Source organism: Diabrotica virgifera, chromosome 6 (genome assembly GCF_917563875.1).
Source record: "Diabrotica virgifera virgifera chromosome 6, PGI_DIABVI_V3a".
Lineage (NCBI taxonomy): Eukaryota > Metazoa > Arthropoda > Insecta > Coleoptera > Chrysomelidae > Diabrotica > Diabrotica virgifera.
In genome coordinates, this window is record NC_065448.1 from 229,387,066 (window position 1) to 229,675,423 (window position 288,358).

Sequence of the window (288,358 nt, forward strand, 5' to 3'; positions counted from 1 at the left end):
ACAACTAACCCGTGAAACAGAATATAGGATTTTTATATCATCGACCACATCCACGGCGCCTTTTATTACATCATAAAAGGATATTATTTTAGGTTTTAGGGGGGAAAATAAAATTAATTTTTATACACAGCTGGTGACGCCGGTGGTCGCTTGATGAGAGAATCTCTCACATGAAGCGCACTGACTCAACAATTTGGTGGTACTAAGTAAACTGAGTCACTATCTGAGCGAACGAGTCTATTAGATTGTCGAGGGAGGATAGTTAGGAGACTAGAAGGAACTACAGAGCGTATAATTTCCCAGAAAAAAAGTTGTGCGCAATTTTCTGAAACCGTGAGAGAAAATCTCATATAGCGACCACTGGCGGGTTAAGTTGCTTCCAATCGAAAGATTTTCCCAAGCTACTTTTTAATATTTTCGATAAGTAACTCGGTAGTCACGAAATCAAAATTCTCACCGCAAACTCAGCTGTTATTAATCCAGGTCTATTTGCAATAACCATTCAGCGACCGTATTTTTGTTTATTCGATTTCCTAAGCAAATATGTAACGTTGGCATTATAATCGATATAATATGGGCTGTTTATTTGCACCAAATCGCGACAAAATTCAATTACATGTGTATCACTGATGCGGAATTCGAAAACGCCCTTTACAAATCGATAAATTCGAAAATAGGAGCGTTCTCCACTTAAGTTTGCTTCCAACTTGAAGCCGATTTCAATGACAATGGAAAAACTTTCAAGAGTTGGTGTATACAGGGACATTGGTTTTGGTTATTGTGTCAACACAACATAGAAATTTTATGAAAGTGAATAACTTCTTATCGTTTGGTGTGGAATTTTGGGAGTAAAATCATATTGGGCGTAACTCGAAAATCGTGACGCGAGAGGTTATCTTGCGGTTACCCCTCGCGTTCTTGGTATTATATTGTTATAACTTTCTGCAAAATTTATCAAAATCATTCTGTCCTCTAGAAGGTTATGTAAGATTTTTGTTTATAATGTGAAGTTGGTTAAAATATAAACTATTATATGAAACTGTTTACACACTAAATCCTGTTGCTTTAGTTTGTAGATTTTATTTTGATTCAATTATTGGATATTTTAATTGAATTGCATTTAAACAATATAGTCCTGTCGCCAGGGGGGGTACAACGGCCTCCTTAATTCAGATAGACTTACCCAAGTTTTTTTTTATATATTTTGATCCGTAGAATACGAATTTTTTGGGTAACAGTTGATCCGGATGTCGATAAGATTGTTATAGACAAAGAACTTGAGGAATTACATAACAGTGATTTCTCGCAAAACAAAACATATTTTTGTATTTTTTGGGTCATTTTAAGCAAAAAATATTCCTACAAGTTTTTTCGTAGAATGCATAGTTTTCGAGATAACCGCGATTGAACTTTCAAAAAATCGAAAAATTGCAATTTTTGAACCCGAATAACTTTTGATTAAAAAATAAAGTGGCCATTCTGCTTACCGCATTTGAAAGTTTAAGTCAAATTATATCGGTTTTGATTATTTGCATTGATAAAAATTAATTTTTTTACTGCTGAACAAAGCTATAAACACATAGTGTTTCCCGTGACCAATACATGCATTTTAACGCATGCTACGTAGAAATTGCCTCGCTTGCACTTTTAGTTACTCTACCTACTCGTTAGACTTTAAATGAGAAATCATTGAAAACATCACTCACGCACTAGGTGTTTATAGCTTTGTTTACCAATAAAATAATAAATTTTTAGCAATGAAAATAATCAAAACCGATATAATTTGACTTAACCTTTCAAATGCGGTAAGCAGAATTGCTGCTTTATTTTTTAATCAAAAGTTATTCGGGTTCAAAAATTGCAATTTTTCGATTTTTTGAAAGTTCAACCGCGGTTATCTCGAAAACTATGCATCCTACGAAAAAACTTGTCAGAACATTTTTTGCCTAGAATGACCCAAAAAATACAAAAAGATGTTCTGTTTTGCGAGAAATCACTGTTATGTAATTCCTCAAGTTCTTTGTCTATAACAAACTTATCGACATCCGGATCAACTGTTACCCAAAAAATTCGTATTCTACGGGTCAAAATAAATAAAAAAAACTTGGGTAAGTTCATCTGAATTAAGGAGGCCGTTGTACCCCCTCTGGCGACAGGACTAATAATATATCTGTATTATTTCATCTTCTCAGATTATAATTTGAAAACAATATTTTGACATTATATTTAACCTTCAATATTACGACAGACATCAATTATAACTTTCATTCTCGTTAAATGTAATATAGGGGAGTGCATATAGATTTTCACTTCGGAAAAAATCAAACAAGATAGAACTTTTTGTAATTTCATTAAGAAATGTTTAATAAACAACATATCAAAAAGTTCTACTCGAGAAGTGGGTGCTTCAATTTTTATTAAACAAATGAACTACGAAATTAGAAGTTTTTTTTAAATAACTCCGAAAATATAAATTTCAGAAAAAACTGACTTGACCATTGAAAATTCAGAAAATTTTACAAAAAAAACTTATATAAAGAATTTTCTAAAATTAAATCTGTACCTTCTATAATTTTTTATTTATAACGCTAAAGTCACCCTTCTCACAAACATTGGCGCACTGTAAACTAGCGTACGGCGAAGGCACGGTTGAGTTATTTTAATGTAATTCTTTAACTAATGCATCAAATGAAATTTTACAAATTGAACATGAAAGAAGAGTAATTAAGCTATGTTATGGTTGTAATAAAAAGAAATAAAATGTATGGTCATAAGTACGGTGTGGGCGGAAAATTAGCCTTACATGAATTTTGTTTAAAAATGATTTAAAAATGTGTAACTAATACAATTTTTCTTATAAACTCTCAATTTTGCAAACCTTACCTTTCAAGCATCTTACTAAATGATGTTTCATTCAAAAAAAATCTCAAAAATTTAATTTAAATGATATGACGTCTCAAAAAATGTAATTTTTGAAATATTCGTAGTTTTATAGAATTACCCTACTTTAAGACGGTATTACTCAAGTTTGAACAGATCTATATATTTATAAGTGCTTTTTTAAAGCTTAGGATGTAATCTTTAAAATGCATTGAACTATTTTACTTTAGAAATGACATAAACTATTTCTTTTTGAGAAAATTAAGAAAGATAACAAAAATGTAATACAAAAACCGAAAATTACCAGCTAAAAAAATCTTTATACAAAGTGATCAAAACTTTTTTCTGTATAACTTACCTAAAATACATTTAATAATAAGCTTTAACAATAATAAATGTTCAGCAAAAGTATTTTTTGTAGCTCTTATACAGTATGTCTGCGTAACTTGGAACCTATTGATAACTTTTTTATTATCAGTTTACGAAAAAAAGTTATTCTTTATAAAATACTCTGCAACATATATACTCTAAGATAAAATCATCAAATATCAATTTTAATTAATTTTATACCAGGTATGTCAAAAAATATGAATTTCACTAAAGAGTAAAGTACCTACCTTTACATTTTACAATATCGAAAATTGTTATTAAGAAAAGTTATTTGGAATTAAAAAATTGTTTTATTGTTCAATTACATCCTTCTATTTTGACATAATATTCGACAGTCAAATCGGTAGACAATAACAGTCGTTTTGAATCATTATCATGGAAACCAAGATCGTCCTCATGCTAACTAATTATATTGATAACTAATCAAATATAAATTTTAATTAATTTTATACGAGGTATGTCAAAAAATATGAATTTCACTAAAGAGTAAAGTACTTACCTTTACATTTTACAATATCGAAAATTGTTATTAAGAAAAGTAATTTGGAATTAAAAAATTGTTTTAGTGTTCAATTACATCCTTCTATTTTGACATAATTTTCGACAGTCAAATCGGTAGACAATAACAGTCGTTTTGAATCATTATCATGGAAACCAAGATCGTCGTCATGCTAACTAATTATATTGAAAATTTGGTTTTGACAACCATGTCAAAGAATTAATTTGTGTATGTGTTTTCATATTAATTAAATTAATTGATTAAGATTTGGTCATTTTTTAAAGACTTGGCAGACATTCGTGACCCAAGATATTTGTTAAAAGTTTTCGCTTAGGATTTCACCATGTTCCCAGAGGTCATTTTCCAACATCGGCGTTAAGCCTTCTTAATTTCAACATATTAGAATGTAGATAAAATTATAATTACAACCATTGTTTGGTTCTGGGGCTAGTTAGCAAGTATATGAGTTCACTGATGATGGAATGATAGGTCCGAAAACATTCGCTCTGAACACATTTTATACAATCCGTTATGAATTTTAGGATTTTATTATATTATACCTATTACATAGAAGTTGTGGACATCTTAGATATTAGCGCACCCTAATATGTCTGTGTAGATATTAGCATTGGATCCGACCGTCACATGTAACACCGTTGTCGTATCCTCTATTTTTTCATACTATCACGTTACAATTTTTTGTGATATTATATTTGTGTGAAATGTATCATTTTTGTGTATTTTAGGTATGTTCTAATATGTTATGTATATATAGGTTTTTACTTGATTATTTTAAATAATTGTGACGTTAACTTGCTAGAAACCTTGTAATATTGTGTAATGTGTTAAAAGTAAGTAGTTTTGAAACACCAACTAAGTAAAGTTTATTTTGTTGTTGTTTTCACCTCATTTGTACCTAGTATAATGAAGGAGAAGTAAACGTTATTATTCTATTATTCTTGTAGGTACATTTAACATTGATTGAAATTATGAAAGAAATATATAGAAAACAGTATGGCAACACTGTGACGCACAAACATAAAAATTCAGCCACATTTAGCTGTGCGTTACATAGGGTGCTTTAATAACCAAGATGTCTGAAGTTGCTTTACTTCGATGTTAGGGTTTATTCTGTATAAATATTATAGGACGCACGCAACGCGTATATAATATACACACACACACACACCTAAACTTACAGTAGGAAAAATGAAAGAATACCCATGAAAGAACATATAAAACACGCTGTATTTTCCTGTCACCGTGTCATACAAAAAATTGGCCAGCGCAAGTCCATGTAATAATTATTATTAGATGGACTTGCGCTGGGCAATTTTCTTTGTGACACGGTGACAGGAAAATACAGCGTGTTTTATATGTTCGTTCATGGGTATTCTTTCATTTTTCCGACTGTATATGGAATCATATGATATTTCTTACTATTCCGTGCGAATTTAAAAAACGAGCACACGAAGTCAAACAATATTTATTTTAAAGCAATTTAATAACAAATATATAACAATTAAATAAAACAATAAAGTATTTAACAAATAAATTTAAAGTAGTTGTTTTAAAGTCAATAGCGTAAAAAATTTCAATGTAAAACGAATATTGTTTAAATTGTTTTTATTTTTTTTGTATTTTGTGGTAGTCAATGTTATCACCTCTAGTCCTTATGCAAGCTTCAGTTTGCGTGGGCACGGTCCTAATCAATTTATCAACATTTTGTTGTGGTAGGTTGCTCCATCCTTTAAAAGCAGATTGTACTAGCCGTGTGGTGTTTTGTGGATTATCCCGGCGAGCTCTAATTTTTCATTTAAGCATATCCCACAAATACTCTATGGGATTAAGCTCGGGTGAGCAAGCAGGCCACTCCAAACAAGGGATACCTTCTGCTTTAATGATGTCTGTAGTCACTCTAATGGTAGGTCCAGGTCCATTACTATGCAATAAAATTAAATTTTCTCTTGTGGTACCTCTCCAGAGCCTGACTACAGGTTATCAACATAACTGTGAGCAGTTAAAGTTGTTTGGATGAAAATTAAAGGAGTTTTTAACAGATCACAATGGCTCTCCAGAACATTACAGTTCCGCTTGTATATTTGTGAACAGATCTGACAGTTTTCGTTCTTCTTCTTATCGTTTCAACTGAAACAGTTACACTTGTAGCTTTCAAAAGCTGCCTTTGGAGCTGCAGTTGAGAAATGGTTGGGTGTCTTCCAGCTGATTGGAAAATTAAACAATAGTGGAGAGCCGTTATTACTTTTGGCGACTTTCCCTTGCTTTATTTTTGAGCTTTCCTAATTCCTGTTACCAAGCATATGTTTTGGACAGAACGCCCTGTACTACGCCTAGCTCTGCAGCTATGTCCACCTCAGAATATTACTTTCTCCACAAGACCAATAATCTCTCCTCGTTGTAAGTTGTATAACCCCACATGAGGGATATTTTCGTTTTTGGACGCAAAAGTTAGTTTATTTATTTTCGTTCAACTTGCAACCCAAGCAAATAATCTATACTATATATCGTACCGGGCTGTACTATCTGATTGTCTTATATATTTGTTTATTTTCAATAAAAATCTTTAATCTTCGCAACAATAACCAGTTTTTTCAAGAGATATAAATATTACTTTGAAATACATGGTGATTCCATATAAGTTTGGGTGTGTGTAGGTATATCACTTCTTTTTCGATGGGGAAAAAGCATTGAACTCGTGACAGTCATCACTACGGTGAGATTAATTTAGATAATATGGGTAAAACTGCGTAGAGGTTCGACCGAAGTGGAGGAGGAGTATAATGGTTGGAGGAGGGATAGAGTACGTATTCGAAGGCGCTTGCGAAGTAAGTGCCTGAGGTAAACTTTAAATCATACTTTCATAAGCATACTTTCAATTTCAGAAGTTTTCACTTCTGTCAGCACTCCCTCGTGTGCCAGTTTCTTTTTTTAATTGATTCAATTATTTTTTGCTATTAAATTGCTTAGCTAATAAAGGGTAAAACTATTATTTTTATAAAAATGTGCATGTATCGTGAAAAAATTTTTGGTCAAATATTGCTGAATATTTCGTAGTCAGAATGCATCGGCATACAATTGAGTCGATTGATTTATGGTTAGGCTACAATTCCACCATGCCAACATTAATATTAACAACAATGTCAAGCATTTCTCGCCACCGACCCTAAACGACTCAAGTGCATGTTGAAGTCAAACCAAACGTTTCTATTGAGTACGAAATATCCCCTGAACAGCTCTGGCGATGCTTAAACTAAACTCTCATTTGTGGTTTCTCGAATCCTAACATGTATTGCATAATGTGCTGGCGTGTAATGGCTCTGAACGGACGCTTACTCTGGAAATAGATTATCACATACGACATAACAGAGATGATTATAACCCCGCTGAAGGAGAATATTTGGACTGAATGCCATATGTACGGATTTAATGTAAATATCGTGCATGCAATAATCGAAACGGAGTGGATTTTGAATGCTTCATGATTATTTTTCCGTTCATGGCGAGAGTTAGGCCTGAAATTTTTAATATGTCAAGCGATTAGTTATTTTTTTGGAAAAAATATGGAGCAAATTTCAATTAGGTATATTGGTGAGAAAAGCTTGCGGCTTCTGCAAATAAAATTGGTTAACGGTCATTAGAGTTAAGAGGCTTTCTATATTATCTATAGCAAAATACGGTTCAGCAGTTAGTTTCTTTGCATATTTTGCACTCTGTGGACAATATGATGAAAAATTATGTAATAAATGCATTACAATTTCAGAAACAGGCGTCTTTTAAAAACGTATTTTTCTTCTTAATATGCCTATACATTACGATCATCATGGTAATCTTTATGAATTTTCTTCTGCTTCCTGGACCTCACTTTTCAAATATTTGTCCTAGCAGAATTTATTGTGTTGTAGGTTATCACATACGACATATCGTCCTATTAGAGGTTAAACTTACTAACTACACTTTTCAGAAAGGGGAGAAAAATCGATTTAAAAGTACAAATTGTTTTTTAAATTCACCTGACTTGAATATTGGAATTTTTTTAATGCAACTTTAAAGATTAAATAAAAACAGATATTTTAAACCATATTTCGTCACAGGAACTATGGTACAATTAATATTAGATAAATTTTTGTACTTAATGAGTTTTTCCATGAACACAATTATTGGATATTGATATCCTATTAGAGGTAAAACACTAACTACACTTTGTACTTGATGAGTTTGTCCTTGAACACAATTATTGGATATTGAGAAGTTAATGAATTTGTCTCGATAAAATTTCGCTGACTTAGAACAAACTATCAAAAATAACAGTATTTTATTTAAAAAATGAAAAATAAGTTTCGGCAATTATATTTCGGTATATTCTCTCGGCAATTATATCAGCCACAAAAGTCGCCTGCTTAATTACAAAATAGATTATGTTACCTTTTATGTAAGCTATTACGGTTACAAAGAAATTTAATCTCATATTTCTTTAATCAATTGCCGAACAGATAACACACACATATAGAATGTACAGTTTGTACAGTTTTAACAATACAATGTAACACAAAAGTCGCCTGCTTAATCGCAAAATAGATTATATGTTATCTAATGTATTGTTTTAAATATCACTAAGTACCGATTCGGCATTCCAAATTGTAAGGAAAAATTCACTAAGTGCAATAATAAGTTTTAATGAGTTTTACCCTGAAACCGAAATTCAAAATATTGCACTCCTTATTGGATGGAAAAATTCACTAAGTGCAATAATACGTTTTAATGAGTTTTGCCCTGAAAACGAAATTCACAATAATGCACTTAGTGAATTGTACCATAAATTATCTCAGCAATTAGAAGGGTTAGAGCCCCAGGTGACTTCTCCAGAGCTGGGCAGCACCGTATTGAGTTCAAATTGATGAAAATGTCAAAATCTGAAAGAAGTGCACTTAGTGAGTTTTACTTCTAATAGGACAATATATGTGAATACAGTTTTGGCGATGAATCAGTAGGTACCTGTCCGCGAGAAGCTCCTCAGAAGATAAATATAAATACTTAAATCAAGAAATCCAAATGTCAGGAACAACCAAACCACTGATCAGCACAGTACCACGCTTATCGTGGGTCGCATATGAAGCAACAAATTATTTTAAAATTAAGATACCAGACCAATGTGTGCTTACAGTCATTACTTATGGCATCTAAACACTTTCTTACTCAGTCCACAGCAACAGTAACCAAACTCAGGGTGGCCCAAACAAATACGGCAAGGGTCGTTACTTGGACTGTCTTTCAGAGACAGGGTTATAAATGGACGTAAGAAAAAGAACATGCGTCATATGTGTTAAAGAGCACATAATGTCTGAAGCAATTAAAATATGCCTGATTTAAGGAAAAACAAAATAGAAACCACATTTAATACCCACAAGAATACTCAACGTTATTATCAGCAGAAAAAATAATTTCCTTGCAAAAGCGAGGAGTATACAAGAGCCTTCGTGAGGATTACGACAAATCGTATATCGGAAAAATCAATTCAATACATGCTGGATGAGACGGTTGGTTAAAATCTAAACTGTTCTATGAAACTGTTTACACACTAAATCCTGTTACTTTAGTTTCTAGATTTGATTTTGAATCAATTTATGGGATATTTTAATTCAATTGCATTTATGGTCGAAGCAAAAAAGCACTGAACCTCCGAAAAAAAAAGGACAAGACGGATCTTAATAATTCTTTTTGCATTCGATTCGTAAATGCGCCAGAAAACTTTGTGACCCCAAGCCATAATATAATATTGAAAAACTGTATACAAAAAATGCATTCTTAAAGTGCATCTCAAACAGACAATAAAAAAAAATCAGAACTCGTCAATTATCGGCGGAAATGAGTTCAATTTTGTTACTCGGAGGTTTTTGGAGTCGCTGAAAACGAATGTGTTGTCAAAAGTGATCTTCAGAGTACCTGGTGCCCATGGTACGTGGAGCTTTCGGCAATTTCATTAAAAATTAGTCAACGATCTTTACTAGGGGTTTTTGTGGCCGCTAACGACGAATCGGAAGTAATTTCCGGATTACCCGGTGCACAGGGTACCTACTGTTTACCTCAGCTTGTGGAGTTTTCGGCAAAAAAAATTATTAAAAAATTAGTCAAAAATAATTACTCGGGTGTTTTTTGGGTCGCTAACCATGAATATGACATCGGAAGCAATCTCCGGAATACCTGGTTCCCAGGCTACCTACTTCTTATGAAGTTTTCGGCAAATTCATTAGAAAATTAGCCAAAAATCATTAGTCGGGGTTTTTTGGGTCGCTGACGGCGAATATGACATCGGAAGTGCTCTACAAGCACTTGGTTTCCAGAGTACCTACTCTTTACCTCGTTTTCTAGAGGTTTTTGGAAAATTAATTAAAATATTATTTAAAATTCATTACTTATGGGTTTTTGGGTCCTCTGACGACAAATATGACATCGGAAGTGATCTCCAGTGTACTTTGTTGCCCAGGGTACCTACTGCTGATCTCGTAACTAATGATGTTTGACTAATTTTTTAATGAATTTGCGAAAACTCCAGAAAATGAGGTAAACAGTAGATACCCTGGGTACCAGGTACTCCGTACATCACTTCCGATGTCATATTCGTCTTTAGCGACCCAAAAACCCCCCTAGTAATGATTTTTGGCTAATTTTTTATTGAATTTGCCGAAAACTCCATAAGAAGTAGGTACCGTGGGCACCAGGTATTCCGGAGATCGCTTCCGATGTCATATTCTTCTTTAGCGACCCCAAAAATACCTCAGTAATTATTTTTCACAAATTTTGTAATACATTTTTTGCCGAAAACTCCACAAGAGAACTAAACAGTAGGTACCCTGGGCACCAAGTACTCCTAAAATCACTTCCGATGTCATATTCGTCTTTAGCGGCCCCAAAATCCCCGGAGTAATGATTTTTCACAAATTTTTAACGAGTCCTAATAACGAGGTAAACAGTATGTACCCTTGGCAACAGGTACCCTGGAGATCACTTTTGATATCATATTTGTTTTCAGCGACCCCAAAAACCCACAAGTAACAAAATTGAGCTCATTTCCGCCAATAATTGACGAGTTCTGAATTTTTTTATTGTCTGTTTGTTGTTTTGTATGCAGTTTTTCAATATTATATCATGGCTCCGGTTCACAAAGTTTCCTGGCGCATTCACGAATTGAATACAAAAAGAATTATTAAGATCCGTATTGTCCTTTTTTTTCGGAGGTAAGGCCGATTTTAGTACTTTATTGCTTCGTCTATTAAACAATAATATATCTGTATTATTTCATCTTCCCAGATTATAATTCGAAAACAATATTTTGACATTATGTTTAACCTTCAATGTTACGATAGACATCAGTTACAACTTTCAATCTCGTCAAATGTAATAATGACATCATAATTATAAACTCGTCACTAAGACCGTCCGCACATGGGTCGATCGAAGACACGTTTCGAAGTTCGCGCGTCCTGCTCGTCTTGTACGAACCCTGCGTCACAAGCGATTGCCCTCCGCACACTAGTCGATTCTGTTTTTATAAATTAACGCATTTTTTATATAGTAACCAAAACGACTATTTCGGTCTGTGAAGAGTGCGGTATTATTACATTTTTATACAGTTGCATTATACAGTTGAGGATATTTTTCTACTTCCTCAACGAATTTTATAATAAACATCCAAAAACAGAAGTTAAATATTTTCAGAATTTTACATTACAAACAATATATTTCCATAAAACTAATAGTACGACAATCAACGAACATAACATTCACCGATCTTTAAAAAGACTAAAATTTAATTGAGGGCAAAAATCAACAAAAACGAAGCAAACAAATAAAATATGTAATGACTAAACGTGCGTCTTACTCGAACTTTCTCGTTCGCTTCAGATCGCACGGAACGAGAGTCGTACAAGACGAGGAGATTTGCAATCCTAAACGCTCCGTGTACGGAGCTCAATGCCACAACGAAGGAACTTAAGTGACGGGGAGAGATCTACGCGATTGGAATCGAGTCGATTACTTCGAGCGTCGCTCCATGTGCGGACGGCCTAATTCTAGCCTACAAGATCCTACAAGATCCTTCGTGTGGACTGCGACAAATAGTATATCGGAAAAATCAATTGAAGAATACATGCTGGATGAAACGGACATCGAAATTTCATGGAAAGAAAAGGCGTTATCCCTAGCACAACATGTCATAAATACAGGATATAAAATAAACTTAAATACAACAACGATGCTAGCTAACATTCAAAATAGGAGCAAAGGTGTAATAAAAAAAGTAATAGAAACTGAAAAACATCCAAACAATTTAATTACAAGACGTGATGCCAAATCATCATCATCAACCCGTACGGCGTCCGCTGCAGGACATAGATCTCCTTCAGCTCTTTCCATCTATCTCTGTTTTGTACGGCTTGCACCCTGTTACCGATAACATGCTTCAGATCGTCGGCCCATCTGGTTGGTGGGCGTCCTCTGCTCCGTAGTGCTTCTTCTCGTGGCCTCCAATTGACAATATATTTTGTAGTCCAAGAACCAAAGCTTTTAACCTCGCAATTTTTACAGATTAGATCAATTTGCTTGATTATTTCATACATGGGATATTCTGACCAATAGAAAGATACAGAAATAAAACTTAACGTTATAATCTTTGATTATTTCATTCATAGAAGATTCTGGCCAATAGAAAGCTACAGAAATAAAAATTAAACTGATAATTTTTGATAATATCCCGTCGTCAAGTATATTACGTCAGATGCCCTTCGTTGCTACAAACAATACATTCAGTGACATTAATGACAATTAATGTTTTAAAAATTATAAAAGTAATGACTTTCAACCGTCAAATATTTATAACATCTGTGTGTTTAATTGTACTAATTTGTACTTAGGTACATAAATAAATTGCAATAAAATTTTTGTTTTGGACAGTTTTATTCATGAAATAATCGCAACAAATTGCACTCGATCTCTAAAATTATTATCGAATTTTTGCCCTCGTGACACTTTGACATAATTTCATAATTTAAATTAAAGCTGTCAAAGTGTCACTCGGGAAAAATTCGATAATTTTAGAGCTCTTGTGCAATTACTACTGATAATATACCGTCGTTAAGTATATACCGTCAGATGCTCTTCGTTGCTACGAAAACAGCTGTGTGTTTATCTGTAGTAATTTGTACTTACATAAATAAATTAAAATAAAATTTTGGTTTTGAACAGTGTTATTCATGAAATAATCGCAGCAAATTGCACTCGATTATTAAAATTATTATCGAATTGTTTCCCTCGTGCCACTTTGACATAATTTCCCCTTCGGGTCGTGAAATTAAAACTGTCAAAGTGTCACTCGGGAAAAATTCGATAAATTTAGAGCTCTTGTGCAATTACTACTGAAAATTTAAGAAAAAGTAGTGATAGTCCATGGATCAAAATCTATACGATGCCGACAGGCGCTTTTACCATGGGGGTGGTTGCCACCCATCTCGGGGGTGGAAATTTTTTATTAAATTTTGACCGCAAAAGTTAATAAAAACATCCAATAAAAGCAAAAAATTTTCTATACATTTTTTTTATAAAATTAATAGTTTTTGGTTGATTCGCTTTCGAAAGTGTTAGTTTTATATTTAAAAATCAATGTTTATCGATGGTATATTCATTTACGATTCACTCAATTTTTGCCATAGAACAAATTTTATCAAACCAATTTCTTGGAAATTAAATTACTTACAATTTCATATTTAAACATTTTTTCGTATCTCTGATGCTAATCTCTCTATTCTGATAAAAATGGCATTTTTTACCAAATTGCAAACATTCGTTATTCGCTTTACTTCAGTTTTTTTAAAACTAATCATTCTAAGCCAGCCAAACTTCTAGAATCTATTAATAATACATAAATAAAGAAGAATAACTAAGGCCAATGACTAAAAACACCGCCAACTTACATTACTATGCTTCCAGTTGGATATCTTCTTTTTTTTTCAAAAAAATATATTCATTGTTTAACCGTAACTTTTTTATTTTTTATCGTAAAAAGTTCGTTAAAAAAGAATTTTGTAAGTTTTTACAAGATCTATAAGGCTATTAATATCAATTTTTTTAAATTTTCAGTCACAAAAAGAGGTGGCATTGAAAGGGTTAGTAAAGGTGGTTTTTCCATGATATTACAAGTTTCAATTGTCAATAACTCACTCAATTTTTGTCGCAAGAAATAATTTATAAATCAACTTCTTGAAAATTAAATAAGCTACAATTTCAGGTTTAAATATTTCTTCGTATCTCTGATGCTAATCTTCCTATTCTGAAGAAAAGGGCATTTTTTACCAAACTACAAACACTCATTATTCGCTTTTAACTCAATTTTTTTTAACTTATCATTCTAAGCCGATCAAACTTTTAGAACCTAAACAATACATAAATGAAGAAAACCAAATCAGGTCAATGACAAATTTTAATTAGGGTGGTGATTAGGGGGTTGTTTACGATCACCTTTTTGCCGAAAAAAATAGGGACTGACATTATTTTCATTATAAGTTACTTAATTTTTTTAGCTAAAGATTTTTTTTATTTCTGGAGATACATATTTTTAAATACTAAGTTTTTTTTTTATTTCTGGAGATACATATTTTTAAATACTTTAAATTAGTTTCAACAAGTTATCCTCGAAAAATGCATAGTTTTTCCGTCCTTTGCCTTTGAAACTACAATATTTAGCATTTGACGAAGAAGGGCCAACATAATAAAGTATAGCTCGAGTACTATTGATCAAAATAAAAAAAAAGATTGTGTTTATTTTTTCAAAAGGTGCATTTTTGTTAAGTAAAGTTGTTTTCATAAATCGAAAATTTTTGAGTTATTAGCAGAAAACTGATTAAAAACATTGATTTTTTCGATATAAAACTAACACTTTCGATAGCGAATAAATCGAAAACTATTAATTTTATCATATAAATGTATAGAATATTTTTTGCTTATAATGGACGTTTTTATCAACTTTTGCGGTCAAAATATAATAAAAATTTCCACCCCCGAGATGGAATGACAACCACCCCCATGGTAAAAACCTTTCAGCATCATATAGATATTGATCCTTGGACTATTCACTACTTATTCTTAAATTTTCAAGCAAATCGAGCCATTCTGTAAAAATTGCGAGGTGAAAAGCTTCGGTTCCTGGACTATTTTTCTAAAAACCAAAATTTTTTAACGCGGAGTCACACCCGGTAATCTACAGGAATTTTTACTTTGTTAAGACGTATTCTAAAAATATTAAAAAATTCAGAATTAAAACCTTGTATTTGAAAATTTAATCTGCCTTATTAAAGGAAGTAAAGTAAAACTTTTGAATCTGTGCACGCTGTCGCATACCGCTATTATAGCAGCGTATTATTTTCCGGCACAAATTTATCAATTACTCCTATATAATCACCGCCCTTAATCTAGCCCTGTCTACTTTCGTCACCCTTGTTGGTAGCGTAGGGTTGATGTATGAGCTGCATAAGATTAATCACAGCAAGATAAAGTACAGACTCAGACAAACTCGTTAATGTTTCCCATACAACGTCTGCACGAAGTATACACAACTACTATACAACATCGTCACCGAGTTGTAATAAAATTAGGCAGTTCATGGTTAGGGATGTGGCGTCGTGCTACGATTAATCAGTGGCATCACAGCCGAGAGGGAGATTTGCGCGCGAAGGTGAGTTTTACTGGAACTGTAATGAGTGTGGTGCTGAAAGAAATAAAGCGTTAGTAAAGTACGATTAATTGGCATTGGAATTAATATTGATGGCGAAAGATTGGCGCACCTTAAATTCGCAGATGACGTCGGTCAGATCACAAATCACATCAAGCATATGCTTTGTAACGATGGGCCTATCAGCAGATCACCTGCAAGGTACCGTGCGCGCATCAATTTTAACTCACTTCCACTAGACTCCCTCCACTCTACCGATAGAAGCCAAGTGCGGGGCCACCGAAATGGTATTTAAGAAGAGAATCGAAGAAGAATACTCATACTCAGTATTGCCAATGACACAACGGTAGCGGCTAAACACACAAACTTAGATGTAGCAGTGACCAACCTTCAAACAGCATTAGAAGACATCGAGAAATGGAGTATAAAGTGGAAGATAGCCATCAACTCCGAAAAGACGCAAGGGGTGCTATATAAGAAAGGAAGACAACAGGCAAAAAAACAACTGACGGTGCAGAACAACCTCATCGAGTTGAAACATGAAGCCAAACCCTACGAGTTATCATGGACAAAGGAATAACCTTCCAAAAACATGTAGGAGCCACAGTCCAGAAGGCCAACATGGCAAGAACAACATTAAGAGGACTCACAGGCAGAGAAAGTAAATTAAGATTAAAAACGAGGATAAGGTTAATAAACAACATCATATTAAGGGTACTAACATACGCATCCCTCGCGTGGGGACAAGTATGCAAGACACACAAAAAGAAGATACAAGCGGTCCACAACAACAGTCTAACAGAAGCAGCCAAAGTCCCGAAGTACGTCGCAGAAAGATTCCTGTTCAGAGAGCTACAACAGGTCAGAGTTACAGAAATGATGACAGACAAGGCTTGGGTTAAATTCGCGGAGCTGGAGCACCACCCAAGCCACATACTACGAGAGATGCTAGGGTATGACGCTTTCCACCGATGGAAGCACAAACGTCCTAAACAGCAAATAGAGGAATAAAGTAAAGAAAATACACTGGAATAAATAAAGAGAGACACAAAGAATAAAATTAAAGTGAAAGTAATTTGATAAATGAGTAAAAATAAAAATAGTAGATAGTTCGTAGCTCGAAACACCAAGTGCCGAAGAAACACGTAACCCAAGCGTAGCTCAAATACCACGATCATACTAAAGTCAGCCTACAAAAAAATATATAAAAAAGGCGCAAGCCACCAAAAAAATATAAAAAACAAAAAAAAACAAAAAATACTTGAACACCAAGCCATTGAACCGAGCCCAGTGGGGCTTGGTACAATGACTTGGGGCCCAAGCAAGCAATTTTTAGTTCGCGGATAAGTAATTAGAAGATAAAGGCATAGAGCGTTTGTGAAAAGCATTTAGCTACGATAGTTGTGCCCCTATCGCGCATCAGCGTGCTATATGGGGGGAAAGAGATGGCCTGGAGCATTGGAGCGAGGTGGGGTGATCCCTATTTTTACTCGGGTTAAAACACCTCGCCCCAATGAATTGTTACACCCGAATGTACTTTTTAGATAGGGTGGACATCTCTCACAGTTCGAGTTAAATCAAATTGCTTGCTTGCTTCCTTGAATACTCAGTCTTGCGGCGTTAAGCTCTAGCTCCCTGGCTAGCCAGTGTACTGAACAAATAGGCCGATCTGGGTAAAGGAATTCATGTAACCGTGTAGTGAATGGTTAGTGCCATATCCGATCCGTAATCAGTATCTGTGTAGTTATTTATTATTTTCATTAACGTCTGTTTCTCTCAGCTCTATATTTATTCCTTCGCTCCAACCTTTTCTCGGTTTACCTCGTTTTCTCTTTCTTCTGGTTGCCATTTTATTTTACTCTGTGCATAAATATCTTTAATATATATTTTTTTGAACCTGTGTTTTACTGAGTCTGTTGTCCTGAAATAACTACTCGTCACAGCTTGAAATGATGACACAAGCTGCATCAGCAGTAGCTCTCCAAATAAACTTAAGCAAAACTCAAAGAATGACAAATTTAGTATTTGCACAAAACAAAACAGAATAGACGACGCCGACATAACAAAAACATATGTGTATAATTATCGTCGACACGAGATATAAATTATTGGAAAGCACATAACCAAATGCACGAGATTCGGCGCAGAATAGGTTTGGTAAGCTACGGGAAATACGGCAAATTGAAAAATATACCGATATGTCTAAAGAGAAAAGTGTAGAAACAGTGCGTAATATCGGTGACACGGGGGTAGAGTGACAATGCGAAAATTTAAGAATGGCACAAAAGCCATCGAAAAGGTCATGCCTGAAATCACAACGACAAACATAATACCAAATATTATCATCAGCCAAACAATAAAAATCAAATACATAGTATTTATTAAATATTTATAACATGTAGCCAAAAAGAAATGAAGATGGACAGGTCATATGGCAAGAACACCGAACGACAGATGGACTAGCAGATTATTAGTCCGCCACCGCGGGCGGACAAACGAAGCAGATGTCCACCACCAATGTGTTGGAGTCACGATGTAAAGAGAATTGCCGGGAACTAGATGATGCTACCTCAAGACAGGGAGACATAGAGAAACTTAGAGTAGGCGTATGCCCAGCAGTAGACGGTAACGGCTAGATCATGATAATGATGATAATGAAAGTACAAAATAACTACTTCAATTAAAAATGTTGGTAAATTCAAAGCAGTGAATATATATAATTTAGTTATAGGTTCTAAATATAATTTCGATTCTAAGTACATCTATGTCGTTTTCAGCCTTCATCTTTCCTTTTTTATTTCTTCTTTTTTCTCCTACGCATGTTCTTAGTATTTTTTTGACATTATTTGGATATGCCCCAATCATTTTAGCTTTTTGTGATTTTATAATAGCTACGATAGTCGGTTCTCCATATATCAATATTCTGTTATTATACAGAGTGGACCAAATAAAAGTATCCACCTCGATATTTGGCAGTATTTATTAGATTTTAAGAAAATGACGAAACAGGTCGATTTTCAATCTAAGGGGGACACATATTTACGGTACATACACCTGTCATTTGTCAACCCCCTCCCTTCCACATCCCCCACCACTTATTTTTAAATAGGGAATAGGGGTCTTGTGCTAGCTCATTTTAAAAGCTATTCAATTCTCTATTTAGTAATATTAACATTGGCATAATTAATTGTACAGGGTGTCCAAGAAAAATTATTTTAAATTAAATTAATTGACACAAAAAGAAGAATGTATGTAATTTATTTAACTCAAAGTACCTTCTACTGCTGACAGAAAACATAAACAAATGTTTATTTGATAAATAAATATTGTTTGTTGCTTAAATTCAATATTCAACCTACCAAGAGGCAGATGGGTGGCAGCTTGAACATTGAAATTAAGCAAAAAGCCATGTTTATTTATCAAAAAACATCATTTTCTGTTTTGTGATAGCAGTAGAATGTATTTTGAATTAAATAAATTACACACATTCTTCTTTTTGTGTCAATTAATTTAATTTAAAATTTTTTTCTTGGACACCCTGTATAAAAAATTGTTAATGTTTATATTACTGAATAGAGAATTGAAAAACCTTTCAAATGAGCTAGCACACAACCTCTATTCCCTATCTAAAAATAAGGGGTGGGGGATGTGGAAGGGAGGGGGTTGTACTTTTTATATTTCTGTCTCTTCTACTCTGTCAAAATCTTCTGTAAAGTGAATGAATAGGGACACTGTTTAATTCCCATATTCGTAGTTTTTTGCTAATATTTCACGCAGCAGGAAAATTTTATCTAGGTACTATGCTGCGTCCTCCTCTGAACTGACACTCTCCTATATCGTTATGTATTATTTTATCATAATATGTAATCTGTTAATAATACTCCAAGTATTTTATAAGCAATATTGGGTAGCGCTTTTCCACTGTAATTAAAGCAAAAACTTATGTCGTCTTTTTTGTGAATTGATCACAGTGTGGTTTTGGTCCATTCTTTAGGAATTTTTCTTTCTACATTTCTTTTAACAACTTTTCCAAATACTTACTGATTCAATGGATTTGCTGGATTGAAATGTATGCTGCAACAGTGTTGTAAATTGTGCCTGCCTCGCACACGTGCCAATATGATTCATTGGTGTATTTTTATTTTTTCCTGGATCCTAGCTCTCCTCGCACCTCCAATTTTAGCATCCCCTGATCACATACGGCCTGTCGAGGACTTGAGGCCAAATGTGTGATTGTATAGTCATTGTTCTTGGGAAATAATGTAGTAGTTTCCCCTTGCTTTATACATTTGATTACCGCCTATACTGCCGTGCTAAGCCCAAAGGCGGGAACTGATTTTTTATCGAAAATGAGATTTTTGTATTTTTAGGTAAAATAGGGTATTTAGTATATATTTATAAAGTTTTTGGGGTTGTAGAAGCATTATATTTTAAATAAAATTACAATTTTGTTAGCGGCATCTACATTTTTCAGTTAAAATACTAATCCATTTGGCGGCAAATGTTAAATACTATAGCGTTTTGACGGTATCTGCTACAGTTGCCGTCCATATACCTTAGCATATTGCACTTACCGCTAATCTACTTTCAAGAATGTCTACATTTAGAAACCGCCAAATCGCCTTAGTATTACAAAGTAAATTCGGCCTAACTTTACAATAAATTATTGTGTTAGTTAAAAGAGTTGTGTGTGTGTGTGTTCACAAAGAGGGGATGGCATTAGATAGTTAGTAAAAGAAATAATTAGCGAGGATGGTAAGAAATTTTCGAGTTTATTATATCTATTGAAATGTATTTTCATTTTTGTTTATAATATTTCAAGAATTAACCAAATTATGTTGTCCTAAACAATATGAATCTGCCCCAAGTGGATGATTTTTTATATCTTGAATTAGGCAGTAAGAGATTTTCGTATTTAAAAAATATGTCTTTTTTTTTAATTAGGTTTTAAAAACTTAATAATATATCCACACGCTGTCCACAAACATTTGTAGAAAAAGAGACTTAAAATAGGTATTATGTTTTTTTAGAAAATCAAGTAGAGTCGAGTAAGAGTTGTGAACCACGAGGTGATACCACTGAAGACAATATTGTAGAAAGAGAAAAATTTATTGTAAAGCAATTACAAGAGGTGAAAAAAAACTATGTTCAGCCTATACAGGTGCAAGGTTTGTTTCATACTTTGTTTTAAGGTTTGTTTCAGTTTTCTGTATGTTTAAACCCTTTGTTGGTCGTACATGGGATTAGAATTAGCAGTCCCATTGATTGCATTTTTTTTGTTTAAATACAAGCTAATATCATTGTTTACCTAGATAATGTCTATTAGTCCAGTTTTACAATGCTATTATAGATACGGGATTGTAGATTTGGGATATCTTTATTTATTCTTTTGAGAATTCTTTACGTAAGTTTTATACAAAAATGCTGGTTTTATTCCTTTATAAATTTTCTAAGAATGCGTCAGGTACCTGGATAATAATCCAAAAATTTGTTTGCATATTTTAAAAATCTTATATATCCCATAATTAGGTATTTTTCGGTCTAAAAGACAATGGTCATCATATTTTAATCATAACATATAACTATTTTGTACAATACAACTAATAAAATGTTAAAATTTGCCCTAATTACTGTAAATTATGGTATTTTTCCAAATATAATATTGTGAAATACCCAATAATATAACAATACATAATAATATTAGGGCAGGTGTCGGCGATCATAAAAATCTTGAAGCTCTATAATAACTCAGCCTGTCGTAAAATAGCAAACCTTTGTCGCTAAGAAACAAAATAAAAATAGCTGAGAAAATCAAAAGTATGGTTTACAATCACATTCACAGTTGACGATTTCTTTAAAACGCTTCAGCAGATGTTTAAACATCTATAACAATCTGAACGAATTCTGTTTAATATAAGTACAGTTCTGCCCAAATTATTAGACACACTATAAAATATTTTATAAACAATGTTAATTATGAGGTAATACCATTGTATTGTAATACTAAATAGGTTTTGTATATGTACCAGACACAAATTATGTTGTTTGGTGGTCTATTAAATTGTCTATATTGAATCACAAATAGAACATTAATATTAATGAACCAAAATGTATTTATTGACTCTTGAAAGAAACAGATATAACTACAACTAAATATTGTCAATTTGTTGTTGTCATATTGTAGCTCAACAAAATAATTACATTTAATAGTACTTTAATTCTTTCAATTTGATAAACTGTAATACACAGAAAAGCTTTTTATTTCATATCAATCACAACTGTAAACCACATACCGCTAATAGGCTTAGTTTTATAGTAAGTTTTGATAAAACGTTTTAGCGGTATCTACCTTTTTATATAAAACTTTGTTTTAAAATATAATTAATGGTTCCCTTAATAAACTGGGGCATATATCCATGCATAAAAACTATTAGCTAGTCCATAAATCCCTTACGGGCCAAAATTTTAGCACTCAATTTTAAAATCGATTTTGCCACCATTTTGTGAAATGTTAGTTGCCGCCTTTGGGCCTAGCACGGCAGTATAAATATGTGACATCAAGCCTGCGAGCATTACTTTCACAACTTTGTTATTAAGACTTTATTCCTACGTATCCAACATATCTGTAAGCTTTTTTTCTATCGACCAATTGGATGAGACGTGTCAGGGTTGAAGACTCACCGTTTATCCGTCTTTCATGAATCACAAAAAACCCCCTTTTTACAAAAGAAATTCAGTACTTCCCCTCCAAGCAAGCTGAACACAGAATATTTATATTATACTCATTTGTTTTTATAATTATTTTCGGATACTCTCCTTGTATTGTGATCTCATTCTATCGATTCCATATATTTGGTATTTTCTTAATTTATGGATATTCCTTTCTTTCTAGCTTTCATCTAATCTATTTGCTATTTCTTAATTCTTGCTTACTTCTGCATGGCAGTACTTAGTCACCGACGAATGCTGGTCATTGGTGTTTTTGTTGATTTATAAGTCCTTACCTGTTGATTTTGGCTTCTCTTACGATAACTTCATAAAAGTATACCTACTGAACAACAGTGATAACAGTGGACTATAGCACCCACTGATTTCAAAAATATCTTTTTTTTTATTTATATTGACCCTTTTCAATGTTTTTCAGAATGGTAATTTTTTTCATTTACAAGAAAAACTATTGGTCTTTAAACTAAAACTAAGGAAAAGGTTTGATACTAACCATATGCAGGAGGAAATTTAAACGTGCTTGCTACCCAGCCCATTTTCACAAGACCAAAATATTTTTCACCAACCTTTATAATATCTGCAGTAAAATGATTTGGATCGTATATTTTTTAACTGTAGTTAATACACTCAAAGATCAGATAACTTTAGGGAATCTCGTTAAGAGTAAAGGTCGCGTCATATTATAATGCACGTCGCGTTTTCGGCACGTAGCGTTTGCAGACCGTCAATCGGACTGCCAATTCACATTACCATACATAGAACGTTTACGTTGGTTTCAGTTTGGTGTGGTGCAGATGTGTTTATTGTCACAACACATGTTTACATGACAAATTGCCTCAAAAACTACTTTTTAAATTAGACCGGGCAGTATCGTCGCCCCGGCTAGCGAAATTATTCCGATTCGATATTTTTAAACAAACTTACTCAAAAAGAAGTCCTTATAACATATCCACAGGGTGCCGGGCGGTACCGTGGTCGAAAAATTGTTCAAACATTTTTTTTAAACAAATTCACAAAAATATTTTTTTCATTTCGGGCAATATTTTTTTAGATAAACTGGGTCATTCTGGGCAAAAAGGTCTCTTGTCATTTTTCTCTAAAATTGATTGTTGTCGAGTTACACGCGATTAAAAATTTGAAAAATGCGAAAAAGCCATTTTCAAGGCTTAATAACTCGATTAAAAGTATTATTATGAATTTCAATAAGTGACCAAATCAAGTTTCAAACCCCTTCTTCAAGGTCCCAAAGAGATTTTTTTACTATTATTTTACTACAAAGCTGTTATTTTTAGTTATTAACAATTAGCGCTATAGTCCAACTGTGTCGTCGCCCCCGTTAGCGAAACTATTTCGATAAGATGTTTTTGCACAAACTTACTCAAAAAGAGTCCTTATAACAAACACATCCACAGGGTGCCGGGCGGTGCCGTTGTCAAAAAATTGTTTTAACAATTCTTATTAAACAAATTCACAAAAATAATTTTTTCATTACGAACGATTTTTTTTAGATAATTTGGGTTATTCTTAGCAAAAAACATATCTTGCAAAAATGCGGAAATGGCCATATAACTCGACAACAATCAATTTTAGAGAAAAATCACAAGAGACCTTTTTTGCCCAGAATAACTCAAATTATTATTAATTTGGGTTTAATTAAATTATTAATAAAAAATTATTTTTGTGAATTTGTTTAACAAAAATTGTTTAAACAATTTTTAGACCACGGCACCGCCCGGAACCCTGTTGATGTGTTATAAGGACCTCTTTTTGAGTAAGTTTGTGCAAAAAAATCTAATTTCGCTAACGGGGGCGACGATACAGTTGGACTATAGCGGTAATTGTTAATAGTTAAAAATAACAGCTTTGTAATAAAATAATGACAAAAATCTCTTCAGGACCTTGAAGAAGTTGTTTGAAACTTGATTTGGTCACTTATTGAAATTCATAATAATAATTTTTAATCGAGTTATTAAGCCTTGATTTTTCGCAATTTTAGAGAAAAATGACAAGAAGCCTTTTTACTCAGAATTACCCAAATTATCTAAAAAAATATTGCTCGAATGAAAAAATATTTTTGTGAATTTGTTTAAAAAAGATTGTTTAAACAATTTTTCGACCACGGCACCGCCTGGCACCCTGTGGATATGTTATAAGAACCTCTCTTTGAGTAAATTTGTGCAAAAAATCGAATCGGAATAATTTCGCTAGCGAGGGCGACGATACTGACCGGTCTAAATACTCAGTATCAAATTCAAAGAAATACCTACATAAACAACAAGGGGAAAACGACCCGTATCTGTCAACATCCGAAAAATATTGTTTTCGAATGAACCGAACGCAGACGTAACGTGTCTTATACGCTACGTTACGTGTCTTATACGCACAATATGAATGGTTCAATTTAAAAACCATTAAATTATATTTTTCGCAAACGAAACGCTACGTGACGAAAACGCGACGTGCATTATAATATGAGGCGACCTTAAACGTTTTCATATTTCTTCGTTGTAGTTGTATCCTTTAAAAATGTACGAGGTTACACCACTGTAAATGCCATTAATCAGGCATTGTTATACAACAGATTCATTATTCGCTTTATTATGATTTATCAAAAGGTTTTATTAGAAGGGAATCCGTGTCAGTCTGTTCACTGTTTGGTACATAGTTTTCGGATTTTGCAGGAATATGTCACGTGAATTATTTCGGGTTAATGAGATAGCTGTGTAAGGACATTGTTGCCTTTATACAGGATGCGTCGTGTGAAAAATATACAAAATATTCTATTAAAAAAACTTTTAAAAACTTACATATAATTAAAAAACTTCGGTTTGTATAATGGTATTAAATGTATTAAAGATTTTAAAAAAGTCATCCAAGTGGATAATAGAAAAACATCGGAAAGTTTTCGATCTAATCAGATCATCTTCAGTAACATTCTGTGTAGTAAATTAAACTAGCCCACTAATTGATATAGTCATGTAGATTATGTAATAAATGTACAGATACGACATATTATGAGAAAAGAGATGAAGTTGTTCCACTCTTGAATATTCTACAGCGAGTACTTTAGGCTTTATTTGGTAGATTTTAAATAAAATTAAACTGCCAAAAGCACCCCATTAGTATGCATTACTCAATATCAGTAAAGGACACGGATGAATGGCTAATGCAAAGATAAATATTTACTCGGATATGAAATTGAATTTCAAAACAAAATTTAAAATATCTCGCTTTTTTCTGATCACGTAGTGAAAATAATTTCCTTTTCGCTGTTTGTCATCGATAAGAAAAAGATTAAAAGAAAAACGGTTTTTCTTCTTATTTTTGTTTCTTATTTACGGGCGTAAATATGTACATGGTGTAAACGTTCAATAGGAATTTTAAATTAATGCTGGAATAAAAAATTCAAATTTTATAACGAATCTTCTCATTTTTTATTAAATCAATCAACAGATATAAGCCAAAAGGCAATATTCGTAAAAAATGGGGATAAAATGATTTTTTATCGCACCTTTGAGAGCACTTTTCGAGGTAATTATTGAAGTAATAGAAGATTGTGAGTGTAAATATCTTTGTTTTATTCGTCCTCATTTAACATTAACAAAATAGCAATAAAACATATTTATGATCGTCTGTAAAAACCTTTTAGTAAAAATATAACCACAAAAAATAGAGGTGTATGCCTAAAATTGTTTCGTCATAACCATAATAGGAACTTTTAGTCCAAGTAATGAAGCTTACAAGAGAACAAAACCTCGCAATTTTTACAGAATGGATCGATTTGCTTGAAAATTTGAGAATAAGTAGTGAATAGTCCAAGGATCAAAATCTATATGATGTTGAAAGGCGCTTTTACCATGGGGGTGGTTCCCACCCCATTTTGGGGTGGAAATTTTTTATTATATTTAGACCGCAAATGTTGGTAAAAACATTTATTCTAAGCAAAAAACGTTCTATACATGTTTTTGATAAAATCAATACTTTTCCATTCATTCTCTATCGAAGGTGTTAGTTTTATATCGAAAAAATCAATGTTTTTAATCAGTTTTCTGCTAATAACTCAAAAAGTTTTCATTTTATCAAAACAACTTTGCTTAATAAAAATGTACCTTTTGAAAAAATAAACAAATCTGGTTTTTTTAATTTTTTTAAAAACCAATAGTAATCGAGATATACTTTTTTATATGTTAGCTCTTCTTCGTCAAATGCAGGGATGGGCGGTGTCGATAATGTCATGTCGACAATTCGATTGTCGACATGTCGACAATCATGTCGATGTCGAGTGATTTAAAGTTGTTGCCAATGTCGACAATGTCGAGTATGTCGACAATTAGCAAACGATCAGAATGACGTTCCGTGCGCACTAATTTGAAATTTTAGGTTAATCTGGCTGCGCTGACTTATTGAAAAAGTATGCATTAATGTTTCAACAAGTTGCAAAGAGACCAAATAATCTCAAACTTTTGAAACTTTTAACCTCACTATTAACTTGCGATTGTCAAATTCATAGGATATTCCATAATTGTTTGATTGCAGGTTTTTCAAGTGTAAATGAATTTTAAATAGATTCATATAGAGACAATTTATTATGTGCAAACCTCATGATAGAGTAATGCAATGTAATGAATCTAAAATATTACCATATAGATGCAAAACCAGAAAAAACCAGCAAAACAAATTTTCATAGATTTTTAATTTTCTATTGTTACTCGTAAACTCGTAACATTTACAGAAAGGTTTAAAAAAATTAAAAAGAAACGTAAACCTAAACGTCAGTAAACGAGGTAAGATTCAAAACCACAATCAAACATATCTCAGTACATTGAAACCTTACCTTGTTTCCTAACATTTCGTTTACTTTTTTTTAAATTTTACTAACTCTTTATTATAATAATTATAGTATAATAATTACTGAAACAGTGTTGAATCTCTTCGTGCTTTGGCAGAGACTGCATAATAAAAACATTACAACATTTTGCGGTTTTGCTAATTTTTAACCAAAGAAAACATTTAACCAATAATACATCAAATAGTTGTACTTTCCCCGTCCATATCTACAATTTCTTCCTCGTCCAGGTCATAACTATTTTTATCAAGATACTCTCCCTTTAATGAAACATAAATATGTACCAATTTCTTGGAATTAGTGAACGTTAATCTATTTCTTATCAGACTGTGAATGTGTCCCCAATTTGAAAAGAGTCTCTCGATTTGAGCTGAGGAGGCTGGCATTTTTAGAAGTCTGAGAGCCATTTTAGCAAGAATTGGGCATTCCAGTTTGACCACTCGCCAAAATACTAGAGGCTTTTCAACTCCTTTTTCCCAAAGTGTTGAGAATATTCCTGAAATTGTAAACCTAATATATTAAAAATCAAAAGAGCGATAATTTTGTCTGAAAGACTTACCCGATTTAGTGTTAAATTTGTCCCATTCTTCTATGCCCTGATTGCACAGCTTTCTGAGTAAGAACTGAGTTATTATACCAGTGTGCTCTGACGTAAGCTTGGAATTTTCATATTTCGGATGCAGATAGTACGCAGTTAATGCGTACACGTTTAACGCCATTTGTTGTCTGTGTTTCAATTTTTCTTTAAGGTTATCTGGCAGATTCAAATTGAGCCACAGATGAACGGCATCTGCTACAGATGTGTCAGATTTCTGACAAACATTGATCAGATTACAAATGGGTTCATAAATTTCTATGTTCTGTTGAATCTCATCCACAAATTCATCGTTGAAGATTAATTCCTTGACTTTCGGCTTAATCTTTTTTTTCGTTACAGCGGCTACTTGTTTCATATATACCAGATTTTCTAGGAGACTTTCGAAAGAATCTCGGTAAGAGCACCATCTTGTTTCGGCCGGCAATTTGATTCTGCGCCCTCCCTTATCAACTATCATTTTTTCTAAATCTGGTTGCTTAAATTCTTTGAGGACAATGACCACATTGTCGACTAACTTTTTATCCAGCACGTCTTTGGCTAAAAGGTTGCCGGTGTGGCTACTGCACGTAGAGTGCCACATGTTGTGCTTGAGGAGGGATCCCATTTTAATCATTGCACTAGCATTATCCGAAACTATACCGTACGCATCTACATCGTATTTTTCTTTTGCAATTTTTTGAGATTCTGTTATTATTTCGGCAAGTTTTTCTCCAGTCTCAGACTCCGTGGTTAAATCCCAAGCATCAAGAAAGGCATTTTTTCCGTCTGCACTATGCAACATTGTCACAACCGTTTTAGAATTAGTAGATGAGTTTTTCCAACCGTCACACAAAATGACTGACTCGGTTTCCACTTTTTTACGTGAAATCTCAATACAGTCTTCATAGCACTTATTTAAAAGCGATGTACAAAGTTTTTTCCGGCCAGGAATTTTGTCTAAATAAGCAGGACGGATCGTTTTTATAAAATTTTTAAAGAGAGGTGATTCTACCACAGTAAATGGTAAGTTACAGCCGAATATAAATTTGGCTAGTGCAGTGCTTATCTTCTCCTCTTCAGACTCTTGTAATATGTCCATATAGTCGGTGATTTTCTTTGATTTTTTGGCTGGTCTAGCTTGAGATGTAGCGAATAAATTTCTTTTATTCGTGCTTGTGTAGCTTGTGCTGGAGGAAGTTGGAGTACTTAAGTTAGTCAAATTACTACTCTCAGTATCAGTAGTTGATAACATCATATTTTCAACAATACTATGAGTGCCTTGAATTGCTACACCATTGTTTTCTTCCAATTCCAATAAGGCGGCATCGGTATCTAATGAATTTTCTATAATTCCATCTAGCATGTTTTCAGGTGAAGTTCCAGTCACAATAGCTAGCGAACCATCTTCCATAACTTCGTAACTACCGTTCGTTGTATTCTAAAATTCAAAATAAAAAGAAACTCTAAGGTGACTAAATATGAAGGGCGGATTTACGGACACCCTGTATACAGAAGTTGGCATAGATACAGCGTTTTGTACTTAATTCAATAGGCCAATCCGTTTTTTGCCGTAAAATACTAAACTTGGTGTTTTTTAAATGGGACACCCTGTATATAGAGATGCAACAACGTGAAAACCTCAGAATACAAATTCTGGGGTGAAAACTGATGCAATTTATGTCCCCTTCCGAATTCGAATTAAATAGTAATCAAGAAATCTACAATAATATATAGTGCGTTATTTTCACTTCTTGCCGTTAGATGGCTATACGGTTTTTGACGCCATGTTTTCTCCAATATACTACTACCGAAATGGTGATCCATGCGTTGTTGAGTTATGCGGCTCCGAACACATTTTACGATTCATTTTTATATTATAGATAAATGTAATTTCAAAAAGTTCCCCCCAAAATTTTTTCTAGATCCGCCCCTGCTAAATATGTAGTAGAACATACGTCCTATATACTCACTTGTGGATTAACTGTAGGTGTAAAACCTGTGTCTGAGCCAGTATTTTCGTATATCGAAACATGCGACATTTCATTATTGGATTGATTACCATTGCCACGATCTAACTTGCAGACGTTTCTTAAAATGAAAGTACGGGACGGGGTTAGTTATCAGCCGATACAAATATCAATTTCAGAGAATAAATCTCTATAGCTATCCAGCTAAAATTAATTAAAATATTTCTTCTTACCTGTGACTTTGCAATCTTGCTGCAGCTGTATTTTTTATCACATTTCCACATACACAACATTTAGCCGCGTGCTTTCCTTCTATCTTTAATACTTTGAATGATAATATATCATAGTTTTTATTCAGTTTTCTGCCACTCATTTTGATTCTGATCAGATCAGATCACATTCAAAGTTTTCAACTGAATAATTTCATAACATAACCTCACTTTTTTCCATTATGGACACGTTGCTGACATTGTCGACATTGTCGACATGGTTGACACGTTCTCGACATTGTCGACACGTCTGTGTCGACAATTAAAGTCGACGTGTCGATGCCCATCTCTGGTCAAATGCTAAATATTGTAGATTCAAAGTCAAACGACGGGAAAACTATACATTTTTCGAGGATATCGCACCTTGAAAACCATATGGCAATATCTGCAATTTTTTCATGAAATGACCTTTGAATGCAGTCTAATAGGAAAAAAAATCTATTTTTTAATGCTATATAGCAGCGTCTCCAAAATATTTTAAGTTCGGCACCAGAAAGATACATCTCTATGGCTTTTGTCAAAAATCGATTCTTCTTTTTATACCATCAGGCATTATCTGCAGTAGTTGATGCTCTACGGTTCTAAAATTGGAACAAAACCCCAGATCTATATGGCAATATGTGCAAAATGTGACCCACGCTCGTAAAATGAAAGCAAGATCTACTAAGGAAACATCCTTTGAATGCAACAAAACATAGAGTGCTGCATAGAGATTTGATTGCAACACTGGAAATAAGCGACAAGACTATAACAAATTGATATACAATGTCGTACTGCAGATGGGTTTATCCCAAAAGAAAAGCGAATTACATATAACCGACAGACATTATATATGCGACAGATTATAATATGCAAGACTTTGATTAAGTGTTAACACTAAAAATTTGTAATAAATAAGTACAATCAATAAAAAACTGTTATTTTATATGAATTTTTACTGTATCATGTGCGAAAATTGATATATTTTTTAAAACCATATGGCCGTATGTGCTAAAATACCTATTTCCTGGGGGAAATTTTACGTACTTTTTAATTCATACAAAAATATGTAAAATTAAAGACAATTGTGCCAAATACCAGGTTTGCAGCTTAATTTTTGGAATTACAGTAAATAAAATTAACTTTACAAAAACTTAAAATGCTCATAACTCAATATTATGATTTTTGCAGTTACTGCCCTATGGTTTTCAAGGTGCGATATCTCGTTGAAACTAATTTAAAGTATTTAAAAGTATCTATCTCCAGAAATAAAAAAAAGTCTCTAGCTCAAAAATTAATTAACTTATAATGAAAAGAATGTTAGTCCCTATTTTTCAACAAAAATTTTATCGGAAACAACCCTCTTATCACCAGCCTAATTAACATTAGTCATTGACCCTATTTGGCCTTCTTTATTTATGTATTATTAACAGGTTCCAGAAGTTTGATCGGCTTAAAATTATTAGTTTTTAATAAAATGGAGTTAAAAGCGAATAATTAATTTTTGTAGTTTGGTAAAAAATGCCTTTTCTTCGGAATAGGAAGGTTAGCATCAGAGATATGAAAAAATGTTTAAATATGAAATTGTAGATTATTTAATTCCCAGGAACATGGTTTGAAAAAATTTTTCATACGGCAAAAATTGAGTGAGCTATTGACAATTAAAACTTGTAATAACAAGAAAAAACCACCTTTACCAACCCTTTCAAAGTCACCTCTTTTTGAGGCTGAGGATTTTAAAAAGGTTTCATATTAATAGCCTTATAGCTCTCATAAAAACCTATAAAATACTTTCTCACCAAACTTTCTAGGATAAAAAATTAAAAAGTTACGGTTAACAAATCAATATATTTTTTTGAAAAAAAAAGAGAATTCCAATTGGAAGCATAATAATGTAAGTTAGCGGTGATTTTAGTCATTGGCCTTATTCATACTTTTTTGTTTATCTATTATTAATAGATTCTAGAAGTTTGACTGGCTTAGAATGATTAGTTCTTAAAAAACTGGAGTTAAAAATGGATAACGAATTTTTGTAATTTGGTAAAAAATGCTATTTTCTTCAGAATAGAAAGAGTAGCATCAGAGATACGAAAAAATTATGCAATATGAAATTGTAGATTATTTAATTTCCAAGAACTTGGTATGACACATTTTTTTCTGCGGCACAAATTGAGTGAATTGTAAATGAGTACCTATACCGAAAAACATTGATTTCTTAGATATAAAACTAACACCTTCGATAGCGAATACATTAAAAACTATTAGTTTTATCAAAAAAATGTATAGAACATTTTTTGCTTAGAATGAATGTTTTATCCACTTTTGCGGTCAAAATATAATAAAAAATTTCCACCCCCGAGATGGGTGGCAACCACCCCCATGGTAAAAGCGCCTTTCGGCATCATATAGATTTTGATCCTTGGACTATCCATTACTCATTCTCAAATTTTCAAGCAAATTTACCCATTCTGTAAAAATTGCGAGGTGAAAAGCTTCAGTTCCTGGACTAGGGATGGCGGTTTTTGACAAAACACCGGTTTTCGGTTATACCGGTTTTTTTGCTTACGATTTAACCTGGCGGTTATAACCGGCCAAAAAAAACGGTTTTTGGAAAAACCGGTTTTCGGTTTTTTTAATCCAATAGGTTACAATGTTACATTTACAATACACTTTAGTTTGCGATACTCCATTCGACTCGATATCAATATGATCAAAATTAGTACTATCGAAAGAACATGTATTACTTTTTACTTTTAACACGTTTGTATATTTGTAGAATAGGTACATTTTAACTCATTTAATACTTCCTGTATGAGTGTATAGTTTTGAAAACGTAGCGAAATTCTTGGAGATTGGTATTCGTAATCAGTAATTCGATATTCATATTCAGAGCATTATTTTTGGTAATCAGAAAAAGTCATTCACCCACTTTCAATGTCAAGAGTTAAGTGTAAAAAATAGATGATGTTTGCGTCTAATTCAACCAGATCACTTCTTATGTAAGTATTATGATTACAAATACCTTTTCAAGGAAATATTATAATAAAACTTAATAATTGTTTCTGGCTGGTGTGAGATTGCAATTTCTGTTTGCTTCTGTATTTTATAAAATAAAATAAAATTTGAATTATGGTTTTGTTTGGAATAATTACTTGAGAATAATAATTATGATTGGGATCCAAAATAATACCTAGCCTAATCCTAATCACCGTAAAAACCTAATAACCGGTTTTTACTTTAAAAAGAAAAAACCGGTTATAACCGGGACAAAAAAACTACCGGTAAAACCGGTTATTGCGAAGTAAAAAAACCGGTTTTAGGTTTAAACCGGTAGGTTTTTCCCATCCTTATCCTGGACTATTTAACCTACATTACTTATAGGTCTGGATCCCGCGTATGAAAAAAAAGTTGATTAATAGCAAGCTGAAAATTTGTTAATAGCTTAAGGGTGTCTAGTCGGACAAACTTTGATATATGGGAACACTGGAACAGGGGAAGTTTTAATTGTGGAACAGGTTAAAAATTTGGAACGGCCAGACCACGAAAACGGCATATGTATTTTGTCCGACAGAACAGACTTAAACTCTCCGAACAGAGATTAAACTCTTATGCAAAAATCAGACTGCTATTTATCACCAAATGGGCGTTTTAACGAGTGGAACATGTAGAATATATCAAATGACAGGAATTATGACAGGTGATAAATAGCAGTCTGATTTTTACATGAGAGTTTAATCTCTGTTCGAAGAGTTTAAGTCTGTTCTGTCGGACAAAATAAATGTGCCGTTTTCGTGGTCTGACCGTTCCAAATTTTTAACCTGTTCCACAATTAAAACTGCCCTTGTTCCAGTGTTCTGAAAACTTATAACCAACATATAAAAGGAACTTTAACCTACATTATTTACGCATAAGTTAGCTAATTTCCTTCTCGTTATTTGTCATCGATAAGAAGAATATTAAAAGAAAAACAGTTTTTCTTCTTATTTTTGTTTCTTATTTGCGGGCATAAATATATATCAAAGTTTATCCGACTAGACACCCTTAAGCTATTAACAAATTTTCAGCTTGCTATTAATCAACTTTTTTTTCATACGCGGGATCCAGACCTATTACTCATAATATTTACGGACATGAATATGTAAATTATTGACGGAATAAAAAATTCAGATTTTATAACGAATCTTCTCGTTTTTTATTAAATCAATCAACAGATATAGGCCAAAAGGCAATATTCGTAAAAATTGGGGATGAAATGTTTTTATTCCGCATTTTTGAGAGCAATTTTTGAGGTAATTATTTCATGCTAGCCATTGTGAGTTTAAATATTTTTATTTTATTCATTCTCATTTAACCTTCCGCAACTAACATAGGTTTTCTGAACATTAAAGCTAACATCGGGTCTCAGAGACCAACATAAAAAAAGATTTCCATTGACACACTTTCAAGCGTAATAAAACCTCTAATATTAACAAAGTACCAAAGATAATAAAACAATCACATAACATCTGATTTGTCAAAAACAACTTCAATATTTCCATTGCTGTTTTCTTGTACCTAGGTTCACTTTTTACTCCTGGCAATTGGGTTACTAAATTATTAGCACTTGTTTGCACGGTCTCTCGTTAATCTAAATATTTTTTTCATCGAGTAGATCATGGGTCCAACATGGGTCTCTGAGACACGATTTGCCGATAATTGCATAATTAGTTGACACTGAAGACTCAAACTTCAACTCTAAAAACAGGCACCTAAATCAGGCAGCTACTGATGGCGGCGAAGATTCATAACGAACGATTTGGATATAATCGTAAAAACTCTAACTGGTCGGTCAATGTTAGTCACGGAAGGTTAACGTTATCACAATAGCAATAAAACAATTTTTATGATCGTCTTTTAAAACCTTTTAGTAAAAATAGAACCATAAAAAATAGAGGTGTATGGTTCGAGTTGTTTCTTCATAGCCATAAAAGGAACTTTAACCTACATTATTTACGCATCAGTTAGCTAATTTCCTTCTCGTTATTTGTCATCGATAAGAAGAATATTAAAAGAAAAACAGTCTTTCTTCTTATTTTTGTTTCTTATTTGCGGGCATAAATATGTGCATGGTGTAAACGTTTAAAAGCTCAATTGGAATTTTAAATTAATGCCGGAATAAAAAATTGACATTTTATAACGAATCTTCTCATTTTTTTTTTTTTTTGAATCGATCAACAGATATAAGCCAAAAGGCAACATTCGTAAAAAAGGTAATGCAATTTTTTTATACCTCACTTTTGATAGCACTTTTAGAGGACTTAATTATCTTTTACATAGCAATTCTAATAATTTTAGAGCGGGTATATTATACATGTTATTTTTTTGGGGGGCCGGATAGCTCAGGCGCTAGGATGTCTGACTTCCACGCAGGTAGGCGGAGTTCGAATCCCATCTACTTTGAGAACATCTAGACATTTTTAAAATGTCTTTAGGGCCCTGGTCGACTTAGCCTGAATAAAAATGAGTACCTTGGGTAAAACCAGGGATAATAATAGGCGGTTGAAGCGTAGCACTGGTCCTGTTACTTTCCTTGTACACCGTAGCCCTAGCGATAGCAGACTACCCTGCTATAATCCCAAAGCCGCGTTAGCGGTATAAAACACTTGCATCTACAGACCCAGCGCGTCTCGTAAATTGCACGGCTTCGCGCAATCGTACTTAAGACACGCCAGGTGTTTAAAAATTTGATATTATGTGGTCTGAATTTTTAAAACTATTAAGTGTGGTTTTTGACCGTTGTGAGAAATTATTTATTTAGTTGTGTGTTTATAATTTAAACTCTTGTTTTATTTTTAAAGTATTCTTTTTGTTGTAAGTAGAAAATGAAACGTTGTCGTTTTCGAAATCTACTAACTTGACGGCACATGTAAAAAGAAAACATCCAAGTGATATCATATTTTATACAGGGTGTTTGGTAAATAATGGGCCATAACTTAACCGTAGATTTCTAAGCTCAAATAGGTGGATTTAAGCTAACTTACACCGAGAGAACAATTTTTTTTCTCCTAAAACACTGATTTCTTTGAGCTATCTTTCTTAAAAGTTACCATATCATATTAACTTAAACATACCGTTTTACATATAAAGAAACTAGTTTTTTAAACACAACTCAATAATTTCTTACAGATAATTTCTTCAATACTAAGAAATGCATTAATGGTTACATTTTAATTTTCTCATCCTAAAGTTTTTTTTCTTAAATTGAAAACTACACATATTTTGCAGTATAAGAAATATATGTCAAGTTAATCCATATTTATGTTTGTGAACAAGAAATTTTCTTGCAATCAAATAAATATTTTAGACCACAAGAAATAATTCTTCAGAAATACCCTCTGTAGTAACTGTGGTTATTAAATAAAAACTTTATCATTAATGCCGAAATGCTACTTGCAAAGAGATTTTCTTTCACAAAAGAATTGCGCAGTAACCATTATTCACTATATTTGTGATTTATTCTCAGTGTTTGGCAAGATAAGATGGCGTGCATGGCATTAGTTCATTTTCATAATTGGATTTTGGATTTGTTATTTGTTGGTTTTCTTTAAAATCTAAGGGATAGTTTGAAGGTACGTACATAGGTATATAAAAGTAAATTGATTACCTAATTTAAGATGTAATAATCATATTGTTGCATATCCGAATACGTAGTTCTAAAAGAAACATAATAGTATCTTTATATGCATTTTAGATATCTATAGTGATGGACAACTCTGAAAGAAAGGATCTTATTCTAACTGAAAAATAAGCCACAATTTAACTTAAAAAAATGGCTTTCATTGACGTTTCGACTTCCACCTCGGAGAGAATAATACAATATCTATAATATAAAGCTTCAGAACAATATTGAAAGGAGCTATTAACCAACTAGGGGCTTCCATAAATGGTAGAACTGTATACAGGTAAGTTCCTTTATAAAAATGTGTATACTTATGTATAAACTATAATGTTTCTTGAATGTATCGTCTTCTATATACAATCGTACAATTCAAGGTTATATCAAACATGGCGTGTGCTATATTTGTCATAAAGAAATATTAGTTACTCTAAAAGAAACATCTTGACGGTTAAGAACTTTTATTGCCGAAAATCGTAAATTAGTTAATATGTATTAAATGACTTAAGATGTAACCTAATAATTCTTTCCCGTAATAAAATTTCTTAATGATTAGGTTTGCTGTATCTTTTGAATTATATAAATAAATAAAATTACAATATATGTCTGCTTCAATGTTTTACATTAGTTGTATTTTTCTTATTGTTTTAGATAAACAATGTCTATTGTGTTACTTAATATTATACAGATAAATAATGGATATTTCATATAAAAAAAGAAAAAAATTAACAAAGATGGTAGGATAAATAAAGCCATGTTTGAACTAAATATGATTAATTATTATTTGTTGAAATGCCAAGAAATGTTTTTGGATTGTAGACTGTTTTACTGATACCTACCGTTCTTATACCAAAAAATTAATAGTTTTTATGTGGGCCCGTGTATTTGTTCTTTTTTTGTATTTCCTTTTGTCAAGATAAGTATGTTAGGTACTTATATCCTTATAAAAAATTTTTTATTAAAATAAGTTTACTCTTTCTACATAACGGTTTTGTTTTAGGTAATTGCTGATATACAAAGTGCTATTAACAAAAAGAAGGAAAAATTAAGGAATTGGATTTGCCTGAAATATATTTCTTAACATTAAATATATTAATTAGTAGCGGTAAGATAACAATTTTCCTTAATAAGAAATATTATTTCTCAGAAAGAAGAGTTTTGTAATGCCAAGAAAATATATTCTTATGATAAGTATAATTTCTTTCTGACAAATGGGTTTGCAGTTTGCAAGAAAGTGATAGTTCAATCATGTTTAAGATATATTTCTTTGGGTTAATTAAAATTTATTTGAAATATTTTAGAAAATTATATCTTACATACAAAGATATATTTCTTAGGCAATATGCCAATTCGCTCTTTCTTAAATATGTATTAATAAAGTTTCTTTATGTCAAGATTTTTTTTCTCTGGGTGTACCTTAGCATAAAAGTTGATAATAACCGAAATACAGGGTGTCAAAATTAACTTTTATTTTATTTATTCTTGAATATTTCCCGAAATGCATGGGATAACAACATGAAATTTGGTAAGCGGGGGTTTTTTGGGGTGAGAAATCTAAATTCGTCACCAAAACTGATGTATTACCCAGAGGGCGCCACATATACGTCTTTCAGCGCTCATTTAATACGTTCAACTTTTATCCCCTACTCTATATACTTTTTGAATAAAAACTTTTGTTCTCTCAATATTTTTAATTAAAAAAGGTATACTACATTCATCTCACTAATAAACTCAACTACTGTTTTCGAGATAAACGCATTTTAAATCTGCGATACAACATAATTTTTGCATAATACCATTGTAGCTAGACCCGAAAAATAAACATGAAACCATAAGTTATTTTTCGGGTGTAACTACAATGCAAAAAATTATTTTTCCGCAAATCGCCAGGAAATTTTGACATTCCTGTCAAAATTTCTTGAAGAAAAAGTCAGGACTTCCTTACTGTAAGGAAATGTCATTTTTCTACAACCACTATTCAAAGTGCACTTTTCTGCACGGTTTTATGTTAGCAAACTTGATATTTTTTCACAGTATAAGATATTTGACATTAGTGTGCAGAAAAGTCACGTTTCTGTGCCGCAAAGTGACGTTTCTGTGCCGCAAAGTTCTTTTCTGCACAGTTGACTACCTCATTCTGAGTAACGTTATATTCTGTTTACATCCGTGGACTACCGCATTCTGAGTAACGTTATATTCTGTTTACATCCGTGGTTAAACTTTAGACAAATATATAACCTATAAGACAATTATTATATTTAACTATAGCATAGAAACTAAATTATGGATGTTACAACTGTTTTATTTTACAATTTTATTCTTATTAAACATTTTATAATTATCAAATAACCAATAAGGATTTAGCAACCTGTGCAAGAGACGTCGAATGAAGTAGGTTTTGTGTAAATCCGTGACTGCATAAATATAATGTCAATAATGTGTAATAATTGTTTAAATTTAAACAAATTAAGGAAGTGCATTATTTTTTTAACTGATTTCTGTGCAATTTATTTAGGTATAAGGAATTTAAATTGATTAGTAGGTATTAATTAAATACAGTTTAAAATTTATCACATAGGTACCTATATTATATTATATTATATTATAATTAATCGTCGTTTGGAAATTGTGATTTTTATTTTTAGGAAAAACTGTGCTTGTAGAAAAAGTATAGTGTGAAACACGTGCAGAAAGGAAATTTCTCACTCGTTTGAATTGCGGCACTCGCTTGCGCTCGTACCGCAACTTTTCAAACTCGTGAGAAATTAGTACCTTTCTGCACTTGTTGCACAATATACTATTCCTTACTGTAAGGAAATGATATTTCCGTACAGTTGTTAGTGTTCTATTTATAAGCGTCAAGTTTGACAATTCAACCTCAATACGTTTCCATAGTAACCCAAGTAATTTTATTAGGAATTTCAAAGCACCATTTATTTGGGAATAAAATTATCGCGTTTTTTTTAAATCAATCAATATCTGTCGAATTTTAAACGATTTGCGGAAAAATAGTATGTTTACCTCGTAGGAAAAGCCACATTCCTGGACTCTGTGTTGCTAAGTCTCGGCTTGCGCCTCGACTTAGCAATCTTCACAGTCGTCCAGGAATGTTAAGCTTTTCCTACCCGGTAAACAATGTACTATTTTTTCTCAGATTTATAATGCGTTTATCTCGATAACGGTTGAGTTTAGCGAGATGAATGTAGTATACCTTTTTTACAGATGGCGTAGCTACTTTTGCTATAACTACTCAACGCTTAGTTACTCTACCTACCTATATACAATTTGTATTATTTTATCAAAAAAACAAGTATTTACTCTGAAAATTGTATATTTTGCTTATTTGCTTTGCATTTTCATATGAAAATACTACGGTATTTATCTTGTACTTTTTTTGAACTAGGTGCAATACTTAGGTAATATTATTATTAATAAAAAAATTATATTAAAATACAATGTTAAAAACTTTAATAATATTAGCAATATTAAAAACTTTAATAGTATATTATAAGAATCAATAGAAACGATTATATTTAAATTTGGTAAATTATAACTCCGCACGACCACGCAACTCGAAACACAAGTACGCAAATACGGTTGCGTGAAGCGTGGCTCGAAGCCGTGCAATTTACGAGACTCGCTGGGTCTGTAGATTCTTGTGTATAAAACGAGAGACTATTACTATTATATACATGTACATCTCAGTTAAAGTACAGTTAGTATATAGGTCTGGATCCCGCGTATGAAAAAAAAGTTGATTAATAGCAAGCTGAAAATTTGTTAATAGCTTAAGGGTGTCTAGTCGGATAAACTTTGTTATATGGGAACACTGGAACAGGTTAAAAATTTGAAACGGTCAGACCACGAAAACGGCACATTTATTTTGTCCGACAGAATAGACTTAAACTCTCCGGACAGAGATTAAACTCTCATGCAAAAATCAGATTGCTATTTATCACCTGTCATAATTCCTGTCATTTGACATGTTCTACATGTTCCACTCATTAAAACGCCCATTTGGTGATAAATAGCAGTCTGATTTTTGCATGAGAGTTTAATCTCTGTTCGGAGAGTTTAAGTCTGTTCTGTCGGACAAAATACATGTGCCGTTTTCGTGGTCTGACCGTTCCAAATTTTTAACCTGTTCCACAATTAAAACTTCCCCTGTTCCAGTGTTCGCATATATCAAAGTTTGTCTGACTAGACACCCTTAAGCTATTAACAAATTTTCAGCTTGCTATTAATCAACTTTTTTTTCATACGCGGGATCCAGACCTAATACCGTATGGTGTAAATGTAAGGAATAAATTAGTTTATTTCGTAACCCGGCGACTTTAAGGAGAAATCCTGAAATAGGTCGATTTTAATTTTTAAATTATGATTTCTTGACATATTTATATAATATTATAATATATCATACTAGTGACGTCCTCATATATGATTTTTTAACATGAGAATATGGGTGTCGTGGTAGTTCATTGTAGAGCTTATTAAATTCTATATTCAGAAATATAAATATTAACATAATTATTTAGACAGGTTGTCAAAAAAAAATATTTTTGATTAAATTAATTGACAAAAAGATGATTGTATGTAATTTTGTTAATTCAAAATACGTTTTACTGCTGTCAGAAAATAGAAAAAAGAGTTTATTTGACAAATAAACATTGCTTTTGGCTTAGATTCAATATTCAAGTTGCCCCATCTATCTGCCTCTTTAACCATTGTTCATTCATGTTTAAACATTACAAAACAGACGAGATAACGTTTTAATCGTGAATTGTAGATGTACTCGATGTAGTAGCATCTATCCTGATGGCCATGAAAAATTTCGACCATTGTTTTTGCCTCGTTTTCTCTATGTTTTTGGCTATGTATTTTTGATCAAACCACTGTTTTGAATCACAGTTTTACCTTGGACCTATTATTCTCTCTGTAACCTCTATAACGCGGATTTGGATATTGTTCCAGTCAGTTTTGAAGTTCGTTACTTTGTTTCTTAGTTTTTTTTAAGATAATTAGTGAAGTTCCATTTATTTCCTTGCTAAATTGATCTGAAATAGTGTAGTGTGAAGTTTTTTTCTTCTATTTTTCCCTCTTTGTTCATTATTTGATTTCCTGAAGTGTTGAGATTTCTAACTCATATTTTGTCATCTGCTGCGCTAATTCCTGAATTTTTTAACATTATTAGTTCCTATTTTTACTTTATTTTAAAATATACATATTATTAGCCTTCACAAAATTTAGTGCTTAAGCTTCATCATCATCATTGGCTCGACAGCCCTTTCTGGGTCTTGGCCTGTTCCAGGATTCTTCTCCACTCTGATCTGTTTCGTGCTTTTTTTCTCCAGTTTTTTATTTTTAAGGTTTTTATATCATTTTCTATTTGTTCTAAATATCTCAGCTTTGGTCTTCCTCTTGTTCTTTTTCCTACTGGCATCTATTTGAATATTTTGTTTGGTATTTCGCCTTCTTCCATTCTTTCTACATGTCCCATCCAACGCAGCCGTCCTATTTTAATGAATGTTATGATATCCGGATCCTCGTATATTTCGTATAGTTCAAAGTTGTACCTTCTTCGCCAAATTCCATTTTCTTTTGTGCCCTTATATATGTGTCCCAAGATTTTTCTTTCAAAGGTGGCAAGCAATGTCTCCTCTCTTTTAGTGAGTGTCCAGGTTTCTGAGCCATATGTGAGTACCGGTCTTATTAAGGTTTTTTATATTTGGCATTTTGTTTTCCTTGCGACGTTATCTGATCTTAGTTGCCGAATTAAGCCATGGTAACTTTTATTGGCACTAAATATTCGCCTCTTCACTTCCTCTGCTACGTTATTATCAGATGTGACTAGGGATCCCAAGTATGTAAAGTTTTTTACCCCCTCAATGTTGTAGTGATTAAGCTTGCAATGCGTTTTAAATGGATTCATTTTTTTTACTAAAATTTTAACCGCTAAATAAATAAAAAAAATAGATGGTAAAATCCCAGTAGCTGGCTGCCATAATTAAAAAATCATACAGAAGTAAAACACTTAGTTTGTATAATGGTATAAAAAGTTTATTAAAAAAATTATTAAAAAAAGTTTATTAAATTTTTTTAATTAACTTTTTATACCATTATGCAAACGAAGTTTTTCACCTCTATATAATTAAATTAAAAAAACTAAAATATAAAGTAAAAAATATAGGGTACTATGAAAAAGGAACTGGAAAAAGCACCAAGTTAAAAGCAAACATCAGCAACGAGGACCAACACAAACCGGTGAAAGCTCTAAAGAACCACCCCGAAGCCAGTGAAGAATTGAAAATTCGGAATCTATATTTAGTTTTAATATAAAAACATACCTCGCACTAATTTTTTTTAGGAAAACTAAACAAAACAACCGCAAAAGGTTGAAACCATCCCAAACCCACTCAATTTTATGAAATTTGGGAACTAGGCTTGAAACTAGAGCTCCATTCCATTTTAATATTTAATTTTAAATTATGAGCGGAGATATTATTAACTCACAATAATTAATAAATGATTCTGATACAATTATCTCTGTCTGCTTAATAATCATTTTCAACTATTCCAATTTAGTCCATTGAAATGTTACATTTAGTGTGCATTTCTTAGAGGAGTCAATTTTATTTTTTTAATGTGGGTTCAGTAGAAGCTTAAGTTCAAGTTTTTGTGGTTGAGGCCCTTGTCCCCCGGCCGCCATCTTGGAAAAAGCGGTGCAAATGGCTTTCGCGCTGTATCTCGTAAACTAGCTACCCTACAAATTAAATTTTACATAAAATGAAGCAAATTAAATTTTCTACAATTTTATATCTATTACTTTTTATCGTAAAGTGACCAACAAAAAAGTTATAAACAAAAATAAGAGAAAATTTTGTAAGAAATTTCCTTTTGGAAGTTATAACTTATACTACATTAATGCAAACGGATTACTTATAGGTTTTTGGGGTTGCTGAACACGAATACGTGATCAGCACAGACACAGGAGCACCTGATGCCTAAGACAGGTTATCTTCTGTAGTTAAAAACCTAAGAGTAATCCATTTGATTCCTCCATTTGATTCCTCCGAAATTCCAGAAGATAACCTGTCTGTGCTCCTGGTGCACCGGGTGCTCCTGTGTCTGTGCTGATCACGTATTCGTGTTCAGCCACCCCAAAAACCTATAAATAATCCGTTTGCATTAATGTAGTACCAAAGACCCTCGAAACTCCAGGAGCGCCTTTCATTGACCTTGAAAACCAGGTGCTCCGGGAGTCAGATCTGGTGGCATATTCGTGTTTAGCGACCTCAAAAAACCCTCCAGTAATTCATTTGCATCAATTATATGCCGAAAACCATAGAAACTCTAGAAGATGACGTCCCTTAAAATGGCCCTGGTCACCACGTCCTCCGGAGGTCAATTCTGATGGCATATTCGTGTTTAGCGATCCCAAAAACCCATGAGTAATCTGTTTATATCAATTTTATGCCGACAACCCACGAAACTCTAGAAGATGACATCCGTTGAAAGTTAAGGTCAAAGTAAAGGTCGCCATTGGATAGCCAGGAAAAAATCCTAGACTACTAGTACTTTTCCTTGATCCAAACTTCTACATGTTGCCAGATAACCAGTAACTCAGTGAATTGGAATACCCAGTAAATCTTATAATTTTCCGAGTTTGTGCCTCATATCTTGAAATCCCTTCATACGATTGAGTTGTGGCCATGAGAACTTTTTATCAGGATGCTTCAAAGGGTATTTTCCCAAAGTATGAACGAAATCCACTAGGACCTAATTTCCAAAAGGTTTGTGCGGGGTACATTTATAATTTTCCCATTTTTTAAATTTCCTTTAACAACTTGAATTATTGTCTTTTAAATTTTTGAATTTTTTTTAAATTTTTTAATATTGCGTCAAATTTATACGTTTTTATATTAAGTATTTGCATTGAAAAAAAAATGAAAAAAAAACAATTTCTTCTTTTTATTTTTAAATTTCCTGATTCCCGGGAAATCCAAATTACCGATTCTCTATTCCCGGGAAATCAAAAGCCACCATAAAAATGGAGCTCTAGTTGAAATCACCCTGAAACTCCGAAAACTTCATTTTACAACAAACTCGATCAGCTTGTTCTGTCGATACTGAACCACCATATTCCATGTCCTTTTTTACTTCTTTCAGTTAATTTACAAGGAACGAATTGTTTTTAATGACAAAATAAAAATAAAACAAGACTGTCAATTATTCTTCTTTTATTATTTGAGGTTTGATTATTCGAGTTTGCAGTGTTGCGGCGCAAATACTTCACGTATAGCATTCCGAAGAACATTCAAAAGTATATACAGTGCGCTGGAATAAGTGTTACCCCCCCCCCCTTATTAACTTATTTATTTTTAACACATAAGCAAAACGCTCGTACAGGTCGATTTTTAAAATAATCTTAGTATATTTTAGCATCAATTCTTCGAACTTTACGCGATCCCTCTTGAGGTGACAGGCACAACTTTGATTTTTTTAAATGGGAAAGTACATCATGTGACACCATTTAAAAGCTTTTGAAATAGTGATTACAAAAATATATAATACTTCAATCCTTTTTAAAAGCGTAGGCGCAAAATTTCGGTCGAATTATTTTTCAATGTATTCATTTTTATTCGAATCCTGAGAAAACTGATATGTATTTTTGAAAAATTTAAACGCAGAATGAAATACTACAGTATTATCGAGGACTAAAGTCCCTGAAAACTACTATAATGATTATTTTAATAAGTCACAGGCGTGAAAAAAGAGAAAATATAGTCTGCTCTTTAATTTCAAAAAAATAATTCAAAAGAAAACTTTTCTTTATTCTGAGGATCTTTTAACCCTCTGTAGTAATGTAATCGTTCATTCTGCGTTTAAGTTTTTCAAAAATACTTATAGCCCAGTAAATGAACGGGAAATACGGCGATACCGTGTAATTTTCAGGGGCAACTCCGAATTGCATGAAAATTTGGATTTAGGTTCTACATACCCTCCACTTTAAAGTTGAAATTGTGCCGTTGGTTGCTTTTACTTGGGGGGTGACAGTCACCCCTTGTCGGTAGTAAAAAAACGTGCCTTCAAGGTAACACCGGAAATGGATAAATTGACTGATTTTAAGCAACTTTTGTCCTATAGAGTTTTTTATATAAGTCAACACTTTTCGAGTTGTTTGCGGTTGAAAATGTCTATTTTTCGACAAAAAAACTACGTTTTCAGACAGTTTTTCGCAAATAACTCAAAAAATAAATAATTGATCGAAAAAAATATCCATAGCAAAACTGTAGCTTATAAAAAATCGAAAAAAATGGTGTATCAGTTAAGTCAATCAATAAAGTAAAAACAAAGTTCTAGCTTATGAAAAATACGTTCTTGTTCGTCTAATTCCAAATCGAATATTTTAAGGTGAAATCACTGAAAAATTAAGCACTTTTCGAGAAAAACCCGTGTAAACTTTTTTAAAGTGTTTATAAAAATCTTTATTTTAATATAAGTTTCTAGCTTTAAATTATATAATTTATATAAGTTTCTAGCATTAAAAATAAGCGAGTTATGCTCAAAATAAAGTTGGCCCTCTTTATTTTTTTGGTAAAAAAATCATGAAAATCTCCCCGTGTTAAGCCTCCCAAATGAAACTAATCGCTACCGCTTTACAAAAAATTTACTTACTTGTCTATTTTTTATATCATGTGCCAGTCTCACCGGTTTAAAGTGCTTATTCACCGGTTAAAATGCTTATTTTTGAAAGGGTTATAGTTGAAAAAGCTTGAACGGGTCACTAATCACGAGTGTGTGCAAATTTTGAACAACCATATCTTAACCAATTACATCTTACGGAAAAACAAAATGGAACTAGCATATTTGTAATAGCAAAACCTACATCTTTTTACTCTTCAAGATTTTTCTTATCACTAATACTTTTTAAGTTATTTTGAAAAAAGAAATTTTTCAAACATTTTTATAAATTATTTTTTATTATCAAACCAATTTTTTTCAAAAATAAGCACTTCAAGCCAATCAAACTTAGAGATCATATAAACAATACACATACAGTTAAAATAAATGATAAAGCGGTAACGATTAATTTTATTAGGGTGCTAAGTAGAGGGAGGTTTTCAAGATTTTTTTTACCAAAAAAGGGGCCAACTTTTTTTTCAGCGTAACTCGTTTATTTTTGATCATGGAACCTTTTAAAAAAAACAAATATAAAGTTTTTTTTAGATACTTTAAAAATTTTAATTAGCTTTTCCCGAAAAGTTGATCTCGAGTTGAGTTATTCGATTTGGAATTAGACGAATAAGAACGTATTTTTCATGAGCTACAACTTTGCTTTTACTCATTTTATAGACTTTACAGATAAACCATTTTTTTCGTTTTTTTTATAAGCTACACTTTTACTAAGAATATTTTTTTCGATAAAATATTTACTTTTTAAATTATTTGTGAAAAACGGTCTGAAAACGTAGTTTTTTTCTCGAAAAATCAACATTTTCAATCGCGAATAACTCGAAAAGTATTAACTTAGGTAAAAAACTTTATAGAACGACAGTTGCTCATAATCTGTCGATTTATCCATTTCCGGGCTTATTTTAAACACGTGTTTTTCACTCCCCGAGAAAGAGTGACTGTCACCTCCAAGTAAAAGCAACCAACGGCACAAATTTAACTTTGAAATACTAGGTAAGTAGAACCTAAATCCAAATTTTCATGCAATTCGGAGTTGCCTCTGAAAATTACACTCAAAAACGGTCATTAATTAGGCTGTTATTAGATTTCTCAGAATTCGAAAAAAATAAATGCGTCTAAAAATAATTCGAAGGAAAGTTTGCGCCTACGCTCTTAAAGAGGATTAAAGTTTTATACATTTTTGTAATCAGCATTTAAAAAGCTTTTAAACTCGTATACGAAAAAATTCAATTCGAAAGTTTGATTCCAATGTAATCTTAAAATAAAGAAAACAGCTATAAACTTCAAGCATCGTTTAAAGTTCTGATTAAACGTATATATTCGTAATCCACCAATTATTTCCCGATCAAAAAGTACCTTTGTGCGGCCAACAACGACCCAATAAACAGATTGGGTCTTCTCCCAAACACATGTTTAATGCAAAATTCAAATTCGTAATAGTGGCCAAATTGAACAAAAGTACTCCATTCACAACAGTAACGGTTAGAACGAGTAAAACGGTTCATTTCCATAATTAAATCGGAGCTCTAACTTTTTACAAGCGCCTTTTCGAACGTTCCGCATTAAACAACGGAACTTTATAATTGTTGTTAGGACGGAGCAAGTTATTTAAGGCTTGTCGATTGGTGTCAAAGCTAAATTAAAGCTGAATGATTCGGTTCGATTATTCAAAACAAGTCGCTTTTACGCTTTCGACAGGGCTAGTCAATATGCTGCAGGGAAAAATCCCTAGAGAAAGTGAAATAAAGAAAAATGGCTGTATACAGGAAGATGATTTAGAAAGTTCCCATCGTTAGTATCTTTTTTACGATACATATTAATAAATCGAAAAAACAGGTCAATTTTTTTAAGAAACAAACTTACAATAATTTCTTTTTTTTTTTACTAGTGTAGGAAATAGAGGTTGAACCTGGCAAAATGGCCACAAGTCCTGTTTAATTTTTTTTTCTGGTATATCAAGGGATGCTTATTATGAGACTAACATCTTCTTTCGCCCCGGAACCCCCCTTTTAAGCTCTTTAAAGGGGGTAATTTATGGTTTTGCGAAATGTATCCCTTCCTGTGCGTTTTACAAAAAATTTACTTAATAGTACAATGAAGAGCACTATATTTCCTACTATTTATTTTCCGACAGCATATGTCTATCACACACCGCTTAGCGGAGGTGGCGCCCCAAATTTGACAAATTTTTAAAGATGTTTTTAAAAAAATTATTTTTCCCTTACCTGCGGAAAATTAAGCATAAAACCTGCGGCAATTAATCACAAACAAGTGGCTGATTTTTTGGTATAGGCTTCATTTGAGTGCAATTGCAAATTTTTTAATTACAGGGTGTTACATTTTTAAAAACCCCTTTTTATACCATCTGAACCGCCTATGATAGAGTAAAAAACTTTTAGCGATTATCCATGTACTGGTGATATTTACAAATTTCTATAATGCACCTCCATTTTTTTCCGGAACCACCCCCCCAAAAAAAGGAGAAATAATAAAGAAAGTTATTTTATTGGAATCCTCCACACACCATGCCCTTTATTAAATTGCTTCGTATATTATTTTGTGCACGTTCTTATTACCCTTGCATCGACGCCAAAAGCGATTTCTTGATGCAACCCATGTAGCCAAAAAATAAATAAATATAGGGGGGATGAAAAATATTTTTTTAAAAACATCTTTTTTAAAAATTTGTCAACTTTTAGGCGTCACCCCCGCTAAACGGTTGGTGATAGGCATATGCTGTTAGGAAATAAATAGTAGGAAATTTTACTATTATGTAAATTTTTTTGTCAAACGTACACTGCCGTGCTAGGCCCAAAGGCGGTAACTAACATTTGAAAAAATGGTGGCAAAGTCGATTTCAAAATTGAATGCTACAATTTTGGCCCGATATGGATTTATGGACTAGCTAATAGATTTAATGCATGGATATATGCCCCAGTTTATTAAGGGAACCATTAATTATATTTTAAAACAAAGTTTTATATAAAAAGAGGTAGATACCGCTAAAACGTTTTATCAAAACTTACTATAATACTAAGCCTATTAGCGGTATGTGGTTTACAGTTGTGATTGATATGAAATAAAAAGCTTTTCTGTGTATTAAAGTTTATTAAATTGAAAAAATTAAAGTACTATTAAATGATATTATTTTGTTGAGCCACGATATGACAACAACAAATTGACAATATTTAGTTGTCGTTATATCTGTTTTCTTTCAAGAGTCAATAAATACATATTGGTTCATTAATAATAATGTTCCATTTGTGATTCAATATAGACAATTAAATAGCCAACCGAACAACATACTTTGTGTCTGGTACATACCGAAAAACCTATGTAGTATTACAATGGTATTACCATATAATTAACATTTGCGGTTCTCCTGTCTCTTCTTGATCCGAAGATATTATACCCCCAAAAAATATGCCGTTTTGTACCTACCAAGTCCTATAGCTGGCCGATGGGTGGTCAAAAGTCACAAACTACTCCGGTTTTAAATCGGCCCTGATCCCTTCGTCAAGCACAAAAAAAATTCAGATCGGTTTAACTTTTCCACACACATACATAGGTACATAAAACGTTTTCCTTTTTTTAAATTGAAACTGAGTCATATTTCTGAGCTCGGTAACTTTTGAATGGTATAACCGATTTTCAAAATTAGACATGCGTTGGAAAGGTAATAATCAGTACTATAAGAGACCGCAAAGGTCGGATTTAAATTTTCAAAGTTTTTGGGAGTTTTGGGGACGAGAACGAAAAACAGACCCTAAATAGGACGGGCCGTAAAATCCACACCCTTGGACCAAAATAGATCGTTGACTTATGAATGGGTGAGTATTTTCCTGAATTTTAAGATGGAGGTTGTCCCAATTTTAAATTCAGTCAGATTTAGAAAATTGAAAAGTTCGTGTATATATTTTATAGTGTCGCGTGTAGGGGGGTGTGGGTGTGCGCCACTGACGAGAACTGTCATTCTCTGGTAATGTTAATATCCTGGAGATGTTTTTTGTTCTTAGTAGTTTCTCTAGGGTTCGGAAAATCTTCCTTCTTCTCGAAATTCGCTTTTTGAAGCAATAATCTTTACTTTCGTTGTTTGTGGTAGTCTTCAGTTGTGTTTCTTCATATGTGGTCTGCCCCGCTTCCATGTACTGTTTTTTACTCATTAATAAACAGTCCATACTGCTTATCCTTCCTTTCAAATAGTTTGAAAATCCTTAGCAGTTACCTTACAGTTCTTGCCATAAAAATAACACATTGTCCACAAAACCTAGGACCTGGCTTCTGTTGCTATGGACCATTACCTTTGTTTCGTATTTTACTCTATCTCAATATTGCCTCCAAGAATTGTTGAAGAGTACTGTGGACAACGGATCCCCCTGCTTTAATTCAGGTTTAACTTCAAAATATTTTTATTAGGCTTCCTTCTATGTTTACCAGACTGATCATTTTTTCCGGAACTCCAAGTACTCCATAGGGCTTGGTACAAATGAATTCTTATCTCAGAATCGTAGGCTTGTTTGAAATCTATAGAGATGAGATTTAGCTTTAACTGATACTCATGCGTACTGCTCTGAATCATTTTCAACACGAATATTTGATCTTTGATGGATCTGTTCGTTTGGAGTCCTTCCTAGTAGTCACCAATCTGCTCATTTAAGTCTGTGTCTAAGGGCTCTGGCGAGTATCTTATAATAATATATTGTATGTAGTAGTTCCTTCTAGTATGCTCCTTCTAGTATGTTCCTTCTTACGAATGGAACATACTATTGCATCTCTCCATAGTTCCAGCATTTCTTTCGCTCCCAGGCTTTCGTCAGCAGGCTACATATCCCCGTTATAAGTGCTTCTCCCCCTTGCTGGATTAATTCTGCAGTAATAGTGCACTTTTATTGTTTTTCGTGCTATATAAATTATTTTTATTATCTCTTTTCTTACATTCTTATTAATTAGTGTGTTGTTATTATATTATTTAAAAAAATCAGAACGTCTGTCAGGTGGTTTAATAATATTTTGTTCAAACAGTACTCTAATATTAGAATAAAACGTGGGAGAAAACGTTTATCTTCCAGCCTTATATACTTTAATACTAAAAGCGGTCTAATAAAACTGTTTTCAGGAAATCCCTGGATACTTATGGTATATACAAATATTAAACGATAAAATTCAAAACAAATATAGATAAAACCACATAACCCACACGGATTTTCTACACTTGAAGTAAATCTAACATGACACGAGCTTTACAAACGTGTCTATAGAGGTTTCCTCAAACTCTCCGTTCGTGTTTGCTTGGATTTGCCGTTCCGGATTCACTAGAATGTTGGCGCTCAACAATTCAGTTGTGAAATTGTTCGGTATGTTACTCCACAGTCGAGTTTATCTTTGCAAATTTCATTTGAGTTTATGCACAGATTCACTCGCAAAAGTCGAGAGCTCTACCGGACCGATTCCGTAATTTTAATCGACAAGAAAGCAAAAATAAGTTCAGTACAATCGAGATAATGAAGTAACTTTGCACCTACGTAAAAGCTGTTTCTTAGGTTTTGTTTGTTTTGTTGCAACTTTAACAGGAAGGCGGGTTAAATATAATTTGTAAACTCGTGGAAATTACTTTATCAACTTTGTTGGAATTCCAGTTAAATTGCGTTCTATGTGTCTACTGTAATTTTGAGATCTCTCGTTTACTTGTTTTTATGATTTCTTGTCTAATTGACAATAAAACTTAAATTAACACGGATTCATTATCTTTGCCTGATCCCTGTGCGGGGTCGGCTTCCCTAATAGCATTTTCCACACAATTCTATCTTGGGTCATATAAATATTACTTATTCCGAACTATTATTATTAATTATTACTTATTAAGAATAATTATTCCTTATTCCTCAAAAATTTTGCTGTTGTAAGGTTCCCTACACATTTTACCTGCTTTCCAAACATGTTTCAACTTACAAAGACTAACCGCCAGGGCCTGCCTACACGTGATAACTCAAACACTTGTAATTGATGGATCCGACCGTTACTTGATGGAAGTTCATTTTATCTCACAATAAAGCACTGAAAACTTTTGTTTTCTTTGCTTCCACAAAATTTATTATTTACAACTATGTGACTACAGCTGTTTCGGCAGAATGCCTTTCTCAAGTGATATAATTTACAATGTGTTTGCCTTTTAAAGTCTCTAACTGAAGAGGTTGAGGAGTGGGGAGCTGTTTGTCTCGAGTTGGTCATTCAGAATTATATCTGTATTTTTCAGTTTAATTATTTCCATAGATTCTAAAAAAAGATAACTTAAGGCCTTTATTTTGGATATGCAGAATTTGAATATATTTGAATATATTTGAATATATTGGTGGAGATACGTGGATGATATACTAGTATGCTTTACAGGAACTAACAGACAACTTGACCAGTTTCTATTATACATTAATTCACTTCATAGTAATATTGAGTTTATAATAGAAACAGAACAGAATAATTCCATAAACTTTCTAGATGCAACGATTACCAGACTACACAACAAACATGAGTTCTCCGTATATCATTAACCTACCTATACTGACACAACTACACATAATTCATCATCCCATCCTACACAACACAAATTAGCAGCCTACCATAGCATGATACATAGACTGACAGAAATTCCCATGACAAAAAATAACTTCGAGATAAAACTAAACATCATTAAAAAAATAGCAGTAAACAACGGCTATAACGAACAAACAGTTAACAAAATTTTAAATCAAAAACTCCATAAAAAAGCCCTGAAATTAGTGTATCCACTACCACAGAAAGAACCCAGTACCTTCTGCTCTTTCACATATACTGGCAAGATAATAACAAAAATAGCCAGATACATAAAAAAGAAAGGAATAATACCAGCTTTCAGAACTCACAACAACTTAAGCAAATATATTAAGAACAATAAAAGCCGAAACAGAAAGCAACTACAGAGTGGTGTGTACAAACTAACTTGTGGTGACTGTCCGAAAACGTACATCGGTCAAACTGGCAGAACTTTTGACAAACGGATAGCAGAACACAAAATGGCTTTCAACAATAGAAAAACAGACACTTCTACATACGCACTTCACCTTCTAGATCATAATCATTATTTCAATGAAGAGTTTCAAACTCTGCATATCCAAAATAAAGGCCTTAAGCTATCTTTTTTAGAATCTATTGAAATTAATAAACTGAAAAATACAGATATAATTCTGAATGGTCAACTCGAGACAAACAGCTCCCCACTTCTCAACCTCTTTCAGTTAGAGATTTAAAAACATAAACATACACATAGTTGTAAATAATAAATTTTGTGGAAGCATAGAAAACAAAAGTTTTCAGTGTTTTATTGTGAGATCAAACACTTGTACATTAGCACGATTCATGAATAAGTTGTCGGTATACTACAAAGTTGTAAATATGCATTGCAAGTTTTATTGCAATAATCCCAATACAATAGGGTCGATACTGGTGTTTATAGAACCATCATCATTCAGCCTGTACTTTTATATAGGTAGGTGATTCTTAAAAATGGAAATTAAATTCTAAATATTTATAGACTGTAGGTAGTGGTAAGGATAACTAGACACTATATTATAGACACTAATTTCTTTTAAAGAAAATCTCGTCGTTTGATAAAAGATATCAGCCCTACCGTTATCCAAGGTTTTTTTGATATTTTTTTTATTTAAGAGTTTTATCTCCCTAGAAGTTTGTATGAAATTATTTAACTTATTTATAAATGTATCATATTATGCAATTTGAGAATCTATTTTGTTCATATAAATTTTATTCCAATGTTCATTTTTTAAAAGCTGTGTTAGTTTTCCGGTATTAATGTTTTTATTATGACTGTAATTTTAGATGTAGAAAGTTTTTGAGTTTCATTATTTATAAAAACGGCTGGCGTAAAGTGATCAATCATGTGAGTATGAAGAACGATAGGATTAATATTAATTTATTGTTTTAATAGTCTATTGTTTTTTTTTTCTTTGAAGTTTCTAACATCTAAAGTAAGTAAATTTCGATCAAAATAATGTTAGTATATTTTTTTTTTGGTTGGTAAAAGAGTCGTGAAAATCACCTTCTAATTAGCATCCGAAATGATATTAATCGTTACTGCTTCACAAATTACTTTACTTATTGTTTATAAGATATGTAAGATTCGTTGGTTCAAAGTGCTCATTTTTGAAAAGGCTGTAGTCAAATGGGCTTAAACGAGTCACTAATCACAAGTGTATGCAAAATTTGAACAAACATATCTTATAACCAATTTTTGTCGTCAGGAAAACAAAAAGTCCAAAATATCCAGAATAGCAAAACCTATATTTTGTTTATACTAGGTAGTTGAGATTTTTGAAGTTAAGATATTTTGAAAAAACAATTTTTTTTTCAAAAGTATTAATTTTTTGTTAATTTAGAGCCAAATTGTTTTCAAAATTAAGCATTTTGAAGCGGTAAAACTTACAGATCATATAAGCCAGGGGTCACCTGACATGTTAGCTATGTGTATGCCAAATTTCATCTCAATCGGAGCAGTTCTTTAAAATTTACAGCAAAAACCGTGAGTAAAAGGACTATAAATTAGTTTGAGTTTTATGAAATATTTTATGATATGATGATTTATATTGAATGTTTTGGGCGGGGGCCCGCAGCCCAACTGGAACCAGGGCCCGCTGATTTATCAGTTCGCCACTGTCCCCTTTACCAACATGTCCTGCCTAATCGTCTCCTCCCAGGTCTTCTTTAGTCTTCCTTTCCTACTCTTTCCAGGAATCTGTACTTCAAAAATTTTTCGTATTGAGTGATTAGCGCCTCGAGGTTGAACATGACCAAACCATCTTAACCTATGCTCTCTCATATTGGTACCAATTGATGCAACACCTAGACTTCCCCAAATATGTTTTAATTTTATCTTTTTTGGCACTCCATTCATCCATCTAAGCGTTCTCATTTCCGCCACGTGCATTCGGTGTTCCTCTTTCTTTTTCACTGCCCAATATTCAGTTCCGTACATCATAGCCGGTCTTATGGCTGTTTTATAGAATTTTCCCTTCAGCTTCACTGGAATTTTTCGGTCACACAACACACCACTTTCACTTCATCCATCCAGTCCTAATTCTACTACATGGCGTCTCCATCTATTTCTGCATTACTCGGTAATGCCGATCCTATGTACTTAAAACTATTGCTTTTCACAATCGTTTCACCATCCAAGGATACCATTTTATTTGTAGTAACTCCATGTTTAAATGTACATTCCAAATACTGTGCTTTTATCCTACTAAGTTTTAAACATTTTTCCTCCAGAGCTTTTTTCAACTGTTCCAGTTTTTGTTCAGTCTCTTTCACTATTTCCTAAACTCTACATGATTAGCATACATTAAGCACCATGGAATGTTACCGTGTAGTTTCGCTGTTATTTGGTCCAAATCTAATGAGAATAAATAATGATTAATACTGAGCCTTGGTACAAACTTACTTTCACATAAAATTTATCAGCTCTCCCACACCTGTCCTAACATTAGTCGTCACTCCCTCATGCATATTTCTCACAATCTTTACATCTGTAGCCTCGTTTCAAAGATGGCCAACTCCATTTAGCAAAATTTTCAGTATAGGCAAAAAACTGTTTAAACTACTTCCACACAATTGGTACTGTTGATTTTTTATTTTTTGTTGATTAATAATTATTTCCAGAGCATCTTGGAATAATAATATTTATGCTTTTTACTGTAGTTAAAGGGATATTTAACGTTGAAATATGGAGTTGGCCATGTTTGTAACCAACATGTGGAGATAGTCGTTTTTGTCACCAAAATATTGCTGATGGTGTTTTTAGCTTCTGACTTCCAATCTTGGTTGGTCCAGTCTTTTCCTAAAAGTTTGACTGTCCCATGCTTACTAAACTCTGAATGATACTCTTCAAGCTGCACAATTATATCTCTTTTCTTTACACTTCGTTCTATGCCACCAAAAATTCTATCACTAGGCATATATGAGTGACCCGTAACAGGAAACACAAGCTCCACTGTTGTGATTGAAGTTTTAGTCCTGTGCAGCCAAGCAATGCACATCGTTAATACAATACTATTCTTGTTTTGGCCTGGACACCCATCAGCTACCAGCCTTAAGGTGTCTTTTCCTTCAAATTAACCAGATTTAGATCTGCACTCAAGTTCTTCAAGTACAGCAGAGTCTACTTCATTCGAAGACTTTTTCATTTCGTGTTTGGCCCAAGAGTAAATTGATACATTTTCTTTGCGTAATGCTTCGGTTCCAGTAGAACATCCAGAAACTATCGTCAGATTATAGCAGTATAACTGTCTTGAATAGTACACACTCTGATCTGAGAGTTTTGGCAGAGGCATATTTTTTGCATATTGTACGACTTTATAGCAAAATTAGGTTCATCTTTTTTCAAAAGGTTAAAAGACCCTTTAGCACGAGTAGTGTGAACAGTGTACTCTGCTTTAAGCGTTTGCAATATTGCCTCATTTTTCAAAATCTTCTGTTTGGCTCTTTTCCAATTTGAAGGATTTGGTAGTTTCTTTCTTCCTTTCAACAAAGAAGATTCTTTAACATTAGTTCCTTCCATGTTATTTCTGCAGGTTTATTACACTAATATCTTTTTAGTATATTTGTAAAACTTTAAAATACTATACAATAAAACAACACCAGTCACAACACACCAGAATAGCTCAGTTCACTGCTATCTTCTGTTTCACCTAAGGTGGTGAAGTCACGTGACAGAATGAAGCCGTCTGATTGATGCTTTGTGGAGATGGCTGTTTTTGTCACCAACATATTTCAGAGCCGGCCGATTTTGTAACCAAGGGTACTGTTCAAATGCAGTTTTAAAATTGTTCTGGCCATTTTTGACACTAAAACTCTTTAGATTTGGATTCCTCGTGTTATTTTACACAAGAAACAGTCAACCTTTGAATTTTCAAAAAAATGGAGTTGGCCCTCTTTGAAACTAGGCTACAGACATATTCACCAGGGACTCCTTTCTTATTGAGTGGCCACCACAGAATCTCTCGAGGAACTCTATCATATTATCTTTTCTCAAGATCAATGCTTTCAGAGGTGGTACAGTAGTTGTATGGAGTGAAATAATAGTCAGTGGCAGAATAATGGACCTCGTTTTTTTTTCAAACCGCTTTCTTACATCTCAGCAGTACCTCAACGCAATTCTACAATCTATGGTTCATACGTTTGCTGATTGGCATTGAAGACATTGATGTGTTGCCTTGACCAGCAAAATCCTCCGACCTGAATCCCACCTAGCATGTATGAGACATGCTTGAACTAAGAACTACTCCACATATGAGTAACATATACAAGCAGTTTCGTTTCCGAGAACATCTGATAGAAGAATTATTGGTAAACGTGCCTCAACAGGGTATTGACATCATTTTGACTATAAAAGACATATGAGGCAACTAGGACACAAGGGTGTAAGTGACAATTGGGTTAAATACAAAAAGGAACTCCCAAACATATAGAAAATAATGGTGTACTAGGGATGTAAATGAGCAGTCTATCGGGTGCTGAGATCTAGTGACAAATCACTTAACTACTTGGCCAACGGTACCTAGATTTTTAAATTTGTCTAGAACTTTGAATAAAGTTGTCTCAAATCTGTTTTTGGCACTTACACCCCTTGTTTCCTAGGGGGCCTCATAATTAGAGCCGTAATAAAGCAGGGTGGATGCCATACTTTGTATTATTAATTTTTAGACCAGGGCGGATCTGTCTTGAGGTGGATGTTAGAGATGAGGCATTCGGATTTTTGCAGATAAAGTTAGGTGACAACTTCAATAATTATAATTGACTTATGCTCCTTCTCAAATAGGCCCGGAATATTAATAAAAAAATTAAAATATTTAAAAATTTCGAAAAACATCGAATTTTTTCTACTTTCTTTGCTTATAACTTTAAAACGATTCATTTTGGAACAAAGTAGTGTAGACATAAAATAAATATAATTAAATTTTGTATGACACACGACTGGTTAAAAACGTCTTAAATTATTACCTTTTCTGCAAAAGAGCAATAAATACAAAATAAGGGGCAAAATAAGCCTGATTTTTTTCAACGTTTTTCAACCACTTTGGTTGCAGTTAGAACCTTCGTAATTCGCTAAAAAAAATAAAATACTTTAATTAAACAGTCCACGAAATTTCAGTAAAATCGACCTAATAGACTTTGCATAATAATTTTGCAATCTAATTTTTTGTTTTAAAAGTTCAAATTTTTTAAAAACTTTCTGAACAAAAAGTAAACCATTTAAAAGTTTGCTAATTTTTTTGCATACAAACAAGCGCTCTGCCTATCTAATACACCTCACAGAATTAAAATCGGATTATTTAAGTAGCCTCAGCAATGTTTTAAAGTTATAAACAATTTTTTGGCTTATAAACAAATTAGGGCTGTCGCCAGGGAGGGGTACAACGGCCTCCTTTATTTAGATGGTCTTACCCAAGTTTTTATATGTATTTTGACCCGTAGATCACAAATTTTTTGGGTAACAGTTGATCAGGATGTCGATAAGATTGTTATAAACAAAGAACTTGAGGAATGACATAACAGCAATTTTTCGCAAAATATAACATTTTTCTGTATTTCTTGGATTATTTCATTCATAGGAGATTCTGACCAATAGAAAGCTACAGAAATCTGAATTAAATCGATAATTTTTGATAATCTCCCGTCGTTAAGTATATTACGTCAGATGCCCTTCGTTGCTACGAAAAAATACATTCAGTGACATTAATGACAATTAATGTTTTAAAAATTATAAAAGTGATGACTTTATAAAGTGATGAAATTATAAAAGTGATCAATCGTCAAATATTTATAGAAACTGTGTGTTTGATGGTACTTACATAAATAAATTACAATAAAATTTTGGTTTCGAACAGTTTTATTCATGAAATAATCGCAACAAATTGTACTCGACCTCTGAAATTAATATAGAATTTTTGCTCTCGTGACACTTTGACATAATTTCACTCGCCTTCGGCTCGTGAAATTAAAACTGTCAAAGTGTCACTCGGGAAAAATTCAATAATTTCGGAGCTCTTGTGCAATTACTACTGTTAATTCTAAGCAAAAAATGTTTTTACAAGTATTTTCGTAGGATGCATAGTTTTCGAGATAAACGCTGTTGAACTTTCAAAAAAACGATAAATTGTAATTTTTGACCCAGAATAACTTTTAATTAAAAAATAAAATAGCAATTCTGCTTACCAGCATTTGAAAGCTCAAGTCAAATTTTACCCGTTTTAATTATTTGCATTGCTAAAAATTAATAGTTTATTGTTAAAAAAGCTTTTTATTTATAAGCCAAAAAATTGTTTATAATTTTAAAACATTGCTGAGGTCGCTTAAATAATCCGAAATTAATTCCGTAAAGTGTATTAGATAGGTAGAGCGCCTCTTTATATGTAAAAAACTAGCCAACTTCTAAATGGTTTACTTTTGTTCAGAAAGTTTTTAAAAAATTTGAACATTCTTAAAAAAATTTAGATTGCAAATTTATTATACAGAATCTATTGGGTCGATTTTAATGAAATTTGGTAGAGGGTTTAAGTATGCTATCATAATTTTCTAAGCAAATTACTAAGTTTTTAAGTGCCACCAAAGTGGTTGAAAAACATTGAAAAACAACAGGCTTATTTTGCCCCCTTATCTTGTATTTATTGCTAGTTTTCAGAAAGGGTAATACTTTATGGCATTTTTAACCAGTCGTATATCATACAGAATTTAATTATCTTTATTTTATTTTTATACAACTTTGTTCCAAAACGAATTGTTTTAAAGTTATAAACAAAGAAATTAGAAAAAAATCGATGTTTTTCGAAATTTTTCAATACAGTAGAGCGTCGATTATCCGAACGTCGATAAACCGAACGACCGCTTATCCGAACTCTCAACTTATCACCTAACCATTAGTAATATTCACCAAGCGTTAGTGATTAATGCTTAAAAAATGTTTATTCTTTTGCAAAGATTGCACTTTTCTGTTTAATAATTATTGTCCTATTTGTCATTAAAGATACACATATCAGAAGTATGTAGGTATGTAAATATGTGGCTTTCATTCACCTGTGGATAAAAAATATGTACGGCTCTATCAATACAGTTCGATTATCCGAAAAAACCGATTTTCCGAACACCCCTGTTCCCCAATTAGTTCGGATAATCGACGCTCTACTGTATTTTAATTTTTTTATTAATGTTGCGGGCATTTGAGAAGGAGCATAAGTCAATTATTATTATTGAAGTTGTCACCTAACTTTATCTGTAAAAATCCAAATGCCACCTCTCACATCCAAAAATAGACGTTTTTTCACAGATCAGTCCTGGTCTATTTGTTTCTTTTTTATTTCGACCATATTTCGTAATGAATGACCATTTTTTTTAATTGTACTGCTCGATATGTTTGAGATTTCTGAAAGGCATTTTCGTTGTTTTTGACATATCAAATAATTTTATTGTATGTTAAATACTACTAACCACTATAAATCGATTATTATTTATTCAAAACAATTAAAGAAGAAATTTCGACTCTTTTTCAAAATATCCGTAGACTTTTCCAATGTGTGTATTTATTTATATAGATTATATTAATATTTAATATTGAGAAATGTCTTTATTTGACTTATTTTCATATCGAATATTTTATCTAACCCCAACACCGAAATTTTTCATCGTTGCCAAAGTTTTTATTCCAGTTTTTGTTCGAAAGAAAAATGGTACAAACTTTTCCGCAACTTTTTGTCCTTTAAATTCGATGATTTCAAGGCTTATCTCCCTATTTACAGTTTTTTGCCGTTACAGAAGACAGCGGCAGGTCAATATAATTATTTAGGGGATAAAATGGAATTATTAAATAAGGACAAGAATCTTTATCTCATCTGCAGCAGCGCGAAAATCTAAAAAGATGTTTTCTAAACCAGAATATGAGGTTCTTTCCCAGGATATTCCTCGTCTTCCTGGACCTTGCTCTCCAATTAAGTATTTTTTATTACAGGATGGCGTGTAGAAGGGCACATCTCGATTTATTTCTCATAACTTATTTAAAGTATTCTAACTTTCGAGACTTGATGGCGGTCAGTATTTCTCGGTTTTTTTTATTCTAGGTCCACGGGAACTTTTAGTAATCTTTCATTCTCTTTGCCTTATCCCTATGCGGGGTCGGCTTCTCTAAATGTATTTCTCCATACAATTCTACAAATCTTGGGTCATATCAATATTAATCACCTTTACCAACATGCCCTGCCTAATCGTCTCCCCCCACGTCTTCTTTGGTCTTCCTCTCCTACTCCTTCCAGGAATCTGCACTTCAGCTATTCTTCGTATTGAGTGATTAACGTCTCGACGTTGAACATGACCAAACCATCACAACCTATGCTCTCTCATTTTGGCATCAATTGGTGCCACACCTAGACTTCCCCTAATATACTTATTTCTAATTTTATCTTTCTTTGTCACTCCACTCATCCATCTAAGCATTCTCATTTCCGCCACCAGCATTCGTTGTTCCTATTTCTTATTCATTGCCCAACATTCAGTTCCGTACATTATAGCCGGTCTTATAGCTGTTTTATAGAATTTTCCCTTCAGCTTCCTTGTAATTTTTCTGTCACAGAACACACCACTCGCTTATTTACACTTCATCCATCCAGCCCTAATTCTACTGCATGCATCTCCATATATTTCTCCATTACACTGTAATACCGATCCCAGGTACTTAAAACTATTGCTTTTTACAATCAGTTCACCATCCAAAAATACCATTTTATTTGTAGTAACTCCATTTTTAAATGAACATTCCAAATACTCTGTTTTTGTCCTACTAAGTTTTAAAACTTTTTCCTCCTGAGCTTGCCTCCACTGTTCCAGTTTTTGTTCTAAATCTCTTTCACTATTTCCTACTAACACGACATCATCAGCATACATTAAGCACCATGGAATGTTACCCTGCAGTTTCGCTGTTATCTGGTCCAAAACTAATGAGAATAAATACGGATTAAGCACAGAGCCCTGGTACAATCCTACGTTCACATGAAATTTATCAGTCACACCTGTCCCAACACTAGTCGTTATTCCCTCATACATATCCCTCACAATCTTTACATATTCACCGGGGACTCCTTTCTTATTGAGTGCCCATCACAGAATCTCTCGAGAAACTCTATCATATGCTTTCTCAAGATCAATGAATACTATATGTGCGTTTGTTTCTTTACTCCTGTATTTTTCCATCAACTGCCTTATAATGAAAATTGCATCTGTTGTTGATCTGCCCTGCATAAAGCCAAATTGATTCTCGGATATTTCGGTCTCTTCATGTATCCGTCTATCAATTACTCTTTCCCATATTTTCATGGTGTGGCTAAGCAGTTTTATAGCCCTGTAGTTTGTACATTGTTGTATATCTCCCTAGTTTTTGTAAACAGGTACCAGTATACTGCTTCTCCATTCGTCTGGCATTTGTCCAACTTCCATAATTCTATTAAATAGACCTGCTAGCCACCTTGTTCCTGTCTCTCCCACTGTCCCACTTGTCATAAATGACAAAAAAGATGTGAATTTTTCAAATAAAATTTATTTGAGTATTTTGTTATCGACCCTATCTCTCTCTTGTCGCTTCCCCATTACTGAGGATCGTGATTTCTTCCAATATTCCTAACAATGTTTCTCCAGTGGTCTCTATCTTCAGCTACTCTAAGAGCTTCGCAGAATGAGTTTTCAGCTGAATGCTTTATTTGTTCAGACCATCTAGTTGGTGATCGTCCTCTTGATATTCTCCCCGGAACGTTTCCAGAAACAATTAATCTCTCCAAACTGTCGTCACCTCTGCGAACCACGTGACCAAAGAATTGCAGAATTCATTGCAGACATATTGTGGACAGCCTTTTTTTAATATTGAGTTGGTTTACAATGAAAACGTTTGTCCTATGAGCTGTCCAATGTATGCGCAGCATTCTTCTCCAACACCACATCTCAAAGGCATCAATTTTTTGGCGCTCGCATGCGCGAAGAGTCCAAGTCTCTGCTCCGTATAGAAATATTAAGAATACAAGGGCATTTACCAGTGTCATCTTGATATTTTGAGAGATAGATCTGTCTTTCCAAACTTTAGTTAGGCGACTCGTCGCATTTTTTGCCATACCAATACGTCTCCGAACTTCTGCTTCACAGTTACCATCGTTAGTTATACTAGACCCGAGATAGATAAATGTGTTTAATATCTGGTATTCCTGTAACATGTTAGTCAGTTGAATAGTGTCGAATCTGTCGACCACCATTATTTTTGACTAAGCTTTATTGATTTTCAGACCAAATTTATTGCTTTCGTACTCAACTCTTCGCAGAAGATTTCTTGCTCATTTGCTGCTATAGGTGTAGTGTCATCAGCAAATCTTAAATTGGAGATTTTCCTACCAGCTGCTGTTACTCCACCGACCCTATACTAAATACCATAAAAACATCAAAAATACCTTTCAAAACAAATTGCCTGCCAATAGGCCACTGATAAAGAAATTTATAAAATAGAAGCATATACAATGATTAAGGTTTTTACATGTTGAATTATTGTTTTTGTGGAAAATGTAAAGTTCAATAATTAAAAATTCAACAAACAGCACAGCAGTAAACATTTGAAACCCTAATCTTTTTCTAAACTAAATCTCCCACGTAGCTGATAAACCATCCCGCCACTGGATGCAGTTAAATGGGAATTAAGGAGAAGTGTGTACAGGAAACCCCTCGGGAGTTTTGTATAAGCTGTGTAATATTCAGGCAAACTTTTATCTATTCCAACACGTGGAGCGATTTCAAAAATGCCTCGTTGAAGAAAAAGTTAGTCCATAAAATTTGTTTGTTTTAGATTTTTTAAGTAACAACATACGGCGAAGATGTGTCTGGGGAAATAATGAAAAGGCGTATACGAAGAGTTTGTGCTATATTTGTAAGGGATTTTAATAGGATAAAAAGGATTTGATAGAATAAAAGTAAAAGTATTATCAAAAATATTGTGTTAAGAACACAATATGATTTTAACAAATACCTGGTTTGAACTATACGAGAGAAAGCTTTATAAACGGAAGGGAGCAATGCTCTTTGGTGATGGGACATTAATTCACTCCCAGTGATTTAGTCACTTTTTCTTCAGTTGCCATCTCCGCTACGGAGCCACGGAGGTTGGCAATCATCAGATATTTTAATTTTTCAGGCAGTAGCTCTTAATAGTTGTTCTGAGCTGCATACAAACCATTCTCGCAGGTTCTTCAGCCATGAAATTCGTCTTCTTCCGATACTTCTTCTGCCATCTATCTTTCCTTGCATTATGAGTCGCAGGATGCCATACTTCTCGCCCCGCATCACATGTCCGAGATACTGTAGTTTTCTTTCTTTAATTGTAAATTCAACTTCCTTCTCTTGACCTATTCTTCTTAGTACTTCGTTGTTCATAACTCTATCTACCCAGGAAACCCTCAATTCTTCTAGAGGTCCACATTTCAAAGGCGTTAAGTCGTCTCATTGTCTCGGTGATGGTTTAGTCACAGTGATTTATAAATCACTGATAACTGTCGAATAAACATTAAATAAAATAAATAAAAATAAAATCTCAATCATGGCCAAGGTGGATTTTGAAAAGACGCACTGTTGTTTAAAACCTGCAAACAAATACTAGGGGAGTGCAATTAGAACGAAAAGATACAATGTTTCGGAAAAAATCAAACAAGGTTATATTTTTCTAAAACTTTTTTTGTTAGTTTATAAATATGTTAAAGTAAAAAGTTCTACTCAAAAATTTCGCCGCTAATTGTTTATTAATTGTTTAAACAATAACAATTTTTTTGTATAAATAATGTTAAGATTATGGGTGAATTCAACATTGTATTTTGATAAAAAATGTTTTTATTTTAGTTTTGATTATGCTGAAGCCGAATCTGACATTACAATTTGCAAATTCAAAATGGCGGATTCAAAATGGCGGATTTTTTCCTAAAACTCCTTCAAAAGCAGTTGTAAAATTCGAATTTTTTTTATAAAACGTGTTTGTTTACATATATGTGGATATTTTTGAGAGGTTGCTGAAGCTGAATCAAATTTTGATAATTTAAATTATAAAATGGCAGATCCAAAATGGCGGATAACTTAAAAAATAGTTGTAAAATCATAATTTCTTTACAAAATGTATTTATTTCTACATATATTTATTTTTGAGAGCTTTGATAAACCTAACTTAAATGTTAACATTAACTATAAAATGGCGGATCCAAAATGCGGATTTTCTAAAAAGAACATAAAAAAGAACATTTTTCTAAAATATTTATTGTCTTTATTTTTAACAGGTTGTTGAATCTGAATTAAAGATTAAATATTTAAATTTCAAAATGGCGGATCCAAAGTGGCGGATATTTAAATGAAAAACAAGTAGAATCCAATCAAACAAATATGGAATTTCATTCTTAAAAAAAGATAAACAAATAATTTTCACAATATTATTAAAAATTAAAATGTATTAGAAAGAAAGAACAAATTATTCAAAATCTATTTCTTCAATATTCAAAAAATTGTTGCAATGGGATCATAAATAAAAAAGTTATTCTTAGTAAAAAGGTCTGAATATTCTAAAACTTTAAATGCAATCATAAAATATCAATTTTTATCAATTTTGTATAAGATATGTCAATAAATAAAAATTTCAGTTAGGAGTAACATACCTATATTTTTCATAATACTGAAAATTGTTATTATGGAAAGTTGTTCAGAACTACAAAACATGTGTCAATATGCAATTACACTCTTCTAATCGAAATATTGTGAACTATAAAGGTACATATTTATTGCGCGAAATATAATTTGTTTACATACTACCTCGTATAATATTGATAAAATGTAATATTTTATATTTGCATATTAAGTGTTAGACCATGCACAGCTATTTATGATGAATAACTTTCTTCATAAAATTAATAATAAAGCAGTTATCATAAATAATAAGTGAAAATTTAATGATGTTGGGTATAATTAATTTGAAAGAATATTTAAAAAAAAAACAAATTTTCGATTAGAAGGATATAACTACATTTTGGAACATAGTTTTTAATTCCAAACAACTTTTCTTTATAAAAATTTTCGATATTGTGAAATATAAAGGTACTTTACTCTTGAGTGAAATTCATATTTTTTGACATACCTCGTACAAAATTAACAAAATTTTATATTTGATGGTTGCGTCTTATGTTATATACGATGAAGAGTGTTTTAAAAAGAATAACTTTTTTTCGTAAAACTGATATTACAAAAGTTATCAATAGGTTCCAAGTTACGCAGACATACTGTATAAGAGCTAAAAAAATTTTTTTTTGTTGAACATTTATTATTGTTGAAGCCTATTATTAAATATATTTTAGGTAAGTTTTACAGAAAAAAGTTTTAATCACTCTGTATATACATTTTTTCAGCTGGTAATTTTCGGTTTTTGTATTACATTTTTGTTATCTTTCTTAGTTTTCTCAAAAATAAATTGCTTATTTCATTTTAAAACTAAAATAATTCAGTGTTTTTTAAATACTACATCCTAAGCTTTAAAAAAGATATCAAAAAAATTTTATTAGATTTATTCAAACTTCAGTAATACCGTCTTAAATTGGTGGGAATTCTGTAAAACTACGAAGTTTTCAAAAATTACATTTTTTGAGACAGCGTATTATTTGAATTAAATTTTTGACATTTTTTTTGAATGAAACATCGTTTATTAAGATGATTGAGAGGTAAGTTGTGCAAATTTGAGAGTTTTATAAGTAAAATTGTATTAGTTACACATTTTTAAATCATTTTTAAACAAAATTCATGTAAAGCTCACTTTCCGCCCACACCGTACTTATGTCCATAAACTTTATTTCTTTTTATTACAACCATAAGATAGCTTATTTCATTTTCTTTCATGTCCAATTTGTAAAATTTCTTTTGATTCATTAGTTAAAGAATTACATTAAAAAAACTCAATTGTGCACTTCTTCCAACGCTAGTTTACAGTGCGCCAATGTGTGTGAGAAGGGTGACTTTAGCGTTATAAATAAAAAATTACAGAAGCTAGAGATTTAATTTTAGAAAAATCTTTATATAAGGTTTTTTTTTTGTAAAATTTTCTGAATTTTTCAATGGTCAAGTCAGTTTTTTTCTAAAAATTATATTTTCGGAGTTATTTAAAAAAACATCCAACTTCGCTGTTCATTTGTTTAATAAAAAATGAAGCACCCACTTCTCGAGTTGAACTTTTTGATATGTTGTTTATTAAACATTTCTTAATGAAATTACAAAAAGTTTTATCTTGTTTGATTTTTTCCGAAGTGAAAATCTAAATGCGATTGTACCTGCGAAAAAATGAATATAGTCAATTTATGTGACAATTCGATACGTTATTTAGTACATATCTCTATACATATTATTATCAAAGAGGAAGGACGGTCCGGTTGGATAGAGATAAGACAGACCAATCAACACTCGATCTGGTAAGGAACGGCCCGGAGTATAATCAATACTTAATCGCTGCGACAGGATGGTTTGGCTCAATACATTAAGAGCCCGGTCCAGTCAATAATTTTATATTGTTATAGTTTATATTGTTGAAAGTGGTAGGTGGTGGGAGCCAGAGGCTCTATGGTTATGGGTTTGTTAAACTCGCATTTTCTTATGTTACCGGCCAAATCCGATTTCAAGACAAGCTAGTTTGGCCTAGGCCGAACAAGTTTCTCCTGAACGCGATAGGATAAACTAGTTTGGCTTAAATTTAAATATTGTACGATATTAGATTTTTCCACTGAAGAAAAAGAATGCCATTTTGTCATTAAAAGGTGAATACTAAATGGCTTGTAAACAAAGAATGAATTAAAAGATTAAAATGAAACTTTTTACACGTTCAAATAAAGACTGCATCAAAACAAAACAAAAACAAAAGTTTACTAGCAGCGCCTTCTGCTATCGAACCGCACAGCTTATGGTAATACAACCAGTTATTACTTACAGGTAGAGAAAAATCGGTGTTGAGTAGGCAGCTTATGGAAAACTGACAGAAACTTTTAAAAGTGAGTTGCCCACATGCCCGAAGAGAAAATTATTTTATCAATTCGTGTTACCAGTGTTGACATACATGGTAGAAACAATTACCTTAACAAAAGCCTGCGAATAACTCTGCGAGGCAAAATTAAAAACGAAGATATCAGGAGAAGAACCAAGGCAACTGACGTCATCGTAAGGATAGCCAGACTAAAGTGGAGATGGGCAGAACATTTAGCTAGAAGAATGACAGATAGGTGATGGACAAAGACCCTAACAACACAAAATATTCCAGGAATTTACTATCAAAGTTCTATTAATATTTGAATGTCCTGGACATTCAAGGAACATTCGGTGAACATCTGATTAAATTATTGGTGGAATGTTACCACAAGACATTCTATGAACATACTACAAATGTTCTATATTTTAAGAGAGGCAATTTTCTATTCAATTTGCTTTCATTTTCAAATTTTCCGCGCGTGTATCTATGTAGGGTCGCGTGGTCATCACATTTCCTGATAACCTAAAAATTTCTGATTAAAGATTGAATGGAAAATGGAAATTAGTGGCTTTTTTACTGTTCTGTCTGTTCAGTTTTGCTCTGGCTGGATCTCTTTTGTTTAAACAACTATTTAAGTATTATAAAATCCGTTTTAATTTTATTTATTCTTTATGAAACGAATTATTTATGCATATTATTACCTGTAAATAGTACCTATATCTTTTAATTTTTAATAATTGTAAAGAATAGAAAAATTACCAATAATTTAGTTTTTTTTAGAATCAGCTGAAAGTGGTCTACAAAAAAAAACAGGAAGGAAACGTATAGCTTTGTGGCTAGGAAAGGTAAAAGAAAGATATAAAAAGCGTATTGGCTAGTGTTGGAAGAAACTCCACATTGTGGATGCATAATAAGTTATTACTTTATAAACAAATATTACGGCCCGTATGGACTTATGGATGCCCACCATGGAGGTGTACTAGAAAAAATAATATAGAAATTATACAAAGATTCCAGAACAAAATACTGAGAAATATTGTAGATTCTCCTTGGTATGCGACATAAAGACCTAGAAATGGAACTTGAATATAATCATCAAGAAGATGGGAGGAAGTCATGAGCAACAACTTCATAAGTACGAGAATATTGAGGAAATCCAGCTCCTCGATACTACTGGGCAAACTAGAAGATTGAAGGGAACAAAGCCTTTTGAACTAGTTTGAGTGATAGGTGATAGTGAAAAGCAGAGCATAGTACTTGTATACCTGTGTATGTTAAAATAGTGCACGATTTTGTTATATTAGATAAGAGACGCTATGGGGTAAGCTCTTTATTTTAAGGAACAGTAGTCATTTAGGTTAAATCAAAATTGCTCATTGGTCAGTTATGACCAGATTGTAATTGTAATGTACAATTCAATACACATCATCGTAATGATGATTATGGAAAAAAATATATGACAAGATTTTGTGCAATAATAATGTTTATATTTATCAAGGATGTATTACTTGGTATAGCCACATATACTTTTGGTATATCGTCGGTGATGTGACAATACCTCTTATCTGCTTTTTCATGAATTTTGTAGGAGACGAAAAACCATTTTTAGGGTCATCTCCTGTTTTTACATGTAAATTTTGACATGGTTTGTAGTAAATAGATAGTTGAATTTACTACAAAACATGTCAAAAAATATTATTTGAAAACAGGATGTGACTGTAAAAAGAGTTTTTAGTCTCTCTTACAAAACTCATGAAAAACAAATCGGGGGTATTATGTCACATCAGTGACTATATCCAGGGACTGTCTAAAAAATTTACTATGAATGTCCAAAGAACATTCGTAGATATTCATGGAATGTTCCAACAAGACATTCAAAGAATATTTAAAATGCTGACACAGGACTCTCCTGGGACAATAAGGGAACGTTCTTGTGCTTTTGAGGACATTCCAGGAATGTTTTCAATGTCCTGTGTGTACATTCTAGGCACATACATGGAATATTTGGTGTTATTAGGGGATGTTATTAGAATAAAAAGGGAAGACAAGATGAGCGTCGGACGGTCGACCACCTACACGATGGACTGACGATTTGAGAAGGAATAACAAAAACTAGATGAGAGAGACGCAGGATAAAAGGGGTTGGAAACACAAGGAAGAGGCCTATGTTCGGCAGTGAGCTGTTGATTTTGGATGATGATGAGTAATTACAATAGGAATAATAAACTTTGTTGTTAAAAATGTGCTATCGATAACCTACGAAGTAAAAATGAAAATATTTTGTTCATTATAATACGCTGTTGTCTACAATTGAGCATTTTCTTCGTGTATTTTCACAATATACTAAAATTAATTAAACTATAAGGAATAACTAAATAACTCGGAGCTCCTTTATTAAACCACCGTCCATTTTATAGAAACAAATGATTTTAAAGGTGTGACAAAGTCCCAGCCTCACTTTGTCGTAACGTTAAATTTGAATTTTAGCGACAGTGAGACCAGCAAATAACGCTCGAGCGATCCATCAAGAGGCCGCAGAGTCCGAGTGCGATGTAACTACCCCGGGGGAGCAAATGAACTACCGGGCGATACCTCAACATGGCTGTTGGTGAGGCTGTTTGGATAATGAACCGGGGGAACGGCAATAAGTATAATGGATTCAAAAGGTTGTTGCCTTATTAGCGTTAATTATATACATAGGTGATAGATACGAGGAATATAACCAAATTCGATGAGAATTTGTTTAAAGTCATCAATAAATCTAAAAACCAAACCAAAGCTTTTGCACATGTTGAATATATTTGCTATATATGTAATATACAGGGTGTCCCGGAAAATAGTGCGTTCCTTCAAAGGTACGGGCTAAGTGCACCATTTAGATCAAAAAAGTCTTATTATTTTTTTTTTGTAAAGTCAACCGTTTTCAAAAAAATAATTTATTAATTTTAATGCAATTGATTAATGTCCACAGAAATACAAATATAGCTGGCAACGCTGCGTTCCTTCTTCTGTGTAAAAATAATTTTACTGTAACTCAACTATCATGAATCATCGACCATTAGGCATAATGTTATGTATTGATAAAATACTGATAACAGTGATAGAAAAACAGCATAATATTTATGTTTATTAAATATCTAATAAATGAGGTTTGTATAGTGTTTTAACTTACAGGAAACATTTTTATTGCAATCGTATACTGAAAACGTAACAAGCTACGTCTTCAAGAAGTATCTACCTATCGGTAGAACATGTTACAAAAAATTTGAGCATTCAATCTTCTGGGAAATTCGAGTGATTCAATCAGATGATTACTAATAATCCCAGCCCATACATTGATACTTTTGGCATTATAAAAGTAAAACACACACACACACACACTCACACACACACACACACACACACACACACACACACACACACACTCACACACACACACACACACACACACACACACACACACACACACACACACACACACACACACACACACACACACACACACACACACACACACACACACACACACACACACACACACACACACACACACACACACACCAATTCTCGTAAAACAAGCTTTACCTGCACACAACTCTACACATTTTGTTTTGAAACCATCTACAAATCACTACTCTTCAAGGAAAATCGTCTGGGTGTAAGTAAATCTTACACTGATCAGGATACTATAAATAACGTTAAATATAGTACCATGGCACTAATTATACACTATAGGTACGTAATTAACATGATACTTGCGATCAAAATCATGACAATACCACAACAACACGATGTATTCTCGGGTTACAGGTAATTATGATATGACTGTTTGTGTTTACAATTTTAAATATCATCGCTATGTCAAAATAAATAAAACTGTCGGGGTGCCAAATGTAAATTTTAGTAAAAGACAATATTTTATTTTTTTGAGGTAAGAGATGACTTTAGAAAAAAATGTATAAGAAAGTTTTCTTTTAAATGGTTCATTCTACCCACACCTTTAAAGAACGTACTATTTTCCGGGATACCCTGTATTATCTTGACAAAACCTGAAAAGATTGATTGAAACAACGACGAACGCTGCACATAATTAGATATACAAAAATATCTAATGTAATAACCTTATCGAAGAATGAGCTTTTAGGGTTGATGGCTTGTAGGAGGGAATATCTGGACTCATTTCGCATAATGTGTCCAAATTATTCCAACTTTCGAGATTTGGCGATGGTTAGTACCTCTCAATTCTTCCACATTCTTCTAATGATCTCCCCATTTGTGACCCGGTTAGTCCACGGGATTTTAAGAATTCTGCGATATAGCCACATTTCAAATGCTTCCAATTTTCGGCACATATCTTCGTTCAAGGTGTATGATTCAACACCATAAAAAAGGAGAAAGAAGACGTAGCATCGCAGTATTCTTACTCTTGTAACAAGAGAAAGTTGTGCCTCTTGAAAAAAAAAACCCATGCGGTTGAAAGTGGATCTCTAGCTTTTCCGATGCGCGCTTTTATCTCTCGGTTGCTGGTCCATTCTTCATTTATTGGTGCCGAGGTAGTTGTTGTGCATCACTCTTTCTACAGGGGGGTGGTTGATGTAAAGTTGATCTTCTGTTATCTTTTTCTTGCTAATTGTCATAAGTTTTGTCTTCTTTACGTTTATATTGAGTCCATATTGTTGACTGTAATGTCAGCCAAAAAGTAATAATCGTCAGCAAAAATAGCCAAACAGAGAGCAAAGAAAGCAAAAGATTTTAATCAAATGTATCCGAGATGAAAATAATCAAATACTAGTTTACGAAATGAATGTCAAAAAGAGATGGAGAAAGTACTATGACAGCTTATTAAATGAAGAATTTGACAGACAGCCTGTAGAATTAACGGAGACAGTAACATCAATGGTCACCAAAATAAAAAACGAGGAAGTGGCTCAAGCGCTTCAAAAAATAAAGACAGGAAAAGTGGTAGAATCAGATGATATTCTTGGAGAAGTATGGAGAGTATTGGGAGAAACAGGAACAAGGTGGCTAGCAGGTTTATTTAATAGAATTATGGAAGTTGGACAAATGCTAGACGAATGGAGAAGCAGTATAATACTAGTACCTGTCTACAAAAAGAAAGAGTAATTGATAGACGGATACGTGAAGAGACCGAAATATCCGAGAATCAATTTGGCTTTATGCAGGACAGATCAACAACAGATGCAATTTTCATTATAAGGCAGATAGAAAAATACAGGAGTAAAGAACAAACGCTCATATGGTATTCATTGATCTTGACAAAGCACATGATAGAGTTCCTCGAGAGATTCTGTGGTGGGCACTCAATAAGAAAGGAGTCCCTGGTGAATATATAAAAATCGTGAGGGATATGTATGAGGGAGTAACGACTAGTGTTAGGACAGGTGTGGGAGAGTCTGATAAATTTCATGTAAAATTAGGATTGCATCAAGTCTCGGTGCTTAGTCCGTATTTATTTTCATTAGTTTTGGACCAGATAACAGAAAAACTACAGAGTAACATTCCATGGTGCTTAATGTATGCTGATGATGTCGTGTAAGTAGGAAATACTGAAAGAGACTTAGAAGAAAAACTGGAACAGTGGAGACAAGCTCTGGAGGAAAAAGGTTTAAAACTTAGTAGGACAAAGACAGAGTATTTGCAGTGTTCATTTAAAGATGAAGTTACTACAAATAAAATGGTATTTTTGGATGGTAAACTGATTGTAAAAAGCAATAGTTTTAAGTACCTTGGATCGGTATTACAGAGTAATGGAGAAATAGATGGAGATGCATGCAATAGAATTAGGGCTGGATGGATGAAGTGGAAGGAAGCGAGTGGTGTGCTGTGTGACAAGAAAATTCCAATGAAGTTGAAGAAAAAATTCTATAAAACATCCATCAGACCGGCTATGATGTACGGAACTGAATGTTGGGCAGTGAAAAAGAAAGAGGAACAACGAATGCATGTAGCGGAAATGAGAATGTAGCAATGGATGAGTGAAATGACAAAAAAAGATAAAACTAAAAATGAGTATATTAGGGGAAGTCTAGGTGTGGCACCAATTGATGCCAAAATGAGAGAGCATAGGTTGAAATGGTTGAAATCACCCAATAGGAAGAATTTCTGAAGTGCACATTTCTGGAAGGAGTAGGAGAGGAAGACCAAAGAAGACGTTGGGGGAGACGATTAGGCAGGACATGTTGGTGAAGGGGATTAATATTGATATGGCCCAGGATAGAATTGTATGGAGAAATGCAATTAGGGAAGCCGACCCTGCATAGGGATAAAGCAAAGAGAGAATGATGATTGTTGACTGTAGCGTGATTTTGTCCATGAGAACTTGTAGGTCTTCTAGGTTATCCGCAAATACTATGGTGTCATCTGCATACCTGATGTTATTTAGCCGGTACCCGTTTTACCGAAAAAGGTAATAGGTAAGGGTAATTAAAGTAAGTAACCGGCGTATATTCCGTTTCACATTTACTTTATAGTTAACATAAACTGTAATTTGTAAAGCGAATATTTCTTATTGCTACACAAGTTAATAATTCCGGATGTGCAATATATCACTGGAATTCTGAATACAAAGAATCATGCCGATTGCCTAATGAAGCTTCAATATATACTGCCGAATTATCAGCTTTATTACTTGCGTTTAAATATATAGCCTCTGTTGGTATGGACAATTATATCATTTTCACCGACTGTAGAAGTATTGTGGACAAACTCACTTCTATCCAATCGACAAAAAATCAAAACCACATTGAGATAGAAATTAAGGGTCTATATTATGATATTACTTCCTCGGGCAGTTCAATTATTATTTGTTGGGTGAAAGGACATTCTGGAATAATAGGAAATGAAGAAGTCGACAAATTAGCTAAATCTGCAGCTTTAACCAAACGAAACATAAGCAACATACTTCTACCAGTAACCGATATAGATAATATCAGTAAAAACCATTGCAAACAAAATTGGCAATGTGTATATAACCAAAGTACAACGGGAATAAATTTTAAAAATTGCCAGCCACTAATTCCCAATGAGAGATGGTTTAAACAAGAATCAAATAAAAACAATAAACAGAATGAGGTCAAATCACGCACTAACCCCAGCATACAAACACAGCATAGGTATCAGTGATAACCCATATTGCGCCTGTGGTGGAATGGGAGATCTACAGCACCTCATATTGGAGTGTGGACTGTACAGACAAAATATTAAAGTAATGTATGAAAAGTTAATTGATCTAAATTGTCCTTTACTTGTCAATTTAAACGAAATTCTTTTTCCAAAAAATAAGCAGACGTTACAATGTCTTTACGAATATGTAAGGTCTTGTAAATTTAAATTTTAAGTAGGCTTAAATAATAAAATTTTAAAATTGTAAAAATATCACACAAAATTGAAAATGTATCCATTAATATATTATAACACTCTGTAAATTTAGATAATAAGTAGGCTTAGATATTAACTTAAAATTGTTATTGTAATACCATACAAAAAAACACAAATAGTCTGGCTTATTGGCTCTGTCAAAGCCATTAATTAAACAAAAAAGTTAATAATGATAATGAATAAACATAAAATGATAATGAATAAAATTGACTAATTTCGAATTTCTTAATAATTTATACCAAAGATTAATAGGGCCACTTTTTTTTCGCATTCTGATAAAGTTCCGTTTCTACTATAATAGTGTCATATTTTGCAAACAGCATCCTAGGACGTTCTTTATGTTCGTCCTATTGTTGTCGATATTAATTTTATATCAACACTGATTAATTAAAAGATAGGCGCTAAAAATGTTAACAACGCTTGCTTTGTTAGCAGCTAAAATAATAATAAATCCCTGTATACATTAATATATCAAGACATCTCCGGAACATTGTTCAAAGTATCTGTTGTATCGCCTGTCGGGTGTCAACAACGTTTTGAGGGATAGACAGGTAAATTGATGGTAAACGATGTCTTCTGCAAGCGGAGTGGACTGCTGAACGATCATTCAATTTACTTAACAAATTTCCACTGAAAATTGCCGAGAGTAGACAAGATGTCCATACTCTGTGTTTGATTCTGTGAATATATAATAGCAGATCTAACTATTTGCAGTATCGGACCTGACTCGAAAAAAGGAAATAAATGTATTGTTGTATAATTTTTGTGGGAAAAAATTAGAAAATAAATTTATATCAGAGACAACGAGATCATAGATTTTCATCGCCCTGTATATGACGAAAAATTGTAAATATTATAATTTAGTTAGTAAACAGTGTTTTCGCAGAAAGTAAAATCGTTAAGTGATTTGTTAATGTTTCTCTGAACGGACATACAATTATGCGATAAAATTAGAAAGTACATCTTCGGAATGAACAATGACGTTCTATTAATGTTTCCTAGAAGAATAGGCAGTAAATAAATTTATTGAATTTAGAATATAAGGCTTTTTGTTTAGCATTTTGAAACAACGAAAGTAATTTGGTATCTCCTAGAATTTAACAAAATCGAAAAGTTGTATACAAATTAAATTGGTTCTTAAGAAATGAAAATATGGATGTAGTGGGTAGCGAGAATGTTTGTGATTGTCGGAGAATGATGGATGGAAGGGATGAGAGTGTTGAGTCTGAGTTTGAGGAGAGAAAAACGGTCACTGTGTAATGAATTTTTGGAGAGTACAGTCCATTTTTTAAAAAGTGAGAAGTCGGTGTAAAGTGGTGAAATTAGCTTGTGCGAGCAGATCGTGGTGAAACGAAATCGTTGACCGAGTTGAGAAGTTAATTTTCCTTGTGTCCGAGGAGATTCCTGTTTTCTGTCTAGAACGAGTAGCCGGTGGATATCAATTTGCACAAAATATCGAGCAGAGAAAAAACTGAATAGAGATTTCGAGCGAGTCCCGTTGTTTGTTTGTTGGTGAAGCAGTTTGGACGAGAAGGACCTTTCGCTACATCCTAGGAGAACGTGTGGGAGAATCGAGGACTACGCAATCCAGGAAGAAGAGGTAAAGAAGAAACAAAAGGTTAGTCAGAATTTTTGTGAAACGGAGAGAATTTGTTTTATATCCACACCATATTTGTTTATTTTTGATTTAGCAGTTCTATAGCATAATTTAGTCATTCCAAAATTTAAAGAAGAATTAAGTAATCAATTCCAAAGGAGAAAAGTAAATTTTAGTATTTTTTTTGTGAGAATAGTCTAACGAGTTATTTAAATAAAATTTTTGTTAAAACAAAGGAGATATCAGAATTAAAGCTTAATTTATTAGATGAGGAATAGTTGTAACAGAATTAAATTTTAGTATAATTTTTAAATCTTATATTTATGGTATATTGGATAAATAAAAAATATTTATAACATTTATATGACATCGAGTGTGTTTAATTTCCTTGTTTTATCCCTGGAAGAAGTAAGCAACTAGAGATACTAGAAGCCACAAACCGAAGGTAAGGTATTAAAATTAAAATAGCCCTGAGAATAAAATTTATTAGAAAATTTAATTTAATTTTAGTTTAAGTAATAATTAAAATAATTAAGTAATTGATCAAAATAAGAATTTGCTGATCAATCTGATTACAGAGAAATACAGAGCATAACAATGTGTATAAACATTTTCAATTTAGTTGCAATCCGAAAACGCAGCAGTACCATATTCTGGTTCAATCGGAGAGTGCAGGAAGAGTCTATACCGGTTTCGGGGCTTTTCTGCCCCATCATCAGTAGTCCCATATCCTCTTCTCTCCGACCAAATCAGCTTGACAAGTGCCGTCTCGGATTGCAACGAACGAAATGTCACGAACATCGTAGCGACATCTGCTAAAAACAAACTTAGTTCTCAATCTGTTAGTACAGAAACCGACAATGATTATAGTTCTCTATACTACCAGTTTGACAACAGATGGAAATCTCTTTGGTTGTCAAATCTGTCTCATCTGTTGTCAATCTGGTAGTATGGAGAGCGATATTTATTGTCGGTTTCTGTACTACTAGATTGAGAACTTAGTTTGAAGGAAATAAATGTTTTATACAAAAAAGACACCTGTTCTGGGTTTTCTTATTTTATAACAAATGTATCTATTCGAATATGATACATCCTTGAAAATTCCTCAAATATTCCTGTGTAATATCCTGCAAGTTTTAACTTTACAGTGGTGAATGTCTCTGATATTTTTTATAAAGCTTTGCAGGCTTTTAGTTCTCTCCGTCTCCTCATTTCTCAGCCCTTCTCAGGGCATGGATATTCTAAACATATTTATTTTGCTGTCTGTATTGACTGCGATCCTCTGCCAGATGTATAACGGTGCGAAAATCATTTGTAATTTCGATCCAGTTTACATTGGTAACATTTCGTTTCACCCTATATTCTCGGTCCGTTAAAACCATTCTTGCAAAGATATTGTCGGGTTCTCACAGATCTATGGTATTAGGTAATTCGTTCTCGATTCTCATGGACATTCATATCACTTTTTCATCTGAGGGACCTTGATATGTTTATTTTATCTTATACCATCAAAAGAATTGGAGTCATAAATTCTTATCTGATTTGTTTCTGGTGACTGAAATATGATGTTTTGGAGTTGGTTTGTTTACATAGTGCATACCGTTGTAGAGATAAGTGGTTCTGAGTGTTGCCAACGGTTCCATGTGTTTTCTATGAATTGGCGTTATCCGTGAGAAGAAGGTCGTAGGAAACACTAAAATCGGTTTTGTTTATTTTCTTGGTGATTGGATGAGCTGTTTCTGGTATACGCCAGAGGGTTTAACCCAGAGCGTAATTTGCAATTTCCTATTGGTTAGGATTTTGAATAAGTGTGCTTTAAGCAGCTACGTTTGAGCTTAGCTCAGCCTGGCTTAAAACGTGTACTGCGGCATTTTCGCTACTGTTAGGCGGATGTCGATATGTATTCTTATACCACTATTGGTATAAATTTTTCTTACATGCAGGCAGGAGTTAAAAGTTCTTTTGTGTTAGCAGTTTCTGACATCATAGTTAAAGCATGGAGTTGCTTATATAGTTTTTTTGATCCCGTTTAATGTACAAAAGGATTAATGAGTCCTTCAATATTTTTTTTGAGTAGTGCCGATTTGTTTTAAGAAGTAAATGCTAAATTTTTCTATAAACTATGGAAACAACCATTCATTGATGTACTTTTGTATCTTTTCCTTTGTAAAGTGTAACTGTGCCTTGGATTTTAAAAACCAACGACGAGAAAATACAGGACTCTGATGTACAAGGTATTATTTTTTTATGTAAACTTTTCATTTTCTTTTTGGTAAACATGATCTCTTTTTGTAAATCCGTAAGAGATCATAGTTCTTTTTAATTTCATTTTGTTTCAATAAAAACAACTCTTGTGTTAGCTTTTGCTGGCAGCAGATCTATCTCAGTACGTGAACCTTTCTCTGGGATTAGTGATCGCTGAACAAATGCCTTTTCTCTGTGCGCAATAGTACTTACTTACTTACTTAAGCCGTCCTCTTGTACCTTACGGTGTCGAGGTAAGTGGAGAAATCAGACGTCTCCATGCCTTTCTACTTCTCTCCACCCAATATTTCTTTTTAGGCAAGCCTTTCCAATATTTGCGTTCCACGTTCTTGCTGGCCTGTCTCTTCGTCGATTGTTGTCGGATGCCGCTTTCCGTACCCTCTTTACAGTTCTACCTTCAGTCATTCTCGCCATATTTATGTCCGAACAATTATAACGTTTTCGTTTATTCTGAAATCATATTATTAATTTTATACAGTAATGAGCGCGCTAATAACCGGCAAAATAGCGCAAAAGATGGAAAACATAATACATTGCGAAACAAAAAGAGATGAAACTAGTGGAGGTGGAAATGATCGTTATAAACCTACAATTTAAGATTACATTACATAGTTTCCCACCTTAAGTCGTCTGTGACAGGAGTATTTTTTAAAATTCTACTGTCACAGTGACAGTTGTCATACTCCTCTGATACGTCTAAAGTTGGGAAATTATGTAATAGTCTGGGCTGATTATCGGAGAATAGGCCAATTTTGGGAAAAGTTATTTACCAGCAATTTTATTGCTGGAATCGAATCTTATGATTGTATATATTAATAATAAAGGTATGCAAAGTCCGCAGATAGTGTGCTACTTTTTTTATAAACAAAATGGCGCCCGAAAATCGTGTTTTTTTCAATTTTTGCTCTATAACTTTAAATATTTTAACTTTACACCAAAAACACTCAAATAAAAATTCAGCGCAATTAAATTCTGTATAGAGACATGTTTTTTCCGATTTACTTCGACGAAAACTTTCCCCGGAAAAAGCGGGTTTTTCCAACAAAATCTTTAATTTTCAACTAAACTTTTAGATAAGTAATTGTTAATCAATAATTAAATAACTTGGTAACGTAAAAGCCCTTTTTATATAAATTATATTTCCAGAAGCCGATGGAAATTGAATGCACAGTTTAGCAACAATTGAATTGTTAATTAAAAATTTACAGTCGCTATAATAACGACCATAATTACGATGCATAAGAATAACTATGATTTTTTCATAAAAAGACACTATACCTATCTATTACAGAATTGAAATTGGATAATTTAGGCGGCCTCAGGAATATTTTAAAATTATAAAGAATTTTTTGGCTTATAAACAAATAGAATATCTCAGGAAATATTAAACTAAATTAAATTGTAAAACTGGTATTCAAAAAACAGCGGCAGGATATTTCTTCTAAAAGGAAAACGTTTAATTATGATGAGTAGTTCCTAAAATACAACCGGTCAAATTTGACCGGAATTTACGGCAAAGATATAAACAATAGGATCATAATTTTCAAACCAGCACCTTTTTATTTTTGTCCTCTTTTTCCACACCAATTTTCATATCCTTAAAATACTCATAACATATATTATTATAATAAAAACTATCGATAATACGTGTGAAAATTGCCAAAAACAGCAAAATTCCAATCAAAAATTAGGTTAGAGAAAATGTAACCCTCAAAGTTCAAAATCGGTATACGTTAAAAAAATGAATTTTCTCGGCTTCCCATGGAGCAATTTCCTTTTTTTCTTTTTTTGTTCCCAAGTAACTCGAGTAGAGCCATCGAACTAACGCATTATTAAATGTCAAACGTGCTTTTGTTTTGTTATAATAAATTAATTTATTTATCATAACACAAAATTTTAATTTGTTTAAATAAAAATTGTTTAAATAATTATACAGGTTTCAAATGAGAATATTTATGTTTTTTACTTTAAAAGGTACAGTTGTAGTAAGTTTATCTAAAAAAAAAGCCTACAACTGGAAAAAATATGTAGTTTTCTGTTCTTATAAATAAATTAATCTATTATAACAAAACAAAAGCAAGTTTGACATTTAATAATACGTTAGTTCGATGGCTCTACTCGAGTTATTAGGGAACAAAAAAAGAATGAAGGAAATTGCTCCATGGGAAGCCGATAAAATGCATTTTTGTAACGTATACCGATTTTGAACTTTGAGGGTTACATTTTCTCCAACCTAATTTTTGATTGGAAGTTTGCTATTTTTGGCAATGTTCACACGTATTATCGATAGTTTTTATTATAATAATATATGTTATGAGTATTTTAAGGATATGAAAATTGGTGTGGAAAAAGAGGACAAAAATAAAAAGGTGATGGTTTGAAAATTATGATCCTATTGTTTATATTTTTGCCGTAAATTCCGGTCAATTTTGACCGGCTGTATCTCAGGAACTACTTATCATAAATAAACGTTTTTTCCTTTAAAAGAAGCGTCCTGCCGCTGCCTTTCGAATAGAGTTTTCACAATTTAATTGAGTTTAATATTTTCCGAGATATTCTATTTGTTTATAAGCCAAAAAATTGCTTATAATTTTAAAATATTCCTGAGGCCACTTTAATAGTTCAATTTCAATTCTGTAAAGTACATTAGATAGGTATAATGTATTTTTATGAAAAAATCATAGTTATTCTTATACATCATAATTATTGTCGTTATTATGGTGACCGTAAATTTTTAATTAACAATTCAATTGTTGCTAAACTCTTCATTCAATTTCCATCGGCTTCTGGAATTATAATCTATATGAAAAGGGCTTTTATATTACCGAGATATTTAATTATTGATTAACAATTACTTATCTAAAATTTCAGTTGAAAATTAAATATTTTGTTGGAAAAACCCGCATTTTCCGGGAAAGTTTTCGTCGAAGTGAATCGGGAAAAACCCGTCTCTATGCAGAATTTAATTTCGATGAATTTTTATTTAAGTGTTTTTGGTGTAAAGTTAAAATCTTTGGAGTTATAGAGCAAAAATTTAAAAAAACACGATTTTCAGGCGCCATTTTGTTTATAAAAAAAGTAGCACACTATCTGCGGACTTTGCATACCTATATATTAATACATACAATAATAAGATTCGATTCCAGCAATAAAATTGCTGGTAAATAACTTTTCCTTGTATTTTGCTAATTAGCCCAGAGTATAATGTAATCAAAGGCGTGCGGTCCATGGAAGCGGGGGAAGCACTGCTTTCCTATTTATTATACTTCGATAAGAAAATATATTATTAATTAATATTTAATAATCAAAATTTTTCCATAATCCAAGTAATCTACATATTACCTAGGCAAAAGCATTGAAAAATATTAAAAATTAATCGCGTACGAACGAACTCAATATGCACACAATTCAACTTCATATTCGGTCCACTCCTGACAGAAGCGCATCTTAAAATCGCAGCTTGTCATGCAGTTGTTCCGTTTAAAAATTGGTCAGGGTCAAGCGAACAAGAATCTACAGGTCGAGCAAGTCTTGTAAATTTCACGATTGCGAGCCACGTTTCACGCAACCGTGTTTGCGTACTTGTGTTTCGAGTTGCGTGGTCGTGCGGAGTTATATTTACCAATTCGCGCAATCGTACTTGAGACGTTGTCAGGTGAGGTGTTTGAAAATTTGTGTAACTTGATTGCTTGATTCTGTGGTGTGAAGGTGGTTAAACTTTTGTTTTATTTTTTTTTTGTTTGTTTTTGTTGTTGCGAATATATCGCAGAAAGTTTTTAGATGAAGTAATTGTATGATGAAGATAACAGATAACACAGAAAATACAAGAGGGCAGCATACTTTGCAAAACAATTGTTACAATTTGAAATCAACAATTTGTTAAGTTGTCTTGCAGGTAAAAAAAGTGACTTTTTAAAAAAATTATATCTTGGAAACTAAAAATTATTTTTATTTATAATTGAAACATGTAAAAGTATAGTACTCTCAAAAAAATTTCAGCCAAAAATATTCATTTTTGTAGAGTTGACTGCAATTTTTCGACAACAGCCCTTTTTTGCAGTGAGCAGCATAACAAGTCCAGTCTCATCTGAAATCAAAGTTTCTTGTAGTTTATACCTCTGGCTAGTGAATGAACAAAGGATTTTTTATTAGATGAGGTCATTTTTGTTTTATAAAAAAAACTACTTTAAAAATGAGAAAAATTGGGGTCAAAAATGTGTTTAAACTTATGTAAAATCTTCAAATTTCATTTTTTTAAATTCCTTCATTCATATTCTAGCCAGAGGTATAAACTACAAGAAACTTTTTGATTTCAGATGAGACTGGACTTAGTTATGCTGCCAACGCAAAAAAACTTAAACTCTACAAAAATGAATATTTTTGGCTGAAACTTTTTTTGAGACTACCTTAAGTACTATACTTTTACATGTTCCAATTATAAATAAAAATAAATTTTAGTTTTCGAGATATAATTTTTTAAAAAAGTCACTTTTTTTACCCATAAGACCTATGTAACCCCTTAAAAAAATGTTTGGAAGAATATGTTTGATGGCCAAGATGCATACATATATTTAGAAGGAAAGTTCCTGATTTCTGTAGTATAATACATAATACCGAAGAAGAAGTAGCCCTAAGCGCCGGACTCCACTTGCGATTTGTAGTTGTGAAGATTGAACACATTCTTTCAAATAGAAGTCAATCCATGATTATTTAGTCACAAATGGATTGACTTGTATTTGAAACAATGTGTTCAATCTTCCTGATTACAAATCGCAAGTGGAGTGCGGCGGTAATAACACCAAAATATTCCATATAGGTCCATAGAAGGTACACAGACATTGAAAAATTCCTGGAATATCCCGGAAAACATGTTCCCTGAACATCCCAGGAAAATCCTGTGTCAGCATTTTAAACATTACCTGAATGTCTTATTGGAACATTCCATGAATGTCCACGAATGTTCTCTGGACATTCAAAATATATTTTGTAGACATTCCCTGGATATACCAGAAATACAGTGATGAGCGCTCTAATAACCAGCAAAATAGCACAAAAGATGTATTAAGTAGTGAGATAAAAAGACATGAAACTAGTTGAGCTGGGAAATTTAGCGATATTAACTTATACATTTAGATTGTATTGATTGTGTACCACCTTCAGACGAGTTTGGAAACTACCACTGTCACAGTGACAGTTTTAGTTGACATACTCCTCCGATATGTGTAAAGGTGGGATCAATATAACGTAAATTTAAAGGTTAATTTCGCTAAATTTCCCAGCTCAACTAGTTTCATTTCTTTTTATCTCACAACTAAATATGTTGCCCATATTTTGCCGGTTATTAGGGCACTTATCACTGTACATCCTTGCTGATGTGACAATACCTCCTATCTGTTTTTTCATGAGTTTTGTATGAGAGATGGAAAAACATGTTTTAAGGTCACCTCCTGTGTTCATATGCAAGTTTTGACTTGTTTTGTAGTTCATAGATAGTTTAATTTACTACAAAACAAGTCAAAAAATATATGAAAACAGGAGGTGACCCTAAGACAAGTTTTTAGTCTCTCTTACAAAACTCATGAAAAAACAGATAGGATGTATTATTACATCACTGACGATATGTGGCCATACCAAATAATACATCCTTGATAAATATAAACATTTTTATTGAACAAAATCTTTTCATACATTTTTTTAATGCAATTTACTGATATTCCTAAATATTTCAAAAAAATGTGTCACATTTGCTTTGTAAACCTTTCTTTTGCCTTTCGTAGCCACATATTCCGTTTCCTTCCTGGTTTTTTGTAGACCACTTCTCTCAGCTGATTCTAAAAAAAATGAAATAAATGGTAATTTTTCTATCCTTTACAATTAACAATCAGAAGAAATATTATTTACAGATAATGATATGCATAATAATAATAGGTTTGTTCTAGCATCAGTTTGAAACCATCAGCGAATAGTGGACCAGCACGAGTAGAGGGGATCGCACTGGTGACTGTATTATGTTCTTTTACTGACCAACTGTTTGCTGATGGTTTTTGACTAGTTTGACTGTTTGCTAGAACAAACCTAATAATAATAAATATTTTGTATTTTGACAATGACATCTGATGTGGAAGTCAAAACATTAATAAAATTATTTTTTCAAGTTAACTTTCACATGCGCGTCTTAAAATTGTACTTTTAATACTTATATCATAAATAACTATTAAAACTATCTTAAGAGGAAACAGTATCGATCAACAGGTAGCGAAAATGTGTTCCAAGATTGCGGCTGTAATTTTGAATATTTTTCAAGATATTTGGCACACATATTCGTAATATAATAAAGAATGGCGGTACAGAGCCCAATTTGAAAAATATATTATTATGTGGAAATTACTCTGTAATTAAATATAATATAAAAAAACGAGCTTGTACCGCCATTAAGAAGAACAAAAAAATACACTTTCTTCAAATACAACTTTTTTATCCGATTTTGTGTTATTTTGGAACTACTAAAATTTTTTATTTCATTAGTAGTTCCAAAATTACACAAAATCTAGGCATCGGATAAAAAAGTTTATTTGAAGAAAGTGTATTTTTTTGTTCTTCTTAATGGCGGTACAGGCTCGTTTTTTAAATATTGTATAATTACAGAGTAATTTCCACATATTAATATATTTTTCAAATTGGGCTCTGTACCGCCATTCTTTATTATTTTACGAATACGTGTGCCAAATGCCTCGAAAAAATATTCAAAATTACAGTGACAATTTTGGAACACGTTTTGGCTACCTGTTTATCGCTACTGTATTACCTTAAAACATTGTAATTTGCTAAACCAGTATATTTCACTCTACTACTACTCTACTAGCTACCTCATTTTCCACTGTTTCTAAAGACTTGTTTACATGGGTAGAGTTTTGAGGAGAGTAGAGTAGCGGTAGTACTCTACCAAAAATGGCTTGATACCATTCACATGAGGAGAGTACAAGTATAGTACTGATGCTAGTATAGTGAAACCGATTTTTGTATTTTTAAACACTCTTGATTATAAGTGCACCTTAAATTCTTAATTTTTTGCTTAAGCTCGTTTACTCCAAAGCCCCCTTTGCCATTCTTTCGACGATTTCATCCTCCGCAGCTTGCTGCAAACTTTTATTTCTGTAGTATACACTACCTAAATTCCATAAACACTGGTATTCGCCGTATTATAGCTCTACAAGTTTTAAAGTTTCATCTTCGGTGAACTTCATTTTCACTATTTACACAAAACACAATTCCAGCCAGAATGACAGCGCCCCCATGTACTCTCCTACCTACTCTATTCTGCCATAATTGAGTGTGTTCCATGGGTAGAGTGTGCAGCCGAGTAGACATTTTGGCAGTAGTGGTGGTCATAGAGTAGTTACTTTGCCATAGGTTGCTAGTCACTCTACTTTAACTCCAACTATAAACTCTACCAGCTATTCTACTGTGCTGAGCATTTTTACAGGTAGAGTTACTCTACTCTATCAAGTACTTGCATCATTACTCTACCTGTGTAAACAAGTCTTAAATCTACTGAATGAAAATCTACTTAATCTTAATCTACTCTTAATGAAAAATGTCTAAAATCATTTACCCACCTAGTATTATTGTAGAATTTAAGACAGTCCAGTGCCTTATAAATAATTTCAATATGAATATTTTTTCCTTTAATTCTCCTTTGATACCACTCCATTTTAGATTTTGGGGAACTTATTTCATTGTGTTTATAGCCCATATTTATTAAAGGAACCCAATCTGGAGATTGTTATTATCGATTAAGTCGGCTGGTTTTCCTATAAGATTAAAATGTTAACATCTTCAAAAATCATTACTGTTGTAATTGTAACTTACCAGATATAAAATGATTACAGCAGACAGGACAGGAAAATTTTCATTTCGCTAGTAAAACCTGTACATTGTATTGCATTTAACCATTGTTGTCTCTCAGATACCTTATTTAGTTCAGTTTAAAAGTGAACTTTATCTTGACTTTATCACAATTACTTTTCATTTCACACTTCAAAACAACACCAATGAAGCATATTATCTTTCTAAATTAATACTTCCATAGAAAATGTTAAATTAATCTTTGTACAACACAAAATTACAAAGAAATACAACTAAAATTATCTAAAACTCATTAAGAACAGATAGAATAAGATTTATCTTTTACACCCAGTAGCCATATTGACATTGACTTAATTTTGACAGCATGTTGGAACGGATTTAAATTTGGTAAATATAACTCCGCACGACCACGCAACTCGAAACACAAGTACGCAAACACGGTTGCGTGAAGCGTGGCTCGCAATCGTGAAATTTACGAGACTTGCTCGACCTGTAGATTCTTGTGTCAAGCGATCGTCCTATCGCCTTCCGAAAGTGAGATGCTCCGACTGTTACTGCTGCTAAGGGGTGCTTAGGTATTTATTACATACGTTCGCTTATATTTCGATTTAAATTTTTTGTAGAGGTTTTTCCTTTTCCTAATCTTTTATTTGACATTTTACAGAAGTCAAATGGTATTGCATTTTGTATAAGACAAATTTATGACTTTATTAATAAGATAATTAAAAAAACGAGAGCAGTTTAAAAATATTTGGGATAAAACTGAAAATATGGGGTTTGAACATGAAAGAAAAACAATGAAGATTGATAATGTCGGAGACAGAGAGACAAAGAAAACAGAGGAAATTTGTAGAATTATATAATATAATCTTAATATTTCTAATTATAATTCATCAAAATTTCCCACAGAGGAATTTATTTCACTACGAATAAATAATGAAAATTTTTTGATATCCCAGCTTTGCATTCTCAGTTAAGTGTCGTTTATGAAACAACTGACATTAGTGATAAATAAATACCCAGAAATGTGGGATTTCTTTAAAACTACTTATTTAAACGCGTCACTGTGTGAAGTGGTCAAGTTGTGTGAATTAGTACTAACTATCCCAGCCACAAGTGCATCAGTTGAACGAAGTTTTTCAGCATTAAGATGCATTAAAAGTTTCAAATTAAGAGTTTAAAAGAAATTCAACAAGCGAAGGCAGACTTTGAAAGTTAGACTATTATTAGAAAGACTATTATATCCATTGAAAAAGACTGCATTCAACAATTATCAGAAATTGATAGGAGAATAGACCTCGAGTATAAATAAGTGTCATATTATTGAAAGTTGTGTGTTGTGGAAAATGCCTCGGAATATATTTTTTTTAAATAGAAAAACCAAGGAAGCCAAGCCCGGCGCGAGGACTCAAGGCCCGAGCTAGCAATACAGATCAATACTAGATCACTAGTCACCAGAAATAGCGGGAATAGAGTGCCTCACGCATTGATCGGGGTAAGATTTTAGTGTGTGAGTCCTTGTACCCAGGACGTCTCACATAAACACTTTGCTGATAGAGAGCCCCTGCGCATCAGAGTGTTATCAGGTGGGAAGTGGCTCGACCCTTAAGAAAATATTTTTATTTCCTTATTGAATCGCTTCCCCCTTCGAAAAAGTCACCGCACGCCACTGTGTAAGGTTAATTTACCCGTTTATAATGATTATTTCTATCTCCACTAGTTTCGTCTCTTTTTGTTACGCCATGTATTATGTTTTCCATCTTTGGCGCTATTTTGCCGGTTATTAGCGCGCTCATCACTGTATATTTATGTAGACCCCTTAATTGTACACTGATTATGGACCCTTTAGTTTGAAAACGTTCTGTGATAGAGCCCGAAAGGGATTTTTTACATTAAATCGACTTTTATATAGGATTTTACCCAATTTTTTGTAATTATTAATGGTACACAGCCGACTACAGGAAGTTCTTTTTCCTTGTGGATATATCTTTATATCCTAAATCATTCCCGTTTTTCATTAAATCAGCGACAGTCCATCTCTGATCTACTGTACATCGAAAATACAAGGTAGGTAAGTTTAACCTAATTACTAGAGACTCTATGGGAACAATTCCGTCGCCATTAATCAGTGTGTCTAGCCCCTGTTGTTGTTACTGCGTTATTCTGTTGTCGGTTCGTTGGTGGTGTTGGTATGCTGTAAATAACCGTCGTCGATTCAGGCACAGAGCACACTTCGTTCCAAGGACGGATTCAGGCAAGGTTTTATGTTAAAAATCTTCGTATCGGGTCAGGGTTGCAATAGGTATTATTTTTCATACAAAAGAAAATAAGTAACGAAAGAACACAATATACATGAATTTTAAAAATTATCTGAAAATAATTACGAAAAGATCAAAATTGACTAACCCTTAAGTACTAACACCCCGTATCTCAGACGGCATCGCTTGTCGAAAGTGGGATATTTCCCTTCTTAGAAAATTTTGGAGGTCATCCGTTTATGACTTTTCAAGTTGGGTTGATCTTTAGTAGTATTGAATTCGGAAATTTGCGGCAGGTTGTTATTCGAAAGATATTTAGGCTCAAAGTTTGATTTCCGTCTAATAGACGGGGTGTTAGTGTTTGTGCCCAATTCGTCATTACACATAATGTGCCGCAGTTCGTCAAAAAACATCAAATAAGGGAATTAAGACCCTGCGGAAACTCTTTTGAAATGGTTTGATGAGGCAGAAGACGACATAAACGACGTGGAATAAATTTGTGATGAAAACGTTGCCACTGACTACCATTGCTACACTGTACTATAGTCGGTTCGCTAAACTCAGACGCAACTGGCTAGATATTTTAGTCGATATTTTTTTTTTTGTTTTTTGCCAATTTTGCAAAAATTGGCAAAATTACTAACTATTTAGTGACTATTAACCATTTAGTAATTATTTTTTGCCAATTTTGCTAAAATTGGCAAAATTACCGACTAAAATATCTAGAAAGTTGCGTCTGAGTTTAGCGAAGAGACTATAACTATAATACATGTCAGTTTTTTTGTTTTAACATTTTTTAAAAAACTTTTTATTTTCATGTTCCTTACTCTTTGTTTAACTCGATTATAAAATTTTATTAAGATTCTTTAGTTTGTTTAATTTTTATCACACTATTTTCAGTAAAAAGTAAAGTAAAAAGGTACACAAACAATCCTTCCATTCTTGTTATAATGTTTTTATTTTAATAAATACAGAAAAACTAGATTAACTACTGTATTTTTTAGATAAACAATACTTTCAGTAAGTCATCGAGATATTTTTTGCATTAAAATATTTAACGATACTTCAGAGAAATATTTTGTATTTTGACAACGAAACCAGATTTGGGCTTCGAAACGTTAGTAAATTATTTTTTCAATTTAATTGTGGCTTATTTCCCATCTAAATAGTTAATCATAAAAACGCCACAAGGAAATAGCTTCAGAACAACATTAAAATATTTAACAAAAACAAAAATTACCACTAAAATGTTAAACCCGTTTGTCAGAGGGTTAGTTAGTGTTTAGGTCATTGATTTAAGGTGTAAGTACTTAAGGGTTAATTTTTATGCCAATAAAAACTTTTTGAAAACTCACCAAATTTCATTTGCATACCTCAACCGGTTTTAAAGCAACAAATAAATCGTCAGTTTGTAAGAAAACTTTCAACACCCCCTATCTCGCCAACGAAGCATTTGCAGACATATCGTTGATAAAGCAAACTGCAATTATTTTTTCGTGCAGAATTACCCCTTAAAGTTTGCCAATTATTCTTTAAAGACACGCTGTATTGATGAAAAACATGGCTAGTTGTTAAAGTACCTAACTTTTTTATTATCCAACATTAGCGAATGACTCAAAAAACAAAATGTTGAGAAAACATGAGGCTATAGTTGAATTTTAATTTCAGTACTTTATAAATGCTAGAATATTCCACAGGGTGATGCGAACTTTGAGAAAAAAACACAGTTTGATTGATACACCCGGTATACAATAAAAATTTAACTTTTTAGCAACAGTACTATTACAGCGATATTGCTAAAAAATAAGGCTATAATATATTAAAAAAATCACTTAAATCGGACAACAGCTTTAGGAAATTTGATACATCAAAAATGACCCATTTTTAAGGTGTCCGGTTAATTTTGCACCCCAGTGTATTAATAAAATTTGATATTTGATGGTTTGAATGTTAGGTTTTAGACCATGCCGAGCTTTTTTCGTAAAATTGACAAGAAAAAAGTTTTTCATATGGTTCCAGCTTTCAGGGACATACTGCATATTGTATTTTAATGGCGATAGTATATAGCCCTGTCGCCCCTGTCACGTCAAGTAAAGAAATATTGGTAATGGTTCTGTAATTGCTGTATACGGTTGGTGATCCTTTTTTATGGATAGGAAAAAGTGTGATGTGCACCACTCATCAGACCATTCATCTGTGATTCCGTTGATTGAGGTGATTCATATCATGTTGTAATTATCTAGTATTACATCTACGCCAAATTCGCATATTACTTTTTGAGTCACCGTTGGTATGCCATTGGTTTCTGTTTTTTTTTTGTGTTTCCTAGTTGATTGAGAGCCTTCTCATCCAACACAATAGTTACATAAATTACAATACCTACACTGAAATTACAAAATACTTTATTATCATTCTTTCTTTATGTGGAATGGTGGAGTTTTTTAGCATCTCTCTTCTTATGGGAAACCACAAAAGTTTAATCGTTTTTTTATTTAATAAACTGTATCATTTCCCCCAAAAACCGCCCCTTGCGTTTCTGTATAAGAAAATACCTGACAATAACAAGAGCCAGAAAATGGTGTCTTTTGGAATTTTCCTCGTTAAAAATTAATAAAGAAAACTTTTTGTGCGAGTCTCTTTCCTCCAACTTTCCGTTGATTTTCCACTCCATTAGGTTTGTTTCGGTGCCCGCAACTCGGAGCTGTGTACAACATTGTTAAGGAGTTCCGAAATACTACCCCCTTCAAAAATTAACTGATGTCTGTCTTTTGAATTTCAAAAGCAAAGGGTGCAAAGGGCGAGTGCTATTGTAGCGAAGACGCCCTAAGATGCCCTTTTTTATGACACAAGAGTTTTTAAAGTTCATTTCACTCAAACTTGTGGTTCAGATGAAATAATTTGAAAGTGATTCTGTATGCACAAAAAAATCATTAGATAATAAAGGCGTACGATAATTGAAAAATCGTACTGAGAAATCACTAGAGTATAATAATTCCAGCATTTCTATGTCTGATTGACTTGAAGAAAGAATTTGACAGAGTAAGACTCAAAGAAACAGTCTAAGAATGGTAAAGCTACAAGTCCGGACGAAATACCCGTCGAACTTATTAAGGTGATGAGTGAAGTAAGCACGAAGGAGTTAACTGAACTGTCAACGTGTGAAGATTTCCGAACTATCAGCCTTATGAGTCATGCACTTAAGATTTTTCTTAAAATCATACCTGCCAGAATTTACAAGAAATGCGAGGAAAATGTCGGTGAAATACAATTTGGATTCCGCGATTCCGTGGGTACACGTGAATCACTTTTCACCTTACAAGTTCTACTTCAGAGATGCCGCGATGTTAGTTGTAATGTTTATGCTTGTTTTATTGACTACGCCAAGGCATTTGACCGTTGCCAGCACCAGAAGATGGTTACCGCCCTACAAAGAGTAGGATTAGATGAGAAGGACATTTGGATAATCATTAATTTATACTGGAACCAGCGTGCTCAAGTCAAGGTCGAAGACCAGTTGACCGATTAAGTGAAGATCATGCGAGGAGTAAGGCAGGGCTGTGTGCTCTCGCCGACTATTTTCAATTAATACTCTGAAGAAATTTTTACTGAAGCCCTCACAAACCTAGAGATGGGAATCCGAGTGAACGGTGAATACATCAATAATATCCGCTACGCCTATGACACTGTATTACTAGCAACCAGCCTAAACGATCTACAGGCCTTACTAGACCGTGTGAGAACTATGAGCGTAACATACGGACTGAACCTTAATATTAAGAAAACTAAATTCATGGTTGTCAGCCGTGTAAATTTAGACCCGGGGCACTAATGTTAGATAGCGAAGAGATCCAGAGAGTGCACAGATTCACTTACCTCGGAACTACCCTCAACTCACAATGGGACCACGCTCAAGAGATTAGATCCAGAATTGAAATGGCGCGGTCTACATTTATCAAGCTGAGATCCTTGCTGTGCTGCAGTGATCTCAGTTTGGGAACCAAGATGCGGATAGTGAGGTTCTACGTTCCAGTGCTACTGTATGGAGTTGAAGCCTGGACACTGACGCAAGCCACTGAAAAGCGGATTGAAGCCTTCGAGATGTGGATCTACAGGAGGATACTAAAAATATCTTATGTGGACCATGTCACCAACATTGACGTCCTACAGCGCATGACAAAAGGAAGAGAAGTGCTTAATTTATTAAAACAACGTAAGCTTGAGTACCTTGGCCATGTAACGAGGAACGAAGAAAAATATCGAGTTCTTCAACTGGTCATGTAGGGCAAAGTATTTGGCAGGAGAGGACCGGGACGCCGTCGTATCTCGTGCTTGAAAAACCCCCGACAATGGTTTGGGATAACCTCCGCGAGCTGTTGCGCAGAGCAGTCAACAAAACAATGATAGCCTTGATGATCGCCAACATCTGGACCGGATAAGGCACTGAAGAAGAAGAAGAAGACTCAAAGATATAATCCATCTTCTTTATAATAGATCCCCCTAGATATCCTAAAAACTATTAAAAATATCTACCAAAACAAGAAAATGGAAGCCAGAATAGATGGAAAACTTACAGAACCTATAGATATAGGCAGCGGAATAAGACAGGAAGACTCATTAAGACTCAATTTAATCACGGACGAAATTATCAAAAATGTCAACAAAGGAAGTGGAGATAGAATTTGAACCAAAGAAGTAAAAATACTCTGTTACACAGACGACGCAATATTGATATACCCCAAGATGAAGATAGTCTGCAAAGATTAGTCGACAAATTTAACATAAAAGCAAACGAATTCAATATGACAATTTCATCTCAAAAAACCAAAACAATGGTAATCAGTAAAGAACCAATCAGATGTAAAATAGAAATTGATGGTATCAGCATTGCACAAGCAATGGAAGTAAAATACCTTGGAATTACATTGTCAAGTTACGGAGACCTAGACATACTAGACAAAGAAGTAAGAAAGCAGGTGCAAAAAGCAAATAGACTGGCAGGATGCCTTAATAACACTATATGGCGAATCCAACATATTGACACTGAGATGAAGTAAAGAATTTATAAAGCCAGTGTAAGAGCAATATTGACATGCATTAGAAACAAGAACCGATACAGCCACAACACCAAGATTACTGGAAACGGCAGAGATGAGAGTACTGAGAAAAATTAGAGGAAATACGCTGAGAGATCGAAAGAGGAGTAAAGACATTAAAAGATAATGTATCGTACAGTGTATAAACAAATGGACACTACATAAGAAAAAGAATAAAATAACCACAAAACCAGAATGAGGGATACACGTTTTGTCAAAATAGCAAGAGATAAATCACCAATCGGTAGAAGAAGTATCGGCCGACCACGCAAAAGATGAAGTGACAACCTTCCATAGATGTATCAATCCGCCAATGAACAAGCAGAATTACTTATAAAGAGGAAGAAGAAGAAGACAATCGAAATTCAGTCAAAGGTGCCTTTAAATCTTAGATTTCATGTAGTAGATATACATGGGCAATAAATGTCTTCTTTCTTTTGGTTCTACTTCTTCCTGTGTATAAGCATTTTGCTTCTTCATTGGTGGTTTGCTGCGTCTATGAAAGATTGTCACTCCATCCCTTGCGGTGTGGTCTGATATTTCTTCTACCATTTCATCATTTGTCCTTGCTATTTTAATGGCTTTTGTGTCCGCCGTTCTAGTGATGTGACTGTTGCATTTCTTTTCTATTTAGTAAATTTCATGTATACCCTATGTTTTCTGTAATTCTTCTGAATATTCTCCCTTCTGCTGTTTCTAGCACTCTCCGTGTTTTGGCTGTCAGCCCTTTTTTCTGATGCTGGCCTTATAAATAATTATTATCTGTTTCACCTTACAATATAAAAAGAGCAGAGGGATACTGGATATACCAGCTCAAGACAAAGTCCAGAGAAGCAGCTTAATTTAGGCCGTTGTTCGACACTAGGCTGGGAGATGATGAATAGAAAAATACAAAGAACAATAATTAAGGAATTTGCTGTAAGAAGGATGCAGCTCCATATTTGGTAATTGTTGGAAAATTGAAAAAAACTGTTTTTTAATGAAAGTTTTTATTTTAACCCGAAAGACTTAATATCAATCGATGACAAACAGATTTAGTCGATACTTGAGACTAATTTGAAGTAGATAATTTTTGAAAAAATAAGAAAAAAAATTGAAAAAAGTTGGACCTGCATCTTTCTTGCACCAAACACGTGAAATAATGCTTCTTTATAGCTCGGTTACCGATAATTGAGAAATTTAAAGAGATAGACGAATTGGTGTACAAGTGGTATACCAGAGGGTGGTGTAAAATTTTCCATCCTCTAAGGGTATACCGAACAAAATATCCATGTGCTTAGATCAAATGACATTTGTTTTAATAGTGCCTCTTTAATATTTTGCCTTGTTACAGGATAGTATTCAGAAAAACGCAAAAATAAGTACTGTAGAATATAATTTCATTAGGGACAATTATAAATAATATATTATATTTAAATAAGTATAACTGTTAGGTCTATTTAATCAAAATAATGTTTTTATCTTTAATCACAATAATGTTTTTATTTACGCTGCTGCTAAAAGTTGCCGATGTAAGCTCCTTTTTATACCTATTATTATATCAATAAAAGTTTATGAGTTTATGACTCCTCTTACTCGATTGTCGGGTTCTTGTCACAGCCCTGCGCTGTGCTGACAAAGGTTTTTAAATTTCCACGAAATTCTGAACGGCCAAAAAGACTGATGTGGCTTTCGGTATTGTTATGTGTATTTATAATTTTTAATGCTGTTCTGAAGCTATTTCCTTGTGGCATTTTTATGATTAATTATTTATATGGGAAATAAGCCACAATTAAAATGAAAAAAATAATTTTATTAACGTTTCGACGCCCAAATCGGCGTATTTTGACAACGGCACCCGATTTGGGCGTCGAAACGTTAATAAAATTATTTTTTTCATTTTAATTGTGGCTTATTTCCCATATAAATAATTAATTATAATTTTTAGTTTAAACTCTGTAAAGAGAGCACGCATTTATTAGTGACGATTTCGCTATCAGAAAAAAATTAAGTAAATAAAAATGTGGCGTCCATGGGAGAATAGTGCATTAGAAATTGTTGAGAATAATGAAATAGAAATTGTTGAAGAAAATGAGGAAATTCTACCACCAAATAATCCTGAAAATGCTGCTGGACCAAGTACAGGAAGTATTAAAAAGCCAGAAAGAAAACATTTATTCAAAGAAATTGTGTTAAATGTGTTTAATGGATTATGTGAAGAACTGGAACGGCACGAGAGTGTTTTAAAAACTGCGGCTTTAACAAAAGTTTCATGTGCTACTTTATATCGAATTATAAAGGAGGGCATTACAAATAGACAAAAAAGGAGCGACTTTGGACTACATCGATCTATTGAGCAACATCTTTTAGGTCCCATTTCAGAAACCATTTATAATATGTTTGCAGGTAATATTATACCCACACTTAACCAAATTTTAGCTAAATTAAAATCTAAAAATATTATTAATTGCTGTAAATCAACTTTAAGAAAATTTTTACTATCAAATGGTTTTAAGTATAAAACAATCAATAAACGACATACTATAATGGAAAGTGCCCGTTTAATAAAATGGCGTAATGAATATTTGGAAAAGATAACCGAGTACAGAAATAGCGGAAGAAAAATTTATTACTTAGATGAAACGTGGTTTGACACTAACGAAACAATAATTGGCAAAGGTTGGAGTAATGACAATGTAAAGTGCAAAGTTAATGTACCACCTTCCAGGGGCAAACGAATATGCATTTTGCATTGTGGAGGGGAAGATGGTTGGGTAACCGATAGCTTACTATTAAGTGCAAAAGACATTAAAGACAGTTGTTTGGACTATCATCAAGATATTACGGGTGAACTTTTGGAATCGTGGTTTAAAAATAACTTATTACCAAATTTAGCAGACAACAGTGTTATTGTTTTAGATAATGCATCATATCATTCTAGACAACTTAAAAAAATTCCGAATAAATACTCTAGAAAGGATGAATTGCAAGATTTTTTATTATCACAAGATTTATATTTTGAAGATTGGTACACTAAAGACCAATTAGTAGAGGTACTTAATACAAAATTATTTGTAAAGGAATATATTATTGATAATGCAGCAAGTAAAAATGGACATACAACTTTAAGACTACCACCATATTACTGCGTTTTAAATCCAATAGAGTTGTTATGGTCTTAACTGAAATATAATGTGAGACAAAAACATGTAAGTCCAAAATGTTATAACACTGTCGTGAAACTAATAGATTCTGAATTTAAAAATATCTCTGAGGATAACTGGAAGAAAGCAATAGAGCACGTAAAAAATATCGAAAAAGAATATCTTAAAAACATTCCTGTTATAAATAAAATTATTATCAACGTGGAGAACAGTGATTCAGAGGAAGAAAGTGACGAAGTGTAATACCAAGACAACTTTCTCTCAATACTGAGCTTACCCGGAATATTTTCTTACATAATCAGGTGTAGGGATTATCAACATATGTTCAACACCAAACTACTGCTTCAATTTTTTAAGAAAAACGTGGCCTTATTATGAACACTTCACTTATTGTTGCAATAAGTGCAAATCTTTGAAAATCAGTTCGTAAGAGAAAATAATAATGTAAGTAAGTGTTGAATAGATAAACTTTTAATTTTTACTTCAAGGTTTTATAAACTATTTAAATAAGTATATATTTTTTTATCTTTCACTACCTACCGTTCGCTCAATTATTATTTAGTTTTTGTATAAAAACCAATTATTGTTTGAACATCTTATAGAAAATGCATTGCAGAAATATGATAAAAGTAATTTAAACTTACACAAAATCATCAAGACATAAAATTAAGCTTTGTTTATAACAATACAAATTTATAGAACCAATTTCTTATAAAATATACCATATTATGTTTCATATAGGTCGGTACTATCCTGTTATTCGTCGGTCATAGTGCTGCTTATCGCATTTTTCTCAAATAAATATAACCGGATAATACCACCATTTTTGAAAAAAAAAAAAAAAAAAATCCCAACAAAAACTCTGTTATTCGGTTACAACAATCAAACGACTGGTTTGCCTACTACACAAATAAGAAAAAATCAGTAAAAAAATAGATTGATGTCAAAAAATAGCATTCAGAAAAAAAAAATAAAACATTAAACACACGGGCAAACACATTTTTCATTCACCTATCTTAAAGCCACGCAGTAATGATAGCGACAAACAAATCAAAACAAATCAGCTGCCCTGCCGGCCCAGCGCCAACAAAAGATGACCTTGCATTTCACGAAAATCACCGAACATTCACAATCGTTTGGTGCAAAAAGGATGCAGGTTCGGAGCTGCACCATTCTTGCACCAAATGACCGAGGAGGCAGATCCATAAAGACGTATAATTCCCTTATTTATAATCGGATCTGCATCGTTCTTATATCAGTCAATCCGCCATTTTTTTTTAATTATGGCAAGTTTCCACCCAAAACGGTCTAGGTCTAAATATGGAGCTGCATCCTTCTTACAGCAAACTCCTCAATTATATTGTTGTATGTCGATACAACATAATTTTGTTAACGATAAAACGAAGAAAACTCGAGTATTTGGGTTACCTGATGAGAGGTCATAAATACGCATTACTTCAAAATATAATGCAAGGAAAAAGAAGGAAAACGGAATCCAGCCAGGCCGTAGAAGAATGTCGTGGATGCGGAATTTGAGAGAGTGGTTTGGCTGCACCACTAATGAACTTTTTAGGTCAGCTGTAAACAAAGTCAGGGTAGCCTTGATGATTTCCAATCTCCGATAGGAGTGGCACAAGAAGAAGAAGAATGTCGATACACATACGCTAGTTTCTGATTAGTTTATAGTGAACGATTATTTTCGACAAGAATAATTACAAACCTGATTACTAAAAACTAGAAAACTGGATCTTTAATCTCGGTTACAGAAAGTGCTGTGTATGAACTATATTTTCAAACGTCATGGAAACATGGACGTTGAAGATATCCTCCATTAATAAGTTGGAGACCTTCGAAATACGGACCTTGCGAGGAATATTCCGCCTACCATGGACATAGGGGGAGCAACGAGGAAGTCGTAAAGAGAAGAAATACTGAGAGAGAATTGCTCAACTTGATCAAGGCCCGAAAAATTGGATACCTGGGCCATGTACTGAGAGGGGGAAAATACGCAATCACTCAACTAATCATGCAAGAAAACATTGAGGGCAAGAGGGTACTAGGTCGCAAACATGTGTCTTGGCTGCGAAATATAAAGAACTGAACAGGAGTAAGTAACACTGGCGGTTTTTGCATGCCGCAAAAGACGGACTTCTGACCTTTAGATAATTCGCCAATGCACTATTTATAAATATGTGCACAGCACCATAATAATAAGAATGCTGGACAATAATTTTCAAAAATAAACTACTTCTAATGAAAGCAGTATTGATTTATATATATTTGCGATTAAAGCTCTGCTGCAAAATTAACACCCAAAAAATCAATTCAACAAAAAATATTTATTTATCCAAAAGAAAATTTTGATTTTCATTTTTTGGTAATTCCAAATCTGCTACATGTTGTGCCATCTATCGGTGCGTTATAAAACTTGACGAAGAGAAATCAATAGAAGACTACTTGCTGTGAAGCGTTCTCTACAAGTTAATTCATGAATAGAACCACATTTATATACGTTTTGTAAAAACTCGGATAGAGGGAACATGTGGAAGAAAATAGGATTTATTGATAGTATTTAAACCAATTTTCTTATCTACTTATATAAATATTAACAAAATATTCTAGTCGATATAATTAATAAAAAATCCTCCTTTTCTTAATTTAGAGGAAATTATGTACATGTATATAATATAATATTATTAAAATCTAGCCAATCCAACACTTCAATAAACCGAAAAGCCTAATAATTCGGCACCCTCAGCCAGCGCCTCTTTTGTCCCATCTTACACCACTTATATATCAAGAATTTTATCGAGAAAAAAGTAGAACTGAGTCTTATTCTTGAACAATCCTTGACCAACTCTTTACAAATAATCAGAACTACCTAACTAAAGAAAGGAAAAAGCAAATAACATTATTATAGTAGGGAAGGCATTGCATTCCTCCCCATAGAATGTATTTATTGACATTCACAAAGCTTTCGATAGTATTGAAACTTGGTCTTTTTGTCAGCTCGATACTCGAATAGACTCACGGTACACTACCCTCAAAAAACATTTATGGACAGGCCACATTCCACATCAAAATCAACAAAATGAAAAAACAGAAAAAGTGCGCCTTCTTAAAGGTATTAGACAAGGTGATACTATTTCACCAAAGCTTTTGACCTTAGTATTGGAAAATGTATTCAAACAGCTCGACTGGGAGGAAAAAGGTGTAGATACACATTGATGGTGTACGTTTGAGTCATTTGAGGTTTGCGGACGACATAGTATTATTTAGTACAGATATCAAGGAACTGGAGCAAATGCTGAAGGAATTAAACCAGCAGTCTAATAAAATAGGCATCAAAATAAACTTTTAGAAAACAAAAGTAATGAGTAATTTACAAAATAATCTTGTTATTGACAACGTCAGTCTTGAAAATGTAGACCACTATTTATATCTTATTTTTATATCTTGCACATACCATTAAAATCGGCAAAGAAAACCAAATATAGTAGTTTTACTACAAAAGCGATATTACGTAGGTCAAAATTTTTGACGTAAGAGAACTGTCAAAACATTAGAATGTGACTTTTCATTATTGCCATGTTTATAATAAACAATTTTGATTAACAGATTTGACAGTCCTCTTACGTCAAAAATTTTGACCTACGTAATATCGCTTTTGTAGTAAAAATACTATATCTGAAATAAAAAGATGCATACAATTATTGTCTTGGGTAGTTTTCGGCATTTATCTTAAAGAATACAGATATACCAATGTCTCTAAAACGTAGAGTTTATGTCAAATGTATCTGGTCTGTAACTACATATGGACTGAAGATCATGACCTTTACAAAGAAAACCTTAAAGCAGCTCAGTACAACCCAAAGAGCGATGGAGAGGGCTAGGCTAGGGATTAGTTTAAGAGACAGGATTCGAAATATCAACATTCGTGAAAGAACAAGGATTACTGATGTCGCAGAAAGTATAGCAAGACTCAAGTGGCAATGGGTTGGACATTTTGTCCGAGATAGTCCCGAAAAAATGGACACAAAAATTAACAAACTGGAGACAAAAAATTAACAAATCTGCAATAAAAAATGGGGGCTCCTATTTAAGATTTTAAAGTAACCCCCTCCCCACCTCCGTGGGTAGTTAAAAAATATTGAACACGTGTATTTAAGTGTTTTGAAAACTGTATAAAATGTTAAAGTTTACCCTCCACCCCTCTCCGTGGGAGACGATGTTTGGTATTATTCGTTCGAAAATATTGAACACGTATTTTTTTCAGTTTATCGATCTGACGTTCATTTAGAGAAATACTTATTCGCTTTTTTTTGTAAAACTTTGTGACTCGCCCACATCCTTAGGCCCAGCTCAAGTCGTCAGAATTTTGAAATATACATTGTTCTGCATGTACTTAACTTACCATGTTAATCTGACGATAACGGGTTTTTCTAACGATAGATTTTTTTTTCGGACCTCCCTTAACGAACCCCCCTGTATCAAGAGTCCATATATGGTAGTTGTACATTTACAGGGTACAAGGTTTCTCCCCATGTGATTTTATGACGCGCTCGAGAAACTGCAGAAATCCCCGCTTGGACTCTTCTACCATTATATTTGTTGTTTAATTAAATATTAGTTGACAGAAATAACTCCAAAATCTAACGTAGTCAAAACAGCTACTTCTTAAAAGTTAGTTTTTTTTTCTGTTTTTATCTTGTTTTTATCAGGCTCACACGTAATATTTATTTTATTTACATAAAAAATCATTATCGCATTTCCAATTAAAGAAACATATTATTTATTATTTTAATTAGTCCACATACAATAATTATTATTGTATGGTATTGTAAATTATTTGTTGATAGCGACCTGCTTTTTATATTTTTAGCTTTTAGTTTATAACTGTTATTCTTGTTCTCATGATCATTTTTCAGTGCGTCATTAATTATGACGTCATATACTGTATTGGGTGTGTCGATACTTATTTCATGTAATTATTGACGAATCTGACAGATGCCAGAATCGTACTTCGCCATAGGTGAAAAGCTTGTTAGTCCAGAAAGCCACTGCGCATCCGCTAGGGAAAATATTCTAATTCGGATTTTTTGCACAATCTTACTTAAAAAGGACTCCTTTTAACAAATTTGCATGTTGCCAGGACCAAAAGGTGGTCAAAAATTTTTTAAACGTTTTTTTTGTTTTTTCCTAAAATTATTTTTATTTGCATGGAAAAAAGTTATTTTAGGTTTTTTTGGGTCATTCCAAACAGAAAAGGTCTTTGGTGACTTTTCTTTAAAATTGATAGTTTTTGACATATAAGCGATTAAAAATTGAAAAATTGCGAAATCGGCCATTTTTAACCCTCAAAAACTATGTGAAAAACTGAAAATTTGAATGTTGCCAAGGTAGGTAGATATTCTTTAAACATCGATTGATGAAATCCCGAAGAGTTTTTTGCAATACAATATTCAGAACTCCTTTGTTTTTTAATTGCTAATCAAGCGTGCGCGACACTATTTTCCACCGACAGTATGGTGCAAATGAAAGGAATAAATTCGTTATTTCGTAAACCGGCGACTTTAAGGAAAAATTCCGAAACAGGTCTATTTTTATTTATAAGTTATGATATTTTGGCATATATGGTATACTAGTGACGTCATCCATCTGGACGTGATGGCGTAATCGATGATTTTTTTAAATGAGAATAGGGGTCGTGTGCTAGCTCATTTGAAAGGTTCTTCAATTCTCTATTCAGTAATATAATCATTTACATAATTATTTATACAGGGTGTCCAAAAAAAATTTATTAAATTAAATTATTTGACAAAAAAAGAAGTAGAAGGACACCCTGTATAAATAATCATGTAAATAATTACATTACTAAATAGAGAATTGAAGAACCTTTCAAATGAGCTACCACACGACCCCTATTCTCATTTAAAAAAATCATCGATTACGTCATCACGCCCAGACGGATGACGTCACTAGTGTACCATATATGCCGCAATATAACTTGAAAATAAAAATCGACCTGTTTCATAGTTTTTCCTTAAAGTTGCCGGTTTACGAAATAACGAATTTATTCCTTTCATTTGAACCATACTGTCGGTGGAAAATAGTGTCGCGCACGCTTGATTAGCAATTAAAAAACAAAGGAGTTTTGAATATACTGTATGACGTCATATACTGTATTGGGTGTGTCGATACTTATTTCATGTAATTATTGACGAATCTGACAGATGCCAGAATCGTACTTCGCCATAGGTGAAAAGCTTGTTAGTCCAGAAAGCCACTGCGCATCCGCTAGGGAAAATATTCTAATTCGGATTTTTTGCACAATCTTACTTAAAAAGGACTCCTTTTAACAAATTTGCATGTTGCCAGGACCAAAAGGTGGTCAAAAATTTTTTAAACGTTTTTTTTGTTTTTTCCTAAAATTATTTTTATTTGCATGGAAAAAAGTTATTTTAGGTTTTTTTGGGTCATTCCAAACAGAAAAGGTCTTTGGTGACTTTTCTTTAAAATTGATAGTTTTTGACATATAAGCGATTAAAAATTGAAAAATTGCGAAATCGGCCATTTTTAACCCTCAAAAACTATGTGAAAAACTGAAAATTTGAATGTTGCCAAGGTAGGTAGATATTCTTTAAACATCGATTGATGAAATCCCGAAGAGTTTTTTGCAATACAATATTCAGAACTCCTTTGTTTTTTAATTGCTAATCAAGCGTGCGCGACACTATTTTCCACCGACAGTATGGTGCAAATGAAAGGAATAAATTCGTTATTTCGTAAACCGGCGACTTTAAGGAAAAATTCCGAAACAGGTCTATTTTTATTTATAAGTTATGATATTTTGGCATATATGGTATACTAGTGACGTCATCCATCTGGACGTGATGGCGTAATCGATGATTTTTTTAAATGAGAATAGGGGTCGTGTGCTAGCTCATTTGAAAGGTTCTTCAATTCTCTATTCAGTAATATAATCATTTACATAATTATTTATACAGGGTGTCCAAAAAAAATTTATTAAATTAAATTATTTGACAAAAAAAGAAGTAGAAGGACACCCTGTATAAATAATCATGTAAATAATTACATTACTAAATAGAGAATTGAAGAACCTTTCAAATGAGCTACCACACGACCCCTATTCTCATTTAAAAAAATCATCGATTACGTCATCACGCCCAGACGGATGACGTCACTAGTGTACCATATATGCCGCAATATAACTTGAAAATAAAAATCGACCTGTTTCATAGTTTTTCCTTAAAGTTGCCGGTTTACGAAATAACGAATTTATTCCTTTCATTTGAACCATACTGTCGGTGGAAAATAGTGTCGCGCACGCTTGATTAGCAATTAAAAAACAAAGGAGTTTTGAATATTGTATTGCAAAAAACTCTTCGGGATTTCATCAACCGATGTTTAAATAATAACATCCTACCTTGGCAACATTCAAACTTTTAGTTTTTCACATAGTTTTTGAGGGTTAAAAATGGCCGATTTCGCAATTTTTCAATTTTTAATCGCTTATATGTCAAAAACTATCAATTTTAGAAAAAAGTCACTAAAGACCTTTTCTGTTTGGAATGATCCAAAAAACCTAAAAAAACTTTTTTCCATGCAAAAAAAATAATTTTAGGAAAAAAACAAAAAAAAAAACGTTTAAAAAATTTTTTACCACCTTTTGGTCCTGGCAACATGCAAATTTGTTAAAAGGAGTCCTTTTAAGTAAGATTGTGCAAAAAATCCGAATTAGAATATTTTTCCTAGCGGATGCGCAGTGGCTTTCTGGACTATGTGGAATTAAACTAATTAGTAATTTAGTAGATTTTATTTTTACACAATATGTTAACATGTAGGTATTTTTATAAAGGGGAATAAAATTAAAAAGTAAACAATATTGTTAATTAAATTTATAAATATGAAAACATTCAAAAATGACACAAAACTCTCCATAAACTGTATTTTTATCTTCTTCTCTAGGTGCTGTCTCCGCTTCAAAAGTTGGTAATCATCAGAGCGATCTTTATTTCTGAAACCGCGGCTCTAAATAATTCATTGTTATTACATCCAAACCAGTTCCTAACGTTCTTCAACCATGAGTTACGTCTCCTTACTATGGATATTTTTGTTGCATAATAACCTGGAGTATAAACTAACTTCTAACGAATTAAATTCTAAACCAAAATACAAAACTAACTTTTAACGAACTAAATTCAAAACCAAAACACAAAATAATGCACAAAAACGTTGTGAAACACAAGGGAAGTCGAATTCGAAATTTCAAAATGACAGGTACACAAAATACTGACCTGAATAATAACCGTCACTTGACTCTTTGACACTTCTAAAAATAGGCCAAAATGGACGAAGTTTTCGTCAAATGTTCGTAATACGTGTATTTGATTGGCTAGAAAAAACGCGCATTCTAAATATCAACGAATCAAACGTAGGTTAGGAATAGACATCTTATGTATATAACCATTGTAATGCTGCATTATTTTTGTATTTAATCACGGAGCTACCGCTTTTTCCGTCTCATCAAACTTAATGCATTAGAGAGAAATCGAAAAACTGTGACGCACTGAAAAATGATCATGAGAACAAGAATACTAGTTCCAAAGTAGTATTTTCATTTACAGGTTAGTATCTTCTGGTGGCAATATATTTTAAAACCGTTTTATCAGGGCTCGTACCTATTAGTTATCTTATTGGTTGGTTGTTGATGTTATTATACTTTGTTTATAGCCGAGGAAATACAGCATTAGTATCTTTTTTAAAGTAAGACGGATAGTTATGAAACCTTTTGCATTCGATTCGAGAGAGCTTCAGGAAAATTCTTGAAAACTTGGCATAAAAAAAATTAAAAATTGTAGGCTGAAAATACATTTTTTAAACTGCATGTCAAAGTGTTTAAACATAAAAATTAATTACTCATGGAATATATTCATGGAAATGAAGTTCAATTTTCATAGTTGGGGGTTTTTGAGGTCACTGAATACGAATATTGCTTCGACGATGCTGTACAATGTAACTGGTGCCCGATATCTACGTTATCTCCTGCAGTTTTATGAAAATTCGTTATGAAAATAGTTGAAATTTATTATCTCCAGGTTTTTGAAGTGGCTGAATACGAATATTGCATTAAAGAGGTATCTACGTCGTCTCCTGAAGGTATATGGAAATTAGTTATAAAATTCAACAGTGAGTAAAAGTATGTAACAGTAAGTTCTTTTTCTTTCATTATACAAATATATTTATTAAATTTGTTTATACAGTATGTAAATCGTTCAGCTGGACATAGTGAACATACATTGTATATACAGTGCGTCCATAAAGTAACGCATAAATTCATTATTTCGTAAACCGGCGACTTTAAAGAAAAATCCCGAAACAGGTCGATTTTTATTTTTAATTTAAGATTTTTTGGCATATATATCATACTAGGGACGTCATCCATCTGGGCGTGATGACGTAATCGATGATTTTTTTAAATGAGAATAGGGGTCATGTGATAGCTCATTTGAAAGGGTATTCAATTCTCTATTCCCTAATATAAACATTAATATAATTATTTATACAAAGTGTCCAAAAAAACATTTTTTTAATTAAAATAATTGAGACAAAAAGAAGAATGTATGTAATTTATTTAAGTCCAAATACGTGTTAATGTTGTTAGAAAACAGGAAAAAAATGTTTATTTGACAAATAAATATTGTTTTTCGCTTAAATTCAATGTTAAAGCTGCCACCCACCTGCCTCTTGCCTCTTGCCAGTTTAAAGATTTCGTTTAAGCGAAAATCAATGTTTATTTGTCAAATATTTTTTTTCTGTTTTCTGACAGTAGTAAAACGTATTTTGAATTAAATAAATTACATACATTCTTCTTTTTGTCTAAATTATTTTAATTAAAAAATGTTTTGTTAAACACCCTGTATCAATAATTATGTTAATGTTTACATTATTGAATATAGACTTGAATACCCTTTCAAATGAGCTATAACATGACCCCTATTCTCATTTAAAAAAATCATCGATTACGTCATCACGCTCATATGGATAACGTCACTAGTATGACATATATGTCAAAAAATCGGATATTAAAAATAAAAATCGACCTATTTCGGGATTTTCCCTTAAAGTCATCTGTTTACGAAATAATGAATTTATGCGTTACTTTATGGACGCACTGTATTTAGATACATAAATACATACATTGTATTATGTATATTGAGATACTTGTGGCAACTGAGCTTTCGATGACAATATGTTTATTAGCATTAAGGGGCAATAACCTCAAAATTCACAACACATTTCAACTGACACAAATAAACGTCAAAATATGACAATGTAGTAGCTGAATATTTTTGGCCTAAAGAAATGAGAAAACTGTTTAGTTTTAAAATTAGTTTTTAAATAAAAACTATATTAAAAATGAAAGTAAAACTATGAACTCATTAATCGTAAACTTTTTTCTTGATTTATTTATGGACATCCTTGTTTCAAAAGTTACTCATTCTATTCGTTCTAACAGCTCTATTGCACCAAAAACTCGTACTCGAACACAAGTAGGGACCAAACATAGTAGGGATCGTAAAATCACAAAGACTGAGATGGTTGGGACATATCCAAAGGATGCCAAACACGAGACTTCCCAAAAAAATACTAACGGGAGGAATAGGAGGAAAGAAGAAGAAAGGTAGACCGAAAACCAGATGGAAGAAAGATGTTGAAAAAGACATAGAAGAACTGAAAATCACAAATTGGAAAAATAAAGCAGCAAATAGGAGAGATTGGAAAGGAATAGTAAACCAAGCCATGGGCCTTCTAGGCCTGGAGAGCTAAACTATATAAATAAAAGGTCTTATTTCCCATTTTGCCATAAAACATAAAAAACGCCTATTTTTAAGTTTCTGACTACTGAAGATATTATTCTTTCAAGAGTAAATTTTACTATACAATTTAATGTCTACTTAATTTAGATATAAATTAAGTTTTAGATAATTGTATACAAAAAATTAGATATTATAAACCTATACCGTTTGGTCCAACCGTGGTTGCATAAAACGGGATGTGTAGGACTTAATTAAATATTTTTTTTACTATTTTCCAGTTATTAAAAATAGCTGAAGATATGTGTTTTGTGTGCTGCAATAAATGTTATACCTATAAAAAATAATATTATGATATTTTGTTTAACATATTTTCCGTAGTAAAAGTAAACAAGAATGGTATCCCGTTTTGTCCAACTCTCCCCTACTATTGCATAACATTGATTAGAAGCCATTATCCTTTTTCAGAGCAAAGCTACAAGTTTTTTGCCCTCCCTGAGAAATTACTTATTTGTGACTTAAGCTTGTTTGCATTTAACCTCCTCATAGGCATTCTCCGTTGGTAGAATTTTTTTAAGGTTTTTTTTATTTAAAAAGATGTCAGAATATTGAGTATATGATTAAAACTCTCAGTAACCTTGAACAGCCCGGAATAACAAAGTTACACAAATTTTATTACAAATTTTCATAAAATTTTCGGATACGACGTAAACACAGGGCACCACGTAACCAGTACAGCATCCTCGATGCAGTATTCGTGTACAGCGACCTCAAAAACCCCAAAATAATAAATGTCAACTATTGTATGTATATAAGCTGTACACTCCCGTGGAAGTTATAGCTATTTTTCACTTTAATGATCCGTTAAGACATGGGGGATCAGTCCACTTTTCTTCTAATCTGTCTCCTCAAAGCTTCTGGTGTGTCTTCGTTTCCTTCACTACTTTTCTCCACTCATTTCGGTTCTCAATCTTTTTTTTTTCAGTTTCGAATTCCCATAACTCTTAAGTCGTTTTCGACTTGCTGCTTCCATCTTGCTTTTGGTCTGCCACGTGCTCTTTTCTCAGGGGGTAGCCAGCTGGTAATAACTTTAATGGGATCATCTTCACTTTTTCTACTTATATGACCATACCACCTTATTCTTCGTGCTTTTGCTTCTTTCACTATGTTTTCACCTTCCATCCATTGTTCTATTTCGTGGTTCATCCAGGGTCTTCTTTCGTTTTCATTTATTACTTTTGGTCTAAGAATGTTGCGCATTATTTTTCTTTCAAATACTTTCAGCTGTTCTTCTTCTTTTAACGTTAGGGTGTTGGTTTCTATGGCATACATTACCACGGGCCTTATGGTAGTCTTATATATTTGCATCTTTGTATTTCTGCATAATTTTTTATCTTTTATTATTTTTGTATTTTTGTGGAAAGCTCTATTTCCTATTTGTAGTTTCTGTTTCAGGTCTACTATCTCTACTAATCATCGTTCCCAAGTATTTGAATGTATCTACTTCCTCAAATCTGTAATTATCTATTATCATTTGTGTTAGTCTTGTTTTCTTGAATCTGCTTGCGTTCATGTACCTTGTTTTTTCCATATTTATATCTAGTCCTCTTTTTTTTGCCCCTTTTTCTATTTCAGAGAATGCCTTAATTAATGATCATTTGTCCCGGGCTATTATAACGATATCATCTGCATAACCTACTATTTGTACTGCATTTTTATTAATTATTCCGTTATTTGTTGCTTCTTTTATTGCACAATCTAGAGCTGTAATGAATAACTCAGTTGACAGGGCATCCCTTGTCTGACTCCGTTTTGGAACCTGATCTTCTCTGTTGTCTTTTGACCTAAATCTATTACTGCTTGTGCCTCTTTTATTGTCATTTTTATTAACTGTATTAATTTGCCTGGTATTTTTATGAGTGTTAGATCTTCTATTAGTTCTCCTCTTTTTAGTTTATCGAAGGCCTGTTTAAAATCCACAAAAAGCATATGCAGTTCCACGTTGTGTTCATATGCTTTTTCCATGATTTGTCTTATTATGTGAATAGCGTCTATCGTCGATTTTTCTTTTTTAAATCCATATTGTCCATTCTGAATCCATCAACTATTGTCATAACGAATTTTCATAAAACTCTAGAAGATGACGTAGATAGCGACCTCAAATACATTGGGATAAAAAGTTTCAACGATTTTCATTATGAATTTTCATAAAACTCTTAGGTCTGGATCCCGCGTATGAAAAAAAAGTTGATTAATAGAAAGCTCAAAATTTGCTAATAGCTTAAGGGTGTCCAGTTGGATAAGCTTTAATATACTGGAACACTTGAACAGGGGCAGTTTTAATTGTGGAACCGGTTAAAACTTTGGAAGGGTCAGACCACGAAAACGGCACATTTATTTTGTCCGACAGAACAGACATAAACTCACCGAACAGAGAATAAACTCTAATGCAAAAATCAGACTGCTATTTATCACCTGTCATAATTCCTGTCATTTGACATATTCTACATGTTCCACTCATTAAAACGCCCATTTGGTGATAAATAGCAGTCTGATTTTTGCATGAGAGTTTAATCTCTGTTCGGAGAATTTAAGTCTGTTCTGTCGGACAAAATACATGTGCCGTTTTAGTGGTCTGACCGTTCCAAATTTTTAACCCGTTCCACAATTAAAACTTCCCCTGTTCCAGTGTTCCCATATATCAAAGTTTGCCTGACCAGACACCCTTAAGCTATTAACAAATTTTCAGCTTGCTATTAATCAACTTTTTTTTCATACGCGGGATCCAGACCTATCTCCAATACGACGTATATATCGGACACCAGATACCTCTTACACCTTAGCCGACACGATCTTCGTGTTCAGCGACCTCAAAATCCTTCAAGTATGAAAATTGAACTCATTTCCATGATTATTTTCCGAGTTGTGAATATTTATTTTTGAACACTGTGAGATGCACTTTGAAAAATGCATTTTCCGCCTACAACAATGCAATTTTCGTTTGTCTCTCATGTTAAATAATCAAGAATTTTTCTGCAGCTCCCACGAAAAGAATGCAAAAGGTTTCATAACGATCCCTCTTACTTTTAAAAAGTTAGAGGTTTAGGCGGTTTTAGTGCTTTACTTCCTGGCTTATTACAGGACAACATGACAGATGCAATTTTAAAATTTATCCTCTAGTCTAGAGTGATTTGTGTATAAACCTTTTTTACACCCCAGTTCTACGCCATTGACTATCACCCGCATAAATTCACGCGACTGGTTTAGTGACCGCAAAATCATCTTTAATCCAATCCGCCAATAAAAAAATTGTTTTCATACAAGTGTTTGATTCGAATCCGCTGACAGCAATAGCCCTTGCAGATATCTCGACCACTTGACTTAGTGATCTTCATGTTGTGATACTCTTTATATTGAATTTAAAATGAAAGACAAAGAGGAGGAAGATCCGGTGGATCTTATTTTTAAAGATGCTTCTATGTGTAGTAAATATGTAATTTTTATGTTTTTGTCCTTGGGATTTTTAGCGGCTTATAGTGGTTGTGTTTTTACGTATGTGTTTCTAGCGAGGGATGTCAAATACAGGTAAGTTCTCTTTTTAAATTATTATTAGACAAGGGCCTTTGAAGCCGGTAAAAAATTTAAAAAAACTGAAGCAAGTTGAAACTCATTGTAAAATCAAGAAAATATATCAAAATTAAAAGGAAAAAAAATATTTTAGGGGCAATCTGAGATCGGGAAATTCAACGGAAAGTCAATCGAAACAGGTGGAATGGCCAAATTATAAGTACCAAAAAAATTAGCTATATAGTGTCTACACTTTTTTACAAATAACCAAGTTTTGGTTTTCTAGTTTTTCCATTTTTTTATTCACAAAATTTGGTGAGAACCTAGCTTCCTATGTCTCAAAGACACTGTATTATTTATTATTTAAAATATTTATTTTCCCCTAATTTTAATTTAGTATCGAAAAAGCACCCCAATTTTCAATCGAAATTTTTCATATATTTATCTGCTTTTATAAAAAGTTGGTTCGCTTTTAGTTCGTCGAAAGCTCTACTTTCTGACTGTAAAAAAATACACTCAAATTGCGAATTTTCTCAGAAAAGGCTATATAACGAAAATACTTGAATTCGAAATTGTTTTAATATTATGTCAAAATTTGATCTTTATTCTTAATATCTACAATTTAATTGCTAGAAAAACGCAAAAATTGAAAACAAAAAAGATATAATCAAAGGAGGGATTACAAATATAAATGAAGACATTAATTAATTTCCAATCTTATTGCTTTCTTTGAAGTGGGTTATTCGGTACCTAATATTTTACGAGAAAAAACCGATGTGTGCAAAATGAAGTAAATGATGATACAAGAAGTACCTAATATATTACAGCATAGGTATATTCAAAAACAAAACAAACCAAATGATTTCGATAAAAACATTTCAGCTCGTTTCAATGGTAGTAAGCACATTCCCTAATAACACAAAACATTCCAGGAATGTTCCTAGAAGGTACACACAGGACATTGAAAACATTCCTGGAATGTCCCTAAAAGCACACGAACGTCCCTGGAAAGTCCCAGGAAAGTGCTGTGTCGGCATTTTAAACATTCCTTGAATGTCTTGTTGGAACATTCCATGAATGTCTATGAATGTTCTTTGAACATTCACAGTATATTTTTTAGACTGAATGTCTTGTTGAAACATTCCATGAATGTCTTGAAATATTCCATGAATGTCTACGAATGTTCTTAGGACATTCAAAGTATAATTTTTAGACATTCTCTGAAATATATCGTCAGTGATGTGACAATACCTCCTATATGTTTTTTCATGAGTTTTGCAGGAGAAGAAAAACATTTTTAAGGTCACCTCCTGTTTTCATACGTAAGTTTTGACTTTTTTTGTAGTAAATAGATAGTTGAATTTACTACAAAACAAGTCAAAAAATATATGAAAACAGGAGGTGGCCCAATTCATCTCCCACAAAATTCATGAAAAAGCAGATAGGAGGTATTGTCACTGCACCGACAATATACGAGAAGTATATGTGGCCGTACCAAATAATACATCCTTGATAAATATAAACATTTTTATTGCACAAAATTTTGTCATATATTTTTTTCCATAATCATTACTACGATGACGATTCATTGTATTGAATTGTACATTACAATTGGGCCATGTTAAACAAAAAGCAACCAACCCTCAATTTGTAAATTAAGAGAAAATTAACTTTTTATGTTTTTCTAAATATTTAATTTTCCGTCGTATTTTTTTAAACCATAACTTCACTAATCAATAGTTTAATTTTAGAGCAATTTTATCATAGTACTATCAAAATTATCCTAATAAGTTTTTACAAAAAAAATAGCCATATTGAGGGTTGGTTTCTTTTTGCTGTTGGAAATATATCTAATAAAATGCAATCTGCAAAATCCAACCAACCCACAAAATCCATGAATAAAACCGAATAATTTCAGTCAACTCTGTAATACCATACAGTAGAATTTCTACTATTAAACATAATATCAATACAAATAAAAAATATGCGATAATCAGTCAAAACAACAAACCATAATATTTAAAAAGTAAGATAAACATAGCCTTAATCCTAAAACTTACCATTTTCTGCAATTTCGCGAGCCGCTTTAATTATTTTAACAGTTCTTGATTTAAACATATTTTTCGCATTAAAGATTCAAAGATTTCTTCATAATATAATAGATATAACACAACAAATATTTTAATATTTAAGCACGAAGTAATATTGGTCAGTACCTACACGTAAAAACAAAAAGATGCAACATTCCAGGAACCGTAATCGGCATAACAATATCAACCCACTTGGCTGGTACTTTTCGACAGTGCAATGTAATAATATGTTCAGTCACACAAACAATCCAAGTGGGTTGGTTGTCTTATGCGAAATCTTAAGTGAACTATTATTAAACAGAAATAATTTGGAGTAGTATTTTTCATAGTTTAATATTTAGAATGGCTTGGTTGCTTTTTACACAATGTAGAATACACATTTTTAAATCGATATGTGACATTACCTTGTTTTCCTCAAAAATGTGGGTTGGTTGCTTTTTGCATAACAAGGCCCAATTACATAATCTGGTCATAACTCTGACCAATGAGAAATTTTAATTTAACCTAAATTACTACTGTTCCTTAAAATGAAGATGAAGAGCTTACCCCATAGCGTCTCTTATCTAATCTAACAGGCACACAAGCACTATGCCTGCTTTTCTAACCGCACTATTCTAACATACACAAGCACACAAGCATTATGCTTATGCTCTGCTTTTCACTATCACATATCACTCAAACTAGTTCAAAAGGCTTTGTCCTCTTCAATCTTCTAGTTTGCCCAGTAGTATCGAGGAGCTGGATTTCCTCAATATTCTTGTAGGTACTTACGAAGTTGTTGATTGTGACTTCCAACTTTAAAACAAATCCAGCTGTAAAATATTTATGTGCCTGAAGGCTTTTGTATACTTTCATCTGCTGCTTAGAGTAGTAACTGTGAGACTCCACTAGATATAATCAAATATTTATAATGGGTAAACATCTATAATAGTAATTTGGTGGAATGCACTTTATGGTAAAATCCAATTCTGACTGAATTGTACATGGACCTAAATCCCCAATTATTTTCAGCTTCAATAAATATCTAAAACAATAAAAGACATAATGTTATTGCTTGTAAGATTCATCAATATTGATAAATATCAGAGAAAAATGAACAGTAAATAAAAATTGTTTCCCCTACCTTTGTCCAAACATCTGGAGTTTCCAATAATAATTTCCGTAAATAATCACTTTGCAGTGTGATAAAGTTTATAAAGTTCACAAAATATAGCAAACGAAATCCAAATGAATCCAAATAGACAAAATACGACGATAAACAATGAAACGAAATGATATTACAACATAACCTATGTAACCTGTAACTGTGTAACTGTTTGTTGTATGCCAACGATGCCAACCAGAAGTCACGTGGTTTGGATTGCCTAAATACATAATATACACGCGCGGCAAATTTGAAAATGAATTCAAATTGAATAAATAGTAAATGGCCTTAAAATATAGGACATTGGTAGCATGTTCATAGAATGTTTTATGGTAACATTCCACGAATAACTTAATCAGATGTTCACCGAATGTTCCTTGAATGTCCAGGATATTCAAACATTAACAGAACTTTGATAGTACATTCCTGGAATGTTTTGTGTTATTAGGGTTATCATACTGTACTAACTAGGCCACTTTGTACACTTTTCAACTTGATTCTAAAATCATCAGTTTTTCCAGATGTATGGAAAACAGCTAAAGTTTGTCCTATATACAAGTCCGAAAATCGTAATAACATCGCTAATTATAGACCAATATCCATTTTAAATAATTTTGCTAAAATCTTTGAGTCTGTTGTGTACTCCCGCATATATCTGTCAGCTAAAAATATAATATCTGTTCATCAACATGGATTTATGAACGCACGATCAACTGTCACCAACCTAACCGTGTTCAGTCAGTATATATGTGAAAATTTAGACGATAGAGGACAAGTTGACGTGGTATACACGGATTTCTCGAAGGCTTTCGATAAAATTAACCATTCAATACTACTTCAGAAACTTAAAATTCTGGGTATCAATAATACATATTATAATTTATTACAATCCTACTTAACACAACGTAAACAGTGTGTTTGTTATAATGGTTTTTGTTCGGACACTTATCTTGCTACAAGTGGGGTTCCCCAAGGGTCTAATCTAGGACCATTGTTATTTATAATCTTTATAAATGATCTATGTAACGTACTTGAGGATAACAAATTAATGTTTGCAGACGATCTGAAGTTATATATGTCCATTTCCTGTTTAAATGACTGTATTAGGTTGCAGGGGCAAGTTAACTTGTTGCAGGAGTGGTGTCTGAATAATCACCTTTATTTAAATATTTCTAAATGTAAAATTTTAACATGTAGTCGTAAAAATAATCCAGTCGTGTATCGTTATACGATTGACGATACAGTACTGGAGAGAAGCAACACTGTTAAAGATTTAGGAATTTATTTTGATTCACAGCTTACTTTTAACGAACAAATCAATGTAATTGTCAATGCTGCATATCGTACGTATGGATTTGTTACTCGTAATTGTAAAAATTGAGGTTTGTACTAACCTCACTATATTATAGTTTAATAAGACCGAAATTAGAATATGGATCAATTATTTGGAACCCAATATACATTCAATATGCATCCACTATTGAGAAAGTTCAAAAGAAATTTTTAAAACATTTAAGCTTTAAACTGACAGGAGTTTATCCTCCTAGAGGTTGTAATTACTTGAACTTACTCAATCAGTTTGACTTTGTCTCGTTAGAAAAGCGTAGAAATCAAGCTTCTGTCATATTTCTTCATAAATTGTTAAACAATAAGGTAGATTGTGCTAAGTTACTTTCACAAATTAATATATGGGTTCCTAGATTAACATCCAGACAACAAAATAATATATTTTTATGTAACAGAGCACAAACTAATATTTTGTACAAATCACCATTAAATCTAATGTGCCGTAATGCTAATAAATTAGTAGGTGTTTGTGATATATTCACGTGCAGCGAATGTGAACTTAAAAATAAATCACGGGCACATATTTTGAATGTGTGAAAGTAAGTTATAAATTTATGTATTTTATTTTTTCTGTTTCTTTCTTTATTTTAGTATTCTTTTATTTTCTTTACTTTAGTATCTTTATTCGTATGTGCTGTTATAAAAATCATTGTAAAATTTGCTCTGTAAATGGGAAACTGTTGGGCAATAAAGGCTATTATTATTATTATTATTATTATTATTATACTGATTATATACCTACTTTTTATAAGAAAAGAATTTGAAGAAAAAGGGGTCGCTCAGAATGGGAAAATACTAAGAATTGTATTAATTTCGTTTTATTAAATCAACCTTTTCACTGAATACACCTTCAATAGTCATGTTATTATGAAAAAACCCCTTAAATCCCACTTTTGATATTTAAAAAATAAAGTTTCTGGTACCTATGTGGTTTGCAATCTCTGTTTCATGAATTTCCAATTTTTCTGTTTATCAGTGTACTTAGCTTGAAATATTTTGTTTTTCAGGCAAATAAATTCTAAATTTTAATAGAGAAATCAAAATAAATTTCAGACTAATAGATAAAGAATCAGAAAGTAGAGATTTCAGCAAATGAAAAGGGCACTTACCTTTTATAAAATCAGTTATTTTGACATGAGGATTTGCAGGTGAATGTTCTTGAGCCATGAACATTACTTTTCTAAACGCTTTTCTTTACTTCATAATTTGCATCAAATTTTTAGACGTTAATTTCAATGACTTTTCTTTAATGCAAATGAATGAAAATTTGCAGACATACGCATTTGCGGGAACAATACACGAATAGTCAATAAAAAAATTTATGATTAATTATTTATATGGGAAATAAGCCACAATTAAAATGAAAAAAATAATTTTATTAACGTTTCGACGCCCAAATCGGGTGCCGTTGTCAAAATACAAAATATTACTAAAATAAACAAAAGAGTTGTTGGTAAGCAAAAAGATTCTTCTAGTAATTTATTTAATCTCACTCATTTATATTGGCAATTCAGACATATATATTGCCAATATTTATGAGTTGCGTTCCTGGGACGACTTACTGAAAGATAGTTCATTCGATTACATGAAATCAACCCCAACTCAAAAATATCCGTCATAAAAAATTATAGCATGTAATCTGTCTTTAAAAAGACAACCAAATGCAACGACAGTAAAATTCTCGCGTTAGAGACTTCATAGTAAATCACAAGGGAAAACCAGGAAAAACCCTGCGATACTATCCCGACATCGTAAGTATTTAGTCTTACATTAATTTACTCTCAAAAAATAATACCAAATTCTGACTTGTAACATGTTTAAATTATAAATAATATTAATAATACTATATATATAAGTAATACTAAAATATAAAATATGCACTAGCTCGATATTATTGACTTACTAATCTTGGTATTTTCTTTCCATTGACTTCCACTTTCAGTATGGGTAACCACATCCTACTGCATTCTACCGAGAAATTTGTGACACAATTGGTTTCATTTAGCATAATTAGAGCCGCTTCTTTGATTTGTCTCTTTTTACTATCTGATTCTTTCAGGACTATACTTGAATCTCTCCACTGAACTCTATGTTCATTATCCTATAGTCCTGTCGCCAGGGGGGGTACAACGGCCTCCTTAATTCAGATGGACTTACCCAAGTTTTTTTTATATATTTTGACCCGCAGAATACGAATTTTTTGGGTAACAGTTGATCCGGATGTCGATAAGATTGTTATAGACAAAGAACTTGAGGAATTACATAACAGCGATTTCTCGCAAAACAAAACATCTTTTTGTATTTTTTGGGTCATTTTAAGCAAAAAATATTCCTACAAGTTTTTTCGTAGAATGCATAGTTTTCGAGATAACCGCGGTTAAACTTTCAAAAAATCGAAAAATTGTAAATTTTAAACCCGAATAACTTTTGATTAAAAAATAAAGTAGCAATTCTGCTTACCGCATTTGAAAGTTTAAGTCAAATTATATCGGTTTTGATTATTTGCATTGCTAAAAATTTATTATTTTATTGTTAAACAAAGCTGTAAACTGTAGTAAACACCTAGTATGTGAGTGATGTTTTCTATGATTTCTCATTTAAAATCGAACGAGTAGGTAGAGTAGCTACAAGTGCAAGCGAGGCAATTTCTACGTAGCATGCGGTAAAACGCATGTATTAGGCACGGGAAACCTATGTGTTTATAGATTAGTTTAACAATAAAAAAATTAATTTTTAGCAATGCAAATAATCAAAACCGATATAATTTGACTTAAACTTTCAAATGCGGTAAGCAGAATTGCTACTTTATTTTTTAATCAAAAGTTATTCGGGTTCAAAAATTGCAATTTTTCGATTTTTTGAAAGTTCAACCGCGATTATCTCGAAAACTATGCATTCTACGAAAAAACTTGTAGGAATATTTTTTGCTTAAAATGACCCAAAAAATACAAAAATATGTTTTGTTTTGCGAGAAATCACTGTTATGTAATTCCTCAAGTTCTTTGTCTATAACAATCTTATCGACATCCGGATCAACTGTTACCCAAAAAATTCGTATTCTACGGGTCAAAATATATAAAAAAAACTTGGGTAAGTCCATCTGAATTAAGGAGGCCGTTGTACCCCCCCTGGCGACAGGACTACTATGCGTGTTGACATATTTGAGATCTCTCAAATTCTCTATTTTTAATATAAGATTGATGTTCACTTATTCTAACGTCTAATGGTCTTGATGTCTCACCTAAATAAAATTGTTCGCATTCACAAGGTATTTTATAAATGCAATTCTTTGTTCTTTCTTGATCATTGTTAGCATTAGTTTCAGATAGAATAGATCTCAATGTGTTTGTTGTTTTGAATGTTGTTGAAATGTTAAATTTATTTCCTATTGTTTTAAGTTTCTCGGATAGTCCTTTTATATATGGTATTGATATTTTCCTCGTATTATTTCTGGTGAATGTTGTAGGATCCCGTTCTAAGTTGTTCTGTTCCATTCGATCCAATCTTGACAATTCCTTATTTATAAACGATAAAGGATAATCATTTTTTAATAAAACAGATGTTAACAATTGTTTTTCTGCTAAAAAGGAATTTTCGTTAGAACAAGTAATTTTGGCTCTATCATATAAGGATTTAATGATTCCCTTTTTAATGTTGATGTTGTGATTTGACTTGTAATAATTGAGATATCTGTTGGTGTGTGTTGGTTTTATATACACTTGAGTCTCATATCCAATATCCTTCTTTGAGATCAAAACATCGAGGAAAGGTAGGCTGCTATTGTATTCCTTTTCCATTGTAAATTTTATTGTCTCTTCTTGATCGTTTATAATATTCAGGAACGTATCCAGCAATTCTGATCTATGAGGCCATATTGAAAACACATCATCTACATATCTCCACCATACTGTGGGTTTTAAATTTTGTTTAGAAATAATATTAGTTTCCAAATCCTCCATAAATATATTTTATTAATTCTAAACAAAATTTAAAACCCACAGTATGGTGGAGATATGTAGATGATGTGTTTTCAATATGGCCTCATAGATCAGAATTGTTGGATACGTTCCTGAAAATTATAAACGATCAAGAAGAGACAATAAAATTTACAATGGAAAAGGAATACAATAACAACCTACCTTTCCTCGATGTTTTGATCTCAAAGAAGGATATTGGATATGAGACTCAAGTGTATAGAAAACCAACACACACCAACAGATATCTCAATTACAAGTCAAATCACAACATCAATGTTAAAAAGGGAATCATTAAATCCTTATATGATAGAGCCAAAATTACTTGTTCTAACGAAAATTCCTTTTTAGCAGAAAAACAATTGTTAACATCTGTTTTATTAAAAAATGATTATCCTTTATCGTTTATAAATAAGGAATTGTCAAGATTGGATCGAATGGAACAGAACAACTTAGAACGGGATCCTACAACATTCACCAGAAATAATACGAGGAAAATATCAATACCATATATAAAAGGACTATCCGAGAAACCTAAAACAACAGGAAATAAATTCAACATTTCAACAACATTCAAAACAACAAACACATTGAGATTATTCTATCTAAAACTAAACCTAACAATGATCAAGAAAGAACAAAGAATTGCATTTATAAAATACCTTGTTAATGCGAACAATTTTATTTAGGTGAGACATCAAGACCATTAGACGTTAGAATAAGTGAACATCAATCTTATATTAAAAATAGAGAATTTGAGAGATCTCAAATATGTCAACACGCATGGGATAATGAACATAGAGTTCAGTGGAGAGATTCAAGTATAGTCCTGAAAGAATCAGATAGTAAAAAGAGACAAATCAAAGAAGCGGCTCTAATTATGCTAAATGAAACCAATTGTGTCGCAAATTCCTCGGTAGAATGCAGTAGGATGTGGTTACCCATACTGAAAGAGGAAGTCAATAGAAAGAAAATACCAAGATTAGTAAGTCAATAATATCGAGCTAGTACATATTTTATATTTTAGTATTACTTATATATATATATATATATATATATATATATTTTTTCAGAACTTATATTTTTTCAGAATTATTACTTATATATATATATATATATATATATATATATATATATATATATTTCTGTTAATCAAGTCATCTATTATCATTCACTCCCCTACATACCATCATTAACACCTAAGTTAACTAAAATTTTAAAGGCCATTGACAATATAAAAATAACAACGAAAAACATCAAAACTATTTCATCTCTGTATTCTAAGACAAAATATCCCATAGATAAATTAGAGAAAATTAATGTAGTATACAGAATTAATTGTACTCAATGTGAGGCTGTATATATTGGCGAGACTGGGAGGAATTTGTCCAATCGCGTTATTTCTCACAAAAGCGATTGCAGAATAAAAAAACCGTCATGTGCTTTGGCAGAACATGTGATTGAAAAAGACCATGTAATGGACTTTGACAACATTCAAATTTTGTGCAATGAAGATAATAAATTCAAAAGGACTTTTTTAGAAATGGTATCTATAAGCAGAAGTGATCATAGTTTAAATAAAAGATCAGAAATTCAGAATTTAAGTAAAATTTATAACTACATAATTTCTTTATAATTTATTCATAGCACCATAACATGTAAATTTTTTTTTTTTCGTATCCTGTTACATTCGTTTGTGCTTCTGTAAACTACGAAAATAATTTTTAATTTTTTTTTCTTTTCTTCTACTTATTTACATCTTCTTTTTTTTTAATAAATTATCATGTCAGTAATATAGTTAAATATATCCCAATTTTAGCTACTTGTCGATGTTTGACATACTTTTTCACTGACATTGACTTAAAAATTTTGAAAATTCATTTTAATATCTATATTTCAAATTCAAAATTCAAAAAATTTAAATCTTTTGGCAGTTATTTTATAATATTCAGTCTGGGAAGAATTCATTTGATGATTATTAACATTTTTTCTCTTTTTTGTATTTATTTATGTAAGCAAGTTTAATTACCAATCTAGATTTATCTGGTAAGTTGTATTTTTACATGATCTTTGTTCCACTTTATCAGTTACTTTTTAGCTCTTGAAAATGAATGTAAACACATTCGAAAGCTTGAGTAATTAAAAAATAGTCTTCTAGTAGCCCTTTTATTGACTCCAACCCACCGAAACTCAAAATTATATATATATATATATATATATATATATATATATATATATGAAACTTAAAGCTAAAATCAATATCAACAAAAGAATTAATATTAAAATTAAACTCACCAGGCTTCCGGGTTGAACCGCGTCGTTGGTTTCTAGGCCGAGCTTTCGACGTCCTCTCTGACGTCATCTTCAGGGCTTCCGGGGTCTCAGTCTCCTGAGGCTCCAGACACTACACTCACTACTCACTACTTCACTACTCACTGCAATACTGTTGTTGCTGACGCTGGGGCGGTCATTTATACCGTGGACTGATGTGACTGACGTGGCTGTCGATGACGTGGCGGAGTGGGAATTAGCGCGAAGACTATTTGGAGTGGCGCGAAGATTTTTGACGGCTGGAATTGTATTTGTAGATGGAGCGGACGATGTTTTCTTTAGGAGGGGTCTCCAAGTCGAAGGTAAACGGATGCCGTCATCTCTTTTATTGAGACAACTTGGCCGTTTTTCGATTTCTATGGCTTCTCGGATAATCCTTTGTTTATAGAAGCGGATGGGGGCTATGGTTCTGGAGTTTTCAAAGTCAATTTTGTGACCTGTATGAAGATGGTGTTGGCCTAGGGCTGAAACTGAATCGGAATTGCGAACAGATATGGAATGTTCATAAATCCTATTTTGGATTCTACGATTGGTTTGTCCTATGTAAGATCGGGGGCAGTCTGCACAAGGAATTTCATAAACTCCGTGTTGTTCATTTGGAATGTTGTCTTTGACGGATCGGACAAGAGATGAAAGTTTTTGTTGGGGGGTAAATACTGTTTTTATTCCTCGTGGTTTAAGAATTCTGTCGATTTTGTCAGTAACACCTTTGATATAGGGAAGAAAAGCTTTCGTATGATCAGGATCTAACTCTTTGGGTTGTGATTGAGCGGGAGATTGAAGTTTATGGATGCTCCTATCGATGTGATTTTCGCGGTAACCGTTTTGGATGAGGGCTTGTTTTAAAGAAGAGAGTTCAGTAGATCTACTTGCATCATCGGAAAGACGGATTGATCTGGAGACAAGAGTATTAATGACTGAATTAATTTGAGAAGGTGGGTGATGAGAGTTGCCATGCAAGTAGCGGTTGGTATGGGTGGGTTTTCGATAAACAGAGTGATGAAAACCTTGTGATTGGTTCTTCTTAATAAGAACGTCGAGAAACGGTAAGGATGAGTTAGTCTCCATCTCCATCGTGAACTGGATACTGGGATGTATACCATTCAGATGGGTCTGAAAAGACGCTAAAGCATCCCTGCCGTGGGGCCAAATGACGAATGTATCGTCAACATATCGTAGCCAACATGTGGGTTTGAGCGTAGATGTGGATAGTGCTCGGGTCTCAAAATCTTCCATAAAGATATTAGCAATTACTGGAGAGAGTGGTGAGCCCATTGGGGCACCATTTATTTGTCTGTAGAATTGATTTTGGAAGATGAAATAAGTGTTGGACATGCAATGTTTAATGAGAGATAAGTGGTCTTGCTGGATACTGTGTTTCGTTTCCAGAATATTTAGGGTGTCATCTATAGGAATGTTAGTAAAAAGTGAAACGATGTCGAAACTTACTAGAATGTCTGAGGGTGAGATAGGATATTGTTTGAGAAGTTCGATGAAATGAAAAGAATTTTTGACGAAAGATGAGGCATTTTCGGCGAAAGGTTGTAGAGTTTTGGCTAGATATTTTGCCAAAGGTTGTGTCGGACAGTTGTATGCACTGACAATGGGGCGTAGAGGAAGATCGGGTTTATGAATTTTGGGTAGGCCATATATTCGAGGTGTTCTAGAAGACTTTTCACGAGGAATTAAAGTTTGTTTTACGGCAAGAGGAAGAGAAGTTTTATTGATGATGGTTTTTGTTGTTTTTTCCAAATAGGTTGTGGGATTATTAGAAATTGGCTTGTAGTCGGGCGTGTTAATGAGATTTGAGAGCTTATCGATGTAAGAAGAAGTGTTTAGGATGACAGTGGCGTTTCCTTTATCGGCAGGAAGAATGACTAGATCTGGATTTGCTTGAAGTTCTTTCAGGGCTTTTCTCTCAGATTGACTAATATTTGGAGTAGGGGGCTTTGAGTTCCTAAGAACTCTAGCGACGTCTTGTCTAACTATTTCAGCATCTTCAGAAGGTAAATGAGAGATAGCTTCCTCAGTTTGACAGATGATTGTCTCAATTGGGATGTGGTTTGGGGTAACAGAATAATTGAAACCTTTTGCTAAAGCTTGAGTGGCAATAGTAGAAATGGGGGTATCAGAAAAGTTGTGAACCACTGTGGTGGGTTTCAAAGTTCTGGGTTTTGGAAGTTGTTGGGTAATTAGATGAGCTAATTTGCGCTTTTGAGTTTCAGTCTTAGACTCGAAAGTATTTAGGGCTGTTTGTGTGTTTATACGGTCGAAACTGTCCCATAATATAGGATGTACATGAAAAGAATGAATAGATGACCAGGTATTAAAAATATGGGTGTTTGTGACTTCTAGTTTTCGTCTAGTGGAATGAATTGCTTCACGAAGAAGCGCGAAACTGGATTTTCTAAGAATTTGGGAGATAGAAGAAGAAGAAGTATGGTGTTTGAGTTTTAGACATTTGGGAATGACTTTATGGTCTCGACAGGCTTTAAGGAATGTTAGATCGCAAAGAAGACGAGTTTTGCGCAACAACAGATTGCTGTATGATTTAGTGAGATGGTAAAATTCCTCCCCGTAGAGGCGAATAAAATGTTCGGAAAGGTTTCCGCGGTTAATACAATGAAACTTAAAGCTAAAATCAATATCAACAAAAGAATTAATATTAAAATTAAACTCACCAGGCTTCCGGGTTGAACCGCGTCGTTGGTTTCTAGGCCGAGCTTTCGACGTCCTCTCTGACGTCATCTTCAGGGCTTCCGGGGTCTCAGTCTCCTGAGGCTCCAGACACTACACTCACTACTCACTACTTCACTACTCACTGCAATACTGTTGTTGCTGACGCTGGGGCGGTCATTTATACCGTGGACTGATGTGACTGACGTGGCTGTCGATGACGTGGCGGAGTGGGAATTAGCGCGAAGACTATTTGGAGTGGCGCGAAGATTTTTGACGGCTGGAATTGTATTTGTAGATGGAGCGGACGATGTTTTCTTTAGGAGGGGTCTCCAAGTCGAAGGTAAACGGATGCCGTCATCTCTTTTATTGAGACAACTTGGCCGTTTTTCGATTTCTATGGCTTCTCGGATAATCCTTTGTTTATAGAAGCGGATGGGGGCTATGGTTCTGGAGTTTTCAAAGTCAATTTTGTGACCTGTATGAAGATGGTGTTGGCCTAGGGCTGAAACTGAATCGGAATTGCGAACAGATATGGAATGTTCATAAATCCTATTTTGGATTCTACGATTGGTTTGTCCTATGTAAGATCGGGGGCAGTCTGCACAAGGAATTTCATAAACTCCGTGTTGTTCATTTGGAATGTTGTCTTTGACGGATCGGACAAGAGATGAAAGTTTTTGTTGGGGGGTAAATACTGTTTTTATTCCTCGTGGTTTAAGAATTCTGTCGATTTTGTCAGTAACACCTTTGATATAGGGAAGAAAAGCTTTCGTATGATCAGGATCTAACTCTTTGGGTTGTGATTGAGCGGGAGATTGAAGTTTATGGATGCTCCTATCGATGTGATTTTCGCGGTAACCGTTTTGGATGAGGGCTTGTTTTAAAGAAGAGAGTTCAGTAGATCTACTTGCATCATCGGAAAGACGGATTGATCTGGAGACAAGAGTATTAATGACTGAATTAATTTGAGAAGGTGGGTGATGAGAGTTGCCATGCAAGTAGCGGTTGGTATGGGTGGGTTTTCGATAAACAGAGTGATGAAAACCTTGTGATTGGTTCTTCTTAATAAGAACGTCGAGAAACGGTAAGGATGAGTTAGTCTCCATCTCCATCGTGAACTGGATACTGGGATGTATACCATTCAGATGGGTCTGAAAAGACGCTAAAGCATCCCTGCCGTGGGGCCAAATGACGAATGTATCGTCAACATATCGTAGCCAACATGTGGGTTTGAGCGTAGATGTGGATAGTGCTCGGGTCTCAAAATCTTCCATAAAGATATTAGCAATTACTGGAGAGAGTGGTGAGCCCATTGGGGCACCATTTATTTGTCTGTAGAATTGATTTTGGAAGATGAAATAAGTGTTGGACATGCAATGTTTAATGAGAGATAAGTGGTCTTGCTGGATACTGTGTTTCGTTTCCAGAATATTTAGGGTGTCATCTATAGGAATGTTAGTAAAAAGTGAAACGATGTCGAAACTTACTAGAATGTCTGAGGGTGAGATAGGATATTGTTTGAGAAGTTCGATGAAATGAAAAGAATTTTTGACGAAAGATGAGGCATTTTCGGCGAAAGGTTGTAGAGTTTTGGCTAGATATTTTGCCAAAGGTTGTGTCGGACAGTTGTATGCACTGACAATGGGGCGTAGAGGAAGATCGGGTTTATGAATTTTGGGTAGGCCATATATTCGAGGTGTTCTAGAAGACTTTTCACGAGGAATTAAAGTTTGTTTTACGGCAAGAGGAAGAGAAGTTTTATTGATGATGGTTTTTGTTGTTTTTTCCAAATAGGTTGTGGGATTATTAGAAATTGGCTTGTAGTCGGGCGTGTTAATGAGATTTGAGAGCTTATCGATGTAAGAAGAAGTGTTTAGGATGACAGTGGCGTTTCCTTTATCGGCAGGAAGAATGACTAGATCTGGATTTGCTTGAAGTTCTTTCAGGGCTTTTCTCTCAGATTGACTAATATTTGGAGTAGGGGGCTTTGAGTTCCTAAGAACTCTAGCGACGTCTTGTCTAACTATTTCAGCATCTTCAGAAGGTAAATGAGAGATAGCTTCCTCAGTTTGACAGATGATTGTCTCAATTGGGATGTGGTTTGGGGTAACAGAATAATTGAAACCTTTTGCTAAAGCTTGAGTGGCAATAGTAGAAATGGGGGTATCAGAAAAGTTGTGAACCACTGTGGTGGGTTTCAAAGTTCTGGGTTTTGGAAGTTGTTGGGTAATTAGATGAGCTAATTTGCGCTTTTGAGTTTCAGTCTTAGACTCGAAAGTATTTAGGGCTGTTTGTGTGTTTATACGGTCGAAACTGTCCCATAATATAGGATGTACATGAAAAGAATGAATAGATGACCAGGTATTAAAAATATGGGTGTTTGTGACTTCTAGTTTTCGTCTAGTGGAATGAATTGCTTCACGAAGAAGCGCGAAACTGGATTTTCTAAGAATTTGGGAGATAGAAGAAGAAGAAGTATGGTGTTTGAGTTTTAGACATTTGGGAATGACTTTATGGTCTCGACAGGCTTTAAGGAATGTTAGATCGCAAAGAAGACGAGTTTTGCGCAACAACAGATTGCTGTATGATTTAGTGAGATGGTAAAATTCCTCCCCGTAGAGGCGAATAAAATGTTCGGAAAGGTTTCCGCGGTTAATACAATGAAACTTAAAGCTAAAATCAATATCAACAAAAGAATTAATATTAAAATTAAACTCACCAGGCTTCCGGGTTGAACCGCGTCGTTGGTTTCTAGGCCGAGCTTTCGACGTCCTCTCTGACGTCATCTTCAGGGCTTCCGGGGTCTCAGTCTCCTGAGGCTCCAGACACTACACTCACTACTCACTACTTCACTACTCACTGCAATACTGTTGTTGCTGACGCTGGGGCGGTCATTTATACCGTGGACTGATGTGACTGACGTGGCTGTCGATGACGTGGCGGAGTGGGAATTAGCGCGAAGACTATTTGGAGTGGCGCGAAGATTTTTGACGGCTGGAATTGTATTTGTAGATGGAGCGGACGATGTTTTCTTTAGGAGGGGTCTCCAAGTCGAAGGTAAACGGATGCCGTCATCTCTTTTATTGAGACAACTTGGCCGTTTTTCGATTTCTATGGCTTCTCGGATAATCCTTTGTTTATAGAAGCGGATGGGGGCTATGGTTCTGGAGTTTTCAAAGTCAATTTTGTGACCTGTATGAAGATGGTGTTGGCCTAGGGCTGAAACTGAATCGGAATTGCGAACAGATATGGAATGTTCATAAATCCTATTTTGGATTCTACGATTGGTTTGTCCTATGTAAGATCGGGGGCAGTCTGCACAAGGAATTTCATAAACTCCGTGTTGTTCATTTGGAATGTTGTCTTTGACGGATCGGACAAGAGATGAAAGTTTTTGTTGGGGGGTAAATACTGTTTTTATTCCTCGTGGTTTAAGAATTCTGTCGATTTTGTCAGTAACACCTTTGATATAGGGAAGAAAAGCTTTCGTATGATCAGGATCTAACTCTTTGGGTTGTGATTGAGCGGGAGATTGAAGTTTATGGATGCTCCTATCGATGTGATTTTCGCGGTAACCGTTTTGGATGAGGGCTTGTTTTAAAGAAGAGAGTTCAGTAGATCTACTTGCATCATCGGAAAGACGGATTGATCTGGAGACAAGAGTATTAATGACTGAATTAATTTGAGAAGGTGGGTGATGAGAGTTGCCATGCAAGTAGCGGTTGGTATGGGTGGGTTTTCGATAAACAGAGTGATGAAAACCTTGTGATTGGTTCTTCTTAATAAGAACGTCGAGAAACGGTAAGGATGAGTTAGTCTCCATCTCCATCGTGAACTGGATACTGGGATGTATACCATTCAGATGGGTCTGAAAAGACGCTAAAGCATCCCTGCCGTGGGGCCAAATGACGAATGTATCGTCAACATATCGTAGCCAACATGTGGGTTTGAGCGTAGATGTGGATACATCCTATATTATGGGACAGTTTCGACCGTATAAACACACAAACAGCCCTAAATACTTTCGAGTCTAAGACTGAAACTCAAAAGCGCAAATTAGCTCATCTAATTACCCAACAACTTCCAAAACCCAGAACTTTGAAACCCACCACAGTGGTTCACAACTTTTCTGATACCCCCATTTCTACTATTGCCACTCAAGCTTTAGCAAAAGGTTTCAATTATTCTGTTACCCCAAACCACATCCCAATTGAGACAATCATCTGTCAAACTGAGGAAGCTATCTCTCATTTACCTTCTGAAGATGCTGAAATAGTTAGACAAGACGTCGCTAGAGTTCTTAGGAACTCAAAGCCCCCTACTCCAAATATTAGTCAATCTGAGAGAAAAGCCCTGAAAGAACTTCAAGCAAATCCAGATCTAGTCATTCTTCCTGCCGATAAAGGAAACGCCACTGTCATCCTAAACACTTCTTCTTACATCGATAAGCTCTCAAATCTCATTAACACGCCCGACTACAAGCCAATTTCTAATAATCCCACAACCTATTTGGAAAAAACAACAAAAACCATCATCAATAAAACTTCTCTTCCTCTTGCCGTAAAACAAACTTTAATTCCTCGTGAAAAGTCTTCTAGAACACCTCGAATATATGGCCTACCCAAAATTCATAAACCCGATCTTCCTCTACGCCCCATTGTCAGTGCATACAACTGTCCGACACAACCTTTGGCAAAATATCTAGCCAAAACTCTACAACCTTTCGCCGAAAATGCCTCATCTTTCGTCAAAAATTCTTTTCATTTCATCGAACTTCTCAAACAATATCCTATCTCACCCTCAGACATTCTAGTAAGTTTCGACATCGTTTCACTTTTTACTAACATTCCTATAGATGACACCCTAAATATTCTGGAAACGAAACACAGTATCCAGCAAGACCACTTATCTCTCATTAAACATTGCATGTCCAACACTTATTTCATCTTCCAAAATCAATTCTACAGACAAATAAATGGTGCCCCAATGGGCTCACCACTCTCTCCAGTAATTGCTAATATCTTTATGGAAGATTTTGAGACCCGAGCACTATCCACATCTACGCTCAAACCCACATGTTGGCTACGATATGTTGACGATACATTCGTCATTTGGCCCCACGGCAGGGATGCTTTAGCGTCTTTTCAGACCCATCTGAATGGTATACATCCCAGTATCCAGTTCACGATGGAGATGGAGACTAACTCATCCTTACCGTTTCTCGACGTTCTTATTAAGAAGAACCAATCACAAGGTTTTCATCACTCTGTTTATCGAAAACCCACCCATACCAACCGCTACTTGCATGGCAACTCTCATCACCCACCTTCTCAAATTAATTCAGTCATTAATACTCTTGTCTCCAGATCAATCCGTCTTTCCGATGATGCAAGTAGATCTACTGAACTCTCTTCTTTAAAACAAGCCCTCATCCAAAACGGTTACCGCGAAAATCACATCGATAGGAGCATCCATAAACTTCAATCTCCCGCTCAATCACAACCCAAAGAGTTAGATCCTGATCATACGAAAGCTTTTCTTCCCTATATCAAAGGTGTTACTGACAAAATCGACAGAATTCTTAAACCACGAGGAATAAAAACAGTATTTACCCCCCAACAAAAACTTTCATCTCTTGTCCGATCCGTCAAAGACAACATTCCAAATGAACAACACGGAGTTTATGAAATTCCTTGTGCAGACTGCCCCCGATCTTACATAGGACAAACCAATCGTAGAATCCAAAATAGGATTTATGAACATTCCATATCTGTTCGCAATTCCGATTCAGTTTCAGCCCTAGGCCAACACCATCTTCATACAGGTCACAAAATTGACTTTGAAAACTCCAGAACCATAGCCCCCATCCGCTTCTATAAACAAAGGATTATCCGAGAAGCCATAGAAATCGAAAAACGGCCAAGTTGTCTCAATAAAAGAGATGACGGCATCCGTTTACCTTCGACTTGGAGACCCCTCCTAAAGAAAACATCGTCCGCTCCATCTACAAATACAATTCCAGCCGTCAAAAATCTTCGCGCCACTCCAAATAGTCTTCGCGCTAATTCCCACTCCGCCACGTCATCGACAGCCACGTCAGTCACATCAGTCCACGGTATAAATGACCGCCCCAGCGTCAGCAACAACAGTATTGCAGTGAGTAGTGAAGTAGTGAGTAGTGAGTGTAGTGTCTGGAGCCTCAGGAGACTGAGACCCCGGAAGCCCTGAAGATGACGTCAGAGAGGACGTCGAAAGCTCGGCCTAGAAACCAACGACGCGGTTCAACCCGGAAGCCTGGTGAGTTTAATTTTAATATTAATTCTTTTGTTGATATTGATTTTAGCTTTAAGTTTCATTGTATTAACCGCGGAAACCTTTCCGAACATTTTATTCGCCTCTACGGGGAGGAATTTTACCATCTCACTAAATCATACAGCAATCTGTTGTTGCGCAAAACTCGTCTTCTTTGCGATCTAACATTCCTTAAAGCCTGTCGAGACCATAAAGTCATTCCCAAATGTCTAAAACTCAAACACCATACTTCTTCTTCTTCTATCTCCCAAATTCTTAGAAAATCCAGTTTCGCGCTTCTTCGTGAAGCAATTCATTCCACTAGACGAAAACTAGAAGTCACAAACACCCATATTTTTAATACCTGGTCATCTATTCATTCTTTTCATGTACATCCTATATTATGGGACAGTTTCGACCGTATAAACACACAAACAGCCCTAAATACTTTCGAGTCTAAGACTGAAACTCAAAAGCGCAAATTAGCTCATCTAATTACCCAACAACTTCCAAAACCCAGAACTTTGAAACCCACCACAGTGGTTCACAACTTTTCTGATACCCCCATTTCTACTATTGCCACTCAAGCTTTAGCAAAAGGTTTCAATTATTCTGTTACCCCAAACCACATCCCAATTGAGACAATCATCTGTCAAACTGAGGAAGCTATCTCTCATTTACCTTCTGAAGATGCTGAAATAGTTAGACAAGACGTCGCTAGAGTTCTTAGGAACTCAAAGCCCCCTACTCCAAATATTAGTCAATCTGAGAGAAAAGCCCTGAAAGAACTTCAAGCAAATCCAGATCTAGTCATTCTTCCTGCCGATAAAGGAAACGCCACTGTCATCCTAAACACTTCTTCTTACATCGATAAGCTCTCAAATCTCATTAACACGCCCGACTACAAGCCAATTTCTAATAATCCCACAACCTATTTGGAAAAAACAACAAAAACCATCATCAATAAAACTTCTCTTCCTCTTGCCGTAAAACAAACTTTAATTCCTCGTGAAAAGTCTTCTAGAACACCTCGAATATATGGCCTACCCAAAATTCATAAACCCGATCTTCCTCTACGCCCCATTGTCAGTGCATACAACTGTCCGACACAACCTTTGGCAAAATATCTAGCCAAAACTCTACAACCTTTCGCCGAAAATGCCTCATCTTTCGTCAAAAATTCTTTTCATTTCATCGAACTTCTCAAACAATATCCTATCTCACCCTCAGACATTCTAGTAAGTTTCGACATCGTTTCACTTTTTACTAACATTCCTATAGATGACACCCTAAATATTCTGGAAACGAAACACAGTATCCAGCAAGACCACTTATCTCTCATTAAACATTGCATGTCCAACACTTATTTCATCTTCCAAAATCAATTCTACAGACAAATAAATGGTGCCCCAATGGGCTCACCACTCTCTCCAGTAATTGCTAATATCTTTATGGAAGATTTTGAGACCCGAGCACTATCCACATCTACGCTCAAACCCACATGTTGGCTACGATATGTTGACGATACATTCGTCATTTGGCCCCACGGCAGGGATGCTTTAGCGTCTTTTCAGACCCATCTGAATGGTATACATCCCAGTATCCAGTTCACGATGGAGATGGAGACTAACTCATCCTTACCGTTTCTCGACGTTCTTATTAAGAAGAACCAATCACAAGGTTTTCATCACTCTGTTTATCGAAAACCCACCCATACCAACCGCTACTTGCATGGCAACTCTCATCACCCACCTTCTCAAATTAATTCAGTCATTAATACTCTTGTCTCCAGATCAATCCGTCTTTCCGATGATGCAAGTAGATCTACTGAACTCTCTTCTTTAAAACAAGCCCTCATCCAAAACGGTTACCGCGAAAATCACATCGATAGGAGCATCCATAAACTTCAATCTCCCGCTCAATCACAACCCAAAGAGTTAGATCCTGATCATACGAAAGCTTTTCTTCCCTATATCAAAGGTGTTACTGACAAAATCGACAGAATTCTTAAACCACGAGGAATAAAAACAGTATTTACCCCCCAACAAAAACTTTCATCTCTTGTCCGATCCGTCAAAGACAACATTCCAAATGAACAACACGGAGTTTATGAAATTCCTTGTGCAGACTGCCCCCGATCTTACATAGGACAAACCAATCGTAGAATCCAAAATAGGATTTATGAACATTCCATATCTGTTCGCAATTCCGATTCAGTTTCAGCCCTAGGCCAACACCATCTTCATACAGGTCACAAAATTGACTTTGAAAACTCCAGAACCATAGCCCCCATCCGCTTCTATAAACAAAGGATTATCCGAGAAGCCATAGAAATCGAAAAACGGCCAAGTTGTCTCAATAAAAGAGATGACGGCATCCGTTTACCTTCGACTTGGAGACCCCTCCTAAAGAAAACATCGTCCGCTCCATCTACAAATACAATTCCAGCCGTCAAAAATCTTCGCGCCACTCCAAATAGTCTTCGCGCTAATTCCCACTCCGCCACGTCATCGACAGCCACGTCAGTCACATCAGTCCACGGTATAAATGACCGCCCCAGCGTCAGCAACAACAGTATTGCAGTGAGTAGTGAAGTAGTGAGTAGTGAGTGTAGTGTCTGGAGCCTCAGGAGACTGAGACCCCGGAAGCCCTGAAGATGACGTCAGAGAGGACGTCGAAAGCTCGGCCTAGAAACCAACGACGCGGTTCAACCCGGAAGCCTGGTGAGTTTAATTTTAATATTAATTCTTTTGTTGATATTGATTTTAGCTTTAAGTTTCATTGTATTAACCGCGGAAACCTTTCCGAACATATATATATATATATATATATATATATATATATACAGTAGGAAAAATGAAAGAATACCCATGAACGAACATAAAAAACACGCTGTATTTTCTGGTCACCGTGTCACACAAAAAATTGGCCAGCGCAAGTACATGTAATAATTATTGATACATGTACTGGCACTGGATAATTTTCTTTGTGACACGGTGACAGGAAAATACAGCGTGTTTTATATGTTCGTTCATGGGTATTCTTTCATTTTTCCGACTGTATATAGTATTATTAATATTATTTATAATTTAAACATGTTACAAGTCAGAATTTGGTATTATTTTTTGAGAGTAAATTAATGTAAGACTAAATACTTACGATGTCGGGATAGTATCGCAGGGTTTTTCCTGGTTTTCCCTTGTGATTTACTATGAAGTCTCTAACGCGAGAATTTTACTGTCGTTGCATTTGGTTGCCTTTTTAAAGACAGATCACATGCTATAATTATTTTTTATGACGGATATTTTTGAGTTGGGGTTGATTTCATGTAATCGAATGAACTATCTTTCAGTAAGTCGTCCCAGGAACGCAACTCATAAATATTGGCAATATCATTTTAAAGTATTCTACTTTAAAATGTATAGGTAATATATGTCTGAATTGCCAATATAAATGAGTGAGATTAAATAAATTATTAGAAGAATCTTTTTGCTTAGCAACAACTCTTTTGTTTATTTTAGTAATATTTTGTATTTAGACAACGGCACCCGATTTGGTCGTCGAAACGTTAATAAAATTATTTTTTTCATTTTAATTGTGGCTTATTTCCCATATAAATAATTAATCATAAAAATGCCACAAGGAAATTGCTTCAGAACAACATTAAAAAAATTTATGTTTATTATATTTATATTAAAAAAACGATTTTAACGGAAAATTCTTAAATTCTCTTGTTTTTACAATGAAGAAACTTGAAACTCTTACAGATTGTATCTAATTATATGAACTATATATTATAATTTCACTGTTTACGTTAATTGTTTACGTTATGCTTTATAAATAAACAATAAAATTTCAGATCTTTTGCCGATTCCGACTACTTTTCATGTTTGTACATCATATGTTTTATACATAGATATTTTAATAAACATGACGATATATTTTAACGTTTGAAAAGTGTAAGACTAAAAAGTAAAAAATAAAAAAATTAAAAAAAAATATTTTTAAGAAATGCTTTTTTTTTAGTTACCAGTGACTAAAATTAAAATATTATAAAAAAATCAACTAAAAAGCAAAAAATTAAAAAAATTAAAAAATCTAACACATTCGTTAAAGAAAAGCGTGGAGCGAAACCCGTTTATTCGATGAAGACGCGCTACGCTTTTCTTTGACGAATGTGTTAGATCTTTGCAATTTTGTTTTATTTTTGGCTTTTTAGTTGATTTTTTTAAATTATTTTAATTTTAGTACCTCGTAACTAAAGAAAAGCGTTTCTTAAAAATATTTTTTTCATATTCTTTTATTTCTAATTTCTCTGTAGTCCTCAATTTTACTTTTCATGATAAGCTAAAGGACTCTGTACCGGTCTCCTTTAAGAATATGTGCTAGGTATGCATTTTTTTATTATTTTACGAATAGTCTGGTTATAATTTTGTATAATTTTGTGAGTCAATACTCATAATCTTAAGTATTAGTTATGTTAAAGTTGGGCCATTTTACAGGCTTACAATATATGCCCCATTTTCCAGGCTTACAATATATGCCCCATTATTCAGGCCCCAGTAGAAAAGTCCTTATTTAACAAAAATTACAAGCTAAAAACAACCTAAACCAAACAGTAAACAACGAATTTAAAACTAAAATTAGCAGACAATTATAACATTAATTAAGTAATAGATAAGACAAAATATCTTCTCTACTAAAACGCTAGAACGACACATCAAGCGAAAATGCTGTTTGTCCAGAACGATAAGGCCGATAACTCCTCGCGCCACCTAAAAAATAAATCCGAGCCAACAACTAATAGTCCTGTCGCCAGGGGGGGTACAACGGCCTCCTTAATTCAGATGGACTTACCCAAGTTTTTTTTATATATTTTGACCCGCAGAATACGAATTTTTTGGGTAACAGTTGATCCGGATGTCGATAAGATTGTTATAGACAAAGAACTTGAGGAATTACATAACAGCGATTTCTCGCAAAACAAAACATCTTTTTGTATTTTTTGGGTCATTTTAAGCAAAAAATATTCCTACAAGTTTTTTCGTAGAATGCATAGTTTTCGAGATAACCGCGGTTGAACTTTCAAAAAATCGAAAAATTGTAAATTTTAAACCCGAATAACTTTTGATTAAAAAATAAAGTAGCAATTCTGCTTACCGCATTTGAAAGTTTAGGTCAAATTATATCGGTTTTGATTATTTGCATTGCTAAAAATTTATTATTTTATTGTTAAACAAAGCTGTAAACTGTAGTAAACACCTAGTATGTGAGTGATGTTTTCTATGATTTCTCATTTAAAATCGAACGAGTAGGTAGAGTAGCTACAAGTGCAAGCGAGGCAATTTCTACGTAGCATGCGTTAAAACGCATGTATTAGGCACGGGAAACCTATGTGTTTATAGATTAGTTTAACAATAAAAAAATTAATTTTTAGCAATGCAAATAATCAAAACCGATATAATTTGACTTAAACTTTCAAATGCGGTAAGCAGAATTGCTACTTTATTTTTTAATCAAAAGTTATTCGGGTTCAAAAATTGCAATTTTTCGATTTTTTGAAAGTTCAACCGCGGTTATCTCGAAAACTATGCATTCTACGAAAAAACTTGTAGGAATATTTTTTGCTTAAAATGACCCAAAAAATACAAAAATATGTTTTGTTTTGCGAGAAATCACTGTTATGTAATTCCTCAAGTTCTTTGTCTATAACAATCTTATCGACATCCGGATCAACTGTTACCCAAAAAATTCGTATTCTACGGGTCAAAATATATAAAAAAAACTTGGGTAAGTACATCTGAATTAAGGAGGCCGTTGTACCCCCCCTGGCGACAGGACTATAACGTTTTCCGTGGATACCTATTATAGCTCTTTCTTGGTTAATAAAAGGTTTTAATTAATTACATGTATATTATTGTGCTCTGTATTTTCTCCTTGTTATGAGATTAGGATTCCTCATATTAATTAGATTAATTAATTAACATAATTGTTTTTAAAGTTGACAAAACAAATATGGTATATAATACAAAACAACTCTCTCTTTTCACAAATACTCTGACTAACCTTTGCGTACGTCCTTATTCCTTCTGCTCGATTGTGTTGTCCTCAATTATCCCACAACGTGCTCCTCGGATTATGCAAACTTTCCTTCTCCTTCAAACTGTTTCTAAAAAACAGCACTCGTTCGAATTCTCTCATCAAATTAAAATCTCTGACTCGATAAAAACAATATAAATTTTTAGATTTCCAAGATTTTTTTCCTCAGCTCAGTATCTCGTGCAAAGTTTATAATACGGCTACTTGTTCCAGAGAGAAACTGGAATCATCTATTCCGACACAAGGAGTTTGTACTTCTTGACTTGATCTCGATTTGGTCTCATACGAATCTGCTTCCACGGTCACCAATTTAGCACACTTTACACAAAAATGGCACGTCAAATTCAACACAAAAAGAAATAAAGATAAGCACCATAAATACAACTATAAAACACTTGTGCAGAAGGGACAAAAATAATTATATAAAAAGCATATTTGAACAACTAGAGAAACATTCTGACCACCAAGAATCTAGAGAACTTTTCTCCAAAGTCAAATTAATATCTAGCGAGAGAATTCAAACCACAGACACAGATCATCAAAGATAATAGTGGAAATACCATAACAAACCCAGACGGTATCGCAGAGGTTTGGAAACAATATTGTGAAATACTATTCTCTAACAACTACCCAGAACATAATAATGAGAAAAGAAGTTATGAAAAAGAACCTCAAATATTGAAATCTGAAATTGACTCGGCAATAAAAAAGCTAAAATGTAGAAAAGCACAAGGAGAGGATGGAATAACAGCTGAAATTCTCAAAGAAATGGGAGAATTAGGGACGGAAGTAATGCTTAGAATTTGCAATGAGATCTGGAATACCGGAAAGTGGCCAAATGACTGGGGTAAACTCACGTTTATCCCCATATCCAAAAAAAGTTTCTCCGACAGATTGCAGTAATTACCGTACAGTAGCGTTGATATCTCACGCGAGCAAAGTACTTCTAAAAATAATCAATGAAAGATTATTATTAAAATCCATTCTCTTACCGCAAATTCCCCAAGAACAATGCGGATTCGCCCAGGTAGGGGAACAAGAGAACACATTCTTAATATTTGTCAAATTATCGAAAAATCTCGAGAGTTTAACATAGAATCATATTTGTGCTTTGTTGACTACTCCAAGGCCTTAGATAACGCAAAATGGGATAAAATGTGGCACACACTTAGAAAAATGGGTACCTTAATCTCTGCCGTTTACAATTTATTAAGCATATTGTAGAGTCCCTTTCATCTTCTTTATTCGTCGTCTTCTTGCCTTATAAATTGTAAAACACAGAGATTAAAGTGACTAAGGACATGTTATTTTTTAGATCTGGGACATCATTTTAATAATAATATGGTATTGAATTGTTTTTAGTTGTATATAATTAAATTGCCCACAAAATATTATAAGTTTTATTTAATTTTTTGCATTTACATTGTAAGATTTTTGATAGATAACTAGATAGCCTAGAATAGAACTAGAGTAAGTAAGATAGTAGATAATATTTATGTTAGATAGGTACATTTTTTTGATAGTTCTGATAACTTACCTACATATCACTCACAGTTACTGATATATATTGTTATATTTCTATTTGATCTGAAAATTAAATTTTGATAATTATAAGCAGAATTCAATTTAATATAAAATATTTTCAATTTTCTCAACCACGGGCATATAAATTTAGAACAACCTGTATACAACAAATTGTTATATTTAATTTTAAGAAGTGATTAGAAGAAGCATACGAAACTCGGGACAATGCGCTTAGAATAAACAAAGTGAATGGCGCGTACCATTATCGTTGTTCGCGGAAGGTTCGATCATTAGCCTATGCTAAATAAGACTCAGTTGAAATAAATAATAGGTCATTATCGTTGTTCGCGGAAGGTTCGATCATTAGCCTATGCTAAATAAGACTCAGTTGAATTAGATAATAGGTAATTAAATTTTGTAAATAGTAGAAAGTAATTTTAGAATGGGAATTAACTATTTTTTTTTGAAATCCATTAAGCATATTTAGAAAGATTAAAAATGGGTTTTGAGGAATACTGCGAATGAGAGTTGGTGGTGGAAGGTTGATTTGTGAATCTGGAAGGGATATTTAGAAAGTAGGGGAATGAATGACAAATAGAGGCAGAATGTTTTGAGCTGTCGAGAAGTGAAGTAGTAGACGGTAGTGTACGGAGAGTGAGAAAGCCGGTGTAGTTCCGTGAGTGTGGAGTATCTATCGTGGAACGAGAGGTAGGCCAGGTTGAGAGTAAAAGAACCTCCTTGAGCCAAGAGTGTCCCGGTAGCTGATTGCAGTTTCGAAAAAGGTAGAATACAGCATCACGACAGAAGCAGAAACGAGAGCTATACGAGCTAGTTTTCAAAGGAGAACATTACTGAAAGCCAGGACGAGGTTTTGATCGCAGCCAAGGATAGCAGGAAACGGGTCTTGTGTAAAGACATTCTCAGTTCACCAGAAAAAGGTCAGTCTCATTTGTTTGGACATGAATGTATGGGTTTTTCGTATTAAATACCACATTATAAATTGAAGAACATAATAAATAAAAAAATCCAGGAGGAAAATAAACTTCCTGTAGCTGGCTGTATACCATAAATCACAAAAATACCAAGTTTCTTGTAAAAGGTATATATTAAAATACCCTAAATAAGGGTCACAATACAAAACGTTTTCGGATTGAGGAATCCATCATCAGTGTTTAAAAGCCAAAATTTGCATGCCTGAGCCACCAAAATGTATCGGGTAAAAACCCTTTACATGTAAATAATAAGGATGTTTTACATATTTATATAAAATTCATTGGATGGTATAGATAAACCTGGATGTTACCCAGGGCAACACAGGACTCTCCCCACGTGGTTGGAACTTTTTTTGGAGAAAACCTCACATATTGGATTTCAATGGCCATTTCATGGTCACTTTCAATGGTCAGTTGGCCATTGAAATCCAATATGTGAGGTTTTCTCCAAAAAAAGTTCCAACCACGTGGGGAGAGTCCTGTGTTGCCCTGGGTAACATCCAGGTTTATCTATACCATCCAATGAATTTTATATAAATATGTAAAACATCCTTATTATTTACATTTAAAGGGTTTTTACCCGATATATTTTGGTGGCTCAGGCATGCAAATTTTGGCTTTTAAACACTGATGATGGATTCCTTAATCCGAAAACGTTTTGTATTGTGACCCTTATTTAGGGTATTTTAATATATACCTTTTACAAGAAACTTGGTATTTTTTTTAACATAATAAATAATATCAGAAAAGCTTCATCAAACTTAAATAGAATTGTTGCTAATAAATCCTAATAGTTAAATGTTAATAAAAACTTTCAATTGGAAACCAAAAGGAAATAAGATTCCCATTTGTAAATGTTATGTTTAAGAATAATAAGATCTAGCAAATATTAAGCAGTGATTGCCATTTAAATAAAATAAACAATATTTTGATTATAATTGTAACCCATATGTGTGTATTATTTTACTCTTTTCTTTCCTATCCCGATTAGGAACCATTGAGAAATACTTAGAAGCCACGAGAGTAAGTAATTAATTTTATAATTCGCCCTGAGATTAAAAACATATTGATATGTGATCTGGTAAATTAATTAGATTATGATTAATGCATTGATTAAATTAAATGACATATAAGAATATTATCTCATATCAATAATAAAGATCACAACAATATTTATCTAAGTGTTAACTCTGTAGTAAATTTTAATTTTAATTTTATTAATCATATTAATTAATGACTGATTATACAGTGCAGTATTCATCAAATTATTTATACCCCAATGTCTCAATATATTACACAGGGTGTCCAGAAACTCTTCCGACAAACGTAGACTGGAGATTCTTCAGATTATTATATTCATAGGAGATTCTGACCCATAGAAAGCTACAGAAATAAAAATTAAACTGATAATTTTTGATAATATCCCGTCGTCAAGTATATTACGTCAGATGCCCTTCGTTGATACGAAAAAATACATTCAGTGATATTAATGACAATTAATGTTTTAAAAATTATAAAAGTGATGTCTTTCAACCGTCAAATATTTATAACAACTGTGTATTTAATTGTACTAATTTGTACTTACATAAATAAATTAAAATAAAATTTTGGTTTTGAACAGTTTTATTTATGAAATAATCGCAAAAAATTGGACTCGATCTCTAAAATTATTATCGAATTTTTGCCCTCGTGACACTTTGACATAATTTCACTCCCCTTCGGGTCGTGAAATCAAAACTGTCAAAGTGTCACTCGGGAAAAATTCGATAATTTTAGAGCTCTTGTGCAATTACTACTGATAATTATAAGACAATTTAACCCAATTCACCTATTCCGAAAATGCTTCCTAAGAGCTCTTTGAACATGGCGTTTTGGAATTAGTTTTTCTTAAATATCTCCAGAACACTCCTATTTAAAAAAAGCGAAAACTGGTACACTTATTTATCTTCCAGAAATAAATCAACTACATCAATTATGAATTTCTATTACCGGTCATAGGCGCCCGTTCTGGGTAGGGCAACGGTTACTTTATTGTATAACTTTTTTATCTTTAACTTCTAACCATTTTTTATACTGGATTATTAATTTGTAAGGTATTCTAGTACTAAAAGATACTCTTGCTTTAAGTCGGTAGGATGCACCGTTTTCTAGAGAAATGGATTTAAAAATTTTTCGTTTGTTGAATTTGAAAAAAAAAATTCAGAAAAACTATTTAGATTTTCTTAGTCGCGAAATTCTAATACTGGTCATATACGTCTGTTTTGGGTGGGTCAACGGTTATTTTATCGCACAACTTTTTTGTTTTAAATTCTTAAGCATTTTTGACACTTGATGATTAAATTATGAGGTATTCTAGTACTAAAAGTTACTCTTGCTTTAAGTCGGTAAAATACACCGTCTTTTTATGAAAAAAAATTTGAAATTTTTTTCAAATTCAATAAACGAAAAATTTTTCGATTTTTCGATTTTTCTAGAAAACGGTGCATCCTACGGCCTTAAAGCAAGAGTACTTTTTCTACAAGAACACCTCAAAATTTAATAATCCAGTGTCAAAAATGCTTAGAAGTTAAAGACAAAAAAGTTATGCGATAAAATACCAGTTGCCCTACCCAAAACGGGCGCCTATGACCGGTACTAGAATTGCGTAATTGATGAAATCGATTTATCTCTGGAAGATAAATAAGCGTACCTGTTTTCGTTTTTTTAAATAACAGTGTTCTAGAGATATTTAAGAAAAACTAATTCCAAGACGCCATCTTCAAAGAGTTTTAGCTCCTTCAGGCAGCATGTTCTAATTAGGTAAATTGTGTTCAATTATCTTAAGATTATCTGAAGAATCTCCGTACTTCGTTTATCGAAAGAGTTTCTGGACACCCTGCATATTTTCCCAATCACCCAACTAATATTAAAGTTATTTACTAATTTTTATTTTTGATTTAGTTGTTTATTTTTTGTTTCATGTTGTGTTTACCTTCTAGTTTTTATTAAACAAAGACTTTTGTACCGGTAGTCTAAATTTAAGATCAATAAAATCACCTAAGATTGTGAGTATTGACTCATTTAATATTGTAGTTTTCCTTTAGTCCACCTTGAAGAATTTTAAAGAAGAATGGAAGAAGAATTGAAGTTGTTGCCATAGATATTTTAATGTTTAATGTAAGATAAATTTTGTTTCATATACCTACTGGTTTTGTAAATATTTCCCTAATACATGTTCCATTAATACATTTAAATCAGTACCTTTACAATTATTTCAACCACATTGGAAACACAAAAAAGAGAACACACCTATTACAGTCCAGCTCCAGCCCAAGTTTTTTCAAATATACATTAGAATTCAGGACATTGGCAACTTTTTTTTAACATTTTCTATTATTATTATAATATCTCGCTTATTCGTTTGAATTTGTGTCAACATCATCAAAAATTGGTAGTTCCTTACTCTGCCAAAAGCCTTTTCATAAACTATAAATCAAGAATACTTGTTCTTCTTAAAGTTCCATCTCATACAGGGGGTTGGATATCATAATGGCTATGGTCACCTTGTTGGCTGCTGCTCTGAATACTTGTAATGAACTACAGTTAAAACATTCTCTAAGATTCCTCAGCCAGGAGATGCGTTTTCTTCCTATGCTTCTTCCTTTTTGGATCCTTTCTTGCATAATAATTTTCAGCAACTTAAATTTTTCTCCTCTGGTAAGGTGACCCAAATATTCCAGTTTTCTTGTTTTTATACTCTTCATCATTTCTAACTCCTTATTTAAACGTCGTAGCACTTCAACATTGATAATCCTTTGAACCCATTGTAATTTCAATATTCTTCTGTAACACCACATTTCGAACGCTTTTTTTCTTATGTGTTGTCTCTTCAAGCTTCATTCCGTATAGTAATACCTAGAGAAAATATGTAGCACCTTAAAGCCCACAATCTGAGAGGAAACTGAAAGTATTTGTTTGTAAGGATTGCCTTGCAGTTTCAATTCGGATTTTAATTCATTCAGGAATTCATTTTAGTTTAAATATAAATAAAGACAGCTTTATTTATATTTAAACAGCGTTGCGGTAATACTGTAATGGGTCCTTCCATTTATTTATTATTTTTTAACACTTATTTTATTTAAAAGCAGTTAATTTACTAGTCTTTATTTTTAACTTCTTTGCACACATTTATTTAATTTATTACATTTTATATTTAAAATAATTTAAATTACACTGAAACATATTTATAATTTATACCTACATAAAACTACAAATTTATTGTTTGACGTTTATAATACGCGTCATTCAAATAACGACTGAGTCCGGTTCACAAAAGGTGTCTTATTTTTATGCTATGCTCCTTATGCTGGATAAGGGGTCGCTATATGATGTATAAGGTGTTGTATTTACCCTTATATGGGGTTGGTTAGCAGAAATACACTTATTGAACCATCAGTACTTCATTCGACGTCAAATACAGTTAGTAATTGATTGGATCGTACTCAGCTGATAACAGCAGTTTTCACGGTCCGTAACTCTGCGCTAGTGATGTTGATTATAGTTGCTTTCGAGTATTCGTTACTTTTGTATAAAGTGATAATTTACAGTATTCGTTACTTTGATTACTATTATTACTTTTGTATTTGAGTACCGGTAATCATATCGAGAATCGGATTTCTCAGTAGGTAGGTATTTTGTATTTTGTATAGGTATAGATATAGATCTAGATAAAAATATAGGATTCACGCATTCGATCTTTGTTAATGACATACATTACATATTTTACCTCCATTATACCTCCCCCTGTTTCATCTTCTATCTTCGCCTCACCCTCACAGTGTGACGCTCTGAGGCTCACATCCTTAAAACGCTTCCGGTCCCGTCCGTTACTCGCTAGCATACGATTGGTACGAAGTAATCAGAGTAATCAAAGTAGATACAATAGTCGTTACTCGCTCTGATACAATTGGTACCAAGTAATCAGAATAATCAAAGTAACGATTTGCCTCTCTGTATAGTAATCGTTACTTTCGATATTCGTAATTAACGAGTACTTTGTAATGAATAGATACTTTTTCAACATCTCTACTCAGCGCTACGCAGCTCTCATTCCGCAGATGGTCACGGTCTATGGAGGTAGGACCCATGGACTCTGCAGGAAATAAACACGTCACCCAAGAACAGTAGGCGCAAACTTCGTTTCAATTTGCGGTGATCCAGTCACTAGCTATTTTTTTCACCATGACTCACTTGTATCATCTCCTGAAGCTGTGTGACAACTTGTGGTTGGTCTAAGGAAAATTGCTTTAAGTATAGCCATTCTGTTACCAAACCATTAAGTTCAAGAAATGATTCCTTCTGGGTATAATCCTGCTAATGTCGCTGAGTATATGTTTGTTGATACCTATACACAGCGTGCTACGTTTATGAAATTTGTAGAAGTGGTTGATTGTCTATATTGTAAAATTCTTTTACAGATTTCTATTTATCTAATTAGCTTTCTTCGGTCCATCTTTGGACATAGGCCTCCCCAATCCTTTTCCATTCTTCTCTATCTATCACCATAGTCATCCACCTAGATCCCACGTGCTTCTTGATATCATCTGCCGATCTCATTTGGGCCTTTCTCTGTTCCGTTTATATTCGCATGGTCTCCAATTTATAGGAGTTTTGTTCCAGCAATCTTTTTTGTCTTATATGGTGGCTGGCAAATCTCCATTTTAATTTTGCATCTTGCAATTTCTTTTCTGACATCCCCAACTATTGCTTTCTCTCTTATTCACTCGTTTTTCCTTTTATGTGTTCTATTTTATCTTGTCCGATCCTATTTGTGATGTCCTTATCTGTATATGTTATGATTTTGGTCTTGATGTAATTCATATTAAGGCCTATTTTTCCAGCTTCTATATCCAGTTCTTTTATCGTTTCAAACAATTCTTTTTTTCGGTTATGAATAGGATATCATCAGGTTACCTTAGATTAGGTCTGGATCCCGCGTATGAAAAAAAAGTTGATTAATAGCAAGCTGAAAATTTGTTAATAGCTTAAGGGTGTCTAGTTGAACAAACTTTGATATATAGGAACGCTGGAACAGGGGCAGTTTTAACTGTGGAACAGGTTAAAAATTTGGAACGGTCAGAACACGAAAACGGCACATTTATTTTGTCCGACAGAGCAGACTTAAACTCTCCGAACAGAGATTAAACTCTCATGCAAAAATCAGACTGATATTTATTACCTGTCATAATTCCTGTCATTTGACATATTCTACATGTTCCACTCATTAAAACGACCATTTGGTGATAAATAGCAGTCTGATTTTTGCATGAGACTTTAATCTCTGTTCGGAGAGTTTAAGTTTGTTCTGTCGGACAAAATAAATGTGCCGTTTTCGTGGTCTGACCGTTCCAAATTTTTAACCTGTTCCACAATTAAAATTGCCCCTGTTCCAGTGTTCCGATATATCAAAGTTTGTCCGACTAGACACCCTTAAGCCATTAACAAATTTTCAGCTTGCTATTAATCAACTTTTTTTTCATACGCGGGATCCAGACCTAGATGGTTCAAGGGTTGTCCCGAAATATGTATACATTTTTTCTTCTACTCTAATATTTTAAAACTATCTTCCAGTGCCTGATTGAAAAGTTTCGATGATTAAAAAGTTTCGGTAATAATTGTGTCATTCTGTCTTATGCCTCTATTTATAAACATCTAGTGATGTTTTGCAGACTGGATAACATTTTATTTCACAAAAATTCTAAAATAACTAATGTACATAATCATAAACTTATTTTCCAGATGTCTTATAGAAGAGTGCGAACCGTCTCCAACCGACACAATCTACGAACCAAAATGGCTGAAGCATTTAGTTCCTTACACGGGATCTGTTCCGGATAGTTGTCACCGTTATGCACTGAGGAACGATTCTTGCTCGACAGAGGCTACGTCTGGAAACAACGAAACTTTCAGATGCAATAAGTTTGTTTATCAAACTAAGGATGTCACCTTAGTACACGATGTAAGAAAATGACCTACCTATTTTTGAAATTAATCGTAACAATAATTATAATTTCTTTTATTTTATGGTTGTTGGAGAACTGTATTCTCCACCCAAAATAAATTCTATTTCACCAACAACAAATTTCCGCGCCGCCTCTGTAAGAACCATAAATAATTTCATTACGCAGTGCCTGAAGAAAACTTCCAAGAATGTTAATCTCCGCCCTCTCTCTTTTACCCAAAGCACCCAACGGAAATATTTGTTAACGGGATGAAAGAGCGGGGTGCAACAGTCAGTCAACTATCAACACTCATTAAGAACGTACGCAAAAACCTCTTTTCATTTACGCTTTTTCGAAGAGAATTCTTCACGCCGCAATTAGCAAAAAGCCGGTACAAAGTGTAAATATATGTGTAGTGGCGTCTTTCACGGATAAGTTGTTAACTCAATTGTTCACATAAAAAGTTCTATTTCTTGCCCTTTTCAACTTCATTACAGTCATAGCAAAATAGAAAGTGTTTTATTTACATTAACAATTCAACAGGCCAGAATTACAGCATCTTACGGTTCATTAAAAGTTCTCCTCTTAGCTATCGAAGGCTTAGCGACACATTGAACTTACTGCAAGTGCAAAACGCTGGAAAGAGACATTGGAACTACTCCAAACTCTCCATGGAGGAATGTTGAACACCGGCGTCCCTCCATTTTGTTCCTCCGAGACCGGATTTCATTTCTAAGAGCCGAATTTGGCCCTTAGAGCCACACTTGATCCATCGACCGAACTTTTCTGGCCAAAAAACACTCAATTCAAGTTTCTATCTAATTCTATTATTTGTTAAAAAACATTTCTGGCTAATGCCAACTCTTTCTAAAAGACATTATAAGTGTCGCGTTTTTCGGATATTCTCGTCGAATAGACAATAATTCCAAGAGACAAAGTGATTGCGTTATTTATTCTACGGACAAATAAACATTCTGTGAACAAAAACAGTGATAATAGTTTACTTCAAGAAGTGGTGTTTAAGGACTAGCTGATTCCAGGAAAAGCAGCCCACATTCAAGTACCAAGAGCCCAGGGGTGACGTACAAAATAAACTTTTCTACATGTAAATTCAAAAAGTTAATTTTCAAAGATCTCTTGCGAAATGTTACTCTAATAAAGTTAAACACTATTTAAAGAACTATTCAGGGTTGAATTTTTGGTTTAATATTGCATGCTTGTTAAAATTCAAAAATAAATAATAATTTCATTCAAAAATAAACAAATTAAAGTTATTACAATGAGCAAAAAAGGTTTAAGTAAATTAGTAAACAAAAAGCATTCAATTCTAGATTCTGTTAATAGAATTCAAACGTGGCTAGAAGCAAACCATGACTCGGAAAAAGATGTTTTCTCATTCAAAACAAGAGAAGGTCGATTACAAGACCTGTTCTCTGATTACAATAACGTACAGGATGAAATTGAATTCCTGGGCGATTCTCAAAAATGTGATCGTGCCATATTTGAAGAAAATTATTTTGCGGTTCTGTCAAAAATACAAAGTTCGATTAGAGCATTGGATATTACCAATACAGGGAGCGTCGCTGCCGCTAAGCAAGTGGCCGTAAAGCTCCCGGTAATAAGCATATGCAAATTTTCCGGGCAAATAGGGGACTTCGAAAGTTTTTTTGAGCTCTTTGACACACTGATAATACAAAATCAGTCCCTTTCTGACATCCAAAGGTTTCTTTATTTGAAAAGTTACCTACAGGGTGATTCTCTTAAGTTGGTGTATTCTTTGAAAGTCACAAATGAAAATTTTTCGATTGCTTTAGATATTCTAAAGAACCGCTATCAGAATAAGGTCACAATCATAAATTCTTACTTAACAGAAATTATAGACATTCCTACACTGAGAAACAGCTCACCGCAAGCCCTCAGAAATTTTCTAACTACCGTAACAAAAAATATGCAATTGCTAAAAAATTTGCAATTTTCAAGTACAGAGCTCATTGATATAATTTTAGTTTTCCTGCTAGAAAGCAAATTAGATTTTTCAACAAGGAGACTTTTTGAAACTGAGCGAAATCATTCAGATGTACCAAAATTGGATGTTCTTCTTAAATTTCTTGAAAAAAGGTGCATTGTTCTGGAAAGCCTGGAAAATACAAATCCTAGGCAAGCCAAAAACGTAAAAGTTTCACATCATGCATCCAGTAATAACACATCAGAGGATTCAGATAAAAATAATACGTCAAATAATTTAGTTTCTGATTTTTATTGCATTTTCTGCAAAAAGCAAGGTCATAAAATTTACAAATGTCACTTTTTCAAAAACATTCAGCATGATGACAAAATAAAATTCGTGAATTCAAAAGGTCTCTGCGTAAATTGCCTAGGTAGGCATAATTCTAAAGATTGTTCATCAAAACATGTATGTACCGTTTGTAAAAGGCGCCATAATACAAATTTGCACATTCTGGCACCAAATAATAATTCGGGTAAACATAATACTTTTTCTACGACCCATAAAAATGAAAGTCCGTCCACTTCTACAAATTCAAACAATTACGAACGCGAACATTCGTCAAATTCAAACTTTCAAGGTCCTTCGTTTCAAGGGCAAGAACCTTTTACAAATTCCTTTTCTGCCTTGTCCGTAAAAAATTTAAACATACTTCTAGCTACGGCCAAAGTAACCATTTTCGACAAAAACGGGAAACCTTTAACGGCCCGATTGTTACTCGATACGGGAAGTCAAAATAGCTTTTGTACCCAGTGTCTCGTTGATAGGCTGGGCTACAAGCCATATGACATATCTCTAAACATTTCTGGCATAGGCCAAAGTAATTCGGTTTCAAAAAAGATGGTCAACATAAAAATGCATTCTAACTATAATAAAAAGTCCTTCAAAATTTCATGTGCCATCTTAGAAAATATTACTTGCAATCTTCCACAGTTCCGCATTCTTACAAAAAAATTACCAATTCCAAGGGACGTTTTTCTCGCCGACGATTCATATCACAAACCTAGTCAGGTAGACATCTTGGTTGGGGCTGATTTGTACTACGACTTAATTCTTCCTGACATAATTCCCCTGGGCCCTAGGCTTCCAGTTTTGCAGGCTTCTCATCTGGGGTACCTAATAGCCGGCGTGATTGCTCCTCACTTGACGGCACCTACAGTAGCAAACAATGCTTCTGGAGATGTTGCTCTACTTTCTACGTGTAGCACGGACGAGCTGCTCACGAAATTCTGGAACATGGAAGAACTTTCTCAAAAACCTATTCTGTCGGAAGCTGACGAGCTGGCCGAACAAATATTTCAAACTACAACAAAGATCCTTGAAAATGGACGCTTTGAAGTAGATATTCCATTAAAAAGTGCACAAGAACACCAATTACTGGGTGATTCATTTTCTATAGCCAAACGGCGTTTTCTTTCACTCGAAAATAAATTCCAAAAAGATAAAAAATTATTTTTCGAGTACAAAAATTTCATTGACACATATATTTCTTTAGGGCATGCTGAATATGTACCTCTTTCGTTCGTAAATGAAAATTCGGACAAAAAATATTTTATTCCACATTTATGTGTCATCAACGAACAAAATAAAAGTACAACTTTGCGTGTCGTCATGGACGCTAGTTGTAAAAGCTCTACAGGAAAAAGTCTGAACGACATTTCATTAAAAGGGTATCAGGTTCAACCCGATTTATTCGACATTCTGGTTCGTTTCAGGCAATACAAATTCATATTTTCCTGTGACATTCAAAAAATGTTTCGACAGACGTGGATCAACAAAGATCAACGCTTTCTACAAAATATTCTATGGAGGGACGATACCCACGATTCTATAAAATGTATTCAATTAAATACTATCACATACGGGACGAATAGCGCCCCGTTTCTTGCGACGAGAGTCTTGCAAGAAATTTCAAATAAAAATAAAGTTCAATTCCCATTGGCCTCGCATTTTCTTGAAAACCAATTCTACGTAGATGATGGTTTATGTGGGTCAAATAATATTGAAGAATTGCTCGAAATACTTCAGCAATTAAATTCTGTTCTAAACCGCCATGGGTTTACTTTACATAAATTCCATTCAAATTCATCCATATTCCTGCAACAAATCAACCCAGAACATTCAAAAAATACTACTCAGGAATATGACCTAAATTTCGATTCCACTTCCAGTAAGGTTCTAGGCCTAAAATGGGACCCTGCGGAAGACCAAATAACAATTTCCGTCCCCGAAAATAATTTCTGCCCACCATCAACAAAAAGAAAAATCCTATCTGCGTTAGCGCAATGTTTCGACCCTCTTGGACTCATCAATCCGTTTATTGTTAAAGGCAAAATGCTTATGCAGAAACTATATCTGCAAAAAATTCACTGCGACACAGAAATTTCGGACAAAACTATTCTAAACGATTGGAACAACTTTCTACAGGACTTGTCACAATTAAAACAATTAAAAATTCCTCGTTTCTATTTTTCTGAAAAAATAATTCTGAAGGTTGAGCTTCATGGATTTGCAGACAGCAGCATGGCAGCTTATGGCGCATGCGTATACCTAAGAACTTTCTACTCAGATGAGACCATCTCTTGTGCATTAGTTTCTTCCAAATCAAGGATAACTCCGTTAAAGACGGTAACACTTCCTAGGCTTGAGCTGTGCGCAATGGTTCTTCTTTCAAAACTTGTTGCAAAAATAATTTCTATCTTTGAAAATCAATCTATAAAATTTCATTCAGTCAGCCTCTGGTCAGACTCCCAAGTAGCTCTGTCGTGGTGTAAAAGTCATCCAAGTCGGTGGTCGGTTTTCGTGGCTCACCGGGTAGCTCTTGTCCAAGAGTTGACTCAAAACTTTACATGGCTTCACATAAAGTCTGCGCAAAATGCCGCAGACCTTCTTTCTCGAGGTATGTCTGGTTCTGAAATTCTCAATAGCGACTTCTGGTGGCAAGGTCCCAAATGCTTGCGAGATAAAAATTTCAATGTTTCAAATCTAGTAAATGACAGAGTTCTCGAAAACCTACCCGAGGAAAGAAAAATAAGCCTCGTGGTAAATTCTAATGTGGAAAATTTCTGGATAAAAATTTTCTCACGTTTCTCAAATATTTCACGCTTAAAACGTACAGTAGCGTACGTATTTCGTTTTATTTCTAATTGTAAAAAACAAAAAATTTCTGAACCTCTTTCTGTTGCGGAGTTAAATTATGCAATGGATTTCATCATCAAGAAAATACAGGGTGATGCATTTTCAAAAGAAATTTCGGCGCTTAAAAATAACAAATTTATTTCGAATAAAAACTTCATGTCACTAAAACCATTTTTAGATTCTTCTAATTTTCTCAGAGTTGGAGGCAGACTTACGAACTGTCCCGACATAGACTATTTGCAAAAACATCCGATACTGCTCCCCTCCAATAATCCTATCGTCAATCTTATCATCAAAAATGAACATCTCAGATTGGGACATGCTGGTGCGCAAACAGTTCTCTCAAATCTTCGTTTGAAATTCTGGGCTCTCAATGGTCTAAAGGAAGCAAAACGAATCATTCGCAACTGTACCACATGTTTCCGATTTTCGTGTGCTCCTGCACAACAGCTTATGGGTAATTTACCTGAAGAGAGGTTGTCCATTACAACAAGACCCTTTCAAAAAGTGGGTGTAGATTATGGTGGACCCTTTCTGTTAAAATCTTCTTCACTCCGAAAAGCGCCAAAAATCAAGGCATACATAGCCATTTTCGTGTGCATGGTGACCAAAGCTGTGCACATTGAGGTTGTTTCTGATCTAACAACTTCTTCCTTTCTATTAACACTTAAGAGGTTCATTTCCCGACGTGGTAACCCAACTGTCATTTACAGTGACAATGCCACATGTTTTTCTGGTGCAAGAAACCAACTCTATGACTTACACAAATTTTTTCAAAATAAGTCTAATTCTCAAACCATTATGGAATACCTTTCTGAAAATCAAACCTCGTGGAAGTTTATCCCCCCTAGATCTCCTCATTGGGCTGGGCTCTGGGAAGCTTCAGTAAAAAGCGCAAAATATCATATGCGTAGGCTAATAGGCTGTTCTTCTTTCACTTTCGAACAGTTTTACACTGTCATGGTTCAAATTGAAGCTGTGATGAATTCAAGGCCTATCTGTTCCATGTCCAGCGACCCTTCAGATTACACCTTTCTCAGTCCTGGGCATTTTATAATTGGCTCCAGCCTGTCAGCGCATCCTGAGCAAAACTTACAAAAAATTCCGGAAAATAAACTATCCATGTTTCAGCAAATTACAAAAATACAACAAAGTTTCTGGAAAAAGTGGTCTGTTGATTACTTGAACCGGTTACAAAATTCTCCAAAATGGTCCCGACCAAGGGAAAACGTAAAAGTCAATGACTTAGTTCTTCTGAGAGAGGATAATGTACCTCCTCTAAAATGGCCTTTAGCACGGGTAGTTGATACAATGCCCGGGCAAGATGGCAAAGTCAGAGTGGTCAAGTTGAAGACCATCGATGGTCAATTCACAAGGGCAATCTCTAAAATTTCGGTTCTCCCTAATCAAGGTAAAGAAGAGTAGGTTAGACCACAAGGCTGTAACGCCGGGGGGAATGTTGGAGAACTGTATTCTCCACCCAAAATAAATTCTATTTCACCAACAACAAATTTCCGCGCCGCCTCTGTAAGAACCATAAATAATTTCATTACGCAGTGCCTGAAGAAAACTTCCAAGAATGTTAATCTCCGCCCTCTCTCTTTTACCCAAAGCACCCAACGGAAATATTTGTTAACGGGATGAAAGAGCGGGGTGCAACAGTCAGTCAACTATCAACACTCATTAAGAACGTACGCAAAAACCTCTTTTCATTTACGCTTTTTCGAAGAGAATTCTTCACGCCGCAATTAGCAAAAAGCCGGTACAAAGTGTAAATATATGTGTAGTGGCGTCTTTCACGGATAAGTTGTTAACTCAATTGTTCACATAAAAAGTTCTATTTCTTGCCCTTTTCAACTTCATTACAGTCATAGCAAAATAGAAAGTGTTTTATTTACATTAACAATTCAACAGGCCAGAATTACAGCATCTTACGGTTCATTAAAAGTTCTCCTCTTAGCTATCGAAGGCTTAGCGACACATTGAACTTACTGCAAGTGCAAAACGCTGGAAAGAGACATTGGAACTACTCCAAACTCTCCATGGAGGAATGTTGAACACCGGCGTCCCTCCAATGGTATTAGGATAAGTAGCTCTAAGATTATTCTTATTGTTGTCGTGGTGTATACTTATTAGAATTAGGTACTTCTTTGTTTGGGGTATACATACTGATTGTTTCGTTTAAGTATCGTCTATCTTCAGGATGTGTTTTTTATAGCGTGAATCGGCACTTGTCTTTATCGGATGACAGAATTCACTGGTTGGACTACGCAAGCTTTCTTTATGAACCAGCGACCAAATATTTTTGATTAAATTGGATCCAATGCAATACAAAGTCTTAAGTTTAGTTTTATGAGCGCTCAAATTTATTCCTACACCAGCCCTCTTGGCGAGCCACGTTTTCATTTAAGACGTATATTTTTGACAGAAAAATTTAGTTCTAAATGCCAGTTTTATCTATTGCTATTCCGAATCTGTCACATTATTCATTCAATGGAGAAATAATTCCATTATTTTGGGATACTATTCAGGATTATTTGCATAGCAGCCAATATGCAGGTCATTGTCCAGGCATTTGACTGAATTATTAACAGAACCTAATAGTTCGAACTGTAGATAATTTTATTCGACTCACAGTCTGTCCATCTTAAATTAAGGCACCTTTCTAAACACATGCACCAAGAGGCTAATTATTGTACATGGGATTTAAAATATAAAGCTCCTATGTTCTTTAAGAAGAATTGTTAGCTTTGTGTGAGTTAAAGGTCATTCCAAAATTACAAGCAATGGAAAAGCTAACGACTTCATTTGGCTAAAGACACTACCTTAGTGGGTCTACATCTACAATAAAATGAGATTCCCAAATGATATTTAATTACAGCTAGGAACAAAAACATTAGACTTAATTGGTAAAGTGATTGAATATCCATTACTCATAATATGTAGTAGCAAAAATACTTAGTACAAGGTTAGATGCCGTTTTGGACATGCTAGAGTAAACCAATCACCCATCTCTCTTGTTAGTCCTGACCCCCGGTGAAAGTACAGTGGTCCACAACACTAGTCTTCTTGTACCATCACCAATATTAGCTATAAATAGCAGCGTAACGGAGTAGAAGCAAGAATGGACAAATAAGCATAGATCTGCCTAGACGAGGCTACTAATTCCAAATATCGCAGGATGGATGAAGTGCAGTGACAAAGACACTAATTACTGTTTTAACTGGTTCCTAACAGGGTACGGTTCCTGCAGGGTCTCACTGAAAAAGGATAAAAAGGAGAGGATATACCGCATGATTAGTCCGGATAAGAGAGTGGATGTTATTATGGCAGCTATCCATGAAAAACGCATCCTACTGATATATTTGTTGCACGTCTTATTGAGTAGTGTCATAGAAATGTTTTGTTTTGATGTTAATTCCTAAATGTTGACCAGTATTTTCTACTTGATTTAAAATGTTTTTAAGACCAATTTTTATCAAAATTAAATTAGTGCTTGCTTGATATGTTTGAAGAGTTTAGTTGTATTTCATAATGATGAATTTTAGTTATTTTTTAGTTCGATTTGAACTGCGACGAAAATGCATGGAAACTAACAATGGTTGGCACGATATCGATGACAGGCGAACTAGTTTGTTTGGCATACACTGGTTTCATTTCTGATAAGTAAGTATGTTATAGTTCATATACCTAATAATTTATTGGTTTTTTTTTAATTCAGATGTTAATGCAGTGTTATCTGCGTTTTATTGGTCTTTGTTTTACTGAGATTTGACATAGTTACTTCTTTGAATAATACATCTCCCGTCTGAGGACATACATGCAATACAAACAAAAGAAACCTACTAAAAGGCCACCAAAAATGCAAAGCCACAAATGTGCCAAGATACTGCCAAGATACCTAGCTAAGCGCTTCCGATTCAGAGATTTAAAGCAAGTAAGAGTATTGGAGACGATAGAAGAAAAAGCTGGACCAAAATTCGACGAGCTAGAAGATCACCCAAACCAGATCCTGTGAGAGATGTGATCCATAGATGGAACCACAGATGACCTCAACAACAAATTTCAGTGAACGTTTAAATAAGTTTTAGTAAGAATTTTTCTTATTTTTCTAATATAATCTTAGACAAAATTTGTCTAAAATCGAAGAATGCTTATTTAAAGCAGTTCACGTAGCAATTTTAAGGTTCCAGAAATTTCTATTAGTGCATTTCTTGTTGGAGGAGTTGGATAAAATGAAAGGAAAGTGGTTTCTAGCATCTAGGTCAACAGAGACTTCCCAGTAGAGAAGGGACATCTTCATGAATCTTATTAATAATGGAGAGAGATTTTTGAATAATATTGTTACAGCCATAATCAGTGGATTTTTATTTTTATTTATAGTGCAGTCACTGAAGGTGAATATGAGCTATTACCTCCGATTTCGTTGAACCTCCATCGATTTGCACGAAAATTGGTAAGTGGTTAGAGGATATTATCTCAAGGAACAAAGGTGATATGGTGCCAACTTGCACTTTCACACTGGGGGTGGATGCCACCCCTCCTCGGGGGTGAAAATTATTTAAAAAAAAACCACACAATTCGATAGAGCGACAAATTATAAGCAAAATTTGTTATATAAAGTTATTAAAATAAATCAAAACTTTTTGAGTTATTGAAGATCAAAGATTTTAATTTTTCGTGAGAAAAATGCATGTTTTTAACCGATTTTTCATAAATAACTCAAAAACTATAAGTTTTTACAAAAAAGTTATTATTGTCAAAATTGAGGCTAATAAAAAATCAAATAAATTACTTACTAGAAAAACCTTTGAATGTTAACTGAAAGTGAGTTATAGGTAATTGAATGTATATTTCTTTCGTCGAGTACCCAAGTCTAAGTATTCAAGCATGTAAATACCGGGAAAATGATGCATTTTATAACATAAACTTATTAAACATTTGTCAAAGCTCATTGAAATATCTATCAAATAAGTGCTCGAACAAGTTGATAGCATTAAAGTTTATGCAACAAAAATGTTTCAAAATTTACCTTTTAAAAAATTTTCTAAAAAATGTTATTGTTTTTTTTTAAATAACTCCATTAAATTTTAAAGTAACAAGTTCATCTAATAACTGGTTAAAACTTTATTCCAAGGGCTATTAAAAAACGTCAAAATAGTCATTTATACCTCTTCCTTTTTTAAAAATAAAAGGTTGAATGGCCCCGGTTACATGGTTCTCGCAGCAAAATTGAAATTTTAAACGTTTCTATCTAGGTTATTTTTTACTCTACGAAAATAGTAAAATGGGTAAAGGATTTGTTACAGAAAAAACTAGAATTTAGTTATTTAACATTTTTTACGTATATTTTTTGGAGTTATTGTCAAAAGAAAATGAAAAGTACGATAATTCTAAAAATTCTGATTTTTTTAAATTATACCTTTTTTTCAAAAATATGCATTATAAACCCGTCAAATTTGTTGAAATAATTAACTATGATAACATAAAGAAATTCTTGTGAGGATTACTACAAATTTTAATTTTTGCGGAAATGGCGTATGTTAATTTTTAACTTTTTCCTAAAAAAATCGAAAGGGTTCTCCTATTTTCATCATAACTTGCTTAATTGTGATGCTATTAGCTTATACTGAAGCTCATTTGATAGATATTCCGAAGTACTTTGACAAGTGCTTAACAATTATATTCTATAAAATGCATTGTTTTCCCGTTATGTAAGCTTGAATACTTAGATTTGAGTACTAGTCGAAAAAAATATACATTCAATTATCCATAACTCACTTTAAAATAACATTAGTTTAGTTCTTTAAGTAGGGAGTGTATTAAATTTTTTATTATCTTTAATTTTGGTAATATTAGCTTTTTTACAAAAGCTTATAGTTTTTGAGTAATACCTGAAAAACAGCTTTAAAACATGCATTTTTTTAAGAAAAAATTAAATTTTTGATATTTAATAACTCAAAAAGTATTGACTTATGTTAATAACTTTATATAACAAATTTTGCTTAGAAGTTGCCCCTCTATCGATTTCTGGTATTATTTTTAATAAAAAAATTTCATCCACGAGAAGGGGTGACAACCACCACCATGGTAAAAGCGCAAGTTAACATCACGTCACCTTTGTTCTTTGAAGTATCTTCGAACTACTTACCAATTTTCATGAAAATCGATGAAGGTTCAACGAAATAGGAGGTGAAAACCTTCAGTGACTCCACTATTATTCCTTTTTGACCAGTTATTTTGTATGATAGTTGGTTAGAACTCAGGCGGAGTTTTGACCAACCTAAAATAAATATGCAATTAAGAAATAGCAGTTGAATTAATTGTAATGTTTTGATGAGTGCTTAGAAGATCGTCAACTTGCGATGAAAAGGACAAGTAAATACTGATGTACAGTAAGGGAAAAACACTTACTCTATAATATAATATGTATCTAAAAAAATGTATATAATTTAAGCATAATTAGGTCGTTACAGAAGATTTTGTTTCTACAATCACAAACAAAGCGAATGTTGATTGACGGAGCTTGTTTGGGTAACCTCGCGTACCGCTTGGATACTCACGTACAGTTTACTTTCAAATTCCAAATTATAGGAAAATATAAAAAGTCCCCAGAGGGGTAAAATAGAAGAATTAATGTTCATATTAAGATTAAGATCGTTACTATGCTAGTTAGCAGTCTTGCGAGATGGGTGTCTGAAAGACTACCCCGCGAAAAAACATCTTCGTAACTTTACGTGTATGGATGTTGTAAACTTTAAATAAAGTTATAAGTTAGAATCAGTGTTTTCCTAAGTTCCGATAGTTGGCTACCCTTCCGTTCCATTGAGGATTCAACACGACAACTCGACATGACAACCCTGCAACTCGACACTGATTCTAACTTCTAAAGTCGTAAAGTAGTATGAGGACTACCTATAAATTATTATTTTAATACTTAAACGAAATAATGGGTGGAATGCATAAAACGTAGTAGCTGCTAATGCTTCAAGTACGTACTACATTTTTGAAGAACTTGCTACACTTACAAAGCATTTGCTTTCCTCCGTAGCATCTGCTACTATTTACCAGATACATAGAAGGATGTACTACGCTTCTGAAGTATTTGCTAGTTTAGTAGAATTTGCTTCAGTTTAGGTGAAGTTGGTGGATGAACGACTTCGGCGTATGTGTTTTTTGTTAAAAAATTGCAGCATTTATGAATGTATTTAGGTAATTATCATGAATCGTGCAGTTTTATTCATACAGTGCGCTAGAATATTAACTATTACCTCCCATATTAACTCATTTATTTTTAGTATATAAGCAAAACGCTCGTAGAGGTCAATTTTTTAAAATAATATATCATAGTATATTATAGCATCAATGTTTCGAACTTTACGCAATCCCTCTTCAGGTGACAGTCATAACTATGATTTTTTAAATGGCAAAGTACATCATGTGACACCCCATTTAAAAGCTTCTGAAATACTGATTACAAAAATGTATAATACTTGGGCAAAATTTCGGTCAAATGCTTTTTAAATGTATTCATTTTTTTCAAATCCTGAGAAAACTAATTTAGTATTTTTGAAAAATTTAAACGCAGAACGAAAGATTACATTATTACCGAGGGCCAAAAGTCCCTTAGACTTAGAATAAACAAAAAGTTTCTTTTGAATGATATATTTGAAATTAAAAATCATACTAAATTTTCTCTTCGTTTTCACCCCTATAACTTATTTAAATAAAGAATATAGAAGTTTTTAGGGACTTTCGGCCCTCGGTAATAATGTAATCTTTCATTCTGCGTGTAACATTTTAAAAATTCTTATTAGTTTTCTCAGGATTAAAAAAATGAAAGCATTTAAAAATCAGTGGACCGAAATTTTGCACAAGTATTATAAATTTTTGTAATCAGTATTTAAAAAGCTTTTAAATGAGGTGTCACATGATGTAACTACTTTTCCATTAAAAAAAAGTCAAAATTATGACTGTCACCTGAAGAGGGATCGCGTAAAGTTCGAAAAATTGATGCTATAATATACTATAATTATTTTAAAAATCGACATGTCCAAGCGTTTTGATTATGCCGAAGCTTCTGCTGAAGACTGTTGAGCTCGAGCACAAGAAATTTGATCTTCGGCTGCTTTATTTTGTTTTCGTAAGCATAATATCTTCTGTAGTTTAATCAGCGACTCCTCCTTCGCACTACGATATTTGGGAGCTCTGCCTGTTAGTTTTTGACAACCAGAATTGGAGCTAAAAAGAACGTTTTCATCATTATTTTTTTTGTGATGAAACCCCAATCTCCTCTTTTACACGGACTGACAAGCACCTGGTACCCTGTGCAAGACTGGATTTTCTCCAATGTTCCATAACTCATAGAATTTTCTTTGTCAGACAGTTAGTCCGATTTTTTTGTTACCAGTTTATTTTACGTCAACAATTTTTTTAACTTTTTGTTCATGTTGTTGAATTTCTTCAATATCTGTTTTGAATCTAGGTTTTTTCGATTATTTTATTAACGGCAGCAGTTAATTTATTCAATGCAGCTTCTTTTTCATTTTTAATTTTTGGGATCATTCTTATATCAAATAAAATTTGATAATTTTCAAGAAAATTAACAATCAATAGGGCACTACGGCTGACGCTATGTTTAGTAGTAGATCCTTCAGGTCAGTAGCAGGTACTTCGGTTGTGTAGTACGGTCTTCTCAACAAAGCACCGACTTTTATGTAAAAGAAAATGCAACAAATTAGATACTATTTGCTGAAGCAATAGCATCTACTACGTTTTATGCATTCCACCCCATGACTCCAGTTTACAAAAATTTGCCACTTTAAACAAGGGTAACCTTAATAAAACATTTAGTTCCATTTACAGGTATGGAAGAAAAACTTTGTTAATTGCATCGACTTTAATGAGCACCGTCGTAGGAGTAATAAAATCATTCTCAGTTTCTTACAACATGTACGTCTTTCTTGAATTTGTAGACTCAATATTCGGAGCCGCTATGTATTACGGTGCCTTTATCTTAGGTAAGTTGTTTGTTTATTTAAATTTTGGTTTTGATTAAAAATATAAAATTTTAATTAAAAATTAAAACATTAGTAGCAGGTGTTGTCGTTTTTATAGCGATCTTTAGGGAATCTAATAAAAGAATTTTTAACTATTCATACTAGTTGATGAATAATGTATATGAGTAGGTAGATATTATTATTGAAATTCGTTGGCTTAGAAAGATGGGTTTTAATAATTTATGTACTACCTGTTTGCCTACGACTAAGGATCTCGGGTTTTTTTGGTGTAGTTTGAATAATACTTTACTATAATTATGATTTCTGTTAGGGGATTTCCTATTTCACTTGCCAAAAAGTTTATTTTATATATTTAATTTTTTTAAACGTTCTGTGGTATTCTTGATCGATATTTTCGTATTGGTCAATGATTTATTTTACTTTATATTTTCTTTTGAATTCTTTTCACTTCGCCATTTTGTTCCTCCCTCTAGAATCTGAAAATGACACTAAATAGTTTGAACGAGATAATGCTTGGCTAATATGTTCTACATTCGTACGATAATACTTAAACCGGCGTTTTGGTAAAAACTGTATCGGAAAAGGTAGTCCACGTAAATGGTCATTAAGATCTCCGGGCTTGATGCTGATTGACTTTTTTTCTGGGGATAGCCACAAAATATAGTGTAAACACCCCATCAGATTATTACAAAATATATTAATAGAATAAGAGCTGGTTTTCAAACAGTAACCAGTAAAAGTCTTTTATCTACTCTATCTCATATTATGTATAAGTTTTTAGATTGTGAAAACTGCCGCTAAAGATAGCAGTGCGTGAAGGATTTAAAGTGTACGTGAAGTAACAATGTATTTTAAATGGGATTTACTTTTTCGTACTGTTTTTTGGCACACTTTCTTATAATCAAATATCCTTAACTTTCGCGTTGTCATGGTGATGACATGTGAGCAATAAATTGCAACACAAGTTTTGTTTTTGGTTTGAAAGAAGTTAGAATTTTTGAAATGTCAAAGTTATAAAAAATGTAGAATAGAAATAAATTCCGGTGACGAACAGTTACAGTTTTTTTATTTGTTTATCGTATATAAAATATTGTATGAAACTGTGCGTGAAGTACTTTTTGCGAACTTACGCGATGTATAGCACTCGCTCCGTTGTCGCTCCTGCTCTAAACATCGCGTACGTTCGCAAAAAGCATATTTCACGAACTGTTTCATAAATAACTATTAAAAGCGAAACAATCTGTTTAAAAAAGAGTTCGTTTATAAAAGGAGAAGGTTGAATGCTCCAATTTATGAAACTAAACGAAATAAAAGGCAAATATCCAGCACCCACTTTATTAAATCTTGTCCAAGTATACTTTCGCTCCTAGAGCATTATCAGGGGCGTTTGAGATAAGCCAAAAAGACGCCGTTTTAAAAAAAGGAAAATTTGGAAAAACTTTGACAAAAAATCGAAGTTGATGTGTAATAAAAATTACAATAACGTAGACTTACGATCAGGGAACACACAATTTTACGAAAACCTCCAAAAAAATAAAGAAAGGATGAAAATTTGGGAATAGGTAGTTGAAATTGTCTATTATTATATAAGAAAAAGTTTACAATTATACATCCCCTCCACTTTACAAAAATTTGGAAATCTATCTATCAGCGAGGTTCCTACAGCCTCTGCCGCTTCTCGCATTTCGACCGCCATCGTTTTCTGTCCATCCATTCGTCTTCTTTGATGGCCTTATCTTTCATGATGTGCCGTACATTTTCTTCCCAGGCAACTGAAGGTCTTCCCCTTCTTCTTCTTTGGTGTGGTATGTAATTTAAAGCTTTCTTTGGCCATCTATCTTCATTCATTCGTTTCAGGTGACCATACCACACTAGTTGTCTAGTTTCAATTTTATCTACACTGGAATATACAGTATGTGTCCTCCTAATATCTTGATTCCTGATGTGATCTTTTTTAGATATACCACACGCTCTCCTTAGATAATCCATTTCTACTACTTCTATTCTTTTCCTATCTTTTTTTTGTCTTTTTTTGTCGGAAATTTGGAAATACGGGATGAAAAATATTTTCACGGGCTTGAAAAAATATACGTTTAAAATAATTCCGAAATTGGATAAAATGTCTAATTCTAATTAACTTCGGTTCTATAGAGTTTTTTTCACTAAGTTAATACTTCTTGAGTTATTTGCGAGTTAATACGTTCATTTTTAACAAAAACAACATGTTTTTCACAGATGACTCAAAAAGTAAGTATTTTAGCGAAAAAAATATTCTTAGCAAAAATATGGCTTATAAAAAATTGAAAAAAATGGTTTACGCATGAGGTCTGTAGACCCAGTAGAAGCAGAGTTGTAGCTACTGAAAAGTAGGTTCTTCTTCGTCAATTCCAAATCGAATATTTTAATTTGAAATAACTCGAAAACGGAGAACTTTACGGGGAAAATTCATTACAACTTTTTTAAAGTGTTTAAAAAGGTTTATTTTTGTTTAAAAAAAAACTTCCAACATTAAAAGTAAATGAGCTATGCTCAAAATATTGTTGGTCCTTTTTATTTTTTGGTAAAAAAATCGCGGAAATCACCCTCTAATTAGCTTCCTAAATAAAGTTAATCGTTATTGCTTCACAAGTTACTTTACTTATGTATTCTTTATATTATCTACAAGTTTCATTGGTTCAAAGTGCTCATTTTTGAAAAAAATTGGGTATAAAATAAAACATTTTTTTTTAATTTGGAAAAAAAATGTAACTTTTTATGGAATTAGTAATACCAAAAATCTCAAAGAGTAATAAAATGCACGTTTTGCTTTTCTGAAAATTTTTGATTCTTTGTTTTCTTGTTAGACAAAAATTGGTTATGCTATGGCTGTTCAAAATTGGCCTAAACTCGTGATTAGTTACTCGTTCAAGCCATTGTAACTACAGCTTTTTCAAAAATTAGCACTTTGAACCGATGAAATTTACAGATCATATAAATAATACCTAAGCAAAATAACTTGTCAAGTGGTGATGATAAAATTTATTTGTGATGCTAATTAGAGGGTGATTTTAGCGATTTTTTTAGCAAAAAATAAAAGGGAACAACAATATTTTGAGCGTAACTCACTTACTTTTAATGCTAGAAGAAACCGTTTTTTAAACACTTTAAAAAAGCTGACATGAATTTTTCCCGAAAAGTACTCCGTTTTTGAGTTATTTCACATTGAAATATTCGATTTGGAATTTGACGAAGAAGAACCTACTTTTTTTTAGCTACAACTCTGCTTCTGCTGGGTCTACAGACATCATGCATAAACATTTTTTTTTTCAATTTTTTATAAGCTTTATTTCTGCTAAGAATATTTTTTTCAATAAAATACTTACTTTTGGAGTTTTCTCGGAAGAACCGTCCAAAAAAAATGTTTTTCTTTTTGTTAAAAATGAACATATTCACTCGCAAATAACTCGAAAAGTATTGACTTAAGGCGGGTTCTCATTAGTCAACCTCATTGATCAATGGCGTTGATTCTATGCAACTGAACATATAATTCAAATTCACACTATTTCAAGGATATTGAATTCGGTCTACAAAGTGCTAACTTTAATAATGGCTGTAAAGAAGAAAATTGTGCATGCTGGCGTTCGCATTGGGTGTGAATATTTAAAAAACGTACTTAAAAATAGGAAAACAAGAACATCTCTGACTCTCTTTTGCAACGGAAACACCTCTTAAACGTTTTGGTTTATGGTGGTTTATGTTTATACAGATCATCTGTTCCTGTACCACTTTTATTTGCTTTTAATATTTTATTCAGTTCAACTTTGTAGGTTGTCCGGATACTTTTAATTTTATTTTTAATATTGTTTAGAGTCAGGATTTCTATTTCCATTCCAAAACGATTAGCTTCATAGCTTTTTTCCCGCTTTATTATATTTTTATATTGTTCACTCCTAATTATCCATAGCACTTCTCTCTCTGGTATAGTTAAAGAAACTTGCAGATATGGTTGTCTCTCCATTTAAAATTTGATATTGTTCACGAAATTATAATATGTCTATGGTTTTTACAAAGAATTTAACCTCATCTCATATTATGCTTATTATTTAACTCCACAAAATACATGTCAACGCAACTGAACGCTAGTTCTCACTGTCAACCATTGTTCTATTTGATAGAATCATTTCCATTGATCTATCAAAAGTAGGAAGGCTTTTCACTTTTATTGAAACACCATATGATAGAACAATATCGCTGAATCGACGTTCATATAAATCTATTTTTCTTCTATAGCATAGAATCAAGGATATTGATCAATGAGATTGACTAATGAGAACCCGCCTTTAGTAAAAAAATTCTATAGATCAAAAGTTGTTTAGAATTAATCATTTTATCCAATTCCAGTCTTATTTTGAATGTATATTTTCCACTTTCGAGAGGGGGTACTCCCCTCCATTTTTGTAAAATGGAGGGGATGTAGAATTGTAAACTTTTTTTTCTTATATAATACTAGACAATTTAAACTACCTTTTCCCGAATTTTTATTTTTTTTTTTTGGTCAGATTGTCCTTTGATCGGGCTACGTCAAATCAGGAAGGTATCCTATTAGAATGTGACATTTGTTTAATGGGAGTAATGGCAAACTTAACAAATAACATTTAACACACACTGGGCGAAGGACAAAACAGATTAAACAAGTTATAAATGGGTTTATATTATATTTATAATGGGTATAATTTTGGATACCCAGAAAAGGGTCCTGAGAAGAATACCCAAGAACTCTTAAGAATCATATAATTGTATGAGTTATTAAATATGCATTTATAAAAGACAATATACTGTTATATTTCTATTTGATATGAAAATTAAAATTTGATAATTATAAACAAAATTCAATTTAATATAAAATATTTTCAATTTTCTCAACCACGGGCATATAAATTTAGAACAACCTGTATACAACAAATTGTTATATTTAATTTTAAGAAGTGATTAGAAAAAGCTTACGGAACTCGGGACAATGCGCTTAGAAAAAACAAAGTGAATGGCGCGTACCATTATCGTTGTTCGCGGAAGGTTCGATCATTAGCCTATGCTAAATAAAACTCAAGTGAAATCGATAATAGGTCATTATCGTTGTTCGCGGAAGGTTCGGTCATTAGCCGATGCTAAATAAGACTTAGTGGAAATAGAGAATAGGTCATTAAATTTTGTAAATAGTAGAAAGTAATTTTAGAATGGGAATTAACTATTTTCTTTGAAATCCATTAAGCATATTTAGAAAGATTAAAAATTGGTTTTGAGGAAGACTGCGAATGAGAGTTGGTGGTGGAAGGTTGATTTGTGAATCTGGAAGGGATATTTAGAAAGTAGGGGAATGAATGACAAATAGAGATCAGAATGTTTTGAGCTGTCGAGAAGTGAAGTCCAGTAGTAGACGGTAGTGTACGGGGAGTGAGAAAGCCGGTGTAGTTCCGTGAGTGTGGAGTATCTATCGTGGAACGAGAGGTAGGCCAGGTTGAGAGTAAAAGAACCTCCTTGAGCCAAGAGTGTCCCGGTAGCTGATTGCAGTTTCGAAAAAGGTAGAATACAGCATCACGACAGAAGCAGGTACGAGAGCTTTACGAGCTAGTTTTCAAAGGAGAACATTACTGAAAGCCAGGACGAGGTTTTGATCGCAGCCAAGGATAGCAGGAAACGGGTCTTGTGTGAAGACATTCTCAGTTCACCAGAAAAAGGTCAGTCTCATTTGTTTGGACATGAATGTATGGGTTTTTCGTATTAAATGCCACATTATAAATTGAAGAACATAATAAATAATATCAGAAAAGCTTCATCAAACTTAAATAGAATTGTTGCTAATAAATCCTAATAGTTAAATGTTAATAAAAACTTTCAATTGGAAACCAAAAGGAAATAAGGTTCCCATTTGTAAATGTTATGTTTAAGAAAAATAAGATCTAGCAAATATTAAGCAGTGATTGCCATTTAAATAAAATAAACAATATTTTGATTATAATTGTAACCCATATGTGTGTATTATTTTACTCTTTTCTTTCCTATCCCGATTAGGAACCATTGAGAAATACTTAGAAGCCACGAGAGTAAGTAATTAATTTTATAATTCGCCCTGAGATTGAAAACATATTGATATGTGATCTGGTAAATTAATTAGATTATTATAAATGCATTGATTAAATTAAATGACATATAAGAATATTATCTCATATCAATAATCAAGATCACATCAATACATATACATGAACATCCGAAACCTTACTATAATTTCTCGAAACAAGAACAAATTTCACAATAAGTATGTTGTTTTCGGTTGAAGACGCCAATTTTCAATGACCATAATATGATAATTTAATGCACCTTTTTGGTATCGAATAATCAAAGAGCCTTGGATTTCTCATAAAAATTATCAATTCAGATCTATATTTGCTATAATACCTTTCAATATCAATTATTATTGCATGCAAATAACATGCTTTATCAACTTATTAAAAAAAGTTTCTTTTTTAAGGCAGACAAATCACAGAAATAAAAATGAAGGTGGGTTGTGGGGAAAAACACTGCAAGAAATTATGTACTTTAATTAACGACAAAGAAATACAGCATGATTCTCTGCAACTAAATTGGTACTTAGTAATTATGTAATGATTTTTGATTACTAATTAATATTACGATTTACTTTATTAGCATTAAATAGAAAAACCAAATGGTAAGAAATATTAATGATTGGCTCGTGACAGTGAAGCAGCACCTTAGTCCATACAATGTATTTCTTACAATCAATTAATAATAATATTGGAATATTTACATACAAAATCGTATTGGAAAATTTCTGAATAATAATATACATACTTTTTCTTATGGAACATCTTATATTTGATGACATGTTTTATCATCCTTAAAAATAGGCTCTTATTTTATTTACAAGGGTTCTTTTTACCTAAATACAGAGTGTTTTGATTTATTTCTATTTCTACAAAAACGTAATATTTTTGAAAAAATTAAATGTCCACGAATTTAACACACGAGGTCAAACTTATTTATGGGTGACATTCAGTTACTGATAACAAGCTTCAGATCGTCGGTCTATCTAATTGCTAGGCGTCCTCTGCTCCAGAGTTCTTCTTTTGCTCGTTTTGCCCATCTGTTGGTTGTTAATCTGGGGATTACGTGAACAAGCCGATAAGTACTAAGCCTACAAAATAAAAAAGAAAATTTTGGAAAAGTGGCAATTTATTTCTCTACATAGTCTCCATCTAGCCCGATACACTTTACCCAGCGATGCTCCAACTTCTTTAAGGGGTCTGGAAAATACCTTTTCTCGAGGTCTGCAAAATAGGCTTCCGTGGTGGCGATGACCTCCTCATTCGACCTTAATTTCTGCCCAGCGAGTGTCTTTTTCAAGTTTGGAAACAAATAGTGGTCGCACGGGGCCAAATCTGGAGAATACGGTGGATGGGGCAACAGTTCGTAGCCCAATTTGACCAATTTGGCCATGGCGACGGCGGAGGTGTGAGCCGGGGCGTTATTATGGTGGAAGAGCACTTTTTTCTTTGCCAAATGGAGTCGTTTTTTCTTCAATTCAGCTTCGAGTCGGCCCAATAATTCGGCATAATAGGACCATGTGATCGTTTTGCCCTTCTCCACGTAGTCGTTGTAGATCACACCTTGTGAATCCCAGAAAATGCTGGCCATCAACTTTCCGGCCGATTGGACAGCCTTCGCCTTCTTCGGAGCACGTTCGTCGGGTGGTGTCCACTCTTTCGACTGTTCCTTGGTTTCTCGTGTATACCAGTAAATCTATGTTTCGTCGACAGTTATGAAACGATGTAAAAACTCCTTTGGATCACACTTAAATAGCATCAAACACTGCTCTGAATTAGTCTCACGGTTGCGCTTATTGTCCGAAGTGAGCAAACGCGGCACCCATCGCGCCGACAGCTTTCTTATGCCCAAAATTTCATAGAGGATATGACCTACGCGTGCTTTTGATATGCCTACTGTGTCAGCAATCTCGCGCACCTTCAGTCGGCGGTCTGCCAATACAATATCGTGGATAATGGTCACGTAATTCTCCGTGGTAGCCATTTTCGGGGCACCTACTTGTGGCTCATCAAAAACCGACGTTCGTCCACGTAGAAACTCATTAAACCAATTTTTGACAGTTTTCATCGAAGGAGAAGAGTCTCGGTACACAGCATCCAAGAATCCAAGCGCTCTTTGATTTTGCTGCGTGATTTCCCTGCCAAAAACAAGGATCGAATCACAGACCGATATTGCTCTTTTTCCATTTTATTAAAATTCGCGAACACGCTGATATTCACACTCAATCACAACAATACCATAATTTAGATTTCCCTGAAATTTTGACATTAGCCGCCTACGAGAACGCATTAAACGACAGTACACTTCATTTGCGATAGTGGCGCCATCTGGCGAAGATGCTAAGTATGTATACCTACAACACAACTGCCCCAGTATGTATACAACAAGCATAATCCAAATAGAAGTTAACCAAATCTATTCTTACTTAGATTGATAAAGGAGAATTTGACTGGAGAACCATGCCCTCCCATTCTTGGAAGTACATTCTATGAGTTTACTATTCGCTCTGAGCGTTAACAAAGTGTCAAAGCAAAATCGACCGACCTGCTCATGGTGGCGGTTTTTTGAAATTTTATTAGGACGCTTTGTGTATGTTTAAATGAGACATTTAAAAACAATGTCGTGTCGCGCTAGTGATATTGTGTATTAATATAAACAGAAAATAAAAACGCACTTAATCTGATATAAATTCTTCTATTTCCAATATTGATTATCAGTTTGATTTTGTATACATAACCTCACTATCGCTGTTTATGTCAATAAATCTTTATTAACGAAAAAGAAAATATTTTTGTTGCACTATAAATTACAGTATAAATTAATAACTAATGAATTCTAACAATTGTATTCGGTTATTATCACTACAAAATAAAATATTCAAGTTTAACAAAATAATTCCATAAGACTCAATGTTAAAACGTCCTGACAAAATCTGACAGCGTGTCACGTGACTGTAAGTAGAGGGGAGACGCACGGAGCCAATACCGTCGAGAATTAAATAGACGTTCCGTTAGCCGGCGCAAATTGAACCTAAGCGAGCACAACCTGGCACCGGCGGGATGGGTGACCTGTGTAGTTATTTTTCTAGCGCACCGCATATTGTTCACAACAAAACCCGACCGTTGGCTGTCTCTGCAACGAATAGGGGGACGGGCAAAATCAGTGCGGACGTGTAACGGTTACTTTTGATACCGGGTCTCAGTGGTAGATACTGATTACAAAATACTGATGTATCTGTATCTGATGTGTTTCATAGATTATAAGAAGGCCTTTGATAAAGTGCGGCATGATCATCTAATCAGACTCCTGGCAGAAAAGAATTTAGATAAACGAGATATCCGACTAATAGCAAATATGTACTATAATCAGAAAGCAGTAGTGAGAGTAGAGAATAATACCACTGAAGAAATTTAAATAAAGCGAGGTGTGAGACAAGGGTGTATACTGTCACCAACCCTGTTTAATCTCTATTTCGAAGACGTAATGAATAGAACACTCTCTGCGCAATCCATAGGTATTAAAATAAATGGTGTTAGATTAAACAATCTGAGATTTGCCGACGACACCGTTCTGATCGCAGAAACACTTGAAGAGCTACAGACATTGGTGAATAAGATAGCAGCGACTGCAGCGAAGAATATGGACTATCTTTGAACATAAAGAAAACTAAAGGGCCTAGCCGGGTAAGATGGTGAAAAGTGCCCCCAACTCGATTTAAATTCCATATAGGCCACTTTTTAGCACATATAGAGGAACTCACTTTCTGAAATTTTTAGCCCCCTAGGTAGTCACGTGACCCCCCTAGAGCCTAATTAGGCTTTTTAGGTTTTTATTTTTTATCTCAGCCGCATTAAGAGCTGGCCAAAAACTTTATTTAAAAAAGTTGTAAATTTCAAAAAGATTATATGAAAAATTTTTTTTTTTTATTTTTTGGCGGGAAATTCGAATTTTTAGAACAATTTTAAGCTTTTAAATAACTCTGAAAAAAAAACTAAGACACTCGTTTTTACGAAAATCAATTATAACGTGTATTTTTGCACAATCTTTCACCCTGAATTTTTTCAGATTTTTAAAATTGGTGAAACGTACCTTTAAAAATAAAAAACCGCATTTTTTCGGTTTTTTTTCGTTTTTTGATACAATTTTATACATATTTTTCAAACAAGGTAACACCGTCACTAGAATAGGTAAAAAACTGAAAAATAATTGGGGTTTGCTTTATAAAAATTTTTTTAACGCCATCCATTTTCAAGATACAGGGCGTTGAAGAAAACAAAATTTTACACATTTTTTACGATTTTGCTGAAACTACTGGCAACATTGTAATAAAACTTGGCGAGTTTTAAGAGGTAGTTATTGTGCATGTTTTAACATGCAATTAAGGATTTGATATTCATCATTGGCGCGCATGGGGGTAATGGTCTGAACTTTTTAAAGAATAAAGATAGTACGCCACTGACATATTTTAAATTAACAATCGTTTTTAAAGTCCTCGTTCAATTTGTCACAAAAAATCTATCTTCTTATTTTTTCATACGACGCACCATTTTTATTCAAAAAATAAAAGGTCTTAATCCTTACAAAGCATTCGAACTTCTATAGTTTCTACATCTACATACATGAACTCGTACATCCATTATAAAAATTAATTCGAATACTTTGGAAGAGTTAAGATATTTTATTTTGTGCAACAAAACGGCGCGTCGTATGAAAAAATGGGAAGATAGATTTTTTGTCACAAATGGAACGAGGAATTCAAAAATGATTGTTAATTTGAAATATGTCAGTGGCGTACCATCTTTCTTTTCTTTAAAAAGTTCAGAGCATTACCCGTATGCGCGCCAATGATGAATATAAAATTCTTAATTTTATGTCAAAAAATGCACAATAACTACCTCTTAAAACCTGCCACATTTTATTGCAATGTTGCCAGTAATTTCGGCAAAATCGTAAAAAATGTGTAAAATTTTGGTTTTTTCAACGCCCTGTATATTGAAAATGGATGGCGTTACAAAAAAATTTTATTAAGCAAACCCCAATTATTTTTCATTTTTTTACCTATTCTAGTGACGGTGTTACCTTTTTTGAAAAATATGTATAAAATTGTATCAAAAAACAAAAAAAAAACCGAAAAAAAGCGTTTTTTATTTTTAAAGGTACGTTACACCAATTTTAAAAATCTGAAAAAATTCAGTGTGAAAGATTGTGCAAAAATACACATTATAGTTGATTTTTGTAAAAACGAGTGGCTTAGTTTTTTTTTCAGAGTTATTTAAAAGTTTAAAATTGTTCTAAAAATTCGAATTTCCCGCCAAAAAATAAAAAAAAAATTTTCATATAGATCTTTTTGAAGCTTACAACTTTTTTAAATAAAGTTTTTGGCTAGCTCTTGACGCGGCTGAGATAAAAAATAAAAACATAAAAAGCCTAATTAGGCTCTAGGGGGGTCACGTGACTACCTAGGGGGCTAAAAATTTCAGAAAGTGAGTTCCTCCATATGTGCTAAAAAGTGACCTATATGGAATTTAAATTGAGTTATGGGCACTTTTCACCATCTTACCCGGCTAGGCCCTTTATGGTAATATCGAAATCAACACGAAATGTCCAAAATTTATATTTACACAATGAAATTATCGATCGAGTTAGCAAATACAAATATTTAGGCACTTTTCTAAATGAAGACAACGATAGCTCAGCAGAAATCAAAATAAGAATAGAAAAAGCCAGATCCATATTCACTAAAATGAAGAGAGTGTTCTGTGGAAGATTTGAGCCTGGAAATGAAACTTCGCCTGATGAGATGTTACGTACTTTCTATGCTGTTCTACGGAATGGAGTCAAGGACGCTGAAAAAGATTGATACCTAAAAATTAGAGGCATTTGAACTGTGGATGTATCGCAGAATCTTGAGAGTATCATGGACGGAGAGAGTCACAAACGTCGAGGTCTTGAGAAGAATGAATAAAGAAAAGGAAGCTTTGAGGTGATGTTTAAGAAAAATTCTAATCCTAAAATCCTAATAACTAGGACTGTGGACAATAGATTTCTACTCCCTCTTGTAATTTGCATCTCATTTGTACCTTTTAAAACTTTAAACGCCTACGTTTTCTCAACAATTAACAAATTTGCTTTTATGTACGTCAGTGTCCCGAAAGGTGCGAACTTTGCTAAAAACTAATTATTTTATCAGCCGATGCCGATACTATTATTATAAACAACACTGATTGTGATTTGATTGTCGTTGCAAAAACTGCTTACCTATTACATATATTTATATCTCGTCTATATATTTTGTTTTTAAGCATGAACAAGCCCGGTATGATTTTATTTGAGGATATGCGATATTCACAGATGTGCTTAACTGTTTTTAATAATGAATCATTTTTAATGATAATGTTGTGTAGATTTAAGAAATGAATGATATTTACAAAATTTTTGTACCTACAGAAAAGGGATTACGCCATCATTTGTGACATTGTATTTCTAGGCCTGGATCCCGCGTACCAACAAAAAGTTGATTAATAGCAAGCTGAAAATTTGTTAATAGCTTAACGGTGTCTCGCCAGACAAACTTTGATGTACGGGAACACTGAAACAGGGGAAGTTTTAATTGTGGAACAGGTTAAAAATTTGGAACGTCATACTACGAAAACGTCCTATGTATTTTGTCGGACAGAACTTCCAATTGATTTGTTACCCTTTCATTAAACTCTCATGCAAAAATCAGACTGGTAATTCCGAACGAGTTCTATTAGCTTCTCTACGTCCATCTCGAAACCAAAACCACATCTGAGAATTGAGTCACGCATCCCACGACACCAGAAAACTGTGTTTCGATGACAAACGTTCGCATGTGTAGACCTGGCACTGTATTCACTGATATAGGATGCGCAGAACTCTCTACGCAACTCTCCGGTGCCAGGTTGTGTCTGGCTTAGGATCAATTTGCGCCGGCACTTGTTGGGAAGGCACTGATTTGCTTATTATGGCGCACCGAAAAATAGTCTAAGAACCGCTTTTAAAGTTTGTTATTGGTTACTGACATTGTAGAGCATTAAAATTATTTAATGCTAAGGCGTGACTTAGGAAGAAACTTTTGACTTTTATACAAGTGTAATAATAATATGCAAATTAGTGCCATCCCAAATTACGGGACCTCTAGCATTTAGGGAACCCAAAGTGTACGGTGGTAACAGTATTATTGGAATTAATTTACTGGACTTCTTTAGAGAAGTCGAAGAAAGCTATACAAAAATTAAATAATTTATTTATGACCCATACACGGAGGTTATGAATAAAGAAATAAATTGTTTTTTCTGACTGCGAAAGGCGCTGTGGATCTGCACAGAAGTGAAAAAAAAAATGTAAAAAAGCTTATCTAGAATATATGTCAACCAAGACATAACAAGCGTACGGGGTTTAAAGACAGTAAGAAACGAAAAACGTGCTCTAAGAGAAGAATGATCAAATTTGATCACTGAAAATGGGTTTTACAAGAAACAGGGTATCACAAATAGCCTTCCGAGAGTATCAATTCAGCAATAAATATTTTTAGTTTCGCGAAAATTATATTATTATTACTGGAAATTTTAATATTTTTATTCAACCACAGTAAAATTATTTTTGTGAAATAAATTTCCTGTGATTTTGTTTCCTTATCCTTCATCCTTATAAAAAATTCTGCCTGTTTATTGGAGGATTCATACCCATGATTGATACCTCTCTATGGAATGTTGTCACTCCATCTTTTGCGCGGTCAGCCACTATTCTTCCACCGATTGGTGAATTATCTTTTGCTATTTTTCTACTGAATGTTCATTCGTTTATAAAGTGTACGTTACATTATCTTCTAACGTCTTCAGGATATTTCCTGTAATTTGTTTCAATACTTTCTTTTCTACGGTTTCTAGTAGTGCTTGTGTTGTGGCGGCTACATGGGGTCTTATTTCTGATACATAATATGAGGGGTATAGAATCAAAACCCGCTTTCTCCAAAATTTTCGTTTGTCACAAATCGCTAAAAACTTATAAAGAATAAAACATTACAGTTATTACACGGATTTAACTTTCATATTATAAAATTTAACCATAGAAGTCGATTACACAAAATAAGTAAAATCCAACTATCGTCAATAATTAAATGATTGGCATTTTTGTTTGAAGAAAGCGAGTTTTGAAGCAAACTTTTGGAGAAAGGAAGTTTTGAAACAAACTTTTTTGGAGAAAGCATGTTTTGAAACAATTTTCATTTTTGGAGGTGGAATTTTACAGCTCCTGCTTTTTGCCGATTTTAATAGAATAAAAGTAATTAGCTTGATAGTGATAAAACAGATCTTATCGATTCCAATGACGTTGCAGTTCTTACAAGATCATGCCTATAATCTTGTTTTAATCCTTTTTCTTCTTAGGTTGTGCCCATTCATTTTGCATCGGTGTTCTTTTCCTTGCATTTTTACCGGGTCCTACAGCGGTCCCTTGAACATCCATTAGGAATAGGAGAAAAATATTCCTGTAATACTACTTATTTTAACAGAAAAAATCTGTGCAAATAGTTAGTATTAAGAGTTGATAGCTGATAAAATTAGTAAACAAACACTGATGTTGCAAAAGACAAATAGAGTGATTAAAGTATGTGTGAGTCTCCTCGACTCACTTTACACATGCCTCCTATTGGTCGGTTGGAGAAAGACGGGTTTCATTCAGAACTGTCACAGGACAAAGACGGGTTTGGTTCAAAAGCCGACTTTTAACATTAAATTTATATTGGATAAAGCTAATTTTAAGTCAAACTAATTCTGGAATAATTGGTAGGGTTCAAAAAACAGATTCAGAAAATATAAACAACTCAATTTTGACCATGGATAGAGAAAGCGAGTTTTGATTCTATACCCTTTGTATGTCATTATTGGTCTTATACTGGCTTTACAAATTCTTGACTTTATCTTAGCGTTAATAAGTCGGTTTCGCCATAATATAGTGTTATTAAGAAATCCTGTCAGTCTATTTGCTTTTTGTATTTGATTTTTTTATACTTTGTCCAGGTCCCCGTAGCTTGATAATGTAATTTCTATCCAAGGTATTTTATTTCCATACTTATTCAAAACTGATTAGGGTGGTGCGAAAAAAGTCAAGTTGATAATCCCGTATCGCTATAGTGCGGAAAAGTTGCGATTGGTAATTACAAGAAAAACAAAACAAAAATTATTAAAATCGGACTTTATCTTCCGATCCCGCAACGGGCCTAAAGATTATGAAAAAAATGAAATTTTACCTTTTCTTCGGAAATTTTTATATATCTTCCATGTACGTTTTATTTATCGCTATAGTAAAATGTATTTACAATTTGCATGGTTAAGTAATAAAAGCAAGAGTTTTACACATCTTACGAATATCTTCCGATCCCGCAAGGTCAATCAAAATCTATAAATATTTGAAATTTTCGATGATTTTGACAAATTAAAAAACATTTTGTTATCTCATTTTTCTCCTACATTGTGAAGTTTTTCACTTGTTTATATATTGTATGATAATACTTAACCCATTAACCGCCAAGCAAAGAAATACTGCAATTATATGTAATATATTTGATTAACTAGAGTAAAATAAACTTAAACATTCGTAAAAAAATTGTTTTACACTTTGATAATGGCATGTGTCACAACAACAAAATGGTTCGTTTTCGAACCTTTGGCGGAAATGAGATATAAAAATTGAAATACACAATTTTATTTTTTTGTGAAAAGTCTCAAAACATATGTGTAAATGGACCTGGAAGTTTTGATAAAAAAAATAGTATGGTTAGAACATTGCCTACACCTTCTTCAGCTTTTTTCTCAAAAAGGAAGTCGAACGGCCCTGTATCTTTTTTAGAAATTATTTTAGATATTTTCAGTTTACACTTTCCAATCCTGTAACTTGCACTGTGCCAGTTGCATAAATTCGACAAATCGACATGTTGTCTACAACACTACACAACCTCCCTTATATAGCCCCCTCCCCCCTCGCCCACCCTAGATTATAACAAAACTGAATACCAGAATACCCGTCTTTCTAAAGGTACGTATCCACTACGTTCGTAATATTGGACCACCGAGGCACTGCCGCACGGTCGTTGGCGCACTGTTGCACGGTCCGGGAGCGCCAACCATCCACTATGTTCACGAACCTCTTGCACTCCGCGCTCCCTCCAACTGCTCCCATCGATACGGCATGCGTTCCTCTACATATAAACCGCCACCTATTGGACCGCCGAGGCGAAGCGCACACTATTGCACGGTCCGGGAGCGCCAACCATCCACTATGTTCACAAACCTCTTGCGCTCCCTGCAACTGCTCCCATCTAAATGTATGCGCTCCTCTACATATAAACCGCCACCTATTGGACCATGGTCCGAGAGCGCCAACCATCCACTATGCTCACGAACTTCTTGCGCTCCGCGCTCCCTGCAACTGATCCAATCGATACGGTATGCGCTCCCTTACATATAAACCGCCACAGATTGGAGCGCCAAGGCAGAGTGCGCACAATTGCACAGTCCGGGAGCGCCAAACGTGTCCACTATGTGGAGCAGTTGCAGGAGCTCGGAGCGCAAGCATAGTGGATACGTGTTTTTACACATAATAAAGAAATATCCCAACAAATTACTGCCTGTGCATCACCTTAAACTTATTCATGATCAGACAGGATTATATGTCGACTTCCGCCAATGGTTCGTTATCGAACCATTATTTTCAAACACGAGATTTGATGACTCAGAAAATATTTTTTTGTATTTTTATAACAATTGGTGTACAAATAGGTTAAAAAAATAATGTTTTAATTTATTTGACCACAAAAGTGTTGTGCCAATAAAATTACTACAGTAAAAATAAAGTTGTGTCGAAGAAATGAAAATGTCGGATATTTAGAAAATATTTTTGTGATGAAAGTATGAGTTTGGAAATTAAACAAAATTAAATTTAGTTACAATTATATCTTCTGGTTGCTTAAAAAAATACAAAGATTTAAAAAAAATTAACGAAATTGTCAAAAAACAATCTACAAAAAAATGGTGCGTTTTCGCACCTTTGGCGCTAAATGGGTTAAACAACCCAGAACTCACAACGAGGAGGTGGTTGCACTTCTAGCTCCACACACACACCCTTCTCTCCAACCAACCAATGAGTGTGATTTTTACATTATTTACATAGTAAGTTTCTTTTCCATGCTTGTATTCAGCTTTTAAACGTCAACTTTGTATTGTGATTTGGTGGTAGAATCTGGCAGCATGGACCTTTATTTAAGTGTTGCCCTTATGAATCCATCTCTTGATTGGGGCCCACATACATTAGACCAGGGGTGACAAATTAATCGGACTCGAGATCTACTGTCTGCTTTTCTAATTCTCTGGAATCTACTGACTAGGAATTTTTGTAATATTTAGGACGACAATAGATAGGTAGGTAGATAATTTTTTCTTGCCATCGATCGACTGATCTAGGGGTCGAGATCGACGGGTTGGCTTCCCCTGCATTAGACGATGCTTCCGTGACCAACTTTAGGCACCTTCACCAGCTTGCGTATGTCAGGGATAGTTTTGTACATTCTAGTCTGGTATGTCGCCCGATGTAATGCAAGAACTTATATCTTCATTTGACACTTCGAAGAAGTGGTGGAGAAGATAGTTTTGCAACAGTCTGCAATAGTTTTGCAACATTATATTCCAGTATATTATTTCAGTTTAGTCCCGTGCTTCAAAATTCCAAGTAGTAAGGAGAAAGGAAACACATTAGAGAGCTAGGGCTAAGCAGAGTGTTAAAAGCCGGATAGACTAAAGCCAAGGGCAAACGAATTAGAAATTTCATCCCTCCTACTTTAAATTTTGAAGCACAGAACTACACTGAAATATTAGATTGGAATGTTGCACAACTATCTTCTCCATCAGTTCTTCAAAGCGTTTCAAATGAAGATATAAGTTCCTATATTATATCAGGCAACACGCCAGACTGGAATGTACAAAACCATCCCTGTCATACGCAAACGTAGAGTTGGTCACGGAAGTATCGTCTAATAGTCTAATGTATGTGGGACCCAATCAAGAGATGAATTCATCAAGGCAACACTAAAATCAAGGTCCATGCTGCCAGAGTTTACCACCAAATCAAAATTCGTGCCACCAAATAAAAATTTTACATTATTTACTATGTAAATAATGTAACAAACACACACTCATAGGTTGTATGGAGAGAAGGGTGTGGGTGGAGTAAAAAGTGCAACCACCTTCTTGTTGTGAGTTCTGTGTCGTTTAAATATTATTATACAACATCCAAACAAGCAAAGAGCTTCACAATGTAACAGAAAAATGAGATAACTAAATGTATTTTAATTTATCAAAATCATCAACAATTTCAAATTTTTATAGATTTTGATTGACCTTGCGGGATCGGAAGATATTCGTTAACTGCGTAAAACTATTGCTTTTATTATTCAACCATGCAAACTGTAAATAAATTTTACTATAGCGATATATAAAATGTACATGGAGAATAAATAAAAATTTCCGAAACAAAGGTAAAATTTCATTTTTTCATAATCTTTAGGCCCGTTGCGGGATCGGAAGATAAAGTCCGATTTGAATAATTTTTGTTTTGTTTTTCTTGTAATTACCAATCGCAACTTTTCCGCACTATAGCGATACTGGATTATCAACTTGACTTTTTTCGCACCACCCTAATACTGATACCATCAATTTCTATTTTACATTTGATTGGTTCTTTACTGATTACTCTTGTTTTATAGTTTTCTGAGATGAAATTGTCATGTTGAATCTGTTTGCTTTTATGTTAAATCTATGGACTAATGTTTGCATACTGTCTTCATCTTGGGCTATTAATATTGCGTCGTCTGCATAACAAAGTATTTTTACTTTTTGTTTCACATTCTGTATATATCCATTTCCTTTGTTGACGCTTTTGATTATTTCATCCAGAGTTAAATTAAAGAGCATAGGACTTAATGAGTCCCCCTGCCTTATTCTGCTGCCTATGTCTATAGGTTTTGTAAGCTCTCCATCTATTCTGACTTCCATTTTGTTGTTTTGGCAGATGTTTTCAATAGTTTTTATGATATCTAGGGGGCTTCTATACAGCTATTATTCACATGCAGCTAATAGAAACAGGATTATGCCTCGAAAGAGGAATGATTGAATGATTTTTTTTCTGTAGAACAAAGTTCGTGTGGATATGTCAAGGTTTTAAGCTAGTTGTTCGTGATTTTTTCAGCACAATATCTGCACTGCGTGACTATTTTATTTATTGCATATTTTCCACAGCCTAGTAATTAAATTAAAAGTGCACTTACTAAATACTATAAATTTACTGAACCTATTGCAGTTTCGTGAGGACAGTAACAAATTTAATAAATTTTAAATTATACGGTATAACAAATAATTATTGTTAAAATTGTAGCTTCCTGTTTGTAGACGCATGTCCCTCCGCCAATGACACTGAGCAGTTGATTAAAGGTTTATTTTTGTCTAACTAAAAACAGCTATTTAATAATATAAATTTGAATACCTATTTCTTTCTTCAACGTGATATAATAATACGTTAGATTATACCATGGACTTCCTGTCTGGACTACATATTTATATTGTCTTATTAAAAGCGATATTTATTTATCAGTGTATATATGTCAAGCTATTGTTATTGTTGCATTAATCTAATGTTATCATTGCGCGATTAGTAGGTAGGTATTACTCAATTCTTTTAAAACTCATATACAGCACTTCTTATTGTTTGACAGAACGATAGCCTCATTACATATTAAAAAGGAAAATTATTTCTTTCAATGCTAACCTAATAATTATTTTAAAAGCAAATACATAAAATTTTACCTCCACAACTTAAAACTTCTTCTTGTAATCCCTATCCGTTTAGGAAATTGGCGACCATCAGGCAATCTGCATTTTCTACACTGCTGCTCTGAAAAGATTTGTGGTTGTTGTGTTGTACCACACACGTTATATTCTTGAGCCAGTAGATCTTTCACCTTCCTGGTCCCTGTTTTACTTCTACTTTTCTATTTTAAAATCAGATACAGCAACCCATATCTTTCGATGTTTGTCATGAAGTGATTGAGGTATTCCATTGTGCCTGTTTTTATTGTAGTTCTTCTTCTTCTTCTCCTTCTTCTTCTTTTTGTATAGACATGACCCTGTCTGTTTTTTCAATGGCCTCCAGTAAGTTGTAGTTCCATCGTTTTTGTGGTCTTCCCACTGATCGTCTTCCTATTGAGGGAAGCTAGGACAAATAATCCCCGGACAAATAATCCCGGACAAAAAATCCCCACAAATTATCCCTGGAAAAAAATATCCCCTGACAAAAAATCACCGGAAAAATAATCCCCGGACAAAAAGTCCCCACAAAAAATCCCGGACAAATAATCCCCACATATTTTTTGGACAAAATATCCCCACAAAAAATCCCGGACAAAAAATCCCCAAGAAATATTTGCTGTCGAATAGTTCTCTAGAAGTTTTCCTAAAATTTTAACAAATTTCGAATTCAAATTCCATGCTGAAAACTTTATTTGTGTTATATTAACTTTATTTGTTTATACATGACAGAAAAGTGTGAGTTTTTTCAAAAATCGTGGAAAATATGGGGAATGAGCTAGGGCCCCGTTTTCATGACAGGCGCTTAAAGCACATTTTGATAACGCGCGATTACAACTACATACATTTTAAAAAATCCACAAAGAAAAAGTTTTCCTTTACTTGGCTGTATACCATGTGATACAAAAAAACAGTAAAATCCTGTATAAAAGGTATATTTAAAAACCCTCAAAAGTGCCACATCAAATTCACATAACTAGTTTTTGACTGGTTTACCAGTCATCATCAGTGCTTACCTAAAATGAATATAACCTGATAAAAAAGGCAAAGATGTTGAAATTTTGACTAGGGTTAAAAAATAGTAGGTTATACTCACTTGCAATGTACATGCTAACCACCAAGATAGTATTATACAAAAATATGTGTGTCAAAACCCAGTAAAAGTAGTCCGTCAAGGAAACATAGGTATAAAATGCTACCTTAAGCCTGGATGTTTAAAATATTATCTAATTTGCCCTAGGTAACATCTGAGATCTAGATATGACTGGTTCACATGCTGGAAGTGAGACGGCAAGTGAAAATTAAATGGCTGGGAACCTCGGAACGATGACAAGACAAACGACAGTTCCACAGGTAGTTAAAAATAACCTCTCATATTTAAAAGTAAGGTATGTAGATTGCTAAAATTAGAAATGATGTAACAACACACTCCAATGTGAAAATTATCATTTAGAATTCATTAAACTCATTCTTATAGTAAAATGAATTCACGTAAACTGTAAGTGGAACTAGTTAGGCAAACCACATTACACAGAAGTTTTGTGTTCGACAACTAAATACCGTAATAAAATCTTATTATCAACAGATCTAAGATTTAAAAAGCAATTTTGTGGTGATTTAAAGTTATCGAATTTATTTAACTTATTATAGGGGAGTGCAATTAGAACGAAAAGATACAATGTTTCGGAAAAAATCAAACAAGGTCATATTTTTCTAAAACTTTTTTTGTTAGTTTATAAATATGTTAAAGTAAAAAGTTCTACTCACAAATTTCGCCGCTAATTGTTTATTAATTGTTTAAACAATAACAATTCTTTTGTATAAATAATGTTAAGAATATGGGTGAATTCAACATTTTATTTTGATAAAAAATGTTTTTATTTTAGTTTTAATTATGCTGAACCCGAATCTGACATTACAATTTGCAAAATCAAAATGGCGGATTCAAAATGGCGGATTTTTTCCTAAAAATCCTTAAAATGTAGTTGTAAAATCCTAATTTTTTTATAAAACGTGTTTGTTTACATATATGTGGATATTTTTGAGAGGTTGCTGAACCTGAATCAAATTTTGATAATTTAAATTATAAAATGGCAGATCCAAAATGGCGGATAACTTAAAATATAGTTGTAAAATCATAATTCCTCTACAAAATGTATTTATTTCTACATATATTTATTTCTGAGAGCTTTCATAAACCTAACTTAAATGTTAACATTATAAACTATAAAATGGCGGATCCAAAATGCGGATTTTCTAAAAAGAACATAAAAAAGAACATTTTTCTAAAACATTTATTGTCTTTATTTTTAACAGGTTGTTGAATCTGAATTAAAGATTAAAAATTTAAATTTCAGAATGGCGGATCCAAAATGGCGGATATTTAAATGAAAAACAAGTAGAATCCAATCAAAAAAATATGGAATTTCATTCTTAAAAAAAAGATAAACAAATAATTTTCACAATAATATTAAAAATTAAAATGTATTAGAAAGAAAGAACAAATTATTCAAAATCTATCTCTTCAATATCACCTCCAACTACACTGACATCTTCGCTTTCTTCAATTTCTTGTTCATTTAAAACGGGACAATTCAAACAGTCTTGTCCGAAACAATGAGAATAATATTGATAAAATATAATATTTTATATTTGCATATTAAGTGTTAGACCATGCACAGCTATTTATGACGAATAACTTTCTTCATAAAATTAATAAAACAGTTATCTTAAATAATAAGTGAAAATTTAATGCTGTTGGGTATAATTAATTTGAAACAATATAAAAAAAACAAATTTTCGATTAGAAGGATATAATTACGTATTGGAACATAGTTTTTAATTCCAAACAACTTTTCTTTATAAAAATTTTCGATATTGTGAAATATAAAGGTACTTTACTCTTGAGTGAAATTCATATTTTTTAAAATATCTCGTACAAAATTAACAAAATTTGATACTTGATGGTTGCATCTTATGTTATATACGATGCAGAGTATTTTATAAAGAATAACTTTTTTTCGTAAAACTGATATTAAAAAAGTTATCAATAGGTTCCAAGTTACGCAGACATACTGTATAAGAGCTAAAAAAATTTTTTTTGTTGAACATTTATTATTGCTGAAGCTTATTATTAAATGTATTTTAGGTAAGTTTTACAGAAAAAAGTTTTGATCACTCTGTATATACATTTTTTCAGCTGGTAATTTTCGGTTTTTGTATTACATTTTTGTTATCTTTCTTAGTTTTCTCAAAAAGAAATTATTTATTTGATTTTTAAACTAAAATAATTCACTGCTTTTTAAAGATTTCATCCTAAGCTTTAAAAAGATATCAAAAAAATTGTATTAGATTTATTCAAGCTTGAGTAATACCGTCTTAAAGTGGTGGGAATTCTGTAAAACTACGAAGTTTTCAAAAATTACATATTTTGAGACATCGTATTATTTGAATTAAATTTTTGAGATTTTTTTTGAATGAAACATCGTTTAGTAAGATGATTGAGAGGTAAGTTGTGCAAATTTGAGAGTTTTATAAGTAAAATTGTATTAGTTACACATTTTTAAATCATTTTTAAACAAAATTCATGTAAGGCTCATTTTCCGCCAACACCGTACTTATGTCCATACATTTTATTTCTCTTTATTACAACCATAAGATAGCTTATTTGATCTTCCTTCAGGTCCAATTTGTAAAATTTCTTTTGATCCATTAGTTAAAGAATTACATTAAAAAAACTCAACCGTGCACTTCTTCCAACGCTAGTTTACAGTGCGCCAATGTGTGTGAGAAGTGTGACTTTAGCGTTATAAATAAAAAATTACAGAAGCTAGAGATTTAATTTTAGAAAAATCTTTATATAAGGTTTTTTTTGTAAAATTTTCTGAATTTTTCAATGGTCAAGTCAGTTTTTTTTCTAAAAATTACATTTTCGGAGTTATTTAAAAAAACATCTAACTTCGCTGTTTATTTGTTTAATAAAAAATGAAGCACCCACTTCTCGAGTAGAACTTTTTGATATGTTGTTTATTAAACATTTCTTAATAAAATTACAAAAAGTATTATCTTGTTTGATTTTTTCCGAAGTAAAAATCTAAATGCACTCCCCTATTAGTAGCTGTTGGAGTTTGTGTAGGTTTGTAAGAAATCACAATGGGGGTGTCTGAATTGTAAAAATGTCTTAAATAATCTAGGGGATGTATCATTAAGAAAGCACAAACTCAGACTGAGGCGACTATTTCCTAAAGGTAGCGCAGGCCGCCCGGATCCCTAAGGGTCCAAAAACCAAAACCGTAATATGATGATGACAGTAGGGGCTGGGGGGCTATGAGATGTCTGTGAGGAAATTAGTGAAAAAGGAACAAGAACGAGACCCAGAAAGAAAAAATTAAACTGTTGATTTGGTTTTGCTAGAGATGAGTATTATATGTTGGTTATAAAAGATGGAGTAAGTATGGTGATAATAGTCATATGGAGAAATATGGTGGTGGGTTGTATGCAGATGAAAATTTGTTTAAAATGGATGTTTGCTGATGATGATATCAGTAATTTATATGTATGTTATGAATGGATAAAATCGGTGAGATGGCTGAAAATGACAAAAGGATTATTGTGACTAGTAACAGATAAAATATTATAAGTGTGAATGAGAATGAAGCAGTTGAAGTGAGGTGAAAAGAATTATTGTAAATGTATTAAGAAAAATAAATCCATCGACAACTTTTTTCTTTTCATTTCTAATTTTAGCAATCTGCATACCTTACTTTTAAATATGACAGGTTATTTTTAACTACCTGTGGAACTATCGTTTGTCTTGTCATCGTTCTGAGGTTCCCAATCATTTCATTTTCACTTGCCGTCTCACTTAGAACATGTGAACATGTTATAGATCTCAGATGTTACCTAGGGCAAATTAGATAATATTTTAAACATCCAGGCTAAAGGTAGCATTTTATACCTATGTTTCCTTGACGGACTACTTTTACTGGGCTTTGACCCACTTATTTTTGTATAATACTATCTTTATGGTTAGCATGTACATTGCACGTGAGTATAACCTACTATTTTTTAACCCTAGTCAAAATTTCAACATCTTTGCCTTTTTTATCATGTTATATTCATTTTAGGTAAGCACTGATGATGACTGGTAAACCAGTCGAAAACTAGTTATGTAAATTTGATTTGAGGGTTTTTAAATATACCTTTTATACAGGATTTTACTGTTTTTTTTACATACATTTTACTTGAGACCGTTCACATGCCAACGCGCGTCTTAATGACCTAAAACGCGCGTTAGCATGTGAACGGTATTCAGTAAAATGTATGTAGTTGTAATCGCGCGTTATGAAAACGCGCGTTAAGAGCGTGACATGAAAACGGAGCCTTAGTTCATTCCCCATACCTTCCACAATTTTTGAAAAACTCACACTCTTTTGTCATGTAAAATTTGAAGTTTTCATCATGGAATGGGAATTCGAAATTTGTTAAAATTTCGGGAAAACTTTTAGATAACTATTCGGCAGCAAATATTTGTTGGGGATTTTCTATCCGGGATTTTATGTGGGGATATTTTGTTCAAAAAATATGTGGGGATTATTTGTCCGGGATTTATTGTGGGGATTTTTTTCTGGGGATTATTTGTCCGGGGATTTTTGTCTGGGGATTTTTTGTCCAGGGATAATTTGTAGGGATTTTTTGTCCGGGAATTTGTCCGGGGATTATTTGTCCGGACCCCGTCTTACCATCGATTTTTCAAAGGGTTTTCATCTCCGCTGTTTTGAGCAATACTTTTGTCCTCTGTGTGTTAGGTCGTGTGTCCGCATATGTCAATATTGTTCTGATGATTGTTTTATAAAATCTGCTTGTCATTTCTTTTCCGATATTTTTATTTCTCCAAACTGTGGCATTCAGGCAACCTGCGGCTCGGTTTGTTCTATTGATTCATTTGATTTTCTATTTCTGTTTCGAGATTTGCGTAGCTAGATAGTGTAATGATTAGAGATTTCAACTCCAGCAATTGTTCTATTTATTATGTGATCCGCCAGCTCCAATTTACTTCTTATGGGATTTGCTGTTATAGTCATGCATTTTGTCTTTTTTGGGGAAATTAACATGTAAAATTTTTTCTGGCGGTTATATTGAATTGGTGCAGCATACGTTGTAAATCATCTTCATTTTGATAGACTAGTATTATTGCGTCGTCTACATAGCAGATTATTTAAAGTTGTTTCTCTTTTTCTTCCTTTTTATTGTGGTTAAGAGCAATTTCTCTCTTTGTATTCTTTATAAGATAATATCAAATATCTTCAATGTTCAAGCTGTCATCCACCTGCCTCTTGGTACTTTGAACATTTAGTTTAAGCGAAAAGCAATGTTTTATTTGTCAAATGAATCTTTTTTTCTGGTTTCTGACAGTAGTAAAATGTATTACGAATTAGATAAATTTCTCTTTTTTGTTAATTAATTGAATTAAAAAATATGATTTGGACACCCTGCACCTAAACAGTTTTGTTTAGGTATATATTGCTGAATGGAGAATTGAATAATCTTCCAAATGAGCCAGCATACGACCCCTATTTTTATTTAAAATAAATCATCCATTACGTCATCACGCCCAGATGGATGACGTCACTAGTATGATATAATGTCATAAAATCATTATTTAAAATCAAAAATGGATCTGCTTTCTGAATTATATCCAAAGTAGCTCATTCACAAAATAATGAATTTATTCCATTTGACTTTTACAAACTGTATAACTAACCAATTGAACCAACATTTTAGCAATGGAGTTTGTAGCACCGAGAAACAGAAACATCGTAAATATAGTAATATGTTCCTTATACGCATTTGGAGGGTGTTACATGGGGATAATTGCTTGGCTGTTTCCTTATTGGAGAACAATGCTACGAGTACTATATTTTCCTAGATTTATCTGCATTTTATTCTTCTGGACTGTGCCGGAATCAATAAGGTAAGAAATTTGTGTTACATTTTCAATTCTCTGATCTAGGACACTCTTGGATATGTCTTGAATGTATATACTTAAATACTACTTGTAAGGATGTATCTTGATTTTAAGAAACCATTTGACAAAGCAAGACATGAAAAATTAGTTCAAGTTCAGACTAAAAACTAACAGAAGGTAACTACGAATACTAACAAACCTTTACTGGAATCAAGAGCACAAATTGTAATAGACAACGAATCCAGTCCAGAAATTGAAATCAGGTGAGGAGTTAGGTAGGGATGTATCACGTCTCCATTACTATTTAATGTCTATGGTGAAACTATTTTTGAAGAAGCATTACTATCATGTCTCCAATGTGAAGGAATCAAAATTAAAACGAAAGATGTATTAACAACATATAGGTACATACAAGAAATATATCTTCATAAAGATGAGAAAATTCTTCTGCAACAGAGATATAAGCATCCCTCTACGATTAAGAATGCTAAGAGGCTACGTATTTAACACGCTATTATACGGTGTAGAGGCCTCTCAAGCAGAACAACATAAAAAATATTGATAGTTTCGAGATATGGTGCTACCGTCGAATGTTGAAGATAAGTTGGGTTGAAAGAATCACAAATTCGAGTATTTGGGTCACCTAATAAAAGGTAATAAATACGCATTACTTCAAAATATAATGCAAGGAAAAATAGAAGGGAAACGGAATCCAGGCCGTAGAAGAATATCATGGATGCGGAATTTGAGAGAGTGGTTTGGCTGCACCACTAATGAACTTTTTAGGTCAGCTGTAAACAAAGTCAGGGTAGCCTTGATGATTTCCAGTCCCCGATAGGAGTTGCACAAGAAGAAGAAGAAGAAATATACAGATGACCCCGTGGTTGTGGAAAGCTTTGATTGAACACCTCCAATTACTAATACGAAACAACACAAACAGTTTATGTGAAAAATGTAGACTAAAAATTAATATAAAAAAGACCAAATTCATGGAAATAACTAAGAAAACATATTATACATATACAGACAAACCTACGTTTGGAAAATATACCGATAGAAAGGGTTAATAAATACCTAGGAACCTGGATTTCATGCAATGATGACCAAATATAGGGCCAGAATAGTAATAGCAAGAAATGCGTTTGTCAAAATAAAAACAATTCTCTGCAACAGAGACTTTAGACTTGAACTGAAATTAACAGCTCTGAGATGTTACCCCTTTTCGATACTGCAATATTGACTTGAAAGCTCAACATTAAAGCAAGAATAAAGTCCGTCCAATATGCTTACCGTTGCACGTTATCCGCGTCATAGCCCGTGACGTCACATGATACCAACACGAAATATTTAGGCGGCAGGTCTGTTCCTTTTTAGAATCATTTAGCCGAGTACACGGTAATTGCAGCCACTAGACATATTTTATTATATACGCGTAGAAATAATATTGGAAAATTTCTATTAATGTAGGTACAGTTTGGGTATTAGTACACTTTACAAGACCAAAAATAAGCATTTTTTCAAGAATTTTTTTCCCAGAACGTTTATTAAAAATGAACATAAAACTTTTTACATAATAATGTCTAACTCTGAGAGAATACAAAAAATAGATCTTTTTTTATTTTTGCTCGTACACTAAGATTGTAGAGGGCGCCAAACTCGAGGCCTCGAAAAAAAGTAGTTCCGATGGCGGACAGTAGTTAATCTCAGGATTGGGATCTCTGAAACAAAAAAATCGTACGGCATTTGAAAAGGGAATGTTTCTTACATGACAATTTACCACCGTTAGTAAAAAATTCAGCAAAAAACGGAGATTTAAAAAATGTTTGTGAAAAAATCGCCAGTTATTCTTCAGTTTTTCATGGTTAAAGAATATTTATTTTTTGGTTTTTAGTCAAATTGTGGTAAATTGACACGTAAGAAACCTTTCTTTTTCAAATGCAGTACGATTTTTTTGATTCAGATATTTCAATCCTGAGATTAACTCTCCGCCATCATTTTTCGAGGTCCCGACTTTTGCGCCCTCTACAATATTAGTGTACGTGCATAAATTAAAATTTCGTATCAATAACGTCATTTTTTGATAGATGTTACGTAACAATACAAAAAAACCTAAATTCAACGTTAAAGTAACGTTATCTTGCTAGCTGAGAAATTTGTTCGAAACACACTGTAACTGTAATCGAACGAAGGTGATATTTTGGCATAAATTGGTAACATTTATTTGACAGATGCGGTGATGACATTTCATATTTGTTTTTATTCTTTAGTATAAGTATTTGTTTCTTTATATTTACTGTTTTTATTATGTACTTTAACGAAAGATTATAACTTAACCTTTGTTTTCTATTTCTAAAGTTTTTATTTATTTACATTTAATACTAATTAATTTTGATGTATAATTCACTTCCGCAAAAATTATGTGATGTATTTGATTACAAATGAATTCAAGAATTTTTTGTAATTGGGCAAAAATGTCAACTTAGATCTCTAACGTAAATAATGACGTGCAACGGTAAGTAAATTAGACGGACTGTACATTTATTATAAAAATTTTCACTATTATAAAATCAAAATTTAAGGAAATGTAGAGTTACAATGTTATTTTTTATTAGATTTATTATTTATTATTGATAATTTTAGTTTCCATAAAAATTAAAAAAAAAAAATTCGCTCCCGGGGCTCGCTCATCCCTCTCCGTGGCCCTGGGGTTGCCACTGCTCAGAATCACAATCCTAGACTGATGGCCTAGATGGCCTAGATCAGCGATACTCAAAGTGTGTTCCGCGGAACCCTAGGGTTCCGCGATACCCCTGTAGGGGTTCCGCGAGAATTTAGAAAAAAAAAATCAAAACACCTCTCTCTGGTCGACTTTTCTGACGCGGCATAGCACGATTCACGAGGCGTAGTCGAACCACAGGTCGAACTTAGTTGTCTCCTGTTGCCTCATACAATTTTACTAGCCTGTCACCGCCGATACACGACTTAGTGTGACCAAAGAATACCCCAACCAACTTGGTTGGTTGGGGCATTCTTTGGTGTGACTTAGTCCTTATTCAGTAGTCAGTCGACAATTAGGGTTCGGAGCGACCTGCTAGAAAAAAAGTGTTTATTTTTCTACTGCTGTATTCTGATTGTATCAATTTTGTACTTTTGTTATTTGTGATCGTACGTTATTTTGTGGTTTTTAATAATGAAGAATGGAACGTTGGCTTAAAGGCGTTAAACGTGATGCAACAACATCTTCTACCGAAGCCGAATGTTCGAAAGCAGTACGCGCGGAGTATACAGCAATTACCGGTCAAGACGATTATGCAACGACGTCAAGTTCCACGGTTTCAAAGGCGAAAAAGAGGAAATATGATGATAATAGATCCATGGCACCTGCCAAGTTGCGCCGACATTTAGAAACTGTACACCCCGATTCTAAAAACAAGAATAAATAATTTTTTATACGTAAAAAAGAACAGTTATTGGAAAGTCAAAAAACTATGGTGCATGTAACCCAAACTTTCAATGAAAAGGCCACAGAGGTATCATATTTAGTTAGCTATCGCATTGTACAAGCAGGTGAAGCGCACAATATCGCTGAGAATTTAATAAAACCATGTGTACATACATGTTAGACATAACAAAATGTATGCTCGATGAAAAATCTGCAAAGCATCTTTCTACTGTAAATACCGCTATCGAACGATACTGTTTCACTGCGTATTCATGATCTGGCCAGCTACGTCAAAGAACTACCTACTACAAAAAACACGATTCGCCTTGCAAATAGATGAGTCTACTTATATCGCTGGTCTGGCTACCTTGGTGGTTATCGTGAGATATCCATATGAAAGTTCTTTTGATGAAGACATGCTTATGTGTTCACCGCTGCCCACAAACACAACCGGAGAGGAAATTTTTAATAAAATAATTATGTTTTTTGAGGAAAATAATCTCAGTTGGAACGGGGGCAATGTACAGACATTTGTACAGATGGGGCCAAGGCAATGACAGGTAATACAGCAGGACTAGTGTCACGAATAAAAAATAAAGCTCCTAATTATAGCTCTAGCCATAGTATCCTGCATAGACAAGCACTTACGATGAAGCAAATGCCGTCAAATCTAAAATTAGTTATGGATGAAGCAGTAAAAAGAATTAATTTTATCAAATCACGACCACTACAATCCCGATTGTTTTCATTTTTGTGTGAAGATTATGGCAGCAAATATAACTGTTGCTCCATACAGAAGTGCGATGGCTGTCTCGGGGTAAAACTTTAACAAGGCTATTTGAACTTAGAGTCGAGTTACAAATGTTTCTTTCAGATAGTTATTTCAATTTGAAAGACCGAAAGTCTTTTATGGCGGATATCTTTCAAAAACTGAACGATTTAAATTTATTATTGGAAGGTAAACAGACAAAAGTGTTCCAGGTCTGTAACAAAATAACTGCCTTCAAAAGAAAATTAGATTTTTTAATTATTTGCGTCAGAAAGAGAGAAATAGAAAGCTTTACATCACTCAGTTTGTTAGCGATACGGACTCAGAAATGTTCCGAGATGATGTATTTGAAGAATTGGTCAAATATCTCACTTCCATGCGTGCATCTTTTGAGAAGTATTTTCCCGAAGAACAGAACACAAAAATGAAACTGAATTCATCGATTCATAAACCCAACTTACAAAAGCCCGAAAATATGTCAAACGAGATATACGAATCTCTTTTAGAAATGTCATCAGACACATTTATGGAGTCATTGTTTAAAACGACGCCTCTCGAAAGATTTTTGGTGCAGAATCCGTGATGAATATCCAATGCTTGCCAAAATGGCTCTGAATATTCTTCTACCGTTCCCAACAACATATTTGTGCGAAACAAGATTCTCAACATATGCAGCCACGAAAACAAAATACCGCAATAAACTGGACGCCGAACCTAATATGAGACATCAAATGTCATCTATTAAACCTGATATCAACCAATTGATGAAAAATAAAAAAACAGTTTCATACCTCCCATTAGTTAGATTTTTTTATTTTAATATTATATTATATTATTATACTTGTTACATATGTAAGTAAGTAATAAGTAACTGTTACATTGGAATTTGATTATGCTTATTAATAAAAAATACACTTTTAAAAACTATTGTTTTATTGTAGGGTTCCGTCAAGTATTTTGCTTTCCAAAAGGGTTCCGTCGCCAAAAAAGATTGAGAACCGCTGGCCTAGATGATCGGCCGGCACTTGATCTTGGTGCTACCGAAAATTTTTTAGATGAGTCCGGACCATGCACCCTCAATAAATTCTAGGCAGCTTCAAGTACTGCCCAAAAGAGCTGCTATTTTATACCTACTCCTATTTAAATTAATGACAATAATATTGTTATAATGTTATAAATTAAACATTATGTTATAATGTAGCTTGCAAAATACAGAAGGTCAATCAACATAAACTAAATATAAACAATTAACGAAGAAGTACATATTTTATTTATAATAAAAAATAAGCTTAGTTGATTAGAATCCTTTTTATTTCTTTATTATATATTTAATTGTAATACTATTTGTGGCGCCATCTAGAGAGGCTTGGGCTGTACACCAACTATGACCGAACTTCAGGCTGCTTGGGGTAGATGGCGAGGTCAGTAAAATATATTTAAAAATATGTTTTTAGTCGGAAACTAAAAATAGTATAAAAATTTACCTAATCTTATTATGAAATATATAATAAAGGAAATAAAGAAAAGGAAGATAAAGAAAAGGAAGTCATATTTACGATCAAAAAACGAAAATTGCAATACTTGGGACACATTTACAAGAGGCGAAAGATTGAACTGCTTCGAATAATTATTATGCAAGGGAAGATAGCAGGAAAAAGGTCCATATGAAAAAACGAAATTCCTGGCTAAAGAATCTACGGGAATGGTATAGCTGTAGCACCAACGAATTGTTTCGGTCAGCAGTTTCGAAAATACGTATAGCCCTGATGATCGCCAACCTTCGGAACGAAGATAGCACTTGAAAAGAAGAATTATGAAATAATATTATTATGCTTTGTATGGTTGTGCGTAAAATGATAAAGTGTGGTGGAATGATTTTTCTAGCCAGTTCATAATTATTATTTATTTAAATTTATAATTCTGCCCTGGGGTTTCTGTAGTTTCCGAATAAGTATAATTTCCATTAAAGGTTCTAAAACTTTTTTCTTCTGCCACGTTTGAAATTGTTCGTTTTCTGAATTTGAAAAAAATTTCAAAACAAAAAATTATTTAGAAAGAAAACTGGTACGTTTATTTATCTTCCAGAGATGAATCGATTTTATTACATAATTGCGATTTTCTATTACCGGTCATAGGCTTCCGTTTTGGGTAGGTTGACGGTTATTTTATCTCTTTAACGGTTTCGCCTTTGATTTTGTAGTATTTTTGACACTAGATTTGTACAATAACGACGTATTCTAGTACTAAAAGTTACTCTTGCATTAAGTCGATAAAATACCGTTTTATTTTGAAAATTATTTTCAAATCGGTTCAAGTTCAAAAAACGAAAAATTTTCAAATAGATTTTTCTAAAACACGGTGGTGCATCCTACGGACTTAAATCAACAGTACCTTTTAATACTAAATACCTAAGAACTTAATAATCCAGTGTCAAAAATACCCTAAAGTTAAAGACAGAAAAGTTATACCATAAAATAACCGTTGCCCTACCCAAAACGGACGCCCATGACGGGTACTAGAAATTCGGAATTGATATAGTCGATTTATCTCTAGAAGGTAAGTAGGCGTACCAATTTTCTTTTTTCTACATAGAAGCGTTCTGGAGCTATTTAAAAAAAACTAATTACAAGACGCCATCTTTAAAGAGCCCTAGCTCCATTACAAGCATTTTTGGACTAGATTAATTGGGTTAAGTTGTCTTAAAATTAACTGAGGGATCTCCGGTCCTCGTTTGTCGGGAAAGTTTCCGGACACCCTGTATATGATTGCTAATGGCTTTGCCTATTATTGGCATTCCAAAACCTACTGAATTATGATGGTTTATGTTTTCTTTATGCATTGATATTTTTGGATAATCATGATTTGTTTTCTCTATTTCAGGTGGCTTTTGTCCAAAAATAAAATAAGCTCCATTCATAACATAGTTTCTAGAGTAAAAGGATTGAAAGATAAAGAAGATCCAAACTTGACCAAACTCCTGGATGCTTACTACGAAGCACAAACTCAATTGTGCGCAGAAAATACTACAGTAGCCTCAGAAAAATTCATCGATGCCATAAAACACAAATCGTTGTTGCTTCGTTTTGTTATTTGCTGTTTTATCTGGGTTACGGTCAATTTCATATACTACGGGTTGACTTTAAATTCAGTGGATCTGACAGATGACATTTATTTGAGTTTTATAGTTTCGTGTCTGATAGAGATTCCAGGATATATCATATACTACGTGGTTAATGAAAAGATTGGGAGAAGATTGTTAACATCGGTTACTTTTATATTGGCTGGCCTTGCATGTCTAGCAGTGGGTTTCATTCCTCAAGGTAAGTTTTATGCTAATGACTTATATCAAAACAGGCGTATACAGGGTGTTGCACTACAAAGTGACACTATCTATACAGGGTGACCCCGAAAATAGTGCGTTCCTTAAAGGTATAGGTAGAAGACACAAAGTATAGCAAAAAAGTCCTATAACATTTTTCTCTTAATTGATCCGTTTGACCAAAAAAACGAAAATACATTTTGATATGAAAATTGAAGTCTAGCAACAACTCGCAACTCAAAAGAATAAAAAAGTAGGTTTGTAGGTCAGTTGCATCTGGTAGGTAAATAATGTAAATATCAACCAAACCCATATCCATTATTTTGCAGGTAGGTACCTACGATGTCAACAACCCCAAAAAGCACACCTCAAAGTAAAGAAACAAGGGGTTATTAGGTTAAATTTCCACAGTCACAGCAAGTTCTTCTAGGTTACGTTGCCATGTCATTCAAATTTATGAAAATAAAAATTCACTTACTTACATGGAGAACAATGCAATGTTCCTCTTGGAAACGGTTATCTTTAGAAAAAAATGTTATAGGACTTTTTGTTCTAAATTGTGTGTTATATCTGCACCTTAAAGGAACGCACTATATCAGAAACTACTTACAGTGGTTCAATAAGCACTTAGCCTCACCACACGATGGCGCTACTGTCGCAGAAGGAATCTACTACCGTGTAATTCATCCTCTTTGACAGCTAATGTCAAAATTTTATCAGAAATTATATTGTAATTTAACCCATGCCTTTATATTCACTGATGCATCGAAGAAAGTTCTTACAACAGGGTTTGGAATCAGTATACCAGATATAAACATCAAATGTAGCTGAAAGTTACCAAATCACCTCTCCATATGTAAGGCAAAGATTATAGGAATCTATGAGGCAATTAAATTAGCACTTAGAAAAAACTTATTCAGAATAATCATTTTTTCGGATCCCAGCAATGCAATTGAAAAAATCAGCAGTTGTTCAGTCAAACATATATCAGAGTTTTGGCCTATTGAAACAAAAAGACTTATAGTTCATGCAACTGAAAATGGCTTTGACATCAGATTAGCATGGATACCAGGACATTCAAATATCCCGGGTAACGAAGAAGCTGACACCCTAGCTAATATAGGAAGAAATTTGAACATACCAATGGTCATGCCCCTCGATGTCCAAGACATATATACTGACATTAAATCTAAAGTGTATGATGATTTCAGAAATAAATGGAACAACATAATCAGAATCAAAGAATATCAATACCGAAAAGTACAACCTACGTTTTCTAAAAATAAATGGTTTGCTATTCTTCCATTCATAGATCGAAGACACATCACTACAATTATTAGGTTACGTACAGGGCACTGTCTAACAAAAGAAAGCTTGCATAGGATGAACCTGACAGACAATCCCTATTGCGAATGTGGGAAAATAGAAAATTTTAATCACATATTTTTTGAATGACCTATTAACTCCATTCCAAACTGGGATATCTACAATTTTTTCGCCAATAGAGGACTTCCCACCCCGATAACAATATATTCAATTTTACATAACGTAGATGAAGAATCAATCAGAGCAATTATGAGGTTTCTTAGCATAAACAGAATAAAATTATAATGCTCAACTAGCTACAACTTATTTATAATAGATTATGTTTGTTATTTTACCTTGTACAAAAAGTAAATATTTAGTCAAATTTATCACCATAGCCAATTTACTTCAAAAGAGATCAAGAAGTAGACATATTCGGTGGGCCCGACATGGTCATGAGCCAGTCAATGTCGTGACCGCCAACCTGATCGAGCTGGCCAAATTGCATAAAACAAGACCAATAACCAAGCAAGCAAGCAACAAACTGTAATTTTGTTTTGTGTGAAAGAGGGCGTGTCCGCAGATTTTAGTAATATGGAAAAAGGGCAACATAGGTCAGTAATCCGAGTCTTGTTTTTGGAAGATAAATCACGCAGCGAAACCAAAGAGCGCATGTAGGCTGTGTCCGATGAGTCATCTCCTTCCAAATTGTTGTAACGAGATACAGCGTGGTCGGACGTCGGTTTTTATGAGTTACGCCTAGGTGTCTCAAGAGTGGCTACCAGGGAGGATACCTTGACGAAAAAAAGCATGTTCTCGTATTGGCAGTCTGCCAACGGTAGATACCCCCGACAACTGAGACAGTAGGCATCTTAAAAGACCGCATGCATCATATTCTGCTTGAAGTTTTGGGCATGAGAAAGCTATCGGCACGATAGGTGCCGCATTTTCTAATTCCGCTCAATAAGCGGAATAGTTAGATTACAAAGTAGTGCCTAACGCAATTTAAGCGCGATTCGAAGGGCTTTCTATGTCGTTTCGTAACCGTCGAGGAATCATGGATCCAATGGTACATACCAGATACAAAGCAACAGTCTTAAGAGTGGATGGCACCCGAAAAACGTGCTCCGAAGAAGGTGAAGACAGTCCTATCGGCCGGAAAGTTCATAGTTCCCATTTTCAGAGATTCCTAAGGTGTCATCTACGTCCACTACTTAAGAGGATCGGTACGTATTTTCGGCTGCAATGCTATTCAAATGGGGATTCATTTTTTTCGAATCCTGAGAAAACTAATAAGTATTTTTGAAAAATTTAAACGCAGAATGAAAGATTACGTTATTAGCGAGGGCCGAAAGTCCCTGAGAACTTCTATAATGTTTATTTTAATAAGTTACAGGGGTGAAAAAACTAAGAGAAAATTTAGTGTGATTTTTAATTTCAAATATCTCATTCAAAATAAACTTTTTATTTATTCTAAGGGACTTTCGGCCCTCGGTAATAATTTAGTCTTTCATTCTGTGTTTAAATTTTTCAAAAATATTTATTGGTTTTTTCAGGATTTGAAAAAAATGAACACAATGCCGTGGTAATATTTTCCAAATCTGTCTTTGTCTTACAACGCACTCAACCGAATATAATATTGTCAGCATATATTGTCAGTCAGACACTGACAATCAGTGACAATTTTAAATATTTGACATTGCATCGGGAATATTTTGAGAAATTGATTAAATATTATTGATATATAGTGTATTTGATAAATAATTGATTTAAGACGTGAACTTAATAAAAAGTTATTTATTGTGTATTATTTGTGGAAGATCCAAGCAGAGAATACATCAGATATATCCTGTGATCCAAGTATTTTGTTGTTAGAGATGTTCAAAATTGTAAGCGTTCCAAAATAACAACATATGTATTAAAAAATCACTTTAACACTTTTCCTCTTTTCTCGATTGATTATTAGTTTTTGTTGTACAAATAAATTATTACAATCACTGAAAACATAGTTAGTGAAAAAAGTATCACATTTATTAACTGAATTAATAATTTGCAATTATAAAAATAACAGTTATCCAAGAACATTCAAAAGCCATCTCTTTAAATTAATTATGACATTTTCAAGTAGAATGACATTCTAGTAATGTTTACATATCCACACCAGTGTGAATTTTACTACACGTAATTTGCCGTGTAAAGACAGAAAAAGTAGGGATACACGTAAAATATTTGCGAATTATGTACCCATAGCCTTACAGGGCTCTACTATGCTGAAGAAGAAAAAATTGCTGTTCCACCATGACAATGCACCGTCTCACACCTCCGCCGTCACCATGGCCCCATTGCTCGAATTGTACTATAAAATATTGCCTCATCCATCATAATCTCCAGATTTGACCCCGTGTGAATTCTTTTTGTTTCAAATCTTAAAAAAGGCAATCGATAGGCAGAAATTTAAATCGAATGAGAAGGTCATCGCTGCCACGGAAGGCTGCTGTGCGGACCTCGAAGAAACGTATTTTTGAAACTGGTTAAAGAAGTTGAAGCCTCGCTGGGTTCAGTGTATCGACCTAGAAGGAGACTATGTTGAGAAATAAATCGCCACTTCTCCAAAAATGTCTTATTCTAGTCTTCGAGGTGTAAAATTATTTCAACAAAGGATCTACCTGTTTTATGGAATGATCCCTTGTTTATGAAAGTGCACATTTCCAGTAGTACTACCCGAATACATATCCGAATGATTGCGTTTTTCTTGTAGTAAAAGAACTACGATCGAAGGCAATATTCCTAACAAAGAAACATACATATTTTATGTGGCCCAATGAATAGATTGTTATAATATGAAATAATAACCTTAGCTTTACTGAATATTTACCATGCAACCCCCCTCCCATACGTCCCGTTCCGCTCCAAAAACCCACACAATCGATGAATTAGTGCTCCTTTAACATCCCAACACACTTCATAGTCGTCGTCTTTTAAAAAAGAACAAAGCATCCAAATTTATTTCCTCTTGAATTCAAAATGTGGAGCCGAAACAATGGGTTATTAAAATAATGCATTCAACCCCAGTCAAGAACAAAATGTGCCCTTTTGTTTCAAACGCTCTCAGGGTCTTCTTTCTTTGTCTCTGCTCTAAGATCGAAATCAGCCGGCTGACTCGATATGAATTATATTAATGAGCAATATTAATTATTTCTTTGATGTTTTAAAAATTCAACAGATTTTAATGTGGGGGTGGAACTTTTGTGTATTTAGGTAACTGGTTGGTAATTGAATCTGAATGAATACCTGTTAGAACAGGCGGTATTAGTATGAGATCCCACCGCAGAATCCCTACGTTTCTTAGTTAATTAAAATTATATTTTTATATAAATTCAATACTCGGAAGAGATCCTAAAAGAGGTAAAAAAGATGTTGAGGGTGAAACAGCAGGAATAAAAAAGGTGAACGGAGTTCCCATTAACAACATTACATAATATGCGGATGACACTGTCGTCTTCGCCGAATATATTGAAAATCTTCAGAAACTGATTAACAGAATAGCGATATATAGCCAAGAATACGGTCTAATAATGAACATCAAGAAGACAAAATTTATGAGAATATCTAAAACTCAAAGATATAACGAGAATCTCCTCATAAACGGAACCAATATCGAACAGGTAGACCAATATGCATATCTTGGAACAATGATCAACTCCACAAATGATTACTTTCAGGAGATTAACATTAGAATATAAAAGGCTAGAGCGAATTTTAATAAAATGAGAAAAGTGCTCTGCACAAGAGATCTAAAGCTAGAGCTTATGGTAAGGTTGGCTAGGTGCTAAGTTTTCTCGACTCTGTTTTACGGAATGGAAGCTTGGACCTTGAATGCGGCATCAATGAAAAAACTGGAATCATTTGAGTTGTGGGTATATAAAAGAATTCTGAAAATATCATAGAAAGAACACGTCATAAAAAAAGAGGTTCTGAGAAAGATGAATAAAGAAATGTAAGTCTTAAATACAATTAAAACCAGAAAATTGGAATATCTCGGACATATTACACATGGAGAGAGATACAACTTGCTCCAATTGATTATACAGGGAAATATTCAAGGAAAGAGAAGCATAGGAAGACGCAGAATACCGTGGCTGGGCAACCTGAGAGAATGGTACGGATATACATCACTTGAACTTTTCAGAGCAGCCGTTTCTAAGGTCCGAATAGCTATTATGACGATTTCCGACCTCCGTCGCGGAGATGGCACTTGAAGAAGAAGATATAAATTTAAGAATAGGAATATACACTGATAACAGCTTGCTAGTCAAAAATAGAACCCAAATAATTGTAATTAAGTTAGCAGTAATTCACTTTAAACAAAAAAAAAAGAAAAAAAAAACAAAAAAAAAAAAAGAATTTGTGTGTACTTTGTACGCACGTAAGAAGTTATACTTCTGTTATATGATTTCAACGAAATCAAACCAAAAATTAAAATAATAAAAGAATAAAACACACACAAACACATTGAAAAATACTACAAAGGTTTTCGGAACAATAATAATTGTCGGAAAATTTTTTAACTAAATACGTATTTTCTGAAAAAAAAATTATATAATAAATATACTAATATCTCTATCATAAAATATATAAAAAAAAATAAAAAAACAAAAGTTTCTATTGGGGTTCGAACCCGTTTACCAGCGCAGTTAGTATTGTAATTCATTTACCTTAAACTTTTACCCACGGAGACCATGCGTCATCATGTGCAATGATCAACTAACCAAACGGATTAAACTTTTGACAGTTCTGAATTTCATCAAATTATTTTGATTTTGAATTGAAATCATTTGGAATTGAAATATTAAAATACAACAAAACATAGAGTAAGAAAACAATATATTAGGTGAATATTGATAGAAATTTTGATGATAATCAAATTATGTAAATCAAAGCAGTACATACTATTTTGGTAGGTTCTTTTTAAATTTTTCAAATGGGTAGGTACTTACCTATGAAATTTTTATTAGGATACTGAAACATTTACAATTATTATTACGTACCTGTGGTTTTTAAAAACAATTTAAAAAGTAACTACAATTATAACATAAAAATCAACATAAAAATCAACAGCAGATTGTCCAATAGCTTCATGGTGAATAAGGGACTACGACAGGGATGTAGCTTATCGCCAACACTGTTTAAAATCTATATAAATGAGGTCTTGAATAAGTGGCGGAAATCGTGTTCTGGAATGGGGATACAGCTAAACGACGACTCAATATTATACACACTGCATTTTGCTGACGATCAGATGGTGATTGCCCAGGATAAAGATGATCTAATATTTATGACACACCGGCTGTTTCGAGAATACAAAAAATGGGGCCTATACGTTAATATGAAGAAAACCAAATATATGTGTATAGGAGGATAGAAAAGTGAGTTACAACTAGAGGATGATATGGTTATTGAGCCAAACTCTGATTACGTATACCTTGGAACGAGAATTCAACAAAGTGGAAGGACAGAATTCGAAATAGAGGAAAGAATTATGAAAGGAAAGAAGGTAATAGGAGCTTTGAACTCATTACTTTGGTCAAAAACCATATCAAAAGAAAAGAAAACACAGCTTTATAATAGCATCTTTAAAAGTGTGGTACTGTATGGATGTGAAACCTGGCAACTGAATAAGCGAACAGAACAGAAGTTTCTTGCACTGGATATGGACTTCTGGCGAAGATCGGCCTGCATCTCCAGAGTCTCACATATAACGAATGAACGGGTACGAGATATTATGAATAGAGAAACAAATATAATTGAAAAAGTCCAACAAAAACAACTTTGTTGGTATGGTCATGTACAAAGAATTGAGGAACATCGACTCCGAAAGCTAATAATGGAATGGCAACCCCCGGAAAGAAGGAAAAGGGGCAGACCGAAACAACCTGGATAAGTGGAATCCAGAAAGCCATGTCTGAGAGAGATCTCCGACAAGGAGATTGGACAGATCGACGCGGCTGGAAAATAGGAACCGGAAGGCGCAGGACGCTATAAACCAGTGTTATATACAGTGAGCACGTAAAGGTTGGAATAAATTCATTTTCTCGAGAACGGACGATTTTGGGAAAAAATCCCGAAACACGTCATTTTTTATTTTTAAATTAGGTCTTTTTCGCATACATATCATACTAGTGACGTCATCCATCTGGGCGTGATGACGTCATCGATGATTTTTTTAAATGGGAATAGGGGTCGTGTGATAGCTCATTTGAAAGGTAATTTAATTCTCTATTCAGTAATATAAACATTTACATAATTATTTGTACAGGGTGTTCAAGAAAACATTTTTTTAATTTAATTTATTGACATAAAAAGAAGAATGCATGTAATTTATTTAATCCAAAATACATTTTACTGCTCTCAGAAAACAGAAAAAAATGTTTATTTGAAAAATATTCATTGCTTTTTGCTTAAACTAAATGTTCAAACTGTCCAGAGGAAGGTAGGTGGCGGCTTTGATAGGGAATTTAAGCAAAAACCAATATTTATTTGTCAAATAAACATTACTTCCTGTTTTCTGATAGCAGTAAAATGTATTATGATTTAAATAAATTACACACATTGTTCTTTTTATGTCAATAAATTTAATTAAAAAAATTTTTTTTTGGACACTCTGTATAAATAAATATGTTAATGTTTATATTATTGAACAGAGAATTAAATTACCTTTAAAATACGCTATCACACGACCTCTATTCTCATTTAAAAATTTTTAAGATTGTAACAAAAATAAGAAAACTTCTGTTGGAGTGAAAGTAAAAGAAAGAAAGATATACTCCAACAGAAGTAAGGGAAAAAGAACTATATAACTTGATGTAAGCTATGGGACAAATATATGAGACATAATATGTAGAGGTATAGATGTAAAGAAAAGGATGAAGTGACTTCTACGTTGAGAAGCCGCAATAGGAAAAATAAAAAAAAATATACTACTAAAGTGCAGTAGTACTGAAGAAAGGGGAATTAGAAGGGATAGAAGTAGAAGTGGTAAGAGACAGAGGCAAACTGAATAGAGTTGGCTAGCTATAGATGCAAGAGAGCAACTTGACACTCAAGGATGGATACGGCTCGTTTGCATGCCTGTCGAAGAACAGTAGCTCTATATAGATAGTAATGATGACTAGAAGATGAAATAATAAAATAAGAATAATGTACTGAAAATGAATGGAGATGAATAATGACTAAAAACGAACAAAATAAATAAAACTAACTAATCATGGGCGCCATGAAAATGATCTTCGATCATTTTCCCAGGTATCTTATACTGCTGTCAAATATTAAATATATCAAACCTGTAATAATGAACATAAAGGAGTAATAAAAATAAATGATATACAAAATAAATAAACATTTATTAAAATGAACTACCAGATTTTTAACAATCTCTGAGTTAAACAAGTTCATATTATGTGACTCTAACATGACAAAAGTTTGCAAAAGTTATGTTCAACCTAAGATAACAACAGTGTTACCTGTTACAAAATTACAGGTATAAGTACCTCTTACTTACATATAGGGTACAAAATTACATAAGTCTTCTACCAAATGGTTATAGTACGCTTGCTACGTACAACTGAATTGAAAACCGATGAATATTAAAAGTAATATAAATAAATAGGCACAAGCCTGGCGAAGAGAAAATACCATGAAGAATTAAGCAAATGCATTAATAAAAGTGGTAAAAATGAAGCTAAGATAAATACCGAAACGATAACCTAAATTACCCGAGCAAATGTAATAAAATAAAGTAGCGACGAATTAACTGAACAAATGAAATAAAGCGAATAAATAACCTATTTGGGAAACAAGCTAGTAATATTAAAAAAATAAATTTACCCGAATTACATAAACCAATATCAAAGCAATAATAAAGTATTAAAAACCTAATTTTCTCTAGGCTTATTCCTGTGCACAAGAAGTTACCGTAGATACAAAGTTTGGGAACCAAATAATCTAATATACAAATATGTCATATTAAAAAAAAAACAGAGGTAAACTAAATCTGGAAAAAAAATTAATTAACATAGCGCATTAAACCGAGAGTCTGAAATGTAAAAAAAAACCAATAGTTACTAAAACACACTAATTGTTTCCAAACGAATCCCAATGATTCCTAAAAAGGTTGCGGTTGTATCCTAGAAAATGATGCACCAGGATGGTGCGACCCATGACTCCTGTAGGCCCAGGTGCCAAGACGAAAACTGAGCTGGAACGCTCCCATAGCTTGCTCCCAATTAGACATACTCCCATGATGACTTGACTGTGGCTGTAGTGGTTTCTCTAGGTGGTCAAATAAGGTCTATGACTTCATGGTAGGGTTTCTCCCAAATGGCTAAAAGCATTCCCAGTTTTATTTCTCATTTTAAACATGAGCAAAAAGTAAAGGGAAGAAGAAATAATTGAGGAACTTTTTAGAAGCAATAGTATAGAAAAACCGACCATTAAAACTGGAACAAAAACCAATCTCAGGTAACCTTGAACTGTTTTGAGTGTGAATACATGGACAAATGACATTGAAATGATTTATTTGAGGAAATATCTGTAAAAATATATTGAATTTATAAAATATTGGATGTTGAATAATTTAAAACCTACAGAGAAATGGTAATTATTTTCAATATTAATTTGAGGACTTCAAAAATGTTTGGTTATGTAAAACCAAAAACCACATTAATATAAAAGATCGATATAAATATAATATAAAGATCGAAATAATCTACATCCTTCCCTTAATAGATTGACTAAGAAAGTTTAAAAATGAACCAAGTATATCAAATGTTCCATAACAAAAAACAAGGCTATACATAAAAAAATTATTATGAAAAAGTAGATCTCACCGAATGATTCCTATTTAGACTCCAACAGGAGTTGTCACCCACATGTCTCCTCACTCCAGACAATCCTTGGTGGTAACTTTTTACTTTACTTTAAATTGCTTGATGTTATAAAATAAGTTGGATGAAATCATCCGCCATTCTATATGGTACCTCTATTCGACACAACAGCCAACAGTCAAGTAAAGAACGAGAGGCGCTTCTCCGCCAAGGTAAACGTCAAACTCTCTCAGAAAACGAAATCATTCTCGATAGGTGGAGTACGTTCCATCACCGAGGTATGACGTCACCCCAGTAGTCCTATACGAGAAATTAGAGAATTTAAATGGAGACCGAGGAAAAATAATTATAATAATAATTAAAGAGCTAATTTTGTAACGTCACCGTTACAAGATGACGTCATCAAGCCCAGATTGGTGACGTCACTAGTATGATACATATGCCAAAGTCGTCCATTCTCGAAAAAATGAGTTTATTCCAACCTTTACGTGCTCACTGTATATACTACAATTATAAACTTTTTCTCTGCCATCACAACAATAAAAGCTAATATACACAACATTAATTTGTTTATCCAAAATCTGCATATTAATTATTGACAGATGATTTTAACACCCAATCAGATCCCGTATAACGTTTATACCATACTGTCGGTGTACGCATGAGCCCAGTAAAATCAAAATTTACCCTCATGCCTAAAGAAGTATAATTTCAAAAATTGTTCATGACGTAGATGCATGTTTTTTATATTTAATTAAAGCTACACGATGATATACAGTTGCCTGAAAAAATGGCCGCAAGTTATGGTTGCCAGCTGTTAAAAACGAGAGGTATCAGACATAAAGTGAAAGAAAGCTAGCGCGAAACGACACTGGTTTAGTTTGGCATGATGACTGCTTTAACATTTCACATTCGCCATCAAACTTTGTCAAACTTGTCAAACCAGTGAGTTGCGCGCTAGCTTTCTTTTACTTTATCTCTGATACCTCTCGTTTTTAACAGCTGCAACCCAGAGATATAGTAACTAAAAGGAGAAAAAACATCGAATACGTATTTATTCACAAATTGTTTAATAAAAATTTAGGTCACCATATGAAATGTCCGCATAGTAAAATTATCATTTCTATTCTAATAATAATTATTCATTAGTCGTTAAAGCAAAAAATAGGATCAGTTACGATTTACCCAACCCAAAAACAGATTATGTGATACCCACATGTGATGTATATAACCCATACCTGTGAAAAGCTTACTTTTCCAAGAGCAACAAGAAATCAGGATTTAACTTTTCAAAATCTGTTTGAAATTTTAAAACCATAAACGCGTAGGTATCAGAAAACGTTTACCTACCAATAAAATTTTCTCTTCCTCTTCTTCTTCTCCTCCTCCTTCTTCTTCTTCTTCTTCTTCTTCTTCTTCTTCTTTTTCTTATTTTTCTTATTTTTCTTCTTTTTCTTCTTCTTCTTCTTCTTCTTCTTCTTCTTCTTCTTCTTCTTCTTCTTCTTCTTCTTCTTCAAGTACCCTTTTACCTGCGAACGTTGGCTATTAAACAGGCAAGTCTGATCGTACTTACGGTATGCTCCGATGTGAGCCCGAATTACTACCACAGATTTTGGAGCCATGAGCGTTTTTTCCTGTTTATTTTTCGATACTATTTTTTCTCTATCTATTTATATATATTTCCAATTTTTTGTAGACATTCAGTGGTTAAGGTTGTCGCTGTACCTAGTAGGAAAATGCAGTTCCACAGTAACATACACCGTTATATTCATTTACACAACAGAGATGTTTCCTACCACGTGTAGACATTCGATGTTGTCAATTTGTGGTATGATGGGACGTTTGGGCTCGTTGATAGCTCCACAAATACCTCTAATGGTAAGTAGATGGTTTACTCTTATTTATGTGCTCTATAAGAATGATGACCATTGTAGACTTTAAGGTTTTGTTTTACATGAAAACTTCCCTGTTTCGCATTTCGGTATGACATGAACGACCAAGAGGGTTTTTGTTTTCGTGGGTCTATTGGATACGCTATTTTTTCTTAAGATCATCTAATACCAGATGAAATGTTTGTTTTAAGCAACACTACTCTACAGTGCTGCATAGAACCAACACTATACCATGTTTTTAAGATCAAGATAGTGCATAGTATTTGCATACTGCTTGATAGAGAGAACATGCATTACATTTGTTAAAATAAACCACCAATTCTGGATATTTTGATTCATTGCCATAATTAGTTAATAGTTAAAAAGCCTAAATATGTCATAGATAATAATTTTTGTCGGTTTTTGACAAATTGTACGAGTTCATCTCTATTCATACATCTTAAAACTTTTATTTCTAACATTGGCCGTTAGACTAGGAGCCGCTATAGGTGAAAATTCTTAATCATTTTAGGCACGACGGGACCCTATAACTTAAATAGTAGAACCTAAAAGAAAACGTTTGAGCACTGTGCCGTCACTTTTCAGTGGGAAATGCGTCTACAGTGGCGCATCAAACTTTCCATTTATGGACGGGAAACATAAATTAAAAAATACCCTCCCTCATTACCAGAATTTAATTTTTTTCATTTTTTTAAGTTTTATGTGATTTAGATATAAGATTCATCGTAATTTTAACCCACCACCCCCTTCTCCCTGCCCCCACCATCAAAAATTTTATTTTTCGATTTTATTTTTTTTTTGTGAGATGCAATCAATTTTAAAATTTCAAAAAATTTACACGCATAGTTAAGGCATTTATAAAACACGTCTATTTTTTATAGACATGTAGGTTGAGTTTGCATAACCTCAAAAAAATTTTAATTTTTTTTTTTTTTTGAAAAAAAGTATATAACTTTTTTTTGGGGATAGCTGCAGATCTAATTTTTTCTTAGTCTTGTGTATTTTATTAAACACTATATCTTTAATTTTTTCAGATTTTTCTGTAACGTTAGTCACCTTCAAAAATCCAAAAAATTGTTTTTTAAGGGGGTTTTGGGGGGTTTGAACGTGTTTTTCTGATTTTTAAATAATCTAAAGAACTCAGTTACTTGAAGTTACATATAACCTATAAAAACAAAATTGATTTGATATATTATGAAATCTATAAAATAGGGAAAATCCCCCAAAACCCCCCAAAAAACAGTTTTTCGGATTTTTGAAGGTCTTCGGACTTACGGAAAAATCTGAAAAAAATGAAAAATATAGTGTTTGATAAAACACACAAGATTAAGAAAAAATTAGAGCTGCAGCTATTCCTCAAAAAAAGTTATACGCTTTTTTGAAAAAAAAAATCTCTTTTAATTTTTTGAGGTTATGTACACTATACCTATGGGTCTATAAAAAATAGGCATGTTTTATAAAAGCCTCAACTATGCGTGTGAATTTTTTGAAATTTTAAAATTGATTGCAACCCACCAAAAAAAAATAAAAACGAAAAATGAAGTTTTTGATGGTGGGGGCAGGGGGAAGGGAGTGGTGGGTTAAAATCACGATGAATCCTATGTGTTGATCACATAGAACTTAAAAAAATAAAAAAAATGAATTCTGTTGGTAAGTTCTGTTAACTTTTAATTTATTTATCCCGTCCATAAGTGGAAAGTTTGATGCGCCACTGTCGACGCATGTGCCACTGAAAAGTGACGGCACGGTGTTCAAACGTTTTCTTTTAGGTTCTACTATTTAAGTTATAAGGTTTCATTGTGCCTAAAATGATTAAGAAATTTCACCTATAGCGGCTCTTAGTCTAGTCTATGGAATTTTATGATGCGTCACAATATCCACATTTCAATGTTTTCCAGGCGTTTTAATGAGCTAATAGTCAGCATCCAGGCTTTCGTATAATGTAGCAGAATACTGGGTGTAGTGCATTTTATCATTCAATATCGCATAGTTACATCAAAACCTCGGTTGACAAAATATTGCTTCATTTTTAGAGATGCATTTTTCTGATGTTATATTATATTCCAAATTTCGTCTTTGTTCTGAGCTAGGCCTAATGTATCCAAGAGAATAAGTTTTGTATATACTTTTTTAAATTTCTAACCTAGTTGGTCAAAAAATTTCCCATTTTGATTTTCTCCCTTCCATTTTGATTTTCAATTTTGTCTTTACACCATACAATAACTGTTGAGAGGTAAAATAGCTACTGAAACCTATGTGCACTACAGTGTCAATGCAATAAAAAATATAGCCAATTTTCAGTCTTGCGTTCGTTAGTAACATTAGTTAATCAGATTAATTTTTATCCCCTTGTTGCTACGTAAATTTAAAGACTGAAACAACCTAATTTTATCCAAGGAGTAACTGTGCCAAACTTATTTAATTATAACTTAGAAAAACCTTTTTTATACTCCCACAAAAGCCTTTCTCGAAATTATCCCCAAAGTTCAAGTTCAACAAAAAATATCTTAATCGACTGAGGCCGACAATGGATATTCCATTTTTGAAGATATTTTTCTTTAGCGGCGAATCGATTGAGGGTAAAATTGTACATGAACCACGCGCCTGCGCACACTGACAGTATGTAGTTCATTGCTAATCTTTCAAGATAGGTATGTATGTATCTGTAACCATGTAAATAAGTCATTAAAAGAATATATTAGTGGTTTTAGGAAATGTATTATTTATTATAATTCTTGTGTTTTTGGATTTGTGTTTCCCTGTAGTAAAATAATAAAATATGTAGGCATAACATTTTTACAGTTTGTCGCCGTGTTGTGTAATTATATCCGAAACTTACGTGTCAATTCAAGTGTCTCGATGGCGTAGTTGGCAGAGCGGTGGGACAGAGAACGGAAGCACACGGAAGATCGCGGGTTCTAATTCTAAACGATTCATACTTTTTTTTATTTTTCGTTATTTTAATACAAATTTTTTGAAAGTGGTAGATAAGAAAGTTAGTTTAATTATTAAATAAAATACAAATAACCTGTTAAGTATATTTACTTCGTTTAAATTACCTATATAATAGAAGAATATCTTCTTACGTGCGTACAAAGTACACACACATTTTTTTTTTTTCTATTTAGCACCCATTCGTGCATATATTGTCCGTTACATTTTCTTCTGCCTTCACTCCTCTTTGGATCTTTCAGCGTATTTCCTGTGATTTTTCTCAGTACTCTTATCTCTACCCTTTCCAGTAGTCTTTGTGTTGTGGCTGTATCAGGTCGAGTTTCTAATGCATATTATGTCATTACCATAATTAGTTGAAGGAAGTTATACATCTCGAGTCTAAATATATATGTCCAAGACAAGATAATTTTAGTTTTTAATTAATTTTACAAGTTCACGATCTCTACTCGTATCTCTAAAAACTTCATTTTATCTATAACATTGCCAGTCTATAGAATTTTTAAGATGCGTCGGAATATCCACATCTTAAAGTTTTCCAGGCGTCGTAATGAGCTAACTGTCAGCGTCCAGGCTTTCGTACCATATAGCAGGATAGTTGGTATACTGCATTTTATCATCCGATATCAAAGAGTTAGATAAAGAGCTCGGTTGACGAAAAATTGCTTCATTTTTAGAGATGTATTTCTGATCTCTTATATTCTGAATTTTTCTTTTCGTTCTGACCCAGGTCTCATGTATCCACGAGAATAAGTTTTATATTTATATTTTTTAATTGCTTTAACCTAGTTAGTCGAAAAATCTCCAATTTTAATTTTCTCCCTTCCATTTTGATTTTCATTTTTGTCTTTACTCGCTTACTCCATGGGTAGTAAACTTCATTTTATCTATAACATTGCCAGTCTACAGAATTTTTAAGATGCGTCGGAATATCCACATCTTAAAGTCTTCCAGGCGTCGAAATGAGCTAACTGTCAGCGTCCAGGCTTTCGTACCATGTAGCAGGATAGTTGGTATACTGCATTTTATCATCCGATATCAAAGAGTTAGATAAAGACCTCGGTTGACGAAAAATTGCTTCATTTTTAGAGATGTATTTCTGATCTCTTATATTCTGAATTTTTCTTTTCGTTCTGACCCAGGTCTCATGTATCCACGAGAATAAGTTTTATATTTATATTTTTTAATTGCCTTCCTAAATAGTCGAAAAATCTCCAATTTTAATTTTCTCCCTTCCATTTTGATTTTCATTTTTGTCTTTACTCGCTTACTCCATAGGTAGTGGAGTCACTGAAGGTGGATATGAGCTATTACCTCCGATTTCGTTCAACCTCCATCGATTTGCATGAAAACTGGTGAGTGGTTAGAGGATATCTTAAGAAACAAAGGTGACATGGTGCCAACTTGCGCTATTACCCTGGGGGTGGGCGCCACCCCTTCTCGAGGTAAAAATTATTTTATTAAAAATAACCACATAATTAGATAGTGGGACAAATTCTAAGCAAAATTTGTTATATAATGTTATTAAAATAAATCAAAACTTTTTGAATTATTAAAGATCAAGTATTTTAATTTTTCGTAAGAAAATGCATGTTTTTAACCGATTTTTCATAGATAACTCAAAAACTATAAGTTTTCACAAAAAAGTTGTTATTACCAAAATTGAAGCTAACAAAAAACTAAATAAACTTCTTACTAGAAAAACCTTTTCATGATAACTAAAAGTGAGTTATAGGTAATTAAATGTATATTTTTTTCGGCGAGTACCCAAATCTAAGTATTCGAGCTTAATTTACGGGAAAATGATGCATTTTATAACATAAACTTATAAAACATTTGTGAAAGTACTTAGATATATCTATCAAATGAGTTACCGAACAAGTTAATAGCATTAAAATTTATGCTCCAAAATTTTTTCAAATTTTATCTTTTAAAAATGTTGCCCTTTTTTAATAACTTCGTTAATTTTTAAGATATCAGGTTCACCTAAAAACGGTTTAAAAGGTAATTCCAAAGGCTATTAAAACGTTTTGCGATTACTCTTTTAGACACCTTACTTTTTAAAAATCAAAGATTAAATGGCCACGGTTACATGGTTCTCGCAGCAAAATTTAGGCTTTAAACGTTTCTATCTCGGTTATTTTTCACCCTACAGAAATGGAAAAGAAAGTATAGTATTTGATACGTTAAAACCTAAAATTTGTTTATTTACCATTTTTTACGAATATTGAATGTTTTTTAGTTATTATCAAAAGAAAATAAAAATGACGATAATTTTAAAAGTTCTGATTTTTTTAAATTATATTTTTTTTTAAAAATTATGGATTCTAAACCGGTGAAAATTGTTAAAATCATTACGTATACTAATACAAAGAAATTTTTTGAAGGATTACTATAAATTTTAATTTTTGTGGAAATGGAGTATGTTTTATTTTTTACTTTTTCCTAAAAAATTCGAAAGGTTTCTATTAGTTTCATCATATTTTGCTTAATTTTGATGCTATTAACTTTTTCTGAAGCTCATTTTTGTTAGGTATTCTGAAGTATTTTGGTAAGTGTTTAGCAGGTATATTTTATAAATTGCATCGTTTTCCCGTTATTTAAGCTTGAATATTTAGATTTGAGTTGTCATCGAAAAAAATATATATTCAATTACCCATAACCGACTTTGAATTAACATTAGTGTAGGTTTTCTTTAAAGACAATCGTAATAAAAGTCCGTTTGATGTTTAACAGTTTTAGTTAATAAAATAGATGACTAAATTATTGTTACTCTTAAATTAACGAAATGTAAAAGTGCTTGTGTAATTTGCGACCAAAATCTTACGTGTTCTTATTCTTACAAAAGGGAATGTATTTATGGAATAATTTGCGTCTAATCAATATAATACCCGTCTAAGTATTATCCCTAAGAACAGGTCCGCCGCGTTTATGGTGTTAGAATCGACTGAATGTATTCGTTCTCTTTCCCTACGCTAAAACAAACCATCTTAAGCTAATCTCCTTTTTTCTGTGAAACAACTCAATTAAAATTGGTTCAAAGCATATACCGACATCTTCCAATAACCCAATAATACAAAAATTAAAAGTAGTCCGCTACCGTCGCCGTAATCCCCAATTCGTTCCACCCATCTGTGCCAACGTAGGTCCATATTTGTGAGACTCTATCCCGTTCTTGTACTAATAATTAAGAAAAATAATATTCAGGGGAATTTAAAATATAAGGTAAACTATTTACAATCCTACATTAGTTTAGTACCTTGAGCGAAGAGTGTATTCAGCTTTTTATTGTCTTCAATTTTGGTAAGAATAATTTCTTTGTAAAAGCTAATAGTTTTTGAGTTATACGTGAAAAACAGCTTTAAAACATGCATTTTTTACGAAAAAATAAAATCTTTGATCTTTATTAACTCAAAAAGTATTGATATATGTTAATAACTTAATATAACAAATTTTGCTTAGAATTTGTCCCTCTATCGATTTATGGTATTATGTTTAAAAAAATAATTTTCACCCCAGAAAAGGGGTGGCATCCATCCCCAGGGTAAAAGCGCAAGTTGGCATCATGTCACATTTGTTCCTTGAGGTATCCTCTAACTACTTAAAAATTTTAACAAAAATCGATGGAGGTTCAACGAAATCGGAGGTGAAAACCTTCAGTGACTGCACTAAGGATAAAATCCTACGTGTACCACACTGCCAATGCAATAAGCAAGACAACCAATTTTTGTTCTTGAACGCCTTAATACCATTAGCTAATCAGATTGATTTTTAACGTCTTGTTGCTATGTGAATTTAAAGACTGAAACAACCTAATTTTTTCCAAGGAATAACTGTGCCAAACTTATTTAATTATAACTTAGAAAAACCTTCTCTATACCACAAAAGCCTTTCTCGAATTCATCCCCAAAGTTCAAGTTCAACAAAAGATATCTTAATCGACTGAGGCCTAAAAGGTTTTAATTGGTAAAGTGTCAAGTTTCAGTCATCAGATCAGATCTGAGAAGCGACTCGACATTGAAAAAGGCCCGAAGCTCTTCAGGTTAGAGGAAACTTTTTGACGCTACTTCGCATGTATAACAACAGGCCTGAAGTTCGTCTTTCAGTGGTTTTCAAAGATGTTTCTATTTAAATGATTTTGTGGAGTTTCTTAGATCGTTGAATTATTATTATAAGTTTTACATCACTCGGTCTATTAATTAAGTTTAATTGTATTAACATGAGTAAGAAATTATTTTGGTTAGTTTAAGAACTCATAAATAAAACTGGAAAATATGGACTAACAAACATCTAAAGTATGCATGAAATACAGAGTGAGTTTTATGTATGGAAACCTTAATTATCTCGGAAACGGCTTGCATGATTTTTATAGATTTTGGTGGGTAAGGGTTTCTAATGTGGCCGATATTATAGTGATAATTACATTGTTGTCAGATCTTCCGTTTTTCTAAAGCCTAATTAATTTTCTTATTTCAAATGGAACACCCTGTAGATTTTTTGCGTTTTAAATTCCCTAAGAAATACTGATTGTTTTTCATGTTATATTTCCTATACCTAAAGGCTATAATGTTGAGGTGATTGCTACATTTATTGAAGAAAAAATTTAAACAAATTATAAAAATCAATTTTTTCGGCCCGGGTAGACATTATTTTACAGTCTTTGGACCACTGGGAACAAAAAAAGCCATTGGTAATTTTTTTCTAAAGTTAATCGTTTTCGAGTCATAAAGAATTTAAAACTGAAAAAAATCGAATAATGACGATTTTCAAGGTTCAAAAACACAAATCAGAAATATTATTTTTGGAACTGCGAAGTACCCAAGTTCATACTCAAGCCTTATTTTATTAGTTACCAATAAGTAATTTAAGTTTGTTTCATTCTAAAATATTGTTTTTTAGTTGTTAATGCAGCCCGATCGCCCGTCTTCTCATATGCGCTTCATTAACAATTATTAAAAAGCAATGTTCTAAAACAAAACGTCTGTGTAGTGTAAGCTCTACTTAAAAAAAATTGGCTTGTGCCAAAAAATTTTATAGCCAGCCCCTAGAAGAAGGGGTAGTTGAAGGGGGCTTGAATTTGGGTACTCCGGAGTTTCAAAAATAAAATTTTTTATTTGTGTTTTTGAACCTTCAAAATCGTCATTATTCGCTTTTTTCAGTTTTAAATTGTTTATAACTTGAAAATGATTAACTTTAAAGAAAAATTACAAAATACCTTTTTTATTCCCAATGATCCAAAGAATGTAAAATAATGTCTACACGGGCCAAAAAAATTGATTTTTATAATTTGTTTAAATTTTTTTTTAATAAATGTAGCAATAACTCCGAAACTATGACATTTAGGTATAGGGAATGTAACATGAAAAATAATCGGTATTTCTTAAGGACTTCAAAATGCAAACAATATACAGGGTGTTCTATTTGAAATAAGAAAGTTTATTAGATTTACAGAAAACCGGAAGATCTGACAACAATGTAATTATCACTATAATATCGGCTGAATTATGAAACCCCTATCCACCAAAACCTATAAAAAAACGTGCAAGCTGTTTCCGAGATAATTGAGTGTTTCCATACATAAAAGTCACTCTGATATGTATAATAAAACAAAATTCATAAGGAAGAATTTCCTGTAGCTGATTGTATACTATTAACAACAAGTAAATTTAATGAAAATTTTTTCCTGTATTGACTGACGAGGAAACATAAATATGAAGATGATGATGAACAAAGTTACTTTTGATTAAAGTAATATAATGTTGACTCAAACGCATATCTACAAAATTATATGATCATAAATATGTAGGGGGTTACTGGAAAAGGAGTAAATAGCCACTTTCTATGTTTCGAGAAAATCGCACTTAATTTTTAATCTGTACTATAAATCACTCTATCCAAATAGAAAGAAGTTTTGAAAATAGTATGGATAGCTCAAGTGCGAATTAAATGTAAAGTTTAAAAAAAATTTAAGAATTAAAAAAGAATTAGTTTTTTTTAAATATTTTGGCGTTTGGTTCTTCAGGTATGTATACGAAAATGAGACATAGATCTTTTTGTAAACAATGTTTGGCAAGTATTGCATGTATCTTGGATATATGATTTCCTTTTTAGATTGAAATTTTCGTAAAAAATTTTTTTGTAGGCAGAAAAAGCAATTTTTAAGTTTTGGTCTTCTATTTATATAAATATTCTATATTTTGTTTTTTCTAAACTGGCGTACACTATTTAAAACGATCCAGGCGCCAAATGTCAATAAAAAGCATTTGTTTACAAAGAACCAAACACCTTTAGGTCTGGATCCCGCGTATGAAAAAAAAGTTGATTAATAGCAAGCTGAAAATTTGTTAATAGCTTAAGGGTGTCTAGTAGAACAATATTTGATATATAGGAACACTGGAACAGGGGAAGTTTTATTGTGGAACAGGTTAAAAATTTGGAACAAAGATACAACGACCGGTTGTTGTGATATTCACAATTTATCGTTTAGCAGCGTCCAGATCCAGATTTGTTAAATTTCAATATTTTCCAAATAAATTGTCAAACTATGTATTCTTTTTCTCATGATCATCTTTCAGTGCGTCACAGTTTTTCGATTTCTTTCTAACGCATTAAATTGTATGGCATGTGTTTGACATATAATAATATTGTATACAGGGTGTCCCAATTTAGAGATATGACGTCATCGTCGATTTTCTTCAATGACAACACTGTCATTTTGATAGTTATTTTGATAGGGTGTTTAAAGTTATACACAACTGCAAAATTTCAAATTTTTTTCCCTACCATTTACAAGATAATAAAAAATAACAAAGTTATGAAAAACAAGTAATCAAATAATAATTCAATTTAATTATTTCAATTAAGAAAATACTCATACTGTTGCCCTCAATGATTGTCAAATTGTCAATGGACAACGTTATGAGCATTTGCTTAATTGAAATATTTAAATTCAAATATTATTTGATTACTTGTTTTTCATAACTTGGTTATTTTTTATTATCTTGTAAATGGTAGGGAAAAAAATTTGACATTTTGCAGTTGTGTATAACTTTACACAACCTATCAAAATAGCTATAAAAAGTACAATGTTGGTATTTAAGAAAATCAATGATGACGTCATATCTCTAAATTGGGACACCCTGTATACATTATTATTTTATGTCAAAAATGACAATTTGAAATACTAATCGACGGGTCTGAGCATTTTTCAAAAAAACAATTAGTATTTTAATTATTGAATTTATTCAAAATTACAGCCATAACTTTGTTATTTTCTATTATCTTTTAAATGGTAGAGAATTTAATATTTTGCAGTTGTGTATTACACACCCTATCAAAATAGCTATCAAAATGACAGTGTTGCCATTTAAGAAAATTAACGATGACGTCATATCTCTAAATTGGGGTACCCTGTATACATTATTACTGTATGTCAAAAAGGGCAATTTCAAATACTAATCGACGGGACTGAGCATTTTTCAAAGAAACAATTTGTATTTAAGATATTGAATTTATTCCAAATTACAGACTCTCTCTGTATATGTAGGCAGTATAATGTAGAAAACAACGCACTTAAAAGTACAAAGTATCAAAAAAATAGAGTCAAACAATTCTAAACACAAAAACTTTTCATCAAATGGTGGCATCGAGGTAAAACGAACTGAGAATGTTAAAATGACGACTGATAACAAGTTTCCGTCGTTGTCTGATTGCTAGCAGCCCTAGTTGGGTCTCTAGGCTAGGTATCCCGTTTTATCCGACTATCCCGTTTTATCCAACTCTCCCCTACCCTTTTTCCTATCATTTGTTACGCACTGAAAAATGCTCATGAAAAGGACAATACCATTTAAAATTTAATAAGTAAATAATACTTAATATTCTTTGATTACTTTGTCCCCTAGACCATTTTGATGTGGGTATTGAATTTGTTTGTGAGAATACAGAAAACCGCGCATTATAGGGTTAAATTAATTTTCTGTACATTCCATTTCTTATTTTCTTCTTTATACCTAATAGTAAATTCCTTCGTTAATTCTATAACCTGATTATTTAATTTATGTCCTTAGGCGAGAGTCTCTGAAATGCTGCCGTTAGTATTATTCGCGATCATGGGCTCGATCTCTGGAACTTTGGCATTGTTATTTCCAGAAACATTGAACACAAAGCTGCCACAAACAATCCAGGAAGCAATCAATATCGGGAAAAGAGACAAGCGGAACGCTCGACGGGATTCTGCACCACCTGAATCCTGAGGATTATCCCGAGGATGTGCGTGAAAATATTAATGTTTCTACAAGTCGTTCGTTTGTAAATAAAGTTTTCAAAAAACTCGAATGTATTTTTTATTTAAAAAATATTCTTTTAACACAAACAATTCGTAGTGTATTTTATATACAGGGTGTTTCATTAATAATTGTCCATATAGTAACTGGAGAATCCTTAGCACAAAATACGAAGATTTAACTTAAAACACTTAAATAAAATGTTGTTCCTTACTGAGTTACAGGGTGTTTTATCTTAAAATTTAAAAAATTTTTTTGCTCAGCATTTTAAAACTATTCGATGTATCCTTTTCATACTTGGCAGGAAGTATAGGTACTGTACACACTACTAAATTATGTTAAACAAACGTTTGTAGCTATTACCAGAGGCGTACGACGGGGGAAAGTGAATCGTTGACCCTTTCCAAATTCTACGCCATTGGCGAAATTGCTATTTTAGTTCAATTTTTGGATTCTCCAATACTTTCTATGAAAATAATATACTCTTCGTTCGTAACTATAAAGTCATTATTTTTCGAGATATTAAGTTAAAAATGAAAAGGCACACTTATTTTGATTAATGTATTGTGTCGCTTCATTTTTATTTTCAAATAATATCTCGAAAATCAGTTTATCGTTACGAATAAAGAGTATATTATTTACATAAAAAGTATTGCAAAATCAAAAAATTACACTAAAATAGCAATTTTGTCAGCGGCGTAGAATTTGAGAAGGGTCAACCAGCCAATATCCCCTGTCGTACGCCTCTGGTAGTATCTAGAAACGTTTATTTATCTTAATTTAGTAGGGTGTACAGTACCTACACTTTCTGCCAGGTATGATAAGGATACGCCAAACAGTTTAGAAGTACTGGGTACAAATAATTTTTAAATTTTAATCACATGAATCATATTATAAATTAATCAAAATAACTCTGATGTTTCATATTTAACTTCAAATATCTCGAAAACTAATGATTTTATCGTTACCAATGAGAAGTATATTATTTACGTAGAAAGTATTGGAGAATCTAAAAATAGCACTGAAATAGTAATTCCTCCAGTGGCATAGAATTTGAAAAGGGTCAACCATTCACCATCCCCTGTCGTACGCCTCTGGTAGTAGCTAGAAACGCTTGTTTATCATAATTTAGTAGTGTGTCTAGTAGTCGCACTTTCTGCCAAGTATGAAAAGGTACGTCGAATAGTTTTAAAATGCTGAGCAAAAATAATTTTTAATATTTTAGATAAAACACCCTGTAACTCAGTAAGGAACCACATTTTATGTAGGTGTTTTAGGTTAAATCTTCGTATTTTGTGCTAAGGTTTCTCCAGTTACTATATGGACAATTATTAATGAAACACCCTGTATACAGTGGACAAAACACCTGGAAACGCCCAATTATATCTTAAAGGGATGGTCCAAATTACCTCTGCAACATTTGCTGATTTAGTTTTATAAATTCTACTTTTCCATTATTCCCAATTAAAATAATCTTGAGGATTAAAATCGAGCGAACGAGGAGGCCAAGCAATAACATTCAATCTACCTATCCATCCACCGGGAAATGTTTGGTCTAAATAATGCCGAGCATTTGCAGCAAAATAAGCTGAACTTTCGTCTTGCTGCAACTATAAATCATTAAATTTAGCTCCAAGTTTTTTTCCAGGATGGGGTAAAATTTCATTTCTAAATAGCATTTCGTAATTATCGCTGGTTAAATTTCCGTCTACAAAAAAATTGCCCAATTTACTGAGTAGGTATCTACTATACCCGTCCATACATTAATTTTTGTGATCTTTTAGTATAGTTTTCATGTATCCTGTGTAGATTTACCTCACTTTAACAACTTATATTTTGACGATTTACATTCTCACACAGGTAACAGATAATTCCTACCTTACGGAAGGTATCAAAAAAATCTTACCATTTGATGGGGGTCTCCGAAAATAACAGAAGCCGAACTTTGCTTCATTCTCTACAGCGGAAAAAATAAATTAGATCGAGAAGACATTCCTTTCGTGATCATTCTCTTTGCCTTATCCTTATGCGGGGTTGGCTTTCCTAATTGAATTGTGTGGCTCTCCACACAATTCTCTCTTGGGTCCTACACAATTCCTCTCCTACTCCTTCCAGGAATTTGCACTTCAGGTATTCTTCGTATTGGGTGATTAACGTCTCGACGTTGAATATGACCAAACCATCTTAACCTATGCCCTCTCATTTTGGCATCAATTGGTGCCACACCTAGACTTCCCCTAATATACTCATTTCTAATTTTATCCTTCTTTGTCATTCCACTCATCCATCTAAGCATTCTCATTTCCGCCACATGCATTCGTTGTTCCTCTTTATTTTTCACTGCCAAACATTCAGTTCCGTACATCATAGCCGGTTTTATGGCTGTTTTATAGAATTTTCCCTTCAGCTTCATTGGAATTTTTCTGTCACACAACACACCACTCGCTTCTTTCCACTTCATCCATCCAGCCCTAATTCTACTGCATGCATCTCCATCTATTTCTCCATTACTCTGTAATGCCGATCCCAGGTACTTAAAACTATTGCTTTTTACAATCAGTTCACCATCCAAAGATACCATTTTATTTGTAGTAACTCCATCTTTAAATGAACAATCCAAATACTCTGTTTTTGTCCTACTAAGTTTTAAACCTTTTTCCTCCAGAGCTTGCCTCCACTGTTCCAGTTTTTGTTCTAAGTCTCTTTCACTTCCTTTAGAGAAGACACTTTAGAGAAGACATTCCTTTATAAAAAAAAATATTTATATAGAAAGATACCGTTACTTTGGTGTGTGGTCAAAATTAGACGGAACTCTTATGATGGTCCTTAAACCATTCGCGGACACCACTGCATCTGCAGACACTTACAAAGGGAAATGACTGCATACACTCCATAGGAAGACGTGTCCACGAATGTGATAATGGGAAGAAAATTTTCAAACGAAATGTGACGAAACTGAAATTTACCATCTAACTGTTTCTTTGTACAGAGGATTCGCAATGCAATTATAAACCGAAGGGACGGAAATTTTTTAAACTTATTTAACTCGATTTTTTTAATATGGAATATTAGCGGCCCACCATGAGGGAAATTTGGCCTTTAAACGAAGAAGATCATAAGTGGCTGATGCTGTAGAGAAAACAGCAACACTGAAATAAAACTGGACAGGTCACGTGGATCGAATAACCAAGAGATGATGCCTACCGAAACAGAGGTCATCCACTAATACGTTGGACTGAAGATCTATGAACTGAAAATTATTAGGAAGAATTATGTCCAGCAGTAAATAAACGATGATTGAGTGATGATGATGATGATTAGCGGCCTAAAATTATATTGTGAGAAACCCTTACATAAAGTGAATTGGATGTACAGGGTGAATTAAGATTTTATAAAAGTAACGAAAATTAAACGAGATATTATAACAACAGAATTCTTGACGCGTTACAGTGGATAGGATTAAACTGTGGATAAACTTTGAACGGTTACGGCTTCTATTTAGGTCTGTAACAACAGTGATTTTCGGTGTCATATACTTAGTATATTTCATTCTAGAAGTATTCAGAATAAATTTTTTTATTGTTAGTACAGTTTCACTGAACATTTCTTACAACGGTGGGTTGAGTTTGTTGTATTCGATAGATTTAATAAATGACAATGCTAGTTTTCAATATAAGCAATAATCGATTTTATGCCGAAGCGCAAATAAAACAAGGACTATTTGATTTGTTGTGACAACAATTCCCTTATAAATAAATATATTATAAGCACACATTCTGACTGCATATATGTATATATATATGTACACGAAACACTACGTGTAATACTCGTTTTATTGTACAAAGTCTTCAATAAACATCAGTTGTGCTGCATACCAAACACTGTTTGCGAAATGGGAAAAGTTAAATATTGGTTGAACGGCGCTCTGATGGAACTGTCAAACATCAAGTAATTCATCATTGTACAATATGTTAGATATTCTTGTTCCGAAATTTCATAACTCAATTTATGGTATGGCGTCGGCGTGATGAGAGAACATTTTTAATAATCGGATTTGCTCTAGCGTTCAAAACGACTCGATGAAAAATAAAATGAATATTCAGAAGATGATATATTAAATTGTTATTTAATCGACTATTTTTCTTTGTATACCATTTTTCATGATCCAATGCATCATTTGGTAGGCACGACAATTCATTACTGCTGTAAATTTTCCTTTAAAGTTTAGAAAAAGTCACAGCAGTTTTTTGGATAAGATAATTTTAGCAAAAATTGTATGAATTTTCTTTATTAACCTTCCAGTTGTTACGTAGATTTTCAAGATTTTCATACCCGTCGGTACAAGAGACCGGTAATTATTGAACGTGGTTTTTGGAAATAATATGATAACCTTTTCATTAGTAAATAATATATTGGGATTTAAGAATTAATAATACACACACTGAGTAATTAAGTAATATTAATTTTAATCAGGTAACTTTTATTACTCCGAATCCGAATGCAGAACTTAATTAATCGAAAAAAAATGTAAACGTTACGAAAATTAAGATCTAATTCTGGGTATGCATAATATATTCAAAATAACCGCAATCGTTTTGACAATTAGTCGCAAAATTATCCTAAAAGGGGTTTTTAACTTTAGAAAAGAGTAAACTTTGAGAAAAGTGAGTGTTCAATATTTCTTGCCATATCCACTTTAGTTCTGGATGCATGGTATCAGAAAATGGTGGAAAAGGTTGCTCAAGAACCTGGTCAATATCCTGATTTTAAAGTAGAAAATAACATCCTTTATAAGCATGTTGTTAGTTCAGTGGAAGCCTTGTATAAAATGTCTGATTGGAAAATTGTCGTCCCAACAGCAAACAAGGATGAAATTCTTCGTACTTTTCATGATAATGTGACATCTGGTCATTTTGGTTCTTATAAAACATTTAGTAGGATATCAGAATTATATTATTGGCCTAGCATGCGCAACTATATTAAGAAATATAGATCTAGATGCAAATTTTTTGCTACTTGCAAGCCAGTACTATGCCACAAGCTGGATTAATGGGTTCTTTTAGAAACATTGACTTCCCGTGGAAGATGGTATTTATGGATCTGATTGGACCATATCTTCGTAGTTACAATAGCTATACCTATTGTTTGGTGGCCGTGGACTACTTTAAGAAATTTCCACTAGTTTTGCCTCTTCGTAATGCTACTGTCCCTGCCATTGTGAAATATTTGAAGGAACATTTTTTTTTGTTGTTTGGTGTTCCCCAAATTGTCTCTTGTGGCAATGGTCCTCAGTTTGGGTCTAAGGCTTTTAAGGACCTTCTAACCAAATACATAGTTCAGAAGATATTTTATAATGCTGCATACCATCTGCAAGCTAATCATAGTGAACGAGTGAATCGCAGTATTAATTGTAACCACCCTTAGATCATACACCTCTCCAGATCACAGAGCTTGGGACCAATATATTCACTCCATAGCTAAAGCCATAAGAACTTCTGTCTATGAAGTTACTCAGTGTTCTCCAGCTTATTTGAATTTTGGTAGAAATATTGCCTTGTCTGGCGATTACTTTGGTTTAATTTCAGAGAACTTCGCTCTGGCCCGACTAATTAACAATTGAATAGCAATATAGACATTATTATGGGTCTTTAAAAAAAGGATTTCTACGCAGTTAGTTTTAACATACAGTGGAACCCCGTTAACTCGGATTAATCGGGACTGCGGCCGATCCGGGTTATCGAATATCCGGGTTAGCCGGAGAAAATGGTAAAAATTAATATAATATGGTATGCTTACAGATAAACTCCGTTATAATTGTGACACAGACACTGGTAAACCACGTTCGCATTACGCACAAAACCACACATACAAAGCGTCGTCGAGAGTCTCATTTTTAGCTTTGCACCGATTGTCCAAACTGTCTTTTGTTATCATTTTGAAACAAAATTCTTCGATTTTAGTTCTATTTTTCTTCCAATCCGATACTGTAGATGTACCGACACCATATGATGCTGCAATATTCGCCTTTATCAATTCTACTTTAATGCTTCTAGTTTCTTTTCCATTGCCACTACAACATTTTACGTTGTGTTGCCCTTACGTAGACAAATAACACGCAAACATAAAATCTGAATAGATTTACGAACGATTACAGAACGGAAGCGAACAATACGACTTTACTACACACAATACCCTCTCTGATGTTATGTTATTTAATAACAGTGATGACTAAGACCATTGTTAAAAAAGAATTTTAATAGTCTTTTAGTTTTTTCTAAATAATGCTAAGGCAGTTTAAAATAAATAAAGGATACTACAGGTGCCTGTTGTTTTCGATAACACGGCAATGAATGTGGTGTGCCATGAGTCATTTTAACTATGGTATATGTAGTTCAAATTACACAAATACCCATTATCTCTCAAATATTATATTACACAAATTTTTATTGTTGAAATGTTTGTCTGATAAAAATCGGTCCGGGTTAGCCGGAGTTCCGGGTTATCGGGGGCCGACTTATCGGGGTTCCACTGTACTAACATAGCATAACGTACTTTTAACATAATTACACCCACCCAGACAAAATTAATTATAGGTGGAGCTTAAAAATAAGGAGTAGCTTGGTACAGCATAGTCAAAAATATTAAGGGTTGTTAATATTAAGAAAATGAAACGCTACAATATATATTGTCAATCCCTTTCAAGTTCACTGCAGGGAACATGCCTGCCCTGTTTCTATCCAGCGTACAAGCTCTTCTGGCCATCGTGTAAGTGGTTTTCCTATGTTTCAGTTTATCTCTTATTGGTCTCCGTTTGATTGTTGCGTCTTTACTTTCCATCCTTCATTCTTGCCACAGTAACATATATGTTTCTCTGGATTTGTTTAGTAGGTTTTCGTTTGTCTCATATGTGATGTTTTTATTTAAAAACTACGTGATCATAATATGGTGAAAAAATAAATATGCTATTTTATTTGCCTACTTGTCTAAATTCTTATTCGAGTTTTAAAAAACCGCATACAGGGTGCAATTTTGTCTATTGACAAAACGAACTAATTGTTCAAAAACCGATTTAAGCCTGATTTAAGTTTGAATAAATGAGTTGATTAGCTGATAGTAGTGTAACATTTACATTAACTGTGTTAATGTTAAACACCATTTGGTATTCTCCATTGATGTCCACATACGAGGTAGGCGTATGGACTAAGCTTATAGACAGTTGTTTATACCAGGGCATAGTCCCTAAGAGCTGGAACAAATCTAAAGTAATCTTATTACACAAGAAAGGTGATAATCGAAAGTTGGAAAACTACAGGCCAATCAGTCTACTGTCACACCTGTTTAAAATACTCACCCAAGTCATAACTACCCGACTAACAAGGAAATTAGATTAATACCAACCATATGAACAGGGAGGTTTTAGAAAAGGCTATTCAACTTCCGATCATCTGTTAACCACAAAAATATTAACAGAAAAATGTAACGAATACAAGTTTCCAGATTTTATAGCATTTGTAGACTACGAAAAAGCTTTTGACACTATAGAACATACGGCCGTAATAAACGCAATGCAAAATTTTAGAATAGACAGCAGATATATTAAAAGAAGCTATGAACCAAGCTACAGCTACATACTACCTAAATGAAAATGAATACACGAAGCCTGTACCATTAAACAGGAGAGTCAAACAAAAAGACACTCTATCGCCCAAACTGTTCACCTTAGTTTTGGAGGACGTCGTGTTTAAAAATCTAAATTGAAAATATAAGGGGATAAACATCAATGGCCGCTACCTCAGTAATCTACGATTTGCGGGTGACATAATCCTGATAGCTACTGACCTACAAGAATTGCAAACCATGCTTTCAGAACTACACACAGAATCTTCTAAAATAGGACTGAAAATGAATTTAAACAAAACAAAATTCAGCACTTCGAAGAAACCGTGACAATAATAAACGACAAAGTTATAGAAAAAGTTGAAGAACATATATATACTTAGAACAAAAAATAATACTAAATAGGGAAATTCAAGCGGAAGAAATAAAAAGAAGAAAGTTAGCACGGGCAGCATTCGGCAAACTGAACTATATACTTAGAAATCAGCAAATTCAACTACATCTTAGATCTAAAGTTTTTGAGGCATGCATTATTCCGATATTAACATATGGGGCACAAACATGGACAACCACAAAAAAGAATATGAACATACTCAGAGTCACTCAACACGCGATGGAAAGAGCAATGTTTCCAAATTACCAAAGCTATCACTTAAGGACAGGAAAACAAACACATGGATAAGACAGAAAACCAAAGTCACCGATGTGGTACAAAAATCATTAAAATTGAAATGGGAATACGCTGGACATTTAGCTAGGAGCGATCTAAACAAATGGCACAGAACAATTCTAACCTGGAGACCATATCAACACAAAAGACCCAGAAGCAGACCTCCTTTGAGATGAACAGATGATCTGAAACGGACTGCCGGGAAAAATTGGCTACAAGTAGCGTACAACAAAAAACAATGGAAAGGAAGACTTGAAGAGGCTTATGTTCAGATGTTAACGGGAATGGTTAGACGAAGAACAAGAAGAAGAAGTGTAACGTTTACACTAACTAAGTGTTAACGTCATTTGGTATTCTCCGTTGAGGCCTACATACGAGGTAGGAGTATGAACAGCTCCTTATGACTCACCCTATAATATAATGCTAAAAATATTTTTTCTACCTACCTCTACCGAAAGTATACTTTTCCGGACCTGATTGTAGGGAACAAAGTTGTACTTTTCCTCCCTAGCGAGGAAAAGTAAAAGTGACGTCATGGGATTTCATTCATGAAATATAACTTATTGATGCCCTGTACAATATCTATTTTCTATTACGTAAGTATCTATGTATTTTAACGTTTATTTATAAAACACCCTGTATTTTACAGAATGGTAAAAAACAGTAAATTGTTATTTATATTTAACAATGTTTACATTAATAATTTGACTCGTATTTGACAGTTGACAGTTATATTGTACCTACTTGTTAGTTTTATTTCTAATAAATTTTGTTGGTTAGTTACATAAATAAATTAAGTAAAAATGAAAAAAGGACTTGTTATTTGAGGAAGGTGTAAAAACCATATGTATAACATGGGAGTAAAGTGCCTTTTCCTCCCTTGAATGATTACTGCCCTCCGCTACGCGTCGGGCAGTAAACTTCATTCTCGAGAGGAAAAGTAGCACTTTCCTCCCTTGTTATACAAACAGCTATTTAAAATACCTGGCCGAATTGCAATACAAAAAATTGCCTAAACACTGTTGGGTTTGCAATCCATTTTTGTTGTGAAGACGGTCATTTTCCTCTAGTTAAAAATTTAATAATAGAATGAAGTGAATAATTAAGGCTCGAGTTTTGTACAAGTAACTAAAAAATTGTTACAATCTAAAGAACGACAAACAAAATTTTTTTTATTTGTCCACTATCTTTCCTCGTATATTATTTAATATTTTCTTCGCCTGTCCGTGTAAGCCCATTTTTAACACAACTTTATTGTGGCGTATACGAATGCACAAATTCCTTCCTACATGAAAAAAAAAAATAAAAAAAAGAAGAATGCGCCGAACGCTAGCGACGAATAGTCACGCTGGCTGGCCTGCACGATACGGCGCTCCAACAACATCGACATCGTCGGCCTATGGAGCGTCTCTTTGTCCGTCTGGCGTGGAGGCGCCCCAGGTGGTGTGTCATTTCTTATCCCTACACGTAATTCATCATCGAAACACGATTGCCCCCGCAGGGGGATGGAACCACGCCGGGGCGCGACTCGGACCTGCTGACTCATCATCGAGGGTTTTCATGATCTATGCTTATCTGTAATTTATCTACGATATGTTAATTTTACTGCTTATTGGTTTGGGGGTGCAAAGCGGAAGAAACAACTCATAGGTAATAAAAAATTAATAGTTATTTAACAGAAAAACGCAGAGCTCTTACATTAAATGCTGCAATTATACCAAATTAAATAATAAAATGCCAAATTTATGATTTTTTAGAATTATAATAATTATAATACACTCAAATTCGCTAGTATAGGGTGCCGGAAGGCCCTTTTACATTTATAAATTGGTTTTGTTATATCTACTACACAGGGAAACATTTATAACACAATTTTGTTTGTGAGTTATTTATTAATTATTAATTTACCTAAAACATCGATATGTATACCTCCTTTGTCGCAATACAACTTATTCGTATGTTCATCCGTTTCATCCCTTTAAGTACGGCAACAAAAAATGTTCAACAAATATTTCGAAACTTTGTACTCTATGTTCTTATGTCTAAATTAATACAGAAAAAATAATTCTTTATAAATACAATACCCACACAATTGTGTAGGTTGGGTTTTATTTTACGCAAACTGTGCAAAATACTAATACATTAGAACACATATTATTTGATACGAAATTTTCAAAAACAGTTATGGTCTGTGGTGAGACATAGGTAAACACCACATTTAAGGTATCTAACATAGGTTCCGCCTTTACAACCTGACCTGCAAAATCTTGCTTTAGTTAAGTGGTCAATATTTGGCCAATGTTCGTATTCACATGACCTTTTATCTTCAGCTGGTTGTGCAGCTCGATCATTTTGTGGCCTGATTTATGTTTCGTCTTGTGTTTCTTCTTCCTGTTCGACCTATTCTTCCACTTCTTGATCTGATCTTTCTCTTTTAGGTGACGTTAGTAAACTCTCGCCAACTTCCATTCTAAATGCAAGAAGATCTCGTATTTTCGATTTTGGCATATTATTTGCTCTACAATCTTCGGGTATTCCGTCCAAGCATTTACTACGGCTAAATCTATAAAATCAAGAATTACTTTTAATGTCAAATTTCTGGTTTTTATCCAGATCCTATAAAATTACTATAAGTTCCTGGTCGCAGATATCTATTCCAACCATATTATTATTGTAAATTTTATGGGAGCTGCAGTTACACCGGAGGTATCATGAACCTCAATGTCATTTTGGGAAGATGGGTTTTTGTTGTGAACTGGGGAGTTCTCACGAGTATCTTCTCCTTCTTGGTCAAAATCCGAAAAATGGCTGTCTCAGAGGCTTTTGCTAAGGCAATTTTGCTCCTTATTCCACATCGTATCAGAATCTGAGTCATCACTAATCCCTTCTAGTTCAAAATCTTCGTTAATAATGTTCAGTACCTCCTCGATATCTTCTGGTTTGTTAAAGTCAAAATCTGCAAACCGAGAGAATGACAATAACGATCCCCCCACCCACACAATTGTGTTGGTAGTGATGTAATTGGATATTTGAAAATTATTAATATCATTTTTAAAAATATCTATGAGTAAATAAACATGTGTTAGTAACCTACAGGCATTTTTATTTTATTATTGACATTTTTTAATAACAAAAATCTATTTACATTTCTTACCGAATTGATGACTCCTCTTGGTTGCAAGACAAGTTGTGACGGTCGAAACAAAATAAATTCAACAATCGCGTTAGGTAGCGCAAAGTACAACACTGAACCTACACAACCAACGTCGTTCGTATTGAACGCTAGATTTTACTATTTTGCAGTTTAACATCAGTTCAAAGCAAACCCACACAATTGTGTGGGTACGTGGTGAAAGGGATATCCGGAGAAACTGATGTGAAAGCTTGGCGAACTTCATTTTGCAAGTCCTCATCCGAAACATATCTGCGTTTTCTAACCTCTCTTGAATGAAACACAACAGTGCATTTTCCGGCGTTGTCAAATCTGGACTTCTTGGAGGCCAAGGAATTGGGTACAGGACATTTTGGAGATCCTCGTCCAATCCATCGGTCTGGAAAGGTTTCATTCGCGCGGTTGCGGACAGTGAGAGTAAAATGGAGTGGAGCGCCATATTGTTGAATAGGCCGGGCCGAAAAAGGGCAAAAAAAATTTTTTTGGGAAATTTTAAACGGGCTAGTAAAAAAAACTTGTGTATGGTAGTCCTAATACTGTGTGCCAAACATAGGCCGAATTAAATTATTTTTGACCGAGCCCCCGGGGGCCTAAAAAAAATAATTTTTTTTTGCTTTATTTTTGGGGCGGGCTTGTGTGTAAGATATTAATATCAATGCTACTATCTTGTTAAAAAATTTTCATCATGATCTTAAAAGATTTAACCGGCCCCCAGGACCAAGAATATAAAAGAGGGGTAACCAATACATAATTATTTACTATTTTTGCGCTCTGAACTGTGCAGCTTTTTCCTTGAATTAATATTCGGCACAAAAGGTTTTTATATTGAACTCTTATGCACATATTTAACATTATTTCGTATATTCATTTAACCCAGAACTCACCACGATGAGGTTGCTGCACGGTGAGTTTCACTCGCCTACCCTCCTTTGCTCAACATTTTTACTTACTCATTCCTTGAAGCATAGTGTCGACATTTATTTTCAAATATCGCCTAATTCTTTCTGGCATCAAGTTTAGCTCGAATATAACCATCTCTAGATTCTTCACCACACACTTTTATTGATGCATCAGTAATTATCTTCACACACCTCTCCACCGCTTGAGCAAAGGCAAGGAAAATTGTCAAACTTTGGAACTTGTTTCACCATGTCCCACAATTATTCTTCGTCTGCTAAATGCTGTATTAGAGGAAGATCTGTTACAGTACTATTCATCCAGTCTATGAGATCTATGTAATATTCTGCATCGAAATTGATTTAGGGATTTGGGATACTATGAAAACACAATTTTGATACCGGCCTTCCTAGATTTTAAAATCCTTCTGAGAGCATCCTCTCTAATACGTTGACGTTAATCTGTTAACATATAAATTTGAATGATTTCCGGGTGCGCAAAGTAAGAATTGTCCTAAGTAACTTTATTGATAAATTGATGAGACATTATTCGGAAAATATCTCTAGGGCTGCATTGATTTTCATAGATGCCTGGCACCATATTCCAATTTTGGCTGTGTTTTTATCTCAAACCTCATACGTGAATATACTTGTATTACAAACTCAGCGAAAATCTTTAAGCTTTCTCAAGGATCAGCTGTAGCTACATAAACTCTAAGAATGCGGTTAGCTGTCGTGAACCAACGTGTTTGTGCCATCTTCCCTGGACTTTTCTCTGCCAAACTTTGAGAATATACTCCATCTCCAATTATTGCTTAGAAAAGTTTGGACAAATACTATTGATCTGAACTTGGATCATTTTATTTACAAGAGGCATGACAGCTTCTATGGTGTTCAATTTAATAACAGGCATTTTTTCGTAATTGGGAAGAAGGGATTAAATCGGCTCAGAATATGAATAGGAACCTTTTGTGTGGTCATCTAGTTTTTGCAGCAAATATCGCAAGGGAAGTTCATTAGCGTGCAACGGGCATACACTCCCATGTACTGGTTTATTTACTCGCCTTTCTGTAATTCGTATGATTCCATCTTCCAGCCCCGTATTTACATTTGAACCATCACATCCCGTAACACCTAATTTTCTTAGATCTATATTATGGCTTTGTAAGTAGTCAGTAGTCTAATATTCCTTCGACAATATCTATGACATGAGACTGGCATTCAAGTACCCAAAATATAAACTACGGAGTCCTTCAATTAAAGCTATATGGTCTTTAGTTTTCATAATTCGTCTTGCCTTTCCGAATACCATGGTTTGATCTTCCCTTTCATCAAAGTGTAGCCTTTCAATATTGACTTGTTTAAATTTTTATTCCCATGCTGGAGTTGCCGTCTGTTTCCCTTAACTCCTCTTCGAATTTTATTTTTGTCGATGACTAACACTGTATTATCTTTGAAGATTTAGTTCAGATCTTGTAAAACGGCATTTAAAAGCTTAAGTATTTTTCCTGTCTACTGTATTATCTTTCTTTTCCTTAATAATATAATAATGACAACAGAAGCTTTTTAATAGCCCCAAACATTATTTTAACAATATAAAAATTCTTTAAAGGCCGGGGGGCCCGGTTAATTACTTTCTAAATCGTCCCAAATTTGGTATAGGATTATATAAATACTAGTTAAAACTTTTAGCAACTAGCCTTGTACAAGAATTTAAAAAAAAATTTCCACCCAAAAAAAAATTTTAAGGGCCAGGGGGCCCGGTTAAATATTTTTTAAACCGACCCAAATTTGGTATAGGATTATATAAATACTAGTCCCAACTTTTGGCAACTAGCCGTTTAGAAAAATTTAAAAAAAAAAAAATTTCGGCCCGGCCTATTGTTGAATATACAGTGTCAGCAGTTCCTTGATATATCAAGTGCGGTTCATGCGCCGGAACGCCAACAAACATTGGCGCGGTATTGAAACATTATTATAATTGTCAATGGACTTTCCTGTCAGCCTGTAGGATTGGCAACGATGTATGGATAAATTAAATGTATCAATATTTAACTTTCGATATATCGGCACATATATTGATATTTGGGATCCAATGTATAGCCACACAGGATTAGTATATTATAGGTCTGGATCCCGCGTACCAAAAAAAATGTTGATTAATGGCAAGCTAAAAATTTGTTAATAGCTTAACGCTGTCTAGTCGGACAAATTTTGATATTAGGAAACACTGGAACAGGGGACGTTTTAATTGTGGAACGTGATTTTAACTGTGGAGCATGTCATCCTGACAAGTGTATGATTAAAAAAAACTAGCAGGTTGTTCTTAAGTTTATTCAATAGCAAACTTTATATAATATATCATCACCTGAATAAAAGAACTAGGTATCTTGAATTTCAGTGTTTTGAGATAATGGCCAAAAACCATTTATTCATTTCTCTTCAGCGAAATATCTTGAACCATGACACTTATTATACATCAGTTTTAAAGGAAAAGATTTTCGTTTCTAGTCAACTCACTGATTTAAAGAAATATACACAAAGATATTGGTTTTTAATATAGAAAAAACAGAGTTATTCACTTATTACATTAAAAAACTACTAAAATAATGCAAGAGTATAAAATAGGTAACTATATTTAATTTGTAATGAAAACTAGAAAATAATAGGAGAAATAAGGATATTTTACAAATAAAAAGAAAACGGCCTTAAATATAATAATGAAATATTTTAATTTTTATCCTCGTCTGGTTCTTTTCTTCCGTGAGGTAAATTTGAATAAAAATTGAAGTATTCACTACTTAGGGCAGCAGGTTTCATAGAAAACAAAGCCATTAAGTCTTTATATTTAGCATCGGTAATTAGATGGCCTTGTGGATAACACCGTGGTAAAACAACATTTCTCGGCAACATACGCAAGGCTTTTCTCCTGCAATCCACTTCTCTAAAGACATCTTCTTTGAAGGATTCCTTATATCCATATTTATAAGGGTCGTCTTTTTTAAATTGAAACCAGCAGTGTATTTGGAAAAGAACCTGTTTATTGTCTGTGTCTGTTTTTCTCATAGTAAGCTGTGTATGGGCAAACGACTTCCAATCTATAAAGCTTTCTGATTCAACGTCATGGACAATGTAAGGCTTGTCTCCTCTCTTCCTTGCACTTCGTGCTATTGTTCTCCAATCACCTGGCCACTGTGCTTTGCCGACGCGTTTAAACTCTGTTCCAATAGCAGAGTGCATTGAATCGCACTCCTTTTCGCTATGACCAGGTGTCAGAAATTTAAGGTGAATAATTTTGATATTGTTTATCACTTGAACAGCGTGCATACACATCGCTACGATGTATTTGTTAAGATTTTGACCACCGCAACGATCGCTAAAACATGGTATCTGAAAGTGATTGAAACTAGGAAAAAAGAAGGCTGGCAATCTCACAACTACCTCTTCCACCTTGACCCTCATGCCACGTGAAATAATCACCCTGTTTTGTTGCTACGTTAAAAATAGTAAAATTGTAGGTGGCTAGTCTTCGTTTGTAGAATAAAGCGTTGTTAGTTGGATCGCTGGGAGAAAGCAAACCTGCTGTAAATCAAAATTGCAGCTTAGGATTTTATTACCACTTGCCACTCAATTTGTTTGGTGTTTTGAGCATCGGTCTTATTATCCAGATGCTTCTTATATTCGCTTATCATCTCTTCGTCTGCATCGACTGTACTATTATAAGCTACACATACGCGACATTGATCTTTTCGCGGTCTGTGAAAACCCAGATTAAAATTGTCTTTAAACATGCGATAAGCAGATAGTTTTGCCTTTTACTTTTGTGTTTCTTCACACCATTTACTGTACATACGATACATGGTTACAAGGTTTAATGAAGAATCCAAATATTTTCTCTCAGTGTTAGCTCTACAATAATGTGATGGTATACATGGAAAACGTTGAATATGTGCTTTGATTCCATCGGTTAAAACAGGATCTAAAGTAAAGCTTTTTCCCTTTCCTCGACCATCACAGAGAGCTATATTTTATTCCGATCTCTTCTGCATAGCTATGTCCACAACACCTTGATTAATTCCTAAAGTATTTAAAAACATCCATTCACATACCTTCTTTTTTTCTCCATTAATAGGTATGAAGTACTTAACTGAGTATTGCCTTCTGGACTCTTCTTGCTTGGTCTTTGATTTTGTTACTGTCTTTTCCGTGTTTGCATATATAAAATCTTGCTGACGTACTTACGTAGTTCGCTAGTTTATAATAAGATAGAAAAATAGCAAGTCATTCATCTTCGGATATCATAAAACATTTAAGCCTACACGATTCCCTGCATGGAGGTTTCATTTGGACAGCCAGTTTAACTACTCCTTTAACTGAAACATATTCCTGACCTTCAAGTCTTCTTTTTTTTCCGGATATTTCTTGGCCAACGGGTTGGCTGCCTTTTTTTTGTCGAGGTTTATCGGTTTCTGTTGGTCGTTCTTACATCCCTGTCAATTTTACATTGACACTTGATGTATCGGAGTCTGAACCGTTGCTAGGAAAATATTCTGATTCGTCTTCAGAAAAATCGCTTGTGTCAGAATTATTTGGAAATAAGTTTTTATCCTCTGGTGTCTTTGGGTTAGAGTTTGAACCTAAAAAGATATCCAAATGAAAAATTTTTACAACCAGATCTACGTATGAACGATTTATTTATTTTTGAGGTTAAAAACCTCGTGAGGTTAAAATCCACGTTTTAAAAATAAATTATCTTTAAGGTTGTTAAACACGATTCTTTTTTATTTTAAACTTTTTAAACTTAAAGTTTTGTCGTTTATTAAAAGCGTTGTAGGAAGAACAAATCTAGATTTACCTCAAAAATAAATACATAACTTATCATTTCCATTTAACCCATTTTACGTAAAAAATAACTCAAACTACTCTTACCTTCCGCCTGAGGTTCAACTTCACGTGCTAACTGCACCATCTTTTTTCCTCTAGACATCATCTTTACTTATAAAACACAGTTATTATGCCCTAACGTCTTAAACATGTGCTAAGTAAATATTCTGAATACACAAATTTGTAATGTTAAAACTAGGTAAGTCTAGATAGCCACTTCTTCCAAAACAGTCGGGTGATACGGAGGTTGCACAAACGAGCCACCTTTAGTTATCTACTTACAACATGCAAAGAAGGTCGCTTGATATTTACCTACACCTACTTTTTACATTGTCCAGTAGATGGCTCTTACCTTTTATATAAAGGTACCTACTTTTTGTATTGAAAACTACATGGTATTTGAAATAATATGGTATAGATATCTCAAAATCTAAAAATTTTGGGTTACCTAGTTCTTACATTCAGGTGACGATATGAAAAAATGTTTGGCTGAAAAATATGTTGGGAATTTTAATAAGTCCAACACGTAGAACATGTCAAATGACAGGAATTATATTGGTGGCAGAGGCGTGCAGTCCATGGAAGCGGGGGAAGCACCGCTTCCCTATTTATACTTCGATATAAGAAAATATATTATTAATTAATATTTAATAATCAAAATTTTTTGCCTACTCCAAGTAATCTACATATTACCTAGGCAATAAGCATTGAAAAATATTAAAAATTAATCGCGTACGAACGAACTCAATTGCACACAATTCAACTATTCGGTCCACTCCTGACAGAAGCGCATCTCAAAATCGCCGCTTGTCATGCAGTTTCCCCGTTTAAAAATTGGTCAGGGTTCAATGACCGTACCCAATAGTCGCGCGAATTTTGGTACCCTCTGGAAGCGCTCGTCCTTAACGCCTTCCAAAAGTGAGATGCTCCGACTGCTAAGGGGTGCTTAGGTCAACATACATTCGCTTAAAGAATATTTCGATTTAAATTTTTTGCAGAGATTTTTCCTTTTACTGATCTTTTATTTGACATTTTACATAAGTCAAATGACATTGCATTTTGTATAAGACAAATTGATGACTTTATTAATACGATAATTAAAAAAACGAGAGCAGTTTAAAAATATTTGGGATAAAACTGAATATATGGGGTTTGAACATGAAAGAAAAATAATGAAGGTTGATAATGTCGGAGACAGAGAGAACAGAGGAAACAGAGAGACCTTTTGATAATATTCTACAACAAATGATTTCTAGCTTTAAAAATTTTAACGATTTAAAATTTGTAGAATTATAATATATACTTAATCTTAATATTTTTAATTATAATTCATCAAAATTTCCCACAGAGGAATTTATTTCACTATACGATTAAATAATGAAATTTTTTTGATATCCCAGCTTTGCATTCTCAGTTAAGTGTCGTTTATGAAAAAACTGACATTAGTGATAATTATAACTACTGGTTTAAACAAGTCACTGTGTGAAGTGGTCAAGTTGTGTGAATTAGTACTAACTATTCCAGCCACACGTGCATCAGTTGAACGAAGTTTTTCAGTATTAAGATGCATTAAAAGTTTCAAATTAAGAGTTTAAAAGAAATTCAACAAGCGAAGACAGACTTTGAAAGTTAGCCCTATTATCCCATTGAAAAAGACTGCATTCAACAATTATCAGAATTTGATAGGAGGATAGACCTCAAGTATAAATAAGTGTCATATTATTGAAAGTTGTGTGTTGTGGAAAATGCCTCGGAATATATATTTATTTTTAAATAGAATTCTTCTTTAGGAAACCAAGCCCGGACCGAGGACTCAAGGCCTGAGCTAGCAATACAGATCAATGATAGGTCACTAGTCACTAGAAATAGCGGAAATAGAGTGCCTCATGCATTGATCGGGGTAGGATTTAGTGTGTGAGTCCTTGTACCCAGGACGTCTCACATAAGCACGTTGCTGATAGAGAGCCCCTGCGCATCAGAGTGTTATCAGGTGGGAAGTGTCTCGACCCTCGACCCTTAAGAAAATATTTTTATATCCTAATTGAATCGTTTCCCCTTTCATAAAAGTCACCGCACGCCACTGATTGGTGGTAAATAACAGTCTGATTTTTGCATGAGAGTTTATTGAAAGGGTAACGAATCAATTTGGAAGTTTTGTCCGACAAAACATATGGGACGTTTTAGTAGTCTGACTTTGAAACCTGTAACCTGTTCCACAATTAAAACTTCCCCTGTTCCAGTGTTCCTGTACATCAAAGTTTGTCCGACTAGACACCGTTAAGCTATTAACAAATTTTCAGCTTGCTATTAATCCACTTTTTTTGGTACGCGGGATCCACGCCTATTATATTATTGGCACGTAAGTAACATAATCCAGAACAAAATAATATGAAAAAGAAATAATTCTATTAATGTGTCAGCAGTCGCTGTCACAGTCAACCTCCAGTTCAAGTTAATAATGTTGTAGGCAAGTCATAGGTACTAAATCTCCTTTCCAATGGAAAGGAAAGGTTTGTAGTTAATAAAACTCTTTTCCAAGAAATTAACGCACCATCTTAAAATTGGGACATTTTCGATGTCTCGAATTTCTTAAACCTGTCGTCCGATTTAAGTGATTTTTTAATATGTTCTAGCTTTATTATTTAAGAATATCGCTATACGCAGATAGCACAAAGACATCTTAAAGAAATATAAAAGATAACTCACTAAAGACGTTTTAGACGTTTTAAAGATGTCTGGTATTTCCGGAAAGATATCTTTACGACGTCTTAAAGATGTACGGATGTTACAAATCCTTACATCTTAAAGATGTCTTTTTTTGTATATTATTAAGGTGTTTAGGATATGTTTCTTTTTAATTTTTTATGAAATATTTTAAATGAACTTTTAATAAAAATAATTAGTTTCTAAAAATACGTTTATTGCTATTAAAATTTTACATGTACATGTAGAATAAGCTTTACCAATTATCAGATTTGCAATTCTAGTATCACAAAACTTTTGTGTTTGCCTTTTTGTCCCAGCCAACTGTACTTAAAGCTTGCTCATTGCTAATAATTAATTTTCCAACTATTTATACAAAATCATAGGCTTTTGCTCCTCCTACTTTAACAAGCTCCGATACCTACCTAAAAAATATATTTTTAAGAGCATATTGTTAAGGTAAGCTGTTGAATTAGGAGACATGCATTTACTCTTGATGACAACGTTAACTTTAACTTTAATAATATAACAATCTAAATCTGAACTTACTGCATTATTAAAATCTGTAGTCTTCTAAATATGCCTCAAATAAAACCATAATATGGGAAATACCACTGAAGTCATTGATGTGAAAAAGCTTTTGTTTGGAGTTTGTCTTTTAGCTACCAGCTCTTGTCTTAAATATTTTACTAACCTAACCTAACTTTTAAATTCGTAATTATAACATAACGTATTTTAAGAAAAAATGTCTTAAATATGATGTCTAAAAGATATCTTAAATTTGGCGTTTTAAAGATATCTTAAATTTGGCGTTTTAAAGATATCTTTTAAAAGTCTTAATTGAGACCTAAGACATTAAGACCATATTTGGTTGTAAATAAGATATCTTAAAGATGACCTGTGCTGTATGGGTAATAATGTTGTTGCTAGAAAGGTAAATGTCATTATATACCGGGTGTAACAATAGTACTGTGTTTTTTTTTTTCTCAAAGTTAGGAACACCTGTGGAATATTCTAGCATTTATAAAATATTGAAATTATAACTCAGTTATGGCCTTAGGCTTTCTTAACATTTTGTTTTTTGATTAATTTGCTTATGTTCGATAATAAAAGAGATATGTCCTTTTATATTACAAATGAGGTTTGCTATTTGGTCTTCATCAACATCATTCCAAATCTCGAGAGCTACTATTTCTACCTCTTGTAAGGTTCTAGGGGATGGCAAACGGTGTCGTAGTCTTCTGCCAATTATGTCCCACAAATGTTCAATCGGGTTAAGATCTGGACTATGTGGTGACCAATTGAAAGTGTGAAGGGTAGCTGTTGTAAATATTCGGTTATACATAGTTCGTGCAACGTGAGGTCTTGCATTATCGTGCATTAGCAAAAAATTGTTATCAATATAAAGGAGCCGATAGATGGTAGCCTGGTAAGTTTTTTGCTGTGTAAAGTCACTGCTTGCATGGACACACTCATCGCGTGTCAAATTCTTTGTAGCGCGCTCCGTTTCCACCAAACAACAAAAAAAATTACGGATTTAATTGAAACTAAATAATAAACATACTAATTTTCACAACAAGCCAGAGATTTTGGACTGTTAATAATTGGACCTTTATTATATTGTTAATTTCTCATAGCCTACTTTAGGACTGTTTATTAAACTAAGCAGAAAATGAGGATAATATATTGATAAAAAACATGGCTGAAAATAACAGAAAACAACACGTAAACAACAAGTAGATAAAGTGGAAAAAATGGACTAACTATACCACTTTCACTTTCACGGTAAGCTAAGGCGTCAGTTTCAGAGGCCTGATCGGTGAGTGTGTCGTGCCGTTGCCGCTTGCCATTGGTTAGAAAATAATTAAAATTGATTAGAAATTAATTTATTTCAATGCCAATCTGCAAAGACACGACAAACCCATCGATGAGGCGTCTAAAACTGACGTCTTATAGTCCATGTGGTGAGACCGCTCCCGTCTGAAAAAAATTCTGATTCGGTTTCTTTGCGGATTCCTATTCAAAAATGTCCCCATTAAACAAATATGAAGGGTGCCGGGCGGAATTTTTGGGCAGAAATTGTTTAATTTTTTTTTAACAAATAATAATAAATAAATTTTTGCCCTGGAGCATATTATATTTTTAGGTTTTTTGGGTCATTCTAAACAAGAAAGGTATCTTGTAATTTTTCTTAAAAACTGATACATAGTTTTCGAGTTATAGGCGATTTAAAATCTGAAAAATGAGAAAATACGCATTTTCGAGGCTTAAAAACTCATATTTCAATTAGTATTTTTTAAGTTGCCAGATAATTTTATTGAAGATTAAACATTCAGATTCAAGATTCTGAAGAGTGATCGCGTCTAACCTTAATTATACCGTTGTTTTTTAATTGGTAAATATGCGTGTTTATCCGATTTTTTTTGCCGGTGCGGCGCGCTTTATTCAAAAATCTCCTATTTTCCTCCGAAAAATATTTTTTCTAGATTCTTTGGGATATTCTAAATAAAATAAGTTTATCGACATTTTTCATAAAAGTTAATGTTTAATAGTTAATATTAAAAATCTGGAAATGCGTTTTTTGGCAGATTTTTGGATTTTAAATCGCTTATAATTTTAAAACTGTTAACTTTGGAGAAAAATGTTAAGAAACTTATTTTATTTAGAATATCCCAAAGAATCTAGAAAAAATATCTTTTGGAAGAAAATTAGAGATTTTTGAAATAGAGCGCGCCGAACCGGCAAAAAAATCGGATGGACATGCATATAATTTAACCATTAAAAAACGACGGTTTAAATTAAGGTTAGACGCAATCATTCTTCCGAATCTTGAAGCTGAATGTTTAAACTTGAATTTAAGTATCTGGAAATCTCAAAAATACTAATTTAAATATGAGTTTTTAGGCCTTGAAAATGCGTATTTTCGCATTTTTCAGATTTTAAATCGCCTATAACTCGAAAACTATCAATTTTTGAGAAAATTTACAAGATACATTTCTTGTTTAGAATGACCCACAAAACTTAAAAATATAAATGTTCCGAAGCAAAAAAACGTGATCTTTTGTATTTGTTTAATAAAATTGTTTAAACAATTTCTGCCCAAAAATTCCACCCGGCACCCTTTACATTTGTTTAAAGGGGACATTTTTGAATAGGAATCCACAATCCACAAAGAAACCGAATCAGAAATTTTTCCAGACGGGAGCGGTCTCACCACATGGAATATAAGCTTATCTTGAAAGTGAACATAGTATAGACAAGTATAAAATTACAAAATAAACGAAAGAAGAAGCATAGGGATATCCTGTGAAAAGATTAAGCGACATTTTTGATGCGGGTACGGGCAACAAAAAATAGCTAAACTCCTGAATGGAGAAAATAACGGACGACTTTTTGGAATACTGGAAATGAAACATAATAATTTACATTCAGTCAACCCTCTTTAAGGCTTTACCCCTAAATTGAAACGAATATAAATAAAAATATACGACAACATAGATTTCCCATCATATGAAATAAAAAACATATTTCGCTTGATTACCCAGGCAATTAGCTAGCAATAAATAACTACTATCCACAATATCGAAGTCGTATTTAAAGGGAAAATCCATAAAACACACATATAGCCATCAAATTATTATAAATCATCTAACCCCCCAAAGTCAATAACACTAATATCAATTTTTTCCTGGCTCCGACGTAGCAGATGTCTTGAAATTTATCTTGAATGGCGATCAAACACGCTAGTTTTTATCAGAGTCCCCCAAACCTTTTACCATTCGTTTTCTCTGACTAAATTTCGGTCATTAAAATAAAATCAGTCCGCTTTTGCGTCGAGATTAGAAAAACAGAATCGGAATGGAAATGAAAAAACGGTTAGAAAAACAAGTGAAGTCGGTTCTTTCGTTATTTTATTTCTGCCTAAATTTTGATAATACAGGCATCCTGTGCTGTTAACCCTGCAGTAGTGCAGTCAGTTTTTGTCGCGGCATTAGTAAAATTCACTTTTGGAACGGGTCAGCGACATCGCTTAAATAAAAGCGAAAAGTCTCAGATAGAGAATTCACCATTATAATAAAAATTAAAATAAGTCGCCCACTTGCAAAACTCGTTATGTCCATTTTTCAAAATTTTCAGAAACATCAAAAAACTGTAGAATAAAACCTAATGTATTTTGAGAGCTCCTTTCACATTTTTACTAAAGGTTTGTACATTTTAATGTATGTTCAGTGTCCTAAAAAATATATGTTAACATTTAGGGAGGTTTTTAGGGGGGTTTATTTTGGACATAACCAGTTTTGCTACAGTATACTGGATTAAACGAGTTTTGCTGCACTATATGGAACAGAAATATTAAAATAAAGAGAGAGTTCATTTTAAAAACTTAGGTTTAATGTAACAAAAGTGTTTCAGAAATAGATACAAATAAAATGTGTAAATTATTTTAGTTTAAATCTATTAAATGTCCATGCTTATATAGCTAACTCTACTCCAGCATCATCGATCTCACCAATTCGTTGTCTTGAGGATAAGAAAGTGATTTATGTTGGTAAAAAAGTTTTTTAAAGAAAGCAACGTTAATTACAAATTGGGGGATTAGCAGAACTGCTGGTGGTGCGGAGAAGTTGAAGGTGGAAATATGGTATATAAGCTAAGAAATTGAGTTTAGTTTTGGTTTTGAAGGAAAGGCCATCAAACCATAAATAGTAGGCAAGGATGTTGCCAACTATAGATACATTGAAGCAGATCTTAATCAGTGATTTTGGCTTGCAGCTTAATGTTATCTGCGATATCTAAGGAGAGTTTCTTTAGGACATCGTGATACTCATCAGGATGTTAGTTACCAACCAAGTGTAGAAGCTTGGCTGGAGGGTAGGAAACTTTTTCTAGAGAAGTTTTCAGGCCTCTATAGCTCTGATGATGGAGCTGTCTGTCGTGCATAAGACCTATGTTTTTCTGAAAGATTGGATTCTGTCTCCTATAGTTAGAAGATTAGTAAAAGGGGGGCTAATACTAATAGGTAGTCTGCACATTCCCTCATAAATTTCCTCAGGATTTTTCTTTCGGTAACCAAAATGGTTACCGATGGAATAAGTGAAAATGTTTCAGTAAATGGCATGCCTATTGAAGAAACTACCTCTTACAAGTACTTAGAGCATGAGATACGCATGAGAACAGATAATCAAACGTACGAACTAAGCCGCCGCATAGGACTCACTTAGGTGACATTTGGCAAGCCGAGCCATGTCAAGTCAGACTATGTATCTCAAAAGAAAAGTCTTGGATCAGTGTGCGTTGCCAGTACTTACATATGGTGCAGAAACTTTAACAATATTTAAGAAAGTAATAAATAAAATTTGTGTTACCCAAAGAGACATGGAACGCTCAATGTTAGGCATTTATCGTAGGGTTCGAATTATGAACAAAGAAATCAGACAAATAACAGGAGTGACAGATGTCATAGAAAGAATTATGAACCTAAAGTGGATCTGGGCTGGACGCATAACTAAAATGTCGGATAACAGATGGACATAGCAACTATTACACTCGAGACCAAGACGAGAAGCATAGCGAAGTAGAGGTCGTCCGCCGGAACAAGATGGTCTGATGACATAAAACGTATCGACAAAAATTGGATGCAAGCAGGACAAAACAGAAATACATATAAAATACTGAGGAAGAGCTATATCCAGCAGTGGATAGATTTGGGTTGAATGGTAATGATGAACAAGAATGGCAAAAAATGACTGGATGAACCAAGAAATTCTAGACCTGATGGAAGTTTGACGAAAATACAAAAATAGAAATATTATCAAATACCGTGAAATCAACAAACTCATAAAAAGAAAAACTAAACAGGCCAAAGAATCCTGGCCCGAGAATTCATGTAAAGAAATAGAAGACCTCCAAAAAAAGCATGACAGTTTCAACCTCCACAAGAAACTTAAATATACCTCCGGAATTAGAAAAGAGAAAAATGCTTTCGTACTTAAAACCGCAGACGAAAAAATTTGTGATCACGACCAACAGTGCAAAGAATGGGAGAGACACATCAGTGACCTTTTTGACGATGTTTCTCGAGAAAATGCTCCAAATAACAGAGGTCCCAGTATACTGAAGTCAGAAGTCATAAAAGCAATACAACAAGCAAAAAACAATAAAGCACCTGGACCAAATCAAATCCCTGTTGAGCTACTTAAACTTTTAGATGAGGAAAACATTACCTACTTGACTACTTTCTTTAACAAAATTTACAACGAAGGAAAAATACCAGATGATTGGTTGGCGTCACTGTTTATAACATTACCAAAAAAAAGCAGGCCCGCCAAATGCAGCGATTTTAGACTAATCAGTTTGATGAGTCACACACTTAAGAAACTTTTGCGTATTATACAAAACCGAGTATTCCTTCTGTGCGAAACTAGAATCGGTAATAAGCAATTTGGATTTGGAAATGGTCTAGGAACCAGAGAAGCACTATTTTGTATGTGTGTTCTATTACAAAAAAGTTGTGAATTCCAAAAGGACGTTTGTTTGTTTCATCGACTTCGAGAAGGCATTCGACCGAGTACAACATGATACAGTTTTTCGGCAGCAGGACTTGACCACTACGATATAAGACTGCTGAAATACTTATATTACAATCAAGTAGCCTCTATCCAAATTGGAGACAGTCGTACTGAAAAACTGCCGATAAAACGTGGAGTACGACAAGGTTGTGTTTTATCACCCACCCTTTTTAATCTGTACTCTGAAGAAATCTTTAGGGAGGCTTTGGATGACAGACAAGAGGGAGTTAGGCTAGGCGGAGAAGTAATCAACAATATTAGATACGCTGACTATACAGCCATTCTTGATGAAAATTTACAAGATCTTCAGACACTACTAAATCTAGTCAGTGAAGCAAGTTATCGGAGAGGCCTTAAAATCAACATTTCAAAAACAAAGTGGATGGCAGTTGGAAAGATTAATATAGATCAAGGTCAGTTTTCTCTTGATGGAGAGGAGTTAGAACGGGTAAATCATTTCAAGTACCTTTGCAGTTGGTTAAATGTAAATTGTGACTGATAAAGCGATAAAAACTAGGATTGAAATATCACGGAAGGCTTTTATGACCTGGAAACCAGTTTTATGTAACAGAAACCTGTCGGTGAATATTCGAAAGAAGGTGCTGAAATGTTATTGGTCTATCTTATTGTATGGTTGTGAGACATGGAAGTTAAAAACCACAATGCTAAACAAAATAGAAGTATTCGAATTGTGGTGCTATCGACGAATCCTAAAGATATCGTGGGTTTCGCACACTTCCAATGAAGATGTTCTTCAAATGTTGAATTCAGAACGTTTGATCATAAGCATCATAAAGAGGAGAAAAACAGAATACTTCGGCCATATAATTAGGGGACCTAAATACCATCTGCTTCGCCTTATAATACAAGGAAAAGTGGAGAGAAAGAGATGGATTGGTCGAAAGAAACTTTCATGGCTGCGTAATATTAGACTATGGTGTGGCTGCACAGTAGAATATTTATTTCGAGCAGCAGCCGATAGAGATAAATTTCAAGAAATTTTAAGCCTGATGACGGCCAACGTCTGAATACAGACACGGCACCTAAAAAAGAAGAATAAGAAGAAGAAGAAGAAGAAGAAGAAGAAGAAAAAGGAGAACAAGAATGGTGTTATTTTGGCGTATGCTTAGTGATACCTAGTTACGCGTCCTCTATTCGATAACGGACCTAATTATTTTTGTAGGTTTGCAGGAAAGTTTAGATACAGTGTTTTCAAATTTTGCAGACGATATACCCAGAAGATTTGCTCTTCTTCATGCCCTGTCTAAAGTTTTTCTGACGTCGATGTTCCAGTTGGGAGTTCTGCAAAAATGAACTCCTAAATCGGACACTGAGAAGCTGAATTCAAGCCTCTCTACAAGGATCAATATATGATTTCTTACATCTTTGAATCGAATACTACGAGGACGTCTGAATGATATAATTTGGGTTTTAGAGGAATCATTGAATTTGACTATTCATTTGTTGCACCACTTCACGATTGTATCACCCAGACAAACTCGGTAAGGTGAATAAACCATGATACAGAAGATCGGAAAATGAAGAATAGACTGTGATACACATCCTATGCCATTGCAATGTGCTAAGCGATATTAGGCAGAAATTCACTGTTAGCTGAAGGTTGAACCAGAAGAGATCCTAAAACCAATAAGGAAACTGTTAGCCTTTGTTGAGGTCACCAGGACTTAGAGTTGATTGAAAAAAATGTATGGTACATACAAAGATCTTATACGGCCAAGAAACAGAGATTAGCGAGTTTCATCTAAATTAACCCGGGAGTAGTCGCGCTCACTTCTGTAACGTCGATAGTCGCGTGTGAGATTCTATCTCAAAATACGAATTTAAGACAAATTTTTATTTTGTATTATTTTTATCTACTTTTTATATTGAAAATATATATTTCTAACAATTTTATTAAAAAAACCTGTGTTAACGGCCACCTGCCAACATCGGCTACCTGTCCTGACGGCCAGTTTAAAAATTTCCCAATTTTATATTATGTAGACTACAGAAACTGGCAATACCATCCACCTTTTTATATCGGCCAATAGTTCTTTCATTTTTAGTGGCCGTTACTGACAAATTTTACTGTACAGTAAAACCTGTGTTAAAGACCACCTGCCAACATCGACCACCTGTCATAACGGCCAGTTTAAAAATTTCCCAAACCAATTATATGTAGACTACAAAAACTGGCAATAGCGGCCATCTTTCTATATTGGCCAATAGTTCTTTCATTTTTAGTGGCCGTTACTGAAAGGTTTTACTGTATTACGAAAAAGGATGAAATGTGAGATTCTATCTAACGGCGCGACTACTCGCGGGTTAAAGCTAATTGGCTCTCCCCAAAGCCATAAATACCACAAAAAGAAAAAGAAGAAAAAACAATTCCTACACATTACTACACCCTTCCTCGAGGCACTTACGAAATTTTTTCAAAATTGCAAAATTTTTCATCAAGTTATCGCGAAAAAGGATAAAAATTGAGATTCTATCTCACCGCGCGACTACTCGCGGGTTAAGAAGAAAAAGTAGAAGTCAGAGTGTTGGCTACCTAAATTATGTTTTTACTACCCATATACAACAGATCCGTTGATAAAGGATGCAACTGTTTTAATCTTTTGCTACTATCGTGACTCTTGGATACTGTCGTGATATTTTTTATTTATTGAAGTTATACTTCTTTACCGGCGATATGAGGGTGAATTTTTATATGTTAAAACCTATGATCCCGGCGCATGCGCATTATAACTTTGTTCTGATTGGATGTTCAAATGACATGTCAAAAATTATTCAATATGGCGGCTGTCGCACAGCTGTAGTTAGATTATTTATGGTTGTTGCGTTTTCAAATTTGTGTGAAAAGAAACAACAAACAAAAGTTAGTTAATAGTTATACTGCCTTTTTAAATAGTTTTCATATACCTATATTTTTGGACTTTTGGACTATTTTGGACAAGGAAAACTCATTCTAATTTGGTAAGTAGTTTTTATTATAATCATATTGTAATTATACATTTGGATTAGGTTGAAATACAGTAGAGCGTCGATTATCCGAACTAATTGGAGGACATAGGTGTTCGGAAAACCGATTTGTTCGGATAATCGAACTACAATATATTGATACATATTTATAGTCATACATATTTATCCACAAGTGAATAAAAGCCATATTTATATACCTACATATTTATTTATATTTTGATAATGACAACCAGCAACTAAACAAAAAAGTGCAGTCTTTGCAACAACATAATTATTTTTGGATACAATATTGAAGAAAGTTGAAGATATTTTAAGCGTCAATTACTAACGCTTGCTCGGTATTCGAGTGCGGGACGCGGGAGTCGATAGTTCGAATAAGCGGTCGTTCGGTTGACCGACGTTCGGATAATCGACGCTCTACTGTACATTTATTTTCTCAAGAATGGGGATTTTAGAGAGAAATCCCAAATTAGGTCCGATTTTTATTTTTAAATTATGATTTTTTGGCGTAGATTTATTTATCTAGTAGGTATTATTCCGAAAAGTCTTCAGAAAAATAAAGAAGTGCGGTATAAAATGTGCTGCTAGATCGATATAAGCATTATCATGATTTCATGAATGCTTCTCAGTTATGCAATACCAGCAAAACTGCAGTTCGGCTTTATCTTTAGAAAACTACTGAACAGTGGCGGATCTAGGAGGGATAGGGGTAATTCCACCGGTAACATGTTCCAGGATTAATGAAATAACTTTATTTAACGAAGATGAACGAGATGGAGCCATCAAAACACATTTATAACCAAAGAGCGGATAGTGTGACGAAAAGACGTAAGCCCAGAGCACGGGCGCCCATATAAAAATTTTTAGGGGGGTGGCAAACGTGAAGATGTTGCACATTATATTTTGTATACATTGAATAACCAATATAATTCAAAGCACCCGAAAAGCCAGGGGGGTTACGGCCCCCCTGCCCATGGGCATGGGCGCCCATGGCCCAGAGTACGATTTAAGGACCAGAGAAGATGAGTTACGGGTGTTAACGAGTACGAAATTGGAAAACCAAAGCGGAGGATAGAATGGAATGGAAGCTGATTCTCGAACAGACCGAGGTCCACCAGAGGTTCTACAGCCAATGATGATGAGCTTTTTAATACAAAATATTATGGAGAATAATTTTGTAGGGTTATTTTTATAACAACTATAATATTCATACTTAGGTATAATCATATTGAAGAAATGGTCAATGGAGAAGGCTTCATAATCATGATTTTGCTAACTTTCCTGTTTTCGACTTAGACTACCTAAAAGACCTTACGATTGGGATATATCAAATTAAACTGGTACCATCTTACATACAAGATAAAATAATAAGAGAAAATGACGAAGAGTTTCAAATTGATGAGAATATGGATAAACCGAGATTCATAAGAGTTCGACTATTTTCTAGGTTTCGGCAAGCTACAAAACACCAAGTATTCATTTCCTATAGGGTTGATGAAGATAATGATGAAGATGAGCCTGTAGAAGAACCGATTAACGGGTACTACTGTACCTGTCAATCTGGTGCGAGAACTGTAGGTACTTGTGCTCATATCACCAGTGTCTTATATAGTTTTTAGGCTTTGCAAGACATCAACCCAATGTTAAGTATCCTGATAGATCGTTAGTTAACACGACGTATGATGCATCTAACCGAAATCAGCAAAATGTTAACATACGAATAGTCGAAGATGATTTAAACCCGTTTTTTCCATAGACAATTGTAATTAATACTTAGCATTTACAAACTACCAATTACTTTGTTTTTTTTGTATTGAAATCAAGTCCATGTTCTCTAACTGTCTTATATCTGATATGCGGGACAAGTTTCATGTCAACTAATGTATTTTTTATGTTTCAACAATTTTTTCTTTAATTATTCTGGAACATGTTACGAGTGGAATTACCCCCCATCCCCCTAGATCCGCCACTGTTCAGTAGTTTTCTAAAGATAAGGCGGAACTGTAGTTTTGCTGGTATTCCATAACTGAGAAGCATTCATGAAAACATGATAATACTTATATCGATCTAGCAGCACCTTTTATACCGCACTTCTTTTGTTTTCTGAAGACTTTTCGGAGGTTTTTTGAAGACTAAAATACGATCCAACTATTTTTGACCACGAATTCATATACAACACGCAAGTAAGTATGAAGAACATGAGTTTCTCTTCTTCTAATAATAAATATTTTCGTTCACTTGACCGTAAATTAGTGCACTTAACGTAAACCGAGCACCCGAATCCAATAACTTCAGAAGGCTGTAACTCGAGAATAGTAGTTATTCAGACCCAGGTGCCATGGACTTTTTTAATCTATACATCAAGAAGTATCATTGACCAAACTTTCATCTAATTTGACCGGGACCACTTTTCCATAAGGAGTGTTGCCTGGTCCTTTCTTTGAAATCTATTGAAAAACCGACAGCTCGACGGATAGCCTACCGTAAAATGGGGTGACTTTGACCGATTTTGTACTTTAATCCTATAAAAGTCATATTTTAAATTTTGCTACATTTTTCTATATGCAAATATGTTATGGATTTAGGCGTCTACTTTCAGTAGCTTAGATTTTAATTACAACAAAATAATCATGACTTGGAAAAAAAAATAAAAAATGCCTTTAGTCACCCCATCTTTGACCGTATATGCTTTTTGCCTGTTAAACTTATTTTTCTTTTAGGTGGGGTTAATTTGACCGTTTTTTAAACCATTTTTCCTTAATTCGTTATATCGGTGGATTTAACAACCCTTGGAATAAAAATTCTTTTTTTTTTATTTAAAAATGAATTCTAAGATATTTATAAATTTGAATCGTTAAAAATAATTTTAAAAATTATACAGGGTGGCTGAAGTATATCACAATAGAGATTTTTCTATGTTTTCGGTAAAATTCACCCCAGCGGTCAAAGTAACCCCATTTTACGGTACGTTGTTCGTCACGAAAATCTAAAGGTGGATATTTAACCTTTTATTGATGGTAAACTGGATAACACCTACATATAAAACATACCGACGGCCAAAGTGCAGTACCTCGTATCATTATTTTGGTCAATTTTACAGAAATCGCGAAAAACTACATTTTCTCGCACATTGCGCTTAATTTGTAAGCAGACCTTAAAAAATGATTTATTAACCTATTTTAATATAAATTTATTATCTTTTAACATCCATAACCCACGTCTGCTTGATCCGAGGTATTGCATTAAAACGGTAAACCTATACGAGGTACTGCACAGCTAAAGTTGACACATGAGAGTAGAAAAAAAAAAGGCACAAAAAGAGTAACTTTAATAACATTTTATTATCAAAAATCGTAACTCATTTAAAAAACAAAACATTATTTTAAACATTATAACAAAATCTTTTTTTTAATATTAGGTATGTTGAATAAACTTGTAATAACATTTATTATCAAAAATGGTAAAAAACAAAACAAACCTTATTTTTTATTAGGTAGGTTGAAAAAACTTATGAAAAACATAAAAAATTCATTTTGTGTAGAAAACTCCTACTATTCGTATTGCAAGCTTTCATAATACGCCCAACAATCTTTGGGAATAACCGGCTTTATTTCATTAAGATGATCAAACTTTTTTTTTATTTTTTGTAGTCTCTTGTATAACCGCGGAAACTCAACTCCAGCTAAACTTATCGCTTTTGGTCGTCGAGGAAGTACTTGAAATTCATCATTGAAATTGATCTTGAAATTGATTTATCCCTTTGGCAAGTATTCCCGTACTCTTAGGTTTGTCACGACTGGATCTGATAATACTTTTATAGGCCTTATGGAATCATACTTCATTAATGGCTTGTAACTAAAATTGGTGAAAAAATCAAAGTCTGGTGTTTTAACAATATAGGGGTTTTTCTTTTTAGCTTCCTTTGTGATTCGAGCGTAATCGCTTGGAAGATAAATGTCTTTATTTTTTAATGATGTTTTAATGCAGGCGTGCACACTATCTCACACCATTTTTGTATGGCCCTTGGCCAGATATTTTTGTGTGATTTTTACACTGTACATTTCAGACAAATGAAGTAGCGCGTTAGACATTATGGAGTTGCGATTCTGGGCTGTGCAGCCATCTGAGAATATGATAACTTCTCTTTTGTCACCTTTATCCAAAAAATTATCTTTGAGATAATCGACTACACACGAGGCGTATGTCGAGGCGTGAAGATCTGTTTTGGTCTCATCAAACCAATAACAAGTTCCCAAGTTGGTTTTTACGTCGTAGATGGTGAAATTGTGGCAGCAAAGCTTAACTTTGTAATATAGTGAACTAGCGTTTAACTGAGGACAAAGCTTAACGGCTTGAAGGTCCATTGTAAGTGTATGACATTCTCCTAAAATTGCCCTATTCTTGTCAGATTCCTTCTCTTTTCTGGCCCTGTCTTTTTCTTCGCGATGCTTGAAAAATAACTCTTCCTCTAAATTTCCATTTTAATATTTGTAGCACTGGTCACATCTGTCCTTTCGTGGTGTAAATATTCCAATGTTCAACTCATTTACAACCGCCGTTAATTTAGTTATCGACAAGCACATTTTGTCATTGATATTGCACTGCTTTTTATACTCCCGGTATAATTGAGCTATAGACTGAAACTGCTGTTCTAAATACTGTTTTGAAGTTTCCCTACGACAGTAGTGCGCAGGTAACTTATTAAGGGATTGCAAAAATTCTTTTAGGTATTCGGAAGCTTCTGTGTGATTATTTTCTCTTTTCTTTCTGCTCTGCACAACAATCTCTTGCCTTTCAACAATGCCGTCACTACTTTTTAACAACCAGTTTCGTACCGACCATTCACCAAGACCTGTTGTGTTCAGATACATTTTTTGCAAACCGGAATGAACCGGTGATTTACCTTTAAGTTGTATTTTAGCGTCGTTGTCCTTCTTGAATCCGGTGTTTTATTTCTTGACGTTTCCAAAGTAACCGTATTACACACAAAAACCTTTCTTTGATCCCATGTCATTTTCGACCAAAAATTGTTAAATATTCCTGCACGGTCATTTTCGTCAATTAATTTACACTTTCGACTGGCTCCCTTCTCATCTCCACAATCGCATCGCGGTTTTAGGCGACGTTTTGTTCTCATTTTTTCATTAAATGTTTTATTTTGATTTCTTGGTTTTCTGAATCCTAAATAATCTTGTCCTTCCATCCTTAATTTTTTATTGAGCTGTCGTTGATTGGTTTTCTTTCGCTTCCGTTTTTGTAAGTTTTCTTCAATATTGTTGTCGGCTTCGGTTATATCAAGTTCCATATTTGTATTGTTCGGTTGCATATCTTCATTATCGCTTTCTTCTTCACTCTCTGGGTTTGAGTCTGGTATGTATTCTTCAAAATTTTCTTTATTTGACTGCGTATCCTCCTCCACTTCACTATCGTCACTAATGGCTTTCTGGTAGTTCTTATCTGGTACGTATACTTCTTCCTCTACAGTGTGAATAATAGTTTTGTAGTATTGCGGTCTTAAGTCAACATTAGTAGAAGTTGAATTTGTGGCATCATTAGTTGGAAATAATTGATCCAAATCCTCAAATAGGTTCCACACGTTTGGAATTTCATTTTGGTTGTCTTCTAAATAAAAAATACGAGCATAAAAAAATTAGTCAAAGCGAAAGAAATAATGTTAGTGCAAATACCTGCTAAGTCATTAAAAACTGGACCTACGTCGTTTTCATGCTGGCTTAAAACTTCGTTAAGGGCATCAACAACTGTTTTATTTAAAGCAGGATTTAAGTCGTCTTGAAAAACAATTACAGCGTTTTCTAAATCTACTATTGTATAATAATCTAAGGTATCGCTTTGACTAGAAGTGCCTTTAGCTTCAGTAATTTCTTTGGGATTCTCTAGAATTTTTTTCGTTCGTGATAGCATTGCCACTATGACTCCTAAAAAGGAGATACATTTCTACAAATATATCGATGAATAGTTTATAGGCATGAGCGTGCCATGCGAGAGAAATGAGTTCTATCGAGTATAGTAATTATTATTGTCTTTGTTGGATAAGCGTTAAATTTACAGAATTATTTTTTCTGTTTTTCTTGTATATCACAGTCTCAACAAACTTAGTCTCCAGTGTACAAGTACTTTTATGTGTTTAACAAATTAACTTGGATGTAAAAAGCTTGTACAAAGTATCTACAAAGTAATGCATTACCTCGTATGGTAACAATATTGTAGACACAATATTGCAGGACCTCGTATAATTATTTGGACTTACAAACCTTATTTTAGTAAAATCGCAACGACTTTTAAAAAAATCAAATTATTTTTTCGATGAAATACAATATTAGGATAAATTTATAACAGCATTAATAATTATTAAATATTTACTTACCTCATTAACGTAAAAAAGGTAATGGCAAAGCCAAAGAAGGACTTCTTATGGCAGAAAACAATGGCGACTGACGGATACAAGGTACTGCATTCAAAAAGACAACAACAATTATCCGAGGTAATGAATTTGCCTCTAGAAACCTGTAACGAAGTTATGTGGAATTTTTTAAACGTTTTTAATAGATGGCGCGAGCAAAACCCTAACTATTCATGTATAAAACCTAAAACCGAAAAAATATCACATACGAGGTACTGCACTTTCGCCGTCGAATACGATTTTATTCAAAAATAGTCCAACTCTGTACTTACCGCACGAGGTCCCAGGGCATATTCAGTAATATATTATATCGTGTAAATGGACTATTAGTTAGAGGTTTTTGGAATGAGTTGATTATTTGACAATTTTAAAGGTCAACGGTGAAAACGGGTCCAATAAAAAATTGAAGTAGTCTCCATTAATCGTAAATAAATAACACCTTGAATATTGTAAATGGTAGTTTACAAAATCGGGCAGGTGAATAAAATATTTCATTTGGTTCATGGTTGTAAATTAGCTACAAATTAAAAATTGTATAAGACATATTAGCTTCCAGATCCGAATTAGTTTTTAAAACATAAATTTAGGACACTAATTCTATAGACTTAGAATCATTTTCCATTTGGGGACACAAGTTTTTAAGATCGTGTAGCCCGGATAAAGTTGCAATTAAAAAAAAACTCAAGAATGAGAAGAATTGAAGACGGAAAAGAAGGAGAATTTTCACGCCTGATAAAAAAAGCAAAAAATGGCTCCTAAAAGGAAATCGAACGAACAAAACCCAACAAAAATTTTTTATATAATATTATACAAATTGACCTTCTTCTTCTTCTTCTTCTTCTTCTTCTTCTTCTTCTTCGTCTAGCAATTCACGTCCACATCTGAACATAAGCCTCTTCAAGTCTTCCTTTCCATTGTTTTTTGTTGTACGCTACTTGTAGAAAATTTTTCGCGGCAGTTCGTTTCAGATCATCTGTCCAGCTCATAGGAGGTCTGCCTCTGGGTCTTTTGTGTTGGTATGGTCTCCAGATTAGAATTGTTCTGTGCCATTTGTTTAGATTGCTCCTAGCTACATATCCAGCGTATTCCCATTTCAATTTTAATGATTTTTGTACCACATCGATGACTTTGGTTTTATGTCTTATCCATGAGTTTGTTTTCCTGTCCTTAAGTGATATGCCAAGCAAGCATTGCTCTTTCCATCGCATGTTGAGTGACTCTGAGTATGTTTATATTCTTTTTTTGATTGTCCATGTTTGTGCTCCATATGTTAATATCGGAATAATGCATGCATCAAAAACTTTAGATCTAAGATGTAGTTGAATTTGCTGATTTCTGAATATATAGTTCAGTTTGCCGAATGCTACCATGCCAATTTTCTTCTTCTTCTTATTTCTTCCGTTGTTTTGTTTAAATTCATTTTCAGTCCTATTTTAGAAGATTCTGTGTGTAGTTCTGAAAGCATCGTTTGCAGTTCTTGTAGGTCAGTAGCTATCAGGATTATATATGTCATCCGCAAATCGTACATTACTGAGGTAGCGGCCATTGATGTGTATTCCCTTATATTTCCAATTTATATTTTTAAACATGTCCTCCAAAACTAAGGTGAACAGTTTGGGTGATAGAGTGTCTCCCTGTTTGACTCCCCTGTTTAATGGTACAGAGTTCGTGTATTCATTTTCATTTAGGTAGTATGTAGCTGTAGCTTGGTTCATAGTTTATTTTATTAAGTTATTATATCTGCTGTCTATTCTACAATTTTGCATTGCGTTTATTACGGCCGTGTGTTCTATAGTGTTGAAATTGATCTAATGAAGAAGAAACAGGCTTTAAAGTCTACATACAAGATGGAAGAAGAAAAAGATCTAATGACTTAATATTGAGATCAATATGGACGTAGAATACTGGGAAGCGTTGTTCTAAGTCTATATGCGAATTATAAGACCACCAAGTAAAGCGAAGAAATCAGGTAACCATGAAACCATGAACAGCGACTCAATTTAACACTTGTAAACATCAAGGCTTTCCAGCTCCTTGATAATATTAAATAAAAAATAATTAAGAACCAATCCATTTAAGTTAGTTTAATAAAATGTTAATACAAACGCATAGCAAACTATTGTGTCTAAGTTAGAGAGTTAGTTGTATCTATTTTAACTAGTTGGGATAGTTAATATACAGTATGTCCCTGTAAGTTGTATCCATATGGAAAACTTTTTTATTATTAATTTTACGAAAAAAAGTTATTCTTTATAAAAAGCTCTGCAAGGTCGAAAACCTAAGATTTGACCATCAAATATCAAATTTTTTAAATATTATACGAGGTATGTCAAAAAGCTTGAATTTCACTCAAGAGTAAAGTAGCTTTATTTTTCACAATATTGAAAATTGCTATTATGAAAAGTTGTTTGGAATTAAAAACTGTATTCTAGTATGCAATTATATCCTTCTAATTGAATTTTTTTTTTTTTTTTTTTAATTATGGATAACTAACAATATTTTCAGTTATTTTAATTCAGATAACTCTTTTATTATTAATTTTACGAAAAAAAGTGATTCTTAATAAAAAGTTCTGCATGGCCTAAAATCTAAAATACAACCATCTTTTGTCAAATTTTATCAATTGTATACGAGGTATGTCAAAAAATATGAATTTTGCTTAAGAGTAAAATACGTTTATTTTTCACAATATCGAAAATTGTTATTATGAAAAGTTATTTAAAATTAAAAACTATGTTTCAGTATGTAATTACATCCTTCTAATTGAAATATTCTGAACTATGTATAAAGGTACTTTACTTTTGATCTAAATTTATCTTTTTTGACATACCTCGTATAAAATTGATAAAATTTGATATAAGATGGTTGTATTTTAAGTTTTAGATTATCCAAAACTTTTTATTAAGAATCACTTTTTTTCGTAAAATTAATAATAAAAGAGTTATCAGAATTGAAATAACTGAAAAAATAATGATAGTTATCCATAATTTCTCAAAAAAAAAATTTCAATTAGAAGGATGTAATTGCATCTTAGAATATAGTTTTTAATTCCAAACAACTTTTCATAATAGCAATTTCCTATATTACGAAAAATAAAGCTACTTTACTCTTGAGTGAAATTCAAACTTCTTGACATACCTCGTATAATATTCAAAAAATTTGATATTTGATGGTTAAATCTTAGGTTTTGGACCATGCAGAGCTTTTTATAAAGAATAACTTTTTTTCGTAAAATTAATAATAAAAAAGTTTTCCATATGGATACAACTTACAGGGACATACTGTATAAAACAAGGACACATTTTAGGGTAAGCTCTTGGAGGTAAGTTTGCTTTGGTATAAGTAAGTATGATTTCGTAAGTTAAAAGACGAATTATTGATAAGTGATCAGTTATAACTAAACACCAAAGAACCCCACAAGGAAGAACTTCCTGCAGTTGGCGGTATACCATTAATTACAAGTGAAATTTAATAAAAAATTTTCCTCTTGGTAAAATGTTTATTAGTTTAAAAAGCCCTAAAGGGCTACAAACATATACAAAACGTTTTCGCTCTGTAACAAGAGCATCATCAGTGTTACAAGAACATGGTGAGCCCAGTGTTACAAGAACATGGTGATGGCAGGCAACCTGCCACCTCTTATAACATAATGATCTAGTTACCTTTTGACCCACTTACCACATGTGGGTGTCATATGTTGCTCTAGGGCCGTATCCTTAAGAATTTTATCCATCCTTTGGATTTTTCGATGTATTTATTGATATTAGACTTTTGTCTGTTTTTTGAAAGGCTTTGACCTTGTATTTTTTGGTTGGCTCACCATGTTCTTGTAACACTGATGATGTCTTGTTACAGAGCGAAAACGTTTTGTATATTTGTAGCCCTTTAGGGCTTTTTAAACTAATATACCTTTTACCAAGAGGAAAATTTTTTATTAAATTTCACTACCAAAGAACTGTTAAATAAAATTAAATTTTTCAAAACCTCATGAATTACGTTGTACCAGAAATTTCTATAGCAAGCTATCCTTTTGTTTCAGATTTTTTTTAATCTTATAGAAATATTTTTCCACAAGCATAGAGTTAAGCAATGTTGAAATGCCACAAGTTAATGTCCACTATTACTATGTTATCTTTTTAAAATAAATATCTTTTGAAATAAGTTGCTCATTGATCACATTATTTGATCAGATTGTAATGGTCTTAAGCATCTTATTGGTCTTTAATAAAAAAGAAAAGAAAATCATTAACATATTGTTGACATTTCTATGACTCATAATATGCGTTTTTCGTTCAAATGTCATAAACATGTCAACTTCCAAGCCTCGGTGGCGCAGTAGGCAGCGCGTAAGTCTCATAATCTTAAGGTCGTGAGTTCGATCCTCACCCGGGGCAACTTTTTTATCGAATGATATTATGGTTAACAAGTCTGAAAGGTTAATACTAGGCTACAAGTTAGATATAAAAAATCAAATCTTACAAAAAATTGTAGTAGTATCTCATAAAACTCTAGCCCCTATTAATACTTCTGTATGTCCCAGTTTACCTAATAGTTATGCATGATAAACGATATATGAATCTTTTTTTTCTCTGATTCTGGCCTTGGTTTAGAACTAGAACCTTTAGCCACGTAATTGTATAACTTATCACTAACTCAGGTGTAATGTGTAATGTGTGTGTTGAGTAAGTGTCTTGTTACTTTACAAAGTCGACGTCATTGTCTTTGCAAAGAGACGCTAATTGTATCCTAACGTCTGCGGTCACAATTAGCGTCTCTTTGCAAATACAATGACGTCGACTTTGCAAAGTAACAATCTTACTGTATAGTATAAAATTACAACTAATAAAATAATTCAATAATTTTCTAAAAATAAATGTATTGAAGAGCATGGTTACATCCATTTTGATTTATTCCCAAATATCAAAAATATTTCGTGTGAACCATGCCAAAAGAAAATAGTTTCATAACAATAAAAAATATTTAATCAGATATCCTAAATGGAGGGGATTTTGCAGAAGGGATCCAAGCCACACTTTGTTAAAACTGAGATATTGGCCAAAAACTTTAGGATACAATTAATTCTCTATTAAAAATAATCATGGTTTAACATTAAAATCGTCGATATATGCATTAGATTTGATTTAAAACATACTGTTTGATTCAATAAAACAGTTGTTTTAAAAAAATCCACTTTTGTGGCTTGGTTCCCTTCTGGACAACAACTTAAGTGAATTCAAAGTTAACAAACATTTATTTTCCATTCCTGAGTTACCTAATCAGGCGTATAATCTAAAAGAATGTTAATATGAAATTACTGGGATTTAAAAATTGGTTCGATATCAAAATCTGGAAATCCCGTGAATTCAAGAAAACAGTTGATTTAAAAAAATCCACTTTTGTGGCTTGGTTCCCTTCTGCAAAATAACTTAAGTGAATTTGAATAAAGGAACCAACCCACATGGATCTGTTCTGCAGAACGATGTCATGCTGCAACGATAATGTTGGTTGGTTCTTTCGCTCGTACATATATATCGTAGGTGATTTGGTTCTTTTCTGCACAAGTATCTACACGAGGTATTTTACCACCTATGAGACTGTTAATAGGAAAAATACATATTTGTAGTTTGGTTTCTTTCTGCAGAATCCCGTCCAAATAATCTAAATTTAATAATGCCAGTTCGGCTCTGGAATTTTAATTCTGAAGTGCCAAGCCTCGGTGGCGCAGTAGGCAGCGCGTAAGTCTCATAATCTTAAGGTCGTGAGTTCGATCCTCACCCGGGGCAACTTTTTTGTCATGCGTTTTTTTCTTACATCTAAGTTGGTTATTATTATTTTTTAATATTATATTGCACTTTAAATCACTTAAAAGTTACCATAGGTACTTGATTTTCCTATTACCCCATATAGGAGATATTCCAATGGCATTTTAAAATTTTGAGATTCACAAATTTGGGACATACTTGCAGCCTTTGAGTTGGATTAGTATTAGTGTATCAGTATAATTTATCGTCTCTTAAAAGTACTGACATTGTTTTTATTCATCGTTAAATTTTATATTTCACTTAAGGTAGCATTTGCTAACCAAACAAATACTAAATTACAAACAAGGAAACATTGATGTAAAACGCGCCTTGAAAAAAAAAGAGAGCGAATATTGATGTCGGAAGAACTAACAACTGCTCAATCCCTGGAGTAACAATCTTATTCAAAAATTGATGTTGGTTTATAACCGTATACAGGGTGTCCAGAAAGTCTACCGACAAACAAAGACAGAAGATTCCTCAGATAATTTTAAGACAATTTAACCCAATTCACCTAGTCCGAAAATGCTTCCTAAAGGAGTTAGAGCTCTTTGAAGATGGCGTATTTTCTTAAAGGTTTTCTTAAATAACTCCAGAACGCTTCTATTGAAAAAAACGAAAATTGGTACACATATTTATCTTCCAGAGATAAATCGACTCCATGCATTCCGAATTTCCAGTACCGGTGATAGGCGTCCGTTTTGGGTAGGGCAACAATTATTTTATCGCATAATTTTTTTATCTCTAATTTTTAAGCATTTTTGACTCTGGATTATTAAATTGTGAGATATTCTACAACTAAAAGGTACTCTTGCTTTAGGTCGATAGGATACTTCGTTTTCAAGAAAAATCGATTTGAAAATTTTACTTTTTTTTTTTGAATTTCCAAAAATAATTTAAAAAAAAAACTATTTAGAAATCTGAAAACTGGTACGTTTATTTATATTTCACAGATGAATCGATTTCATTAACTGTTAATTTCTAGTAAGGGTCATATGCGTCCGTTTTGGGTAGGTCAACGGATATTTTATCGCATAACATTTTTGTCTTTCTTTTTAAGCATTTTTGACTCTAGATTATTAATTTATGAGGTATTCTAGTACTAAAAGTCACTCTTGATTTAAGTTAATAAACAACACCGTTTTTTTTTATTTTTTTTTAATTTTCTTAAAAAAAATTTCTTTTTTTTTTAATTTTCAATTCGATTTTTCTAGAAAACCGTGTGTACTTAAACCAAGAGTACCTTTTAGTACGATAATATAGTGTCAAAAATGCTTAAAAGTTAAAGACAAAAAAGTTATGTGATAAAATAACCGTTGCCCTATCCAAAACGGACGCCTATGATCGGTACTAGAAATTGGCAATGGATGGAATCGATTTATCTCTGGAAAATAAATATACGTATACCGTAGTACCGATCTTCGTTTTTCTAAATTGAAGCGTTCTGGGGGTATTTAAAAAAAACTAATTACAAGAAATCATCTTCAAAGAGCTCTAGCTCCTTTAGGAAGCATTTTCGGACTAGGCGAATTGAGCAAAATTGTCTTAACATTATCTGAAGAATCTCCTGTCTTTGTTTGTCGGTAGAGTTTCTGGACACCCTGTATTTCATAAATGTATGCACAATGCAGTAGGTATATTATTACAGGGTTTTTTGAATGTATTTTGTTCGGTGGCATGTTTAAAATGACTCAAAATAATAAAAAAAAAGTTGCCCCGGGTGAGGATCGAACTCACGACCTTAAGATTATGAGACTTACGCGCTGCCTACTGCGCCACCGAGGCTTGGAAGTTCACAGTTAAAATTGCAGAGCCGAACTGGCATTAAATGGAGTTTATAGAATTTAACATTTTTTATTTTTCTGAAACTACTTGGCGGTTTTGGAATAATTTACTCTAAATATTTTGTATTTTTGGAAATAAATAAAAATGGATGTAACACTGCTCTACAGTATATTTCTTTTTAGAAAATTATTTTATTATTTTATTCGTTTTAGTTAGTTTTTATGCTATAAAATAGTTGTCAAAATTTTATGTCGTTTACTAACGTATTGTGCATAAACCTACAAAGACTGAGAGTTACAGAATTTTAAATGCGGAGTAGATTTTTCTGAGATATTTATATATAATTTTCTGGAAGATTTGGTTTTTGGGGGAGGGAAAAATGTTGGGATTGGGAGTAAATGTAAATGTGAGGAAATTCATCAAAAATTGTTAGCCCTACGCGCAAATACGTTATACGTTCGCTCTGATTGGGCATTCCAATGACATGTCAAAAACTATGCAATATGGCGCCTGTGGTTAAATAAAGTATTGTTGTCATTTTTATTTATTGTTATGGTTGTTATTGTTAAGTGTGTTTTAAAAGTTGTGGGAACAGAGGCAAAATAGTTATTTATGATATTATAAGTGTTAAAAGTACAATTTTAAGGCACGCATGTGAAAGTTTACACTTGCAATTCACATGAGTGCCTTAAAAATGTACTTTTTAACACGTATATCATACAATATTTTTTCTACAAACGTTATAAATTTATAAAATACAATATTTTTGTTAATTGCTGCAACCATGAAACCTATTACCCGTAAAAGGTAGAACTGTTTGTCTACACTCGAGGGGAATGTCTAAAAATTCTTAGCGAAAATATTATACCGTTACATAAACTTGTTTTTTCTACAAACGTGTTAAAAATACAATAATACAGTTTACATTAAATTTTAAAAAACGTTTTAAACCACCTTTTTCAAATTGCGCAAGTTGTACTATTTATTAATATTAATATTAATAAATTAAATGTAAATATTTTAACGTTTCACAATTTGACAATTCACTTTTAACTGCAGTGCCTTAAAAATTTTAAAGCACTAGTGCTGTAAAATAGCATTTTTAACGCTCCTATGGAGTGATAAAAATTGCATCTTTAACACGGCTGTAGAAAAAAGTTATTTAATTTGTTTATCACAAATTCAAATTTTTTTGCAACACTATAAGTCAGAAAATTATAATATATAAAATATAATTAGAGTAATAGCGTCTACTTGATTCGTATATAATAGTATACGCTTTATTCGAAGGGGAAAAACCAGCGTGTTCTAGACTGAACTTAGGTACATATCTAACCTCCCCTTCTGGTGGCCTCAAATGGGTATTTAGAGGCCATCTCTGTGCAAAAAGCAACAGATATATAATTAGATAAAACGCCTGCATAAATATTTTAATATCTTCCATTTTACCCACTTCCTTACTTTTGAATACTACCGTAATACGATTCTGTGCTGGTCTGATTTCTATAAAAATACCAAAAAAATTTTCAAATCCTAGCACAGGTTACCTAATTTAATTTCCTTGTCACAAGAAATAAAATAATAATCTGGACAAATTAGCGAATCCCGAAACGGGAAAAACAAAGCCCCGAACTGTTTTATAAACCAAATGCGTACGGAAAATAAAAGTGGTGTTGAGTGACAAAATTTATGGTAAAATTATACAGGATCTGTGGGAGGGTTGCGCTGGGGAGATAATTTAAATTCTAGTCATTGTTGTGTTTAAGTAGTTGTATTGTATAGGGCCACAATGTGGTCAAGAGTACTGTTAACAGGTAATAGGGGCTGAAAGCATTTAGGTTGGCTCGCTACGCGAATTTTAGATAGATAGCAGGTTATAAATGGCTGCTTGTAACTCTGCCAGTCACGTTTGAAACTCTAGGCCCGGAACGAAGCGACTAAAATGAAAATTAGGTGCTTTCAGCAAAAATATTTTCGTTTTCGATACAACTTAAAAATTGCTTACAAAATTAAACTTTTTTTATGTTTACACAGAGGAAAGCTGAAATTTTCAAAAAGATGCCTCAGTCCAGGACGCCGCCTAACTGACTTTAGTGCTGGATTCATTCTTCGTAGTCCCGGTGATAGTTTCTGAGGTACTTTAAAACGCCCTCATGTCGCCGAGGCTACGCGGAACGAAAAATCTGCTAAACCGGATCCTCATCCTTTGTCATCCAGCGCTGCGAAAGCGGAATGGCCTCTGTAAAACCAACATCAGTTCCAAAACACTACCTTAATTAATCCATAGACTGTCAGCAAGGAGGTATATCACTTTTTCCCGTTTCCCGTGTTTTGGTCCCATAATTTCGGTTTAACTAATCCAGGTCGTTTTTTTCCTGATGGGATTACAGATATTTTTTTTTATATTTTTACATTTTTTACTAAACTACTAAATCTATTTTTACAATTAATAATTTGCCATAATGTATTAATTACATTTAACAAGTTTAAAGAAACAATATATATTTGTTAAAATATTTTTGGTACTATCAACTCCCTTCTAAGTTATAAAGACAGTCCCTCTATTTTCAGAAAAGAGTTGGTAGTTTTTTTTTAATCTAATGCATTATTTATTGAATTATTATTTTTATTTATTTATTTTATATTGAATTATTATTATTATAATTGTGAATACCCATTTTTGAATTTAGAGTTTATTTTATTTATTTTAACTTTATCTTACTCAACTTCATCAGGGTTGGATTATTGTTGTCTTCTACTATTATTATAAATTTCGGTTTAACTAAATTTTGTTTTTGTTTTTGGAAGGAATCCTGTTCCAAGGAGGGCGCGGAAGCACCTAATCGCTACCAGAACGGCATCAGTCTCAGCCGCGTATTTCCTCCTTCCATAAGTTGAACTCCAAAAGTAGGAGAGAATGCACACAGTCTGGCTCACACACTCTGACTCATTAATTCAGTTCTTAACAAAACATATTCCCTCTACATTCAACTTACAATATCTTTCCCTCTTACCTTTGTCGTTCTTCAGCTGTCTTCTCGGTACAGCTGTCTTTCATCCTCTTCTGTCTTCTTGATCACTGCACGGATATAGTTGTGTATACTAGCCCAACCTGCTAACTATATTTTCGGTCATTATATCAATCATTTCTTTCACTGTCACAAAATTTACACCACCTGACTCTCTTTCCATTCTGTTCCTTTCTAATATCCATCGGTTGCACCCTAAAAGTAGTGTTTGGTGGTAAAATTTGAAATTTATTGTCTGAAATTGACAAATTTCAGCTGCATTTTTTGTCACAAAAGATAAGGATGTTCTTTGTCCCCAACCTTATTCAAAATCTATGTATATTGAGGAAGCATGAAATAACTGGAGGAGAAAATACACACGAATGGGAAGACCTAATATAATTTATGTACAAGAAGTATAAATTATTAAATTAATTTCTTCGCAGAAGATCAAGTGATTAAATATAGCTAACCATGAAGAAGATATAGATTATATGATTTGAAAGTTAACCGAAGAATACAAAAATTGGGGACTCAAAATCAACATAAACAAAACGGAATAACAGTTAGTAATTATTTCTTGTATTCTACTGTGTCTCTATCATTTTCCTGGACCAGTTACTCTTCTTGTAGCTTATTCTGTTTGTTTTAGCAGCCACCACCAACTGTGTTATTATTATATCAATATTATAGTAAACTTGATTTGAATACAATTTAAATATAGGTCAATCCAATAACATTTCATGGTAGGAGAGTAATTAAAAGCATTGCATTTACTGTTTGTAAACATTAATACAATTATGTTGCATTGCAACGATGGTAACCTTGTACATTCAGCAAATTATTCAAAGTGTCACGACCTGACATTGAATTATAAATTAAGCAGGCCCGGACAGAATGGGCAGAACACGTCCCAAACAAAGATTTTCTGAGAAAGATGAATAAAGAAATGGAAGTATTAAATACAATAATAGCCAGAAAATTGGAATATCTCTGACATATTACACGTGGAGAAAGATACAACTTGCTCCAACTCAATGTGCAAGGAAATATTCAAGGAAAAAGAGGCATAGGAAGACGCAGAATATCGTGGCTGCGCAACCTGATGGAATGGTACGGATGTACATCAAATGAACTTTTCAGAGCACCCGTCTCTAAAATCCGAATAACTACGATGATTCGTCGCGAAGATGGCACTTGAAGAAAAATAAGCAGGTCCGGAGAAAAGAGAAATAAGAATATTGTCCTATTTATTTAAATATATTCCGGTAGGTGCGAGTTGACGGAATTAATTAAAAATAATAAAAATAAGTTAACGACGAACAGTAAAATATTTATTTATTTTGGTAACAAAAAGGTGTTCTGCTTAGGTCTCGGAAGAGAGCGAGAGTCGGGGGTCCGCGTGGTTCACATGCTGTGAAGAGACTGTTAAGGGGAGGGTATGGTTTGAAATCAACATATCAAGCACATTTTTGTGAATTTTTTTCGAAGCTATGGTAGAATTATTTTATTTTTAAATTAAATAAACATATTAAGTACAATTCAAAGAATATTTAAGAAAAAATTCAATCCAAAATATTGAAAAATAAGCCATTGGCGACAAATTTTGGCAGGCAGATAAAAAAAAATGGATTTTGCGGTGGACATCAGAACTCATCACTGGATCACACGAAACAAAAAATTCAAAAATACTTAATTAGCTTATGAGTTTCGCAAGGTAACAACGTCGAGTTTTTTTATTTTTAATGATTTTTGAATTTTTGGTATCACTCAGAAATCAAAAATACGAAATTTTTGATAAACATTTTGTTAAAACCAACAGATTTAATATTGTTGCACAAAAAAATAAGCACAAAACGAAAAATATCTCGACGTTGATACCTCACGAAATGTCTAAAGAAAATCTATGCAAAATTTCAGGTAGATCGGTCAAGTAGTTTTTCAGTTACAATGTCCACCGCCTTTGAAAAAGCAGTTTTGAGAAAAATACGTTTAAAGTTTTGACAACTGCATCTTCATCTTTTTATTTGTCTGCCAAATCGTAAAGTGATGAACATTGAAATATGTTTTTTGAATTGCGGAGTCATCTACAAAAGAAAAGGCGAACCGTTGTTTAATGTTTCTCACTACGCTCAAGCGTGCTGGCGCGAAGCCGCGGCAACGCGAGTCGAAGGTAGGAATATTCAACACCCTGTATCTCTTGTAATTTTACTCCGATTATTTTGAAATTTTCAGAGAGTATTCTTGAAAATATGCACTTTTATTTGAAATAATAAAAAAAATTAAATATTTCAAATCATACCCCCTCCTTAATAAAGCCACAGACGCTAACCTGTTTGTGTTTCAACCCTCTGACCAGATGGGCAATAAATTATTTAGATCTGGCGTATAAAAACAGAAACACTTCTGCAGTTTTAAAAACGAATGCATGTCCCAAAGTGAGTTATTGACATAATGGTCTGATATGGTAATTAATTTATGGGGACTTCAGTCTGTTAAATTGAACACTCTAAAAACATATGGTTAGGGGATGCATTTCGTTTCGTAAAACCATGTCTTTCTTAGGATCTGGTTTGTATATTAACGATTATTATAATATTAATATTATTTATACGACCCATATTATTTCGTTTTGAGAAAAAATATTAAAATTAAAATTAGCAAAAATAGTAATTAAAGCGTATCGCTATAAAGATAAAGGCTGATGTATACCCGATTGAGTTATCCCACGATGCGATGTATGGTATCTCCTATATACGTAGTGACCTAAATTATATCTTCTTCTTCTTTAAGTTGCATCTCCGTGACGAAGATCGGCCATTATCATAGCTATTCAGACTTTAGGGATGACTTCTACGAAAAGAATTTGATGTACATCCGTACCATTCTCTCATGTTGCGCAGCCACGATAATATTCTGCGTCTCCCTTTGCCTCTTTTTTCTTGAATCTTTCCTTGCATATTGAGTTGGAGCAAGTTGTATCTTTCTCCACGTGTAACATGTCAGAGATATTCCAATTTTATGGCTTTGATTGTATTTAATACTTCCATTTCTGTATTCATCTTTCTCAGAATCTCTTCGTTTGTGATGTTTTCTGTCCATGACATTTTCATGATTCTTCTATAGACCCACAACTCGAATGATGTGCAGTTTTCCTATTAGTGCCGCATTCAAGGTACAAGCTTCCATTTCATAAAACAAAGTAGAGAAAATGTAGCATCAAGATACAGTATTTTAATTTAAGATACATTCAAGATTTAAAATTTACATTTAAGAGACAGTAGAAATAAACAAACCCAAGACACGTCAAATACTACTCGGAGCACTCCCGAACCATAATTTTCAATGTATAAACTTTGGAAATCATGATTTTGGATTTACAATGTATACACATTGTAAATTATGATTTGGGGGTGATCCTAAATAGCATTTAACGTGTCTTGGTTTGTTTATTTCTACTGCATCTTGATTGTAAATTTAGTATAGTCAACCTAACTCTTAGCTAAAACTTCAAATCTCTTGTGCAGATCACTCTTCTAAGTGAATTTACTACTCCCGGAAAACTGATCATCGAAACAGATACAGTTAGAAGATTAAATTAACACAAAATTATACGATACAACTACTCGTCGCTCTCACAATCACCACGCCCTATACCTCTTTGCATATGTATACCTATAGTTTGTATTCATAATCGTAAACATAAATATATTCATTGTACGCCCATATCGTTAAATTTTTTATTACAGAACAAAAAATTTCCCACTAGACACCAAACAGGAAAAAATCATTTAACAAATTAGTAGGGCTCATATTTACTAAACATGTCGGAATCGGAAAAGACTCCTCTCCATCACTATACGCACTCCATAAAATTAAAAGGTTTTTAATGGTACCGCTAAGAGTTATGGTAATGTGTAATTTTGATGTAATAAAGGGAAACATGTGGCTTCAGAATTTTAGTTAGGCTGTCAGGGAAGTAAGTAACAAGCCATTTAACGCAAAGTGTTCGTTAATAGAGGCGAGAAGTTATTTTGGAACTGGTTTAAAGGAGCTATGATAAAATAAAGAAGTCGATAGTCAAATAATATGGAGAAATATAAAACATAAATCTAAGTGGATTAATAAAGCTATCAGACATAATAATCACAATAGATTAAAATTAGGAGCAAAATACTCCTCAAATGAAAATAGGCATTCAATATCACGGCTCTTAGACATTACTACGGTTGCCCAGATCGACTAACCAATGAACATCAAGGGTGCGATTACGTCACGAGTGTACTGTCATTTGAATCGTAATATGATTTTTGAAGTGAAAACTTCTTTAAGGACGTTGTGCGATTTTTGGATAGGGGAAAAAGCATTGAATTCGCGACCGTCATTGCGACCGTCATCGCGACCGTCATTGCGACCGTCATCGCTTATGCTATATATTATTTATATGTATATATAAATTGTATAGAAGTATTTAAATTTAAAATAAATGTAAAACCTATTTTAGGATGGGAAAAAAAGATTTATTTCGCGACCGTCATAGCGACCGTCATCTCTTCGACGAAATAAATTTTGTACGTATCTATATTATGTGTATCTATACATAAATTTTATAGAAGTATTTAAATCTAAAATAAATGTAAAACCTATTTTTCGATAGGCAAAAAGGATTTATTTCGCGACCGTCATCGCGACCGTCATCTCTTTGGCGAAATAAATTTTTGTACTTATATGTATTGAAGTGAAAACTTCTTTAGGGACGTTGTGCACTTTTTGGATGGGAAAAAGTATTAAACTGGCGACCGTCATTGCGACCGTCATCGCTTCGAAGAAATACATTTTTGAAGTGAAAACTTCTTGAGGGTCGTTGTGCACTTTTTGGATGGGGAAAAATATTAAATTAGCGACCGTCATCGTTTCGACGAAATACATTTTTGAAGTGAAAATTTCTTAAGGGGCGTTGTGCACTTTTTAGATAGGGAAAAGTATTGACTTAGCGAACGTCATCGCGACCGTCATCGCTTCGGCCAAATAAATTATTAAAGTGAAAACTTCTTTTGGGGACCTTGTGCACTTTTTAGATGGGGAAGAAGTATTGAATTATCGACCGTCATCGCTTCGGCTAAATAAATTTTTGAAGTGAAAACTTCTTTAGGGACGTTGTGTACTTTTTGGATAGGGAAAAAATTATTAAATTTGGATGGGGAGAAAGTAATAAATAAGCGACCGTCATCGCTTCGACGAAATAAACATTTGAAGTAAAAACTTCTCGAGGGACGTTGTGCACTTTTTGGATGGGGGAAAAGTATTAAATTATGGACCGTCATCGCTTCGACGAAATAAATATTTGAAGTGAAACTTCTTTAGGGACGTTGTGCACTTTTTGGATGGGGAAAAATATAAATTAGCGACCTTTATCGCTTTGACGAAATAAATTTTTGAAGTGAAAACTTCTGTAGGAACGTTGTGCACTTTTTGGTTGAGGAAAAATTATTAAATTAGCGACCGTCATCGCTTCGACGAAATAAATATTTGAAGTGAAACTTATTTATGGACGTTGTGCACTTTTTCGATGTAAAAAAGTATTAAATTAGCGACCGTCATCGCTTCTATTAAATCAATTTTTGAAGTGCAAACTTCTTGAGGGATCTTGTGCACTTTTTGGATGGGGAAAATATTATATTAGCGAATCATCATCGCTTCGACGAAATAAATTTTTGAAGTAAAAACTTCTTGAGGGACGTTGTGCACTTTTTGGATAGGGAAAAATTATTAAATTAGCGACCGTCATCGCTTCGACGAAATAAATTTTTTAAGTGGAAACTTTGATAGGGACGTTGTGCACTTTTTGTATGGAGGAAACATATTGAATTAGGGCCGTAATCGCTTCGACGAAATAAATATTTGTAGTGAAAACTTCTTGAGGGACTTTGTGCACTTTTTGGATGGAGAAAAAGTAGTAAATTAGCGACCGTTATCGCTTCGACGAAATAAATTTTTGAATTAAAAATTTCTTTAGGAACGTTGTGAACTTCTTGGATGGGGAAAAATATTGAATTTGCGACCGTCATGACTTCGCTAAAATAAATTTTGTACATATGTAAATTATGTGTATGTATACATAAATAGCATAGGGCATACGCATCGCGTATATCGTATATAGGTATAGCACTCTTTTAAGATAGGGTAAAAGCATTGAGCTCGTAATTTATATACTATAAGAAGTTTTCACTTCTGTCGGCACTCCCACGAGTGCCTCTAATGTTTTTTTTTCTAATCCTGAGAAAACTAATAAGTATTTTAGAAAAATTTACACGCAGAATGAAAGATTACGTAATTACTGAGGACCGAAAGTATCTTAGAGTAAATAAAAAGTTTCTTTTGAATGAAATATTTGCAATTAAAAATCACACTTCTCTTTTATTTTCAGCCTTGTGATTTATTAAAATAAACATTGTAGAAGTTTTTCTGGGTCTTTCGGCCCTCGGTAATAATGTCGTTTCATTCTGTGTTTAAATTTTTCAAAAATATTTATTAGTTTTCTCAGGATTCGAAAAAAAATGAATTCATTTAAAATACATTAAGAATTTTGACTCGCGTCAAAATTTTGCATTTTGCTCCTTCCACTTAATCGGTATTTATATGTTTTTGATGTATGGAAAATAGTCAAAGTAGTTAAGAAATAAAGATGTTTAGTGGATTATAATACCTAATTATGTAAAACTGTTGATAATTTATCTATGCAATATTTACGGAAATCTAGGACGCCAATCTCCATTCTACACTGAAAATTTGTCGATGAATTTCCATTAATACTGGATTAACTATTGAATACATACTACATACTATCCTTAAAGGGCAGCTAGGATTATGTGAATTAGAATTACTTGTATAATTTATTGTAAGAATTTAAATAATAGGGACCTAATAAATTTGGCCACACTACAGCCTGTACCTGGCATTCTAAAATATCATCAACATTATTATTACGTTAATACATAATGAAATTTTAACGTTTTTCACCTTAAAAATATATATTCTTATTTAAACTCCTATAATAGGTACGATGTACAACTTTCATGAATAATTCAAAATAATTCTCTTCCATAAAGAGACAAAATTCAACCCAATAAACCCACTAGTTAGGTAAGTTAAGGGAACTTAATGCATGGAAGTTATTATTTACGTCTTTTATATAGTTTGCACTTAACTTTTTAAGTCTGTTTTGGTTGGTGGTTCATTGGAATTCCTCCCCTTCAAGCCAAGATTCCCAAGCCAAATGCCTAGATCCTAATATAGCATCAAGAGGCCTTTCAAATGAAACAAAGAATTTTGTTGATAACTTAAACACTCTTTTTGTATTTAAAGGACACCGCACACATCTTATGGAAAATATAGTGTCAATCAAATTCAATAAAATTTGTATGAAAAGATTCGTTTCAAATTAACGGCCAATTCTTATCATTGCGCTAACTGTAAATTTTCAATAGGAAGAGCAGAAATTGATTTAAATAAATCTGAAATCAAATGGGTACGTAAATAAGTTAGAGAGAGAAAAAATATTTTAAAATACCCAAATTATCGGTACTCCATAAATCAGCGGATTATTTTCACTAATCCGCTTATGCCCAGCGAGATTTAAGCTGTTTTGAATAGCACCCAGAGCAATAGTGATTGTAACTGACACTTTATGGACTCCAAAAATGTGATTTCGATAAACTTTAATTGCAAATTGCGCCGTAATTAATCATAATTAAGAGTTGACCCACTGATAAGAATTGACCGTTAATTTAAAACGAATCTATTCGTATAAATTTTATTGAATTTTAGTGACATTTATTTTTTCCATAAGATAAATATTATATTTTCCATAAGATGTGTGCGGTGTCCTTTAAAGATAGGAAGCACCCAATCAAATTGAAATAAATATTGAATAACCGTTATTAACTTTTAGCATCTGTTTCCACCTCTACATTCTAATAAAGATCTCAGGGCCTATAAAAACATGTGAACCGGCTTTGGGAAGAAAATTGGGGAAGACGAATGCTATGCTGTATTGAATTTAATGATTTTCTCACTGACATTGAGGGATCGTTCCATCTTACTTTGTTAATACAGAACGGAGATTCTCGGTGTTATTTTAATTGATTGGATTAAAATAGAAAAAGAAGGTACATTGTGCGTGGAGTAAAGATTTGGTTGGGTGGATAAGATATTTAAATAGAAACATTTGGTGGAACTATGATAGTTTTTCTCTAAAATAACTTCTAGCAACCAAAATTGTCGTCCAATGTTCTTGAGTGATATTTATTAAGAACAGTAAACTGTAATTTTGTAAACTGTAGGTAAATATAAAATCGAAAACTTCTAGATTTAAGCACATAATTAGTTTTATGTACATATAATTCTAGACATAGCAGCCTATCACACAGTTTTGTTCAAATGCTGTTGTTATTATAGAGCCATCGTCAAAGTCGTAATTTCAGGTCATAATGTTACTTATGTATTTATATAACTTGTTGATAGTTTCCTGATAATAGATTGACATTGTCAATATACTTTTTTTATATCAACATAGAACAATTATTAGTATACGCTGTGAGCTCGTACGTAGAGGGGATATTTATAAATTCGCGAGCGCCAGTAGTGGCAAGTCTGTAAACGATTACCGGAAATTTGACATATATGTCAAAGTGATTAATTTAAAATTAAAATTCTTCTTCTTCTTCAAGTGCCGTCTCCTAATCGGAGGTTGGATATCATCATCACTATCTTTACTCTATCCACCGCTGCTCTAAAGAGTTGTATAGAACTGCATCTAAACCAGTCCCTTAAATTCTTTAACCATGACACTCTCCTTCTTCCTATACTCTTTCCGCCTCTTATCTTTCCCTGTATTATCAGTCTTAGCATTTCATATCGCGGTCCCCTCATTACGTGTACCAGATATTGTAACTTTCTTATTTTTATTGTGTTTATTATTTCGCATTCTTTACCCATTTCTCGCAGTACTTCCGTGTTCGTTTTCCTCTGTGTCCATGCTATTCTAAGCATTCTTCTGTAACACCACATTTCAAATGACTGTAGCTTATTTATGTGTTCTTGCTTTAATGTCCAGCTTTCAAGTCCATATTTTAGTATCGAGAACACGTAGCAAATTAAAATTAAAAACATTAATTATAAAAAATATTAGTTGGTCAAAGCTGTGGTATATATTTTTACCTTAAATATACTCACGGTTATTAGACTTTATTACGGTTGTCTTGTCCGACGGTGGTGGGGAGACTTATATTTTTGACGTTACGTCACAAGAGTTTACATTCCCATATTTTTAAATGATTTTCGATCATTGAATGTGTGTGATTGTGTATATATTTGTATTATTTGTGTTATTATGAAATAATTAGACAAATAGTACACATTTTATCTTATACCGGGTGGTGAATCGTAAAAAGGGCCATAGGAAACTCAATGTAAAATTCTGAATTGTTGAATTCCTGCTTCCCTAATTATTTTACATCAAAAGTCATGAGAGAATACTTGTAGAGAATTAAAATCTGTATTAAAATCAAAAGTTAAAATTGTTCTACGATTTAAATGCATTCCAAAATTTTGAAAAATATGATACATTTGCCACAATAGGTATGCGTGTAAAAGCAAGACCACACGTACTATTTAACTGACAGTGCTCACACCATTGACTGAATAAAAGAATCTTTATTATTAATCCTTTCTCCGCAACTGAGGGTATCTTATCAACTGTATTGATTTTAAACAATAGATGATAAAATAAAAATATTGACAGTTCAAAAATGTGAGCATTATTGCATTGTGTGTGGCCTAAGTTTGGGCTGAAAACTAAAACGTATTACATTTTTACAAAATGTTGGAATATGTTTAATTACGTAGACCAATTTTAACAGTTATTTCCAATACAGATTTCAATCATCTACAAATAGTTTCTAATGTCTTTTGATGTACAATAATTATTAGGGAAGCTGGAATTCAACAGTTCAGAATTTTACATTGAGTTAATGCAAAATTTTGACGCATGTCAAAATTCTTAATGTGTTTTAATTGTATTCATTTTTTTTCGAATCCTGAGAAAACTAATAAATATTTTTGAAAAATTTGAACTCAGAATGAAAGACTACATTATTACCCAGGGCTGAAAGTCCCTGAAAACTTCTATAATGTTTATTTTAATAAGTTACAGGGCTGAAAATAAAAGAGAAGTGTGATATTTTAATTTCAAATATTTAATTTAATAGAATCTGCTTGTTTATTCTAAGGAGCTTTCCGCCCTCGGTAATAATGTAATCTTGCATCCTGCGTTTAAATTTTTCTAAAATACTTGGTTTTCTCAGGATTAGAAAAAAATCATATTACGATTCAAATGACAGTAAACTCTCGTGACGTAATCTCACCCTTAATGTTCATTGGTTAGTCGATTTAGGCAACCGTAGTAATGTCTAAGAACCGTGAAATATACTTACGTTTTAAATACTGAATTTACGTTTTTTTAATGTTCCGTAATATGTAATATCTATTAATCTTAGCGCCATCTACACGATAATTGTGATAGTATCCGAAGTAAGAAATTAATATTTCATCAATAGAACGTCAAAATGATTGGCAAAATCTTAAAAAAATCTATTACAATTTAATTACTTTTTAGCGTTGTAAATATTAAGCGATAACAATTAAATAATAAATTTAAAAATTACCGGTGAAAGTTGAATTAGTAATCCGCCAGGAGCGACACCAGCGAAGCTCAGAGCGTATAGACATCATTCCAATTGTCAGATCGCAAGCTAACCCATTCAGATGGAAATTTAACTTCAAAAAGGCAAACTGGGAAAAGTATGTTGACATGATTTTGAGTTGCTACGTCTTGATCCAAAAGTGGAAAACTATGAAAAAATTAAATTGTACAGCTACTAAAAAAATGCGGTGACGCCCAAAATCCCGACAGCCAAAATTCCGACGGCCAAAACACCGACACGCCAGAATCCCGACACGCCAGACTCTCGACAGGCCAAAATCCCGACAGGCCAAAATCCCGACATGCAACAAACCTCGCATAAGCAAAAACCCTGACCACTACATTTTAGATATTTATTGCTTCCTTTTCAAATACAATACCAAATCATATTATAGAGTATTTAAATTGAAAAATTAATTACTTACTAATAAGTACGGTTACTAATTAATTATTATGTATTTTAAAAGAAAAAATTATTAAAGACTTCATTTTTTAATATAAAAGCTATATTACTTATTGAAATGGAAGGTTGTAAGTGACATGATAATATTATCTATTATATGAATCATCATCATAGTCATTAACATCTTAGTAGATGTGTTGTGGTTCATAATTGGGCTTCAGCAGCTCGGACAGTTTGATTGATAATATTTCTCCACTGGTCGCGGTCATCAGTTACATGTATTGCCTCAGTATACTGTTTGTTGAGAAGCTTTTTAGTAATGTCCGCCCATCGCTGTGGAGATCTTCCGCGTTGGCGTTGAGTCTGAGGCCTTCCTTGGACCACCAACCGCTCCATTTTGTGATCACTTCGATGGATATGACCAAATAACTTTAAAATTCTAGAGTAAACGGTACTGGAGAGACGCTGATCCGGTTTAATTTCATCCAGAATCGAGATATTTGTACGGCGAGCCGTCCATGGAATTCGAAGCAGGCGTCTCCATGGCCACATTTCAAGGCGTCTATACGTCTGTCTGTGATTCTTTGACTGTCCATGTTTCGGATGCAAAGTAAAATATGGAAAAGACCAGAGTTGAAACGAGTCTCTTTTTGTTTGTCATAGTAATGTGACGATCATGCCAGACCCCGTTTAGTTCACTCATTGCTGCTCTTGCTAGTTGAATGCGTCTTCTAATATCGGGTTCACAACTGCCTGTGTTGTTAACTAGAGCTCCAAGATATATCATAGATAAGATTACCTCGCATCCCGCAATAGTTTGGGTTTCAGGAAACTGTTGTTGGCGATCAATAACCATGATTTTGGTTTTGTTGTAGTTAACCATGAGTCCAAATTTAGCACTTTCTACCTCGAGTTTTTTTAATAATTATATGAAAGTAAACTTGAGTTCAGGATTTGATTATACATACATTATTGGACAATATTTATGTATTATTAAGGTTTCCATATTTTTCAAAAATAAAACAGAAAATATTAAGACAAAAATCAAATCACCGACCAACAAAAATCGCAACACCCTGTATATTGTATATTAAGGCTTGATGTAAAAGTGTTTTTCGGAATTAGTGAATCGTATTCATATATTGGATATCAATATCGTTAATCGTATAGTATATTGGCAAAAAAAAATTAATTCATATACCCATGTTAGAAAGTTTATTTACAAAATTAGTTCATATTAAATGTTAAATACTTTTGTTTAGCAACAAAAAATAAAAACAAATGGCCATAAACAAAAAACAAGAAATAAATGTAATAATATGTTAAAAAGGAACTTATCAAACCTGTCGGTATTCTGACGTGTCGGGATTTTGGCCGTCCGGATCTTGGCGGTCGCGATTTTGGGGTAGACCCTAAAAAATGTATCTAGGAAACTTATCTCCAAGGGATGAAGATAACAAGATGTTCCCGGGATGTCCACTGAGTCCAAGGGACTAATGAGAACATAAGAAACCCTCTGCTCAGCTGACCATTTTAACCAAGAAACGTTTGGTTGGCTATAGAGCAGACCTACTCCAAGAGCTGAGTGAAGCCAAAAAGGAACTTTGGATCGAAACTATGGAAAATGGACATGGCATATAGTAGCAAAATAGCATGGAACATGATTTAACAAGTTAGCGGTGATCCTAAACAACATAAATCACCTTGCACGGTTCCAGCAAACCAAGTCGCTACACACCTCCTTGTGAAGGGAAGAACTAAGAACCGAGATAAAGAAGACCCAAACACAAGAAGAAGACTGAATCAGGAGAGAGACCACATAGAAACTCCTTTTGATAACGGGATATCTGCAGGTGTGGATGATATTTATATGCAATGAACAAATAAACCATCCAGGACAAGGACCAAAAGAAATGGTATTGCAAGTCTATAACATGTAATCACGGAGAAAATCTAAGTAACATGGAGTAATAAAATGAAGAAATCAGCAAGAAAAAAGTAATAGCCTTATTAAAACCAGGAAAGATCCAAGAAAATCCCAGTATCTACAGACCTACATATTTCTCTCATGTGCCACTTGTTCAAATTATACGAGACGAGAGACTTGTTTTGGTCAGAATAGAAAAAAATATCGACAAACACCTTACCCCACAACAAGAAGGATTCAGATCTTGCACCGGTCAAATCCTCGTATTAACAGAACACATTGAGGAGGGATCCGAAGAGAAACGTAAAGCAGGGGCTGCTTTCGTTGATGTGACAGCAGCCTTTGACACAGTGATTCGCCAGACATTGCTCCACATATTGTACCACACTCTCAATGACTACCGTAAATATTCAAATTTTCATTACTTCAAAAGAGACGTTTTTCGTCATGCTGGAGAACAAAGAAAGAGATGGAGAGTTAAAAAGAACGGCCTCCATCAGGGAAGTGTTTTAGCGCCAATGTGTTTCAATAATATACAAAAAACCAACCCACGTCGACTGAAACCAACTACTTCCTCTACGATGCTGACGATCTCGCAATATGTGCTCGAAGAAAAAGTTTGGAAGTACCTGCAGAATTCCTTGAGACACAATCATTTTAAAAGCCATGTTTGCATTGTACTGAATATGCGAGCCTCGTTTGGAACAGATCTGCCTACACCAAACAAGTTGTTACTACGCTAAATGAGACACGCAGGATAGTAACGGGATGCATGAAACCGACTCCACTCTCAAGTGCATACAGTATTGGAAATCTTTTTTCGGACCATAAGGACTTTCAATGCAATAAGCTAGATTCTGGATTTGCAATTAACCAGTGTAAATTTCAAGAGAACGCCTCGATGTTTCATATTTAATTCATTTGTTCGACTGCACTGAACTGTGGTGCCCCATCGGATTACGTAGTTTGTGCGATAGCAACCGGTAAAGGGATAACAGTCGAAGAAATGAATTAATTTTAAAACAACGCGACGTTATATTGAAATTTGCACTGGTTGATTGCAAATCAGAAATCTCAGTTTGTTTCAGTCGAACAAATGTTCGACTGCACGATCCCTCAATACACAAAAATGTTGCAGGGCACACCGAGAAAATTAAACAAATCGCGGACGAGTGCCATGCCCTATACAGAGCTCGAACACCACGAAAGCGACTAAAATCCAGGAAAACGTCTATGAAACAGTACAGAATGATCTCCGCCAGTATTTTCCTCTGTCCCAGGTTCATCTCTGTAGTGGGAGTTCGCAAAATAGAATTCTATTTTGCTGACGCCACAAAACGAATTTCACAATGCGAGAATCGACGGTTGCTAGGCAACGTGACGTCACTAAAATAGAATTATATTTTGCGTGCTCCCATTACTGACTGGCCAATCTCTACACTTTAAAACGTGACAAATTGTGAATTCGCTATGTGCAAGTACTTGGAGGGAATACGAGAAACGATCGTGCGCGTATAGCAGACAAATCTTGCAACTTTCTTAACCTATTTAACCTTCGTAAGGCGGTGCGGGGTGCAGGTGCACCCCAGACCTCGTTTTTCTCACCTATCCTTTTTAATATTTTTTTTTGATTTTTGTCCATTTTTTTATTCGTATTAAATTCAATTCTAAACGTATTCCACCCATTACAGCATTTAAAACTCTTTGCGTTTACGTGCTTTTTTGGAAAAATGACTGTAGGGTGCAAATGATGAAAATTTCATATCATGAATTAGACGTTTCTGATGTTCCACCTGGACCTAACAGAGCTACGGGGCAAGGTCGGTGTTACTTATGTCAGAGAAGAAAGACCGAAAGTCCCGGCATAACTGTATTGTGTGTAAAAACTTTGTGTTGCTCATTCTGTGAAAAATTTCATGTGTTTGTCTTCCAACGATAATAATTTTTTTTAAGAAGAAATGAGTACTTTTTTTGTAAAATTATGTTTCATACAATAATAAATAAGTCCTAATTATCTTTCAAATTAATTTCCCCGACGTTCACATATAAAAAATGGATATAGAGATGGGGTGCAAATGCACCCCACACCGTTGTTTACGTAAGAATCTAAGCACCGCTTTACGAGGGTTAAATAATTCATATTGTTAATTGAAATTGTCAAACTGATGAATATTTCATACATACTGTCATTGAAGAAAATGGGATTTCGCAAATGATGTGTTATAAATTCTAAAAATTATCTGTTGCTCCACAATGTTGATATGATATGCAATTATTAAAGTGAATTTAGTTAACGTTATTTTGCTTGTAGTATAATGTTTACCTTTTAATAATATAACCTCAATCTTACCTTTTCTTCTTATTCTTTTTTGGGCTATGGCCTTGACAATTATCCAGTTACCAGGACTAATATAATTGGCCAGTATAATTTAAAGTGCTAAAAATGTTGCCGAGCTATGAAACCAGATGTCGCTATTCCGAACTTGCAGGGTCTCAATATGAGAACGGGGGTCGCTCCAGTAAAATCAAACATATCAAAATAGGGGAAAATATGGGACGCATTCCATTAAAAATAAAGATGACGAAGCGTTTTTTATAATTTTTCAAAATCATCATCATTCTCTTTGCCTTATTCCTATGCGGGGTCGGCTTCCCTAATTGCATTTCTCCACAAAATTCTATCTTGGGTCATATCAATGTTAATCCCCTTTACCAACATGTCCTGCCTTATCGTCTTCCCACAGGTCTCCTGTGGTCTTTCTCTCCTACTCCTTCCAGGAATCTGCACTTCAGTTATTCTTCGTATTGGGTGATTAACGTCTCGACGTTGAACATGACCAAACCATCTTAACCTATGCTCTCTCATTTTGGCATCAATTGGTGCGACACCTAGACTTCACCTAATATACTCACTTCTAATTATTTTATCCTTCTTTGTCACTCCACTCATTCATCTAAGCATTCTCATTTCCGCCACATGCATTCGTTGTTTCTCTTTCTTTTTCACTGCCCAACATTCAGTTCCGTACATCGTAGCCGGTCTTATGGCTGTTTTATAGAATTTTCCCTTCAGCTTCATTGGAATTTTTCTGTCACACAACACACCACTTGCTTCTTTCCACTTTATATATCCAGCACTAATTCTACTGCATGCATCTCCATATATTTTTCCATTACTCTGTAATACCGATCCCAGGTATTTAAAACTATTGATTTTTACAATTAGTTCACCATCCAAAGATACCATTTTATTTGTAGTAACTCCGTCTTTAAATGAACATTCCAAATACTCTGTTTTTGTCCTACTAAGTTTTAAACCTTTTTCCTCCAGAGCTTGCCTCCACTGTTCCAGTTTTTGTTCTAAGTCTCTTTCACTATTTCCTACTAACACGACATCATCAGCATACATTAAGCACCATGGAATGTTACCCTGTAGTTTCGTTGTTATCTGGTCCAAAACTAATGAGAATATATACGGACTAAGCACAGAGCCTTGGTGCAATCCTACTTTCACATGAAATTTATCAGTCTCTCCCACACCTGTCCTAACACTAGTCGTTACTCCCTCATACATATCCCTCACAATCTTTAGATATTCACCACGGACTCCTTTCTTATTGAGTGCCCACCACAGAATCTCTCGAGGAATTCTATCATATGCTTTCTCAAGATCAATGAATACCATATGAGCGTTTGTTTCTTTACTCCTGTATTTTTCCATCAACTGCATTATAATGAAAATTGCATCTGTTGTTGATCTGCCCTGCATAAAGCCAAATTGATTCTCGGATATTTCGGTCTCTTTGCGTATCCGTCTATTAATTACTCTTTCCCATATTTTCATGGTGTGGCTAAGCAGTTTTATAGCCCTGTAGTTTGTACATTGTTGTATATCTCCCTTGTTTTTTTAAACAGGTACCAGTATACTGCTTCTCCATTCGTCTGGCATTTGTCCAACTTCCATAATTCTATTAAATAGGCCTGCTAGCCACCTTGTTCCTGTCTCTCCCAATGCTCTCCATACTTCCCCAGGGATATCATCTGGTCCTACCGCTTTTCCTGTCTTTATTTTTTGAAGCGCTTGAGCCACTTCCTCGTTTGTTATTTTGGTGACCATTGCTGCTACTGTCTCCGTTGACTCTACAGGCTGTCTGTCAAATTATTTATTTAATAAGCTGTCAAAGTACTTAAGCTGTCATAATTTTTCAAAACAAGGACAGAAATTATTTTGTCCCGTAAGGGATTTCCACCCCATATAATTATACATAATGAATATAATAGATAATGAAAAATTAGGAATGTATGATAATTCTGTAATTCGAAGTAGGTATAAGAAATAAAAAATTAAGTTAAACACATATCGTTGAGCAGTGTAGGCATATCTATATAACATCTGCCGAAATGTAATTAAGGGTGAGACGTCGAAAAGAGGGCATTTATACAAGGGACCAGCTACAGTAGATAAAAATGTTGTGACAATATGATGTGATTGGTCGCGTAATTGGCGTTGTTAGACATTCATAATATTTACACAGCAGGGGCAAGCGCTAGAACGTAAAAGGGATAAAATAAGGCAGTCCATTGTTCCAGGAAGTTTAAGGGACAAAGAATGGGTAACGAGGTTTGACGATGGTCAATAAATGGAGACAATGAGGAAGCTTTGTTAGGCAACAGGTTAAAAAATCTTTATTTGTTCCGCATCAGAGGGCAATGGCTTTCTAAACGAGAAATAAATATAATAAAGCTTTTTATGAAGTTGCTAAATTTTTTTAAAATGATTTTAATTTTTTAGTTTTTAAAATAACACAAGTCTTCAAAAACAAGATTGTCGCACTGTAACTGCAACGAAGAAAATATGTTAAAAAAAATTTAAAATAAAAAGTAAAAGACTAAGTTTTCACTCTAATGGCATATAACATATCCCACCAGAATGAAAACAATGGGAACCTTCTCTGGTTCTTTCGTTCGTTGCAATTCGGGACTGCACGCTGGGGTTTGTTTTGGTTGGATCAGGGAGAGCAGCATATGTGCCTCCTGATGAGAGACTAATAAGTTTCGAAACCGGTAGAGGTGCTTGCAGCACTCTCTGATTGGACTGGAATATGGTTCGGCTGTATTTTCGTTTTGCAACGAAATTGAAAATGGTTATTCATTTTTGAAAATGGTTATTCATTTTTAAAAAGTAAAAGTTTAAATTGATAAAATTAGTAGCTACTAGGTATGCACTAGTACTAAATTATCCACAAATAACAAAAAGTATTTGGATATTTTAGTACCGTTAATTTCACTACTTTCGTGCATTTCTTAGTAATTCACCGGTTCTTGTTCTTTTGTTAAATATTCGGTCTTTTGAAGGTCTGTTTCCAGTACATTTTTTGTGTATTCCTCTTCTAGTTTTCGGAGCATAAAGGTCTTTTTCGTCTTGAGCTGTTACTACTTGGTAATCTAAAAATCTTGGTGTGTACACCACCTTGGTGTGTACACGTTGTTTTCCACTTATCTTAGTGATTGATATTGTATTATTTTACTTTTAATTAAATAGAAATAATTACACATACCACGATTACTGTACTTGAAGAAAATCGAACAAATCGCGTAAAGGAGATATGCCCTTTCCCCAAGATACCCAACCAGAAGTGGTGATTTTTCCTTAAAAAAATTAGCATCTCTATTAGACTGGGAGATATTATACAGAAGTTCAGCCACGATTTTCTAAGTCCTGCCTTTTGCAATACTGGTAGGGTAGACGATGTACTTACAATCTGTGGAAACATCCACAAATTTCCTGTGACATTTTCCTGTAAAAATTAGATTTTCCCAAAAAATAAAAATAGGGTTTTGCGATGAATTTCTAAGTGCTGCCATATCCGTAGATAGACAGGATACTATCGATTTTATGAAGAAAATTTTTTGGGCAGGAGGGTTGCAATCGGGGTAACGGAGTATACATGTATACAAACATGTAAGGAAAATAATGAAATTTTCATGATTTTCTAGGTCCTGCCAACTAAATAAACTAAACATATTTTTTTCAAAATGATCAAAAAAATATTGGCATTACGTCTCTTAATGTTTAAGTATACTTTTCCCTTGGAAAATTCTGCGGAAAATTTTCACCCTGATTCCGAGATTTTCTTAGTCCTGCCTTTAAAAAGTTATAATACTCAAATACAATCAATAACTTTTCGGTACTCGGCAGGAAGGTTAAACGGTTTTTGTAAGACGGCAGGAGTCCTAGATTTGTAAGAAAATTCGTAAAAAAGTCAACAATTTTCTGAGTCATGCCATTTTTCACATGTTTCAAGAATCTTAATATAAGTCTATTTACAAAGAGGCAGGATGGTTTTATGGTTACTTTGTATACAGGGTGGGGCATTAGTGTGACAAAGTCCAATTACTTGTTTGTCGTAAGATATACGAAAAAAGTTGTTTAGGTAAAACATGGGCCACAGATAGGACTATGATTTAACAGTATTTTCTAATACACAGGGCTACCCGTTTTCACAGGGTGACACAAATTTTTGTTTTTTAAATGGAATACCGTGTATATTTTTACATTTTTGGATTCTACTCGATGTTCTCTTTAATAAAATATAGTGTTTTGAAATATTATACGAGGTAGTTTAAAATATAATTACGTTTTTTTGTTAATTTTGTAGGAACATTCACACCCTATACATATTGTTAGTGATTTGATATCCAAACTTCTATTAATTTATGTTTAAACGATTTTTAATATAGTATACTATTGTCAGTTATTAATAGTATACCAAAATGTTTAACTTTAGTATACGGGGTTGTTTGAAACTCGGAATGAGTATTTTCTTAAAGTGAGTTTTCTTAAATGGGACACCCTGTATTTTAGTATTATAATAAAATGGTATTTTATGGTACCATTTTATTTGTTAAGCATTTTATGTACCATATTTATATATTAGTTTCGGCAGTAAATTGATACAGACAGATTACTAATGTGGTTTTTGGGGTTTCTGAACAAGAATGTCACATTAGAACAAATCTTTACCTAGTGCTCGGGGTTACTAAAATACACGCCATTTTCTTAAATTTCGAGGCTTTCAGACACTAAAGTGATGCAAGTAGATTACTCGAGGAGTTTGTGGTTGCTGAATATGAATACGCCATCAGAATCGACCTCCAAAAACTCTAAATTCGAGATCAGTCACCCTGGGCACCAGGTGCTCCGAGGGTCGGTTGTAATGTCATATTCGTGTTCGGCCATCTCAAAAACCCTCGAATAATCTGTTTTCTTTAATTTATTGCCGATATCCCACGAAACTCCAGAAGGCGTGCCTTAGCAGCAACTCTGGGCACTAGGTGATTCGGAGGTCGATTGTGCTTGCGTATTCGTAATTCCAAAAACCTCCCAAATAACAAAATTTTACCCTTAATACACTGATTTTGACAGGTTTATGCACTTTTGGATGCATGTTATGCACTAAAATGCAATTTCCACCCATTTTTATATTGTACACCTTTTATTTGAATTTGAAAAAAAAATTTTAAAAAATAAAAAAAAACGGTGTATTTGCCGACTTAAAGCAAGAGTAACTTTTAGTACTAGAATACCTCATAATTTAATACTCTACTCTCAAAAATGTCTAAAAATTTAAAGACCAATAAGTTATGAGATGAAATATCCGTTGATCTACCCCAGACGGATGCCTATGACCAGTACTAGAAATTCACAGTTGATAAAATCGATTCATCTCTGGAAGAGAAATAAACGTAGCAGTTTTCCTTTTTCCTAAATAGAATTTTTCTAAATTCTTTTAAACTGAAAAAACCAAAAAACGAAAAATTTTTCAATTCGATTTTTCTATAACACCGCGTATTCTTCTTAGTTAAAGCAAAAGTACCTTTTAGTACAAAACTATCCCAGAATTTAATAATCCAGTGTCAGAAATGCTTAAAAGTTATTCGATAAAATATCCGTTTCCGTACCCAAAACGGACCCCCATGACCGGTACTAAAAATTGACAATTGATAATTGACATTTGACAATTGACTTCTGGAAGATAAATAAGTGTACCAGTTTTTGTTTTTCCAAATAAAAGCGTTCTGCAGCTATTTTAAAGAAACTAATTATAGCCCGGTTATAGATAAATGAGAAACTTAAAGAGATAGACCAATTGGTGTACAAGTGGTAATACCATTTGTACACCAATTGGTATATCTCTTTAAATTTCTCATTTATCTATAACCGGGCTATACAAGACTTCGATATGCTTCTTCTAGACGAAGCATATCGCAGTAGAGGTCGTCCGCCAACCAGATGGTATGATGACATCAAACAGATAGACAGAAACTTGATGCAGACAGCACAGGACAGAAATACATGGAGAAGACTGAGGGAGACCCATATCCAGCATTGGATAGATCCGGGTTAAATTATGACGACGATGAATTACAAGACGCCATCTTCAAAGAGCTTTAGCTTTCCACGGAAGCATTTTTGAACTAGGTGAATTGAGTTAAATTTTCTTAAAAGTATCTGAGGAATCTCCGGTTTTCGTTTGTTATGAGAGCTTCTGGACACCCTGTATAATATAATGGGCAGGTAAATTTCCTACTATAACCAATAAATTGTAAAAATTGTTTATTTACTTTTATTGCGTTTACTTTGATAAAAATATGATTTAATCACTTAAAATAAAGATGTTACAGTTTGCTATTAGATTTGAAAAGTGTGTGAAAATTCCGAGACGTTATTCAGGAAAATAATATTTAATAGGATACGATTGTTTTAATGATATACAAATTAATTTTTTGTATTATTCATCTTGGCAGTTATCCTGCCAAGTTGTAAACGGTTTTAGATTAGTGTTTTTTAAGCATACTCGACATGGTATGACTCAGAAAATTGCGATGATATGAATATGTTTGTATAACACCCTGAAATAATTTTACAGACAGACAGAATTTAATTTTTTTATACGAAATAACTATTCAAGCATCCTGCCTGTTTGAAAATAGATTTATATTAACCTTCTTGAGATATGTG

The 288,358-nt window shown here is 33.4% G+C and overlaps 2 protein-coding genes and 3 non-coding genes across 5 annotated transcripts; 4 read left to right on the forward strand and 1 right to left on the reverse strand.

The window, feature by feature from the left end:
• The first annotated feature begins 96,788 nt into the window (after positions 1-96,788).
• Positions 96,789-97,949, forward strand: LOC126886315 (uncharacterized). The gene has a single exon (XM_050653188.1). The coding sequence runs from the start codon at positions 96,789-96,791 to the stop codon at positions 97,947-97,949; it is 1,161 nt and encodes a 386-aa protein (XP_050509145.1).
• A 14,132-nt stretch (positions 97,950-112,081) lies between these two features.
• LOC126886779 (solute carrier family 22 member 3-like) lies at positions 112,082-219,785 on the forward strand. Its single transcript, XM_050653811.1, has 8 exons — positions 112,082-112,354; positions 147,585-147,804; positions 156,490-156,596; positions 161,796-161,950; positions 188,707-188,896; positions 195,982-196,421; positions 208,304-208,485; positions 219,518-219,785. Exons 1-8 carry the CDS (start codon positions 112,194-112,196, stop codon positions 219,701-219,703), a joined length of 1,641 nt encoding a protein of 546 aa, XP_050509768.1. The 5' UTR covers positions 112,082-112,193; the 3' UTR covers positions 219,704-219,785.
• A 40,186-nt stretch (positions 219,786-259,971) lies between these two features.
• Trnam-cau (transfer RNA methionine (anticodon CAU)) lies at positions 259,972-260,044 on the forward strand. Its single transcript has one exon. It is a non-coding gene; the product is annotated as a tRNA-Met (tRNA).
• A 1,316-nt stretch (positions 260,045-261,360) lies between these two features.
• Trnam-cau (transfer RNA methionine (anticodon CAU)) lies at positions 261,361-261,433 on the forward strand. The gene has a single exon. It is a non-coding gene; the product is annotated as a tRNA-Met (tRNA).
• Positions 261,434-263,163: 1,730 nt separating this feature from the next.
• Trnam-cau (transfer RNA methionine (anticodon CAU)) lies at positions 263,164-263,236 on the reverse strand. The gene has a single exon. It is a non-coding gene; the product is annotated as a tRNA-Met (tRNA).
• Between the last annotated feature and the right edge of the window lie 25,122 nt (positions 263,237-288,358).

Coding starts and splice junctions, on each gene's coding strand:
- LOC126886779 (XM_050653811.1), top strand. CDS start 112,194: ATGAAAGACAAAGAGGAGGAAGATCCGGTGGATCTTATTTTTAAAGAT. Junction 112,355..147,584: donor GCGAGGGATGTCAAATACAG/GTAAGTTCTCTT, acceptor CTTATTTTCCAG/ATGTCTTATAGAAGAGTGCG. Junction 156,597..161,795: donor ACTGGTTTCATTTCTGATAA/GTAAGTATGTTA, acceptor TTCCATTTACAG/GTATGGAAGAAAAACTTTGT.
- LOC126886315 (XM_050653188.1), top strand. CDS start 96,789: ATGTGGCGTCCATGGGAGAATAGTGCATTAGAAATTGTTGAGAATAAT.